Source organism: Platichthys flesus, chromosome 15, assembly GCF_949316205.1.
Source record: "Platichthys flesus chromosome 15, fPlaFle2.1, whole genome shotgun sequence".
Classification (NCBI taxonomy): Eukaryota; Metazoa; Chordata; class Actinopteri; order Pleuronectiformes; family Pleuronectidae; genus Platichthys; species Platichthys flesus.
Genome location: NC_084959.1, coordinates 3,336,924 through 3,545,447, shown reverse-complemented (window position 1 = coordinate 3,545,447; position 208,524 = coordinate 3,336,924). Strand labels below are relative to the sequence as shown.

At 43.0% G+C, this 208,524-nt stretch overlaps 6 protein-coding genes across 8 annotated transcripts; 5 read left to right on the top strand and 1 right to left on the bottom strand.

Annotated features, from left to right (window-relative positions):
- Positions 1–816: 816 nt before the first annotated feature.
- LOC133969678 (ceramide synthase-like) lies at positions 817–24,782 on the top strand. Its single transcript, XM_062406307.1, has 5 exons — positions 817–1,253; positions 7,985–8,071; positions 10,607–10,826; positions 16,069–16,164; positions 17,765–24,782. Exons 1-5 carry the CDS (start codon positions 1,132–1,134, stop codon positions 18,068–18,070), a joined length of 831 nt encoding a protein of 276 aa, XP_062262291.1. The 5' UTR covers positions 817–1,131; the 3' UTR covers positions 18,071–24,782.
- Positions 24,783–26,160: 1,378 nt separating this feature from the next.
- Positions 26,161–35,820, top strand: LOC133970179 (smoothelin-like protein 2). 2 transcript variants are annotated; one of them, XM_062407048.1, is made up of 13 exons: positions 26,161–27,074; positions 31,689–31,749; positions 31,824–31,976; positions 32,189–32,329; positions 32,512–32,643; positions 32,936–32,989; positions 33,080–33,229; positions 33,339–33,401; positions 33,532–33,589; positions 33,700–33,825; positions 33,907–34,021; positions 34,177–34,328; positions 35,250–35,820. In XM_062407048.1, exons 1-13 carry the CDS (start codon positions 26,541–26,543, stop codon positions 35,374–35,376), a joined length of 1,866 nt encoding a protein of 621 aa, XP_062263032.1. In that variant the 5' UTR covers positions 26,161–26,540; the 3' UTR covers positions 35,377–35,820. The 2 variants fall into 2 exon arrangements, with proteins under 2 accessions (XP_062263032.1, XP_062263031.1); XM_062407047.1 differs by having other exon boundaries at positions 26,163–27,074; positions 33,080–33,232.
- A 1,183-nt stretch (positions 35,821–37,003) lies between these two features.
- Positions 37,004–45,244, top strand: LOC133970177 (adapter molecule crk-like). Its single transcript, XM_062407044.1, has 3 exons — positions 37,004–37,499; positions 39,644–40,242; positions 41,517–45,244. Exons 1-3 carry the CDS (start codon positions 37,280–37,282, stop codon positions 41,649–41,651), a joined length of 954 nt encoding a protein of 317 aa, XP_062263028.1. The 5' UTR covers positions 37,004–37,279; the 3' UTR covers positions 41,652–45,244.
- Positions 45,245–46,593: 1,349 nt separating this feature from the next.
- On the top strand, positions 46,594–59,626 carry LOC133970178 (14-3-3 protein epsilon-like). 2 transcript variants are annotated; one of them, XM_062407046.1, is made up of 6 exons: positions 46,594–46,793; positions 51,121–51,320; positions 53,512–53,618; positions 54,637–54,843; positions 55,544–55,680; positions 56,014–56,036. In XM_062407046.1, the coding sequence occupies exons 1-6, from the start codon at positions 46,730–46,732 to the stop codon at positions 56,019–56,021; spliced, it is 723 nt and encodes a 240-aa protein (XP_062263030.1). In that variant the 5' UTR covers positions 46,594–46,729; the 3' UTR covers positions 56,022–56,036. The 2 variants fall into 2 exon arrangements, with proteins under 2 accessions (XP_062263030.1, XP_062263029.1); XM_062407045.1 differs by lacking the exon at positions 56,014–56,036 and adding an exon at positions 58,493–59,626 and having other exon boundaries at positions 46,595–46,793.
- A 1,073-nt stretch (positions 59,627–60,699) lies between these two features.
- Positions 60,700–163,951, bottom strand: gria4b (glutamate receptor, ionotropic, AMPA 4b). Its single transcript, XM_062406523.1, has 17 exons — positions 163,858–163,951; positions 149,172–149,177; positions 148,819–148,977; positions 110,866–111,105; positions 102,371–102,555; positions 98,920–98,973; positions 98,278–98,436; positions 95,391–95,558; positions 94,026–94,130; positions 92,413–92,523; positions 84,836–85,042; positions 81,399–81,772; positions 71,345–71,543; positions 70,741–70,988; positions 67,334–67,448; positions 64,736–64,873; positions 60,700–63,009 (listed from the first exon to the last, which is right to left on the bottom strand). Exons 1-17 carry the CDS (start codon positions 163,949–163,951, stop codon positions 62,845–62,847), a joined length of 2,727 nt encoding a protein of 908 aa, XP_062262507.1. The 3' UTR covers positions 60,700–62,844.
- Positions 163,952–194,828: 30,877 nt separating this feature from the next.
- LOC133969740 (tripartite motif-containing protein 16-like) lies at positions 194,829–196,699 on the top strand (the record flags this gene model as incomplete). Its single annotated transcript, XM_062406388.1, has 1 exon — positions 194,829–196,699. A coding segment is annotated over one exon (1,146 nt), but the record flags the coding sequence as incomplete, so codon positions are not given.
- Between the last annotated feature and the right edge of the window lie 11,825 nt (positions 196,700–208,524).

Sequence of the window (208,524 nt, the reverse complement as noted above, 5' to 3'; positions counted from 1 at the left end):
AGTGCTGGTGTAACTTAGATGTCCTGTCACATGTCGGTGAATCTCGAAGCCAGGCGGCCATCAGACACTGATCATCAAGACCAGTTCAGCCGGGTCAATCGAGTTTAAAAGGAGCGCTTACTTGACCGCTGTTAGCCAGATCTGATGGCTGATAGTCTCAGTTTAGATAAGACGGACCACAGAAAGGCCCAGTGAGGGTGTGTGGGTTCTACAGTGGCCATGTTGCACCATTCAGCCCAATTTGACATATTAACTGTTTTATCAGACTTATTTCTGTCTAAAGTGTGAAGTGTCATAAAATGGTGATATAAGAAGTACAAGTACCTCAAATTTTAGTACTCCTATCATTGAAGCATTATTTTCACTTGGCTTGTTTTATTTTTATTTATTTATTACTGTATATGCTTTACTTAATCTGTAAAGTGTCCTTGGGTACCCTGAAAGGTGCTATCTAAAGTTATTATATGTTATAATTATTATATCATTGTAGTCGTTTTTTTTATCATCATCAATATAATTTTTTATCATTTTGCCACTATCCTTATTTGTATACTATTTATACTATTACAATTGATTCATTATTAACATTTACATAAAAGACAAAAACTAGTGATTTAAAATTAGAATAAAATACAAACAATTAACTTTAATTAAAAATAAAAGACAAACCATTTGTTTTAATGAAGAATCAAAGACAAACTACATATTTTAATTCAGAATAAAAGACAATCTATTTATTTAAATTTTTTCATGATCCAAATGACCTGGGTAAAGTTTGACCTTCAAAATAAGAGCTTCAAATCCGCCTTTTATTCCCCCCCGCTGTAAAACTCAACTGGTTCCGGCGCCGGGTCAGGTCTTTTATTGCGACAGTCACCACCGGATATTACGTCTGCCCCATCTACCGCTAGCTCGACAGTGCGGTGCGCGTGTGCGTGTGTGTGCGAGAGTCCATGTACGAGTGTGTGCCGCCCGGTGTGGATGTCGGACTGTTCCCCGGTGAGAAAGCACCGAGCCCCGGCCTTGTGAGCATGCCCCAGCTCGGCGTGTGACCCCGCTGGAAGTCGCGGAGCGGCCGCAGGGAGCCAGTCTCGTCCTCGGGCCGCGTTGGGGAATCAGAGCACCGGCAGGATGTTGCAAGTTCTAGCCTGTGGCGCTGTGGTCTTCCCCGGGCTGTTCCTCGCCTTCAGGAGGCTCCTGCCCTGCGTGTTCCGCCACTGGAGCGATGCCGACGTGGTGCTGGTCAGCGAGAGGTAAACCCGCGTTCCCCGCTTCCATTCACCGGTGACTTCTCTTTAAAATGGGACCCCCCCTCCTCCTCCTCCTCTCTCTCTCGCTCTCTCTCTCTCCGCGGTAGCCGAGCTCCGTTATAGCATCGGGGGCTTTAAGCTAGTAACGGTGCCGCTCGCTCCTCGGCTAGCTTGTCCGTGTGCGGTGTTTTTCTTGCGGTGGATGTTAACGCACCGCACCGGCTGCTGTGCGCGCGTTTAGCCGCAGTGCCGCGGGTTCTGTTTCACCTCCTCGGGCCTTTTGCTTTACGACTTCGGATCGAGGGTCGATTCCCGGGATTTTGATTCAATTCGCGTTATTTCATTTTCTACAAGGATGATTTGCAGATATGTGTCTGTCCCTGAGATACTGTAGGAATACAGGCATGATATAACGGGAGGAGGGGGGGGGGGTGCGGGGGGTGATTAATACTTACGCAGGCACAGTATTATTATTGTAGATGGGAGTATAAATGTATTTAGTACTCGCATTGGTACGTTGCAAATACTGAAATTGCAACCTTGCATGTATTTGAGAAACTACAACCCTGCATCCAGCAGATACTCGTCCCTGCTCCACACACACATTTCAATTAGAGATCAGACAACTTTGTGTTTATTATCAGTGAACAAACGCAGTATTAATAACAATAAAACACAAGACCATTGTTTTTATTTCACCTACTTTAAATGTGTTTATATATATTTGTGTCCTTTTGATTGATCAGTGTTGTTTTTCCCCAGCCTCACAAGGATGATTTGCAGATATGTGTCCCTGTGATACTGTGAGAATGCGGTCATGATAACAGTGATTGAACAATACTACAGCAAATACAGTCTTATTATCAGTGTTCATGTGAGTGGAAATGATTTGGGGGTACGTTGCATGGTACGTTGCTGATACTGCAATTCCTGAAAAGCTACAACTAAACCCTGCGCCCCTCAGAGAACTCGTCTCCACCACATAGATAGATTGGAGGCGAACAAACTTTTGATTTATTATCAGTGAACAAACACAGTATATATAAAAACAAACAGTATTTCTACTTCCTAAACATATTATATCTTTGATTTTTGTGTGCGTTTTGATTTATCAGTGTTTTTCCCTTTTTAGAAGCATGACTTGCAATTACCCCTTGGATAATATAGGACAGCATTCATAGTAATGTGTACTGAAAAATATCTGAGCATAAATACAGAGTGAGTCCTGGTAAACATGTTACAAGAAATACAGATTTATTAGTCTCCATGTGAATGAAGTTGATCTAGTATTTGCAGATACTTAAATTACAACCAATGCTTCCACCAGGGGACTCGTCACTGCTCAACACAGGAAGATACATTTTAGTCGGAGGAGAACAAACTTAGAGTTTGTTATAGATCAGTGAGCAAACACAGTATAAGTATAAATAAACCAATAACAGTATTTCTATTTCATCTACTATAATACATATATTTGTTTGCTTATCTCGGTTTGTCCTTTTACAAGGATGATTTGCAAATATGTGTCCCTGTGATAACATAGGAATGCATTCATGATAAGATGGACTGAAAAATACCAAAGCACAAATGCACAGCGAGTCGTGGTGAACATGGAACAAGAAGTACAGTTTTCTTAACGCCGTGTGAGTGAAATTCATTCGGTCTTTGCATGGAACAACGTTTGTGAGAATACTCTACTACTCTTATACTTATCGTCATGGTTCTTGGTTCATGGTTCATATCCTCCCGAGACAGAATGTGACACCTTGCATCCACCGGGGGACACGTCACTGCTCCACATCCTCAGTTGCAGATTATCAAACTTCAGATTTGAGTCAAACAAACACAGTTAATCTGTGTAAATCATATACAAACAAACACTCAATTCACGTGTATCTTCTCTTTGTAGCTGTGTATCTCGAGGGTATCGGCTGCAAAGTGGAAGAAATTAATATAGTGTGTCTTTGTGTGTCAGTGTGGCCTGCTCACTTGTGCACAGCTCAGTTCAATGCTCATTTGTACGCTGTCGCTCTCGCTAATCCGCCTCTGAGCTCTGGTCAGAGCCGATTGCTGAGTTAGCTATGCACTGGAAAACACAGAGCCCGACCTCTGAATAACGCTTCTACTAATTTACGAATGCTCATAAGATGGAGAATGTTGTTCTTACAAGCGTCTCTGCCTCGGGGATGTCATGCTGCTTGCTCCCCACCACTAAACCAGTCTCTGATATCTACTGTGGTCCACTCGGCCGCACAGATCCCACAGCTTGCATCGTGTCTTTTTAAATAAACAATTATCAGTAATAAAATAATTCATCTGGCTTCCACTGCCTTGCACAAAGACCATCTTTTTAAGTATGTCTTGTTATAAAAATTAACAAGTAAAACCACAACATAACCTCCTTCCTCCAGTTTAATAAAGGTGAAGAAGCTTGGAAGACAAAACATCTTGGATATTGGTGCCGCCATCTTGCATTTTGGCATCTTTCGAGCTGCTTGAGAATGCGTAGTAGTGATTATGGCGTGGAGCAGCAGGTTAAAGGTCAATCCAACACACATGCTTGACCGATCACCAGCCCGTCTTGGCTGTCAATCAAGACGTCTCTGCCCGTAGTTTTTTTTGCATCAAATAGCCGATAAATTAAGTTTTCTTGTAATAGTGGACCTAAAGATAAAAAACCTAAAGATATTCATGCTTTTAGAATTTGACTTTTGATAATTCCTTTTTAAATCATTTCAATAAATATAAAACAATGGTGGATTGTTGCCCTAATTGTTTAATGCGTTATCCTAAGTTGTACTCTCTCAGCCACATGATCACTGTTTGTTAAAACGCACAAGAGCCATTTGTTCTACCCCGTTATAATTGCGCTGACTAACAATGTCAGGGACGGTCCACATTACTGTGTTCACATGTGATGTTTAGCACAAACGCTGAAACAAACAGTACGTGTTTCACAATGAACTTTGATAACGACAGTTCATCACCAATCTAACGCTATTATCATATAGTATCAGATGCACCCTTGACCTACTTGACTCGACAAGGGGTCGTAATGCTCCACATCACCAGCTTTAGAGGCTGAAGGCCACAGTCACTGTTTGCATTCTTTTCTCTGTTTTTTCACACAGCAGTGGGGCTCTTAGTGCATTTTCTGACTGTGCAGCCTGTAATGTACAGTTTACCCATTCCATGAGGCTGACTTGACCAGCTGCCAAATACTTAACATTATAGATCTAATATAATTACACAAGAACACAGTAAAATAGCCATTAACAAATGCATGGGATAATTTGCTAACATTTCGCCTGTCTCGTGCATGAAAGATATACTTGATAATATGGTGCAGTTCAATTCAAGAGGGCCAACATTAAAGCCCTAGAAATAACTAGAGTTAAATCCACATCTCTCACCTACACTATTTATCCTATAGAAATCAAGTTACATAAGCCTGTATTGTTGTACTGTCAGTTATATAAGAAGAGTGTGAAGGACAGATGTTTTACTAGATGTGACAGCTAAAGTCAAGTACATTCCTTGGGTCTTGGAACTAGACGTTTAAAGATAATAGAGAAAAATTGTTATATATATATATATATATTTTTTTTTTAAGGTTGTTTGCCTCCTGATGACCATGTACTATAAGTCTATAGCTTCCCCACTTTTGGCGCTTCGGCAAGTGATCGCTTTATAAGTCAATTTCAATATTGGTCGATATCTGTCATGAATTATAAAAAGAAAATAGAAAAAGCAATTCAACGTTTCCCAAAGTCCAAAGTGTTTGTTTTATTAGATATTAATATTAGTATATTAAACAAATTTAGATACACGTCACATTTGCTTCAACATGGGATTTTCGTGTGAATTGATAAACATAAGAAGATCACCTCTTGTTGATTAGTCTAATTGCTAAACTGGTTAAGTAACAGTCTACTGATTGATTAGTTATGATAGTGTTGAGTTTCCAGGTTGCCTCTTTTTTTTGCCTCCGCTGTCACTTTTCTTTTTTCCGCCCTGCTGCAGCGCCGGTGGAACTACACATTACGTAGCCCATTTCTGGAGGAGCAGGGAGGAGAAAAAAAAAAGCACAACTCCTGACTGTCAGACAGTGTGTGACAGAGCAAGCGGTCCGCGTTGAGCGTAACAGTCAGTCGGAAACCGAGGTGGTTCACTGGCCTGACACAGCAGGAAAGAAAAGACAACACTGCCGAACAAGGCTGCAAAGCATTCTTCCCTTTTTCCCCCTCCGCACGCTCCTCACCCCGTCAACCTGAACCTTTCATCAGCAGAGAGGGGGGGAGGTTTACTGCCGGACACACAATGAATGGGCTGTGTAAAATCTGGGTCTTGTGACAGAGTATGCGACCGTTCAGCTCTAGCACGCAGCGAGCCGTGGGGGTACAATGTGTGAGGGGCACGGTAAGGAGTTTTTAGGGGAAGGTTTGAGAGAGAGAGAGAGAGAGAGAGGCCAGTTAGCATTCTCCGGCTCAGTTGCTAGTAGCTAGTCATGCGGCCCGCGTTGCCTTGCCAATGTTGGTGTCATGGCCACATTCCTATTGGATGTTGGTGTGAGGTGACAGCAGGTTCAACCCCGCTAGTGCACTCTTTGGAGCCAATGACATTCTGGATATACCTTAGAGCTCTGCCGCAGCCTTGGCTCTGATCTTTTCAAGAAATCACATAATGTGTCATAATGTCACAGAGAAAATGTCATATTTTATGGCAGGTACAGATTGTTTTGTTATTTGCTGGAAACATTCTGCCTCTTTTGGCTTAAGCTGCCTGTTAATTGATGAAGTATCATGCTGTGGCTGCCAGTTCCTGTCCTCTCCTGCTTTGTGGGTCGACTGCGTTTCAGATCTGGTGTAATTATCGATGAATTGAGCTAAAATGGTGAAAATCACAACCTCTAGCATGCACTGCAACCCCACAGTGAGAAGTATTGGACTGACAGTGTTGCCGTTTTCAGATCTGTATAGTAATAGAACAAGACATATAATATTTATCCTCATTAGGTTTGAATCTCTGAGGATAGTTCACAGAAAAACACTCAATATTTGAGATTGTGTTGGTCAGGGTATAGCCTTACCTAAGGTTTGGCTGCACAGAGGAACTCATTGGACCGATGAGTCCATCCATATCCTTTATCTTTCGTGGAGGAGCTGGAGCATGACCCTGCGGTCAGTGGGCGAAAGACGGGTTACATCCTAAACAGGTCGCCAGTCCATCACACGTCTGACGTATAGATACAACCACCAAGGCTATCATTTACAGCTCGGGTGGAGCTGGTGAGGCTTGAGTACCCAGAGAAACCCCACGCAAAGTTTAAGACAGAACGGTTCAGGTCGGCTGGCAGGTTCGAACCCAACTCTGTTTCTGTGAGGAGCACAACCATGTTGCCTAGGACCATGAACATCTTACCCAAACTTCATGGTCTCCAATATCACAAAGCATGATTTCCGACTTTAAATTTAGCTTCCTTATCCCAAATGTGTGCTGTACTGTACTAGTGCAGTATTAATCATATGCTAGGTCTTTAAATCATAAGAGAACACACAAACCTCCCATCCATAAAGACAAAAGACTGAGTCACTGTCCCAACAGAATGCAGTCTCAAGAGATGAACTGTGTCTCCCTCCACTCATTTTTTCGTGGGTGGTGATGTAATTCCAGAACGCTGAGACATTTAGTTATAAATCTTACCAAAACACTGGTGTGTTAAGGGGGGACTGTCTATTATGGCTGCAGCAAGCTAGGGGAATAAATTACATGTTTTCTGATTTCAAAGCAGCTTACTGTCAGTGCTGCCAAGCTGGAGAACAGCCCGGCAGAGAGCATGTCTGTGCAAAACCAGCCATTCATAGTTTGAACAAATTGGTAACATAATTCAATGTCTTGTTTATGATGGACCACAAAACCTCAGTTGCACCATTAGGAAACAAATCATCATTCCTCTAAGGACATAACATAAATCAAGTTTCACTCTGGCCACTGAACATAACATCTGGATTTCTTAAGCATGTAGAGTTACAATCAACCAGAGGTTCATACCTTGTGAGCATAGTCTTAAGATAGATATGAATGTTGTGAATGCAATGCCCTATGCCACCTCACGGAGTTCAAATAGAGATACACCAAGTTCTCCTATGTCACAGTTCTGTTTATAGACGAGGCGAGCCGCGGCTGAGCAATGCTAATCCCAATGACTGTTCACTGAAGTTGTAGTCCCCCTCAGGGGACACCTTGCGAAACAAAATGTTGATTGAGCTGCTAGTCAACAAGCCTACAACTCAAATGTCACTACTTGGGTTAGCCCAGTGTGACCTTTCAATTCCTTCAGATATTTGTTAGTGAGTCGGTTTAATAGTTGTTTCACATAGCTAAGATACAACCAGTCAAATGTCACCCAGTTTTGAAATGTTGAAAGTGTAGATCTGGATTTGATTGGACTGTTTCATCAAAGGGTCATAATCATACTTAATAAATAACAGCATTATCAATGCTCAATTTAAATGCGTATGCCTTGCTTGAATGCTTGATATACCGGCCAGGCCTGGTGCTTTGTTATAATTACGTCAACCGAACACAGTTTCCCAGTCGGGACACAAATGCCAACAGACCTTCGTCCTAATGTGTCATGCTAGCAGTCAATGCAATGCTAAAGGAAGACACCTACAATGTGATTAACAAATGTTCTTTATCTCTGTCTTTTTATGTGTCTGTCTCTTTCTCAGAGTGGTGTCCTCCATCCATGCCATCATGGCAACAACTGCAGGAGTCATCATTGTGGCCTCATGCAGGGACAACGTCATTTACGACAGGTTAGACTCCATGTCATCTGTTCCCTTCATGAAACTTTCCAACAGTGCTTCTGACCTTTACGCCTCTGAATCCCCTGATTTCCTGACACGGTTGTTGTTTTGATTATTGTTTCCTATTCCCATACACTTCATTTATACACTATGATGATGTGATATCCTCAGCTCTGTAAACGCTTTTAGCATTGTTCTGCATCTTCTCACATGTTTAGAAAGTTATTTACTGGGGCTTTGTCCTCTTAGAGAACCACTTAGAGATGGTGAGGGTCACATGTTTCCACCCCCGCACACTAAATAAATGTACTGCTGTATGTGCTAATACTGCACTTCCTTGTGTGAATTGGAACTAAACCGATCTTGAGACATGCACCAATTTGCTTGTGTAATCGCAGCAGGATTTGTAGACATTATGTCTGTAGATAAAGAATGGCTGCTTAAGGGAGGAAACAAGGGTTATTTGTATGTCTATGCGTTAAGCATCCTGGAAGCATAAACACTTGTATCTCCCTACAGCAGTACTTTCACCCAAGGAAGCACTTGAAGGCAATACTAAAGAAATGGCCAGTTTGAGAATATGACAAAACTGCTCCACGTCAAAGATGTTTACTCCATAAAACTGCAGTGTTGTTCATTTACAACGTGCTGCACAGTGGTTCCTGTTGTGTCATGTGTCGTATGTCATAGTCTGGTTAAAAAAAAAGAAGAACTTCCTTAAATTCCATGAAGTATTTCTTCTCTCCATATCTTTTCAAGCACTGTCTTCCCACTTCCCTTATTCAGCTGCCTCCATCCAAGCCCTGCTTGCCTCTGTATCAGCCACCTGGCAGTGTGATAGTGTTAGCATAGCGTTAGCCTCCCTGTGCAGAAAGTGTACGCCGCTAAGCTAATGCTAGCCTATTAATCCCACTGAGTCAGCGGCCAGGCCCGGGCAGGCCCAGTTTCAGGCCGTTAATCTCCACCAGCGCTCCCCTTCACCCACAGGACTTAAATCCTCCACAATGCTGCTCAGTTCTGCTGTCCTCTGACGTGCAAACGGCACGGAGCTTATCAGACACATGCTCCAGAGTCAGACCGTGAATACTCTTAATGCATCACAATCTGTCAATTTGTTTAGCTCTGGTTCAGCCGCAGTGCATTTTCAAAGGTGTTGCAGCGGAAAAACCTCAAATCCTGCGGAAAACAATGGAGGGCAGTTATACAGCTGAGAGGAGAGGCTCCATCCCAGTGGTAAAACCCTTTTTAAAGAAACATTCAGGTTGACTATCAAGGTAACTGCAGACTCAGATGGGACAAGATACATGAGTAGAAACATTTTAAACAACAACAATGTTTATGGACCAACTCTCAGCTCAAATTGGACCCATCAGGCTTTCTGCCGTTATGAATGCTTGATTTTCCAACCTTTATTTTGGGCATACAGTGTCCTTAACCTCATGTTCACACCCTGCTTCTCCAAATATGGTCACTTCTGGTTACAAAAAACAACAAGATGGTGCTAAAGCCAAACTCGAGGCAAGTTTACAAACCAATGGGCGAATTTTGGTGGGATGCCACTTGGTTCTAGGCCACAAAAGTAATAAACGGGAGGTATTCCTAAAGCCGTGGAACAACAGTACTCACAGAAGAAGCATAGCCACACTACTGCTCTAATACTACCAACAAAACAACACATGCTGTATCCTACAGTATAAAATGAACAGGGAGTATTATTTCTGTCTTGCTCAAGGGCTCCTCATACTTCTAATTTACCTCAAGCTCATCCTTTAATAGAGGATGTGTATAGGTATGATTTTGAGCACTGTTTCTTTATTGTATGCTTCCAAAAATAGACCGTACGAATTTTCCATGCCTGTAACAGAGCAAGTATATTCACTATAGCATTGAGTCATGTTGCCTTCATTCCCCCCCGAGCTGTTTGTTGTGCCTACTGCTCTTAATCTCCATCCGCTGACCTCAAGGAGCCAGCGAGGGGTCGGGGGTCAGTAGCTCAGCTCTGCCCTGCAGCTTTGCTCCGTTCTGTCCACATAATTAACCATTCATTAGTGAGCTGCAGCCATCCAAGCTGTTTATTATACTGTACGTACATAAGCCGGCCTTCTGCGTGCAAGCATGTGAGAGAGTGGGAAGGCGAAGGCATAAGTTAAATTAGGGTTTGTGTGTGCAGAGATTAGAGTTCTCTGTCGCAATGGCTGGCCTCCGTCAATTGGATTCCAGTGAGGCCATGAGATCAGTGTGAAGGCAGGAAATGGCAAAGTGACATCTCAAGCACATCACAAAGATGTTTATGACCCAAAAGCAAATAATAATAATATTAAAATGAATATCAATTCAAGCTAAATTTAAAGGCGTCTTCCTTTTATTATGCTTAAAAACCAATGGTGACCATAGCGTTTTCTATCAGTGCCAGTTGCCAGTCAAACAGCAGTGTCCGCTACTCTAGATTACTCTTTGATTCTAATAAAATCCTTATCTTGTTTAAAATCCCCAAATGTGCAGATGTTGACTATTTTCATGTATTTGTTTATTTTTTCCTATCAGGCACTGGCTGGCTACATCCTTTGTCATCTGGTACGGCGTGCCCTACATGACGTACGACCTCTTCGCCATGTACCTCAGTCACTACCACCGTTTCCGAGTCAAAGGTCACGAGGACTACAAGCAGCACTCGCTGAAGACGGTGAACTCCTTCGTCCGCAGGGAGTTCCTGCTGGTGCTTCATCACATCGCGCTGCTCACCATCCTGCTGCCCGTCACACTGGTGAGTGACATGAAAACTGAATGAATTCAGGACGTTCTGGTTGGTGATGGATCTCTAGCTTGCTAAATTTGCTGCTGGCAGATGTCACCCTCATCCAGCCCTGGAGCTAAAAGCATTGGTATCACAGATCACAATCTTCACTGGGGCAGAACTACAACTGTCACGTTGTTGATCAGTGTGTGATACCAATTCTTTATTTTTCTGACTAGGAGTAATTTAATGTGTGATATTAAATTACCCGTTTTACCAGTTTATAGAGTTTGATAACTAAATTTCTGAATCAATTGATAAACTCAGGCCTGTTGTGTTCAGTCATACAGGAGAAACGCGTATATATGTGTGTGTGTGTGTGTTTGTATATTACCATTTTCCAAGAATACTGCAGTGACTTTTAAAGTTTCTGGGTATGTTTTTCTTATATTCCAAGCAGCAGCCATTTCTTTATTTCAGTACAGTACACAAATTAAACAGATTAATACGTCATGTGCTCTTTTGATTCTATCCACTGCCAGTAATGCATTATTAGTTTGTGCTATGGTATAATGTAGTCCATTGTTTTTTCAAATCAATCCTGGCTTTAAACTGCATTATCTCCTAATGAGTACTTCCTAATGGTTTAAGTGGAAACATAAAATAGACTTAGTGATCATTCAAGTAATTCTCGAGTCTCTGCAACTCAGGTTTCAACCTGTATGTAAATTAGTTTAGAGCTCCAGCGTGTAGTGCATGTGGTTTGAAAGAGTTTAGTGCTTTGCAAAGTGGTTTGCATTAAAGTCAAATATACATAACAAGAGATGCATTAGCATGTTAATCCACCGTCATTTCACCACAACATTATGGATAAAACCAGATCATCTCAACAACCATAGAGGACACACAGTTTGCTGACTGTAGCTCATAGATTCTACTAATTATGGGTGTTAGGTACACGTAGAAACAAATGTCTCTCAACAAGAAATCTTCAGATTGAGCTCACTCCACTGAATCATCAGCGTTACTGTAATGGAAATAAAGTAGTAGTTTTCTGGATAAAGATAGTCTGTCTGATCGTAGACCAATGTCTCCAAATTATAGACTGAGTATAAATATTAATGACATGACCGCTCCCTAAAACTGAAGTCAAGTCGTTTGAATTGTCCCCTGACAGCTGGTTCTAAACCCCACCTCCTTTGTGTAGATGGAATATCTACCAAACTAAAAAATCAAAATACTCGAGTACATGTATCGATGGACTTTGCTGTGACAGTTTCATCCACCTGGCTCCAAATAACGGAATCTGCGCACGATGGCAGTTTTTTCATATCTGCGATAGTAGGGCTTTATTTGTGGGTAGTGGGAGAAGGGTTAGGGCTAAAAACCCTCTCACAGGGGTTGAAGGGACAGGGTGAACTCTTCCCTAGCCTTTTTGTACTTTCTCTTATCAGAGTTGGGTGATTGGTTGGATCATTGATTAGCTTTTACACATTTATCTGATTAATTGTACCTGAAATTTGAACTTTGGTCAAACTGTTACCACATAGTCATCAGTTTTAAGCAATAAAATCCACTTATTCCCTTATTTACTGTGTGGTCATGGGAGGAAGTATTTACGTTCACGCTCAAGAGTTCACGCCTCAAATGAATAAACAACAGGAAAAGAAAGAGCACACTAAGCTATTGATTACTTTCTTTGAAGAAATACAAACAAAGACTATTTATGGTTTTATTTTACGTCCCTGTGTTGTAAAGGGACTAAATGCTTTAATAGTGGACAGGAAGAGGTTTAAAAAAGGGATTTAAATGGATGAATATGCAGGTAGTTGTTACAGCACTGAGAGGGAGGAAGCAGGCCACAAAAGAAGAGCAGTGCTGTGGGGCCTGACAACCTTTGATTGCAGATATGACCAGCAAACTGGAAGCCCACTGAACTGTTAAACCTCAGTTCACCATTGCTCATTTATAGCAGCAAAGTTAATTCCTGTTAATTAATGTGAGAAAGTGTATGTCCTATTCCTGAAATTGGTTAGGGTTCCTTAGAAAACCGATAGAATCAGGTCATTCAAACTTTTTGCTCCAGGCTCCCTTCAACCTGTTTAGTTTACAGCAGCAGGTCAACAGGACAACTCTCCTTTCCGAGCCCCATCCCAGGTTAGCGAGCCAGGTGCAGGTGAAACCCGGCCCTTTGTTTTCAGGTAACAGTCAGCGGCAATATGAGATCACATTGCTCTACATTATTCAGCCTCAGCTGCAGCTATCGTCTCTTTTCTGTAAACTCACCACCCCTCCCTCTGATTCTCCTCTTGTTCCCTCACTCATCAGCTTTCTGCCTCACCGGTTTGTCTGGGTAATACAGGGGCTGATAAATTTACCCAGGAAGCGTTTACACAACAGTGTTGTGCATGATGAGGAAAAGACCAAACCTTTAGGTGTAGATGATGTTATAAGTTCAATACTTTTTACAGACAGTTTAGTACACAGTTTGTATTTGGGCAAGACGTGGTAGGAAAAGCACAGTTTTACATTATAACATTTATTGATCTTTACATTTTCCATTTAGATTTTCCACCTTCAGGCTCCAGATATTGTTAGTGCTGCGTAACTGATACTTTGGGATAATTAAACTTTCACCCGTACTTTCATGCTATTATAGTTGGAAGAAAGAAGGTTGGCTGGTAAACTGTCAAATGATTCTGAAAGTGAATCTAATAAAAGCTCAGAGATTGCATCTGTCCACCAAGGACATGTTTTAATGTTTTCCTGCTGATACACAAACAGATAAGTGGATCCATAACCTCCTGAGAAGAAGTAAAGAGTTCAGCTCTGAACCAAATCCCAGAATGTGGTCACAAGTAGAGATACACAGATTGAATCTGTCAGATAGATGCAGGCCTCTATACTGAATATCCACATCATACTGTTTTTGTCAATGTTATTGTACATCTCACTGTGTGTACTACAAGTTACAATCTTCTGGTCATGTTGGGCACATCACGTTCTGTATTTAGAAGAAGAGAGAGCACACTTCAATCAGAGGCTGAGAAATAGATTAGGAAAGAAAAGGTCTTATCATTAGTCCATAGTCACAACATCTGGACATTGTGTCCTTCACCAGGGTGTTGGACTCTACTGTAGTCATATCAGACCTCGACCACTGACCCTGAACCAGCTGAGATGGGTCTGGTATCGGATCAGGATACCTTCTTGTAGCCAGCCTCTGTAGGTAGGGGAAATACTGGCCAGGAGGAAAAGCTTGAGGTGGATCAAGAACACCTGAGGGATTACTTATCACAACTGAACTGGGAATACTTAAGGATACACTGGAGGTAGCTGGGGGGGAGTCGGGTTCTAGCTGGTTTGTGAGAAGCAGGTCTGGACTATTGTAATTACAGGTAGTCAGCTGTCACCGTCTGCGCCGTATATTTTACTTTACTACACAGGTTTTAATGGTGTTGCATCAACAGCTTGTCAATATTGCTGAGCTTTAACAGTGCAATATGTACTTTATGTTCATGTTAACGTTCTAGCTCCTGGCTAACAGTGATTCTCTGGTTGTAAATTATTTTAATTTGCAACCAGGGGGTGTAAACATTTTAAAGAAATCATTGAAGGAATAAAAGCCTCTTCAAATACACCCGTTGTTCTCAGTGGCTGCAGGAAAAGTGGGGATTTAAAGGTTTTCGGTTGGAAAGTGCAAAGGCCAGCGATGATTAGCAGTACATGACGATGATGCATATCTAATCATGGGGGTCATATGGGTAGGGTAAACCTTATCTTGTGTTTTGTACAACAGCTGACACACAAACAGAGATACAGTCGTATACAGGTGTAACACCCTCACACCAGTGGGACGTGGGGGGTAGGGTGAGGTAGCCAGGTAGAATGGTAAGGCATAGGGGGGGTGGTGTAGTGTTCCCCACTGTTGTCTAAGTCATTCTTACATGGACAGATGGCAAGGCCATGTCTGGAGCCACTCATGCTTTATTCATCGTCAGCACACAGCGAGCTAGACTACCGGACAGTGCTTCTCTTTTGTCTGGAGTGTCTTTATCCATCTAGATGGATCCTCACCTATTCTAGGACGGTCTCTCTAACCACAAGGCACTGCGCCACTGGTCAATATTTGAAAGCTTCAGTTCATTACTAATGTAGAAGACATCGCTCCCTCCTCCGCCCCATCAGCCCACCTCTATCAGGCTTCTATTCAATCCTGAAGTTGTGGTCGAGTAAAACATCCTCTGCTCGGGATTGAAAGATGGTCAGTGCGTCAGTGCATGCGGATGTGTACAGTTCATATTTGTACTTGTATCTTTCCTAAGAGATAACCACACCTCTGTTGACTCTTGTTTAGAAATGCACACAAAGAGTCTATAGCCAATCTTTAAGTCAAACAAGGGCTCGAGGATTGGTATTGTTCTTTCATTGATCCTAATGCTTGTATGTCATCATTATAGACTCCACCAAAGGTTTTCCCTATTGCAGATTTGTTTTTCCCCGGCCCTGAGGACGAAACTAAGTTATTTGAATTTTTGGGGACCGATATTGATATTAGTAAAATAATCCTAATGCTGTTATATATCGGCCGATATACACAAGTTCGAAAAATCATTAAACCTTTCAGATAGAAATGTAATTGAGACTTGATAAACAATGCCAAATACAATGAAATTAAATGTATTATAAACATAAATATCGATACAGATACGTATGGTAAAGATTTAATCGTCTGAATTTATTGGGAAACCGACCTCATGCGGTTCGCTCTCTCGTGCAACTGAGCCCGAGTGACGGGTACACAGACTAGAAACTGAAAGTGAAGAGCGCTGCATTGAAAGCCACTTGCAAGTATGTACACAGCTGTTAAACTGAGGAATGGCTGACTGCGTGGACTGTCACTTTATAGATGATGCACGAGTGTGCAAGGGAGAGAGAGCCCAAGGCCAATTGTGCTGCAAGGAAACAAAAAAACACAAACTTACAGATCTGTTATGATGTTATGAAAAGGATACCGTTATTTGGTTCCTAATGAAACGGGTGGGACAAATTAGAGTATGGCAGATAGAATATTTTAGTTTTCGCTAAATTTTGAAGATTAAGATTGTGGCTTCACCAGAACCAACCTTTTCAAAGCCTGATATTTCTCCATGTCTGTTGTCGCCTCTTCTGCTGTGACAGGTGTTGGACTTGTCCTTGAGCACCAGCTGTGTTTGTCTCCATTCTCGTGTTTGTTTGCTCACTGCTTGCGCTCTGTTTGTCTGTTTCTCAGTTTTTCAGGCAGGACCAGGGGGATTTCTTCATTGGCTGCTTGTTTCTAACAGAGCTCAGCACTCCCTTCGTCTCCCTGGGGAAGATACTCATTCAGGTGAGACACAACCTAATATACACATGTGGATTCACCAGACTCCGACCAGGCAGCCACACCAGCGTCATGTCTGGGCCTCATTTATTTCAAATCTCTAAAATCTCTGTTTTGATAATGTGAAGAGTAAAGGGCCACCATCACTTTGTCAGACAGGTCAGTTGGCACAAAGTTGGACAATCATTTACTGAAATAGCTTAGCAACCATGACCACGCGGAGTGGGGCCGGGTGAGCTTTGACTGTCTCCATGCACTGAAACTGTGGGCAATCTTGTCCTTAAGCTTGTCGCAGCTTTAGGATGTATTGCGTATTAGCTTGCTATAGACAGAAGCAGCGTTTTGCCTCAAATCAATGTCAGGCCCTGAAGTACACACCAACAAAAAAATATTTTCAGACTAGGTCATCGGCTCCACTAACTGCTAACACTTACCTCTGTGCAACAGTTAATTACACTTGGGGAAAGTTTATTACACTGACTTCCTATTCAAATTAAGACTTGCGTTATCATAGAAACTCAAAAGGTATTTAGTTTGTCCAGTCTGGGCTACTGTAAAAAACATGGCGGCCTCCGTAGTAAGGACCCGCTCGAGATGTAAATTTAAAGAGCTTATTCTATGGTAAATAACACAGCAAGTCGTACAATTTAGATGTTTAGTGAAAACATCACTCGGATTATTTCATATTCAGCCTATAGATCCCTTTCACCTACATTTTACACACTGGACCTTTAAGCCATCCAGCAGTGTTACAACTCTATTCATCCATTTTGTTTTAGATTCTCTGCTCGGCTTTGCCTTGCATTGTCAAAAACACATCTCCATTAAATTGGGGATGCAACTTGTCACTGTAGCATTAACTATTAAGGTGCACGGCTCATCCCAGATAACTACAATCAAAATACAAGTCGTTAGCATTCAGCTAAAAGCCCCAGTTTACTCTCCCTGGCTCCTCACCCAGTCACTGGAGTCCCTGCCTTCATTAGTTCCACACATACAGTGGCATCTTATAGTCAGACCAGCACATATGCGTTTTGTGTAGTCAAAGGCAGTGTGTCTTAGAAAACAGAGCAATCTAAGAATAGAAGAGTGTTAGTTTGAACTCCAGTGAAATCAGTGGAGCGTGAGCTTTCAGGTCTTTACTGACATCTGGTGTCAGCAAAGAAAAAGAGCAAAGCAAAGCTGCACTGTTCTTTTCTGAAAAAAAAACGCTGCCCTCCTTTTGGATTGGATCAACAGAAACACTGCCAGACACTTTCTACTGCTCTCAACAGCAGAGTTGAATTCTGTTGTGTCCACCAGGATCCTCACATTGCTTCACTCCACAATGAGATGAGGATCTGTGTAATAGGCCCATACATTTCTCACTTGTATCAAAGATATAAAACACATGATATCATCGGGCTGTACTTTGGCTCAGGTTTAGCTCATTAACAATAATATAAACTGATAATAAGAATAATATTTACATGAAAAGGGAAACTAGGAGATAATTCAACGATTGAAACTTGGAAACAGGGTTCGAACTTGGAAAATGTATTTTGTCTTCTGGCACAACTTTAAAGATTTCATCCACCTCCTCCCCCCCCCCCTTCTCCTCCACCAGCTTGCCCTCCAGAACTGCTGGCTGCACAAGGCCAATGGCGGCATGGTACTGTTCACCTTCTTTATGTGCCGCATCGCTCTCTTCCCCTACATGTACTGGATGTACGGCCGCCACTATGGAGTCCCGCTCTACAGCGTGCCCTTCCACCTGCCGCTGTCGACCAACGTGGGCAACTTCTGCATCCTGGCGCCACAGGTCTACTGGTTCGTGCTGCTTTGCCGGAAAGGCTACCGCCTGTACAAGCGCAGCCGATGTCCCGATCCGTCTCCTGCGGTCACAGTCACTGACATTTCTAAGGACAATTGATATCCGGTTCACGATTGCTCGCTCAAGCTGCTCACTCAGCTACTAACGCAACTACTTCTACTGAGGCACTAGTTTGACTTAACATTTTTCGAACCCCACCATTGTACTGTAGTACACCAGGACTGCCTGCTGTTGTCCCACAAACTCCTGGGCATTATCCGCACACTTTTAATTCCTCTGTTACAAATCTGCTGCCTACATGGACCTCTCCACCGATCGAACTCTAACTACTGAAGTTTGCTGACTGGGGTGTTTTAGTTTTTTGGGGATTTGGCTCTAGCCTGGATCTTGTTGAAGTGCATCCCTGCGTCCGTCTACATCCTCAACATGGAAGAATGGTCATATTTGCTTCACTGAGAGTAACACGTGGAGTAAAAAGCACCAAAAAACTGAAGAGGAGCCTCCATGGACAGACATCTTATCTCTTACTCCTACTGTGTTTACAGCCTCTGCTGATTTGAAAGGTCTGTTACAGTGTGTGTGTGTGTGTGTGTGCGTGTGTGTGAGAGCGGCCTGTGTGAACAGGTTGTATTTATTTTTATGGTTTTTCTGTAATGTGTCCGATAGTTTCCCATGTCATCCATTCGCTAATCAAAGAAGAAGGATTAGGAATATCGGTGGGTGTGAACTCGGGCAGTATTGGCAGGAAAAAAGTCGCCTCATCCACACTAGAGAAGTAACAACATCTACAGTTGTTAATACCCATTAATGTGATGTCATGTTAAGGTTTCAGCCCTGTTTATTGTGTTTGTAGTTTCCCACACTGCATGCCATCACGGCAACAGCCCCACATTCCTCACCGGAGCATCCAGCACAGATTTATAGTCTTGATTCTTTTGTTTTCAGTATCTACCCGATTCAATAGGGCCACTGTCGCTCAGCATGCATACTGTATCCCCGTGAATTGATGCTGCCCTCGTGGACTCTCAGCATTTTTCAAGGGTTAGGAATAAATATCGTCCTGTGTTGGAGAATGGTGTCACCGACGAGAGGTCTTAGCTGAGGGGAACCATTCTTCATTTTCATTTGAAACCATTAAGAGGTGCTTGGCACAACAAAATATGCCCCATGCTGGATACTGAAAAGACCTCAAAAGAATCAATTTCAGAAAAATATAGACCAGGCACCAAATAATGTCTACAGGATCAAATTGGGACTAAACTACACCTGAATGAAGTTCAGACTATGAGTATAAACTGAGCATGTGAGCATCTTTACCTGCTTCTGCAGAGCTTCAGTTTGGCTTCATGCTGCTGAGAGTTTTATTTTCTGGATCCACAGTCTTTGTTTGGAGCGTCACAGCTGTCACAGAAAACGCTGACAGTCCCTGACTGTTGCGACGTGTTGAAGATTACTTTTCTCCTATAGGCGCTGGAGACATTGGACAAACTCAGGGTCAAGGTCAGAGCAATAAGGTGGGCGGGGGGGCTCACCAGGGCAAAAAAATAATACAGGAGATTTGACATTTCTGAGCAATTTATCCACTGATATAAACACATGAATTGAGGATATCGGGAGTTATTCCTCCTGTGACACACTTAGAAGATGATGTTCAGTCAGTGTTGAGTTTCCCCAGGGCTCCGGAGATTTGTATGCACTTCACACAGGGCTGTACATACTTAATGTTTTTAGACATTTACATCATGTTTTAATCATATAAAGCTAGTTTTAAACCTTAATCTTATATCTATATCATGCAAAGCAATTACCTTTGGATTCACAGTTGCATAATGACATTTATCGTAGATTTAAAGGCATTTCATTTTGAATATTATATTTCTTCATATCAAATAGTAAATAGAAGATATTATTTCTGCAGGGTTTAGTTTCATACACAGTCTTAGACCCTGTTATTTTAAATCCTTGGATAATATTCTTGGTCATTCGAGCTTTATACTGAACTAACTGATTAAGAATGTGTTAATGGCCTTTTTTTACCTATGCAAAAAGAGGCTGCAGTGCATCTATACAACACTAACGTCAAGCCATATCTAATCGACCCACGCCTCCTTATGTCATGATCTTTTTAAATATTTGGGGGAACTACATTTATTTCCCACTGTACATTTCTACCAGGACTCCAAACCACAAAAGCTTGAAGAATTACGTGTGAAGTTTTCCTCTTTTTTTTTTTTTTTTTTGTTCTCCACATATCTTTCAAATTTACCCACGAACTGCTGAAAATTGCAAAGTGAATATTTACAGTTTTTTGACGCGTCAAACAACAACAACAAAGTTACAGATTAAGCTCTGTCGACAAATGTGAAACGAGTGTTGCATCTTGAACACAGTCAAGATGCATCAGTCGGAAGCCTAATGCTTAACAACACTCTGAAACCAAGTGAGTTAACGGACTTTGGGAGTTGGTGAAGTTATCTCAGTAGCATTTTTCTCTAAAAGGAGGCGAACAGCTTTTCCTTTTCATGTGAATTTTCTTTCTTTTTTTTGAATCTTTGGTTTCTTGAATGCTTTACTTTAGTTTTTGAAGTTTCTTCTGTTTTACAATAAAACAACCCAGTGCTTTTTGCTGAGCAGCAGCCGCATCAGAACCATTAGAAGATGATTAGAAGATAACTTGTATTTCTAATGGCAAGTTACAGCCCCATAACTTCAGGGCTCTTGGAGTCTCAAATATTAGTTTTTCCCCTTGATATAAGTCAAAAGTTTCCACTCTATGCACCATAGACTGTAAATAATCATGGCTGGTGTCTCCACCTTCTCCCCACTAAACAGAAATGGAGCCAAAATATCTCGGATACGTCTTTTTAATGTCCCGTGGAGCCAGAATCTGCAGAGTAGTGATATCTGAGTGGAGCCGTGGTGTCAGGATCCCGTCAACATGCACGCTCAGCCAATCATGTTAATCATGATGTTTCACCCAGTTTCATATCATCGAATAACAAAGAAAGAATGAAACGTATCTGTGGAACAAACATCAGGGTGATAATGTGACAGACACTGTCTTTGGGACATTGAGGCGTCTGTCGTGTTCCCCGTGCCCTTGTTCGGAAATCTTGTCGTTGCGGTAAACACTTCAACAGCCGTGTCTGTCGGAAGCAGTATTGAACATAGGAGGTGATGAGTCGTCTTGATTGTGGACAGACGGTCTGTTTGCTGACCAACAGTACAAGGACAGGGGGGGGGGGGTTAATGGGAGATGAGCTGCTGAATGATGGGCCTGTTTGGCCGGTTTGGCCGGAACCCAGCAGAGTGCAGGCCTCTTGTTGTCCACGGTTCACTGGGCCGCTGTTACTGGAAAAACATCCCAGTCTCTTTGTTCTGCTCTCGGCTCAACCCTCCCTCTTTTTATTTTTATTTTACTGTCCTGTTCTTACTCTGCTCGTCCTCTTCCATCCGCTCTCTGGGTGCGTAGTGTAAAAAGGCAAATCAGCCACCAAGAAGAAAATATGGTGAATTTTACTCTTACACTTTATGATGTATTTAAGTGCTTGTTAAAGGTCTCCACTCTCACTGTAGTCCCATTGGTTGTTACATAAATCAACCCTTTTCGTTTATTATTTTTTCCTTTTTATTTTATTTATTTTATCACCCATTCTCTTTCCTACCATCCATATCTGCTCCAGCCTCCTCCCGGTGGCTGATCCCAGGTCTGTTCCTCTGCAGTCACAGGAAGTTGCTGAGCTGTGATGCTCTCTGCTGCCATCTGTGGTCGGGATTATCTGCTCGTCCACTCAGCAGTTCTCAGGCACACAACCATCGGGATTAGTTTAGGAGTATTTGGGGTTTTTCTGTTGAAGCTTGAGCGTCTCATTTCATTCACCTCCTTCAGATACATGTGTATCTCAGATTTGAGCCGGGACGACCTCAATCTCCTCTGAACACACTGTAGAAACCCACACGCTGCTTTGTTTTCATGCTCTTCGGAAGATTTCCATGATTTCAAATTGGCCATTTTGCTTCATGCTTTGCATTTGAAAGAACATCATGGCAAAACAACTTTCTGAGGTGTAGCAGCCTGTTTGGAACGTTTGAGCTTTGCGTCTCGACTTTTCCATTGAAACTGAACCACATATTAAGCTTTTCAAAGCATTTGTTTAATCTCAATTTTGCTCTTATTCTGAAGGGGTCGATTTTACAGTTAATGAAAAAACGTCGAAATTTACAGTTATACAAATTAAAATTCAGTGAGCTGGACCATTTTTTATTTTAACATGAGCCTTTTGTCTCTTGGTTTAAAAAAAGAATCGTGGAATAAATACAGAAAATATAACATTCCACTGTTTTTCATCAACGCTTTATTATATTTTATCAATCATGATTTTTTTTTTTTTTTGCATATTTTAGGGGCACATGTCCAAACTTCAAATGGAATTGATTTATTGACGCTTGATTTAAAAAAAATAAACAGATTTTATGGATTGGCCAATGTATGTTTTTTTGATTTTGTTTTAGAATATACCTCGAAATCAAATGAATTAATCGGACTTTACATGATTAATAAGTTTGCTCCATAGACGTGAAGACAGCATTTCAGAGAATCCCTCAGAACACAGTGTGGACGCTTCCTGGTTAAACACAGATCACATATCTTAACAGTCAATCGATTCTTAACATACAAAGTCTTAAGTTCCACCTCTCTGCTCAGGGTTTGATGAAGTCTGATGACCTGTGTGTGTCTGTGTGTGTGTATAGAGGTTTATTGTGAGACTGACACTGAAGATGCAGTTTATTTTTTGTGTGATTTCAACATATTTTGTTCTTAGATTTGCTTCTATTTATAATTTCTGACACGGCTTCTGATCCTTACACTCCCAGGGGTTGGTAAACCAAAGACTGTCAGGCACTTTAGTCGATCATAGTGACTGTAGTGACATGAAGAGAGATCTGTTTTGATTTTTCTGTGTTTTTAGATCTGCTGTAGATGATTTTTCTTTAAACAAAAACATGAATTACTCCAGATTCCCCCCCAAAAAAGACCATCAAGTCTTATCATGTGGGTTCGGATCCCAGAGGGGAACCGACATGAAGGGTTTGTGATCTGAGGAGGTGGTGGAGCAAATACACACTAATCAGGTGTTAAGTCCATTCTCCATTAACATGCCACCGTCACACAGAGGACGTTTACGTGTTCTGGCTTCTGAAACTACATAATGATTATAACCCTACATTTCACGGACACATTAAGTGCACGATATGTCATTTCCGTTGTCTCTCGATCTAAACATTGACAAAAGAGGAAGATTGCGCCTCCAGGAATTATCTGCAGACGTCTCCTCCACAAAATCAACAGACTTGATATTTAAAATGAGTAAAAAACGCTGAATTAAGCGGTTTTTCGTGTTAAAATGTTTTATGTGTTTTCTTTGAGGCTCATTGGCAGGAGGACTGCGAGTGGGGCTGTAAATAGCACGGCTGTTAGCCAGTGAGGCAGCGATGGCTTATTTTGGTGGTTTTCCCATCATTTAATGCAGAGATGCTCTGATAGAATTCTTCCCTCCCAGCATGAAATATCTCAACGTTGCTGACCTTTTAGCTAGCACTGGCTAACGAGAGAAATCAAAGAAGAGATTTCCAGATTACAGTTTTGTCTGGGTGAAAGTTAATATACTTTAAAGATGTGGTATCGGCTCGGTACATAAAGTTGCATACACAACAACCATACAGTTGACAAAGGCTAAAAAAGAATAACACCCAACCTTGTTTTAGTTTTTGCTTGGTCCTTTTCTCGGTATAAACACAGAACGCTGGAAGGAAATAGTTTAAAGCTACATTCATGTCATGTTGGATCAATTGCGGGGGGGGGGGAGTCAGACTATATTATAATATTTGCATGAAATAGGCGTCAGGAACAGAAGTGAGACAGATTCTGCTTTTAAACTAGTAGCATCAATGTTCCATCCTTTGCTTTTTCTTCTGAAATTATGTGAATGCGGCATTAGACTCATGAAACACACAAAAGTGAATACAAACTGTTCCTGGGGCTGATTTTGATCTGCGGCCCGAGAACCACACTTGGTTTCCTGTGCCTCGCGATAAATTTACTTCCCCCACAAATCTCATTGTGAAAGAGCAAAGCTGGCAGCCAGTGTTTACAAGTTGTGGCTGTATTTACTGGTTTATTACCATTGTCACCATTATGTCCTCCGGGACGGTGACACTTTTGGTTTTTCGTTGCGATGAAATCATATTAAAGACAGTGATTGAAACTATTTTAGAAAAAAAACAGATCGCTATGCATCTACTGCTAGAATGAGAATACAAATTAAATATTTAGTAGGATTTCACATTTTGTAGCATTTTAATTTATATTTTCAAATCATCGTGCAAATCCCATGATGTTTTTTTTTTACATGGAATCATTTGAGGATGAAACCCTTTAAAGCATAGACTGGTTCTAGACTATGTTTGCTGTGTCTCTGTTGATTTTAGAGCTTTTCATCAGTTTGGCGGATGTGGATGTTTTAGGCGACAACTTCACGACCTTCAACACGTCCTGCCCCACATTATCTTTTGATCGCGTTCTAATTTTTTCATACATATCTATCGATCAGATTTGATGCATCTGTCCTTTTTTTTTTGTAGCGTGACCTTTTCTGAGGAACTTTGCTATCTGAAAAGAGACTGGACTGTTTTTTGTTTTGGAATCTAACTTAAAACAATTGATGTATAAGATGAGTTATGTACTGTAGCTGCAACTAGTGAATTCAGAGCACCCCTTTAAAATTCAATAAATTTGATTTGATAGACCGTCTAGAGGAAGTCTCTGCTTTATTTCACCTGTGTTGTCATGTCTTTACGTTGTGTCTCCTTGTTTCCTTTCATTCCCACTCTTCACCTCCTCATGTTTGTTGTGTCTCACTTCAGTGAGTGTGTACGAGCTCCTGTGAGAAGTGTGGAACTGACTGATCCAGGTGCAGCAGGTTGAAGAGTAAAGCTGAACTGTAGATCCCCTTAAAGACTCATTAGGTTCAATCAAATTAACATTAAAAACCACCTCATTAAGTTATCCCCCCATGTGGCTGCAGAGGGCGCTGTCGCTTAGTCAAAGATGCCTCGTGTTGCTTTAAATAAAAAGGTACCTACATGTGATCAGTGTCTGGTTGTGGTGCATTCAGTTGTAATGTGAATACATGGCCGCTTGGGGGCGCTGGAGGCTGAAACTGACACCAGGAGTTCACAGAGTCAGAGACAGTGGTGTAATGAGCGTCTGCTTAACTCTGTATCATACATTACAGACTATTTATTCAGTGTTTATATTTATACATTCATATTTTATGAATATACATTATATATGTACAATACAGTTATTTTCTGACTTTTTACGTCGGGTGAGATCCACAGTTATAACTTGAGCGAACGAATGAAAATGGACAAATGAGGAAATTTCGCAGTTGAATGAAAACATCCAGTAAATTCATTATATGAATTAAGAATGTAGTATTTTAAGAAATACACTACACAATCAAAGAGATTAGTTGGTGTGGTGATAATCAGCTGACATTTAATTTGAGATTTAACAAACTTGCTGGTTCTGGTTACTGGTGATATGTCTCATCTCTATTCGCTGACTGGTAACCAGTGATGAGCAGTAAACTAATACAAGCAGGTAAACGTGACGTGTTGTCACCATGAGTCTTAAAGGGTTTTAGGTTTTTATTTTAAATGGTATAAAACTTAATTTTCAGATTTTCTCAACACATGGGTTGCGTGCAGGTTCTCAAAAACAGCTTCAATCTACTCAAACTGCTGTATTTACAATCACAGCCTTTATTTGTCAAACGTGGTTCTTTATTTGGACCGTGGTACATTTAGAATATTTAAATGAACCCCAGGAATCTGCTGCGCCTCCTGCAGCAAACAGACCAAACATATTTTAATAATCCCGACCCCTCCTCCCTATTTTGGTTCTTTTCACGCCGCTGTCATGTCCCCAAATACTGAGTCGAACCTGTTGCTCCCAGGCTCGGGGGGGGAGGGGGAGGGGGGGGGGGGAAGCAGGGGCAGGAGGGGTGAACGTCCAGGGAACCCATCGTAGATGCAGCAGCACTGAGGAACGTCTCTGCCACTTCAACAGGATCCTTTTGGAAGGTTAGTGTGACCACGCCGCTGCTCCTCCTCACTCAGAGAACCTGATCTGCCCGGTCTGTACGTAATCTCTTTTCCCAGGATGACTGTGTGCATGAGTTTTCTGTGGCTTATAAATAACGGCCCCTCTTGCTTTGACCAGATGAGAGGAGAGAGTAAGAGAATACGCACGATGAGAGAAGTCCTCCATGGAGCTTGATGGGACTCTAGAACCGAGGTATCTTATGACCCCCCACCCCCCCCTCAAGTCACCCTTCAAAACCTATTTGGATCTTGAAGTTTACTGGAGAGCTGACATGGAGCCCTGCAGGTAACTCTGTGGGAAGTAGTGAGTAGAGGAAAGACAAGACAAGTAGGAAGGTTCGGTTTGTGAGCTCCTTGTCGACCATCCTGGTTCTTAACTGGAAACTCTGGGATCTGAATCATGGATGTCACTACAGAAGGTGTTCAGGACGCCCTGGTTCAATTCAAGTCCACCTTGCAGGCTGCGGTGAAGGAGGTGCACGTGGACGTCAGTGCTTTCAAGCAGCGTATAGAACAGAGGATAGACGAGCTGTGCGTCTCCAACGGGCCCCTGGCCGAGGCGGTGACCCGGCTGGAGGAGGAGAACCTGCAGCTCAGAGCCAGGCTGGAGGTTCTCAGCCGCCTGGTGGAGGGCATCGCCGGGCTAACAGTCGACAGGAGTCCTGCTGAAGTGAAGGGGAAGAACGAGGGGGGGAGTTTAGAGAATGGACATGCACAGATACAATCCAAGACCCAGGAAGACAAGGGGGGTTTGCTCACGTCTCGGAAGTCAGAAGACAGCCTGTCGAGTCTGTCTTCATACTCTGATCCAGCTGGGTCCAGTGGAGGATCGGGCCAGGCTCCTGCTCCTGCTGCTCCTCCTGCTCCTGGTGCTGGTTCCAGAATCACCCGAGCACCTCCTCCATGGAGAGCAAAGAGACAAGCTGACCTCAACGTGAGTAAACTTTGTGCTTTTCTACAGCAGACAAAATAAAACTGGTTACAAGCTGCAACGGGACCGAGGTAGACGAGCGTCTCTACTGGGAGTGAATGTTGATTATATCAGCAGTGAAAACCATCAACGAGGTGAACAACGGTGTGAGAAAGATGGTGTTTTATTCCCTCTGTCTTTGTTCACCTGCAGCTTCCTCCTAATGACTCATGCATGAGTGTGAAGGATTATCAGATGCCACCACTCAGCACCTTGGTTTATTATACTGTCATTTTTACAACCCTGTTAAATTATCCCAGTGACAATTGGAGTCTGACCAGTGTATGAGTCGGCCGATGCAAACCTTTCACAGACATAAGATTTAATTATATTTATGTTTATATGTTAGGTCAAATGTTTATTTTCCTAATTTAAGTTTAATCAATTTGGTTTGTTTCTTATTTTTTACCTGCATCAAGGAAATTATGTTTGTTTGTTTGTTTGTTTCCATGAAGGAAGTCATTACATTTTGGTGCAGATCCAGATTCAGGGGATGGAATCAGGATTTATTTTTTACTTTCTTTAATATTGGCAGATAGGACAGGTTGTTTTTGTACATTCTTATTTCCCAGTGAATAATTAATGGATCGTAATCAAAAAACATTTATTGAAAAGCTGATTTATTGGTATGGAAGGTGTTTTACTTTCGGCTTCAGGCTCCAGTGAAAACCATTTAATCCTCCATCAAAAAAACAGTGAGATTAACATTGAACTGACCTCAGGCACATTACTCTTTAAACCCAGTGAAACTTTCTTCCTCCTGACCCACGTTACATCAACACAGTGACCTCACTGAAATGAATCAAGTAGCTGCCGTGACAACATCTTCTTGAACTTGGCCAAAGTATCCGGAGAACTCGACCACGCCGAGGAAATCCAACCCGACTTTCGAGGGGCAACTTTTTTTTTAAAACTTGTACCGTGAATATTTGTCGCACCTGACCCTGGTCATCTTCCTCTCCTGGGCACATTGTTTTTAGCTCTGTGTAGATCATCCATCAAGACACCAGGCCTCTCATCCATCACAACACGGGGGTGACATTCCTCTGCCTAAATGTCGTGACTGTAAATGTGTACGTCCCCAGTAGTGTAAGGGAAGCTGCGCCTGTAAAATAATAATCCTTGTAAAGATCAGACGGGCTCAGGAACTCAGTTTATACCTCTTCTATAAAAACCTCAGTCTATAAGAATCAGGATTTGTGGCGAGGCGCCTCGGCGAGAATCTGAGGACTCTGCAATATGTTTGTCTAATGTATATTTAACCTCTGCGGGGGGGGGGGGGGGGGGCATTGTATAAGCACCGACTTATAGGCTCTGCATCACCTGCCAGGAAATACCTTGAGTTGCGGACTAATATTAATAACACTTTCAAAATTATACAAGTAACTCTATTTATTTGGAAAATTACTAAATCTTAAAAATGACCCCTCCCCCACATCGCAGCCCTCTATGACCTGCTTCCATAACCACAGGTCCTCCAAAGGCCACGGGTATTTTTGGGTGAGTGATTTCAGACTGCATCTCTTTGGAGGCTCAGCACGCTCTGACTTCAGCTCATCTGTAAAACAGCGTGCGGTGAAAACAAGCCGTGTGAACGCAGAGGGGCGAGAAGTGCAAGTCCAACTTATCCATTCACAATCGATACCTGCTTCTCAAGTTAGGACTGAGACACTGGCCACAAACAGAGAGAGTGCACTGCTTTATATCACAGCCCAAGTGCTATGGGTCTTTGGGGGTCGATGCAGAAACCAATATTGAGGAGTAAAGAATTTCCAATACAGATATCAAGGCCCATCTATACTTAGAAGAAAACTGCATTGATTCCTACATTAGCAAACTCATGGGACATTCTAGGCATAAACTTTGTTATTATGGTATAAATAAAAAAAATGCAACCAAACAAATGGAAATTTATTCAAGAAAATATCCTGAGGAATATAAGTTTGCATTGTTTATTCTGTAAAATATAACTTATTTAACATCAATGCAGAAACAGACATGTCCATGAAAGGCTCATATCGGCCGACAGACTGATAATTCGTCAAGCTAATTGTTTTTTTGCCTTTTTAATGACGTAACTCACACGTAAACTTTAAGTGTGTATAAATAATTTCCCGTCCTCCACTCGCTCTCCACCTCTCGAAATCCCCGAGTGGAAAGTCAATTTTCCGTTTATGTCTCACACCCCGAGCAGGACGACCAGCTGTCCTGTCGAAACACACGCCCTGCCAACATTCCTCTCCGCTGAGGTCCGCCAGTCTTTTCCCAGCCCCCCCCCCGCCCCCCCCTCCCACCCCACTCTGACGTACAACTAGATAGCCCCCTCAATTAATAAATTTGATCTCATCGTCGCTTTTAAGCTGTTGATATTTTTCCGCACAGCTCAGCTAGCGATAGTCGACCTGACTGGGGAATCCAATAGTTTTTTGTAACTTTCCAAAACGGACAACAGTTCGGCACAACACCACTGATGTCTCTGAGTTGAAACTGTGCCTTTTATCAAATGTCCATGTCTCATGTTTCCATTAAGCTGAAGCCAAAACGTCTCATGATGTCATATCACTAATGTCCACTAGGTGCCAGCTCCTGAAAATCTGTCACCGTCCTCCTCCGATGAATCGTATGAAGTTAATGTGACTTTCATCTCAGATGAAAACTGCTGAGCAGATTTCCATGACACTTGGTGGAAGCCAACAAACTCTAATGGGCTGAGCCAGCTTACTTTTCACTTTCTTTAACATTGCATTTTTGATATTTTCAACACATTTTCCGGGGAATAATTCATATTTATCAGTGAAAAAAAATCAGTGCAACTTGGTTGAATTTAAAGAGACATTTGGACTTTTTACAGAAGTACATGCTCTACTCTTAGTTATATTGGTTTCCATGATACTCTTCAACTTGTTTCTTCCCGTCCTTTATCTCATATCTGACCTCCATTAGCTCCGGCAACTTGAATGGAGCACATCTTGACAGGTGCTTGTGCAATCTGTCAGCTAATCTTCTCTGTGCCACTCGGCGCTGGAGCATGAATGATCTGGACTCCAAGTGAAGTCCTGACCTTAAAACAGAAAAACAAGGAGCTCAATGAAAAGATGCTCAGAAGCAGCGAGAACTGAAACCACAGAGGAACAACTCTCCTTCAACAAACTTGTTAAATCCGTTGATCGTGTCAAAATGTTGAAGCTTAAAAAAGATGCAACACTTGGTCGTCTGGGTTTTTATTTGTCTCCAGGTTGTCTGGTCGGGGGACGTGTGTGCATCGACTCGCTGAAAAGTTAAAGCTGGTTTAGTGTTTGACATTTGCAATCATAAAGGTCACAATGTTAAAATGTTAGATTTTATTTCATCGTTTAACCCCGAGGATCTTTTTCCTCTCACCTCTTCACCAATGCACGTGCCTGGATGTGTGTGTGTGTGTGTGTGTGTGTGTGTGTGTGTGTACGTCTGCATGTTAACATGTCTCGTAGCAGCCCGAGTCGACCTGGATGTAAACCCAGAGGTTGAAGGCATTAACAGGGTCAGACGGTGATACCACGCTGCTGCTCCTGGAGCCCACAGATCACCGCGGTGCTTATCTCCTCCGTGGTGACGAGTTGACGGACTGAGTGCAGCGGCTTTATTATGAGGCTGCCAGGCAACTGCATGTCTCTGGAAAGCAGAGGGTTGCAGAGGGGTGTGGGGGGGCTAAATGCAGGACGGAGCTTCTGGCTGATATACTGAGGTGCTGGTTGAGCGGCTCAGTCCAACTCCCTGATTTCCAAAGCATCCATTTGGGGCTATATCGGGATGTAAGAGGAGTTGAGCGGAAACTCTTGCAAAGGGGCTGATTGCAAAATCTAAAACAGGCTCTCGGAGGGAACATGGGTTTGTTGGCTCCAGCTGTCATGAAAGGAGAAGGTTTCAGCAGTGAACAGCTGAGGAGCACAAACACACACACACACACACACACACACACACACACACACATCAACAGATTTAAAACAGACTTTATTGTTATCTCTGCAGCGCGACAAGAGACTTCTGTTTGTTTGTTGTGAGTGGATCAGTGTTGCTGAGGCAAACACACTTTCACTTTGCATCACTCACTCCCGTGACGGGTTCAAGCTTCAGCCAAACGATGGAAAGCTGGTTTGACCACTTTGAAAAGTTCAGAGCGGAGAATTGGAAATCAATATTGAAGTACCTGAATCTCATTCAATGGAGTACATACATATTTTCCAAGGATCCAGAAAATTCTATTAATCTGATATCAGCTCCCTGAATAAACCTGCAGGTTTTTATCAAGATCCATCAATTGCTTTCGGAGAAATTGGTTAAAAATGCAAAACAATTATCTTATCTTATTACACAAAGTAAAAATGATGCTGATATTAAGTGAACAGAAACAAGAAAACATCCCTGCACGTCTCTTTGTGCATGAGTATAAATCATCTTACTCTTCATAGGAGGATAATATTGTGTATCACATCAGTCCTCCATTACTCTGGTTTCCTCTTTCAGTCCTGGACCTACACATGAAACCTCTCCACCCTTTTAAGAATGCCATGTTTTGAACTTCTCGTGTTTCCTGAGCAGGGCACTGATGCAAAGGGAGAGACGAAAGTCACGGCAGCTCCAGAGGAGAACGGGAAACCAGGTGGGCTGATGGTCTGACAGGTTTCACACCAGTCACCTGACAACCAGAGCTCACCTGTGGTCCTGCTGTTTCAGAAAGCTCCTCAGTGGATGTTGGTGATGCAGCTGGAGGAGATGGAGCTGCTCCTCAGGCTCATCAGCCTCTCGCCTCCGTCACCAAACCAAACCCTGAAGCTCCTGTCACCACGAGTTCCCCTCAGACTGCAGCGGAGACACAGGCAGGGACAGGTTGGTTCACTGAAGGTCACGTCACCATTTAAATGTTATAAAAAATCAAATAAACAGCTTTAGAATAAAGAACTATAAATCAACGAATAGTTTATTACATACAGGGGAAGTTATTGTGCATTTATAGTTGAAAATCTGTAATAATTCATGTCACATGTCAAAATACTGTTTATCTTCGCTCCTCAGAACTCAATCCACATTTTCTCTTTCAGAACAGGAAGAATCCGCTCTTCTGAACAAACCCTCCTTTCCTCTCACGTCCATGACAAAAAGCTGCTCCGAGGCTCCCTCTGTCTCCCAGTATCCAGCCTCTGTGGCTCCAGTGAAACCAGTGGAGTCTGCAGCTAAATGTGGTGAGTGGAGGATTTCAGTTTCTAATGGATGCAGCTGCTTCAGTCCAGTCTCGTCCCAGGTGGTCGCCCTCCACGGAGATGAAGATATAATTCATAGACGTTAATAGAGTCTCAGTGTCTGATGCTGTTTAACATCCATCACACTTCGACTTCACTCTTTATCCGGATTCTCCCTTTTTCAGATGCTGACGAGCCTCTGCCGCATCTGCCTGTCACTGCCATGAAAACCAAACCAGCTCCTGAGGCTCCGCTGAGCTCCAGATCTGCTCAGGGTCCTGCAGCAGAGCCCAGAGCTGCAGAGGCTCCAGCTCCCAGTAGGTTTCATCTGTGGATAGTGGGAGCAAGTGAAGACACGTCGTCTGGGACAAACATTTAAAAATTATTTGAGCTTTTTTTAGATTTAGTTTTATCTTATTTATTTTATTTTATTTTACCGTCAACTTCAAATGACAATTTTAACACTTTTCCCCCTAAAAAAATGGTTGTTCAATTCAATCATGATATAGACTCAAAAACACTCAAATGCAACATCTTAAAATCATATTATGATTTTCTCTTCACTTCATTTGTGCCTAAATTCCCTGTTTTCCATCTCCTCATGTGCAGCTTCACCTGGAGCAAAGGATCCGGGTTCTGGAAGAGGATATCCATTTAGACGTGGTGGGAACATCTCATGGCTGCAATATCCTGATGTTTTCTGATTCAAATTCATCTGTAGATTGTAATTTACTTAATTTATTTTTTTGTTAGACGCTAGTGAACCCAAACCACACCTTCCTCTTCCTGCATCAACCAAACCCATCACAGAGTCTTCGTCCTCAGCTTCAGCAGCTCAGTCGTCTCCGGGTCTGTTAGCGTCCACGGACCCGACAGTGAAACCCGGAGAGTATCCCTTTAAACGTAGTGAGTTTCAGGATTTGACTCAGGAGTAAAAGTCGTAGATATTTTTTCAATTCCCTCTATTCCCTTTCATCTCTTCAAAAAATATGTTTTTTCCTCATTGATCCAGTTCCAGTTCTGAAAACGCCCAGTCCCAGTCTGAAGAGGAGTGTGAGCTTTCCTCAGCCTGCAGGTAAAACACACCCCACCCTCATTAGGCCTGTTTAGAGAAACAGTTCACTGACGGTTTCAACTTTTTAAATCCGCTCTAGAATGTTTAGTTTTTGTTATTTAATGATTTTGTTTGTTTTCTCCAAATGTAGAAAAATTGCTTCCCTCAAAATCCATCATTAAATCTGGTTTCTCACCTAATTTGGACAAGTGAGTTTCTACCATGAATATTGTGTTTGACCTCTCATTCACTTTGGTTTGACTGGTGCTGTGTCTCTGTCTGTTTAAAGCCACATGGGCGACTTGTTGTTTCTTCACAGGAAGACAAACAAACCTGGAGGAGTTGAGTTTAAACAGGACCTGATGAAGTCTCAGACACTCCCCCGCTCCAACGGGGCTCAGGCCAAACGAGCCCTCTTCGAAAGGATGAACTCAGAACCGACCAAGTGAGTGGGACTGAAGCATTTCTCCATTTGATCCTGATCCAGCCAGAGGCTCAAGTGACGAGCTGATTTTCTCTCGAACAGGCCGAAGGACTCGAAGCCCAAACTGAAACGCTCTCAGAGCTTCGGAGTCTCCAGCGCCGGGGGGATCAAACAGATTCTCTTGGAGTGGTGCCGCTCGAAAACGATTGGATATCAGGTATGAAAACTGAGAATAAGATAATACACATCTTAAATCTGTTATGTTATAGCTATTGATCAGCCAATAAACATCTACCAATATGAGCCTTTCACGGACATGTCTGTGTCCCTGTTCATGAGATGAACACTGAACTGTGTTATTTTCACTTTCAGAACATCGACATCCAGAACTTCTCGTCCAGCTGGAGCGACGGCATGGCGTTCTGTGCCCTGGTTCACTCCTTCTTCCCTCTGGAGTTCGAATACAACGAACTGAACTCCGCCAACCGCAAACACAACTTAGAGCTGGCGTTCACCACTGCAGAGTAAGCCCAGTGTGGGACTGTGTGTGTGTGTGTGTGTGTGTGTGAGTGTGTGTTTCTGCTGTTGTAACTCAGGTAATTCACATTTACAGAAGGAAAGATGTTTAGTTTGCTGGCAGAAGCAAGTTTTGTGATGGAAAATGAAATTTGAGGAACTTAAACCTGAACTGTGGGATCATGCAACACGGCCAAAACCAACTTTAAAACACTCCCGAAGAGTTTAAACAACTTATATCAGAAAGTATTTGAGTCTTAACGCAAAACAGACTCAAGTCTGTTTCAAAACAAACTCAGGTCTAGAATTTCTTGAGTTCAGATCTGTGAGGCTGCTGAGGCCCAGTCACAGATGTGCATGGCAACATGAAGATATGTTAAAGCAGAGAATATTTAATATAAATAAAGGAATTTCCACCCTCACTACATCTGGGTTGTGTAAGAGACACTCTAGTTAAAACTGTTCATTTTCTTTATGATTTGAAATAAAGGATAGACAGTAGATATAGTTCAATTAGATAAGATGACGTCATGTAGCACAAGACACTTTCTGTCTGTTGCCTGTCAAACACGATGATAATCCTCATCCTCCTTTAGATGATCATCAAAAACAAAACATTAGTATTTAAATGTTGAACTATAATCGATTCTTTATTCGTCAAATTTAAATAAAATGTCCTTTTCTTCTAGGAGCTCGAGTAAATCCTTATTTTAGCTTTTTGGCTCCATTGACAAACTCGACTTCTGCTCATTCGAGGAACTTAGGCCAATCCTGGTAGAACAACATTAACAGGCTCTGGTTTAACTGCATCACAAAGCAGGACGTGCTTTGAAAATAACTGATTGTTTCATCATATCTATTATTTATTCCATTTGAATCACTTTATATTTTATTCATCTTTATGACCGCATCGTGCTTTCTTGTTCCAGGCAGCAGGCCGACTGTCTCCGCCTGATCGAGGTGGAGGACATGATGGTGATGGGAGAGAGGCCTGACCCCATGTGTGTGTTCACATACGTCCAGTCGCTCTACAGCCACCTGAAGCAGTTTGAATAACTCTGTATCAGAGTCAATGAAGAAGTCCAGATGTTTTTTAAACACAGTGATGATGAATTAATGTCAAGCCTGACATCAGCCTCTGACGATGTAAAGCAATAAGAAACCACTGTTGTTCAAATCCCTTCAGTCTCATTTGATCAGTTTTATACTGTGTTTGTGTGTTCACCCTCGTTTCCTTCAGTATTTATTGCCGACAACTGATTCTAATCATGCTTTGTCTTATGACTCGTGCGGCCCCGATTGCTTGTGTATTTACAAAAGAGGCTTTTTGAAATAAAAGAAAATAAAAGGAAGTGAAAGAAGAAGTTAATAGTTTGTGAAACGGCTGTCGCCAGGGATGTGAAGTTACATATGAGAGATTTATGAAGTGTCGAGATGCTGCAGGAACAATAAATGGAAGTTTTGCCTTTTGAATCTTGAAATAAAGCAGTTTTCTAATGATTCTTTTCGTTTTTATGATTCTGACCGACTGCACAACAAAGACTGACGATCAGGACGTAGAGTATAAGTTTGATACTGTAAATATTAAACACTGAATAGCGGTGATTGAAGGTGTTTCTACACAACAACGTTTGACACAAAAGGGACAAGAACACATTTAAAAATCGAAATCTTGACATTTTAATGACACAGCTGCAGTTATAACGTATCAGTTCAAACATAATCACGAACTGTTTGGGTAGATTTTCAGGAATTTTAATTAGTTTTAATTTACTTAAAATGAAATTTTGGGTGTTTTGACTTTCAAAGATGCAGCAAATGGCTCTGAGCAACTTGAACGGATCAGTTTTTACAACACTCCTTTTTCACAGCAGTCAATCACATTAATCAAATTCATTAAGGCTCCACCTAAATAGAGTGAAAAGGATAGATTTTCTGATATTTCATAGACTGTGAGGATAATAAAATGCTGATATTTTATGGTCTAAACAGTATTACTTGAGAAATGAATCAATTGTTAGTGACAGGTTTCTTGAGAAAATGTGCAAGCAAAATAAGGGAATTAAAAAAGAGTGGTATGATTCTGTCTTAATGCTCTTTTTTTTTTAAATCATGTATTCAAAATTTCAGAATAAGATTTGTTGAAATGAGCTTCAGATTTTACTGCGAGTTTACGTCGCCATCTACTGGTGCAATCTGTTTAGTGCACAGTGCCTAAGTTGTAACTAATACTTTCATTTGAACTATTTCAAGAAGCCCAATCACCAACAGACTTTTAACTGATATCGAAACTTTGTATGATGTAAAGAAAGACACTTTTCTGAGATCTTTATAAAACATCTCATTTAGATCAAATCCAATCTGCAGAAAAGTTTAATTAGTTGGTTAATTGTGTTGCGTTTACGGCTCCGCACGAGTTGGAAAATCCTCCTACAGCACTTGGATCCTTTAAACTAATACATTCCTTTGAGTCATTTCTTAGATTTAAGTATTTACACTCGGTAAAGTAAAGTATTTAACAGACGCTCAGGAAACAACGGAGGAGGATTTAAATTAAAACAAACATTTGACTCGTTGAATAAAGTCGGTTTGTGGTCGGCTTTGATTTGCAGCAGTTATTTTTCTGAAGGGTCCCTGAACGCAGCGCTTCCCGTGGCCCAGGCATCACTTCCGGTAGATGCGGTCAACGTTTCCCCTGATCCGCCATTTCAGTCCCGGACTTTCTTGTTGCACATTAGTTTTCAAACAATTCTTGGATTTTAACGTTTTCGACCGAATTGAATCCGTGTTCGAGCCTCAACGTCAACTCGGTCCGCGCCAACGCCTCGATGCCTTTTAGCGGAAGTTGCTAACGCGTTAGCATCATTTCCCCGGGCGGGCTGCGCTAGTCGAACCCAAAGTTTTGTGTATGAGTCGCGGGTAGACAGAGGCCTGACGCCTCGGACGGGATTTCGCAGCCATGGCCGGGAATTTTGACGCAGAAGACCGAGGGAGCTGGTACTGGGGGAGGCTGAGCCGCCAGGAAGGGGTGTCCCTCCTCCAGGGGCAGCGGCACGGGGTGTTCCTGGTGCGGGACTCGATCACCAGCCCCGGGGATTACGTACTGTCCGTGTCGGAGAACTCCAAAGTGTCCCATTATATCATCAACAGCATCAGCAACAACCGACAGTCCGGCACAGGTAACGTCCGTTGCTTCGCCTGCTTCACCCGCACGCCCATCAACTTCATTACTGAGATTTGTCCTTTTCCCCGTCTGGATTTCCAGGATTTAGTCCCATCCCGACCAAACCCCACTGACAAAATTTCCATTTCAAAACGATCGCAGACAATTCGCCAGGATACGGTCACTCTAGCACCTGTTTATGTAATTGTACTTTTAATCGGAGTGTATTCATGAAATCGGCATGTGTTTAACATCATGTTCTGCAAAAATTTGAACAGAATTAAAACTTTATTAACATGTGCTCTGCTCATCGCCCCGCTCCTTTGGACGGTGTTGCTAACGAGCTAGCTCCTCTGGTTAAAGCATAAATGTGACTTAAGTTCCAACTCTTTTAAATTGAAAGTATCCACTTAGCTTCATATATTCTGATCCTCTTGTGCAATGCATGTAAACAGAACCTGGCTGTGTAGACAGTGGAAGTTACGTTGAAAGTGTGTGTTAGCCAACTCGCGCTAAAGTTAGGCACTTTTTACATGGAGTCTGGTGAAACTTTTTTTTTAGCTAGCAAGCCATAAACAACCACTCGAATTATAGAACCGTTAAACATGTTGTAAGGTTGTGAACACACAGTGGTGTGTCCGCGTGAAGGCAGCAGCTCAGTGGGCAGAGGTGCAGGGAGGTGGGCTGGGTCCTGCTCCGGCTGGAGGGATGAATGGAGCTGGGCTGTCACAACTGGAGTATGACTGGTCAGATTGGCGTCTGTGGAATGTCTGTGATCTTGCCCTGGTGCACAGACACAGCCCCGCTCAGGTCTGCCTCTGCCGCCGCTGTGCCTCCAGCTCCTCGTGGCTGTTGCTCAACTCTTGAGAGCTTCCTGAAGATCGGGTAGTTCCCATCTGGTTGCAAATCAACAATCGGGGACTACTTTAGGAATCATATTATTGTATTACAACATTAAGTGATCGATGTGTTGGACCGAAATCAAAGTTAGATTTATTTTGCAGTGCATTTTGAATGATTTTAGAATATAGGACAAGAAGCCGACTATGCCGTTTGAAGGTCTTCTGCTCAGGTACATGTTGGCAGCCACCAGCGGATGTTATAATATGGACATAACCTTCGTGTCACCAAGTGTTTCGACCTCGTTATCAACGCTACAGGTCGAACCTGATGGTACACAGAGGCTAAAGGTGAATCTGACTGGCTACCGGCTTGTATGGCAGTTCTGTGAAAGCCATGTGGCCGCGCAGAAGATCAGACATCACTAACTCTGTCTTTTTTAATTGAACACCGTCCCAACATAGGACAAGATGGAGAATATCCCTTGTTACTTCTTCTATTTAACACTGATGTTAGTGACCTACAGCAGATGTTAGTCACATGTCTTCATTCGTGTTTAAGACTTGAATCGGTGAGCAACTTTCACCCTCTGAAAAACAAATATATTAGAGAACAAATGCCACAGAACTTCTTTTGTCCTCCAGCTTTCATCACTGAAGACGGATTTACAAATAAATCAATCCAGGAATACACAACAATGACTTTTTAAATACAAATTAATCTTGTGTACGTTACACGACTCTACAGCGAGAATCGTGTCAAAAAGGTGATATTTGGCTGGCAAACACTACTACTAATGGCTGAAGCTCTATCCTGTAATATGTCAGTATTATCTGATATTATCAGAGCATCTCACTGAATTACCGCAAACTTTTGCATTCATTCCAGTAAGGCAAACGGCAAAACAACAACATAACATTATTCCTGTTTGTGACCCTGTACTAGATTTGTTCAGGGTATTTGGGAGGCTCATGGAACCCCTGCTGTGATAATGTTGGAGCTCCATCTGTTCACTTGCTGTCACAAGGACAGCTTGTCTGGGACATCAGATTATTATGGAACATGTATGTTTGTTGTGTATATAATGTAAATGTCTGAATGAGAAGTTGCCAAATGGGCCTTTGGTCTTATAGTCTGCCCGTTCGTTCCACCAACAGGACATGATTGGTGGAACGAATCAGACATTTACAACGTCTGTAAGAGTTGGTCTGTGCTGCCATTCATCATGTACCTTCAGGTTCTGTCCACAGATGTCACAGTTTAGTTGATTGTTTTGTTTTACTTTCAACAAATTCATAACATCCCCTTTTTCTCTGCCAGGTTTGGCTCCTCCTCGGTTTCGGATCGGGGATCAGGAGTTTGAGGCGCTGCCGACCCTGCTGGAGTTTTATAAGATCCACTATCTGGACACCACTACACTCATAGAGCCCATCAGCAAGGCCAAGCACACAGGCTTCGTCCCCTCTGTGGGTGTCCCAGTGCAGCCGGACGAGGCCGAGTTTGTCCGGGCACTGTTTGACTTCCCGGGCAATGATGATGAGGACCTCCCCTTCCGCAAGGGTGACATTCTGCGTGTGCTGGAGAAGCCTGAGGATCAATGGTGGAATGCCGCGAACCAGGAGGGCCGAGCCGGAATGATCCCCGTGCCCTACGTGGAGAAGTACCGGCCTGCCTCGCCCACCAATGCCGGTCTGGGTCCCCCTTCTGCTGGGGCAGGACAGGGGGGGCAAATTGCAGGGGTAGCAGCTAGCACAGACGGAACAGGGGCCTCGCCGCCCACCCCTTTGGGGGACCCAGGCCAGTACGCCCAGCCTGTAGTCAGCACTCAGCTTCCCAACCTGCAGAATGGGCCCGTGTTTGCTCGAGCCATTCAGAAGAGGGTGCCCAACGCCTACGACAAGACGGCGCTCGCTCTCGAGGTAGCTATCCCACCCTCCATTCATTCATTCTCTCCAAGACTGTCTTTCTATTAACCTCTTTCACTTCTCTGGTGTCAGTTAGGAAACAGTAGAGGCAGCCTACATTGTCCTGGTCCTTAATGGCTCACTCATGCATGTGAGCATACACACAGTCTCTTTACAAATGCAAGCTGACAGTGCACATGAAGACACTCACAGTGGGATGTCTTTATATAGAAGGACAGACATGGATCCTGTATAATGAGTCTTCTATATGCTGGATTAATGTGAATGGTACATTCATTACTGCTGATGAAAAGAGGCCCATTGGCTTCAGTTGTTTTCTCAGAGTAGATAAATCAACAGTTTGTTGGGAATAGAATAAAATGGAAACAGTGGTGGAGGTCAATAAAGACAAAAGACATAAACTCCATGGATTACATCTTTAAAGTAGAAGGATTTTTATGGAGTTTAAAATAAGTAGCGAAAGGCAGCTGGTTCAAATAGGACTGCTTGTGCCCTGGCAAAATGTCCTAGTGAGCCATGTGAGAATAAATATATCAAGAAAATGTCCACAGAACTCGAAGGGAGCGGAACTAGAAAAAGACAAAAATCACAGGATGAAAAAGAGGAGCCATGCACGTAGAGGACGAAGACTTCTACTCTGGCACCGATCCTCACCTGAGTGTCCTGGACATGTGCGTGTTGTGTTCCACTTTTGTTTACTATTGATAAACAAAAACGGGAATACTCACATTTAGAGAAGTGAAACCCAGAGGATTTTTATATCAGGAAAGTAAATAAAATAGTTGCTAATTTATTTTCTTTTGAATAACTCATTCAATAATAAAGTAATCCTTTCTAAATAGTGGGGCTTTTCTCAACTCAGAGAACTGCATTAAGAAGAAAGCTGAATTAAATTAAATGCATTTACAGCTGAATTATATTTTATTAATGTATTTCATCTCATCTCTTAAATTCCCATGCTGTCAGTTGTTCTCTTTCTCTCTCTCTTTTTCTCTTTGCCACCTCGTTTATTTGAGTCTCCTCAAGAAAGGCAGACGCCACCATTTTGTTTGATATAAGAATAATGGAAGACGGTTTATATTTGGTGCTGCTGTGTGAGATGGAGCCGACTGTGATTATGAACCTCTGCTGTTGTTTCAGTGGGACAAAGTATATTTGTGCCGTCTGCCCAGATTTAGACGGTGGAGTTAAGATTCAAAGTGGGGGGGGGGAAGTGTGTCAGCTCCATTTCTATCTCTGCATTCAACCCTGGTGTTGTCGTTTCACAGGTGGGAGACATGGTGAAAGTGACCAAGATCAACGTGAACGGCCAGTGGGAGGGCGAGTGCAAGGGCAAACGAGGCCACTTCCCCTTCACCCACGTGCGCCTGTTGGAACAGCAGCAGCCCGATGAGGAGAGCTGAGAAGCACACGCGCTCCCATCACCTGCGCACACCCCGTGTTCAGAAAGATTTATACAAGCACACAGTATATGAACTTACGAGTAAAACCAATGAGGCGCTCCTGACCCTGCCAGCACAAAACGTGTGATGGCTGATGTCGTCTGTCACACTAAGAGTTTACACTAAGGTTAGGCTGATATCGGTTCGCCTATGTTAGCTTCTTTTTTTAATTCAACGTCACATCAGTTTTGTCTTCCTCCTCGACCGTGTTCACAAGTCTTCAAAAACCTGCAATGAAACATTTCCAGCAAGTAGATGGTGACCTTTATGGATATTTATTGGTGTCAAATATAAATTGAAAACACACATGGGAATTCTTAACCTCTGTCCTGTCCACTACAGAGAGAGGTGTGTTTAGCCGAGTGTAGCTTCATGGTGGCCAACAACTTCCAGTAACTTCAACGCATTTTATTTTTTACTTTTTGTATAATTGTTGTTGGGCAGGCGTAGATGTAAAAAATTGTTTTAAGGTTCACTCAGACCTAACCTGGTTGGTAAATGATGACTTTGAGTTTGGGTGTTTGGTCGATACAGCACAAGGCTCTACCGTTTTTGTCTTGTTTCTATGTGTTGGGCATTATTTATTACACACTAGATCCAGCAGCAGTCTCAACTGGGATGGCACTGGGTGGAGAACACACCTCCGCCAAGGCCCAACAGTCCCTTTCATTTCAATAAGGCTGCATCAAATCGGAGAAACTCAGAGATTCCAGTTCCCTGATTATTATCTAAATCTATGCAACCAAACTACAGTTGTAGAAGTGAACAATTTGACATTAGAACAATTTCTGTATCAAAGACCAGGGTTCTTAGTGAGTTCCCCCTCGAAAGAAGCTTCTAACTCTATGAATTTAATCCGGTATGATTGGTGTAGAAGGCGATGATAGATACTCAGTGTAAAAGGTAAGAAAATTGACAAATGAAATAGTTTGAATTAGAGTCTGACTGTTAAGGGCTGTTGCCAATACCAATATTTTAAATTTTTAAACTTTCAATATCAAGATGTCACCTGACAAACATTTATATTTTTTAAGAATTGGCAGTGATTTGGATAATGTCCCCATCAAATTATTATGACGAAGAAATGTAATCGAGGCTAGAAAGAAAATACAACCAAAGACATACACAATTGTTCTTCAAATATAAACACAAATGCACATCTTTACTGCATTGTTTACTCAATCATGAGCATAAAGAAAGATAACAATACGTCTGAGGAAGATTCATATCGGCTGGTTTGTGTCAGCTGATGCTTCAGTCCGGCTCTAGTTTGAATATTGATCCGGACAGTTCCAGCTGTATCTGGCACCAGTGACCGATATCAGTCAAACCCTAGTTCACATCCCCCAGTATTGAAGTCTGCACTGCACATACAGTTAGACAGCAGAGTCGACCCCCCCCCACCCCCCCACCCCTTCCTGCGTATCCCCGGATGGTTCGTTTCATTCATACACAGAAGGGAAAAAGAACTGATTGCACACCGGAGACACAACGCTCAGCTTCTCTCACAGAATCATGAATCAGTGGGTTTTCTTCTTTTTTTAAGTGCCAGACTTTGAACCTCAGAGCAAAACGATCAAAGACTTTTCCTGACGTGGCGTGGAGGAGGAGAGTCGGCCTCGCATGAAGACGTCACCAACTTACTACATGCTACCCACACTACGAACCAAGTCCTCTTTTTTTGTACTAAAAGTGGAAAATATTATTATAGAATTGACTTTATATGAATATACACACCTTACATGCTAAATACTGTAGAAAACCTTTTTTCCTTTGCCTGTTATTTTATGTTCTTCTTTCTCAAACTATCGGGTGCAAACATGGATGACTTCAAACGCAGCAGTGTGAAAGAACAAACTGAGCAGGCTGTGGCGGAGGATGGAAGGATTCCCTGTGGGCCCTTTTTAGAAGATGAGAACGAGGGATTTTATTTGTCTTCCAGCAATTTTTTTTTATGACTCAGCTGCAAATGTCTTTAAGAACAAAACACACCTGAAACACTATGCTTTTCGTTTAAAAATGTTATATTTAAAAACATTAAAACAGACATGATGCCACTGTCATTTCTTCTGCCACTAAAATGCTGTGATTGTCACTTTCTGTAGGTTTATCCCTTTCTCAGCTTTTTCCTCAATGAAAACACGCGAGATGATTTCACATTAATAAACAACTCTACGGGTCATGATGTCAAAATTCAAATAAAGTTTTAAATAGTCAGTTTCTCAGCTCAAACTGCTTTCAGGCCTCTTTCTTAAACGCAGGGTTTTGCTATTAAAGGAAACATATTCTGCTCGTATTCAAATTGATAATTTGAATTGATTTAACGTCAAAGGTTAACAGGCTCTAATGACTGATTTGCTGCTCTTTTCAGCCTCTGTCTGAAACAATTGGTTTTTAGCTCCAGTCTCTTGAAGACCTCCCTCTGTTGTGATCGGTCAACTAGTTCCAGCCCATGTAGGAAATGTGGCCTCTGCTCTTCCTTTACCTGCCTTCATTAGGGGGTGTGGCAGATTGCTCCCTTTACTACACAAAAAAAACCTAGAGGAAAGAAAAACTGAAAAAGCATCATATGTCTCCTTTATCATTATCTTTTGTGTTTGCCAGTTTAAGCTATTTATCACTTAAAAGGTGGTTTTGAAATGGTTGATAAACATAATAAATTGTGATGACACTGAAACACAATAACCAGTGAGAATAACTGTTTTTGAGAGACATTTTTCAAATGAGAGAAAGTTTGGTTTGTGACACTTTCCGAATCAGAACCTCCCATGTTAAAAAAAATGCATCTCTTCCTCATGACCCATGGATGAGAAAGATGAGAAGTTTAGTCGCAGCGGACCTGAAACCTCAGTCAGTTTGATATAATACATGTTGATAAGGAGAACATCACACAGTCATCAGCATTAGACCTTATCACTTCCTGGATTACACATTCGGTCAAGGGTGCAGGACTTTTAATTATAAAACAGATGTAGAAGAATGAATATATTTCTGTTTTCATAACGATATAGAACACAGAAGTTTTAGACGTCACAAAATGTCCTATTAAGTTTATAATGTATTTATAAATTGTGAAATTTTACACTAATTTGTTTTGTTATTGGGGCTCAAATTTAAGGAAAGTATTTTTTGTATGGAACATTAATAGCCCACTTTTTTTACCATTATTTGTTTAACATCTCTGAGCCACATCTGTGGGTCATATGCAGCTCTCTCTCTCTCTCTCTCTCTCTCTCTCTCTCTCTCTTATATATACACTTTCCATGGTTCACAGGCCCAAGTTTGTGTGTTTGTTTGTTGAGCTCTGCAAAAATATTGGAATTGATCACATTAATGATTAATATGCTGATAGAAGTCAGCTTTGTGGAACTACACGATTCACGACCTGAGTGCCTCCCTGGTATAAGTAGTATTTAGGTGACCGGTTAACACTAAACGACTGTTGGTGACTAAAGTCAAATGTCTGTAAAGTGCTGCTGCAAATGGGGTGATTGGGTTTCAGTAATATTTTAAAACAACAATAAATTTGTGTTACAAAAAACTGAAAATGCAAAGTGTGATGTCAAGTGTATTTGATTTGGTTTGATTTTTTGCATAATTTTATAGGAAATTGTTCCTTGTGACACTTCCAATGTAAAGACGTGATTGTGTTTCCCAGGTCTCTTCATTCTGAATTTGTAATCTTTGACATATTTGCTTTAATGCCCTCATGCAAAGTGTTACCTGGGTATTTCATGTACATGCATGGCGCTGACCTCCCACTAATCGTTGCCTTTAAGGGAAAATATTCTCATTTCAAAGTCATTGAAAAACATTATTGTGAGCTGCTGTCCCGTCGCAATTAAAAACCATTTCCCCTATTCCTTCATTTGAGATAAATCTGATCACTCTACAATATGCAACTTATCTCCTTCACAGCTCATGAAAACAAAATCACATTGAGTTCACAGCTCAAGAAACAATGCCAAATAATGTTTAACTGTTATTTTCTATTTTGCTGTGATAATGTTCTGATATGTTGCTTTTGTGCCGTTTCACTCAGACTTTGAAGACCGAGCAAAGAAAAAGTATGAGGTTTTAAAAAAGGGAGATTGTACAATAAGTATTATTAAAATATATCATTTGAAGTTACTCATATTTTTTTCTGTAGCATGTAATGTGCTAATATACCTAGCCAATAAAAAATGTACAAAATGTTAAGTCCAGCCAATAGGTCACTGTCTACTTTAAAAGTTCAATTTGAATGCACACAGGATTTGTCTTAATGTTGAATACACACTGCGTGTTGCATCGTTAAATTAGGGAAAAAATTGTATTTAAAAAAAAATAATTACACATTTTTAGTTTATTTTGGCCTTGTCCCATTAATTCACCCAATAATATACACACAACTTCTTTGAATCAATTTTTTCACGTCATGATTACTGGACAAATAACTTGTTTACCTTTAAGGAGTGATTATGATTTTTCACTTTATTTTACAACACTAAACAAGGGACTAGGAATTTTTAAACTAAAATCAAATTAAAGTTTACAATATTTATAAAAAACATTGTTTAATACACACTTAAGTCCAACACATGGTTTCAAGTTAATTTAGCAAAATTATGTATTTTTTAAAGGCAAGTGTGATATGAGCCAACAATAAATCTGTTTCATCATTTTTAAATATAAATAAAAGAGCCCGGTTGGAATTATATGTATGCCGAATTGAGGAGGGGCTCAAATGGAACACAATCAAGTGAATTATTGGGATATATGATACAAATTTCGGGTGTTGGAATTGAATGTGTGGGTGTGTCGGGCGGGTCTGGTGCGGTCCCCTGCTCCTGGCTCTGGATTCGGGATTCGTCGGGAGGGTGTGTACACGAGCACCGACTTGCGTGCGGTTCCCGGATGGAGCGGCGCCGCCATCTTTACGCCACTGTCACCGGTGGCTCTTCGAATCAGCGGAGCCGCGGTGCAGTAGCTGATCCACCGAGCAGCCGACTACCTTCCCTGCCTGTTTCCCACCGGGAAGCCACGACCAGCCGAGCGCCATGGCGGAACGAGAAGAGTGCGTGTACCAGGCACAGCTCGCCGAACAAGCCGAGAGATACGACGGTAAGCCACCCTCTCAGATTCTGGTGGGAGCGGAGCTGCCCCGGTCCCGCTGCCCCCCTCCTGCCTCACCCTGCGCGGGCGGCTCCCGGGCGCAGGTAGAGCCGTTCACATGGAAGTGTCTGTTGCGAGGAGGAGACAAAATGGCGGAGATTTTTCCAGCGGAATAAGCCGCCGGACGGTTTTATTTAACCGCGTCCGCCTCCATGTGAGAGACCCGCGGGGATGAGTCGGGTCGGCGGGCGCTTCGGTGTCTGGTTACCGTTTACAGTACGCGCTGAGCTAAGCTAGCACCCCCCGCTAGCGTCGCTTAGCAGCCCGTGTGTGAGATGCTACCTACCGGGGCTAGCCTCTCCTCAGCTCCAAAACGCGTCAAGCCAAACTCAATTCAAATGAAACACAGAAAACACACACTTCACCCGGGTGGAACCGGGAGCAACGACCCGACTCATCCTGGGGGTATCTCCCCAGAGAGAGGTGGTGATTTAAAGCGATAACTTAGCATCGGCTAATGCTAACAATCATGTGTTCAGCAGGGGAGGACCATGCTATCTGGTCCGACTAGTTTCAGCCTCTAGGAAGTTCACTGGGATTATGTTCGTAATAAACAGAATACAAGTTATGTTACTTTTTAAAAACTCATAACATCAGCTGGTTCAATTACTCTGCAGTATTTGTATTTAACTTGTATGCTGCTGCTTTAAATAGGCCAGGGCTGCTTGCATTTTATATATAAATATAATTAAATTTACAAATTTTGTATGCAGTAAATCTATTTAAATCTTAACATCGTCTGCATTGCTTGACTGCTATAATGGAGAAGCCAGTCCATGGAAAACCACAGGGGTCAATACATGTGTGCTTGACCACATGAATGCATGAATATACACACCAAATATTAGTTAAATAATTGTTATCGTAAATATCCGAATTAAGATTCAGTATGGTTCTGTTGTGCCACAGAACGATTCATCCCCTAACATTGTGCGTTAGTTGTGCGGCACCTTCCAACATTGTTTGTAACCTTTCTGCAAACAGACTTCATTGTCAGTAGATCTTCCTCCTTGTTCCATATGCAACGAGTTGAGTCAGTCTAACCCCTCAGGCTGTGTATGTTTCTCTAAAGAATACCTACAGAAACTGAGAGGCAGGGGAGGACCATGCTAGCTGGTTCTTCTGGTTTCAGCATAGGGATGTGCGATATTTATCATAGATGATAATATCTTAATTGTTGTTTTTAACGTTGTGCAAGCTCATGTTATCGAGATAATGATGATTCATGCACCAAGCTCTGCATGTCAATCTGTTTGGCCGATCCGATGGAGACCTGCTGCTCTAGATCATGAATGAGATTCAGATCTTTGACGGGGGTTTTCCATCAGTGAATCATTGTTGGAAGAGAATCAGAAGAGAAAAGAAAGAAAACCTCCGATTTAATTCTACTGTGGAAACTTCTAGTGATCATGGTTTGTCCCGGTTCAGATTCATCAATATGAGAAGTTGATTGTATAAAAGAATTATGAAGTTTATTTATTATCCCAGAACCTGAGGGCAGTAACAGCTCACACACACACACACACACACCGACCGACTCCCCCGCTCTCTGTGTTGGTCTGTCTCACTCTCTCTCTCTCACTCACTCTCACTCTGAAACAGTGTGATCGGGAACATGTCTAAACTCCGTCTGAGTAAAAACAACAGATGTTATAAACTTGGTAAATGTAAGAAGGGCAGAGCTCTGTTTGGATTGATGCCGTCGCCGCAGCGCACAGCGTGAATGATACAGACACAGTAAATTGCAGACAGAGCTGCTAAAGACTGTAGAAAAAGAAAATTTTACACTTCCCAAACATGTGTGGAAAGACCCAAATTAACACTAAGTGGTCTTAGTGGAGCTGTGCATGGCTCCCGTGTGTCTGCCCTGGATTTGCTGGCACTGTGGACAGGGTGTGCGCCGTCTCCCGGCTGTGGAGCTGTCGTGGTCTCTGTCCATAGCCAGGCAAGGTTTATGTCTTTATCGCAAGTCATATCGTCATGTTTTTCATATATCGCACACCTTTTTATTTCAGGCTCTTTTTTTATAAAGAGAGTAAATGTATTTATTGATGTCTGATTATTTTTTCTGATCTTAACAAAGCCTTTATTGTGTGGCTCTTTATAATGGAGAAGCCAGTCCATGGAAAACCACAGGGGTCAATCTATTTGTTCTATATGCAACTAGTTGTGTAGGTCTAACCCTTCAGGTTATGTACATCTCTCTAAAGAAAACCTACAGAAACTGTGAAGACAAAGAGCACGGTGGCGTTCAGGTGTAGGAGGGGTAGTCGACTAAGTGATTGTGGCATTCGCTCCCTCATGTTAGGCCCCTCCCTCATTCCTGTAGGGGTTGCATCATATTGATCAGTTCATAGGATCTCTGGAGCTTGACATTTTCAGAAAATGCTTTAACAGAGCAGGGAGGTCATGGAGTGTATTGCAGTGAGGCCTGGTTGGAGGGTGAAGTGATCAAAGCAGCATACTGCTCCTCCTGGCTTGTAACCACTGAGTATCAGGTTTCACCAGCATGCTGCAGAGAGCCCTGCTGTTGGCTTCAACAGATAACACCCTGTCTGTGCAGTTAGAAGCTGATTGATTCTTGCCTGAGGGTGAGCGGCCTTAGCTTGGTAGGTGTGACCCGTCGACAACTTTAGTTACCACCACCTGACAACTACCAAACCAGTTTGTCAAGGTGTAATGTCTTCTTGAGCTGCCCCATGTGATTTGGTCCAAGAGGCTCCGTGCTGTCTCTGTTTATTGTCACTTGACGGGGATCACCATCAGAGCTGAGTGTTAAGTATTATTTTTCTGCGGTGCAGTTGCTGATCCGCTGAGCAGCCGAATATCTTCCCCCCCCGTTTCCCACGGGGGCGCCATGAACAGCCACAGCAGCCGAACCCGGCGGCGGAGAGAGAAGAGTGTGTGTACCAGGCACAACTCGCCAAACAAGCCGAGAGACACAACGGTAAGCCGCCTCTCAGATTCTGTTCGGAGCAGAGCGCCTGGTCTCGCCGACCCCCCCCCCCCCCCCCCCTGTCTCCCTGCGCAGGTAGAGCGGTTCACAGGGAAGTGTCTGGTGCGAGGAGACAAAAATCGCGGCGACTTCTCCAGACGAATGAGCCACTGGTTTTACTTAACCACGTCCACCTCCATGTGGAAGGTCAGGGATGAATTGTCGGGCGCTTCGATTACTGCTAGCAATAGTTACCAGCCTGTGTTGATGGTAACTATCGGGCTAGCCTCTCCTAAGCTCCGACACGCTTCAAGCCAATCTCAATTCAAATAAAACTCAGCAAACAAACACACACCTGGAAACACACACTTTGCCCCCCCCGGCAATCATGTTATATCTTGTTTGGAAAGTGAGAGAAAAAGAAAATCTAGTGTTCTAGTGGAAAATCTAGTGTTGCTTTTAGTTAAGAATTTACTAACAGGCCATCTATCAAACCTCCATTTAGACCTTCGACCATTAACGCTTGAAAGGCCCAAGTTACGCTGAGGAGCAGGTTATCGTCCACATTCTAGTTTAGGGATAAGAGTGTTTGGATAGGCAGCTCCTGGGTGTGTTAGGAATGGTAGGAAACGCTGTGAACATGTCCCCAGGTCATGTTACATGGTAGCACATGAAGTTTCATCATCCTTTCAACGTAAACATTAGTCACTGCTGGTAACTGTGGTTGTAGTTGTTGGGTTTAAAGATCAGCCACTTAAATGGTGGGTTCGATTGGTGATGAACAAGGACCCGGGCACTGATAGGTAGCATGACATGGTGGATGTGAGTAGCTCGGTGGTTCTCACACATTTTCTGGCATGCCCCATTCGGAAGCAGACTCAAGCGGAGCTGAAAAAAACAAACACAGGAAGCGAAATTACACAGTAAGAGTAGATGTTGGTAAATAAGTGATGTCCAAAGGGTTAATCATATATACTTTATACTTTGCCTTTAGTTAGGTATTGAAATATAAAGAAGACGGTGTAAGTATGCGAGGGGATTTCATAAACAGGTACATATTTGACAAGAAAACCCTGAAAGAAGAAAAATATACTTTATTCAAAGTCGTTTTTCACTCAATCTTGTGATTTTTTGATCATTGAAGAGCAACTGAATTCAGGTTTGGTTTAATGAAGGGTGAAAAACATTAATAAATTACTTATAAATGATATATTTTCCTTCATATTCTGTTCTGTAAACCAATACAGCTCAGGCCAAGATGTCTTCACTTGTACTTCTTGTGCAGGGAAACTTGAGAAACCCATCGCTGATGTCATTTATTTCCTCCCTGTGTCTCTCCAGAAATGGTGGAGTTGATGAAGAAAGTGGCCAGTATGGACGGTTATCTGAACGTGGAGGAGAGGAACCTGCTGTCGGTAGCGTACAAGAACGTGATCGGAGCCAGAAGAGCCTCCTGGAGGATAATCAGCAGCCTTGAACAGAAAGAAGAATCTAAAGGCGCGGAGGACAAACTCAAGATGATCAAAGAATACGGAAAAACAGTGAGACCTTTTACATAAACCAAATATACGAATTGTTTACGTTCACAGGTTGTGGAGCAGTGAGGGATTGTGTTCAAATCTTTAGATGGTTCTCAGCTACAAAGGTTTGATCCAGGAAATATAATAAATACAGCTAATGCAGATAATGGTAAATTTAAAATAATCATCTTTGTCACTTTTAGAATCTTCTTCTCTGTTGCCACAAACAAAGCAGTGAAAATATGATATGTCCAGGGGCTTTTACTTTGAAATTCTGCATTAGACTGTCCTGATCTTGTCTGGATGACGATCTGAGGTGAAATTAGTTCTGTGGAAACAGTTAGTTTCTCAATTATGTTGTTTTGTTGCTTGAATTCAATTTCTCTTCATTATAAAGTTTTACTAATTATTCACATAGTTATAATGACTAATCTTAAACTTTTTAAGTCTCAATTTAATCTGAAATAGTGTCAGGGGCCGTCGTAAATTCACATCATTAATTTGATTTATTTATCCTTTCTTCATTCAGTTTAATTAATTTCATTTCCACATTAATCCATTCATGCATTCACAGACAAATGTGAAGTCCCATTTACAGGAATGCCGCTTTTATTTTGAAGTCACTCTTACATGCTCATAATTTAATGCGCACTGTGAAATGAGTGGATGCTGGTTTGACCCCAGTCCTGCACTGCTGTTTACAGTGTCACCTGACTGACCTGGTCCCTTCCTGGTGAACATGTCGCTTATTATTCAGTATTTATCTGCATCTGAGGCCGGAGCTTTTCTTCTTAATTCTATCCCTCTCTGCTCCACCTTTCCTTTTCTTTCTTTCATGCATTCTCTCCCTCTCTTTCAAAGCTCCTCCACTGACCCCTCGGCTTTCAGAGCGACTGGTGACATTTCACAGCCCAGCAACACTTTGTTTAGGGAAATAATGAGGTGGGCAGTGACCATGAATCTACTTTAAATCTCTTTTTTTTCCCTTGCTTCATCTCTGCTGCAGAGAATCTTGTGCTGCTGGCAACACTGCTGAGTTCAGTGAAGCACAGCAACCCTCCAACCATTCAGGGGTGGGGGTTGATTTCATGACTTGATGTAGAATGGATTTCACCCACACGTCAATGTGTGAAATCTGTGTTTTGGTCACTTTTCTTAGTGAGAATTTCTACTTACATATAACAAAGTCTGAAAGTCGGGGTCCACTTTCTCTTTATACATTTTGGGGATTTTGTTTGGTCCTTTTAATTTCCATTTTTTTTTTTTTAATATGGAACTGAGCAATGTCAGAGCTGTGTCTCTGACAAACTAGAACAATTAATGAGGTGTCTAAGTGCAGAAACGGGCAGCATCCCATTCTAGTATCATTTAGCATATTGAGTTAAATTAATATTAGTTCTGAGATGTTTGAGTGTAATGGTTATAAACAGCAAATGTATATCTGAATGTATTGAGGACTTTCAGTTTTTGGGTGCGGTGCAAGTTTCAGGTCACTGAGTTCAGGGGACGCTAACATGAAATTCCACATGTTGGTGACAGTAACAATGCTTTATTATCCCTGCCGGTGTTTCCCACGGAATTAATTCAATCCACTGAGTAATGGGGGTGCACATGTGCGCGCAATGGTAAACAGGCTATACAGTGAAAGAGAAGTTATTGTGTGAGAGAGAGACTGTCTGTGTGGACGGTAACGATGTAATGGAGCTTGCTGCAAGAACTCCCGTACACCACAAGTTAGAGATCTCTGTCATGAGAAGTGCGGCAGGAGATATTAGAATATGAGCTGTCACTATCGGGATAACTAATGGGAATCACTGCCCTCATAATGTCACGATGACGGCTAACGGAATCCAAACGCAAAGTTGTATTATTTACAAGGACGCGTTGCAGTATAGTGATGTTAAAGATGTCAGACTCTGATGTGTCTGACACGGACCCTGAAGCCGAGGCTCGATGTACCCAGACGCCTTCTCAGAGACAAATACTTCCATGGGGACTTTCTACCAGTTGTCCTGTGCATCCCTGCTCCTGCTGCTGTGGTGGCTCTCAGACTTGATGACACTCTCAGCTTCATCGAACTTTGATTTAAATCAACCTTGAGTTGTTCTGAATTATCCCCTTTTTTAAGGTTCAAGGAATATTTAAATCCAGAACCTGTAATGGTGAAGATGTGACCACACAGATCACTGATGTTTGTGTTTTTGTTCTGCAGATCGAGAAAGAGCTGAAGGCAATCTGCAACGACATTCTGGACGTGCTGGACAAGCACCTCATCTTAGGGGCGAAAAATGGAGAATCTAAGGTTTTCTACTACAAAATGTACGTATATGATAAATGTTTGAAGAATCATCCATTCTGTGAATCTCACCACTTCTAAACCCTCAAGTTTCCTGGTGATCGACAATTATGAGTTTGCATTTTATGTATATAAGCTTGGTCCTGTTGTACCTGCAGTGGTTCCTCACTCAGTAACTGAAGGTGGTTCTTTGCTGAGCAGCCTGTCTGTTGCAACATGAACTAAAACACGGTTGCTAGGTGGAGTTAATCTGTAGCCGTGCTCATTACGCTCTCAGCTCCTATGAGTCATGTTTGACAAGTTCATCTACAGGAATCTTTTACCATCAGTCAAACAGTTTTTTGTTCATTTTCAGTCATAATTTTCATTCAGATTTCAACATTTCAGCTGACCAGAGATCAGCCCCTGAGACTGTCCCAATTTGAAATGTTTGCAAAGGGTTGGTTGAGTTGCTGAAGAGGGACAAACCAGTGCACTCCCCGCTCCTCCTCGCCTTCAAATCAACCTGGCATTGCTGAGACGCGTTTATGGACTCGAAAAAAAAATCTGGAACACACAGCTCCAAGCCACAAAAGATATCATGTCTGTGCATGAATCTGTGGCTCTCTTGGATAAATAAATGGATGAGTCAGCTCCTCACAAACGTTCGAATGGATGAAACGTCACCATGAGTATATTTTCCCAGCAGACTCTTAACAGAAGTTCTCTGAACCGGGCCGTCCTGTTTGCATATTGTTCAGACGCATCCTTCTGACGGCACTAACCTGAGTTTCTTTACTTACTCGGCTCAGTAAAGGCTGAAGATGTTATTTTGATGTTCAGCTCAATATTATCGAGCTTCTTTGATAAAACAGGAGATAAAACCCCAAGAGGAAATGCAGTAATGCCAGGAGGACCACAACAATTTATTTTGTACATGATCAATTAAACACCATAATGATAACCCACCTTGAGCCAATATTTAAATGAAACCTAAAATGACAAGAAGATGTCGAACGCCTAACAATCAGCTCTGTGTCAATCTCTCTGTTCCTTCTCCAGGAAGGGAGATTACCACAGGTACCTTTCAGAGTTTGCCACAGGCAACGACCGGAAGGAGGCAGCAGAGAACAGCTTGGTAGCGTACAAGGCGGCTAGTGACATCGCCATGATCGAACTCCCTCCAACGCACCCCATTCGTCTGGGATTGGCCCTGAACTTCTCAGTTTTCTATTACGAAATCCTCAACTCACCAGACCGTGCTTGCAGGTAGGTTTCCTCATGTGGTACGATAAAGGATGGGGTTATTGTGAACTTAATCACTTGTGATTTATTTAAAACATTGACTCCACCATAGAGAGGAACCTTTAATTGCATTTGAGCGCTTTTCAATCCAGGAACACACTTTATCTGGGTTTTCAAAGGTCTAGGAATCTGCAGTTTGAGAAAAGAAAGAAGTCAATCGTCCCTGATCTAAGCAAAATTACACATCCCATGTCATTTCTATTGTATACTTTATTAAATCATGTTTGCTACAGTCAAATTGTATGAAACTAAGATGTTGTAGATAAAGAATCAGAAAACTGGCAACTAAAAAACGTACAGATGGTTTCTATCCATGTGGATACTCAGACTCGATGCCTCTGCATAACAGCAGCTGCTAACAGACTCGAACAAAGACTCCATGACAGTACAGATGCTCCCACACATCAAGTTTATTTGTAGAGCAAATGAAAAACCAGAGTCGATCTCACTGCTGCAGGAAAGAACTGAGATCTGGATCTGGATCAGCTACAGCAAACGTGGGAACAATCCAGTAAAACCTCTAGCCTGAACCGAGAACAGTTCGGACCTGAGGGATCTCGGAGTGGACGGGAAGCTCCGAGCTGTGTTTGAGGCCATTGAACACTATACAAACATATGTATATATAACCCAGTTGTTTCATATGATCCTCCTCCCATCTGACAGGCTGGCGAAGGAAGCTTTCGACAGCGCAATTTCCGAACTGGACACGCTGAGCGAGGACAGCTATAAGGACTCTACACTCATCATGCAGCTGCTACGTGACAACTTGACACTATGGACCTCGGACGTGCAGGGAGATGGTGAGAGAGCTCATTTCCTTTTCTTCTCAGTCCACTTCCGGTGTTTTCACCGACCACAACCCGTTCATTAATAAGTGACGCTGACCGATGATTGGCTCCCTACTGTCGGTGCTTTGACAGATGTCCTTGTGTTTTTAAAGAGGGATGATTGCCCTCGTTGCAGATTCTGAGAAACGTTTGTATGATTGATTAATTAATGAGTCTTTAGGTAAATAAGCATCTAGAAAACAGAATTACCATCTAACCTTTCCTCTCAGTATAGTGGTTCCTCTGCAGCCAGCAGGCCCCCCTTCCCCTCTGCTCTAACTTCTCCTCTTCCTCGTTCTTCTGTAGACTCTTAAGGACAACCCTCTCCTTCCCTCTTCCTCCATTATACAAGTGTATTTTGTAAGTCATCTCTCCTGCCTTGCTCCCCCCACCACCACCCCAGTCTTGTCTCACCCGCCACACTAACGTCCTCACAGCAGAGTTCGACCTCTGAAGCATCGTGGAACTCGATCTTTTCCTCACAAGTGCACACAGCTCGAGTGTCTGTGTCTCCAGGGTTCCGCGAGTCAAGTGAGATTGTTAACTTCTTGCTGGAGCAGCTGATTACAAGTCACCACACCAGAGTAGCAACGCGGCTCAGTAGCATTTGATAGGATCCAAATGCTTTCCAATCCCATATTCATTGACCCTGTCCTGGCTCATTTTTAACTTTAGTGGTGATGGGGAAATGGAGTCTGCCTCTGACTGAGGGGCTGCTGCAGCCGTATTGTAGAGGCTAGATCAAGTAAACATCTCCCAGTACTTTATATAATAGATATTATAAATGTCAGTCTGACTTTTAAATACGTTCAGGTTTATCGTTGACTCTTTCTAAACGTAGATACTATGGGCTCTATATTTACTCCTGATTGGAAATGGTCGACAAAAAACAATTGGACAGATAAATGTTTCCCTCTGTGGTGGTTACAAACGATTAAACTAAATGTGACTCCAGCCATAAAACGATCAGAGCTTATGGACACCCTGCTCCTGCCCCGTGCACGCCAGCACATCATGCCTGTGTGAGGCAGAGTTTGGAAACGTGTGAACGCGGCTCAGTGAAGTGACGTTAACCGACACGCCGCAGTAACAGCATGCGATGGCTGCTGCTGCGTCTCCTGCTGCTCGCTCACATCCCAGTGTGCTGTGGCGCTAATGAGCACGGTTACAGTTTCTATTCTAATCACCATGGATTCTCCGTCCTTTGTTATTTGTGCCTCCTTAATTCCTCATTACACGGATGGCTGTGCTGTCTCTATGGCAACTTTTCCAAGCAACCACTCGGTACAGGTTCACGAGGCTTTTTCACCCTGTCAGCCAATCACAGACCTGCATGTTGTAGATGTAGAAATGAACAAGTTGTGTTATTAACACACATCTGAGCTGATCCCAATCATTTAAAACAATTTCTTTCCCTCCAGAATTTCAGTTTAAATTTTTAAAATGATGAAACAAGGGCATATTTATTTACTCACTTTACAGTTCTACAGAAATATTATCTTCTTAATGTTTGAAATGAAACCCTGTCAGCACCTTCCTGTGGCTACAGCCTTAACTCAACATGAGCCTCATTCCTCTTGACAGATCTGCTCTTTATACTGACTCTATAGAATATATTTATATAGAAATGCTGACACTGTATAATTTCTGCAGTTCCATCATGTCCTTGTATTTAACTGTTTGCACTGATAGGAAGTTTAAATTTGGATAAAGCTCTCAAATGTGTCACAGTCGACATTTTAATTCTCCGATCTTTCCTTTTAAGTAGCTGTTACTTTACACCATAGTCTTAATGATGAGATTTCATTTGTACAGTTCCAGAAACAGTGTTGGGATCAGTTTGTTGTATGAAATGTGCACAGCCTCACTAACTTTAGTGACATGATCACTGTGTCTGAAACACTGACTGCATGTTGTGGACTTAAATAGAGAAAGATTGATTGATTCTCTTCAATTAATAATCATATGTCAAGTGTCAAATCACAACATACTTTATCTCAAGGCTCTTTACATGAGGTCCACACCTTCAAATGAATCCCAGCTATTCCCACAATGATAAATCTAATATCTTCAGAAGTTGTACAAGTGTACGTGGGCAACTTCTTGATCAAGTTCCCGAAAACAAGGTTGGGATCCAGAAAAATTCCAGTTTCCTTCGTACACTTGCAAAACTTCTGAAGATATTACATTTTAATTTGGTTTGAAAGAACAAAACTTTCACAAAGATTGGAAAGAGTTGTCTCCAGTGGAAACTTTCTGCACAAGTTTCATTGTTTGTCTTTGATTTAATTGCTGAAATGTGTTTATTTCTACAGCTTGTTACTCCTAAACCTTATGTTTCAGAACCTTTCTCAAACAGACGTATGAACAATGTGGTGTTGTTGTTTATGAAGAGGTGTTGGTCACGTTCTAGTGTCTCTTAACTCAGATGTCCCTTCGAAAGAGTTTAACCTAAAAACAAGTGTGTGCATATAAAGTCAAACGAGGATTTAATGGACGTTTATTTTGGAAAATTAGTCCAAATATTAAAGTGACATTTTATACATTAAGAGACAATATATTTATACCCTTATCTGGCAAGAGAAACCAAATAAAGATGTTATCAAGTTGAATTATGGGATTTTATAGTTTAGATCGGGCCAGAAGACGGATCATCGTGATTTCTGGATGTTTATCGATAGACGTGGTGGAAGCTCCTCCAGCGTCGAGGTTTCTTCTCTGATCCGTTTGTGGCATCTTCTTCGAATGTCAAGATGATGACATTGTCCGTGTTTGTCTTTCTCAGCTGAAGAACAGAACAAAGAACCAGTGCCAGAAGTGGTGGACGAGCCCCCCCCAGAGTGAACAACACAAGACAAGCCCTCCTCTTCCTCTTCCTCCTCCCTGGTTTCAACCCCCCCCGGCCCTCGCTCCTGTCCCCAGCCACCGGTTTTCAACTGGGTTTATACTGCAGCCCACTCTCTCTCTCCCTTTTCCTCCATTTCCACCCATCTGTCACACCTGCTCCCAGTATGCACGTCATCTCCCAGTTCCCTCAGGATCCTCTCCCAGGGGCTCAACCTTTATTTTTCCTTTTCTTTTTGGATGACTCGTCTGTAATCCTTAAAGGTTCATGTCCTCTTTACTTTTTGCGGTTTTTATTTTTGCTTGACTTTGATCTATCTTCTGTTGCCAAGTATGCCTGCCTGTATTTGTAACACACATGTGTGCGAGTGTATTTAAAGACGGAACTTTGCCGTTCAACTTTGTTTTTGTTCCTGCGTGTGTGTGTTTTATGAATTCATCGTCCATGCTTCTGTCGGTTTTGCAAATTGCTGAAATAAAGCGGTGATGGAAGGTTTCAAAGGGACGTGTTAAAGCTTTTAGGAAGAACTAAGTGCCCTGTTTACTTCGTGGTTACCCCACCTGCTCCTTTAACACATCAATGGATCCTTTTTTTTAAACGACAAACAGCAGAATCCCCCCCCCCCCCCCCCCCCCGTCTCCCCCATCTTCAAGCATCACTCTGACCTCTGCTCTCGTCCACTCTCGGACCAAGTATCGTGCTGCGAGGCTGGAGCTCTTTTGCTAATGGCAGATAGTTAGGTAATGGCTTTTTAGCAGTTTGTGTGTATGTGTGCGTGGGAGGGGAATGCTCTACACTCTTGATTGTAACGTAATGCACTATATTATAAAACAAAACAAAAAAGGTTTGGGAAATAGAGGCCTGCTGTATCTTTACTCCCCTGACTCTTCCAGGTTTCCTCTTCTCATCTCTCTTTCCTCTTTTCCTTCTGTTCAGTTTGTGTAACGTGAATCTGATTTGTACTACTGGATATTCTCACCGGAGCCACAAGTACCATCTGTATTCTTACTGAAGCGCAGCATGGAATTAACATTAAACTTCAAATTTGAAAAATTAAAAAATGATTTCAAAACATGTGGAATGGTTTTTCCATTGTACTTTTTAACAGGTCTGGTTTGATAGTTCAAGGAATTTTAACCACTAGAGGGCAGTGCTTGACAGTAGCAGAGGAAGATACTTGCTTCAGATAAAAGCAGTGATGTATAATTTTAAATAAGCACAACTTGATTTGCAGTGGTGCAACTCCTCAGATCCTTTTCTTGAAAACAATTCAGCATCTAAGGCCACCATAAGTTCCTCTGCTGCACTTTAGATATAGTTACAGGTTTCTAGCTTGATAACAGCAGCTGAAAAAAGCTGACACGCCCCATGAAACCACATTTAGATCCACTGGATCCAAATTGTGCGCACACATATCAACCCCTTGAATAGGTCAGAATCTTTTTCATCAAGATTCAGACATAATTCTAATGAGAAATCAATGATAATGAAAAAAAAAAAAAATAAAAAATCTGTATCCACAATGCAGCCAGTACTTTGTCTGTAATCTTGCTGACAATCAAACAGTTGAAAACAAACTTCTTGGTGGAGGTAAAGATGTGGCATATAAAAGTAAAAGTGAAATTTAAGTATTGTCCTGCTTGATGCCTGATGATAAAGTTGCTGTTACTGCTGAACACTAATATTTGGTTTAGTTGTCGAAGGTCAAGGTCACTGTGACCTTAAAAAACTATTTGAATTGCTCTTATGAACACGTCAGAAACGGTTTGTACCAAATTTGAATAAATTCTCTCAAACGTTCACTTTGAGTCAAAGATGAACTGATTATATTTTAGTGGCTGAAGGTCAAGGTCACAGTCACGTCATGTTCTTGTGAAGGTGGTGTCCAATGGTCAACGTCACTGTGACCGTACAGAAGTTACCAAGTTGTTGCTCTTTTGAACACGACATCTCAGAAACAAATAGATGGAGTTTATTCAAACTTGGTTAAAATAATCACTTGGGCTGAAGAATGAAAGGATTTGAATTTGGTGCCTGGAGGTCAAAGGTCAAGGTCAGTGTGAACTTACCTTGTTGGAAAAAGATCTCGACAGAATAATGTCATCACATCAGAATCACTTTGTCAAATAATGACACTGTACATTGCAATTTGAAATTTGTTTTTACTTAAAAAAGATCAAAATAAAGTTGTACAATTGAACCAAAATAAGACGCGATGTTACACTTCAGCTCTACAGATGGATGGCAGGACAAAAAAAGCTGATTTCTCTCCGCTGCACACTTCCCTGACCAGCCACAACTTGTGTGAGGGAGAACTGGGAGTGATGCCTCTGACCAGCTCCACCACTGGCTGGCGTCTCCGAACACGTGACGTCTCCCGTCCTTCTGCAGATTGTCCGTCTGTTTTCCAGAAAGAGACGAGGACACTTGAGTCCGTGAGACTGGAGCAAATACATTTCTGCTACAGCGTGTCCAGCCTCTCATGAGGATCCACAGTTTTTCAAAGAGGAAGGGCTCGAAATCCGTGTTCAACATACAAACAGTGACTCATCAGCTCGGGTTCTTACGGGAAATATTACAGACACTTCAAAGAAAACATATAGTGAGAAATGAGAAATGGCGTTTTTTAATATTTCCCATTGTTTCGACCATGGACTGTAAGTTAAGATGGACGATGCCCAGAAGTAAAGCCGAATCATCTTGATTGCCCCCTAGTGGTTGTCATAGACCTCGCCTCCTCCATGTTAGCAGATGGGACATAATTCAAAGTAGAGGACACATTTTGGGTTGTTCTCATCGTTAAAGTTAAATGTTATTAGGGTAAAACATTATGATTGACAGCTAGGGGGGGTCTGGTAGCCGTGGCTCTACTCCACGATCACCACGGCACAGACTCTGGCTCCAAATTACGTCAAGGGTTCAAGATGGCGGCGCCTGCATCCAGGACATTTTAGGCCTAATTAGTCTTTTCACAATGGGCGGAATCGGAGAAAGGTCGTCCATCTGTATTTACAGTCTCTGGTTTCGACTCACGTCTCCACACACATAGAGGATCTCTATCAGATCTAGTACTCGGACTGTCGACATTTAAAAACCAGGAGACAGACGGTTTCTTTTTAGTTTCTCGGTACAAAAAATAGATTAAAGAGAGAATAAATAAAAATAGCGACTCTGGCTGCAGAAGCTGGATTTTATAAAGCTCGACTCGTGAGCAGCTCTCTGGGTCTACGTCTGCACAGTGAGGGGTGTGGCTTAAGGATTGGGGGTGGAGCTAGTTAACATTCATTGTTTGAATATATTTATTAATTTGTATGAGCAGGTATCAGAGTATTTTGGGCAGTCGATACCTCTTCACATTTAGAGTTTGAATGCTCCTTATATAATACAGTGAAGTATTCAACACGTAGTAAATTGAAAAAAACGTCTCCCCCTTCAAGTGGCATCGTCTTCTTCATTATTGCGATGAATAAAATCTCTAAAGATGATTTACAAAAAACAACTGTCTGTCTGTCCACTACAGTATCTGCTATGTACATCTGTTTAAAAAGCAAGCATGTTACAGTCGTCCCTATGTACAGCTAGAGTTTAATTTAGTTTTTCGTGGAATATACATATTTACTTATTTTCACAGTTTTCTATCTTTGCTCGTATATTCATATTTTTTTATTTCTGTTATTATGAATACAAATATCCGTCTCGTATCGTCACGACACCGGGCCACAGCGCCCCCCAGTGTCACTTGTTGATATCGAGGGAGATCTCGTTGTCTCTTGAACGCAGCTCCTCGTGTCTGTGTCGCAAATTGTGTTCAGTTAGAAAACAATCTGGTTCGTGGTTCAGTGTTTTGCTAAATCACAACATCCGAAAAAAAAAAGCACAGTTTTTGTGAGTTTCAAGTTTACAGTTTTCTGGTCGTTGTCGTCTTTATCATACATGATGATATTTTTTTTCATTTCCCTCTGAAACGTCTGGAGTCGTGAAGGGGGAGGGGCTCCGGTGGATGCCCCACAATGCTTTGATTCGGAAAGCTTCCACAGTAAAACAAACAAAAAATAATCAAGATAGTTCTGCCTCTGGTTCCACAGACGTCAGGGAGAAGTCGACGAGTCTGGAGCTCCGACAGTGGGATCTGGTGGTGTCGGCCCAGTCCCGCCCACTGGAGGCGACCCGCCGTGAGAGTGAATCCTGTTTTCTTGTTTGTTGTTTCCCGTTGTTGCGTTGGCGTTGTGAATATTGTTTTTGTTTGTTTGTCTGTTGTTATTGGAATAAGGCACTTGAGAGGTTTTTGGTTTTCACGGGAGCTCGGAGGAGACCAGGGCGAGGCCGGAGCTCTGGCGGAGGGGAGGCCCGGCGTGGACGGCCTTGGGACAGTCGGGCGTCAGCACCCGGCCGTTCTCCCCGACGCTGCCGGTGATGGACAGACGGGCCTTGTTCCTCATGGCTTCAGTAAATGTGAGCTGCAGAGAAAAATGAAAAGACAGGTTTGTTGTTGGGTGAAGGTTCAGACATCGTATGCGGGCAGATTGGAGTTTTGTGATGTCGAGACACATTTGGCAAGAGCATATTATTCTGAATGAAGCTTAATGCAGAAGCTTTTTTTGAAAGAGGTGAAATTATTACAAAAATTATCTATTTTAAAGAAAGAGGTTGAAATATCGCAAAAAAAAAAATAATATTCTTTACAGATTATCTATATATCTAAAATCTTTCTACGACTACTCTTGTCCTCACATCTGGCCCAGGAGACTCTTCCGTAATAAACTTCACATATTTATACTACAATCTGTAAAACTCCAATCTGCCTCATGTAAAACCAACAGATAGAAAAGCCTCTCAGTAAAAAGTACAACTCTACATTTAAATTACATATTTACACACACATGTACATTCAGCAGAGTGGTCAGAAAACGCCTTTCATAGCCATTCAGTACGAGATGAAGCCAGCCCAATTCTACACGTGAACCCATTAGCAGCAGAATCATTACAGTGAGTGAGAGCTGCAGGCAGCGGGACAGGGAAGCTGACTCAGCAACAGTGAAGCTAATGAAGAGCTGATGGGGGACACATAACCACGTAGCACAGATAGAACACCGAGAGGAGGGGGGAGGTATCTGAAGGTGTCATGGACCTGGGGGAAATATCTGGAGGAAAAAAACCTCACATCAATATCAGCTTGTGTTTGCGTTAGCCTGACAATATATAGTGTTTAAATGGTTTTATTATAGAGGGTTTTTTCCTGTGCGCTCAGGGCTGGTTTCTTATTAAATTGTTCTGTCGACTGTTCCTGACGAGACTTGAGACAATAACATCCCTGAGCCGCAGCGTCCACCAGGTGAGAGAGGAAGTTCTGATGGGAAAACCAAACACTGAAGCTTCAGAGGAGAAGAACAGACGTTGACGGACGGATGAAATGTCCTCGCAACAGACGTGTGTGAACAAATAAGACGTTGGTCCTCATTTACCACAGGAAACGCATGTTGACTCCTCAGTGCCACTAAGATGAGAAATGTGCCTTATTGTTCCTCTGCCAAATTAAGACACCGTTTGCATTTTCACCCTCATAATTCATACTAACTCGAAAATGTGAGTAAACGTTGATGAGGGTTATCAATCAAGACGTTTATTATGCATTTCAAACAGTGTTTAGTTTGTTCGAGAAGAGAAAATGGCTGAGCCGGCGTGTCCGCGGGATAAATGAGGCCCAACGTCTGCAGCCACACAAGCAGCGGAGGTGAGGACGACTCGCTGCTTCCTGCCACACTGAGAGAGAGAGCAGCTCCAACGCAGACCAGGACGTCACATGACCACAGAGCGAGGGGAGAGGACAGAGCAGTGGGAAGCGTGTTTGCCACTGGTCACGACACAGCATGGCGAAGCGACCACAGGGATTACCGTGGGTTTCACTTACAGTCTCTGTGCAGCGAGCTAGTGAGGGAGATAGGGGGGGGGGGGGGGGGGAGGCATTGGGCCGACCTTCTACTGAAACCTCCACTACATCTTATCAGCTTCCCCGTCGCTGCCGTTCCCACTGAAAACTTCGCTAAACTCTGCTAAGTTGCGGATGCTGGGGCTGGGCCCCGGACTCTGGCTAGGCTCGGGGCTATGGCGAGGGCTGCCTGTCTGGCAGGGGTAGCAGTGGAGGTGGTGGTAATGGGGAGACTGGGACGGGCATTGGGCCTCCACCTTCATTCTCTTGGCCTCGTTGCGCGACTTGTAGCAGAACTCGATGAGGGCCACCAGCATGGCCAGGCCCAGGCCCCCGACCAGGATGTAGAAGACCCCGGCCACGTTGCTCAGGCTGAGGGCCTGGGACGACTTGTCCTGTGGCCGACGGGGAGAGGAACAAAAATCAACACAAGCTTTTTGCAGAGTGCAAACAACAACAGTTACACACATATAACACAATATCGTCAATATAGAAAAAAATCTATGCACAGACCCACATACGGACAAACACACACACACAAACTTAACTTTTTACTTATTTACCTCTTAACAAGTTCTAGTGATTTTTAGAGAACAACTATCTGCCTGCAGTTTAAACTAATTTCAAACAAAGTCTTTTCCTGATTTAACTCCAGAGCGACTAGACGTGCAGAGAGTTTTGTTTTATTTATGCAGGTTTTTAAAATGTGCACCTTTCACTGTTTTGCCTCTAACTCGTGACAGTGGTCGTGTTGTGGAGCAGAATCAATGTTCACTACACTCTGAATAATCCACAAAGCAAATTTAATGGTACGAATATCGTAGATGTTTATTTAATTTCTCACTCGATGGGTTGAGTAAAATCTTGGTTGTTATCTGTGTGAGAGTGTATGATCTTCTTTTGGATCATGTAAGACTTTGATGAATTCGTCGTGAAGTCACAGAAGTCTAAAGTGTTTTTCTTGTTTCTTACAATCATAATTATTTATCTTATTTATTTATTTTTACTAAGATTTTAGTGTTGATTGTTTATATTTTATTAACTTTTATTGCTAATATTTGGGTTTGCAATAGTCTCAAAATCTAAACTTTCTAAACAAATCAAACACACTTTTCACATCCTCTGTTTTCAATCACCTTGTAAAGCACCTAATTACATTTGAATTGTTTTAATATTACATATCTGATTGATTTGAGCTGATTCTCCAAATCATCCACAGAAATGTCTCCAACGATCTAGAACCAGAAATATGTCTCTCCTAAAAATCTAAATCAAATCTGCTGACAGTGTTTTTTTGTGGATTATCCAAAGCACAGATATTAGCTTGTTGATATTTAAATTAAACCAGCTGCATGTCTGGATACATCCAGAGGAGGATGACAAATATGTTGCTGGATGAGCTTCTCCTTCATTTTCCTGCTCTGCTTCTCACTCCTGGCGTTCACCTGTTTCAAGCCTGTAAGTTAAATGTATGCAGACGATGTGTCTGAGCTCCTGCCGGCCGTTTATCTCCCTTTGGATAAATCACCTGAAGGGGCCGCTCTGCTTATTGCCTCGACACAAACGACTGTCTGTCCTGCCTGCGCTCGTTTGCACTTGATGGAGTGTGTCTCCTGAGCTTCGGGATCTGATTACGAGGACGTGCATGCTGCTTAGTCTCACACGTGGCCGCTCTCGCTCTCTCGCTCTCGCTCTCTTTTCATGCTTCGGTGCATCGGCAACGTGGATCAGTTCTGCGTGCTGCTAGCGGCTGAGGAATACAGTACCGCTGACGTCTAGTGTGCATGAGCATGTCCCGGGGGGAGCGTCTTCAACCGTGTGAGTGTGAGTCTTCATCTGCAGTATGTAGCCTAGCTGCTGTCAAAGTGTTCGCACTGCGCCATGCCGTGTTCCTGTCATGCTGTGTCCCTCCGGCTAGGCCTCGAGTCTCTCCCTGCGTCTGTCACTCGCTTGTTCTCAGAGTGTAAGAGTGTGTGTGTGTGTGTTGTGTGAGCCGGTCTGCTGCAGAGACAGAGCAGCACCGCCAGCGTCATACAGGTGTGCATGTAGAGAGACAAAGAGAGAGGAGGGGGGAGGCTCCCGGGCTGCTGGGGACTGACCTTACTTCCCGAGTCCTTGGGTCCACACTCCCCTTTATCGTACCACCATTTGTTTTTCAGTTTGTCTAAGACTCCTGCTTCGCTCAGTTTCAATACGGCAAGGTTTACAGGCGTTCTTCAAATCACGAGGGACGGGGCGGGTGAGGGGGGTTGGGGGGGAAATAACATAAATAACATCATAGGACATGTTATTTTATGTTATTCAGTCAGAAGAAGCCCAACAAGAGCAGCTCAGTACTCTTCACAAAGTGACGAAGCCGGGAAGGGGCCCCACTCACGCTACATGTCTCTTTGCTCGTTGGTGGAGATTGTCGTTTGTGGGCGGGGCTTATTAAGGGGGAAGGGGTGGAGCTAAACAGACATATAAGCATGGGGCCCCGGCTGCGTCGCTTTCCTGGAACAGGCGCATACTGCCGGGACTTTTATTAGAACAAGTATGAAGGCTACTACTGTCGACCCAGAACTATTGGCTCAGAGATTTCACCCCAAACGGTTTGGTTCTATTCAGGTCTACGTATTAAATTAACGCAAAGCACTATTGCCAAACTAAAAAGTCCCAACCATCGCTACAAGAGCAGCTCAGCGAATATTTCTGCCTCAACAGTACTCGCTCTTCTCTCAGGACTGAAGTATATGCTGTACTCTAGGCAGTAGTCGACCCGGCAGATGCCCCTGTTACCAGCAGTAAAAAAACACACATTTCCCTTTTACCCGCATCACAGGTTCACATTAGGGCAAAGCGACATAGCGGCTAACCTTCTCGCCACCGCCTCCGCTGCCACACTCTCCTTTGTCGTACCACCACTTGTTTTTCAATTTGTCCAACAGGCCTTGCTCATTGAGTTTTAACACTGCCAGGTTAACTGCACTTCTTGAAAACGATAAAACATATTTTGGTGAGAGGGGGGGGGAGGTGAGTTTATGATGTCCAATTTGAAAGGGGGGAGGGAGGGGAGGGGGGAGGGAGAGGGGGGGGGTAGCAGTAAGAGGGGGACAATGGTGGAAATATGCATCAATGCTCTAAACGTACATCCCATAACAGAACCCAAAACACTCGCTGAACACAAATCTCTCCTTCGTGATGTCTGATGAGTCCTGTGGTACTTTTACTGCGCTACAATACATCCGCAAGTATTTCTACTTTTAACACTTGTATTGTCAATTTAAAAGCATGTAACACTAGCTGGAGACTAGAGATTAAATCCCTGATCTCACAGGGTTTAAAAGTTGGCATTAAATTCTACTAGACAGCCGATAAACTCGGCTTCAAAACTCTGGGCTGAAAAACAGATTTAGCGAAAAGTAATTGACGGGAGCGTATAATCAATTAGCGTTAATCTATCGGAGGAATGAAGATCTGAGGGGTTTCAAAATGATAATTTTCAAAGATTATTTTTAATTGTTGCTTTAGACCCTTTAAAAAACCCAGTGTCCACCAATATTAAAAGGAATTCTATTAAATAAAAGGAACAGATGTTCATTGTCCCCAGAGGTTGATTCTTAAAGACGTCGGTGATCCTCTGAATTTTAATGTCGTAGTCTTTACGTCTTTAGGCCTCAAATATCCATTAAAATCCAACAAACAAGCAGAGAACATCAGTCTGTGGCTGAACTGTTGGACCTTTGACTAATGGTCCCATAAACATTGATTCTCTTTAAAGCTGAAAGCTTGGGAACCGCTCCATAATATGCTGAGTTGATTTTAATGTGGCATTTTGATTTAATCATACATAATATAGAATATGGAAGATATTCCACCCTAACAGGGATAAATTCATTAATTTTGTCGCAATACGTTTTGATTTAAAACATTAAATATTGGCAATGAGCATCGTTGGTCCCCACATCAGCCGGCGCCTTGAAAAGCCTCCAGGTAACTTGGACGTGTTCTACACATGTATACATGGGGAATGTACGTCAGCCAATTCAACGCTCACAGGATTTCGGGGCTTTAAGCTCTTCTGGAAAATCCTGACTGACTTTTTAGAAGATGTCTGTGAAGCTGTTTTGTAAAACACGTGTTCCGTGGATTTACTTCCAGGCTGCTGATGTCTCACGATAGCAGAGCGGAGATTTGCCTCAGCGAGCGTTTTGGATCCTTTTTCAATTTATTTGTGTCATTGAGAGAAATGAAAGAAACGTAAAACAGTTAGAAATGGAGATGATGAGAAACACAAAGCAACACAGCTGAGATCTCAGGTGAAGCCGGTGATGTGTGTTTGAGGAGCCACGTGAAATAACAGCCCCCGACCAACAGGGTGAAATCCTGACGGGTGACTGACAGAAGACGATAATCCCCTAAATAAACCCCGGAGGAGACTATCGTGGTCTGTCAGGGACTCGTCCTGGTCAGAGCAGAGGCTGAACCCTGGCACTGGCTCGGCTACGTGACGAACCAGTAGCCGCTCTGCTCGACCTCGGGTTGGAGAAGAGGAGTTTACAGAGGCCGGGGTTTGATTCAGCTGCTGTGAGGAGTTGTCTTCTTTCTGAGCAGATCGGTTTCCAACAGGGACGCTGGGAGTCACTCAGAGCTGAGAGGAAGTCAGGACTTTGTGTTAAATGCAACTTTACATATTCAGGATCTGAACGATTTGAACCATTTTAGACCAGTTTTAGAAAATCTTACACCACAACAGACAATTAAAGAAACCAGAGATTTATCTAACAACATAAATCCTCAATCATTTCAGGCTGTTTAATGTTATCTACTTTTGTTCTTTAGCAACAGACTTGTTCTATTGTTTAACTGTATTTTGAAATATTCTTATGGAGTTATTTTTATATATATTGTAATGCATAGTGTATAGTATAGTATAGTTGTGTACTTAGTGCTTAAATCTTTGTTTTATACTCTTGCATATATTTTGTATTTCTATTTATTTCACTGTCCTTGTCTCTATATATTTCTATTTCTTCTTGACTAGAGCAACTGATTCTGATTAAATATGTGTTCTTAAATGAAATCATATATAATAAAGATGCTAAATCCAAAGAAACTTATGTCTCCTTCTATAATTGTGCAGCTGAGATGACGTAAAGTTTGCTAGTTTGAATTTCAGGGGGATGTTAAACTCTGCACTTTACTAAGTGTGATTCTAGTTTTAATTGATTTGTTTAGCTAACATTTTTTGCAGTGGAGTTACATCCCTGTGCCACTAGGGGGTCCTGCAGAGCACTTCCAGCGTCCTTGCTTTTCGGGGAACAAATTTCCGGAGGATAGTAAAATGTAATATTTGGCTTTTGTTTCCAATAAACTGTGATTACATGTGAACAAGGAAAGCAATGTTCTACTGTAATCTGAGCACAGGAACTGTTCATGGAGCAACAACGTTCTGGCTCCTCCGCAGAAAGAAATGAAAGTTCAAGCAATCATGTCGCTGCACACACACACACACACACACACACACACACACACACACACACACACACACACACACGTACACCCACACACACAGTGTACTTTTGCCTTCAGTATATCTATCAGTTCCCTTCAGTGAGACCTTGCCGGCGGCTTTGATCGATGAGCGTGCGGATTGAAAGTGCAACTCCCCACAGTAATGACACTGTATTCTGTGGCAGGTCTGTAAATTCCTCTACGTTCGGGCGGCGCTGACAGAGTCTGGCAGCGTTACCCAGGGCCGAGCATTCACATGGCTCCCAAAACACCATGTCGGTCACTTAGTGGAGAAGAAAGAACCGGTCAGCTGTGAAGGAAAGCTGCAGAAGCATTAAGCGCAATATCACAAACTAATTCGATCTGTACATTAAATAATAATTAAAAAAAAATGCAGATTATCTTAAATCTTAAATGAGGCATTTCCAGTGAAGCAGAGCGATAAGCATGCCATTCCAACATGTCTGCCCAAACAAGCAAGCACAAGCAGAGTTACCTGGTGTGGAGAGCTGTGAAGAAAGAACAAATTAAATAAAACAACACCACTGCATCATCACAGCGACCCCCCCCTTCCCCCCATCCCCACCACAACATGCAGGCAACAAACACAGATGTGAAAAAGCCAAAAACGTCTGCCCTGAAAACAAAAAGCCCCCCCCAACACCGAGCAGAAGACAGATAGAAAGATAAGCACAGGAAAGGCGGCACACCAGGGCAGGTGGAATACCATAACAACACGTAGCACATATTGTTACACTATTCCACCCACCTTAACTGTGAACCCTTGGGTGTAGCCACGCCGTAGCCTTTGGAGTCCAGGTTGCCTCCGACTTTCATGGTGTCGCAGGGCTTGCGCTGCTCCGTGTACTCGTTCATCGTGGACTCCAGGAGGAAGGCGTATTTCCCTTTGGACTTGCGGACCTTCGCCACCCCCTCCCCCGTGGTCTTGGTGAAGACGGTGGGCTCGGCCGACTTCATGTAGCCCCACATCTTCTCGTAGACGGCGATCTTTGACCGCTGGAGGGAGGTTCAGAGGAAGACGTGGTGCGAGAGATAAAATAAAAACATCCAACAGCAGGCGGAGAAAACACAGAGCGTCAGTTCACAGGTTCAACGTTTCACCATCGAACCAAAGACAAAAACCAAAATGAGCAAGATTATTCCTATTGGCTGTTTCTACAACTACAAGGAACAACAACAATGATTCTCCAAATAACAATTATAATTATTGTCATATATATATCCTTGAAGACCTGATAAATGTCCTCATGTGTGTTCAGACATTTCCTCTGGGTGGTGAGCGATGTGAGTCCTGCAAGTCTGCCCCCTACCTGTCAGAGATTGAGCCAATAACCTCAGTGTCACCGACTCACCCTGAAGAACTCCTTGGTCGAGCCCGAGTCCAAAGTCCCGTAGGCGATGTCGGTCTGCTTGGCCAGATCCTCGGCGCTCTCGATGGGGGACACCATCCTCTCCACCGTGAGGAAGGCAGCCAGGTTAGCCGTGTAGGACGAGATGATGATGAGGGTGAAGAACCACCACACCCCCCCTACGATTCGTCCAGACAACGATCTTGGAGGGAGAAGAAGAAGAAGAAGAAGGAAGTGGAGGGCGGGGAAGTGGAGGAAAGAGGGAAGTAAAGGTCAAATTATAGGAGAGGAGAGGTGAGATAAAGAAAGAGAGAAGACAGTCAGTTACTACTGGATCACAAAGTGATAAATCAGACAATTGGAATGGAAATGATTGAGTAAAGCATGAGGAGACCAGCCGTCACTGTGGACACCTACAGAAATACACATCTCCCACCACAAGTGGGAGCTCTGACAACACTCAACCCTCCCACCGCTGTATTTACCCTTCATTAGTGCAGATTGCCTCATAAAAAACAACCCCCTCCCCCCCCAAGCGTGTGGTCCACCTACACTAAAGACAAAGCTCACTACCGTCGTCCCTCCGTCCCAAACCCCTCTCCCTGTTCATCGGGGGGGGTAAGAAGAGCTGCAGGGCCCCGGCCGGCGAGGCGAGGGCCCTGTTCTCTGCTTGTTTGTTCGCTCGGGGGAGACAGAGAGCTCGGAAGGTCGTGAGGAGAATCTTAAACCATAAATGCTGCATTGAGGAGAACAAACAAGATCTCCCCTCGGTGCGAGTCGAACAGCGGAGGAGACAAAACCCTCAGGCCTCCCTGTCAGATAGAGGGACGGCCAGAGCGCTGCATGGGGGATGAGCGGAGGGGAGGAGAGAGAGAGGCGTCTGCCAACAGGCAGTGTTTGCTGGCTGGTCTTATTGCAATCTGGCCACATCCCATTGTTCCCAGTACACACAGGGAAGTTGTTCCTGGTGTCCTGTCATGTGCATGTATGTTCAACATCTAATTTTCTCCAACACACGTTAAAGCGACACTCTGTTGTTTTTATACCGTAAAATAACGGCTTCAAAATCATTATGATAATGCACCAAATAAAAACTGGGAGACCTGTCATTGCCACAGCGCCCCCTGGACACCTGGAGCTGCACAATGTAACTCTGGTGTTACGAGCTGGTTCATGGCATACAACCAGAACTGGAGCCAGTTACTGTAGCTGTAAGAGTTTGGATGTCACTGTAGAGCTAACGAAGAGGAGGGCGAGGAGGAAGAAAAGAAAGTGACCGAGTATTATATATTACACGTCCAAAAAGGGTTTAGCACAGAACTGGCAAGTTGCAAAGGTGGAGGCGAACATTTTATCTGTGCCTGAGTTCAGGGGCTGTGTCCTTCAGAGGACACAGACTTTCAAGGCCAAACCGAAACAAGACGGTCTGGTGGACCAAGGATTCCCGTGGTCACCGGCTCTCTGCTATTACGACAGCTACTTTACAGAAGTCGTGTGTGAAGCTTTTATCTCTTCTCCCTCGTCGAGCTGCTGACTGACTCGTGAGATTGTCATAAGAAGCCAAGTCAAGCTATAGCCAAACAATTCAATATGACTTGTTATCAGGCTCCACTCGTATTTACCCCAGTTAAATAACCCGTCGGTAGGAGGAGACAGAGAATAGATGCGAGTGAATCTTGCATTATGTCGCTTTAAATGATATTTTGCACGTGAAAAGAACCTTTATTATCGGCACCTCAGCAGAACACGTTGTAGAAACATTTGAGCTTCTTTATTTTACATTCCAGCGAATCACAGAGTTCTGCCGACGCTGCTCTTTACGCACAATCGTCACTTAAACCGAAGAATCGCTGAGGAAACCTTTGTTTTCTCCATCGGTGCTGATGAAAATGCCTGTAGCGGCTGAGGCAACTTCCTCTATAGAAAGAGCTGCAGTAGTGCATGTCTCTCTCACACACACACACACACACACACAGACACACACACACACACACACACACACACAGACACACACACACACACACACACACACATACACTCTGAGAGCAAGCCATGCCCATGAAATAGACTTTCTTGACGTATTAGCTCAGGATTTGAATACAAATGACTTCCCTCTCTTTCTCTCTCTCCCTCACTCTATCCTTTCTCCTTCTCCTCTGCGTCTTTCCAGCACAAAGACTTTAACAGTGAAATAATGAATGGTATAGAGGGTGGGGGGGGTGATAAGTTGCGTGGGGACGGGTCCTATCCTCTCCTTCCTCTTCCTACCTGCCCAAATCCCCTCATTCTCTCTATCTGAGCGTCTCCATCTTTTCTCTTTTCCTCTGCAGCAGCAGGAGCAGGGGATTGTGGGAGTGCAGTGATGGGACCAGAGGAGGACCGCCTCTCGTCTCTCGTCCCTCTAACCCTCTGAACTGTGTGTTTCCTGGCTTGATAGCACTGAGTCTGATCCACAGTGACACTCTGCTGTGTCTTGATGGGCCTGCAGTAAACAGTGAGTGGGGGGAGGTGTGTGTCTGTGTGTGTGTGTGTGTGTGTGTGTGACGTCAGTGTCGTCGGCTTGTTCTTCTTTCTCTATTAACCTTGAATTGATGATGGTAATACACTATGCTAATGGACTCCTGAACATATATTATCTCAATGGAGGGTGGAGTCGCAGCTGGAGCGATCGTTAAACGTTTCTATCGTCCGCTAAGAGGAAGTGTGATGTCATTTATCTGAGATTTATTTTTTCCTTATTAATCGTTGAGCATTTCATTGATCTCAGGGACTAAATCGCGTCTGTTGACTCTTTTTAAAACGGTTGATTTGTGGCGTCACCTCTTCGTCTGCAGGAAATCTTCGTGCTACGTTGTGTTGTTTGGACTTATTGTCATATTTTAGTCTTTTATTAAGTGTTTCTCTCATTAAAACTTCTTTGTGTAGTGACTTACAGACCACATTTCAAAAAGTTCCAGCCTCCCTGATCTTGGGCTCGGCTCAGTAACTAATACTCAGTGTGAGTATTTACAGCAGTGGGACAGTAGACGTGGCATTTAATTAAAAAACAGTATAGCTTGATGTGTTTTTAATGGATTTCTGAGAAAATAAAAGTTGATGGTACAGATAAATAAGCTCAATTAACTGAGTATGTTGATATGGACCAATATTTTTAATATATAAACCCAATGAAGACAAAATGTAAACATCTGATGGTTGAGAGAAGTGTTGAATCTATTTTAATTTTTGTAATAATCCAGATGTGCTTTAACGAGTGAGGTCATTATCAGTGTTTTTTACACAATATAACTCAGAAAGCAGAAAAAGGAAATATAAACATGTTGGAGTGCAGGGAGGGGGGGGGGGGTACTTGACTGTAATGACGCATGAGCTCAGTTTTCCCACAAGAGGAGAGAAGAAAACCAGTCGGGGGAAAAGTATTTGTAAGAAATAAAAATTGAGACGAAACAGAATTTGGCTGTGATTCTTCAGTCCAGCAAACCTCAGGGTGTAAGAATGGTTAAAAAAAAAAAAAAGAATAATTTCAGTAATAACACAGCAATTAGTCAGCACTTTCCCTCCTCATGGCTGATTTGGCTAATTTAAATTAATTTGTGTGAATTAAACGGGACAGGAGAGATGTAATGTAGCTGGCGTGGTGAGCGTGTTGGCGAGGTGGCATTTCTTATCGGCATCGAAAATTAACCTTGATGAATGTAAAAAGAACAAAACTGAGAACTGCAACGTTATTGTTCTGCAGGTTTCCACACATTTTAAATTAAAGATATGACCAATATTCATCTATATATACGATAAAATAAATCTAATTTTACATCATAATACATGAACCGCAAAGTTGTTTAATCCACAACTGAAATATCAATGTGTAGTTTATCAATTTAATCTATTAATTTACCTTAAAATTCAAAAAGCTTTTGTTTTAAATGGACATCGAGACTTTAAATAAGGACGTCTTCTATCCTGTAGCTTCTATGAAGTGATGGAACCAGCAGTATTTGAAGTATTACAGTACATTAACAGAACTGTACGGAGGAGATTCTGTCACAAGGTGGACTCGTGTTTACCTTCTCAATCGGAAGCCAACAGAATTTCATAGCGAAAATAAGAGCTCAAATGAAATTTCAAGGTCGAAGAAACAAAGATGAAAGCCGAATAAATCTAACTCAGGATAAAAGATAATAAGGTTCACGTTACTGACCAGTCAGCGAATCATCCGACACCACTGTGATGTGAGGCAACAAACTTTGAAGCTCAGAGTCCCTGATTCGCTCTTTTATTTCTTTTGATGTGTGGGGTTGGGTGGTGGGGGGGGGAATTAGATGCTGCAGAGTTTGTGCGTCTGCAGGTTTTTGTGGGACGGAGAGAAAAGACAAGAAAGAGGAGGAGGGGACGAAGTTAAAGATGGAGATGGAAAGAGAGGGGGGTTGAGGGGGTGGGGGGGCTCTATCCTTGAGCAGAGTTTAAATAAATGAGGAGGAGCCCGTCAAGGTGACACCTGGGGCGACCACACTTTCTGACTTATTCATCACTGAGAAGCTGTCACTCCAGATCCTCTCCTCCACGTCCTGTCCTCACCTCAGAGGGTAAAGGATTTAAAATCTGGATATTCACGTAAATCTTCAAATATGAAAACTGAAAAAGACAAGGTCGCTCGTAAAGGTCGAGTGAAAATCAGTGGCTGGGGCGGAAATACTGTCACTGCAGCAGCTCACATGGTAAATTCAGTGTAACTTCCCTTGAATTATTCCATTAATATACTCAGTCAAATGTTCCTTCAACCAATTATTCCACAATTTTATTTCTCTCAATTTCTCATAAGCAACAGAGAGTGAGACACTTCCTTCTGCAGGATTTTCACATTAAAAGACTAGGAACGGGGGGTTCTTTGAGCCTCTGGGAACCTTTAATGTGAAATATCTGTGCCTGTAATGAAACTAGATGCTTGTTGGGCGAATCGTGAGTAAATCGACTGGTTTAGATTCACTTCTTTAATCAAGTCACTGCACAAACAGAAATGACCCAAACTCTGGTGTTTCACCATCTGGACCTTCAGCGTGAGTGAAGAGATAAACCTGAGCATTTTTCAAAATGAAATTTCATCCATCAATTATCTATTATTATTCCATTATCCTCTCCTTGAGGAACCTGGAAGGGCTGGAACCGATCCCAGCCCAACGCTTGGACAGGAGAGTGGAGGATCCAGAGGAAATGGACCGGCTGGCTCGGATTCAAACCCGAGACCTGCAGTCCGAGACGTGTGAGCCAATGCGATAAGCAATAGGTGTGGAAAGATGAATTTCTTCTGCAGTAAATTTATTTGTTCAACTTTATTTTCTAATTTGTAGGTTTGAGACTCTTCACCTCTAAAAGTTTCTGAAATGAAACAGAGCACAAAGTAAAAAAAGAGAAACTGGAGATGTTTCTGATGGAAGCTCATCATTAGTCGGCTCCATGATATCAAAGCAGGAAACACAAACTCGCCACTTGACCTCTACACAGATGCATCCGGCTCCTCGGGATTTACGAGAAAAGTGTGACGAATCGGGCGAGAGCGTGATGCAGCCGAGCGGCGGCGTGTCGGCCGGATAACAAAGCTAATTGGCGGTGAATTAATAGAATAATGGGGATCTCGCAGATAGAGCAGCTTGAAAGTCATTTCTCCTTTTCAAACTCTGTCGGCCTAAATTCACCGACTGAAATGAAAAGTTATGCTTCAGCTGAAGCCATCAGGAAACGTGCCATCAGCGTGCACATGCTCCCGAGCCAATCAGGACTAATCAAGCCAATCGCGGCGCTGTCATTAGCTCGCCGGAGACTCGGCGGATGGAGACGATGATAAGCCAATCGGAAGCGGCGAGACGGAAGCGACAGGAAACAGCTGGTGAAGCCTCGAGCGACTTCACCTGAGGACGCCTGGTGATGTTCGTACCGACGTCATGTGACTGGTGATGTGGCGTCCGGCCGCCTCGGGAGGAAACACCAGAATAACCCCCCCACCCCCCGTTCATGTGGGTTTTGTCGTCAATTAGGAAAACGATCATGTCACCGTTTAATTTATGCGCCCCTGTTTCCACAGAGACATTATCATGGGAGACCGTGATATTAATCACTGAATTAATTATTGTGGGCTGCCTCGAGGAAGTAGAGGGAGGTTTCTACCCCTATTGAGCGAGAGAGAGAGAGAGAGAGAGAGAGAGAGAGAGAGAGAGAGAGAGAGAGAGAGAGAGAGGAGAGTAAGTCATTCGGTGGTATTTCAAATTCTCAGTCAGTGATGAGTGAAAAAAAAAAGAGGTCTACATGAAAAGTTGGAGAATCACATTTGTCTCGGAGAATGGACACAACTTCAAATATTGATCTAGTGCGGTTTGAAGTAAAATAAGTGAGATCAGGATGCTGGGTGGATACAAAATATAGTTTAGGGCAACATCCATATAAAACGATCTCTGTCCACATGATCACTTTGGCTCTGGAGGAGATTTACTCCCCGTACCACCTGGAAAACCATGACCACTCATGTACACTGGGCATCCCGGTGTAAACAGGAAGTATTTGGTTATTGGTTGAAAACAGAGTGAAGCTACAAACGAAGAAGATCACGTCTCCTCCACATGGGAATATTTGTATCATTGTAAAATAAAGACTTGAACTCAACAACAGGTTTAAGCAAGTCAAACAGGGTCAGTACCACTTGTAAATGATTCTCTATGTCGTGTTCTACACTGGAGGTCGAGGGTAATGCTGGTTTCTTTCTTCCTTAAAGGGGTCATGTGATAGGAGCCTGACGAATCAGTGAAAGCTACGGTGTGACTGAAAAGACCTGATCAGCTATAAATGTCTTGATTGACAGCTCAGACTGACGATGAGACCTTGATGCTTCAGCTCGCTCCACGATCTCTACTTCGCAAACCCTGGCTTCCAATTAGGTAAAAAGCGCAGGAGGGCGCCACCTGTAGTACAGTAAGAGGAAGTGGAGACAGGTCGTCCATATTTATTCACAGTTTATGATTTCGAGTTTAAATAGTTTTCTCAGCTCATGAAGTTCGTCTGGATCGACTTGTGGCGTAGGAACATGTGGAGGATCTAGGATCTAAAGTTTAAGAGGGCTCGTTGTACGTTGTCTGACCTCTCAGCGTCCGGCCGCCTCCCGACTGTAACCCCCGCATGAGTGACCACAAACTGTTCACCTCCGCCCCCTGTCACTCCCTCCAAGCAGTCTAATGCCCTGTCAGGTTAAACTGGAGTGGACGCGCCCCCTCGAGCTCGGGGGCTCGATGCTGATGGATGGGGAGCGGCCCATGGGATTAGCGGTGGCAGGTGGGATGCAGCGGGGACCACAGGCTCAGACAGAGACGGTTGAAATGTGGACTTTTCACTCTGACGCCGACATTGTTGTGCGGCTCTACAGTCCTTATCTGCTGTACACAGGTGGGGAGGATGGAGATGGTGGTGGGGTGGGGGGGGTGGTCGGCACACATGTGAACAAAGCGAGTGTACTCCTTGAATGAGTGTGTCCTTAATCACAGTCACAGGGCCACTGGAGTCGCCTCTGTAGGTTTGCTTACGTGAGGCCGGGCTATAATTTCCAAGGCGCTCTAATTTGCCTCGGGATCCTCCATCTTGTGTGATTCTCCTCTGGTGTGGGGGGGAGGGAGAGGGGGGAGGAGAGGCTGAAAGATACAGGTCCGTGTTTTTTTTTCAGCTTGTAAATATCTTAACCAACTCTATTTCACTACAACATCCATATGGGCTTAGAGCAGATAAAGAGACGACCTTATATAACAGACTTAAAATAACTATAGGAGGCATTTGAACAGTTTCTTAAAATAACCCAAACAATCCATCAGCGGGAAGTTAAAGCTTTCAAACTGCTGAGAGCGGCTTTAAAGACACGGAGACGCCATTACAGGCTTTAACACTCTATAGGTTGGACCACAACAGAAAAAGCAGCAGTTTCTCCGCCCTTCCACCAAAGTACGTCTAGTGGAGTCCACTGGGCCGAACCCCCAGGGGACAGCTGGTTTGGTTTGGGTTCTCGTAATTTGGACAAAAGGGAAGAGAAGTCACAGACGATGTGGAAGCGACGGGACGACATCTTTTTTAAGTGTGTTCTTAATGAATCACACAGGTTTTCTAATGTGGAGCAGACGGCGCGTTCACACAGAGCCGCAAGTCGCTGATGTAACTGGGGCTCAAACGCACAAGACGTGAGGCGTACGAGGGCGAAGCGGGCGGCTGTCAGACACGGAGACCAGCTAATTCCCTAACAAGCAGACAACACAGTGATGAGGGCGAGGCTGTGAATTACAATATGGCCGGAGAACAGGGAGAGACAAAAGAAATCAATACTCTCAGAAACACACACTTCCTCATTCTCTCTCTCTCTCACACACAAACACACACCACGTACACGCACAACAGGTGTGAGGTACAGATGTACACACGAGACTAGCAGCAGACACTGTGGTGCGACACACGAGACACACGGCCTGAACTGCCAAACCACAGTCCTCATGCAGCGTTATAAAGCAGAATGTGCAGTATACTGTAATATATTATATATATATTTATACTTTATATATATTACTTAAATAAAACAAACACTATATCATCAGTGACACGTTAACATCCGAGAAACTACACAGTAAGGAGTTTTTGATAGAGCCCGACCGATACACAGACTTTTATCTGCGTTTATGTTTGATGCTATGAAAACTTGTATTTGACAGAATAATCAATGCAGGAAATATGTATTCAAGTTCGATATATTTTGTTATTTGTAATTATTCAATGTGAAGTTTATGGTTAAATGATCAAACTATGATTACTTTCTTCAAAACATAAGGTTTGTATATATTGGAGATGTATCAGTATTTTCTCTCCAATATCGTGACCTGCCAGTCGGGCTCTAGTTTACTAGTTTACTAGTTTCTAGTAACTTTTTTGTTGTTGTAAACATGCTTGTTTGCTTCCTTGTGAAATAAAAAACTCAATCTAACTTCTTTGCTGTTTGATGTTTAGCTTAGCTTAGCAGAAAGACTAAAGTCTAAAATACTAAACTAAAATATACTAGACTAAAATATCTCAACAACTATCGGTTGGATTGTTATGACATTTTTATCAGACGATCATGTTTCTCAAATACTGAACAATAAATGATTTGGTGATCCTCTGATTTTTCCTCCTCCTCTTCTGTTTCTTCTGACCATGTTCAGATTAAATAAGTGAGATTCACTCTGTTAATTAATGAGCTTTAAAGGTGTTTAAAGAGTTTTGTGTGACCCCTGGAAAGATTCAAATCAAACTTCAGAAAGATTGCAATCAAGCATATTTCTAAACGGTTGAACTGTTTCTTTAAACACACAGCTTTTTGATTTTAAACTATAGAGTCGTATAGAACCAACACAACAATATATAATTAGAAATCTTACGTCATGCCAAAACTTAACATATGAAGTTCTTAGATTATTAAAGTGCTTTATGAAATTAAATGTAGTTATTAGATGATTTGAGTGAAAATTAATCTTATTCAGCAACAGCAACAATCACCATTATTGTCATTAAAAGTCACAATGTTGAAGAATGAGAGGATTTCTCATGAATCTTCACAGTTTATAATGAAACCTGAAGCTTTAACGTGCAGGTGAGATATGACTCCAGTTGAGGACACACTACACAACTTAGGATACTTAGGATACTTTAGATCTTGTATTTTACAGGTTCACACATGTTACAATGGAGTGAATATGGGGCAGTGACAACTTAACAAAGTCTAGTTTTAAAATGATTCATTTCTCTCTTGTCACTGTCACAGGACGAAGCCCAGACTCCTCCAGTGTCTCTTTTGTCGATAAAACTTAAATCAATGGCGGAGTTCTAAACTGGGTTGGCAGGCGAGGGACTGCCCGTCTAGACGACCACGATCCGATCGGACGTGATGTGACGTTGTGATTGCGACTGTCCTGGAGGTCGTGTGATGTGTCCCCAGCCCGAGGACGGACCGAGCTGCAAGCGAGACACTGGCTAACGTCTCTGACAGCGGAGGGAGCGGGGGGCTTACCTGGGGGAGATGTCACAGCCCTGCTGCATGAAGGCGCCCAGGGAGAACCAGAGCGAGTTGAAGATGCCGAACTCGTTGGGAGGCTGGTCGCTTGGCGGACCGTCAGTGCCCTCTTCGGGCTCCTCGGTGTGCCATTCGTACGGGCTGAAGCGGCTGACCAGGAAGAGCACCACGCTCACGCCGATATAGGCGAACACGATGCACATCCAGATCTCGTAGGCCAACGGGTCCAGGAAGGAGAACACCCCCGGTTTGGATTTTTGGGGTTTCTTGATCATGATGGAAATGCCCAGCGACATGAAGGGCTTGGAGAAATCGATCACCTCCTCCCGGACCAACGTTATAGTCAAAGGGGCCACAGCGATTTCCGCTTTCTGCAGATAAGAGTTTGGAAGAAGAGGAATTTGATTAGCCGTCGGAATGAGCCTCGCGAAGAGAGCCACAGCAAATCCTAATGATGACAGATAAACAAATGCAAATGATGGATCATCTCTCTGAGCTGTGCAGCAATCAAACATCACTTAGTCACAGATACGACGTCCCAAAGGCCAGCAGCTCGCCAGCCGCCAGAAAACACAACAACAACAACAACAACAATTACCCCCGTTTCTTCTTCCGCAGCTCGTGTCATATTTATCTGAATTTCTCCCTCGACTGAACAAATCTCTGAAGCTGAATTCATCTCAGAGTGATCGAGTTAAGACAGAGGGAGAAATTGAAAAATAAATTCCGGGACCCTCTCTAAAGCTGAGAGGCTTAACTGGAACTCTGGACGATAACAAAAAATAACATGTCGGAGAAATATGCTTACAGCACAGGGAGGGGGAAATGTGAGGCAGCCACCTCTGAGGTCTGCTGCTGTGGAAGGAGAGGAAAAATGCATACTGGCTCTCTGGAAATCCACAAACCAGATTAGTGACTTAGCAAACACTTGTGTGACCTCGCTCGCCTGCTTCGGGAGCAAAGGGCTTAATAACGGCGAGAATTTAAAGTTTCATTACGACCATCTGACACTTAAGGACCCAGGAAAAGGAGAAAATGGGCGACGAGGGGGGAAAAAGAAAATGAAAGAGATTTAAGTTCTTTCATCCTCAGCAAAATGCACAAAGATGACAGCTCCGGGGCATTTAGTGTGCGCTGAAAACATGGCAGGTGAAAGGGAGGCAGCGGCGGAGCGGGGCTTTTTCAGCGAGAGCCAGGAAGACGTGAATGGTCTCTGAGCGGGAAAGTGCTGACAGCCTCCGTGTCCTCAGACGTTCCCGTGCACACTGGAGAAAAAAGCTTCCAGCCTCCAAACTGGCCCAGAACACAAACTCTATCGTGCACGACTGGACACACTCACGCACGGTATTCATCCTCACACACAACTCGCACACACATCTGTCGCTGTGAGGACCTTCCACTGAACCGAACATCTGTCATTCCCTCTCTTCTTGTCCTTCCTCGGGTGTTTACCCTAAATCTCATTCTTATTCTTCATCTTTTTACTTTACTACTTGGTTATATGTATTTCTATATCCTGAGTTGTTTCCCCGGCTGTGTGACCCCCACTCTGCAGGGTCACTGTTTGCAGTGAGAGCTCTTCTGCTGTCACTTCTTGTGAAATAGGTTAAAGTAGCAGAGAACAGCTTTTTGGGTTCATGTGTGTTTGACCGACCTGGTCCGTCTTTACACCGAAGGGTCACCGTACCACATGATCCGTCCTGACACGTCCCCGGACCGAGTCTCTGCTCGCCACCGTCCACTTCACAGGCGCTACCCATGAAGCTCGGCTGAGAGAAATGTCACTTATCACAAAAAAAGAGCCAGAAAAAACTATTTTTGTCTGCAAAGCCTTATATTTGAAAGATATTGCATGAGCTAGAACTACATGTTGAATCATTTACTGACCCAGAACCTTTACTGAAGCTAAAATCCGACTTTTATTCGACATAAACCTTTTACTTTTCATGGTTTTCTATGTCTGACTTCACAAATATGCTCCTTTCTTCCCTCTTCTGACGTCTTCGACCCTGAAATCCCCCAAATCAATCCAAACCACATCCTTGAATCCTGTTTGATTCCCCAGCAAGGTCGACCAGGAGGGAGCCGCCTCACCTCGAACCGAACCGCCACCTCAGAGATTCTCTAACAAGCTCCACGCCTCCGCTTCTCCTCTTTAACCCGACCGAGAAGCTTTGCTCTAATGCTGCACTAATTCCCTTCTTCCTGCTAGCATCGATACCACCAGAGACGGTTAGCCCGTTTACGCTTTCATTTCCGATGGGTTTAATTATCTACACAACAAACAACAACAACAACACAGCGACGCTCAAACTGAAAATGAATTCAAACTCTGTCGATCGAGAAATGCTGTTTGTACAGACACAGCAAAAATATTCTTCACGTTACATCACAGCAAACATATTTATATTCAGCATTATGTAATATTATAACTATATATAACTCATCATAACTGATCAAATAGGGGGAGAGGACGGGGAATGTATTTATTGTAGCTGTGAGAAAACCAGGATTTACACGTGATCCTAATTTAATCAGAAGTCTTTCTTATCTGTTTTTATTTGCGATTGATTCAAACTCAGCATTTCCTCCATGTTTATCTGTTGTCTAGAACAATTCTAATTCATGAACAGTATTACATGTATGTACAGAAGTAAAAACAACGATATCATTTTACTGTAATTTCCTACAGCTGTGAAGATATTTCACATTAAAAGCCTCACGGTGGATAAAAGCGCTGGGTCCAACCCGGCTTTTAATTTGAAACTATCTGCAGGAAGTTCAGTTTTTCACACAAAGTTAAAATCTGCAGACCTGAGATCTGCTGTTGATGGTCACATGTGAGCTTCAAATACAGGAAAGTTTTCCCTTTATCAATGTTTTTATTTTTGTACCTAGCTTTTATAATGTTGCACTGGCTGCTATTTCAAACTTAACCATAATTTAAATGTACCAGTGATGTAATGCTTGATCTTACTCTGTGTGTTTGTCCAAATCACACAGAATCTGACACTGCACGTCCTTGGGCCCTTGACAACACGCATGTCAAGTGTGAGGTCGATGAGATGAACGGTTTACGATATCTACAGATTCCTGGAATTATTAGTTACTGGCTCATAACTAATAATTTACAGCGATTTAGTTTAATTAATTACATTTTAAAGTAATATAATTCTGACCTTAATGGGATTTTTATATGGTCATAAAGATAACGAGTGATTAATTGTTCTACTTAATGTATTGTACTTGCCTTTATGGACTCTCTGCTCAGAGTGCATGAACAAATTTGACTTTTATCACTAATTTATGGACATTTTAATCTTAAAAAGTAATTAAATGCATTTATTTAAAGACAGTATTGTAGTATTTTCTTTATATACCATCACAAAAATCAAGTCTGAATGTGCAGAGTGAATAAACACTGGAGTTCTCACCCCGTACACCAGCTCCCCGACCATCCCGTTCCAGATCTTCGTCTCCGGGTCCCTGGCGCCGTACTTCCCGTCCGGCACGATGGAGATCTTGTACTTGATGCCGATGTGCTTGGCGATCTCCGAGGCCAGGTCCACGCAGTATCCCTCGTACTGGTCGTTGCCCTCGTACATCTCCCAGTTCTTCTTGAGCATCACGTAGGGACCCTCCTACACAAGGGATCACAAGCAGTGAACCAGACCATCAGACAGACAGACGGACGGATGGAGAGACACACACCAGGACACGCAACAGAACGACAAACAGGAGCTGCAGCTCAACATGACCAATCAGGGTGGACATTAAAGGTTTGCCTGTGAGGAGTTTGACCACCGGGAGCGCTGTGGAGCAATGCTTGTATTCAATCTGCATGCGTGCAAGTGACGTAAGGTACATAAAAACATGATTAACAATATTTATTTATTCCACATTTAGCAAGAGTAATGTTCCCAGAAAAAAAGACAGGGAACAGAAGAAGATAAATAACGAGCAGACATGGATATAATTGTTTGATAAGGCAGGAAATGCATTTTATCTTTCAGAGATTCACATTAAGCATTTGTAAAGATAATTTAAAATGATTATTAAAAGCCGCACAAAAATACTCCACAGAAAGAAATATAAAAAAACATTTTCTAAACTAGTCCAACCTGATCATTGTGCTGTCAAACTGTGACGTGAGGTGAAAAGTAATTTACAGAGTTTCATGATGGTTCCTGAAGTATCATCCACAACAATAAATCCCTTCTTCAAACATCAACTTCAAACTTGATAAATAATCATGAACACTGAACAACAGAAGTTTAAAAAACGACAGGAATTCGATTTTTCCTTAAATCTAATAGATTTCCCTCCGCTGTTAGATTCCATAGATCTAAATACTACATTACCCAGCAGCCTCGGTTACAAGGTAGAAGACAGTCAGAGGCTTGAATTAGAGACAAATAACAACCTCTTCTGTTTGGTCATATTATTTATAGTTATTCAATAAGACATTATTTAAACTTTATATGTAATTCAAACTTAAATTCCTCTATTAACTGAGCCCTGGGTCTATTCAAGGTAAAAACTCTAGGTGCTGTATTTTTAAATGTAACATCTCTAAATCGACTGGATCACAGCTGCTGGGAGATGCATTTATTTCCTAAAGATGATTTTTGTATTGTACAACAAAACAAGATTAATGTGCATCCTGACAACACCAGTGCTGCATGTTCACATCACAGACTGGATCTCAGACAGAGAGAAGCCACCAGAGTTAATGTGGATGAACGATACACAGGGAGGCAGAGGGAGGAGGAGGAGGAGAAGGAAGAGGAGGAGGGAACGCATGACGAAGCAGAGGTGGAGGCAGACGTGAAGCTAAAGGGAAAATGAGAAATGAGCTGCAGTCAGAGCGAATGACTTAAAAACCTAAAAACGAGGCTGACTCAACTCGAGCAGTCACCGGAGACTGCTGCATCACTCTGCACCGTAACCAGCGCCACGTTATACATCATTAGATTTGCTTTTGCTCAGGGAGTGATCCAAATGTAAACCCCGTGTTGTTTCCCCCCGCTCACATTTCCAAACAAATGACTTTTGTCACGGAACGCAGCCGATTGCATATTAAGAACAGGAGCAATTTATTCTGGAGATGTGTTTGCTTGACTTTGCCCGGGGCCAGAGCGAGGTAAACCAAAGACTCTGCGGCAGGGGGAGAATGCAAATGCTCGGCTGAGCCTGCGGCACAATAAGATGTTGCTCTACGACACTATGATGGCACAGTTTAGCAGTTTCATATCAAAACAAGACATCTGTTACCTGGAATTTAGATATTTCACCCCTGCTGTTATAATTCTAACAGAATAAACAATTGAATTAATAAGAGAATAAAATGAGATAAGCTTATTACTGAGAAAAACCGTTTAATCCCTTTGGAATTTACAGAGTGTGATGATAGCATTTCTGTGTTATTGTTTCTTTATAATTGCTTGAACCACATGAGTCTGAAATAAAGCAAAATATTCATTTTAAAAAGCTTAACTGAATATGTCCTCTTGATTATTTGACTTGGGTTTTAATATTTCCTATCGTTTCAGAAAGACGACTAACTTTTATTTAAATTCCAGAGATGCACTTAAGAACTTTGTCATTTGGCGCCAATTGTAGGGAAAGTAGAGACACTCTTATAAAAGGAAATTCACATTCTATATACATAATGATAAGTTCTTCAGAGGAAATCTTTTTCGCCGGCAAGGAGGTTATGTTTTCACCCCTGTTCATTCGGTTGTATGTTTGTTCATCGGCAAGATCACACAAACACATCACTGACTTTCCAGAGATGAATTTGTGGATCCAGATGAAACATACTTAGGAAAACAGATTTCTATGACTGTGTGAAATTTGCTGTAGCTTTGAATTTGAGGGGACTCTTTGGGTCTTGGCAGAGTTATTCACTCTAATCATTACTATTCTGGTAATATTCATTCAGGGATGATGTACCTGTGAAATACAGCATCACTTTAATTTGTTTGTCACCGTGGGTCAGATTTGAAACTTTCCCCCGGCCGATGTTGGAGTTTGTTTTGGACGTATATCAAACAGAAAGCAGCTTTAATCCAGATGATTTATGGCGGTGGGGGGGGGGCAGCCCGAGGAGCAGCAGAAGTGGCAGAGATAAAGGACTCAGTCAGTGTTTCTGGCACGAGAAGAGAGCGGCACTTCGGAGGTCTTCACAGCGCTGGCTGACAGGCTGGTCAATAATCACGAGCACGCGGCCTCACTCAAGGCCTAATGAGACTAATTACACATGCCATTAACATACACAGGCACACACTGCAGGGCCGGCTGGATGTCACAGATCCATACGTGAGGGTGCACACACACTCACCTACACAGACACACACATCTGGCTGCCCCGTGCAAAGGGGTGTGTGAATTTTTTTTTCTTACGATGCAAACTCACGTTAGTGCTTCTCAGTACATCTCTCATCTGGTTCATCAGCAGCCACTTGAGGCACTAAACACATTTTTATTTGACTTTGATTTAATACGGCCCGCGCTCCTTCGAAAAAAGTACAAAGAGGAAAAATATGTATTGTCCAATGTCCCCTTTTCTTTTTCAAATGAAGTGCACTCGACTGGCTGCTGCAGGAGAACACCAGGTCCTTGTCGAGGGCTTTGGATTAACAATGAGGTTTTAGTGAAAGTCCCCGTTGTTCAAGTTCGGCCTCAAACAAGAAGATTTAAAATAGGACTTTTAGAAGTAAAAGAAAAACTAATTTACTGCTGCATAAATCCCACGAAACGTTGCTTCTCTACAAAGAATTATTCTGTGTTTTGTTTGTCCTGTTTTATTGCAATTTGTACCGTTTATCTTTTAAAAAATCACTTCCTCTCAAACATTAATTTCGCACTCTATTTATTTAGGCTCATTCCAACAATGATTCCAAACAGGTTTTGTAATTCGTTCATTTCATCGATTCATTTGTTTTTTGGGAAGTTTTCCTTCGCAAAACTGTCACATGAAGGTGAAAAGAAGGAACTTAGTGTTTCACTTTGAGAGGAAGAAGAGGATAAACTCCAATAAAGGAGAAATTACCCCTGATATTCACCTGCTAAGAGACTGTTCGACTTTCGATTCTTGTTGTTAGGTTGTTTGTCACTGTCACTGGATGAGGTGATGATGCCATTTTGTCCGTGTGTGACAAAATGTTTGTTAACAAAAAAATCCGTCCATAGAAGACATGTGTGTCGCAGTGACATCATCAGGAGGAATTTGGGATATTAAAGTTGACCCTTTCCATAAAAGCCAAACACGTCCTCCACCAGATTTCCTTGGACAAAGGTGGAACAGAGACATATCTGCAGGACCTTGTATTGAGCTTCTTTCCCGCCGGCAGATTGATGGCGTCTCAGGTTTAAAGTGCAATGGAGGGAGTTTAAAGCAGAGACACACTTCATCACAGCGCTCAGCCTCTTCCTGACGCCACAATGACAGGCAGACTTTGTCTTTGAGAGCGTTTCTGTTGATGCATCAACTTCCAGGCAGCGTGAAGACAGAGACGTCCTAGAGAAGTGTTATCTGCTAACAGAGACAGATAAATACGAGATGAAACCCAGCACTAGATCTTTTCATTTGATAGAGCGGCCCAGTGAAACAGGTTTTCTAACAAATGCAGGGTTCAGTTATCTTCAGCCGAGCTCCTTCCTCTGTGCCAACAAGCAGCAGAGGTCCACTCAGCCACAGGAGGAGGCCGGAATGAGCTCATTTCAACCTCTCACACCAGCAGTAAGTATAAAAACACTTAAATGCTGTTTGGAAATAAACGTGAAGCCAGTTTGTACAGCAGCAACTCCACTTGAAACCTGACATCGAACACAACTTGTGGTTGTGTCTCTCTCTCTCAGGGTTTTTGTTTCCACCGCAAACTGATGGGATGAGTTCCTGGAGATGAATCTCAGTTATCAGGTTCCAGGAACTACTGCTGCTGTCAGGGATGAAGCAGATATCTCATAGATAAGACGACACAGGTCACGAGAGAAGGTTGTTTAAAAAAATAACAAATTAGAAAAGTCTCTCTCTGTATGTGTGTATTACAGACGTGCACTGAACTCCTGAAACTTCCCGGAGGGGGTGCACGTAAGAATGTAAACCGATCGGCTCCTGATTTTCAGATAATGTCCGAATGAGCCCATGTTAGAATACATCAGTTTCTAACATGTTTGTTCCTGCTGCCAGAAACAAATGATAACAGGCCAAAAGAAAGAGCTAGTGTGAAATTAAGTAACATAATAAATTCTGCATAAACTTCCCAAAATCCTCAGGGATTTGCAGAAAGGGAAAAGCTTTGTGGAAACATTACGACCACGTTGTGACAACAGATCAAATCCCCCTCACGTTCCTTCTCTTTAAAGAGCCTCCGGAAGGTTCCTGTGCAAACTTCTGCTTCAGCATTAGAAAGTGTTTGTTCGGTGTTTGCTCTCGAGTTGAGATGGGAGAGAAGTTTCATGTTTGAGAAAAGGGGAAGCTGATCCACTAACGAGTAAAGCAGATTATTTATTATATTGAGAGGCAGTAGTGTTACACAGTGGCTATGGCTTATGGGATAGTGGAGGTTGTTTGTGCTGGTGGACCCGGTTCCACGGCCTCATGCTGTTGTCGGATTAGCTTTTTTTGAATTTGTGACAAAGCGTTTCCTAAGCACTTTGAAGAGGAATTAATAAAAAATGTTGTTTTAAATTCCACTGTCAGTCGGGTCAGGTCTGAAAGTTCAGGTTTGGGTCTCAGCTGTAGGTTCTGTGCTCAACTCCAGAATAAGTACAACAAACCCAATGGCTGGCATCAATCAACACTAAGCAGTGGAGGGGGAAAGGTTTTCTGAGGCTCGTTTGGCCAAACACACTCATTGTCCTGGTCCCAGCTGTGGCCTGGATTCTCTGTCTGTGCCTGAAACTTCTCTTGTTCCTTTTATCTCCCGTTGTTAAATCTCTGGCTCACTTAAACATAAAAGGAAATCGATGGGAGTGTTATCGCCGCGGCTCCTCCTGTTGTTCTGGTGCGAACAAAACGCACAAGCTTCTTTAAAGTTCAAGCTCACGGGACAAGGAGTTAAACAATAGACGAGGAAAAAAGGTGAGAAGGCAGCAAAGTTATATCTTTGAGATAATGTTTAGAGGAAAAGGAAGTTCATTTTGCTGGTGGCGATGATATTACAGTGACAAGGAACCAGTTCATTCACTCATTCATTCTCCTTTCAAACGGAGGGACTAATCGTTTTTAATACACTTTATTCAAAAGGATTAGTTAACACAACAGACGAAGAGAAAACACTGCAACGTCAAACGAGCGCCTGTCTACAAACCAATCGATAGGACGTACATATATTTAAAATACCAAATTATTTAGCTTGGTTACCAAATAAAAATATGAAACCAAAACTAAACCAGATCAAATGGAAAGAATGGAACAAACACCTGAAGTTTGATTCCAACTTTCCAATGTTCCCAGATGTTAAATGGCAGCTTCATTAACTCTCGTGAACATGGTGGCGTGAAAAGGCGGCCCTCACAATATAAGTATAATATCATGATACAGAAAAAAGCGTGATGGATATGAACTGGCATGATTATGGGAGCATTAGTCTGTCTAAGCTGTTTTAAGGCTTACAGGAAGCGTAGTGTTCAGAACGCTGGAGCAGGTAGTCGGAGGAAGTGACAGATCCAAAGTAATTCAGTTTGACACAACATATACTCACATCCTGGTAAGGCCTCCTGTTTCCTTCTTTTAATCTTTGCACAAATTAAAAACACATTCAAACCCATGGTGGAGCTGTGAGTGGCCACACAAACACACAGGTGCAGTGGGAGGTTGTTCATGACACTGTGCTGGTATAGGAGCTGGGAAAAAACCATTTGAGCCTCAATGGGTGGCTCCGTTTCCTGCTCGGATTTCTGAACAAGGGGCGTCCATAAACATGGCCGCCGCGTGTGTCTCCTCTCGCCCAGTGTCATTTGGGCTCGGTGTCCATCACTCGGCCTTCTAAGGGCTTTCATATCCTGCTAGCGTCCAACTGGGGCTCAGTTTCTTAAAATGGGGTTCCTCATCAGGGGCTGAAAAGAGGGAGGGATTGTGCTGAGCTGAGGACTCTCCATTCCCACCTCCTCCACCCCCCCCCCCCCCCCCCCCTCCACTCAGCTGTCACATGTACGCTCAACAACTGATCTACGCAGGTCGGCCATGTCACAGTCGCTGCTGCAGCCGGAGATGCACATGCCATGCAGGAAGCCGCTCACGTCTGTCATGTGTAAAATGCTTTGATTGGTTCCTCGGCCTGCGTGGAACTGGAAGAGTTTCAAAAGCCTTGGAAAACGGCAGCTGGTTGCGGAGCCGTTAGATGTTTATTGGCACAATAAAAGAAAATGGAAGTGACGGTAAATAGTCCTGGAGTTGTGTGATGTTTTATTGATGTTACTTTTGGAGTACTAAAAACAAATTTCCACCTCTCTCCTCTGAAAATGTACTCTACTGTGATAAAGGTGGAGTCTCTCAGCTTTGGTAAGTCATAACACTGCACAGCAGTCAAACTGCTGAATTCTGGGTGTGGAACAGAAATATTAACTCTTGCAAACCAGCATTAGAAATGTTCCTGCTTATGAACATGGAAAACAATTAAAAATGTTCACGTAAGTCTAGAATAACTCTTTATATCAATGTTAAAGCATCAAAGAAAAAAGAATAACAAGGAAAACAAGGTTCAGGAAAAACAGCTGCTGATAATGTTTGAGCTGGAAACACAGAGAAAAGTGTTTGACTACTTGTTAAGAACATTGGAACAAAACTAGATCATTAACAGGGAGAAGGTGGCGATGCAGATCAGTGCAGCCGACCTCTGTACATCTCTGTCAGGCCTCTAACCCTCAGGCTCCTGAATCTGCAGCAGCACCGGATAATAAAGTCTCCTGGCATCTCAAGCAGCTGCAGGATATGAGTGGGTGCATGCATGTGTGTGTCTGTGTGTGTCAGTGTGTGTGTGTGTGTGTGTTGCCAGTCTCTTACCATGATGGTGGTAACCACGACAGTGCGGTTCTCTATTCCAGAAGTGTCGTTTGGAAGCAGCGGAGAATCCTGGATCAGGACCAGCTTGTCTGCATCGGTCCAGTAACCGATCTGCAGGGGGGGGGGGGGGGGGGGAGACGTGAGCGTCCGTCCCACTACAAGCAGCGTGTTCATGTGGACTGTAAATAAAGATGGACGACGCGACAAGTTCTCCAGCAGTTTAGCCGATTCATCGTGATCGCCCCCTGGTGGCTGGTGGATCGTAAACATCCTGCATGTCTAAGCTCATTTTGGCTCAACGTTACATGTGTTCAAAGAAAATTGCGTGATGGCTACATCGAAACTCCGCCTCCACACCGCGATCACTACAGCACAGTCTCAAGATTTTATTTTTATTTCTGTACAACTGCAGGAAGTGGAGATGCGTCGTCCATCTTTATAAACAGTAGATGGAGTGTACAACTAAAATACACAAGTTACATGTTACACAACACAGGTGCTGATCTTCAATCTACGTCTTAGCTCTGGTTGTGGATTTGAAAATAATTTACACACAATCACTTATTTCAAAGGGTGAGAATAAACATTAATGTTAAACACTACTTCCATGTTTTTGTCGTTCTAGTCAATAAAACCGTTTCACTTTTAACACCAGAATCCTGACGTGGAGCTGAGATTCCACTGAAACAGACTGAGTGAGTCCTTGAGTTATAACTTATAGTCTATAGCGGAAACCAAAGAGGTTGCAGGAAGTTGTGCTGCTTCGTTTTGTCTCAGGCGACTTTGTGTTACCGTTGTTGTCCAGAAGTCCTTCAGTGGAACTAACACACATGATGTGTTAGGGTCGTAATATGAATCTTCCGAGGGAATAACGCTGAGAGGAGGTTCACAGCATTGCTCGGCTGATTTATGACTTTTGATAAAAAGCCAATACCTATCGATCTTATAATATATCGATCTCATAATAGACGGGAGCTTTGACAGCGACCATAAGCAGCCATAACTCAGAGGGAGTGGAGATCCGCTCGCCAGCCGGCTGCTGGTGGCGAGCCAGGGGGGGAACGAGGGGCCGTGATTGGTTGATGTCTCCCGTGCGCCGGGGCATCGGGATGATTGAGGAACATGGGAAACGCTAGAGAGAAGGCTGTGACCCAAACACACACACACAGACACACACCGTGTCCTGACAGGACCCTCACTGGGACCAGTAGACGGGCCAAAGCAGCTTTTGATTGATGGGAACCCCTCTCTGCCTCCTCGGGCCCCCCCACCACCCCCTTCCTCCACCTTGATTGCTCTCCATTTCATTTCACCCCCCTGCCATCACTCTCACAAGTGCTCTCCCTCTTCTCTCTCTCATTCATCTTCCCCCCAGCCAGCCCCCATTTCCCCCGAGTTTCATCTTCACACTTCCATCCTGTCGGAGCAGAAGCAGAGCTACTGGAGGCCCGGTTATGATAACAGAAGACACCACACTGCGCTCTGTGTCGTCCCAGATGTGTCACGTCGGCACATATCTGGGACCCTGCAGAGACGTGTGAGGGCTGAAACATGCAGGATTACATTACATGGGACAATTATTCAAATGGCGGCAGTGTGGTGTGATGCTTTACCCGTCTGGGGCCGTTATTCTTCAGTTCAAACACGTCCATCGTGAAGTTGACCCTTCGGCCATAGTGGTCAAACTGGACATTACCTGTTAATCCCTGCAGCCGGACCTGCACACAGAGGAGAAGAGATGCACCGTTTAAATGACATCGCTGACAACAGCAGGCAAACACAAGGAAACAAACACATCATCAGCACGAAGGTCAATCTCCTTCTAAGGAAGACGAAAACACGTTGTCACCAGAAGAAGCGGATCAATACGAGAGAAAGCAAAGAAGGATTTAAGAGCGTCACCATCAGCGTGACAAGTTGGGTTTCACGTCTCATCTCTAATGTCGGGGAACGGGCTGAAGAAAGAGACACTTAACAGAATTAACAGTTTTACTGCCTTTATTTTTTATTCAGCATCAACTCGCAGGAAGCAGTTGACCAATCACAACAGATTGAGCCTGCGTGTTTCCGACAGAGGCTGAATAGAGGAGCTGCAGCAATGAACAGTTTGAGGAAAGAACACCACAGGACCAGGTCAACGCTGTGGGTCACCTGACGTATGACTTTTGATACAAAGCCAATAGGTATTGATCTTGTAATGTACTCATCTTATTAATAGACGGGAGCTTTGGCAGTGACCATAAGCAGCTATAAACTCAGAGAGTGGAGATCCGCTCGCCAGCCGGCTGCTGGGGGCGAGCCAGAGGAGAACAAGGAGCCCTGATTGGTTGGTGTCCCCTGTGTGCCGCGGCATCAGGATGATTGAGGAATGAAGCCAACAGGGATAAATATAACACACTCACTTAAACTACATGAGCATCGATTCCCAGAGATGACACACACCTCTTCAACAATGTGACTCAGGACGTTTTCACACCTGAGAGTTTGGATTAGGGTTCATGTCTTTGTTCAGACTGAACTGTAAAGTAAGAAGATCCAGGGTGTGGACGTCAAACCATCTGATTACACAACGGTTACTACCTGCAACCTTTACTCTCTATTAATGAACCAAGGAAGGTAAATACAGAGGCTGCAGAGAAAAGCTGAATAACCAGAAATGAATTGATGATTTTAATTAAAGCACAATACGGCCTGATCATGTCTGATAGAGTCGTCTTGAGTTGTGGTGGTGATGTAAATAAAGTTGAGACTCCTCTTAACCCCACGTGTCATCAATAAATCCAGTTTGATCTTTACAGAGAACCACATAAAGATAAATATATCCATCTAAAGTTATAAAGGATCATGTGATGGAGTTACCTGATTCACCCTCATGTATTTGAGCTGTAAACAACTGAAAAGAAAGGAAGCTTATGTATAAATTAAAGAGTGATGTGATTTCTTTCCCTTCCCCCGCCCCCCCCCCCCCCCCCTCTCACCTGTTTGAGAGTACGTTCCATGTCGATGCCCTGGTTCCACGGCGCGGCGGGGTTGGCCAGACAGTCGCCTGCGTTCCCCCGCCTTGAAATGTCGACCTTCTGCCTGCGCAGGTTCCTGAAGGCCTCGGCCATCACCATCACCCCGTCGTATGTCAGCGCTGAGGTGTACTGGGAGGGGGGGGACAGAGATGCAGATGTTAGAGCCTGTGAGCACAGCTGGGTTGTGTGAACGCTTTCCTCACAGAGTTACGCTGCAGCAGGAGTCATGTTTCAACTCCGGCTTATAACATTTATCTAAAGTAAATAAAACTCAGGGGGAACCTGTGATTTTTTAATTTACAGTCCTTGTCACCTGGAGGCCGGCCGGCTGTTCTGTCTGTTTTGGGAACAAACTGCACATAAAAAAACAGGTATGAGGCAAATTAAATGCTGATTTTGCCGGACAGCTAAAAATGTTCTGCTGCATTTGCTGGTAAGATCTCTTTAAACCACCCTGTGTGTCTGCAGGGCCGAGCTGTCCCACGCTGCCACGGCCCCAGCGGCTGCAGAAACACAGCAGTTCTTACTCAGCTCATTATTTTCTGGGAGAGAGAGGGCGAGGAGAGAAGATCACACACCCCGCAGTGAGAGCCCCGTTTCCCCTAATCTATCTATGACCGGGAGACTCTACCAAAAAAAAATCCCTCTCTCCCTCGTGAGCCGTACATTTCCCTAAAACTCACCTCTGGCGCGGCAGAGAACTAATTGAGGGGGATGAGGAAGCGGCAGCAGGATGGAAAGAGAGGGTGGGGGGGCAGGAGGGAGAGAGGCGAGTGTTTAGTCCAGCCGGGGAGCAGCCTGCCATTAATTATCCCAACTAGCAGGAGTTCATTAACTTTGCCTCCGGCCGGGGGTGAATCCTATTCATTAGCCCTCTGCTCACTGTGACATTATGGCTCTCAACAGACGCCGCTCCTCCCGGTCCCCTGGTTCCTCTCTGACAATCTGCCCAGAGTGAAACCATGCACACAAACAATCAAGGTGCGGGACAAACTCAATAACAGGACGATCACTGCTGCCGGGGACAGGAGCGTGGGACAGGGGCGGGGGGGGGGGGGGGGGACGGGGGGGTCGGATTAATTCTCCCTGTGGAGCAGCAGAGCAGAGCGATGATCACATGACACGAGTCAGACGTCAGACAGTTTCTCTTTCTCTAATCAGCACAATTAAAAATACGTCAGAGGATTAGTTTGGAGGATAGAGCATCGCTGGATAGTGTAAATGGTGAACAGTGTGTTTTATATTGTACTTTACTATTCTTGTTGACCAATGTGTGCGTGTGAGCAAAACTGGGAGATGGGAATTAAACTTTCACTAACTATTAAACTAGACAACCCGCACCCAACTCCTGAGCTGCACCTCTCCTCGACAGGTTCCTACAAAACCTTGAGGGAGGACGCAGTAGAAGTCCGGATCAGGGGACGTATCCAGGAGGTTCTTTAACCTTTTCAACAGTTTTCCTAGAGATTTACTCCTGGATCTTGATGAAAAGAATCAGGCATATTTCAGGAACTGATATGAATGTGTGAAATCTGGTGCAGCTTGGTTGAATGTAAGGGATCTGTTGGGCCTTGGCTGTGGTTTCCGCTCTACGTGGTGTCTGTCTAGCTCTGTAACTCGACTTTGTAAAGCTGCGTTGATCTCGTTTCCAACCGTTACCATTCATGTGGCCATGTGTCATGAATTTGGCTGGAGGACCAAGTAGCTACGTGACAAGTCGACGTCCTTAATCCTCTCTACGAGGCTCTATTTGACCGGTTGATTCCCCGAACAGGAAAACAACCTGTTGATGAGCACCAAAGCTGATCACTGCAGTAAATCAGGAGATGTGGACGATGATCTCAGGCAGGAGCAGGTAAAAGTCCACGTGCTGTTGCAGGATGCAGCTGAAGTTGGACAGCGTCTCTCCTGGCTGTTTTAAAACTGATCATTTAAAAGCTATAGTCTGATCCACGAGGGTTAGTGAACCAGCCGCTGATTCCTGGACCTTGTTAAAGACGTGGCATCGTTTTTTTATAACACAAGTACAGAAAACCCGACGCAGCAGCCATGTGGATACACCAGCAGACAGAAGAACTGACTGTGACTCGGAGAGAGGGCAATTTGTCAAGACACAAAGTGGCGAAGGACACGCACACTCAGAAGACGCACACACACACACACACACACACACACACACCATTTCCACTCCAGTGCATTTGGATTTTAAAATAGAAATCTTAGGTCGGACCAAGATTTGCTGCAGGGGAGGGGAGGGGGGGGGTTGGGGGGCGGGGGGGTTGCTGACCACCATTGCGTGATGCCTTCTTGCCACAGAGCCATTTGAAATCTGTGCAACTGAAGAGAATGCAAAGTGGGTCAGTCTGTCACATCGCAGCAGAGCAGATTGCTGATGGTCACGGACGTTTCTTATATGTTCATGCGGACGGATCATATTTCATTATAGCTGCTATTCGTTATCTGTTGCTTCAAGCAGACTTTGTATGTATTTGTGTCTCTGTGTTCCTGCTGCTTTCGCACACCTTGCAAACATGCTCCTGTGTATTAATACGCTTCATCTTATCTGCGCTGTCCTTTCTTATATCTTCTCCCGTCACATCAGAGAGATGATTACAGCTCCACGGTCTAGCGTGTTTTATCTTGTTACTTACAAAACGCATGAAACTTGCTTGTGTTTGCTATTTTGTTTTCAAACACATTCCAGATGAAACAGCTGGAATCGGTTCATTCCTTCACACGGTTGAAACTTTAAATCTCACACCAGAGATTTGAGAGTCGGCTTTTGAACACCAACATTGAATCCCAAGCAAACCGGTTTTCAGAAGAATCCACCAACCGTCCCACGTACCTTGGGCGGGGCGTCGGAGCCGGGGTACTCCCTCTGGTCCAGCTTGTTCCAGCGCTGCATCAGCTTGATGACCATGGGGTTGCTGAAGTCGACCAGCTGGAAGCCCGTCACGTTCGCCCCGCCGTGCATGAAGCGCTCCAGGTTGATGTCCTTGAAGCCCTTGAGGGGACAAGCAACAGGGGGGGGGGGAGACTTGTCATGGTCTGAGTCCACAGAAAGAGACAGGTGACTGATGGGAGGTGCAACAGATATTGATGATTTGAAATAGCTGACTAAAATTTACTGAGCATCCTTTTGAGCCTCAACACAGATGAAACACAAACAATACCAGACAAATCGAATGAAACCATAAGCAGATACCAGTAAGAGACTGGGTGAAACTATGAAGGTGCAACTGGTGCAAAACAACCGGGCAGCTGTGAAATCTGTAGTTGTGAGATTAGAATATGAGAAAATGAAGAAGAAGAAAAGAGAGGAAGAAGAAGAAGAAGAGGAAGAAGAAGAAGAAGAGGAAGAAGAAGAAGAAGAAGAAGAAGAAGAAGAAGAAGAAGAAGAAGAAGAAGAAGAACAACAACAACAACTTCAACAATAACAACAACAACAACAACGGGACACGTTGAGAAGACGTCTCTTTGCCCTCACCAGGTTGGCCATGATGTAATGGTAGCCTTTGACGTGTTTCCCGACGCTGACGATCTGCGAGGAGGCGGAGCACAGCTCAGCGTTAATCTGACTGGATTACAGCATAACACGTTAATTACTGTCAGAGCCGCGTGAGGCACAGTGTTGACACAGTGGAACCGTCAGATCGAGTCCGTGGAAGATGGGACGTCTAAACAAATGAACGGGCCGTCATGACAGTGAGTCGCCGAGGAGGTAAACGCTTCACGCTTCTAGAGTCGTGACAATGCTTCACACACACAGACACACACACACAGACACACACACAGACACACACACAGGTACAGTCACGTAGCTGCACAATGGTGATTAAAACAGATTTTGAAAGCTGACATCTGCTGAGAAATCCCCACTGGACGTTCAGGTAATCAGGGAATGAATTAATTGTCTAACAAATGGTTTGAACCCTCAGAAAAGTTTAGTTTTATATCGATTCCACAACAACTTCACCACAACGAGAGCCGAATGGAAATGATTAATTTCTAATAAATGTAAGAGTTGGTTCTTCCACTCATTACCTCGGCCAAGAACCTGCAAAACCCATTTCCACCGAACCTGGTGGAGGGATACGGCCTGAGCCTGAGAAGAAGCCAGGTTTACATGTGGATGTGGATTAAGAAGCAGATCCAGTTAAGATCCTCTCTTCATTTTTCAATATTTTGTAAATCTTTCTGGGAGTAAAGTACAGATCTTGGTTTTCCACTGTCAGTCCTCGTCCTTTCCTCTTTTATATTCTTCTTTGATTTCTATTAAACCAATTCAGTCCTGAGTTCTTAGTTTTCATATGGATTCAAAAGTAGTTCCAATTAAACCTGTTCATAGTGAATTAAGTCAGTAAAGATGTCGTCTTTTTCAATTCAGGTGCTGGGCACAGTGTGTGTTGAATTTAAAACTGAAAGTGAAAACAGGTTTTATCGGCCTCACACCTCATAACGTGACATTTTCACATTTCTTCCCCCTTTATGACCAAATATTACATTTTATTATGTTGTTAGGTTTTTATGCTACTAAATTTCACAAAATTCAACTGCTGTGCTCATTACCTTCTCCGGGGAGGTTATGATTTTAGTGTTATTTATTTAGAGGAGGTGTGGGGGGGCTTTACCAGGGAAGAACACATTACATTTTGGAGATAAACAGCCAGATCCAGGTTGTGTATCATGGGAGTCGGGTTAGATTAGATAACCTTGATGGAGGTGTGCGATCTCCAAGAGCTAAAGTGATTTTTGAAGTTTGTTCTCTCAGGCTGCGTCACTGATGGATTTTTAAATCTGTTGCCTTTGAAACCTGAGGTAAAGTGTGACGTGAGTGTGAGGGACACTTGCACTCTGCTCCCCCCAGAGAATCACATAATAAATTTGATCAGATTCTGCTCCATGTCTAATAAAATCCAACCGTGAAGCAGAAGTGAACGACTCTCATTTAACTCCCTGCAGCTGGGATGGATGAAGACTGAGAGTGAAAGGAGGCATCACTCTGATCGTGGTTATGGTTTCTGTTTTTGTTTTTACCTCCTTCACTTCACACTGAGAGGGAGGGAAAAATCATTTTAATATTCTGATCTGATATGAGAAGAATCTCCTGCTCAGCAACTTAAAATTGGCTCTTTCAATGTTTCGGGGGGGATTAATAAACTCATTTCAGTTTTTGTGTGTAAGAGATTATAATTAGGTGATTCGTTAATTAAAGAGCTGCTTCTTTTAGAAGAAGAGTGAGATCTGCATATTTAACCCTGTTGTGCGAAAGCCTTTAAATATAAAGACATTCCATTCTGCCTAATGTTGGAAATATTAGAAGGTACGACTTTGTAAATTCTACACAAAGAGTTTATACATTACTTATTGAACTTCAGTTGTCAGTCTGAAATGTTTAACAGCCAATAATTTTTTTTTTAAATGTATCATGATAAAGCATCTTTTGTGGAATCTAATTGGTTTTATGCAAAAATTACAACACGGATTTCCACAAAACTTGGAGGTAGAATTTCTTCAGTTTCTTTACGCTTTCCTCACCAATTACAAATCAAGATCTTGATTTTAATGTAGTTTTAAGATCTTAAATAATTTAGCAGGATAAGCACAAACTGTACAAATAGCAAATTAGCTGTCGGCAAACTACATCTCCCTTCGCGTAACAATTTTTTGGTTGATTTCTTTCATCAGGAAAATTTGACATAAAAGAAAGTTTTAAAACGTTGCTATGATTTTCCAAAGCCATATTACATCCTTCCACCAAGTTTAGCAGTGATCTATCCTCTAGTTTTTGTGTGATCCTGCAAATAAACAAACCAATCAACCAACGAACAAATGGAAAATATGATGATTCAAATCAAGAAAATACATGGTTTGTTTTCTCTCTTTCAGAATGTTACCTTACAAACCATCAGATAAACATCTAATCAACCTTTACATATTATTATGACTCTCATCCGACTACCTCACAACTTAAAAACACAGAAAATCATCAGCATCGAAAAACATTTGTTAACTAAATCCCAAATGTTCAACTTCCACTTTCCATTCAGCGGATATTCAAAGCAACATCTGGCTCGATATGTTCCGATCACACTGTTGCTAAGCAGCTAACGAAACTCAATTATGTATTCAAATCCTCGTCCTGGATCGGAACCATTTGGCACGAGGTAAACAGGCACCGGGCGCCGGCTGGAAAGAAAACAGGATAAAATAGACGTTTATGTCTTTGGCAACGACTTTGACCGCCGCCGCACAAAAACAGCAGATCGTCCCACCGGCCCTGAACATGACAGAGTCCATCACGTCTGCTCGTGGGACGCTCGGTGGCACCGGGCGGGGATGCAGTGCCGTGCCTACACATCTGCAAGATAAGTTGTTAGAACTATGACAGATGTCGGAGCGGAGATTTCCTGAATAATTGAACAATTACAGAGACACCAGTAGCTCCAGGGAAGGATTGATGGATGAAGGGATGAAGAGGAGCAGGAGGAAGAGGAGGAGGAGGAGGAAGATGCGGATCATATTCTGAGTGTGTTTATGCCAACGAACGCCACCGGAGATGAGCACAGACTGTTTTCAAGTTCAAAACATTCTAATGAGCACAAACATTAAAAAAACAAACAGTGAGTGAGAAACAGAAACTTCTGTTCTTGGGAGATGTTTCGTTTCTGCGATGTTTCAGAAGACGGGGAAAATGAAAAATTACATTCTGCTGAAGGGTTAAAGCAAATTCATCTTCCTCATCCTCATAGATGAAGAACAAACTCTCCTCATCATCACTTATCAAATACACGCCTCCATATAAGCAACTGCTCAAACATATTTAAACTTCAAAACTCTTCTGCATCAGATTTTCCAAGCAAACTAAAGATATCCGTGCTTCTGTTGAACAAAGTGTAATGTGAAGTCGTTTTAACGCTGAGTCATGGTAGCATCACCTGCTCCAGCATGTTCTGCAGCCTCTCGGCCTCGAGGTCGATCACAAACTTTTTCTCCTGCCTCCGGTCCAGATCCTCCAGCAGGCGCCGGTAACTGGCATCGTTGAAGTTTTCCACGCAGATGGCGCTGACCTGCCAGTTGTTCTGTCCCGCCTTCTCCATGATGGACTGCAGGATGGCGTATCCTGGTGGAGTCACACACACGGGAAACACTGTTATTCATCTTATTTGAAGTGCCCATCATCTTTGTTTACTTAGTTTTGTCGTTGGGAATTTGTCAACATAAATAATCTTTAGTTGAAGACTTTCTGTTATTACATTAACAGATTGGCTTTCTGAATATTTCTAAACATCTAGATTTAGATTCTAATTCATGCTCGATGTTACGATGAACACACAAAAGTGGAAACTCTGAGGTAATTTAATATTTGTTCACGACTTTTGAACGTTTACGGAAACAGTTGAAATAGAGCAGTAGCAGTGGATGTCGTGGGGGGGCAGTGTAGCCAGTAGTAGTGAGACAACAATAGGACACGAGGAAGGTAATTAAACAATGATGGAACATTTTGAAAACAGACAAAGTTTGTAAGAAACATCAAAATATGAGAACGTTGCTTCACTCAGACACAGGGGGCGCTAGGTGCATCTTTCTTTCAACCTACATTACTCTGCCCACTAGTGGACGTATTGCTCAACAGCCATCAACGTAAAGAGCACATTGAAGCATCTGGCCAGTGACTTCGTTTGAAACGTTAATGAGATCCTGAATAAATTAACTGGTCAAAATGATGCTGACTGTGTGAAATGTGTCTCATCAGCACGTGAAGTATAAAACATATTGTTGTAAGTTGCTGCTTTAAACAGGAAACTGGCCCCAGATGACACAACATCTCTGGCAGGACAAACTCTTTTTTACTGTCAAAAGAGAAACTGCATCGAAGCAGCGACTCTGAAGCTTTTATCCTCCTCCAGTCGGACCCTTGCTTTCGGGTCCAGTCGGGGAAACAGGCTTCTCCACGAGTCGGATGTGTCACGACACTCTGGAGGCTGAGGGTGGAAGAGGGGGGGGCCCTCGCTGTCAGGTTTGTGTATAAAGAAGATGAGTGTCAGAGAGGAAGCTGCATGGGGAGCTGCGAGGGCGGCTGTTCTCCAACAGGAACAGATGTCCCCCTTAAACGGCCCCTCCTGGTGGCCATCACAATCTGGCAACCCGTCTCCCTTTGCTCCCAATTAGTGGATTAACCTGTGCACTGGCAACCGGGCTCCCTCTCCACCTCCTTCTTCCTCTCCCCGGCCCCCGTGCTCCCCATTAGAGGAGCGTCGATGCCAGGAGGGACTGATGACTGAGGCCACGCACAAATGGAAAGCACACACACATGCATACCTACTCTACCATGCACACTTACTCACACATGCATACTCTCACATGCATACCTTCACATACATACTCTCACATGCATACTCTCACACGCACACTTACTCACACATGCATACTCTCACATGCATACCTTCACATGCATACTCACACATGCATACTCTCACATGCATACTCTCACATGCATAGTCACACATACATACATACTCTCACATGCACACTTACTCACACATGCATACTCTCACATGCATACCTTCACATACATACTCTCACATGCATACTCTCACATGCATAGTCACACATACATACATACTCTCACATGCACACTTACTCACACATCCATACTCTCACATGCATTGTCACACATACAAACATACTCTCACATACATACTCTCACATACATACATACTCTCACATACAAAGATACTCTCACATACATACTCTCACATACAAAGATACTCTCACATACATACTCTCACATACATACTCTCACATACATACTCTCAAATGCATACTCTCACATACATACTCTCACATACATACTCTCAAATGCATACATACTCTCACATACATACTCTCACATACATACTCTCAAATGCATACATACTCTCACATACATACTCTCACATACATACTCTCAAATGCATACATACTCTCACATACATACTCTCACATGCATACCTTCACATACATACTCTCAAATACATACTCTCAAATGCATACAAACTCTCACATACAAACATACTCTCACATACATACTCTCACATACATACTCTCACATACATACTCTCAAATGCATACATACTCTCACATACATACTCTCACATGCATACCTTCACATGCATACTCTCACATACATACTCTCAAATACATACTCTCACATACATGCATGTACTATATCATGTCAGGATGCCTCAAGAGACTCCTAAAGGAACGAGCCACACCTCCAATATGAGACTTTTCATTTTCCTACAGTTCATATGAGACTTTTAGTGGAAAAAAGGACAAAAAATTAATTAAATTAGCCTCTCAATCGAAACAATAACAAATCCCTAGTTTGGCGATGGCGTGAAGCAGCAAGGCATCATGGGAGTTGTCCTCTTCACCAGTATTACGAGTAAAAATATACCTGATCTATTATGAGTGATCGAGTTCCTAAGAGCATCTGAAGATTTCTTCTGTGGAACGACTGATATTAGTTTCTAAAAGGCAGAAGGAAAATCTATATCTTTAACTTCAATATTCACGTCCCTGGACTTTTAGAACAACTTGTCAGTGAAGATGAAGATTTCTTTCGGCAAAGGAAACAGAATAAATGACTAATCCTCCTCTGAAGACATTCAAGGTCTTCAGTCCTCACGGTGTGGATTCACTTAACATTTACTTTGCAGTGTTTGTGTCTACCTGCCAGCAGGGACCGCACACAGGAAAAGGTCTGGTAGCTAAATCTGACTCAGTGTCTCTTCTCGTTGCTTACGGAGAATAAAATATGATGGAATAAGCTTTTCTAACGTTCCCTGACAAATAAAAGATAATGAAAAAGACGGTGTTGCAGGTGGGGAGCTCAGAACGACTCCCTGTGGCAGCTGCAGCTTTTGACTGAAGCTGGTTCGGCTACAAATGAGCAGCTGTTTTTGTTCACTGTTGCTGTGAAACTATACTTTATGCCATTACAGTGGTGATCCCCTGCTTTGAAACCATCTATATATATTTTTCATCTTTATCTCAGCACGACGCCAGGCTGCAGAGACGTAGTTTAACCTACAGGAGCCTCATAGCGGTGAAATCAATTTTAAGTTCTTTCTCTAAAAGCCCCAAAAAGTGAATCAACAGTATATTTTCGGCCAGTTACTGTTTTCAGGCCTGTGCAGATTCCTGTTCTCGCAAAGAAAACACAGATTTGTATCGCTATTTTTTACATTTTCTAGAATATTTCCTCGATTTTATTATTCTTTAAAAAATCTATTTTGCATTATTTCATTTTCTGCTGTATCATTTGTGAAGCACTAAATGTGCAAAAGCTGCTGAACTAATAAAGTTGGATTTAGGAATTCAACCTCTTAACATGTTCCTGCCCGATGCAGATCAGCAGCTGGACTTGTTGCTTGTATGTAACAATGATGATGATGATGATGATGATGATGATGATGACATCCCATCATGCTCTATTGTGCTGTGTGGCGAACACGGTGTATGGACAGGAAGTTGCGGTGCTGGCAGTGAGGGCCCGGCTGATTACCAGCTGATAAATGTGTGTGGCCCCGGGCCGTGTGGAGCAGCAGCCAACCACGATGACCGTCAGAGACAGAGCCATAGGACACGGGAGGAAAACAGCTGGAGAGGAGAGAGAGAGAGAGAGAGAGAGAGTGCACATCTGGACCTCTGCCTCCTCTACATCTTCACCTCCATCCTTCCCCTCCCCCTCTTTTCCTTTCACCTCTTGCGCTCCTGAGAGGGTTTTAAAACACTCACTCCTCCTGACCATCTGCCGCAGGATCATCTCCTCTTATTCCCACCTCCTCCCTGACTCCTCTCATTTTTCATCATCTCATTTCATCTCCTCTCTCTTGTCTTCTCCTTACCTCAATTCCATTTCCTCCTGTTTTCTTCACCCTTTTCCTTCTCTCATGTCGTTTCCTTCCCTTTCCTTCCTTGACATTTCCTCTCTTCTGGTTTCCTCTGCTTTCATTACCTCTTCGTTGCTTTCCTGTCCTCTGCTATCCACTCATTCCTTCTGCCTGGCTTCCTCCCCGCTTTTCTCCTCTCCTTCTGTTTCCTCTTGTCTCCTTCATTTCCTATAACCTTTTCCTGTCCTTCATCCTCACTCTACTCCTCTTATTTCCTCTCCTCTTCTCTCTTTCATCGTTTGTATTCTTTATCCCTTTGCTTTCCTCTGCCTTCTACTTGTTTCCCCTCCTCCCTTTTCTTCTCTACCCCCTCTACACCTCTCCTCCCTGGCTGTTTCCTCTAATATCTTTCATGTTTGCTTGTGTCCTCTCCTCTCCTTTCTTCTTGTCCTTCATCCTCATTTCACTGCTCTCATTTCATCTCCCTTCCAGTCATCCGCTCTCTTGTCTTCTCTTTTCTTCACCTTCTCTCAGTTTGTTTCCCCCGCCCCTGACATTTTCCCTCCTGTCATTTTATTTACCTTCCTTTCCTTTCCTTACCTCTACTTCCCAATCTTTTCCTTTCTTCCCCTCCTTCCTCCTGGCATGCTCCCCACTCTTCCTCTCTCCTGCTGTTTCCTCTCCTCTGCTTTCTTTTCCCCACCCTTCATCCTTCATTCTGCTCCTCATCATCTCCTCTCCCTTCCCTTCTTTCCCACTTCTTGTTTCCTCCATTTCATCCCCCATCTTCTCCTCTCCTCCCCCACTGTTTACTCTAATCTCTTTCACTTTCTGCTGGTTTCCTCTTTCTTTTGCAGTCCTTCATCTTCATTTCCCTCCTCTCATTTCCCTCCATCTCCTCCTCTTTTTCTTTCTCTGATCTCATTTCCTCCCCCACCTATTAGTTTCCTCTCTTTTCCTCTTATATCTTCATGTTTAGTATCCCCTTCTATCTAATCCCATTTGCTCCATTTCATCTCTTCTCTTCCTGTTTCATCCCACTGCTTCCTATATCCTTTATTTCATCTCACCCCTTTCCTTCTCTCCTCTTCCTTGTTTCCTTTAATGCCTTCCTCGTTTCCCCTCTCCTTTTCTATTATCTCCTCTGTTTTCTTCATCCATCCTTTCTTTTCCATCACTCCACTTTCCTCCATTTCCTCTCATCTCATTTCTTTCTTTAACCTCGTTCCTCTCCTCTTCAAAAAAAGAATGTCATCACTCAATTTATTTGCATTCTCTTTAACTTCTCTTTTAAATAATTTCCTTCATTCATTTGTATTTCCTTATTAGTGTTTGTGTGTGTGTGTGTGTGTGTGTGTGTGCGTATACATGTGTGTGTGTGTATAATGGGAAATCCAGGGAAGCTAAAAGGAAAAGCAGTCACTCTCTCAAACACAGACACACAAACATACACAAACACCAAAGCACACACAAACACACACACACACACACACACACACACACACACACACACACACACACACACACAGAGCTAGAGTGTCCAGTCCCTTGTATCTGGTTCTTTGATGCAGGGAATCAGCCTGGCACTCATTGACTGAGCTCAGCCATGCGTGGGCTGATTCTACATTATAGTCGATACTGGATGAATGCCTGCTCCTGTGTGTGAAAAAAAATCCTCAGGCTAAAGTGCTGCAGCCTGCACCCAAAAGCCTTGTGAAAAGTGCATGTGCATGCTCACACAAACAGACACAAACACACACACATGCACAGTTAAACCCTCCAACAAAGACAGATGAACCTCAGGACAACATTTGAGGCTTTAATTTATTCACGTCTTCAGAGAAAACGACTGTAGTTCACTTTCTCCTCACTGACGAACAACCAGTGTCAAGCTAGTACACAACCTTGACAAGTGATGCAGAAACACAATTGGTCTGAAGGGCGGCGCCAGAGCTTAAACATTTAGTAATTTGAATTTAAACCACGTCAGGTATCGAGGGTTTCAGGATTTTTGGGGATCTAGAAAAATGGTAACTACTTGCACACAATTAATTCAATGTGATTGAATTATATGATATTTTGATTCTGTGTATGTTGTATAGTTTAAATCGAGTATATATTCTTATACTTGTTATATGTTGTTATGTGTGTTGTACCCGATGTTCTGCTGCTGTAACACGGGAGATTCCCAGTTTAGAATCATTAAAGTAAATAAATAAGTAGGTAAGTTAAATAAAGTATGGTAAGTAATATAAGTTAAGTAATTAAAGTAGCTATGGTAAAGTAAGGTCAGTCATCCAATATGTGCAGCAATCTGGTTTGATTCTTTGTCTGGAAATGAAACAGATTAAAACGGATCAGCTGTAAAGTTCACAGGGGAAATGAAAGAGGGAAGGAAATAAGAGGAGAGAGTATCGGATAAGACGTGGATAAAACCTGTAGAAGATGAGAATAGATTTCTGTAAATATTCATCATGATATGAATAATGGGAAAACCATTGCCCTTGAAAATGACTGACTTTAAAAGCTTCAGTTTGATCATCTATATTCAAATATCATCTCTTATACGTGAACCTGCAGGTCGTCAGAAGGTTTCACTCAATCAGGAGGAAGAGTATCTGTCTTGTTGTCGGTAGCTGTGTGTTGTCGTCAGTCCGTCACACACCTGACAGCCGGTGTTTCTAACTGTTCGTGCGACAGCAGCTTCGACAAAATCCTGAACATCAGCGATCAGGTAGTGAGACAGGAGCCTGGTTTCAGCACCATGGACAGAGCCCCTCACTCAGCCGAGGCTCGTCCAGGGAAAATATCAAGTTCAGCAAAATCCAGCAAATACACAAGAGTTCCATGTAACTCACAAAACACAAACCACACAGGATAACATCTTAAAAACTCTATTAAAGGAATATTTTATAATCGAGAACTGAAACGTTCCAATGTGAAGAGTAAGACGTATTTAGCGAGAACTTCGTTTTCTATAAGAGGATAAGCTATGTATGTTGATGGTGAAGGAGGTTGTGATAAAAGTGTCTTGTTTGTCCTTGTGCCATATAGACTCCTGTAGTTTCTTATCCACCATTGTTGAAATCTCTTCCTCGTGTGCTCTGATCACTTCACTTGAACACGGCCCCTCCAAGATTTTCAGTGGTACTGCTCTGTGTTGTTTGTTAGGCCCGTATCCGTAAGCTTTCAGAGGACGTGCACAACTACAGATGAAACGAAGGAGGAGGACAGACAGAGGACTGGCTTCATTTCCTATTCCATATGTAACAGTGAGCATTGGAAGAATCTGCTGCTGTCATCTCAGCACCAGACATCACACCACCTCTTCAGGAGTCCGTGTCTCGGCAGGTCACAAGCATTTCTGTGGCCGTCAGAGGACTGACAGCATATCAGAGAGCTACAGACACAAGTCAGAGTCGAGTAACCATTGGATTGTTGTCTCTGAATTATTGTAGATATTTGGTTTTTATAATTAAACCTACAAACCTAAATTTGTAAACCCAAGCACCAGACATGGATGCACTTCAGCTGCTGTTCCCTGATTGAATCTCCTCTGTTTGACCAGGAAGCATCTCGAGTATAAACGAAACATTACAGTCTGTTTTGAACCAGGAGACAAGAGACTTGATTCTAGAAAACATGACGCAACAGAACACCGGCTAATCCTGATCTTGAGTCAGCTTTGATGGGAAATGGAGGTGCTCTGGTTGTGTCATACATCTGAGGGAACCCTCCTCTGTGGCTTTTGGGGAGAACACTTGATCAGATACGAGTGGGTGTTGTTGAGAGGAGGCTTCTAACCCAGTCAGGCATGTGCGACCTGAGATAAGAGAGCGAAGGGGCAGGGAATGATTTGTTCTGAAGGGGAGGCCATCCTGATAGGGTCCTCACTCTGCAGACCCCCCCACCCCTCCCCACCATACATCCAATCTGCTCACAAACCCATTGCAGCCCCCCCCCTCCCACCAGCAGCAGCACAGAGAAAGAATAGAAAACCCCCCTCAACGAGCTTCTGGAGAATATATGAAAGTGAGATGTGGAGATGTGATCCACGCAGTCGCCCATATCCATTCTGTCTGGTAATGGAAATGTGACACGGAGCGGAGGGGGGGTTGGGGTGGGGGGTGGGGCTGAATAAGTACAAGCCTTTTGACTTTGGAAGAGTGAATTGTGGTGAGAGAGAGAGAGAGAGAGAGAGAGAGAGAGAGAGAGAGAGAGAGAGAGATTTGCCAGATTTGATATATCATTTTGCATATTTGCGTATATCATTATAGAATAAGACACTGTCCTCCCAGGATAATGTTGAATGTCTCCATGTATTTGACAAACATTTGGGACTTGTTGATTTTAAAGATTATGTTTCCTTTCCTGTTTCCCATCAACAATTACCAGTGGACTTAAATAAACCCAAACTGCAGCATGGAAAAGGAAACCCCATCGTGTCTACAGAGAAATCAAATCTAAAACTAATTAAACTACATGTGTCTTTCTGCAGAACGTCTCAGTGACCTTCAAACGAATGAAACACGAGCTCCGTCCTCGTCACTCACCCCGATCGGTGTCGTACAGGAACACGAACTTGTTCCAGTCGTAGTGGTCGAGCAGCGACAGCAGCGCGCCCCGGATGGACGGCCGGAGCTGCAGGGTGAACTGGCTCTCGCCCTCCGTGGGGAAGCTGGGCGTGATGAGGGAGATGTGCAGGGCGCTGCAGAAGGACGTCAACGTGTGGACCGAGCGCTTGTCGTACAGGCCGAAGATGGCGAAGACACCGCGGGAGTACTGTGAGCAAACTGAGGAGAAGAGGAACAAGACAATCAGTTAGTGCAAAGAAAAGAAGATGAGGGGATGTAGAGGGGAAATACATAAAACTTATTCCTGTGAATCCCTTTGAAATCATGTGAAGGAATTTATATTAAATGGAAATGAGGTTAGTGAGAAGAGATTAAACAAAGAGCCGGACGCTCAGTGGATTTGGTGAGAATTCTCTGTAGGTTTTGTCAATGCCCCAATTTTAAATTCATCATAAATATACATATACACTATATATACTGGCATTTCTCTCTTCTATCATTCTCTTCTATTGTTCTTTAATATAAACAACTAGGCCATTGTCAGGCTTTGAATCAGTTTACTTATCTTTTATTAAGCGCTCTTCTCCCATGACAACTTCACGGTGAAGGAGCAGAAACAACAACACGTAACGAGGTCTCGTCTCCAGAGAAACAACGTTTTTAAACGATATTCCTCTCGGCGCGCTGCCAGGGGCTCGGCGCACAGGAAGTGATGTTTTCTTTTCACTTCAGATAAACAGAGGAGGAACCGCGGCGGTTAATACGAGCAGCGATAGCCATCGTAAATGACAGATGCACCTGAACTGATGACGGAGACAAATTAAACCAAACGCTGTTTTGAATGACAATGGACTGCTGGGAGATGTGGCTCTGAGCACCGTGGCTGGAGACAACACAACAAACCATTATCCCGCTGATTACCACTTGAAACCCTTTTGAGAGGAGCAGTAAACAGATCAAACCCAAACACGTCCGGTCGTTCTCACGCTTTCATCTCAACCGCCGCTCTCTTCCCCATTAAACCACAGATACAGTAGCAACGCGTTGAGTCAATATCCTCCATGTTGTGTAGATGCAGTGAACTCCAGAGGACGTGTGGCCCATTAACAAAAACTCACTGAGCTCAGGCTGCTGCTGCTTCATGACGTCAAGACAGAGTCAAGACAGAAGATCTCAGGGAGCTTTTCATATGAGTTCAAAAAGCAAAGCTTCCCTAAGAGACATGTTGGTATTTGACAGAAAGAAAGAAAGAAATAAGTTAAATAAAGAATGTGAATGGGAGAAATTACAACTGTGGACAAGCTAAAATAAGCAGTTTAGCAAATTAAATTCCTTTGTCATTTTTTAATAAAAGACTTAAAATGACAAGAAATAACTATGAGATCTTTATAAAAAGTCCCATTCGTTTTTTTCTGATAGAGATTTTTATTATCAACCTTCCCAGGAAGATTTACCACAAGCCACGAAATCGTGAAACCATGTTATACGCCCCGTGTTTTATTGATGATACCAAGGAGAAGTACTACACTACCCATAATCCTCAGGTGTAGTAACAACATCTCTGATGTTCTGGTCAAGGAAATGTTGACCACAACTTCGAAAATCATGTCGACTCTGATTGGACCATTCAGCTCTGAGGGGGGGATGTGACGACACTAAAGTTACACTGCTACACTAAGTTACTATTCTATACACAATATGAAATGCTACACACATACACACAAGATACAAACTACAATAAAGTGAAACACTGTATTAAAAACATGGTTAAATTCAAGAAGCAGCACAGGAAGTTGTTGGAAAAGGTAAATTCTCAATGGTTTATGGGATGTGTAGTTCTTCCACTCTTAAAATAATGATGTACAATCCTCTACCTCAGCCTTTTCAACCCCGTTACTAATAATCACTTGCTCTGGATCAAATGTTTCATGGGCACAATTCATCTTGAAGCTGCTCGGCCTCGATCCAGACTCAAAACAATTTCAATAAAAAGATTTCCTGAAACATCAATGGAGCAAACGAGATATGTTCTAAAAGTGGGCGGCGGCTGTAACATCCTCTCACGTTTCCCAGATGTTTCCAAGGATCAAGTGTTTGAAGATAAATCAGAGGAGAATGAATATGGTCTGTAATCGTCTGGACTTGATCATATAAGACGATGTCGAGTTTATAGGGTTTTATATATTTCCCTCTGTTAACGATGTGTAACAAGCTGCGTCCTATATGTGTAACGTCTCTCCGAGCACGATGGAAACTTTTCATTTGCATCAAGCTGCGCTCTGCAAACACACGCAGTGCATCCTGCTTAAGGAGATCTCCTCATTATAGAAAGGTTTGGCTGTCGACAAGAGCCGCACTGTAATTGCCCACTTTTAACACACGCACACACACATATTCACGCACACACTCCCGGAACGACAACAACAGAGAGGTAAAATAATGAGCATCCTCTGCCAGTTTCTGGGTGAGGGAGAGAATCAGAGTGAATGTGAAACTGAAGGAAACGCTCCAGACAGATGCTTCACTGACAAACCCATTGTTTCCATGCAGAGTGCAGTACACTGTTGAGTGTGTGTGTGTGTGTGTGTGTGTCTTTCTGATCTCCCTGCCTCACTGAGACAAACAAGACAACAGTCAGAGTGAGAGAGAGAAATCCATGCTGCTTGTGTTGTACACACAATTAAAGTACATGCAGGTGCTGGATACCGACACGAGCAGGAAGAAGACGACAAGTCGAGTCTGAACTGCTCAGGGATTCGTCTCAGTATCACGGCTGAAGTTTGCTTTTCCTCGTGTCAGGACTGAAGTCAGCGTCTGTGTCGGTTGTGTAGAGAAAACGTCTCTACAAATATTTGACCTTCATGAAGAAAGAGAATGAAACTTCACCAGAGAAAGACCTGTGACATGCTCATGTGCGTCTGTGTGTGTCTGTGTGTGTGTGTCTGTATTGAGGGATGAAGGCTCTCTGGAGGAGCACAGTCGTGGTAGACAGAGCCTCCGCTGAACCAAGAAAAGAGTCCAGAGGTTGGAAAATCCAGACAACCCACTGATGTCCCCCCGAGGGACGGGAAGACATCAATACACACACACACACACATACACACTCACACACACACACACACACACACACACACACACACACACACACACACACACACACACACACACACACACACACACACACACACACTTCCCTGAATCCCACGCACACAGTATATTGCTATTAGGCACAAATTCTAGTTTTACTAAGACAAAAATCAATATGTGTTTAACGAAGGTCTGAGATCAAAACCTGACACAGCTGATCACACGTTGTCCCCCTGGTGGGCTTGTCTGTAATTACTGATTCGTTGAATTACAACATTTCTCCGTTCTGCTCTCCTTTGGTTGTTTAGTGACATTTTAGTTACTTTAAACAAGCGTGAAATGAATGAACTGAATCGTTGTTTCACTTATTTTCATGCATAAGGCTTCAGTTTAGCAGGGAAGTTTTCCAGGTGTATGTGCAGCAGCTGCACATGGGAATGTTCACGGAGTTTAACGGCTACAAAAATAATATTTGCACCAGAGACTGACTGTTGGACTGAAACTGCAGGTGAAAATTGATGCATAAGTATTTATGTTGTCATATGAGGAAATGAGGAAAATTATATCAAGGAATGTAAACACTGAGAAAATACAGCTCAATACAAATCTAGAAAAATCTAAATCCTGGTTTTAAATCCTGCAGGTTTCATCCCATTGCTGTGAAATTCCATAAAGTTTGTTTTATATACTCTGTACGTTCGGTCCAACTGCGATCATAACAGAAAACTGCTTGAAGGTCACAGCTCCAGACTCTCAGACGCTGCCAATGAGACCAATCAGCCACCAGACGCTCTGGCACAGTGGACTCTACAGTCGTGAGTTAGCAGTTGCACTCGAGCCAAATGGCAAACGATCAGTGTTATCCATTTAATTCAAACAGATTGCCTCCGCGACGAAGAAGGAGTCCGACTGAACCGTAAAGAAGAAACAGCTCACCAGGGAATCTGTCCAGTGTTTCTCCCAAAGCATAAGGATCAGGTCTGGATTCACATTCACTCGCTCACTGAACTTCACACCCGAGTAGAAAGGAAAGAGTTTCTTCTCACAAACATGAACTGTCACTTCTGTTATTCTAAAAAAGTGGGAGCAACAATATGTGAAAATGTGAAACAGACGTCACAGTAACACAATACAAGTGTGTAATTCTTTAACTGCACATTTGTACCATTCTGCTGCATACCCCTGATGCCTGCAGATTACTGGGCTGTGCAGGGAGACAGGACAATTCATTTTTATGCCCCTAGAAAAGAAATAAAATATCTATAATTTCACCAGAACATGTCAGAAGGACTCGTTCTCCGTCTGAGACGTGACATTTCCCACATGTGCTTTTGAGCCGCGCGGCTTCCCGGACAATCCAGAGCAGGATTCCTCTGCTGCAAAGAGACAGCACAGACCAACGGAGGCATTCCATCAGAGTCAAGCTGTATCAAAGAGAGTTCTCTCCGTATGACCCAGTGGTGATGTGACAGCAGTCGGACTGACAGAGAGTGGGCGGCCACTGGTGACAAGCACAGCTCCTGGACTGGTCCATTTAGTCCCACACTAGCAGTGACCCCGAAACAGCATCCGCTGGCCTCACACTCTGCTGCACAAACAGGTCACACACACACAGACCCACACACCCACAGACACACACACACGCACACACAGAGCGGATCAATGGGCCAGACTTTCTGCGTGTGACACACTAATAGAGCAGTGCAGCGGCAGCTCTACTGTCATTTTACATAACAGTAGTCTGAAATCTCACTTCACTTCCAGTAAAAATCAAACCTCATGTGAGGGGATTTTGCTGAAGTGCAACTCGTCCCCGAATCGGCCGAGCATCAAACCGCCGGGCTCCTCTAACCCGGGCGAAGCTAAAATAAACCAGGCTAAGGTGAGATGAGCTTCTCTAATCTGACGCCATTGACCGACCAGGACTTTGTGTGCAGGCTAAACTGCCGTGTCATCAGAGCTCGGCTGAACTCGGTGGACGGTTGAATTCACTTGAGTGACGGTCACACAACAACAACCCCCCCCCCCCCCCCCCGTGTCCCAGGTGTCAGGCCCCGCCCACAGCGGTTTGATGGTCACTGCCCCCAACCTCTGCCCTGTCGATACATATCGATCTGAGCTGCACAGAACAAACCTCCATTATTTACCTCTTGTTTCAGAGCAGAACTGAATCTACAGTCGTGTTCAATTCTTTGCGATCTCAAGTCTCTTGTCAGTGAAACATCCAAATCTGTTTCACTTTAAAACGTCAACTATTGAAAGTAGCTCAGCCTGGTTTATCTTTGGCTTCCTGGATTCACTTGCACTGTTACTCCTCCATCGACTTCCCAAGCTCCACAATCCTAAAGTCATTGTTTGCAAACCACAAAAATGTATTTTCTGATTTAAGTACAAAGTATAGATCGTGCTTTTATGATATGATTAAAGCTAATTTACCAAGTAAAACGCACAGATGTATAACAAGTAGAGTTGATTTGAACAAGATTGTGTTTTCAATATTTGTAATAAATAGTTTCATATACGGTATAAAAATAGAAATTACAGAAACAGTGATCAGGGTCAAACTGAACATAGAGTTCAAACTAATTTCTCCTAGATTATGATTCATACTGTGAAAGATAAATGTGCTGTTATTGTCGATTAATCCAATGAAATAATAACAATGATAATACATTGTATAACTATGACTAGTTCTCTTATCGTTGATTTCTTATTAAGTGGCTTCCCAAAAGCTAAAAACCACAAAGTAACCAAATGCAATTCTTCAGCATGTTCCTAAAACCTACGTAGCAAAGTTAACAAAGTTAGAAAGTCAATCTCCTTTGCCCTCTCCTCTGAGTGTTGCCAATGTATTCGTCTAAAGCGTGAATCTATTTCTATTTGTATTATTCACACATTCTCCACAGACGGAAGAAGTGCTGTGATATTTTAATCAAATTTAACCCGAGAGTGATACATATTCTTTACACTTGAGGTAAATGTGCTGCAGCTTCTGAGGGACTTTGTTTTCTTTGCATGTTTCAGAGGATGAAATGTTAGAAAGTGAGATTGTGAGACAAGAAACTTTTCAAACAGGAGCTCGAAGCCCTTTACAAACCAGAGCTGGTTACTGTAATTACAGTGACACTCAGTTTATGACGGGGTTTTTCTATCATCATCATCATCATCATCATCATCATCATCATCATCATCAGCTCTTTGAGACCGAGACGAGCAGCGACACCTCTTCATCGACTCACACAGAGGCGAGGGGACATGAGTGGAGGTCTTTGATGAAAAGGACAGGAATGAAGCCCCCCCCTTGTGTCCGTAATAGTTCCACTGAAGTAAAAATCAATACCGGCCTCTTTTTTTGAACAGCCCTGATGAAAAGAAACCGTCAGTATTTAACCGACCAGGCGGCCATTTTGGACAGAATCACAGCCGCCGCAGTGAAGCGATCGCTCGATTCCCTCTCTCCCTCCGACACCTCCAGTGTCAGAGCGAACACAGAGGCTTCATTCAGCCTCAGCCTTCACTTATTTAACGGTTTCATTACTTGGTTGAATCGTTACGTGAGCTGTACAACATCTGTATCATCAAACCTTCTCCCGTGGCCGCCTGGAGTTCCTCCCTCAGAGCCACTGTGGTTCAGCCACATGTGAATAACTCAGAGCCTGGTGAGAGAGAGATCCTCATTCATGAGAATTCCTCGCCTGGTTTAATGATTCCTGGAGATGCAACAACTTATCGCTCAGTTCGCTGCATAATATTCTCCTTAATATTCAACTTGGGGCACTCGGTGGGACAGATACATTATCTCCTCCGAGACAAACACAGACCAGTAACATGAGCAGCTTGTTACTCACCGTTCTATGAATCAGTGTTGTGTTACAGCACCGGGGAATACACACAGACACACACATGTGCAGCATCTGAGAGGGATGCAACACCTTATGATACATATACAACACATCTCCCAGCCTTCAGTCAGACCTTATGTGTGTGTGTGTGTGTGTGTGTGTGTGTGTGTGTGTGTGTGTGTGTGTGTGCATGTGTGTGTGTCTGTGTGTGTGTGTGCATGTGTGTGTGTCTGTGTGTGTGTGAGTGTGTGTGTCAGATTGAATAATGCGCTTGTGCCATGTGCTTGTGTGCATTCAAGTGCATGTTGCATGCATGTATGCTTTTGTGCGTACGACTTTTCCTTTGGCATCACACACACACGAATAGAGAGAGAGAGAGAGAGAGAGAGAGAGAGAGAGAGAGAGAGAGAGAGAGAGAGAGAGAGAGAGAGAGAGAGAGTCCCACTGGATATCACTGCAGCACATTTCCACATAATGCATGAGTGCCATAGACAGACCAAGTCCCATTTCACACACGCACACACACACACACACACACACACGTCGTGCACTGGCGTATTCTGTCTGCTTGACTTTGTCTCCCACCATGCCCATGGGTTAAAGAGCAGTGGTGCAGGATGAAGCTCTGCTCCGCAAATCATTTACACACTCCTCCTCTTCCTCCTCCTGCTATTCCTATTCTCCCTCCTCCTCTGCCTCCTCTTCCTCCTAAACTAGAGTGTCTCTGCCATCGTATTCACCACATGAGACACTTTAATCACATGAGCTGTTTTGACATCTTTTACATTTGGGTCCAAACATCTCACAAACTGGAGCAAAGTAAAAAGAGTGAAGCGTGTTTGTGTGTGGAATCTATTCAGAATTGCTCATTACAGAGCTGCAGTAAACAAACTGCATCGTATCCATCACGGCCGAGTCCAGTGGCCCGAGATATTGACTAAACGTTCGTGAATATATTGGTGACACACATAAAATCACACAATCAGAAACTGAACTGGAGCTAAACAATTACATTAAGTGCACGCTGCAGCCGGTGGAATACTTAAGTCGTTTGCCCCTGTGGGAAAAAAAGCATGTGACAGATGGGTAAAATACAGCCACGGCCGTAAGTCAGCCGCGCGGCAGCCACCAGCCCTGCTGCTGGCCCCCGGGCCGCCTATACATCAGCTGTAAAACACACATTAGACTCCAGAATCAGGAAGAATCAAAAAGCAACAAATACAACGGCTGATACCGGAGCGGAGATCCTCAGAGGGATTCGCCAAAAGGCACAAAACGCTTCCAACTGTGAATATTTAAAGTGCAAGCACTGAGGGATGAGTGAACTAAACTCCTGGTAAATCCTTTACCACTTAACATCCATAAAACATGAGCTAACCAGAGGGAGAGGGGGGAAGAGAGAGAGAGAGGTGGTGGTGGTGGTGGTGGTGGGGGGGGGGTATTGAGAGCTAACAGCCAATCACACTGGTCACAGGCTTCTGTGGAAGGAAAACTGAAGAGAGAACGAGAGGCAGAGCAGTAAAATGAATCCTCATGAGCTGCGGGATGAAAACTGACACCTCATAATACAACGTGCTGCCTTTTTACCAGAGAGGACGTTTTGATTGGTCATAGCAGAAAAAGCACTGGTGTTATGAATAATGTCAAACTGATTCCCAGTTTGATTCTGCAGGAAAACACACACTGAAACCTCACGTCACAGATTTCACTTTCGCTTTCACTCTCTGGATGAAACTATGAACTCAAACTCCACGTGGTGAATCCACGTTTCTGGTATTTTTAGGTACTAGTTGTAGTAACTAGTTGTTTTTAGGTAATCATGCAAACAGACAAACAAACAAACAAACGGACGGAGCTGGAAACTTCCTTGTTCGAGATACGACGATGAAGAACAGAGGATCCCAGAGGGTCGGCCCCTGCACAGCTCTGGATTCCCCATCAGCAAATGAACTCTATATATTTCATGTGCCCCTTAAATGTGAAAGAAAATCAATAAAAATAACTGCCCGACTTTTTTTTCTCTCTATTGACTGTTACACAACTTATCTAACGACGTGCATGAGACAGTTTATGCAATAATTCAGCAAGTAAGTTTGTCTAACGCGAGGGTTTGTTCACATCTGATCACCTGAGAACTGTTTCATCATATCCAGCAGAGCCACATCAGGAAAACAAAACTGACTTCAAATCAAGAATCATCCGTATCAACCACACTCACCCTCCTCTTTCTGGAGAGAAGAGCGACACAGAGGACAACATCTCATTTCCCCAGCTCTCTGTGTGTATCAGCGTTTGATTGACAGATTTCGGCCGCATGCTGACAAAGTGTGAAAAGCAAACTATTATGTCCATGAGCCCATTTCCCTCCGAGACAATTCAAACAGTCTCCACACAAATTAATCTCCCCTCTTTCCACCTGAAGCTAAATTCAAATTATAGAGTCAAAAAGAAATACTCTCGAGCGGAAGCATCAAGTCTGTGAAGCTGAAGAGGACGAAGATGTTTTCAGTTGTGTCCTCCCTCTGGTTTACTGTTACTGTCACTGCTGACCCTTGGTGTCAAACACACTGGGTTTCCTGTGTCACCATCCACCCATCCATTATCTACACCACCTCTCCTTCCTCTGGGTGCAGCCCAGCTGTCATGGGGCAGGAGGCCAGGTCGCCAGTCCATCACAGGGGCCCTTGGTTTATCCAGGTCATTGTTTTTAATGCGCAGTAGCTGTTTAATAACTGGATTTCATGCATTAATCATTTCCTGTGAGTCCCTTGTGAAATGAGCAGTTCCTGGATCCAGGTCTTCATTTGGATCCGCACCAAAGCGCACACGAGGGAATTTGATCATCAAGCTTAAAAAAATACAGGAATTTTTCTGAGGAAATCCCTGAAAATGTTAATAAAATGCAGCGTGATGGTAAATGAAATAGCTGTAGCTTTTTGCATAATCCTGCTGACAAACAGACGCAGGTGTAAACAAAACCTCCTTGGAGAACATAACGTGCTGACGAGGTTTAAGTCAAAATCCATTTTTGGAGTTCATCCATTTAACTGTATCTATTCTGCTCGTGGTGATTTCTGGTTGGTTCCTCCAGTTATTATTTATTGTTCCGACGAGCCAACGGAAATATTTCCCCTCATTTTTACACCACTTATACAGGACTCACTGTTTAGCTTTGATTTATATACTTTATTAGTTTGTCTTTGTCAATACAGAGCCCACAGTACACAATAAAGGAAGCTGGTTCTTATTTACAGCCTGTACGTCCTCCTCTGAAGTCTCCATAAATGTAGAGCCAATGTTCTCGTGGTTTTAAATACGATGCCTCGGCAGCCTCGGTGCGTTCCTCGCCTGCAGCCGGAGGCCGCACTCCTGTGAGCGTGTCAGGGAGAAAACCCAATAAGCTTCGGTACAGCTCCCCCGACGATCGCCACCGTGCGCTTCATATCTGCCCGGCCTGATTTACAGCAGCTGCCTCACATCCCTCCGCTCCACAGGTGACTCGGCCAATCTAGTCGATGGGTTTCCTTCCGACAGAGAGAGTCGTGTCACCCGGCAGCTGCTGTCGTTCACTTCACGTGCACGGCTCTGAATACGTCACAAATACTGTGAGAGGAAATCCTTCAACACGTTAGCAAGAGAATTCAGACACATCCCAGAGGAGGGAATGCACCTAATGTTATCATCTAATTTGATAAGTCGACTTTGAAAAACTCTAAATATTGATAATCATGTTTCACTGTTTGTTTTCATGTGAACTGTGACTTTAAATTGAATTTTGCAAGATTTCCCAATTACAATAATGTCAAACTGGGATATTTTAAAATGCGGTACTGTATAATGGAAGAAGAGATATCACAAACCTCCACCATGGCCCAACAATCCCCTTATGAAACCACTTTAATTTGACTAGAAACTGTTTTATGGGGATCTGCAACAAATTGCATAAAACTCATAGAAATCTGTTCCCTAGAGTTTAAAAAAAATTGAAAAAATTCAGATCCATCAATTCTCAGAGAAATCAATGAAAATGTTAATTTGAGTAATTTTTGTGAAAAACAAAAAAGCAAATGCAGATGAGAACAATCTACTTAGGTGAGGTAATTAAATAAATCATCTGTTCAGCACAGAAACGTGTCGTTGATTGAAAATGCTAAGTTTTCATAACATAACATCCTCTCTGCGTTCTTTGAAATGTCAGCAGTTACAGAAATAACCAAGATGACAGTGTTCATTATTGCATGTACACTCACACACACACACACACACACACACACACAACCATACACAAGTTGAAGGGGTCACAGAACAACGGACCCAAGATGCAATTTGAGTTGAAATGTGTCGTCCCTCTCAGAATCGTAACTCACAGAGAAATGTTACACATATTTTTAGACTCAGTTTGACTTAACGTGTCCACAAACATCATTATATCCGTGTCAAGAGGAAAAGTTCACGTGGTTTGAAGTCATATCGATGCTCTTTTCACAGTAAGAATAAGAACCATCACATCAGCTGGAAAAAAGCTCAAGTCCAACAGCAAATTAAGAATATTATGAAATTTGATAGAGTTTCAAGATCTCTTTAGGCTGAAGGGATGCTAACTTTTCATTTGATGAAAATGTGCAGTGAAATGTGTCGACATCAACTAAGTGGATTAGTAGAAAAATCGTTATCAACTTCGATGGTTCACAGGTGCAGATTATTCATCTACCGACAAAAACAAGTTGACGTTTTGTTGGTCTGCCTGAAAGCCATAACTATTGAAAGAGAAAACCGTGAAATTTGGAATCAGCATTCGTTTTCCGGAACTTGTGGGACTGCTTTGTTTCTGCCGCTGAGCTGCTTGAGCCAGACAAAGTCAAATCGTTCCATTGCGTCTCAAAAACCGGTCTCAGAGCCGATTGCCAAAAACACAGGTACCACAAGAAATTTCCAGCTTTTATAACAAACATCACCAATTAGGCTTTTTTGTGTGTTGGTTCAGTGGACTGCTGAGTTTGGAAGCCACGTATGATATGATTTAAGTTGTGAATCTGTTCCAGCAAGTTGTTTTGGCTACAAGCAGCTGTGAGCATCATCAGCATCACTACCATCTGACATCACACACCTCAAGAAGAGACGCAGTTCCATCCCATTATACTGATAAGTGTTAATTACGTGCTTTACAGCAGACAAAATATGAAGTATTCAAAGTATTAAAATCAAAATATCAAGAAAATAATGAGACACAAATAAAATGTCAAATATACGCGTTCAATATTGAATGTGGCCAGTGACAGATCTGATTGAGACCCCCCCCCGATAGGAGAAATATCCCCGTCTCCTGTTCCAGGCTCGTCTGTGTTATCTCTGCATCAGCCTTGGAGGATGGGGCTGAGTTAGCATGTTAGCTAATGGTTTATGACTCAGTGGATGGTCAGAAAGCACAGCCTGAGCCTCAGGGAAGAGCTGCACCACGAGGCCTCCCCCTGCCCCACTCAGTCAGGTGGCTGCTGGTCTGCTGTCAGCCCTGGGGCCCAGCTCGGAGCTGCGCCCCAGGGCCTCTGACTGGCTAACCCACAGAAGAACATTATCGTTAATCTGTTTTAGGTCATGGCAGCGCACACATGAGCGGGCACACGCGTGTGCGCACACATACTGAGGCATCATGGGAAAAGGCATTCAGACAGAGGAAGCACACTGGTTGAAGAAACACTCTGCTTCAATGCTTTTTGAGAAGGCATATCCTCCCCCCCACACACACACACACACACACACACACAAACAGAGACAGACACACACACCAACATGGAAGCACGCAGATACAAACTAACGGAACTGGGAGATTCGGGTTCTGAGGACAACAGTTCTTTTTCGGCTGATGCTGTCAGATCTCCTCATAATCAGAGATGCATTGGAAGTCCCAGGGAACACGCACACACCCACGTGCACCCACAGACACACAAATACACACACATATATTGGACTCTGTCTTATAAGACTAATTGAGCAAACAGTGTGAGATGGGATTTAGGCATGGCATGAAATATCCAAGCTATGAGTCAGGAAAAGGTGGGAAGAGGGTATGGAAAGGGTCAGGCCCGAGAGAGGAGAGGACAGAGAGAGAGAGATGGGGGGGAGGGGGGGGGAGAAAGAGAGGGAGGGATGTGCAGACAGTGATATCTCAGTCCTCTGTAACGAACCAGAATCCAGACGAGCATGTTTCCTCCCCTCCGACGCTGCAGATTCATGATTCAACCTTCCTCCTCACTCTGTATTTAACATTACGTCACAGTCTCCAGTTCCATTCATCACGGTGTTAGTCATGCAAATCAAGTGACTCCTTTGGATTTTTTAAGGATTTAGAGAAGCCATCATCTCGAGAAAGAGGAGGACGGTGCTGATAAATCAAGTGTTTGCCTCGTTAGCAGCAGGATGTCACTGACGTCCTTATGTTAATTCTTCTTTCACTACCATCACACAAGTGGGGAATGAGGATGACACATCAACAGGTCGAAACCTTATGTTTTAATAATAATAATAATAATATATATATTGTATAGAGGTAGTAAATTAAATCAAAAATATATCTGATGACCCCACACCCCAAGTTTCTGGATTAGGTCTCTGGCTGGGGGAGGTCTGACCAGTAACCAGGGGCCAGGTGATGGAGGGATTTAAAGGTGAAGACAAAGATATTGTTAATGATGTGGGACTTGACTGGAAGCCAGCGGAGGTGGATTAGGGTGGAGGCTGATATGCTGTAAGGGCTTGGTGCAGGCTCATTGGACTCACCTCAGGACCTTTGCTGAGTACAGGATGCGGGGGGGGGGGGGGGGTGGATAAAGGTCTCTACCATGGAGTCAGTGATGAGTATAAAAACACGTCTCCACTTCCTCCACAAAAATAAAAGCCAGGTATATCCACAGTGTGCTTTTGAGCAAGACATACTCTTAATGGTTTTTAACAACCGTTTTAATTGGTGGCTATTTAAAGTGTCCACAGCCACAGCTTTAAAAATAAAATATTTTTACTCACAAAATAATCAAGTTTATAATATGACTACTTGTTTCTTTAATATCACATAATATAAAATAATATAATGTAAAATATAATGTATTTAGACCTTGTAGTTTATTATCAGGGGTCCAACTTTATTTACAGTCTGTGCCCAGGTCTGTTCCTTTGCCCAAAAGGTAAACAGACAAAACCAAATCAAAGAAAGGCACCGACACAGTTTGAACAACTGATGATGCACTTTCAGATAAACTGGAGTTCTGTTGATTGCACAGTTGCTCTTATTGAACTGTGTTCGTGTGAAGCCTTAGAAATGCAGCATAATGTGAATAATTAGAAAAAGACATGTCTTGTCTGGTTCCACAGGAGCATGGCCCGCTCCCGCCACCGCTGCCGCACAGCTGACACGTCCTGTCCTGCCGCTACCTTGCACTAACCACTGTAGAGATATTTGTCCTATTTTTAGAAGGCGCTGAAAGCAGCTCGGACAAGCAGAAAATATCAAAAAGCACACAATATATTTGCAGAGTTACCCGGCAAAGGCATGGGAGAGGGGGGGGGGTGGGGAAGGTGGGGAAGGTGGGGGAGGGCGGGTGGTTATTTACAACTTAAAGTAAAGAAGCGTGGATAGCCAGGGAATGTGCTACAGAGGAGGAGCTGCAATCTCCCAGCTGCCTTTTAGCAAAAGGAGAAAAAGAGGAGCAAAATGAAGTAAAGGATTTCTGTAAATTATGTATATCTTAGTGACGTATGTAAAGCTGCGGGGGGTGCTTATGGATTTACGTAACAAACGACGCAAGAAGATGAGGAAGCCAATAACAAGGTCAGAAGCAAGGTCATCGCCTCAATGACAACAGCAGCAGCCAGGGAGGCTCCCACTGCAGCGAGGGAGAGGGAACTGCTTTTTTTTTATCAGCTTATGTCAAACAAACAGAGAAACTGCCGGGGAGAGTCTCACCCGATTTGTCCTGAGGCGGAAAAAACGTTTCCCTTCCAACATGAGATCAGAATCAAATACTAACAAACATAAAAAATAAATCTGAAGAAAGGAGAAATGTCTCTTTAAGTCTACACACAAGCAGAGAGCTGCAGAAACAGCTCCTCAACAAACACAACGCACAAAGAAGGAACTCATTAAAAAACTAGTGCAGAGAAAGTGATTAATTTAGTAATGAAATGTTTTTGACCCCTGGGTGGTGAAGGGAGAAGGTCATGGAGTGGATGAAAAAGACAACAAAAAAAACAACAGTGACCTTCAGGCGCACACACACACAGACACACACACATACACACTCACATTATTAATGCCCCAGTGTGTAAATGGAAGAAACAGAAACTTAAACCCACATGACGACAAAGACGAGAGGAAAAATGCAGAAAATTAAAAAGCCTCTTTAATTGAAACAGAAGAACCTTTGTCCACCTCTGTAGCTGTCGTCAGGATGACACACACACATACGCACACAAACACTAACACACACACACTATCACACACTATCACACACACACACACGCAAACTCACAAAGGTGAAGGCAATACCAACAATACCGGCCTCGCTGTCATGGCAGGCAAACAATGGGCTTTGATTATCAGTGTGAACCTCTGAGACGAACAAACTTAGAAGGTTAGAGGAGAAACGCAGAGAGAGAGAGAGGGAGAGAGAGAGAGAGAGAGAGAGAGAGAGAGAGGAGGAGCATTACCACATGAGAGGGCGAGCAAGCATCAGTGTGAACAAGAACGATAGAGAGGGGGAGAGAGAGAGAGAGAGAGAGAGAGAGAGAGTGAGAGAGAGAGAGAGTGAGAGAGAGAGTGAGAGTGAGAGAGAGAGAGAGAGTTGTGATTGAGTCATGGTTCTTGGAAAGCCATCCTCCATTTAAAACACCACGCCACAACTTGCAACCAGATGGGAGTTTGACCACGACGCCCACAGGACCAATCAGGAAGTGTGTGTGTGTGTATGTGTGTGTGACAGAGAGTGTGTGTGTGTGTATCTGTGTGAGTCTTCATGTGTTGGCTTAGAAAATGAACCTGAGCCACACTCTAGAGATACGGGCAGAAATAAAAAAAAGCACAATTTGCTTATAATAAATTGCCAAATGGCTTCTCTGTGCATCCTACACCTAAACAATAAAAGAATAATGAACTACACATATATATGTACATATTATATCCTTGTCTCAACACTGGGCAGCGTCTCATTTTCAAGGTGAGAGCTTCTGCTTTGATTGTGCAGTGATTTGTGCTGAGGGAACAATTCACGTTGTGTCGTGAGGCATGTAAATGCAACAAGGGGGGGCTGGGTTATTCATAAGTTTTAATAATGCACAGCGTCTAAGTTTACAATCACTACATATTTAACGACGGTAACAGTGGAAGGGAGAGATGGAGCAGGAGGAATGAGCACTTACAGCTCCACGGTTGTAAGTTTAAAACCCCAGGAAGCAAAACGTCTTCTCTTCTCATAGAGACAATTACTCTTAAAGTGTGTGTGTGTGTGTGTGTGTGTGTGTGTGTGTGTGTGTGTGTGTGTGTGTGTGTGTGCTCCTCTGAGCATCCAGATGGTGTTTGCCAGTGATGCAGTTTTAAGCCTCAGCCTTCATGCAAGAATATAAAGGCAAATTAGCTTTTCCTCAATTTATGTATGTATCACATGGCCGATCTAATCATTAGAAGGTTTTCAGTTGATTACATAGAAAAATGTGAAATCTTCTCACATCCGGTACATTGTTATTATCCAGATAAAGTTGGTGGCTGCGCAGAGAACTAATCCTCTACCGGTCAGATTCATGAAGTCATCAGATTTTGACCTCCGAAGGTTATCCAGAGAATTGGGTCGGGACTTTCTCTGGAGTTTGCCGCATGAACGACGCAGCAGGAGATTCTCAGATCAGACGCGTTCACAGAAGCTCAGACATTTCTGCAGCTGTCTTCCATGTGTGTGTCTCCAGCTTTTCATCCGCAGATATGTTTACAGTATAGAAACCTCAGCAACCCTCCCACTCGCTCGCGGGGGACCTCCTGCTGTGATCTCACCTCGTCTGCTCCACAGTTTCTGCAGACTTTATACGAGGGGGCCAGGAGGAGAAAGTCTGCAGAAAGTCCGGAAGCTCTCCCTCGGACATTTGGGTTCACACTTGCATATTTTACAGAAAACTAACGACAGAAGACTTTGTAGCTGAGCCAGAGGAACCTGGTAAAATATCACCTTCTATCCTCACGGGTGAATTGGGCTCAGTTCCAAACCAGATAGTGTACACACCATCTGTTGTCCCCAGTGCTTTCGGCTCTTTGTCTCTCTTTTCTCCAGTTTTCTGGGCTCCCAGGTCACTTTGTTCGCGTCGGTTCCCAGCAGAACCGTTCCTTTCTTCGCTCTGCATTTGTTCTGCAGCTAAATGTACTCCCTGTCTGGCTGTGGAGAGGAGATGATATGGTGGTGAGGAACTCCGCTCCTTTGGTCTGCGCTCCTCCTTCTGCTGCTGTTACACTTCAGTGAAGCTGGGAGCAGTGAATCGGTTCAGCCTGTGTGTTTAATTGCTTTCCTCTTCCAAGAAGCCTCCCTGCTGGCCCCGGCAGAGAGAGAGATTCATACATCTCTCTCTGCTTCTGTGGTATTTCATTCGGGAGAGAATTCTGCACTTCACTTTCGCAAAAATAATGCAGTCCCGCAAAATGGCCTGACGCCCACCTGCAGCTTGATGACCCTAAACTAATGCCCAGCAACCACAGGGCAGCTAATACTCCTCCAGACCGTCAAGAGGGTTGTGACCGGTGAGCATTATTCAAAATATATAAAACCCTCTGGTTAAAGGCTTTGGCATAACAGATGTGGTTTAAACTGAGGCACTGACTCAAGAGAACAAAAAGCACAGATCATGGATGTTGTCACGATCTTCTCCAACTCTTCCTGCAGGTGATTTCTACTTTGACACACTAGTTCCTTGATTTCAATCCTAACCACTGATAGAGCTCCACAAGACAGTGTGGATACCCGACGTGAGCCTTTCAGGACCTGTCAGGGGGAAATGATATAGAGATGATATTTGGTTTCGGGTCACGTTGGCTGGGCCATCAACTTCCTACACTTACATCAGGCTCGGGTCGGGATCACACACAACAAACTGAATCGGCAAGTTTTCTAGTGAGCCCCGTCCGGGAAAGAAAATTGCAGCCTGAGCCCCCCTCTGCTTCCCGAGGGTCTCATTCTGAGCTCTGGTGAAATGTGCTGCTACTTCAGGCTGTTCGCAGTTTGTCTGTTAAGATTTGCACTTGTTAGGTAAACCTGGAGTTAAATACAGATATTGGACACAAAGTCACATTAAGTCCCAAATGTGAAATACCTGCTCTGATGTCCTGAATCAAGACAAAATCAAAAACAAGCAAGTCTGAAACTTTGTGTTTTGTCTCCTTAACATCTCATTCGGTCCTTTTCAAATTTTTGGGCCATTTTAAATATTTAATTCTTTAAAAGTAATTTCACTTAATCACATTTAGATAGTAGAATAATGTGCAGCTGTGAGAAAAAGACAATCATTAATTTATCTAATTCTATAAGTTGACCACAGCTGTCTTGGCATCTGAGAGTGGAAGGTGTCATCTGCTGTGCAGCTGCTTCCTGTTCACCCATCCCCACTTTCTGCAGTCGATGTCGGTCTCTGCACTGGAACATTTCTACCATCTGGATTATCAACTGCATTCAAAAGATTCAACCTGTATCTGCTGATAAAGGAAATAAAGAGCAGCACTTTTGCTGATTTCAGGTCAGTCTTGAGTCAACGCCGTGGTTTGCGGTGAACTCATCAAACTGCTCCCACGAAAGGAAACAGGAGACTCGGAGCAAAGTGTGATTTTCCTGCTGCAATCACACGTCTCCCGTCACCCGCTGCTGGTCAGACAAAAAGCAATGTGGAGACACAGGAGGACGCTCGACGGCCAATCATCGGAAACAACAGGAGCCGACTGTGGATACGGTTCACCGTCCACAAAGACACTCCGCTCCTCTAATGCCGCCACGTGTTTATCTCAGCACTCCATCGGACCACCGGCCTCCTCCATCACGCCCGTCACCCTTCATGCTCCCAGCTGCTCGAGGAGATCCGTCTTTATTGGTATGTGCAGTGGAAGACAGCTGGACCTCTTCATTTCGGTATAAATCTCCATCTGAGGCCGACAGCGGCGACTCTGACCTCATTACGGCCGGTAACAAGCGTTATCAACACCATTTGGGCCCAGGATTTATCGTCTCCTTGCCCCCCCCACTACACTCCCTTGCTCCTTTAGCTGCACAGAGTAACAGAGGTGGCTCACACTGCAGGGAAATTGATGTTCTGCAGAGCTTGTACATCTTCACCGTGCAGCTCAGACCGGGTTAAATGAAGAGCAATGAGGTTTCATGAGTAGTTTAAACCTGGCAGGAGCTCGTGTTTTGGTTGATTGTCACAAAACAAAGGATTTTGACTTTGGAGGTTTTGGAGATCTGGAGACGAGAGATGTACGAGTCTGTTTTCATAATTCTTAACCACGCTCGAAGCAAACTTCCACTATGTCCATCCAATTGCCATTAAGTTGAATACAGATATTCATGGTCCCTGTAGGATGAACCCTCATGTTGTATCCTCACAACAATTCTTTTAGCTTCCCCGTTATTTTTGTGTTTAAGTATTCTAAATGTCTTGAAAAACAATTGGATGAACTGCCATGCAATTGCTTAATCACCAAACTGAAAGATATGTCTTGAGGCATATATTTGCTAAAATAAATAGATTTCCATCAGTTTTTGCTATAATTTCAAAGCTAATTATAATTTCTCTCAAAGTACCACTGTGCCCACGTAGCCTCACAATGTTGCTGGAATAAAAGCTGTGCCAAAACATCTTGAAAAACTATATTTAGAACAATTTAAAAGATATTTTGTCGTTTTTTGCAATTATTGAGAGGACAGTGAAATGAGGAGAGAGAAAGGACGAAGACAAAAAAGAGCTTAGTTGGAACTGAACCTGTGTGAACTGCACTAGGATTTAAATCCCAGAACATAGGACAACAACATCTAAATCCAGTCTCTTCTGGATTTGTTTTCCTTTTGGCTTTGCTGTATTTCATATATTCTTTCAAAATACAAAGGGAAACAGAAATAAGAGGCGATGGCACAACAGGAAACCTATGGTGTGTTAATATATTAACCTCAGGGCTGCTACATTCCTATTTTGATTGGTCAGGTTTTGTCTATGAATCAAACTAAACTGAAAGTCATTGCAATTGAATATAATTTCTGTAATGTTTGGGTCTTTCAGTTTCTTCCTTTCAGTTTTAACTCCATGTTCCCATCGTGACTTCTCACTTATCGTTATCGACTCAATTCTGAAAAACTAAAATCAGATCAGAGCTTTTCTAGATTGTAGAAAACCTCCGTCCTTCCCTTTCGAACCGAGCGACAGCGCAGGACTAAGAAAACTGGGTCTTCCTCAATATTTTCCTTTTTGTATCCGTCAAGTGTTTGAAGTCAATTCTAAATCTTTGAAGAATGAATCCAAAGTGAGAGGACACAGAGGATGAAAAGCATCCTGGAGCTCTCCCGCTGCCCCAGGATGAACACACACGGTGACTCAGCCGCTGAAAAACAACACAACATGTTCAAACCCAGATTTCTTACTGCAAACATAACACACACACAACTTTCCTTCTGTTGTTGTCGTATCCGATGCTGTCGTGTTTGGGACTGTTGGTTTGCATCTGTTTTGGCAGAACAGCGTTTCTTCATCTCCGCGAACAAACGACTGAAGTTCAGCAGCGAGTCGGAGTCGTGACACATCCGCAAACTGTCACTGGAATCGAGACTAAGAGTCGGCTGCGAGCGTCAGCGGGCGAGCTGGCTGTGGCTGTGGATTTAATTAATTAGAACTGTTGACTGCTGTGTGTTATTATCCTTTATCTGGTGTGTAGCTGTTTGGTCTGACTGCTCTTCTAACAGCTGCTGCTCCCGAGGCAGGAACCACAAACAAATCCAGATCCACTGGATTCTGCAGATACGGATCAATGCCGGTGATGATCGGGTCTGATCCGGATGTGATGGCTCAGGTTGAGAGGGTCGTCGTAAATAACGAACAAACCCTAAACCCAGGACGTAAAGGCATAGTATTCTAATACCCGAGCAGTTTCCTGACCCTATGAAATCCTGTAGGTCCATAAAATGTGTTTTAAAAGTATTTGCTGACTTATTAAACTTCCCTCCATACACACTGTGTCCTGTTTGCACTTCGCTGCTGTAGCAACCATTTTCCCTGCAGACGTCATTAAAGTTCTCACGTTGTTCCTGAGGTCTCAGAATAAACAGGAGCTGCGAGTATGGGACACCTGCCTGGAGTCGGTGTAATATCGAGCTCCCTCGTTTTGTGCAGTAACAACACAACTCTATTCCCTTATTGCATCCCATCAACATCAAGGGGAGGCCCTGTGTGGTTAGTGTGTGCAGGTGTATGTGTTTACATTTCATATTAGGCGAGTGTCAAACGACATCAGAAAATCTCTCCATCCCCTGAGCACACTCCTCCTCCTCCTCCTCCTCCTCCTCCTCCTCCTCCTTCAACTCCTCCTCCTCCTGCTCCATGTTCCCGTGTCTATTATCTTTCAGTCCCATCAGTCATGGACACACACACCAAAGTCTGTCAAAAACACCGAACAAGGACGCACATCATCAGGGTGTAGGGCATTTTACTGTCTGAGACCGATCACACATAAAACACACTGGCACCCACACAAGCTGTTTATGGACTATGACTAATGTGAAGGGCAGAATTCCAGGAGGAGACACCAACCTTGTTTGATCTGGACCGTTGGAACTTTTCAGGTTGGTCTCAATCCAAAGTCCATGGTCCAGAGCGAGTGAGGACAATTCTGTCTGATAAAAAGAGGTGGTGGTGTGGATCACACAAACCATGTTTGGTTTGATTGCAGGGTGAAAACATTCTTTTGGGATAAATTGGACTTTTGGACCAATTTCAGGAAAGAGACCGTATCAGACAATAGTGAAAGAAAAAAGGACAGATTGTTTAGAGAGTTGAACCTGGGCTTGGGCCAGGATCTGGATTTCGAGGTGTGAAAACCCTCTAAGATGAACCAGAACTGTTTCCAGACACATTAGCTTGATTTAGAGCCGGAAAAACTGATCTATTTCAAATCACACGCTTTGTGACTACGAGTTACAGAAACTGTGCATTGACAGTAAACAAACATGAGCTATTTACACGGACAGAATCTCACAATTACGAGTTTGACACGATTGTGTGAGCACACATTAGAGTCACGCATGGTGGCTCACTTCCATTACAGCCTGTCCACATGCTGGACTTGTGGCGAAGCAGCAGAAAAGCTATATGAGAGCAAACGCTTCTTATCCGCATGTTTCCCTGAAATGCAAAACAGACAAGGCACATATTTCCACTGACTGCTATTTTGGATTTCCAGGGGACTACAAGCGTTCGCTTCAACTCACAGACTTTGAAACGGTTTCTGTGATGCAACAACAACAAAAATAATAATATGACAAACAGCTTCCAGGCTGAAAAATTACCAAATTTCACTTGGAGTGCAGAACGGTGTACACAAAGGGAGGTTGCTGACACACAAAAATTGCAAAGACGCGGCTTCAAGCTGCTTTCATCTCACGTGAGCCGGGGGTCTTGCGTAACGCAGGTTTGAGGAACTTTGGACTGTTCTTCACCAGGTGGTGCATCATCTGGCCGGTCTGCCTCATTAACCCACCTCAGCTCCCCACGGAGACGGGAAATAACTCAGGGAGGAGGCCTGGATGCACGGAGGGCTGAGAGTGATGGGCGAGTGTGGGGGTCTGTGGTGGTGTGTGTGGGCGATGGATACAAAAAGGAGGGGAAGTGATGACGTAGAGATGGAGGGAGGAAGAGGCGAGGGCAACTTAAGAGTTACTGCAGGTTGTGAGTCAACACTGAGTCAGTCAGTCGTACGATGACCCTGAATTTCTTTCCACAACATTTACAAAGACTTTAAAATTACCCAGGCTTGTACAAAATATTTTTATTTCTCACAGGGAAGAAGAAGAAGCTTTTTTGGGATAATTTCATTAAAATCCCTTTAATCATAAGCCTTTTGAGAACAGGATTCAAACTGCGTACCCGTGTACCACACACACACACATTCTTAAAAGCCTGTCTCCTAAATATTCCCAGGTTGATTTTAAGGCTGGATAAGTTTTAAACTGATAAACTGTTGGAGAGAAATGATTTCTGCCATTTTTCTTTTCACTCGGCCTCATATTAGTAAACAAGCCCGAACCCACAGCACAAGCAGAGTGTAGAGTTTTTCATATTTAATATCGGCACTGACGACTGAAAGTGGGAGACTCAGCCAGGAGAGATGATTTACTGTTAAAGCACAAAAAGAAAAAATCTGAATCCAGCTGCAGCGACGTCCTTTCACACCGGCACCCTGAATTTTTAAAATTGTAGTGTTGCAAAACAAATGAGTTTCTCACCTTCTTGTCTCTGACAGACGCAAACAACACGGAATGAATTTTGCAAACAACTGCACTCAGCAGAACTTCAGTCAGGTAGAGATCTGGTATCTGCACATTTTGTGTTTCTTCCTCTCAGGCCTCAGCTACTTCACTGAATATTCCCCAGTTTGTCTAGTTGAGAGCACAAATACAGCAATTTTCAGCCATTTTCTTTCTTTCATAATTTTCTGTCTTTCATCATCTCATTCCTTCCTCCCTTTTTCACTCCTATTATCCTTTTTTCTTCTGTCTTTCCTTATCATTTCCTTCCTACTCTCCTTCCTTCCTCACATCATTTGTTATCTCTTTCTCTCTTTCATCATGTCCTTCCTTCATCTCTTTCTTACTTCCTTCCTCTAATTCCCTCCTCTTTCTTCATTCTCTTTCTTTCTTTTGCCATTCTCTTCCTTCTCTTCTGTCTTTCTTTGTTTCCATTCTGTCTTTCTTCCTGCAGTGATTTGCATTTCCATTTATCCCCAATAACACGACAAATCACTGTCAAACATGCTTTTCCTTTCTCCCACCCGATCCTTCTTCTCTGCCTCCCTCCCTCCCCTCCATCCTTCCTCTCATCTCCTCTCTTCACCTCCATCTCCTCCTTTGTTTCTCCAGCAGAATCAAACATCTCATAGCTCCCAGTCATGCAGTGTCATGTGGAAATATCCGGAGGAGAGGAGAGGAGGGGTTTAAGATCCCCTGTCAGGATTCAAGGGCGGTTCATTATCACGAGTGGCGTGCGGCGGGGTAAAGGGGGGGAGGCTGGACGAGTGGTGGTGGTGGTGGGCTGCAGGACCTCAGTTCAATAATGTGAGTTTTGATTCGACTGAGCGGAAGTGAGGAGCTGGGAAATGTCAAGGGCGCCGCATAAACAAGCCGATTCCCTGCTCGCTCTGCAAATCCACTGCAAGCTGTCTCAGAAAATAAGCCCTGACGTCAGCTGGGTGAATGTGCATCTGTGTGCACGGAGAGAGAAGGAGGCATCGGGATTGTATAACCCACAGCAACATTACTGCAGGAAGGGGAAATGCTACGGGGTGAAACCGTTGCAGCTTCTACGAATGACTCTCCAGCTTCTAGCTACTGCTAATATAACGTAACGTGGCCAGGTTTTACTCGTGTGACGCTCGTCCACTCACGTGAGCTTCAGTTTCTCTTTTGTTAAAATAGATCAGAGTAGAATTGAGTTTATCCCTTAATCGATGGAGTTGAGTCTGTGGGAAATGGGGAACGAGAGCAGGGAGGACGAGAAGCGAAGGGATAGGTCAGAGCCGAACCTCTGTTGCCGACCCAACTTCTCAATGAATGTAAAATACAGTAGACTGTCTCATCTACTGCACATGGAGCAGACTATTATCTTTTTAAGTTTGTGGGTATATGTAGTTTTTAATAAGTTGATTAACTCCATTCCCATTGGCAGTAGAGGAGCTTGCATGTTGTTCCAAGGACATACAAACAAACCTTCTTGTCTATCAATGTGCCAAAGCCCAGGAGTCCAGTGCAGGTTAACACACTGAGCCAGATAAAACTGCCAAAATGATGAATCAAAATAAGAATTGGTGCATTTCTGATGTTTCCATCACTACCTATCGGAGCTGGAGGTGATATAAAACCTGTGTCTGCTGCAGAGACATTTAACCAGACTGAACAGAGAATATTTCCATTCCCTGTGCAGGCAAAAGCCAAATGTTAGTGGGTTTTAGTGGAAAAGGAGCTTGTATGAAAAACACAAGTAAAACATCATGTGTAGAAAATGCACTTGACACAATCTCTTATGTTTTATACTCCTAAACCTCTCTGGCTGAGGGAACAATTGTGGTTTGAGTTTAAACACTGGACACGCTCTGAGCCATGATTCAATTAATTTAATTCTTATTTTATTTTCCTATTTAACCCAGACCACAATCCTCCCCTCGCCCCCGTTCATCTGCAGCGTGAAGGACACTCATGGACGCTTCCCCGTTACAAATCGGCATTACAGCGTTCATAAATCTCATCTTTCAAGTTCGTTTGTTCTGTGTTTGTTGGTTTTTGAAGGTGAGGAGGTTTTACAAGAGGACATCAACTTCAAAGATGACGGCTAAGTGGTCGGTTTGGAGAATGTCCGACCGGGTAAATCCACCTCTGTTGATAAAGAACAGCACAAGAGCCTCTTCTCAGAGTTTTTACATTTTCTATAAAACCTCAATGCAAACTTTGGACGTGCTTACCTCAAATCCTTTGTGCATTTGTCTGTTGAATCGTTTCTGATTGTCGGGGATGGAGAGTAAACAAGTGGTTTGATGAGTAGTTTAGCTTCACAATCAGCAGCATGTGTTTGTGTGACACGCAGCAGGTTCCGTTACTTTTTTTACAATCGGACCCTTTTTAGATGCTTGTTGTGCCAGAACAACTTCCTCTCCGTCTGAATCACACTCATCAGCTCCATCGTTTGAGAGTGATTAAGCTTCTATACACAGCAGCATAAGAATAACACAACTCCTCGGAATCAGCTCATTCCCCCCCCCACATCCCCCCCATGACCAGCAACCACAGGGAGACGGTGTATCTGGTGTGGTAAAAGTGCAATAATTGGCCAATCACGCTGCAATCACAGGCTCTTCTCTGTTAGCCTGCTGGAGAGAGTCGAAAGTGTGAGGCCATACACCAGCACACACACACACACACACACACACACACACACACACACAAACAAACATTGATAACTAGTAATGATTCCCTCTAATAATAGTTCCATCATTAGACAAAGCAGTAGTAGCACAGGGTGAAAGGTCATGAGCATGTGTTTATGTGTGTGTGTGTGTGTGTGTGTGTTTGTGTGTGTGTGTGTGTGTGTGTGTATGTGTATGTGTGTGTGTGTGTGTGTGTGTGTGTGTGTCTGTGTGTTAGTGTGAAGGATGGGAGCTGTTTTTCATCATTTTTGTACGTCTGCCTCTAGAGTCGTAGCTTATCGATGTATCTGCAGAACTGTATCCATGTTCTTTCATTAAACCCTAAATGTTAGAAGTAAACAGCTTCTAGCAGATAATATGTGGAGTTTTAGTATCATGAACACAAACTGACACAAAGGGACACAACTAAGACAAGAGGGAGAGAACTGTCCAGCGAACAAGGATTTAAAACATCAATCCATTATCTATACTGCTTTTTCTTTTACAGGTCGCGGGGGGGGGGTGGAGCCAGTCCCAGCTGACTGGGGGGGGAGACATACATGTTGACAGTCCGTCACATATAGAGACAAACAACCATTCACACCTACAGGCAATATAGATTCTTCAATTGACCCAGGCTGCATGTGCTTGGACTGTGAGAGGAAGCAGAGAAAATAACACAGACAAGACAAATTCAGTGAAACACCATGGGGCTCGAACCCAGAACCTTCTAGCTGCTGATGCTTACCACTGGACGACAGTGACGTGAACATTATTTTTTAATAAAAATATGAAAATAAAATATACGTATGGAAATAACTTATATTTAAAAACAACCTAATTCGTGTTATTTACAAGAAAACTCAACACAGCCACTTTAACAAGTAGAATCCTTTTTGGTCAAAACATGAATCTCCGTTATGAAACTTGACTTTAACGACTCTTGAGAGTTTAATTATGACTTATGAACAAAATATGTTTTATAACAGAAGCAATGGAGAGAAGAGCTTCACCAGTTTGACGACAGATGTCTCACACTTAGAGTGAAAAGCTGTAAATAAAAGTGCGACAGGAAAACTGCAAATAGAAAAAACAAGGATATACAGAGACGCAGCCAGACATAATGTGGTTTCCAGAGGAAAACCGCTTTCTGCCTGTACAGCGTTTACAAACGCCGCCTCACTGAAGTGTGAATGTGTGAACGCCGAGCTACAGGCGACAGTGGGATCGTGTGACAGCCGACAATGGATGTGCAAAACATATCTGTGGAATAATTTAACACCGACAAATGACAGAGGAGGAATGAATGACGGCACGACGACTGCGGCTGTTTAACAAAAGATGAGAATAAGTTTGTCAGGGAACAGTTTTGATCTGAGCTGCATCTTTCCTGATGAAGTCGTGACCCCATCTGCCTCGTCTCCATCGTCATGGAGGAGGTGGGGGTCAAAGGTGAAAAGGTCGTCGCCGTGTGCCAGAGGGAAGTCCAGTCAGGATCCACCCCCCCCACCCTCCCGGGGCCACTCACTGGGAGCTTGACCCTTTGACCTCCGACTAATGAAGCCAGCGGCTAATGAACTCGGCCCTCGAAGGGGTTTCTCCATCAGAGCTCCTCAACTCTCACTGGAAACACAACGGCCATTAAAGAGAGACCGGCTCATGGTATGGACACGCCCACTCATTACAGCCGCAGACGTGTTTGTGTTCACGCTCTTCAGAGCAGCACATGGGGTCCCGACATCAGGCTGATGATGCTGAATTTTCTCATTATGTGGGAGGAAAGAACTGCTGAGACGTCAGGTTTCACTGTTTCATTAAAGCGAGTACATGTAGAGTCCATGAAACAGAGAGCAGAATTCAAGCTGGAATCATACTCGTTGGGAAATAATCGTTTTTTAGACATTGGATGGATTTCGCTGACCAAACAATCCTACAAACAAGTTTTTATAATAAAACAAATTAAAGGAAGTTCTGCATAATCTACAGAAAAGTTCTCGACATATAGAACTACAACTAGAATGACACTGAATCAGCTAAATTAAGATTTTTATTTGAATCACCATTAACATATCAGTCCCGCCTGATTTTCTTCATTAATATAAATGAATTATTCCTACAGGGAAATTGGTCAAAACTCCTGCTGATACAAAAACCAACCAACAAACGAAAAGGAAAGAGTTGAAAACCTCCTCGGTGAAGGTTATAAGGAGAAGGACACTAAGAAGCCTTTGAGAAAACATCTGTTTAACCTTGAATATGAAATGCATCAGGGGGTCCAAGCTCTTTAATGTTTTAAAAACAGAATAAAGGAACATATATCAAATCCTACACTTGATCCGAACCCAATGCAGGGATGTGAGTACAGGTGAGATGCTGACTCTTTTCCTGATCATCCCTGACCCGTGATTATGAGTCACAGTAAAGCTGCAGCAGAAAAACAGCTGGGTGAACTGAAATATTGGGTTTAATTCCTCTTAATTCAACTCATCATTCCTTCTTTCAAACGTTTCATTGTGGGAGTTTAAAGTATAAAGTATGAAAGAAGCTCTTCAGAATAAGATAAAGACATGAATGAAGAAATTAGGTCAAAATGTCCTGAGTGACGCATCAGCTTCGTTTATCTAGAGGTGTTTCAACTTTGCACACGTCCTTGCGTCTCTAACGTCGACTTCCTCTTCAAAACCAAAGGAACCTCTGAGGAGCGCAGAGCTGCAGCTACTTCCTGTCGTTTAAAAACACGTATGTGAAGACAACCCCCCCCCCCCCCCCCTGGCCAGAGTGTGTGTTCCTGTTAAAACCCATCTGTGAATTCACACGACTTATCCGCTGCGATCCCAGAGCCGACCTGCTGTGCTTTCCCTCAGTCTCTTTAAATATTCCGGGCATCTCTGTCTGGCGGAGCAATTCTCCTCGATCCGTCAGGGTTTCATTAGCGTTAATGTTGCATGAACAGTGTGGATATTAGCAGATGACTGATACGGTTGTTGGAAGGTCGCAGCTTCGCACAGAAGAAGCTTCCGAACCGTTTTATGTGCAGATGTTTGTTGGTTTTTACAGTTTTTGTGTGAGTAAATATGAGATTATACAGTGGGACTCTACAAACAGACAAACTCAATAAAGACGATGTAATTAAATCTAACTGCATCATAAGTATTCTTTCAAAGGTCAAACACAACCAGTCCATGTTTCTGCTCAATCTATTAACCTGAATCCACTGGAAGTTGGTTGACATATTTAGGATTTTATTGATAGAGCTGGGTTTATCCTTCATCTTTCACTTTTGATTCAAGAACTACAACGAGCATGAAGCTGCTAACTCCACTCAGCACATTCCTACTCCCCAGAGGATGAACCGGTTCCTCCAGCGGCACCATCAGGACAAAATTCCAGGAAAGTCGACTCTCATGTCAAACCTGAGCTGCCTCCACTGCTTGTAAAATGATCCAATAGCTTTGAGAACACCCCCCCCCCCCCGACAACAGGTTAGAAGGCACTGTGTCCGACATATTCATAATGTAATTTGTAATGACATTCACAGCAGTTTCACACTGTGATTGATCTGGAACGTGAAGGTGAGAGCGGATCCAGGGATTGAGCTGTTTCAGATTTGAAACTGTCGAAGTGAGCAACAGCAAGTGAAGAGCTGCTTCTGCACAAAGTTCTGTTCAACTGTTAATTTAAAGTTTGATTTATTTATTTTACTCAACTATTAAATGTCCAAAATTCCTCCAAATTCAACTCTTTACTTCCTTTTGTCCTCAACAATACAGATGTCATGGAGTATGTGTTCCATGGAGCGGACTGAGAGTTCTTGAGTTGTTAGATGGATAAACAATAGGTGCAACACCATGAATTTCCATATGAGCCTTGTTAACCTCGGGTTTAACGCGGCATCTCTCTCCACCTTCTGTGCCGGTCGGCGGACACGTTCATGAAGGTGTTTACTCTCAGCAGCATCCAGCCCTTCATGTTTTAGTCTCAGCCGTTAGAGTAACGACACCATCCATAAATTAAAGAACAACATTATCGAAGGAGAGCGCGAGTGAGACTTTTTGACCGTTAAAAAACGACAGTGTACTTCACCTTACCATGATTTTTGCTTGACTAATTAGGTTTTATGGGAGGTTTTAATGTCCAGGCAATCACCAGCAGGCGTCATCAAACTCTCTGCAGGTGTAAGATGGAAATCATCTTGAGAAGAAGACGTGGACAAACCGTCTTCCTCGGGTGAAGGTGACCGAAGGGGAGTTCAGCAAATTACCTTTACATGCAAAATTCTAGTCCCTCCTGACTTTTTCTCTAATCATGAAGCAATAATGAATAAAAGATGTAATATTACGCAGAGGAAAATCTTTCCTAGTAATGACAAAAGCCACCGGACAACTAATTACACACTTGTTTACCACGTGCTGGGAACTATTTTATTCTCCCTCGGTGACTCTACCAAAAGATGAATTTAAAAAAGGGCTAACATTTAAAAAAAGAAATCTCTAAATGATTAAGATGCACAAATTCCCGTCCTAGTTTGGAGGAAAATCCATCAGAACATCCTCGTCTTTTGAAATAGATTTTTAATTGAACAGGAAGTTGGCGAGGCAGCTTCACAGCCCTGATGGCGTCTCAGCGTCCGATACTTCCCGACTAATGAAACAGGAAGTGAATATGGAAGCGGCTGAAGAGTTTCACTGCAGCTTTAAGACATTGAGAAAACAACAGAAGATATTGTTGCAAGTGTTTGGCATAGTTTACAAAGATGTGCTGAGCAGGTGCCTATAAAATTACTCTGGGTTCAAGAAGCTGCTGCTTCAGTCAACAGGCAGTTTTATGATATTTCCAAATTCAGACCCAAAGCATTCATCCCTTGGTTGAGTTCAGAGAGGATCATATTCATCATCAGCCTCTTTTAATGATGTCTGATAAACATGAGCAATATTTTCTTCCCAACACGGAAAAATATCAGTCAAACGTTTTTGGGTCCCACCCACAAGAAGCTTCTCCTGATCTCACAAGACGTCCAAACAAGAACTGTTGATTTGCACGAAGCTGGAAATGGTTAGAAAGTGATTTTTAACTCGACAGACGAGTAACGGTTCAATAAAGAAAACAGCATCTGAAGAATCACTTTCACTCTCCACACTGCAGAGTCTCATTAATCAGACTGTGGCAGCCCGTCTAATCCTCTAAATTGTCTCTGTGAATAATGATGTGAATTTCTTTTTACACTTGTGATAATAACGATCTTTAATTTGGTGTTTTGGTGCCGAAGCATCTGTCAGAGTTGGACTGGACATCAACAGCAATTTGTTGGGTTGAAGAAAAAACTTTAAACATTTAGCTTTTCTTAAGCCTTTGACTAGGAGCCTGAACTTTCTTTCTTTTCTATTTTTAAGCTTTTTTTGGTATTCTTATGTTCCTATGGTTCTTAAAATCTGTTGAATTACATCTCAAGTTGTTTTTTATTTTGATCTGTATTGTATATTAAGCACCTTGAGCTGCATTTATTTTATGAAAAGTGCTTTACAACTAAAGTGTATTATTATCATTACTTTTCTATCATTATTATTATGATTATTATGATTTATTGCCCTCTGCAGGCAGCTGAATGCTGCACTCTCTATGTACCTGTCCTTCAGGTGCACATGTTCACAATAATCAGGTCTAATCACCCGTCACATATAGAATCTGATTTCTGAGCTGTCTGTGCTGAAGTCTCTGTTGACCTGTGTGACCTCCTCTGACACACGTGCACAGGTCAGGAGGGGGGAGGGGCTGGGAGGTAAAGAGTCGGGGATAAAATCGGCATTTAAATTATGTATAAGGTTCTGTAAATGCACGCTAAGGCCTCACTGCTGTGCTGCTTATTACCAATAATAATTCTGCTTTCATTTTGGGACTGTTGGGATTTTGTTGGGTGCAACGCAAAGACGAAAAGATGAAACTACAGTAAACCTCATTTGATTGTGGAGGCAAGAATCCAAAATGACTCATTCTGACATTAAATACATGTGTATACTTATCTTTTTACTATTACATTAAATGAACATGTCTGATGACATGTTGTATGTCTCTGGTTTCCACTGGTAGAAACCTGACAGCTGCCACCTCTGCAGCCTGTGACGTGAAGGACGTGAGGACTGAGCCGCTCCTCTTACTGCAGAGTCGACTCTTTTGTTGGACGTCCTTGCATTTTGCCTGCAACACAGCCAGTGAAGCAGAGGGCACTTTTCATCAGAACATCTTGACTGCGCTCAACCTCGTCCTCTGACTAACACGCTGCCGTCACACACACACATACACACACACACACACACACACACACACATTCCAGGGACGAGTTACCGATGGAAAAGAAAAAGAGAGAGAAGTCATCTTCCACCTTGTGAGGACATGAACACAGCTCAGATCCACAGGAGCAGCTTACTCACATCTTACAATTTTACCTTTTACCACGATAATGAATCTTCCCTTTACCCCTTTCCTCCTCTCTTCCTTTTACCCACCACACCTCCTCGCCCCTCCATCCTCCATCTTCCTCCCGGCTCCGGCACATTAATCTCTCATTAGCAGCCCCCCCCCCTCCCCCTCCCCCCTTTTCCTTGCCATCCCTTTCTCTCCCAACACCAGCCATTACACACACATACACTCATATATGCGTATGGCCCAAAAGGCCTCTATTCCCCCTCCTGCTTCAGAAGAAGAATCCTCAGACAAATGAGGGGCACGGGCAGCCATTTACAGGGCAGCACTACAGAGCAAAGAGCCCCTCTCAATGGAGCCCATGGAGGGAGAGATAATAGACTTAAATAGGACTAACATGCAGCACAGCCAGATAATTTGCGTGCGTGCCCCGCAGACACACACACACACACACACAAACACACGGGCACGCGTAGAAACCTCAAATGGGAGAGCTTTGTGGTCCTGAAGGGCGGACGGGGAAGGAAGGCATGTGTTCACGTGAGAGCTGCAGCGAGTGCATCTAAGAGCACCGGCTGCTCGCTATCTGGATCTGGAGTGAGTCAGAGTGCCACGCGGAATATAAATGACTCAATGCAGATTAAGGTGTCACTGTTTCAATGAAGGCGGAGGCAGGGGCGGCACGTAGGAGGTCACACCATCCCCCCCCCCCCCCCACGCTTCTTTTTCCACCTTTGTCTGGCTGCACGGTTAAGAGGTTACCATGGAACAGAGGAGTGAAGATCGGCTGAGAAGTCTGCTGCTAGACTGCAAATGGATCAGTTTTCATTTGATTTTATTTCTTCATGGTAGTTAATACTCATTTAATCAGGAGTTCATGATGAGAGCAGAGCAGATCTGATACTCACTTCCCTACAAACTGTGGACCTCGATTACACGCAGCGATCAAAACCCCTTTCTCCATCGCCCGGAGGGGAATTTATTCAATATCCGATTTTCCAGCTCCTTCATCGTTATTCTGCTCACTACATTTGATTCTCAGTTGAATCTGCTCATTTATTAAACCGTCTCCACGTTGTCTTTTCCAATCTTTTGGAATCAATATACGTGACTTTTGGTGGATCTCATTTTGGGCTTTTTCAAATTAAAAAACACTAAAATAATCTGATCTCATTCACTGCAGGTCATTGGATTAAATGCTTTTAAAACTAGAAGCAGAGCACGTACCTCTGTCAAGGCTCAACATTCCCTTTAAATCCCATCAGGCTGCACACAATTTCACAGACTCATAGATATCAGTCCATTTAATGTGCCTGATTTTATTCATCAAGACCCATGAATTAATCCCTGGGAAATTCCCATCAAAATCACTATCTCACCATGAAACATCCTTCCACCAATGTAGATTAATTGGGGGCTGATGGTGATACAGATATTAGGGAGTGAAACATTTCCAACAACTATATATTGTCCTATTTATGATTCCTGAGATAATGACAAACTCTTCTGACAACGAATTGTGACTGGTGTGATGATATCTGGCTGAGGTCGGGTTCTACTCGGTGTCATTAGTGTGACTTTCACATTTTCCAACACTCAGCAGCAGATTCGGGAACAAGGAGACCAACATGTGGATCTGTTTTATGTCTGTGTTTGTGTTTTTATGAAATATGCTGAACAACGAGCCTGTAGGTGACCTCCTGCTGATTCAGGCTCAGCTGTGAACTGTTCTTCTAAGTAAGTTCAGAGGAGTAAACTCAACGTGTCATCAAGAAATAACACTTCTCCTTTCAGTTCTCCTCATTTTACTTCCACTTCAATGTGAGATCGGATATTATAAACTCTAAAACCTCCTAAGTAGAGATATCACAGGATATTAAGCATTACCCTGGTACCATGGTTAGAACGCCTCTGGTTGTCTTCTAGGTTTCACAGGTGAAGTTGAGCTTCGCCCTCGTACACAGTTTGTTGTCAGGTGTTCTCATTGACTTCCAGAGTTCACAGAGGACGAATCCTCACATCCGAGGAACAAACACACAAACACACACACACACAGACACACACAGACCAACACAGACTCACTGACTGTCCTGAACTTCTGCACCTCACCAGCACTGGCACCTTGACAGCACAGGCAGAGATCCATGAAATCATCTCCATGTTGGCTCGATGCTTCATAATAAACCAGACAGTCTGTCGCTTTGGCTAATTTTACTGCACACGTAACAAACAGGGATTTTCTTGCTTAATATCAATTTACCAAAAAAATTGCTGAACAAAAAGGTTGAATTCTGAGAACAGTCGGCACACAGGACTCATTATGAGCACGCTGCAGAAAAGGGAAAAGTCAGCGTCAGTAGATTTAAACAGACGGAAAAGAACAAATCCTGCTTCCCTTCTGTTGCAAGTACCACAAATAAGACATGAGTAGAAAATGCAAAGACATTTGCATTTTATAATAAACCTTTAATTGGTTATTTGTTACTCACGCCTGCTAATTGGGTCCCTACAAAAGATGTACATCTCTCCGAAAAATCTGAAACTCACAAATACGTAGATTTTAAACGTGTTTGTTAAGGTTCAAAATCTCAGAGTAGAGTGTTGATGCCAAAAGTTGATGTGTTTGGGTTTGGTCACATGGGATCTGCATCTGTTGGGTTGAGTTCACCCAAAAAAAACAAACCGAGAAGCTGTGGAATAATGTTCCTATGCTGCTCTGGTGAGCATCTGCTGCAGCGGGGCCAGTGTAAATTACCAGTGGGCGTGTCCATCTTAATGGAGCAACATGTCCGACAGAGTATCACGGATCATTGACGTGTTTTCATTAGTTACTGGAGACAGTGCATCAGGTCGTCAGGCGCTGGAGACACGGCTAATGATTCACTGTTGGTTGTTTTCTCTTCCTGTTTCCTGTCTATTGTTTTTAATGAAAACCAGGGGGGGGGGGGGTGCTCAGTGTATTTACAGTCTCAGGTCGGCTGACTCAGTCATTTCTTTTCAGGCCCAGTTATCGGACAGCATTTCCTGATGCGTTTTAATTTGTTTTAATTAAATCTGAGGATTTTATGACTCATTTGTTTTAATTGCTGCCTGGTGGAGCACTTTGTTATCTGGATTCTAAAAGAGGCCACGTGTTAATTAACATGGAATCACTCAACCATCAAGTATTATCCACGTTTCAACAATAAAAGATATGACATGACCTCCTACAATAGAACCAAAGTTACACTGGAAGACAGTGAACCAACATACTTAGTTTGTTTACAAATGTCACTCTTTTTTAGGATAAAACAATATATTTAAGAAGTTGCTCAATCAAATCTTGGAATATCTGTTTTGTGAAAGACATGTAATCATCATACGTTTACATAAATACCTTTAAACCATCGCTTAGAAGCCGACTAACAAATGTCTCGACCAGTGTTAATGGCAATTACACCCATGTGTCATCTTTTAATTGATACCACCACACAAACCACAGACTGTGGGGCCTGTCAGAGGTGTGAGATAACCAACGAGATCATTTTTATTAGTAGTAACACCGCTAACCTTCCTCTGTGAATAATTAACAGCTACACCGTTAATAAAAAAAAAAGAGTGCAGCAGATTTATCACAGGGTCCGGGTCCACGGGATGATTATGACTGACAAAGGGACCATACGACGCCATTTGTCCCCGTCCTCCCTGCAATTATTCCCATCAGCCTCCCTGACAGAGGCGCGGCGAGCGGCTGAATGGCCTAATCTCTTTTAACAAATGAGCTCCGTCTCTCATCTCCCTTTCCCCAAACGTATACTCTGCCCTTAAACCTCGCAAAGCCGCGCCACCAATTCATAACCATTATCTCAGGTCCTTTGATAACGTGGCGACGCAGGAACCGAGAGGGAAAAGACAAAAGACACGGGGAAATGTAAAACTGGGGAGGGAGTAGTGGGAGTAGGGGGGTGGGGGGGTTGAAAACAAGCGATGTGCTTCGATCTCAGATTTCCCGCTGGCCCTGAGCTATCAGAGCCATTGATTGGCTCATGTAATTCTGCTCTGATTTGGCTCGGCCAATCAATGGGCTGCGGTCTCGCTTCCTGTGACTGTGCAGCCATTAGACTATAGAGGAGAAAAATCCCAGAGTTCCTTCTGTTCCTGGAAATATACAGATTAGACGCAGCCCTCGACTACAGGGCGACGCTCTTCTTATTGCTAAACGGACATTTCCTGTCTCACTGCCTCATCTCAGGGTCGGGAGGGACACAATGACTTTGACCTTGTAGGTAAAATACAAGAGAAAACCATATTTCACACTATATAACTTTTACTATACAAGAGTTCTATAACATGTTCTCTATCTGCGTCTCTCTGAATTCTAATGTTATATTGAAAACCTCTTGTGAAATTTGAAGGTCAACGATAAATTTAAATTAAAGTGCAGGACTTTTGGAGACACTTCATGTGATCATAAAATGAGACAACGTCCCAGTCTGTCTCATGGTGATATCACACACACACAGACACACACACACGCAGACACACACACACACCGTCCATTACCAAACAAACACAACAGCACTTCATTCTCTGCTTAATTTAGCCATTGATTTTTCTAACACCAGATCACACTAGAGATAGCAGAAGACATCAGGGTGCAGTGTTTTATGGTCTTTGTAGGAGCCCCCCCTCCCCCTTGCTCGCTCACAGACACACACACACACAGACACACACTAAAACACCCTCCCACTACCATTAGGAGATTTAGCCACAGCGGTGTGTGATTGTTGCCTGTCTGTGTTCATGTATGTGTGTGTGCAGCTTTTCTCATATCAGACGTGAACCAGCCAACGCTCAAAGACACAAAAACACAAACACCACCCCTACCACCAACACACACACACACACTGAACAAGACAACATGCAGCTTTTAAATGAACAATAATTTAATGCTTTGCTTTTTCATTTCAGTATCTTTTGATTTGATGTCATTCTGTCTGGGTTTGACATTAAAGGACTGAGATCAATCCCAAACCTCTGTGCTGGATACAAAGAGTCAGGATGTGGTTAGCCTAGCTTAGCATAAAGGCAGGAAGCAAAGGGAAACGTCCTCTTCTCTAAAGTAAAAAAATACACCGACATCTTATTACTTCATGCGTAAACAAACAGCAGTGTTTACAACTCATTACCTAGACTGTGGCGGCCTGACATACTCTAATGTGTCCTGCCACAGTTTCATCATGAGCCAAATTTATTAAGAGATGTCTAACTTGGTGTGTGCACAGCTATTTTGTACATGCTTTGGTCCATAATGTGTTTACTGTCCACGCAGACAGTCAGATCTCGAAGTTTCTGTGGTTTCTGTTTCATTCTCGTTCATAGAGCCGTCCAACAAGGACACATGGACCCAAACCATCACAAACATGAAGGCGAAGGACTTACAGGCGTTGGTGACGGCGAAGCTGTTGGCCGTCTCGATGTTGTCCACGTGAGGCACCAGGTTGAACGGGGCTTCCGAGGCGTTCGGGCTGGTGTTGTGCAGGAAGATCGCCAGACGGAAGGCGGTGTACTCCTGATCGGTGTTTCTGATGAACAGACCACCTGAGCAGAGGAGAAACACAGGTCTGATAAGAAGCCTGAATGAGTGAGGAGGAGGAGGAGGGAGGAGGAGGGTGGGAGGGGGAGGGGGAGGATGAAAAAACCACACACACTCTCTCCACTTGTTTAACCTCAACACAGACGGTTCAATTATTGTTGACTTGCACAGAGGCAGAAAACCACAGAAGCAATCTCACCACAATCTGAAAATGTGAGATTGAGAAGTTATGGAACACAAACACAATCCAGGGTTAAACCAAAACGCTGATTGTTCACTTTGAATGTGGTGACGTCAGGCTTTTCCAAACTGCATTATGGTTCTGTTGTTTTGTGAAAACATGGTGAGTTCAGTTGGTTGTGGGTTTAATTCCCATGTACTTCCAAAAAAGGGACACTCTCATTACTCGCTTCATTCATTTCATGTTCGAGTTATTAATCATCGCCGTAAGTTTGAATATCATCGTCATGAGAATGAAACTCGTCACAAGTGTGGGCTCAACCACGGGGGGGGGGGGAGATTTCAAACTTCACAGCACAGATAAACTCAGCTGCTCCCCCCCTCCTGCAGAGCACCTGGAGCCTCCCTGGGGTCCTGACAGGAGAGAACAACTGAACCTTTCTGTCACTGCCTGTAAAACAAAGACTGGAATTATAGTGAGTGTTCGCTCACATGGATCATACAAGCTTCACTGTATCATCACTTCAAATGAAAGTAAGTGTAAGGACACGTTTGAGCAAGGATCATTTACTGAAAAAAGCTGAGATCCAGATGTAAAATATATCAAGTTGATCATAGATATTAAAACATATAACGGTAATGAAAGTTTCTATAGGGGAATATGTAGAAGATTATCTATAAAGGCCTTAAAATGGAAATAGTATAATTTGGTAAAAACATAGACTGAACATAAAGATAGATGACACTTCTCCACATACTCCACTATCCAGAAATTAAGCCAAAATATCCTGTGTGCGTCCGCTGCCATCTTGGGCCAATGACATCATCTTGCGGCTAAGAATGAACATTTGCACAAACAACAGTGTGATAACAACACAAACTTGTACTTTGGCTTTTTAGTTTGGTCCAGGTTCCATCTGCTAACACGGAGGAGGTGGGGTTTGTGACCTAAACTAAGTATTAAAAATAAGTTATTTGCACCAGGTGTATTCCTTTGTTCTAGTGTCCATTTTTCTAAACATTTTTCAACACTAAACCACAATTTTAGTCACATGTAATGGAACTTTAGTTGAAGACAGATGACTTTGCTTTCTGCTGAAAAAGGATAAATCCTATAACTATTATAGTTTTTATTTAAGATCGATCTAAACACGATTATTCCAATAATCTCCTTGGCCGTGTTAAGGTCCATTCGGAAAGAAACACTTGGGAAATGATGTGCTTTGTTTTAATGGTCACAGAAGAACCTCCATCACATTATACGTGGATACAAGTGACTGGACAATATATGAAATGTAATGAAAGTCCACTATTGTTCTGGTAAATCCCTTTTCCAATATCCTACTGCTGTCAATTCAGCCTTATAGCATCTCGTAGCCTGTCAAGCACCAATAGGCCATGTGAAGGGTGAAATCTGTTTAACATGAAATTCATCTTTATTTCATCTTAATGCAGAAAGGAAAAAACACAGATATTAAACTGAATGACTCCAAAGAGAGTTTCTTATGAGACTGTGCTCTAGGTCCGTACATCTGGGCCGATCTGCTCTCGCTGGTGAGAATGTCAGAGGGGTTTGAAGTTGAGAGCAGTTTGTTTCACATTTCAAAATCTAACTGGAGGCTAGAGGTTCTCGGGGATGAGACTGTAAATGTCATTTAAAGCAAAATGCCACTGTGTTCTTTTCATGCCTGACCTCTTTAAAAAAAAAGGTAAACTTAAGAATATTTCACTCTTTAATGAAGCGCCCCCCCCCCCCCCCCACACACACACACACGCCCCCCCCACACACACACGCCCATGGCTCTAATGGAGGATTTTCATATTGTTTTCAGTGTGATGGTTAAATGTCCCATTGACTCACACTTGCTACCAAATGCTCACGGGAAGTGTTAAAGAACGGTGTGAGCAGTTTGTCCACGTCGGCTCCCACTCAGCAGGGATGCCCTCGGCACATTTCAGACTTATTTAATTCATTCACGCTGCTGAGGACAAGAAGATTTGATCTATTTTCTTACTGGAAACAAAAATGATGCCATATGGGTTTGACCAAAACAACAGTCTGGTGTTGATGGAGCTGATGCACATGGCCTCAGTCATTTAACCGAATTGGAACGTAGGGGGAATAAGTTCATAATCGCACGCGTGTGGAAGAAGTTTGGGTTCTGAGTCATAGGCGGTAACGTAAGGAGCAGACGGTAAAGCTGTTTGTTGACTTTGTACCATGTTTCTGTTTTACTCTTGTAGGACAACATGTATGTGGCCTCACCAATTAGCAGGAGTGGTGTTCGACCCTGTATCCCCTAGCCCCCTAACCCCCTAACCATAACCATCACAGCTAATGGCCTAAACTCAACCTTTACCCAAAACCCTAAGACAAACCTACTTCTAACACACTAGAGCTCACACATTCTCTTTAAATTCAATAAAGATGCAGCTAATTTCACAGTGAGCGATATCAGCCGTCTTAATCAGCTTAATTTTTCATCAAGATACACAAACAATTCCCTGGGAAATTGGTGAGAATGTAAACGTTAACAGCCTGAATCTTCCTCTTTGTCAGTCCAGAACTGAATGGGTTCTTTTATTGGTCCAACTTTCGTGGAAATCCGTTTAGTAGAAAAAACCAGACAAGCAAACAATCGTCCACACAGACACACAACAATGAAAACATAAGCTTCTTGGCAGAGGTAGAAGGGAAATGAAACACAGTCTAATTAAGCTTCCTCCTGTCAAAATTAACTAGCTATATCAAGACAATTGAGAACTTAAACTTGGAATAACCTAATTCATATGTGTGCTCCTACTTTTGTTTGGTCAAATTGGTAAATAATGTGTAAATCTTTCTGCAATGAGACATAAGAATCAGCCAAAATGTCCTCAATCCACAAGATCCGATAATCAAACTGGTCCTCACAAAGATATAAGTGCACAACACACACACACACACATATACAGCAAGTCTGCACAGCTATCCTTAGTAGGACTTTGCATTGACTTCCATTCATTGTGGGCAGCCTACAACCAAAACCTTGTCTCTAACCTTAACGCTGAGCATTTCATCCCTTAGTCAAACATTAACATAACCACAGTTCACTTGTTATCTCAAAACTAAACGAGAAGCTTAAAAATGACATCTTGCCTCATTAGGACCAAGCTTTGGTTCCCATGAGGTCTATGGTCCTGACAAGGTGTTTAAGCAGGGAAACGACCTAAAGATCTAAGAAACATGATGTCGTTAGTATATTAATATATATCTATAATATATCATCTTTATAAGAGACAGAAGCTTCAGGTTCTTTCAGAAAATACAATTTTTCAAAAGCCTGGTTCATGTTCAAGGTGAATTTGCTAATAGACTAAAATGTGTCTGGGAATGTTTATATTAATTTCATTCTCCTCTTTGCTGTTGACCCTGAACTGAATGAACAGGAACTGAATGAATGAAGCGTGGTCTCTGTGCAGGTTCCCATGTTGGTGTGTGCAGATGATCTGAGGCACGGCCTGTTTGCCAGGTCTGTGTTTGTGCTCTTGTTTTTCCTGCTGCACGCTCGTCTGCACAGCAAATTTCCCGGTGATAATCAGTGTTGATTTTTCTAGCCACAATTATTTGAAACAGGCCGAGTGTTGACTGCAGAGAAGCGAGAGGCTGCCGCTGCCGACTGTAACTGTAAAGTGTTAAACGAGGTCTGATGGGCTCGGGACACACTGGCACAGTGCGGCTTTCTACCCTCAGAGGTCAGCGTGTGACGACACAGCGAGTGGATCAATGTTTGGCTGTCAGGCAACAATCCTGCTAGCCCAACTATAATGAGACCTGGTTATAATTAGAATCAAATGAATGAGGCAGCTGTATTTGAAATGGCAGCGAGCTAAAACGCTTCCACACCAGTTTTTCTGTTTGTGTAAATCAGCAGCAAACGATCAGCTGAACGTCGGACACGGTGGAACAGCGGCTGCACACATGTACTTTTTTAAATCCCCGCCCAGCAGCTCAAGTGTCCTCAGTTCCAGGGGGGGGGGGGGGCTGTTCTGTAACAGACCCTGACCTCTGACCCCGCTGGAGAGACCGGGGGGGGATTCGAGTATCACGTTGATATAAAAGGACAAGGGGAATCATTTGAACAGCTTGTCATTTTTCATCAGCCTGACTGGATTCTGACGTGCCTCGGCTCCGATGTGCACGAGCCGGGGGGGCAGTGGAGGGTGAACCCAACGACGAGCCAAGATTTTGTTCCAGAAATAAAAATATTTCAGACGTTTGATTGTTTTTTTTTTACAGGGGAAAGCATGAGTGGCTGCTTCTCTCATCATTGATTTTTTAGGGGGGGGGGGGGGGGGCACAGGGGGCTGTGATGATCAACAACTGGAGGTCACAGTTTGCTCCTGCTCTCATTCCCTGCCCTTAAATCAAGTCACTGTTCCTCCTCCGGCAGTGAAACCAGCCGCCCATCCATCACCTTTATTCCCTCCAATGACAAACACTGTGAAGTTGTTGGATGCAAACATTAAAGATGTTTTTTAAAAAAAAGGGGGGGGGGGAGGGAGAGAGAGGGATGGAGAGTGTGCAGATGTGGAGGAAGAAGAAGAAGAAGAGGAAGAAGAGGAGGAAACTGATGCTGTGTGTACGGCCTGTGGGAGCGTGCATGGCAGAGGACCAAGAAGACCCAGGACCTGGGTCTGCTAGAGTGTTAACAGCAGTCAATGCACAGGCAGCCTGCACAGGGAACACACACACACACACACACACACACACACACACACACACATATATACAAGCACACACACACACGTTGCTGCTCTGATCTGCTGCAGTGGCGGTTTGCACCGGGATACACACTCTATAGCCTGCAGATAGGAAGCGCATTAGGCATGTGTGTGTGCACGCATGTGAGTGTCAGACACGCACATCCTGCACGAGTGTGATTTCAAAGAGGAGAAAAAGACAAATACAAATGAGCAGTGTCCACTTTGAGTAGTGCCGGGGACACAGGACAGTCCCCAGCCCCGCGCCCGTCATCCATTCACGGCTCACACTCACCGATCTGAACGCTGCTCGGGAAAGCTCCCATCGTCAGCCCCAACAAGCCCGAGAACATCAACAGGAACCAGTCGCCAGAAGAAATCCTCATTTTGTTTCGGTTATAAACTGACGAGAGACATCGAGGGAGCAGGGTTCATTAACACGCCCGGGGCAAAAGCGACATCGCGGGGTCGGAGGAGAAAAAACCCACAAAAAACGCAAAAGAGGTGGAGAAATAAAAAAACGATTTGTATGTGTCCGTTAAATATCCATGTGTGCTCCTCCGGTGGCTCTGTCTCTGTCTCCTGGATGGTTCCCCTCCCGCAGAGCCGCGCGTATTCGCTGCCGTCAAAGCTGAGTCCGTCCGTCCGGCGCTGGAGGTTTTTGCGCACACCACCACCAAGATGATGAGGGGAGTGGGGGTGGTGGTGGTGGGTTGTGGAGTGGAGGGAGAGAGGGAGAGAGGGAGGAGAGGGGAGAGGGAGGGGGGCATTAGCCAGCGGCGGCCAGTGCGTCTGGATGCGGCTCCACTCGCATCACATCCAGCTCGGTCCATAACGAAACTTCCACATGTGACAAAACACATGTATTGTATATTTCATATTTGCGGCTGTAGTTAAGAAAAAATGATTCTTTTAACCCCTGGTCCTCGGGTGTAAACGCTTCTTAGTATGAAATCAAACAACCTGCGCAGATAAACAGGATTCAAATGATCTTTTATTGTTGATAACATCTATAAATGTCATTATTTTCCTTGTAGAAACCTGACAGAGATTACAGCAGGGGCGCTTCCAGAGGCAGTGCCAAGGAGGGGGCTCTGGCCCCAGCTGAAATCAAGTAATCTCAGTAATCTACTTTTCTTTAATAAATAAACAAAAAATATGACATTTAGTAAGTTCACACTGTGTTTATTCCAATGACTTAATTGTGCATCTTCCTGAACCAGTATGTGAATGGATGCTGGGCATGTAATTGGCTCCTCTGTGTAAATTGTGGCCCCTGATTAGAAAAACCTTCTCTCCACCAGTGGCTTAACGAGATAATGAGATAATTAAATGTGATTTTAGAGCTTAATATTTTCACAAATATTTAAATATATCATAAATTCGAACCTGAATAACCTAACTCTGGTCCTGAACTACATATATCTGATATATGCTTCGTTCTGCACTGAATTTTGAGCAGTAGAAAAAAAGAAATGCAGCATTGTGACTTTTGTGCTTCTAGAAATTCAAGTGGGAATGAAGCTGAAACATGAAACCAGCATGTGTTTGTGCCCTGATGGTTTCTAATGACAGAAAGTTCACCACGCTCCAAAAGCTCCAGTGGATAACAACGGATCATTTTACTCAGTGGTTTCGCTTCACGTTCTTCACTGAAATCTCTAAAAAACATGTATTCATTTATCTGAGTAAAGTCATTTAATTGTTTTGTGTGGATCCTCTGTGGAGAAATGAAAAGCTGTGTTAATGAGACAATAAGGAAGTGAGAGCGCATCTCCCTGGTGCGATGCAGTTAAAGTAAAAACAGCTGCAGACACATTGAGATCTGCTGATTTCCGAGTTTGTAGATGCCTCAGGTAAAAACACTTGAAAATGAGTAATGATGTATGAGACAATGGAAACGGTGCAGGAAGCAGAATTTGGTTTTGTCTGTGTAATAAAAGGCTGAGTAACCAAGAAAGGACTTCTGTTCAACAGAGGATCATCAGTGAGAGTAAATAAAGATTCAAATTCAGTCAGTGACAAGACAAGTGTTTTATTCTTTAACATCTTCAAATGTTATTGATGGAATCCCATCCTGAATCCAGTTGAAAATAAACTAAAGGTAACAGGATGTTGAAAAGGTAATTCAACAAAGGTAAAGACGTTTGAAGACACATGAAGGCATCACCTCGAGCTGTGGAAAACTGGAAACAGGGATTCTTCTAACATTCATCTTCTATCTAACAATTCTACAAATCTCTGTTTGTTTGTATGTTGCTTGTACGTCTCAAGAACCATCCATCTTATCGGCTTCACACATCTCATTATGAAGGAACTGCAGGGTTGAGTTTGGGGCCATTTGGACATTCGTGATATGATTAATATTAATAAACCTGGAATAAACAGGGACAACGCTCTGTAGCAGTCAGTGCAGTCTGGAGCAGTGTGTCTTCAGTCTGTGGACTGAGTTGAATCTTCTTCTAAGTCCTCAGATAAACAACAGCAGCCTACAGCAAATAATATCTGCTCCGCCATATAATTCAGATAATTTGATTATTCACTGGCATTCACGGGCGTCATGGAATCACTTCCGGTTTGGCAAAGCACAATGTAAGCTTTGTGGCTTCAATTCTTTATAAAGAGCAGAATTACAGGGCTTTTATTTTGAAAAGTTGAGGTACTGAGTCTGAAAAACGATTTAGCCAACATGCAGTGTATGAAACAATAACAGCAGTTATGTAAATCATCTGGTTTATCATTGCAGATAAACCAGGTAGGATGAACACAAAGTTTTCTATCTTCGCTCTGCACCTGTTTTTTAAAAGCTCTGCAAAAACAACCAGCACACAAACAATAAAAAGTTATATTGCTTTATTAATGTTTGACAAGGAATAATTCTGGATAAGACTCCAGAGCATCAACACAAAAGAACAGGACATTAAACAGTCGTGTTTAGAATGAACAATGCACTAGTAAATGAAGAACTGTTCTTTATGTGGTTTTTGATTTGTGGCAGCAAAAGTCTGATTTCCTGCTGACATCAGTAAAGATTTGTTTTATTTACACCCTTTGAGAATTAGCTTCTCCGTCTGTCAATATTATATCATGAAGACATTGCTAATGTAATTCTGTAGAGAATCCATACTGGCATCAAACACTCTTTTTGTGTGTTATCACCACACAGTTGTGTCTGTGCTGGGATTTCTTCTCTTTTGCTGTACAGCAGAAAACGGCCTCTCACTGTGCACCACAGCTGTAAGAAGCAATGCTGCTCCACGCACTGTTAGCCAGCTCACACACACTCAAACTGCAGTTGTTGGAATTTTCCATCTTATCCACGCCTCTGAAAATATATTTGCTTTAGTTGCACTTAGGGCTGATGAGGAAAAAAAGTGCAGAGTGGCTTTGTCTAACAGTCCGAGGCTGTAGAAGAAAACTGCAGCAGTTCATCTACGATGGGTTTCAAATATCTGCACATTTCACATTTGGTGTATTAACTGTCGTAGAACAACGCGAACACAAAAAAAAAAATCTGACTGGATATTTTTTTCTCCACACGAGGATAAAATAACAAGAAAAGGGAAAAAATCAATTAAGAAGCAGCTGACTAATCCTTTCTGGCAAACGTATATAACTGCTCCTTCATGTTAAAATGAGGAAAATGTAATTACTGAGCTGCGTCTAAAGAAAGGCACCTGATGGGTTTATTATTTCAGCCATTGAGCAAAAAAGAAAAAAGTTTTGTGGAGCGTCTGAACTTCATTGTGTTTACAGGCCTAGAGCTGTCCGTGGTGCTGAAGGATCTTTACTGAGTTACTGTGAACAGAAGAAACACAGAAGAAGTAAAATGACTGGATTCTGGACTTTCATTACTGCTCATCAAATAACAGATTGTATCTCATTTACAGTTTTTCACTTTTGAATTGCCTTGTGTAATCTGGTGTTATTTAAATTCTGTGAAACCCTAACTTTGGTCTGAGGAAAGCGGCAAATTAAAAACACTTTATTGATGAATAGAAGTGTAGACATGTAATTTAAAGTACGTCCAGTAACTAAAGTATTTCTTTACATACCTTCACCGTCCTGAAATTTACGCATCCAATCCACTACCTGCAATTCTGAAAACTATTCCTACATTTAACTTGGTGAACGGACTGAGAAATGCAGTGCAAAGGTGGAGAGGTGTTCAATCTCCTTCAGGCACAGCGACACCAATATCCAACTCTGAATTCTGGGATTGCAATAAGATGAGCACATACCTGTACCAAGGCCCAACAGTCCCCATAAATTTAATCAAGTTGCACCAAAATCCACACACTCATCAATCGTCTTAAAAAGGTCTGTATCTGCCTCCTGAACCTGATCTGCATCAAAATGTCATGGGTTCTTCCTCGACTTCATCCCTCCACCAAGTTGCTGTAGAACTGTCCTGTAGTTTTTATATAATCCTGAAAACTAAACAACAAACACAAAAACAAGCCCAGACAAAAACATGGTTACTGACCAACCCCTCCGTCAACATAAAGGTGATAGTGAGGGAAAAACACCTTCAAGGTTTCTTAGGGTTTTATTCTGCTCCCTCACAACAAGACGTCTCTTAAATTCAGACAGTCAAGTTCACGCTGTGTGTTTCATCCAATTGTAGCAGCTGCCTCTAAGAACAAAAGTTAACTCCAGTATTTCTCAGGTTGTGAAACAGGACGTACTGAACAAGTCTGCATTCATGTCGATAAAGAGAAACCTCTGAAGATTTAGTCCTTGAAACTATTTCCTTTTTTGTCGACTTCACATTCGACTTGTCGGAGTAGAAAAACATCCTGTCTGCTTCTCTTGTGTTTGAGCAGAGTCGTGATGCGGCTGCTCGGCGACGCCTTTGAAGATCCACTCTGAATAAACGGTGCAAGTGTAATCATTCAAAACAAAGATACAAGCCGGCATCATGAATTATGAAAATGATTGTGATCTGCATGGAAGTTCACATTTGTATAAGATGATTTTCATGCTACATCACAAAACACACACACATGGAAAAGACTTTGGAATATGCTGATTAATAAAAGGATGAGTTTTGAGCAACGATAACAAAACTGCAGACACATGACTACATCTTTAATTCCAGAGCATCACACAGCTCCTTTTCCTCTGTTTTCCAACAGAAGACTACATGATGTAGATGATGTATGTTTGCTTTCAGGAATTAAATGGTCGTAATGAGACGATGTTTAGTAAAGGTGCGATGATAAATACAAGAATCAACAAATAAATAAAGATAGCAGAAGTTCTGGTGCAACAGGTGAGACGTTGGTGTTTTCCCGATTTGGTTATTTGTTTGTCTTTCGTGTATTAAACAAACCTGTGAGACTTCAGACAAATCAAAAGCCGTTTGAAGGTCTGAGCTTGTTTCTGACAGACACTGAAGACTTCCTGAGAGAAGAGGAAAACAACATGGCTGCATGATTTGTTTTTCTGTTGAAGCTTCAGTCAACACTGGTTTCCTTTCAAACGACCAAGAAGTTATTATTTTCTAACCAGGCTGTTTCTTTCGGATGTGAAAACACTATTTGTTTGTGATTGGTCAGAACCTGAGTCCCTGATTACAGTTCAATGTTATTTCCTGCTTCTGTTCCTGGCAATAAACAGAAACAGAAACAGGACAATGATGAAATAATCCATGTGAATAAAGAATAGCTCTTTCAAATTCTTCTGTTATTATTCATCTTTTGTCAATAAAAACAGGTCCTAAGAAAATGTACTTACTTAAACTTAATACAGCTTTTAAGATAATACTTGAGTAAAAGTAAAAATACTTGTGTAATAATGTACCAACATAAATAAAAAAACTAAGTGTCTGCTGCTGTAAGACTTTATGCAGCAACATCTTCATAAAGCTTCCAGTTCCAGTTTGCTTACACTCAATACGTAGGAGTTAAAGATGCACGTATCAATATGCTTAATAGTTTTTAAACCGTTAACAGAAAACACTGTGTGGCGTTTTATGAGGCTTTAAAACTATTCAGCCTTAACTTACAACCTAATATATTTTACAGACCATAGTTTTTATTATTTCATCTCCAGACGTTTTTAGCTTTGTCAGAATTAATAACCACAAGTCTGACAAACTCAAATCCGAGCAATTCAATTCAACTTTATTTGTAAAGCACCAAAACACAACTTATGATCTGAAAGTTTATGATTTTGTGATCAGTGCAAGCGAAACTGAATAGTGAGTTTGGTCAGATTATGATTTGCTGACTTACAAACATAAACCCTGTTTATCGATGGTAAAGATGTGAATATTTCAGGACACATTCCAGTAACAAACTGAACTGGATTATCGATCACTGCTTATTCTGGCTCTGTAATGAGTTTGCATTGCCTTTTTATTGCCTATATATAAAGGGGCTGATTTAATGGATACTTCATAGACATAAATGAAGTGGACATAATAACAGGGAGCAGCTGTCAGGTTATGGGATGGATGAGCAGCTTGTAGCAGATGTGTACGTTGAGAGTGGAATTGATTTTCAGGGGAAAATCATGGTTCTTGTATCGGAGCAGTATTACATTACGCCGCCGTCACTCAACTCCGAGCACATGAAGAAACGAAACAACCTCTGAGAAACAACCGTGCTCTGAGCCACTGCTGCTCCTTCACGGTGCTCTGCACTTTCCCTTCCACCATGTTATTCAGACCGTCTGAACTTTGAGCTTTAAATTCATCAACTTTGTCGAGTCCTGGAAAATTCATACAGCGGAGAAACATCAGAAGTGTCCGTGGGATGTGCAAGGTTTGAAGATGTGATAAAAAATACCGTAAAATGATAGAAACCATCGTTTGGTGTGGTCCATGTCCCATCCAATAACATGGAGGAGGTGGGGTTTGTGACCGATTCTTCAGGCGGATGATTTGTTTTAACTTTAGGGAGCTGCCATGTCATCCATCTTTGTTTACAGTCTATGGTTATTGGTTAAAGGGAAGTATTTGGACTAAGTGTCCAGGAAGCAATGTCTGTGTGTGTGTGTCTGTATGTGTGTGTGTGTGTGTGTGTGTGTGTGTGTGTGTGTGTGTGTGTGTGTGTGAGTGTGATGGATCTCTGCCATCACTCTGGAGTAGAACAGATGGCAGCCAGCAGTAGGTTTTTCCTGCTCACATCAGGGAGAGTTCCTCTGCTGTTGGGGAACCCTTAACGCACACTGCTGATGTGTGTGTGTGTGTGTTTGTGTGTGTTTGTGTAGGTGTGTGAATGTGTGTGTGAATCGGCAGCTGAGGAACAATCCCTCCTCCTGTTGTCCCATGTGTTTCTCCTCTAACTCAGAGTAAATGTTTCAGCATTTACAGATTTTTCAAATACAGATGTGATCGTTTGTTGCAGATCATTTTCTTCTTCTGTGGTTTTATTCACAACGTCTGCAGCGATCAGCGACATCGACTTTCATCACGTCGGGCTCGGGGATGTGAGGGGAGTTGAAAGTCTGATTCAAGAACATAAACACAGTTGATCTCAAATTCTACTTGAAGAAATTCCACACCTTGATACCAGTGGTTGATAAAACTCGACAGAACATTCAGCTCTGGAAAAATGACATGTAGAGAAAACAGGAAGGAAAGAAACACAGGGACGGTCAGAAACTCCAAAACTGCAGTTTTACCAACAAAATACTCCGTCTCTGTATTATTCATATCGTCTCTGAGTGAAATTTCCCAATTAGTTGTGGTGTTGAAAATTAAATACTGATGTAGAAACTACAAGTACAATCACTACGACACATTTCCTACACTACACAGTTAGCTTTACTATTGTTTCTGTTATTAATTTATAAGCTAAATTAGCTCTTTACTTCTTTCTAAATCTTTCTTTTTGTATTTTTCTTGTGTCAAGGAACATTTTAGATCTAAAGCTCTTTGCATTCCCTCGCTGTGGAAGTAAACTTACCTTGTCTAACAAATTAATATTGTACAGTGATTTCAGATATTATATCGTGAAGGATTTTTATTCTTGCATATACAAGTCTGCAGAACTCATATCTCCTTGTATTTTTAAATATAACTTCAGCCAATCTTTATTTTGGGAATCAAACGGTCCTCACATCAATGTAAAAACACAAAACACCACTTGAACAAACCAGCAAATACTATTATCCATTATGTGAAGATTAGAGGAGCAGCCGTGTTCCCTCTTATCTGCAAAGACTCACAGATTCTGCTGAGTCACATTATGGTATCACTTCATCAGAATCTGCCACATGTTATGGTTCTGTAATTGAATCACAGACTCTTGGGCCTCTGCGACGTGGAGCAGCGTTTCACATTCGTTTCATTTATTTGACCGGCGAACAATTTCCATTTAAATGTCCGTGAACTGTAGAAGAGACTGGAAACTGAAATAAGAGTGCGTCAGAGGACGGGGGGCGTTCATGGAAATAAATATAATCATAAATTATAGAAAACTAAACTTCTGCAAAGCGCGGAGATACCTGAGCGTAAACTACCTACATTTTAAAACTTTAAATTAGTCAGAATACTCTTAGTTTTAGTTCACAGACAGAGGAACCATGTTGTGGATCAGCACCTGAACAGAAACTGCATCATCAATGTGTGTTTACAGGTTTTGAGCAGCACCACTGAGGAGCATCCACAGAAAGTAAAGTTCAGGCTGACGGGATTTGTTTTTGCAGGTAATTCATCATAAATCAAATATGAGAATATATAGATAAAAGTCACATTGACCAGGAGAGTAATAACTTGAACTGTTGAAGTCTAAACACAAAGTCAGACTTCTACATTTTCATTTTGAAACACAACTTTACTACAGAACATTCACACTGGTCAGGAGCCATCCAAATGAGAGGAGTGGAAACACTGCTGGTCCAGTTTCAGGTTTCATCCTTATAATAATATGTATTCTTTTAAAAATGGTGTCAAACTAAAACGATCTCTGTCCAAACAAGCGTTTTGGCTCCGTATCAGTCTCTATCCCAACACACCAGAAAACACATGTCACGTGACCACACACGGACACTATAGGCATATGTGTGTAAAAACAGGATTCAATATATATATATTTATTTATCTCCCTAAATAAAAAAAATAAAAAGATGTGTTCTTGTAAAATGCTTCCAGCTTGATTGAAAACTGTAAAACCACAACACAAGAAAGAGACTGATTCCTGGGATCCCTCACATCACATCACGGTTGTGTCGGCTCATAAAGACACAAACATAAAGTCAAGGACGTCTTTACTCAGTCAAATACACTCCAGCCCGTCCTGTGTGTAATAACAAGCATCACAAACCCGGGCCGGGACAATCTGACATCATCGTAACGCCGGCTGAGTCAACGCAGATGACTGTGACTTCATCTAAACTGTGCTCTGTCCCACCTAAAGTGCCAATCGCCTTACGTTATACATACGTGGAGCGGGACGCATGTGACTAGTCATGCATCGTGTTAGTCACAGAGCCCGGGATGGGGATCTCGACCGCGGCTCAGGCAGCATCACCAATCGCTGTAAATGGGGTCCTGTGGGCACGGCTCCACGGTGTATCAAAGAGGCTTACATAACTTCCACTGGAGGGGGGTGGGGGGGTTGACCAGCAGGACAGAGGGAGGGTTGGGGGGGGGGGGGGGGGGTGGAGGGAGAAAGAATTAATTTGTATCTCCTCCACATAAATAACCCACGACTGGATCAAATGTCACATTAAATGGCTGAGGTCGTGGGAAGCCGTGTTATTGATTTACACAGCCGGGGCGGCAAATGGAGGGTCGGGGTGGGGGGGGGGGGGTGGGGGGGAGAGATTTTACAGTCCCAGACAATAAGCAAAACCCAGCACCCGCAGGACAAGACAGGAGGGAGGGAGGCCGGGGAGATGAAGGGGGGGGAGGCAGAGTGAGGAGAATGAAGGAAACAGGAAGTGACAGGAGGAGACAGAGGGGATATGAGGCCCTCGGCAGCCCCGGGGAAGAGCTGGGTCTGACTCACAGGTTGTTTCAGAGAGGAGCAGTGGGTTCTGCGACAGGGTCAGAGCCGGCAGACGCTCGTCCACAGCCACTGCTTCCTCTCGCATCTCGTGCATCTTGGATTTAAAAAAATCAACTTCTCCAGATCAACCGGAAAAAAGCGGACTAACCTGAAGTAAATGTGAATATCATGTATATGTTAGACTACAGATCTTTGGACTGATAACAACCAGGAAGCTGCTCGCTAACCTTTCAAACCAGAATCCCCAAAACAGTGATGCAAGATGGAAAAGACGATCTGTTGACGACGTGTTCATGAGGAGGGGATCGTTTTAGTTTGAAAAGCCATTTTCAAAACTGAATCATAGCAGAAGGGATGGAGCTAGATTGAAACCTTCTTTAACTTGAATTCGTTATTTTACTAAATCTAAGGTGAAACCATCATTTTGTTATTTTTTTTTTATTATTTTACATATTTCTCTTAATTATTTGTATTATTTCATGTTTTTCCCCACAGATTTATCCCTTTTATTTATTTATTTTTCAAATGGCAATGATTTAAAAGATGTCATTCTCATCTTACTAATGTAAGTAAGAAGTACTCTGCAACATTTTGTAATATTAAAGAGAGCAACTCCGCTGTGAGAATCAATAGATACAATTATCACAATAACTTTCTGGATCTGAACAATCCTTCTTGATTTCATTAGCTGCTTTTTTGTGTTTAAGTGTAAAACACAACTTGGACAATAACATGTCATCACCTCATCAGCACCAAAAGCAATATGTCCTTGCCTTGCCTCTGTGTGTGTGTGTGTGTCTTTGTGTGTTATTTTGTTACCTTTTCTTTCCAAATATATCAAAGTTGAACAACTCCCTCCCTGAGAAGCCGGGCTCTGCCCCGGAGCCTCCAGTGGACGAGTGTGTCCAGGTTGGTGAGGATATGAGCTGCATTGCAAAACAAATGAATTTCACTGCAGCAAATGTCATGTGTGTGAGATCTGCCAGGAGGCCAACCTGGATGTTGTGTACGTGTGTGTGTGTGAGTGCATGTGTGTGTTCTGGGGGGTTGGTGGTTTGCTGGCAGCAACAAAAGGGTATTTATCATAAAGCACCGGGACTGTTTCCTCCATGCAGCACAGAATAATCCAGCCTGCAGCAGCCACCATGATTACACATAACACACATCAGCACACAGGCATTCATGTACTGCTTCACCCGTTCATGCCCACACATACAGACGCTCATACATACAAACATCGACACACACGTGCATGTACACTCGCACAAATCATACATATATATCCACCATCCCGGGGGTGTGAGAGTGGAGAGCTGCTGCACTTGGCCTGCGTCTTGAGGAATGGCTGGTGGCTGTGGGAAAGTGTGAGGCTGACACTGAAGGAACATACACATGTAGCTGAGGTAGCTGCCTGCTCCTGCTCCCGCTGCAGAGGAACTGTAAAATATATCTTCTGTTCAGAGCTCTAATTGATTTCTGTTCCCGCCGTGTAGCCTGCAGGGGTAAACAGGTTTAGTCTTTTCACTTCCCTGTGCCGGTGGGTACATTAGAAAGACGCCGATCAATAGGAGAATTTTTGTGTTCATTAGTTTGAACTACATTACTCACCTTACCCCTGCAGGAGCCTCTGAACTCCCCACGTCCTCACTGATATTATATACAAAGTGTATATAGAAAGCAGTGGGGGGGGATACCTGAGCAGCTGCATGTTGAATCGTTAGTGAAGAAGAGAAGCTGAAGTGTTTGTCTCCACTGGCTCCATTAAAATCCTTTAATGTGCAGCTCTCTCCTGTGTCAGCCACTTGTTAAAGATTAAAACCAGACTCTTTATTCATCTCTTCTCACAGACTAACGATGGTTGGACTGACTGTTGCTGCTTTCTTGAAGGAAGCGATTCCTAAATATTTTTTAGCTTGGTCCACATCCCACCATGGAGCCACCAGATGGATCAACACGCTTTGGCTTCACATTTGGGGTTAAACTCTAAAACATCAACACCCTGCCGGATGTGTGGGTTTGTGCTGAAGCACACGATGAGGAGTGGGATGAGGAAATACTGAGATCACAAAGGATTAAGGTAAATTATTAAATAAACCCCCTTGAGGGTGACAGGGAACAGGAAACTTTCAAAACAGGGATTAAAACTGATCCAGAGTCAAAACCCTCAGATCGTTTTAGTTTGTAATAGTCCTATTAAAACAAAAAACATATGGATGAAGCCTTAGCGCCTTTCTGTTGCTTCCTTATTCCCATCCCTCTGTCTCCCAATGATGTTGTGATCTCACCACGTTGGCACAAACATTTGAGGCAAAGAAATAAAGTTTTACTGCTGAACTGAATCACTGCCGCCCTGTTCCCTGTGTGCAGCGATGTAAACAACCCGAAGCGAACAAGCGTCTCCAGCCACATTTTAAATTTAAATGATTTTAAAGACACGAACAAACACACTTAAATGAAGTCTTTGTTTCCAGCAGATTGATGCAGATTGTGTTCGGGGGGGGGGGGGGCATATTGATTGGCACAAGCCCCCGACTCGCCCTCAGATACATCCTCCCACTTCCTGAACACACACTACATGAGATCTGACAGATCCTCAATGATCTGATGCTTCATTGATTCACCACAGACACACACACACACTCACACACAAGGCTGATAGCTTTTCTTTCTATTGCAACTGGAGGATCTTTGAAGCATGAATGGTGGAGTGTGAGGGGGGTGGGGGGGGCTGGTGGGGGGATGAGTCCTTCCTGCTCAGTCTTTTCACCCTTTCTTTTTTCCCCTCATCCTTTCTTTCCCTCCGTCTTTCTGCTCCTCTCATGAATATAAAACGTGGAGTGCCTGCAATGCGCTTGGCTGCTGCCGCTGCAGAAGGTCTTAGCCATTAGGGAGAATAATCCGTGGCGATGAACTCCTGGCTTCTGCACCCCTCCGTAAGCTCCTCTCCGAGTGGCAGAGGTGGGCCGGGAAGAATGAAAGCCCCCATTATCAGCTGTTTGGCTGCGTGTGACTCACGGGCCGTGACTCATTATGCGCTGCAGAGAATCTGACCTATAAAAACCTAGTGACTTCTGTAAATGAGTCGACCTGTTTGTTTGCGACCACCTCCCCCTGAATCAAACACGTGGCAACGCAAAGAAGCTCCGTGTGGAAATCGCACAATAACAAATTTGTCCAGGAGCGAGTGGCGTCACACCGGTGGTTTGAGAGCTGCCATTTTGAAGCCTCCAGGTTCACATTCTGTTCTGCACCATCTTGGTTTTTTAGAACAAGAAGTTACCATATTTGGAAAGTGCACGCCCACATGCAAGCTGCAGCCATTGGACAGTACAAGCTGTCAATCTGATGGATGCAGGCTTTATGGTCTATTGGACTCTAAATGACACAATGAATTATTGTTGAAGAAGACTTGAAACTAGCGAGAAATAAATGTTTCGTTTGAGTAATTTTCATACAGACTTCTATTGAAACAACCAGTGGACTCGCCTTCTACTGGTCAGTCAATAGAATACAGGTTTCAGGACTTCTGCATTGGCTTCACTGTCAAGACTATGTCCAGAGTCTAAGTCCATTTCTATAGTCTCCTCCAAGATGGTCGCCTCATTTCTTTGGTCAAGGCTGATCATAGATACAGATTCTGATCTAAATGAGTTACAGGTTCATCACACAAGGGGAGATAAGTAGATAAAGTTCAACACAAGGACAAACTTTCCAATTATTACAGTTCTTTAACAGAGTCCATGCGAAATCAAACCCACGTGCCTCTATAACCTCACACTTTACTTTCTCGAAGGCTGGAGAGTATAACAGAGATTCATGACCACACGAGACAAAGCGGCGCTCTTCTCCCTCCCTCTGTTACTTTCTATGTGTGAGAGCGGGGGGGTCGACCTGCATCCATCAGTATCGTCCACCAGGTGAGTGATCCCCACCAATTCTGCCCAAATCCCTGGAAGCAGGAGGAGAAGGAAGGGAGGATGATTAGTGTGTCCAGGTACTGCATGTTTGTGTGTGTGAGTGTGTGTGTTGTGGCTGCCATTCACCACAGTCTTCCTCACCTTTACACACCCCAGCATTCACACTCCTGTCCACAGAGGCGAGGACGCTCATATCAGCCTCGTTCTGACAACACGCTTCCCCGCTGACGCTCTTTTTTCTGCTGACAGAACAAATGCCTGCGCTCTTGTGATTAAAGCTGCTGTCACTGGTTTTCTTCAGAGACTTCTTTCTACCCCCCCTCACTCTCTTCTTCTTCCTCTCCTCCTCCTCCTCCTCCTCCTCTCTGCTCTTCTCTAATTTCCTAGCTCCATCACCAGAGGCTTCGATCGGGCTCGGGGAGAACACGGAGAACCTGCAGGGGGACAAACACCGGTAACAGCCGTGACGTGAGCTGAGGGCCGAGCACCGAGGGTAATGAAAGGTGTAGATCAGAGTGTGCGCCTTCTGCTATTTGTTCAATATGACCTCCACTTTCAAAGGAAAATAACAGTTTATCACAGCTTGGGACTTATTTATTGTAGTTTTTGTCGTTATTTCTGTTTAGAGAACACAATGTTCCAATAGAAAGTCATTGGGTTGAATAAACTCACTGGCATTGCAGCAGTGTGCAGCGCTATGAGTCCAACAGGGTGAGGAACACAAGACAGTTCAGAAGTTAACATCTTAAAATCTGAAGTGAATGTGCTTGAAATTCTACCAATAATCCTTCTTCGCCTGATTGTGAAAATAGTCCTGCTCCTGGATTAGAAACACACTGAGATGCTGGTCACTGACCTGACATGACAAGGAACTGGTGAATTCTGTACGACAGCAGAGAACCTTCAAGAAGACTTTCACATTTCACCTTCATAGCAAGCTAACATAACCATTAACATCCATTAAACCAATTAGAGCTGTACAGTAGAATCCAATACATCTCCCTCACCCTGGGTTTGTTAATTCCCTCAAACACAACCAGGATGTTTGCGTCTAATGATGATAAAGATGATTGAAGAAAGATCCTTTATTTGGTCTTTTATTTTGTAGTTCCTCGTGAAAATGGAAAGTATTAAATGAGAAAATCTCAATTAGTTAAACCAAAAACTATTTCAATTTATCACGTACTGGAAAAAAATAATTGAACAAAATGAAAAGGAACACAATCTAATTGGAAGTTAATTTGTAGCATAACACTCATGTAACAGCTTCAACAGTAACACAATAATCTTAGTCATTTATTTAAGGGCTTCTCTGTGCAGGATGATAATGAGACATTATATTTCCTCCACTTCCTGCATCCAAAGTGATGCAAATGAGGGAAAAACCTGAATCACGGCGAGCCTGTCCTTTTGAGAGATTGCGCGATATATATAAACGATAAATTTGACACCATGAATATTTGTGACAGTCTAAGCAGGGCTGCTCTACGAGCTCGCTGTGCACCCCAGTTCATCTCTGAATACATCCCTCTCACAGCAGCACAGTGTGAAGCATATCAGCCGGCTCCACACACACAGAGCAGCACGTATGTTTATTCTAACAGGGAGAGCCACGTGTTTCCCTGAGAGAATCAAATTCCACTGTGCTGCGGTCAATAGATTACATTCAGTGACAGGCGAGCTCTATTGCATGATGAATTGTTCCGCATTACATTTCCAGTTTCGGTCTATCAGGGTGGTTAGTCCTATTAAAGTGAGCTGAGCTGCACAAACAACAACGGGCAGGCCTGCTATTCCAAACGTAGAGGAAAAATAATGTTGCCTTATCTAATTATTCAAATGCAGCTTTAACTATGTGTGTTTGGCTGTTTGACTAATATTGACTAATGGTGCTTTTCCACAATACAAGTGGAGAAATGTGCTGTTGGATCGGCAGAAAGAATGCTTGTGTTCCCAGGAGTCCACAGGGTCTCCGGTGCGTCCATGCTCGGGTCCACAAATTACAAGAGTGCCCAATAAACTGCAGAGCACATTAAATTATGCCAATTAGACCATTTCACACTTTTAAAGTGAACATTTTAAATGGTTTATTTATTTCCTGCCGCGCTCTGCAGAGCATAAATATCATAAAATCAGGTCCAGGCTATTTCAATGTAATGCAGTGTAATTCTAATTAAATGGTGATTCTAAGAAAAGCTTTTATAATCACAGCTTCTCGTTTATTAACTGTAATTGTAGTTGTATGATTGCAGGTTGTTCTCAATGAAAAATCCTATTTTTTGCTACTAAATTTAGTAGAAGAGAGAAGAAGAAGGAATAGGTCTGGTCCCTTTTTATAGACATATATAATATCATAAACTACAGCGTGTCATTGGGTTTAACAGGCTGACGTTAACTGAGGTTCTCAAGCTGTCGGAGAAGGTGAAAGAAAAAACTCAAAACAATGGTACAAATATTGAGGAGGAACCTCGGGGAAATCTGTTTGAAGACAAATCATCATTCCTCAGACAGACGTGAGTGAGATAGAGACCATGGAGGGAAGTGGCTCCTCGTAAATATCTTATTTCACGTCAGGCGGAGGTAAATCTTGATGACTGCAGCAAACTGTGCAACTGGGAGGCGAAGCGCCAGAGCCATACTGCAGCCAGCCACCAGGGGGCGTTGTCTCGTCCATCTTTATAAATATCATATGGCTCTGGAGCTTCACTCGTTAGTTTAGATTAAACAGTGTTAATGCTAGAAGATCTGAGAACAAACAAAAAAACATCCACCAGTCTCGTCCAATAAGCTCCACCTCTCTAGGTTCTCATTGGCTCAACAGGAGCCAGAGGACCAACGATTGGCTGTTAGAAAATCCAGATTGAGCAATAAAACAAGACCCACGATCCCCGAACTGAGCCTTCGAGCCACAAGGCCGCGCGTCACGTTTTCATTTCCATCACCGCTTTGAGGCGCAGGGTTGAACCGACACACTGTTATTTTCTAAATGATGACCCAGGCGGTGAAGGGCAGGTCTAGTGACATCACAGGGACGGATGGCGCCTCAAACCTTTCAGGACGCCCTTCAGGGCAGATGGGCGCGTCCCGCCTACCTTCGCTTACAGTCGAGCTATGTATCAATCTGACATCGCAGATTAAAACACCTTCCTCTGACGTCCACAGCTCACAGTGCCCCCCCTTTTTATCCACTCGACTGAAGGTTTGTTTGAAAAGACTGAAAGATGTGACATCACAATAGACTGATGAAACATAATATTCAGAGCAGACGGGCCATGATTTGTAAAATCAGCCAAATTAATAGTAGAATTAAAACGTACTAAGGACAGAGCTGGGAGGGTCTGCAGTGATCAGCTGATTCAGGCATTTCTTTTAAGTCTCTTCTTAAAACAAACTTATTTAAGCATTCGCTCATTCAATGCAAATTAAAATTTTCTTTGAACTGTCTTTTTTGATCATTTATAACGATAAGGAGGGGAAACAGGGAAAAGACACTCGGGGGGGAAGTGTTTTCAAAATGCAAACAAAGACAAATCAATTTAAAACAAACACAAAAAGTCTCACAATCATGACACACCGAATTATTGCAGCTTTAAATTAAACTTAAACATCTAGTTTTCCCTCTTCTCTAACTTTCCTACTTTGTTTCACTCAAAGATTATTTTTCATTGCATTTTTATCATTAACAGTATTTGAATTTGAAGCAATAGTTTTTAATTTCTTGATCTCTGACTTCTCCATATAATTAAACATATTTAGATACAATAGATGTTGTTAATGTTGATCTGGATCAAAACGCCAGCAAACACCTCCAGTATCCAGATCACTGCTGTGAGAGACACACAAACACAAACACACTGCAACACAAATGCTTTTTCATCTGCACACAAACAGGAGTGCGTGGGCTGTTTTATTTATACCAGCTGATTAACCCTTACACCACAGTCTGATTCCAGATTAATTTGCCTAATTAATTGCTTTACAGTCGGTGCAATTATAAATATTTAGTGCCGCTTCACAGAAGGGATGAGTTCAAATGTAAAAATATTCACAATGGTCTCGGACTGAATTGGACAACATCAGTACTTTTATTTTAGACCACTGAAACACCGTCTGATCCATGTGTGAGTGTTTGTGAATAGAAGTGTATAAAGAGGAGTTATCTCCAAGTCTTAACCAACACCGTTAATTAGCCAAATCAATGAGAAGCGCCTAACAGTCTCATTAGGGTTTTAATAATGCACAATGAGACAATTAAATATTAATTAACATTTCATTAAGTGCTTATTTATCTGGTGAAGCAGCGGCAACCGCATGCATTTTTAAACAGGACTTTTAAATGGGAATTAGAAAATTACCTTATAGGAATGAAGAAAATGCCTTTCAGGGTTAGCTCATTTAATAACCTTCACGTATTATAAACTGGGATCACTGGGAACAGACTGTGTGACTTATCATGAGCAAGTGAGACGTGCAGCAGCAGCAATGACTCATACACTCACAGGCCAGAGAGGAGAGCTGTCAGCAGGTGAACATAAATGTGAAATATACTTATTAATATCTTTTACCTTAGTGAAAAATGAAAAAGACATTTATAGACTCACAGGATATAGAACCTCATTATTAGTTCAGACAGAGCAGGTGATTCAAATTAGAGGCTGCAGGAGAAAACCCAATGAAATATCCACTAAAAACATGCACAGATATATTCAGCACTTCACAGAGACAAGAACACATAAACACATCCTCACAAATTAAGTTTTAGTGAAGGGAGAATAATCAATTTCTTTTTTAGGACCAGGATATACACGCTATAGCTGCAAGTTGGAGAAATCCCAGAACAAGGGACTATACCTCAACAGCCATAAGAATGTATTTATATACAGAAAGAAGAGGGTGTGTGTTATTACTTTTCTGTTTTTGTCGTCCGGCAGGTTTCTGATCATAAATCAAAGTACTGGACAAAAAGAAATTGGGACCTGGAGGTGACGGATGAAAAATCAAGGGTTCAACCTAAGTTGAATGTGATTGACTGAACTAGGAGACATGGCAACCCGTTCAAAACCGTTATCATCACTACCTCTGGAGAACTGGGTTAGAACTTTCTCATGAGTTCCTTTTTTTCTTTCGCACGCAGCAGCAGATTGTCCGTTCAGACGCGTTCACAACAAAACACAAATCACCGAAAAGTATCCTGACATCTAGGCCAGAGGAAGTTCACAGTAAGTCCTTCAGCCCCTCAGGAGAACATCCAGAGATGATTCATGTGTGAAACCAGTTCAACGGTGACCAGTACAGGAGCCATCCATCCATTCAACATGACCCCTTCAACTGATGGATAGAAAAGAAGTTCCACACTGGCTGTTTGTGAGAAGTAAGAACTGACTCAAATAAAACACATACACTCTGATCTGGTTTCAGCCAAGTTTGTATGAGTGTTATTAATATTAACGTTGGTATTAATAGGATTAGAGGGAGAGACGTTTCAGTTGAGGCCAGCTTCATGTAATTTAAATCCTGCTCCAGGGGCTCGACGCATGAATAAAGTTTGATGGTAAAAAGTGAATATTTGTCTTCGAGAGGAAAACCAGTGGAGAGCCAGTAGAGAGAGAGGGAGAGAGAGAGAGAGAGAGAGACACCCAACTATACATATTCCTCTATTAATAGAAAATGGGCAACATGCCATCCCTGTCAAAACGACACAGATTTCTGTCTCTCAACGTTTCTCTGTCACCTGCCCCCCCGATGCCCCTTGTGGACACAGCTGGTGTGTAATTGGTCGCTCTGCGCTAAGCCCCGGTGTGATTGGTGGATGTGACACGCGGCCCCGGGCCTCAGTGATCTCAGTGACACCTGCGTGTCACACAAGACGACAGTCAGAGACAGCGACGCAGCGTGGCGTCCATTAATTATAAAGACACGTCGTCACAGACTTCACCATCAGTGCATCAGATTCGCTCTCGCTGACCTAAAAATAGCTCTTGGGGGGAAACTGGAAAGTCAAGAAGATGCTCAGTGAGTAAAAGCTCGTCTCTGGACTCTTATTTTCTTTAAGCTGTGGAATAAAAGAAACACACACAAATGCTCTGGAAGTAAAATAACTGTCAATCAATATTTGTACCGCAGTTTTTCTTTTACAAAAACAGAGCCAAGACTCCAGTGATTGCCTGCAAGACACAGAGCTTTCACTTTATGCAGCCCGTGCCATAAATAGAAACATGCCACCCCCTGTAGGCTAAAGTCCTCCCCCCCCCCACCCCCTTTAAATTCAAGGCTGGCCTAATCCCTCACTGAGCTGCGAGTTGAAATCTCACTGGAAGGGAGCGATGCTTTGATCCTCCTCGACGACAGAGGCTGTGACGCTCGACACGTGGGCTCTTCCTCTCACTGTGTCCTGCTGCGTGGATTCGTCATATTCGTCTTCTTATGTCTGTTCAGCAGTTTGACTTTGTAAATACTGTGAAAGAAAAGACAACACGTGCGTTTGTCCGTTCAAACGATCAGATCCAATGCAGCTGAAATTCACAGTGTAGTGTTGGGGGCAACATTGAAGACAAAAATATTTATTCGAGATATTTCGAGAATAAAGTCAGAATATTACAAGAATGAGATCTATAAGGTCGTAAAATTACGAGTAGAAAGTTTTACTCTCATGAGAATGAGGTTGTTATTTTACTGGACTCAAGAAACCAGGGAAATAAGCAGCAAGGAGAACTCGAACTGCCGGAGTTTGAATCCAGATGGATGCAAAACTCTCCTTTTGAATATCGTGCAGGTGGAACTTCATACTTGAACACAAAAGAGACCTTGTTGGTCTTTCTGAATTAACACAGAATAAACACAGATTCTTTCACAATTTTTTCAACTTCCTGATATTTACGATAATGTGTAGTGTTTGTAATTTTTGAAACTTACAAAACTTAAGAAGAATCTCCAGATTCCTTAGTTGAACACAGATGACAGTCTGTATTTGGATATTTCCCCTCAGAAATGACACATAGCCTAAAATTAAGATTTTATTCTTGAAATATTACCAATATATTATTGGAGTCTAAATGTGGCCCTGAAACAGACATACAGACAGACTGAGGTGTTTATGTTGCATTCACACAGAGGAGGAGTGGGGGGTCTACTAATCAGAAAGTCTGTTCGATCTGTGGCTCCTCCACAAATTCTTCCAAATGGTCCCGGACGAAGAAAACAGCATAAAGAAGCAGTTAAAGGGCGAAAAGACCACAGAGGACCTTTATAAATACAGTTCATTTACCATCTGAGATGTAGATAAAGATAGAATGTGTCACGACTTTGGGCAAAAAGTTAAAATAGATGCCACATAATCTTGTATTTTCTGAAATAATGAGCACAACTGGAGGCTAAATTAGCCAAGTTAGCAGCAGAACTGAAACTGTGCTGCCGCTCTACGCATGAGCTCAAAGAGGAGGAAGCAGGTCACTGATGAATCTTGTGTTATTCTGAAGCAAATTTGTGATGTTTGTCTGTATGAAAATGATTAACTTCACGAATGCCGCCTTAAGCAGCGTATTTTAATTACCACAGCTGCTTTAAATAAACCAGCGCGGTGCACGAATCTCTGCTGCCACCGCTTTGCCTCAGTTCCAGGACGACTGGTCCTGAAACAAGTGTTTCCTTTCTCTTCTAAACAAAAACCTCTAATTCGACAATGACTAAATACTTCAGTCATATTAATGTGATTATTATGGGGAGTCAATTAATTACATGCAGCCTATTTAATCAGTTTAGCAAGAAAAACAACAATTACAAACCAAAGCGGATGAGCTGCACATGCGGATACTGTATGAATCACTGTCCTCCGAAATAACAATTAGTGTACATCAGTGCATCGCGGTGACGTTTTTAATTATCGCTAATGCAGATTCTGTGTGAATGGATTCATCTTTGGCAGCAGATTCATGTGTTGGATAATAACGTTCTCATTTTGTGACTCTACACTTTGTGCACTGAGCCATTAGTTGGTTGTTTGGACAGAGCAGTGAGGACAGTGAGGACAGTTGTCTCCATTATCACAGTGTGTGTGAGCCAGAGAAGAGTGTGCATGGGAGACATTGTTTGAACTATTTGGTCGATATGTCAACAAAAATCACATCTGGAGGCAATCGTAGTTTTCTGATTCATCCAAAATGTTTCCAACGTGGTTCAAACCCAGAGAGATGCACAAGTTATAAGGACGTTTGTAGACGCCTTATAATTTTTATCATTTTCCTCTTTACCTGCTCCGCGTAATGTTTGTCTGTGGTGTAACAAGAATGACATGTATGCTTCCCAAACTGGAGACACTTTTTTTCTGAAATGTGGAGGCAAACTATGGCACAGACGTCATACATGAATGTGTTGATTTGAGTGATAATCGAAAAATATACCTGCAGCATCAACTACAGGAGATGGGTGATTACCATGAGGAGTCACGATTATTCTAAAGATACAAAATTCCAACCAAAAACAGTGCTGTTACGTTTTGCTTCATAATTTCCAATTAAGTTAGATTCTACAGAAATACAGTCTTCAGCTGACGGAGTGTTTTCTGCAGCTACAAAGCGATGCACAGTCACACAGAGATGCTTCCTTGTTCCTCTACTGGTCACTCACACACTCTCTAACATGAACACTTCATCTCATCCACACACACTCTCCAGTCATCTTCATCCACCCCGACTCAATCTGAGGGGAAGGGAAGCAGGGCGGCAGACATGGAGGGTTGGTGTCAAGTTGTCCTCGGCTCCAGACAAACGTCCTCTGCTTCACCGAGCGTTTGAACCCGCTCTGCTGCCTGCTGTGTGTGTGCTCATATATATTACAGTTTGTGTTCACAGATCGCCAGACTGTGTTATATATTAAATATTAAGCATTCAGCTATCAGGCGGAATGTGTTTGAGCCGGGCAGAAATACTACGAGCCTTCAAACTTAATTTATATCAAAATGCACTCAGCTCGCTGATATACAATATGTAGCTCGTGTTGAATGCGTATGAAAGCAGATGGAGGGACGTAAAAGGCAGAGTTTCAAATTGTCGCACTTTGGGTTTGGTGTAAATTCATGTTTTATTGTGTTCTGGCAATCTCCTCCGCCAACAGCATATGGAAGACTGAGCATTATGTCCCCTTCGCTGCATTTATGAAGATCATCCGGCTCTTTGGCAAAAGCTTGACAGTAGATGAAAGTCGGGGTAAAATCGGGCCGACACCACAAAACATTTGGCTTCTTTGACTTGATAGAGGCATTATCATTAAAGATCAATGCTCATTTTAAAATGCTGTGAATTCTCGACTGCATACACGTGTCACAGGTACCACTTCTTCTTTTAACTTTCTGGAGAGAAGTCAAATGAAAAGTCTAGTTTCTAAAACTGTAAATAAAGCATACATAAATAAAGACACATATTCACTGCCAGCTTGTGCTTTTGACGTAATTAGGGTCCAGAGTTTACGCACTAGTGATCAGAATGTGGAGCTGTGGTAACAAGAGCCCGTTGATACACAGGTCGACCAATCACAAGCCGGTCTCAGCTGTCAGATAGTACTTCCTTAAGAACTTCCTAAAATGAGGGAAAGATTTTTAGTTTCACACACGTTTAATCTGCTAACATGGAGGAAGCAGGGCTTATGAACTGAACTACAGCCAGCCACCAGGGGGCGATGAAGAGGATTTGGCTTCACTTCATTGGAGCTGTAGCTGTCACGTTTCTATACATTCTATTTGCCTATCGTTCTTTAACCATTGAAGGATTTCCACTTGAGATCAATACTCAAACCGTGCTCCGCTAATACAATGGTTAAATGTCTGTTTTCACCGGTTGCTCCTTTATGTGCTGTGCAGTGTTTTCTCCTTTATGACCACAACCGTGTGGTGTGACATCAACTGAAGCCTGAATTACACGAGTGAGGTGAGAGAACGAGACAGGCTCATCCATCACGACAGGGACGCCGGGCACTTTGAATTGGCAGCTGTCTCCTTTCGGCGCTCTGACGGCTCAGGAGGCTCGTTTGAAATTACGATGCAAAGAGTCGGTGCTGCCAAGTTTCCAAGTCACAACCAAGAAATCAAACAACCTTTTCACACCTTGTTTTTAACGCTCCCATATAACGGTTGTTCCATTTAAATCTGTGTTGAACTTTCTAGAAGGAAACGTAATTATCTTTTTAATAGTTATGTCAGGTTAATAAGACCATCTTCACTTTTACAGTCATGTTGCTTGTGCTGCTTTGAGACCTGCAACAAAGTCCAGATGTTTTCCAGAGCGGCTGTACGTCTGAATGCAAATACATTCGGTAGTCAGTCGCTCCGGACAATTTCCAGAACGTTTCTCGTTTTTTTTTTTTTTTACTTTTCACCAATCTCCTGCTGTGTTCTTCATATGAGTACGACACACTTTTCCAGAGGTCCAACTTAAACCTGTAATAACCTATTTTGTGCTACTTTAAGGGCAGAGAAACAAGAGCAAGAAAGACAAAATGCTAACTAAAGACGGCCTTGTTAATTTCTAATGTGATATCACGTACGTTATGCCTCAATATAATCCAGATGTGATTAAAACCCCTTTTTCCAATGCAGGGGTATTACTGCTTTTAGTTCCTACAACCACAGTTAATCAGCTGACTATCCACAAACACACAGAGCACTCCCCTGAAAGGACTTCACACAAGACAGAGGCTTTATTCTCTTTATAAAAACTCTAAATCATGTTGTAATTCACGGCTCTTCATCACCCACACTGATTATGTGGTGAGGGATCAGATAAACATCAGCCTGCTGCACTCTGCACGGCTGAATGAGTGGAAGGGGCTGGAACCAGTCACTTTAATGAGTGCATATGGTTGATGTCAGTGTAATTTCAGTGGATTCAGATCTCCGGGGACCGGCCATTTTACTCAATTTTGGTTTCCCATTTATCCTTTCAGAAAAATATGTGCATCTGTTACATGAGCAACTTTCCTCTGCATCATTTTCTGTCTGCAGCTCGGTGCTCCACTGATTTATTTAGCTGGGAGTAGCTGCCTGCTGCATCTGTAAACATGTTTATGATTTTTCAGACTGGAGCAAACGGTAAATGATTCAAATGTTTCCCCTTAAAAGAGGCTGTGAGAGGATAAAAAGCTCTGAAGTGGAGAACAGGTAACACCCAGTGTATTTCATTATAACTGGTATTGAAGAAAAGTTTTAACATTCACCATTTCTGAAAAACTGTATTTTTACGAAACAAATTAAAATACTTTCACACAAGAATGAAAAAGTTTTCACATTCACAGCAGCGGGACCGAGTAGAAACTTTCTGCCTTTAAGTTTCGATTCCCTGTAATGGATATTGCAACGCATGAATAGTACCAATTAAAAGTCAAAACTTTCGGTCAGAATACGCAATTAACAATAATTCTGTGTAATTGTTTTGCTGCTAATTATTCAGATCCAAAATATGACTGTGGATTTATACAGCCGGTGGTTGTTCTTCACGGTTTTCTTCATGACCAGAGTAAGATTAATATTAATGGGTCCTGAGATGTTAGCACAGTTTCTAATTTAGGAGCTGTCTGGCTTTAATATTCCTATTCAGGTCACGGAATGTGTTCAGACAATTTCAATGATTAAACTCTTTCTGGAAAGTTTCTCTGCAGACGCACCACCCAAAAAAAACATAAATGGCATTTTAAAGAGAGAAAAGCATCGACTGCTTGTGCCACAAAACAAGGTTCAGAGTTTTTCCCAGCAGTGACGGAGCGTCTAAGATCCATGGCTGCACTCCGCCACTGTGCTGATGCTGAGGGTTATAACCTGATAAAGCTTAAAACTTTAACTCAGTGCCATCAGTCAAGAGCACAGACTGAATACAAAGATGGACGACGCGTCTCCACTTCCTCCCGTTGAGCTAAAATATCCTGGTTATAGTAGCTTTGCTCTTTTGACCTCGTCTCGAGCCAGAGTCTGCGCCACAGTGGTCGTGGAGCGGAGCCGCATGATCGAGGTCACGCTGATACTTCACTTTTAAGTTTGGCTCATGTCCCATCTGCTAACACAAATTCTACTGCAGCCAGCCAACCAGCAGGGGGCGATCAAGCTGTTTTGGCTTCACTTTAACAGAGCTTTCATGTTACTGTAAGCTAAAATATCACGGATACAGGTGCCACCTTCTTGGATCCATAATCTGTGATAGTGATCGTGGATCGAGGTCCCACCAATAGAAACAGCTGAACCAATCATGAATCAGTTTTTACATCATCGAATAACTAAATCAAACCAAACTTATCTGACACATTAACACTTATAACGTGAACTTTCACTTTTTAGGTCCGTCCATGTCAAGTCTGCTAACATGGAGGAGGTTGTATTTAGGGGTGGCAGCCATGTCATACATCTTTATACACAGTTTCAATGCAAGCTGTAATTAACCTTAATCATCCTATAAGATTTTTAACACTTATTTGTATCTATTTCTTACTTGATTCAAATGTAAAAAAATCATATCATGAACTCATCTTCCTCAGCTGAGGCTCTTCACTCTGAGAGCTGCAACACTCTGAGGTTATTTTTCCAGAGAACACTGAGCCTGTATTCATGTTTCTGAATGATGGGAAAAGAGATGACTCCAGTGCAGCATATGGCTTTGTTTAAAAAAATAAAAAAAAGAGCCCACTGTGTTTGAAATGGGCAGACGGAGAGATGCAACCCTGAAAACAAAGCCAAGTCCTCCGAGGCAAACCAACAGGAAATGTGGGTCAGTACAAGTAAAGCACATAATAGCTGAGGAAAACAGCATGGGAAGGGGGGGGGGGGGGGGGGGATACACCAGCTGATGTATTCCCTCCATGCAGGCAATTTTTCTTTTTTTTAAAACCCTAAAAAATCATTCCGGTTCCTTCATTAGTTCCCTCATTTTTGTAAATTCCAGCCTCATCTTTCCGTCAGTGATTGGAGAAAATCTCCATGTGAGATCCTGGTATCTCCGGCAGTAATTGCCCCGGCAGCCCGACAGATGTGCTTTAAAGTGCTAATGCAGAAGTGCAGAGGGCTGAGTTGTTACATGAGGAATGTGCGCTGGAGTCAGCACATCGAGTCTGATAACAAGCCCACTGCAAAGTCAGGGAAAAGTCAATCAATGTTGTTTAGCGAAAACTTTGAGAACTTCCAACGACTGGCAGCAGAGGAGGGATTCCAGAGGAGAAGTGTAGAACCCCCCCCGGGTGAGGATGTGTTGGCCGAGCAGCTGATGGAGTCGGGGTCATTTCAAAAGCGGAGCAAATGAGAAAGAAGAGGATTGAAGGTGAACACGCCGGCAGCTACTGAAGGTATGTAAAATAAAGCCCCCCCGCTGGCCGAATTGCACGACCTGTCCAGAGACACCAGAGCCTCATTTGATCACATCATCCATCACATCATCAAATAAACGCTGTGGCCTCGTCCATCCATCATCCCAGCTGGTCGTGGGCTAAAGCTCACACCGGCCTTTTCTTTACAGGCCGTCCAACTTGAAACGCTGCGTGCGTCTAAACCGTTATCGATTCGGCGCCAGGAGAAACACAAGCTCCTGCATTAATGATCAGCCAATGAAAAGGGACTTGCCATGTGACCTTGTGTGTGTGTGTGTGTGTGGAGCGTTACAAAAAGCACACAACATGCTGACGTTCAAACATTATGCATTTCCCTAGTGAAGGTGGAGTTCTTCGTGCCTTGATGGGGAAACGCACAAACCAGAAATACATCGTGGTGGAGATGAATCACAAAGATTGGTGCCAGGGGAAAATCTTGTGGCAGAGGGTCACCTCAACCATCCTGCTAAACACCCACATTACACTTAGCATCATTATTATCTGCTCAATCTGTGTATAGCCCAAACGCTGTAAGAAGATGGTGTAGCTACCCGTGCAGGTGTAAATAAACTGTATAAAGCAAAGCATGATTCAGCCATGGAGTAAGTCTCACCACAAACAAATTCATGAAACATGCACATTAACATTCACTTAACAACAATCAAATAAACACAGACAAGAGCACAACGAACCCAAAGGCTTTTGGGTAACGCACACATTTTGAGGAGCGTTCAAATTGGGACAGTGGAGTCATGCCGCTGAGACGTAATCGGTCTACAGACGCAGCTTAGGGAGGATGAGGCCCCTCGAAATTCAGACACAGCTTTTATTTATCCATCTTTTGTTCCTGCAGTTTCCAAGCAGTCTGTGTTTTGGCAGGAAATCCTGTTAAATCTGAGGGATGCTATCTGTGGCGTAACAATGAGCCAGTATCACCATCGGTTGGAGTCACAGTTCAAAATTCCATAATTTGATACCACTTTAAATAGATATTGGAAGTGCACCTATAAAAGCTGAAGAGATACTGAACAAAAATCGGAGCCTGGAACCAGTTCGCACCTGATTTAAAATAAAAACTGTGGGAAGTGACGACAATTAATCTTGATCACCCCCTGGTGGCTGGCTGCAGTACATCACATAAAACAGGCCTCCTCCATGTCCGCAGATGGGACACGGACAAAAAAATGTATCTCCTATAACTCCGCCTTGCCCCATTGTGCTGATGTATAACAGGAGCCCGCCCTCCCAGTTCAAACTGGCAAATCAGGTCAAGACTCTGTACCGAGGTCACCTGGAAATTTCACAAAACATTTATATTCTTAAATTGCCGTCAGTTCAAATCAGTTCCCTGCTCAGCTGTGACATTAAAAATTGAATAATTTATTCCTATCTAATTTGCTTCATATACTTTCTGGTCCACGGTTCAGATTGTGTCTGTAATAGGTTTCATTATTCAACACTTCAAATGAGTCACTGCAATTAAATGATCTGCTCCTGAACTGACGTGGAACCCTCAGACGGCTCTTCTGCTCGGTGGTTCGAGGAGGTTGATGGTGCGGCCGCCCACACAGCAGGTCACTGGTTCAACTCCTCTGTTGTGTGTCTTTTCCAAATGAATCTTTAAAACAGAATTCTTAAAAGATATTGTTTATAAATTTATAAGGAGGATATAAGAACTAATATCATCTGTTGTTTACTCCAAAGGCCCCAAAATATAAACCATTGCCCCCAGAGGCTAACTTGTCATCAGTCGATAGCCGATGGGCAAACATCACTTCCTCTGTGCTCTTGGCTTCAGCCCTGCAGTCATTTCCTCAAACAGCAGTTATGTCAGCGCAGGACACGATTGAAAGATCAGTTCATCACAATTAAAAACACACAGAGTATTTGCCCGATCAAACGCGGGGGCTCCAGACAGACGGGGTTTCTCTTGGACAAATTACCCTGCTCACAATCAATCTCTCCTCATTTCTGTCAGAAGCCTCCTCAACTCTGATCAGCTGCTCTCTGAAGCTCATCTTCATGGAAGAGAAACAGCACCGCAGAGAAGCAGCTCTCAGAGGACGACACAGACACAGACTAATTAGAAGCTAATTAGCTCAAACTGCAGCACTAAAAATGTCAACAGCGTGTTTAACCAGCACATTAGACTGGCGGTCCAAAAACAACAGAAACACACAACACAGGGAGAGACTGAACTGATTCTGGGACAGTGAGAATCACATGACGTCCATTTCTCCCTCTTCTCTCGTCTGCAGGGATTCTCTTTCCATTTCTCTCCCCATCCTCTCGACCCGTGTGGAGGTTGGTAGAATTAATGAGTGGCTAAATTCATGACGGAAAAGTTATGAATAATGTTTACGTATTAATCATTCATGGTGGCCAGCCAAGCACATAGACCACTGCGCCCCTGGAAATTACGGGCTCACCTCAACAACATAAATTATCCATTAGATCCCAATCAACCGTCGCGGTGCAGCCAACGATATCTGCAGAAAAATACAGATGCCTGCACAGTCCAGTGTGTGCGATCAGCAGGGGAGTGTGCGACGCCGATGTATCACTGACAGCTCACACGGTGAAGATGCAGCTGTTCTATCACCCGATCCATCGTCTGTGTTTTGGTTTCAGAATCAAGCTGCGGTGTGACGGGCAAGCAAACAACCAGAAATCACAGTTATAGTAATAAAAATATCTTAATATAGCTCCTTTCAAAAAACAGCGGTGACAAAGTGCTTCACAAAGACGAGGAATAAAAACAAAAAATGCAAAACAGAGAAGCAAATTGATAAAATGTAATTTAAAAGACATAAAATATTATAAAACAATATAATTAACAAGCAGTTGCTTATTTACAATGTTGACATGGAGGAGGCAGGGTTTATGACCTATCCTGCAGCCGGCCAACAGGGGGCGATCCAGATGGGACGGCAGTTTATACACTGTAATGATAATCGGACAATAAACATCTTCAATCCATAGTTTTATTTATTTAACAACATTTTACAACCATTATAAACCTCACTGGCTTCGATTCGGAGACGCAACTAGATAAACAGTTTGAATTCAATTCCTCCAAGAAACAAGAAATATTTGCTTGTGCTTCCTGTGTTCAAACCACTTGAGTCCCTCAGAGTCTGAGGCAGTTTCTGTGTTTACTGTAAAACGAGGGGAACTCAGATCCACTCCGACTCCTTGACAGAGCAATTTGAACAGCGAATCGTCTGAATCATCACCTGAGTGGGACTCAGAGGGAGAGACAGAAGTCAAAAGGACAGGCCGGGCTGAAAATCCTCGCTCTTCTTAAACGCTATTGGTCCGGCGACGAAATGCTGCAGAAAGCCAGCACAATAATTAGTTTCACAGGAGCAGTGTGTTTAAGAATGATAAGCTTTGCTTTGGGTGAAGTGGAGTCAGCAGATGAGTGTAGCTGCTTGTTATCTGCGCGGAGCAGAGGCAGAGGAGGACACTGCTGTAATAACTTTGAGAGAGAGAGGTGAGGGGGAGGAGGGAGGCTGCGGGAGGCTGAAGGATAAAACCAAGTTGAGATGAAGATCTGCAGCAAGTTCTCCCTTAAATGCCGCTTTTAGTTTGGATCAGTACAGTTGTAATGGCCCCTTATGCTAATGACGGGAGCCCAGCATGCTGGCGTTGGCCTTTCAAAGCGACTCGGCTCCGTACAACCAGAGGCTTTCATCGTCTGCTGCATTCCCAGAAGGATGCGGCAGGCAGAAAAAGGAGCAGGCGAGTGTCAGCGAGCTCTGGCGCTCACACGAGTTGGCGTCATCGATAACACGCCACAATCATTATTCATGGTGTGTCGCGGTTGCGGAGCTGCTCATGATGCAGTGCATGTCAGGATCCGCTTGTCAAGTGGACCTGACCGCCGTGTGACGTGAGGAGGGGAAACAAAGGAGGGAAAAGTGGAAGTGGCTGCTGGGAAATTGGTGCGAGCTCCATGCTGAGATGATTTTCAAAGGAGCCATCACACGATGCATGCCTGGAGTTTTCATAGAGATCTCTGCATTAGTTCCAGAGAAATTCACTCAAATATAAACACTAGAACTAAAAAGCCCAATTTCCTTTCCTTATTATATTAACAGAGAAGAACCAATAGTTCAAGTGAGATAATGAATGGCCACAAGGAAGAAAATTCAACACTGGTCAATCGGTTCAGTAGGTTCTGCCTGATCCTGCTAAACTAAAGACAAACGCCAATGAATACCTCGTTGACAGAGGGTTAGGGTTCTAAACCCCATCAGTTGTTTAAGGTTGACAGAAGAATGTTCTGTATGTCTGAATTGAGATATTTTACTTCTTTACTTCTGCCTTTGGAGGATAGAATGTCTAAAGAGATAAATGACGATAGTCGATGATTGAAAGCTTGACTTTTCCATGTTGAATCTTCCATTTGTTCCTTTGTCGTGTGGACGAGTCTTTCGAGGACGACTCTTGAGCTCTGATTTGAATTCTTTCCACCTCATCAGATCCATTCTTCCTCCTGGCAGAATGTGGAGGAGCGATCAGCAGGTGTTTCCTCCTGTGTGTTCGCTGAGGTCACAGAGAGCAAAGGGTCGAGGTTCTAAAGAATCTAGGAACACGCGAGGTATCCATTTCTACAGAACTGGTTTCCTGTTACGTCCAGTCAGAGCAAAGTGGGAACCTGAATGCAGATCATTCCCAAGGACACATTCAACATTTCATTATTGATTTTGCAGATGGAAAACACTAGTCTGCTGCAAATCATGAGCAACTGACGTATAGACACTAAGGTTCTCTACAAATATGGCACCTGCTGTTTGGGGGAAATGAAAATGATTTTTACAGTGATGTTACATGTAACACATACATGTTTATGTTTCACTAATGTTTCAGCAGGTTCTGTTCGGGCTGAACGTGGCTCAGTATTCTGCTTCACTCGTTTTCTCCTTGTGGCAACGATGGGATGTTTAATCTGCAGTTTAAACAGAAGTTGTTGTAATATTTTAGTCAACGAGACCCTGATGTTGCTTAATGAAAAAGTAATACCCACCTTCCTGCTCACTGTCACGCCTTTACTCATTTACAACAAGTTTAACATTTAATGATATATTTCTGCTATAAAATTAATTTCCTCTGATTGCTTCCTTCTTATCAATAATTGCAATGTATCCTGATATTAATCATGGTGATGTATAACATCTTCAGTTAATGTCTCTGTTGCAGCTCCTCTCTAAGAAGCAAATTTATGAACGTGTAATTTGCACTCTGCCTTATTTTATTACACTTAAATCTGTTAGTAATTAGACTCTGATTTAACAAGCAGCAGCTTGTTAGCCAGTCGGGGACTAGAGCTGCTTTCTAGGTATAATTTGCTCACTTAGTAAAAGATTATTGAAAGTGCAGTTGAGAGCAATGCAACATGAAGTCTGGATTTAAAGTAAAATTTTGTGACACCAGTGTAAGACAAGGTTTTACTGCAAGTATTAACTCTACTTACTGTTGAGCTGTTGGTAAAGTAACATGACTGAGACAGATTCAACATGTTTGAGTGGCACTTTATATCTTATCCCTCAATATTAAACATCACTCATAAAACATGCATTTTCATTAATACTTTTAGAAGGCTGCAAAATAAGTCAGATTCTATTTCCTGATGATAATGTCATTTGATTCTATTTCTTGGTTTCATTTAAATGATTCACATGTTTGTTTATGATATATTATACACTGTCCTTCAGTGTCAGGGAAATAAGATTAGTGATAATCTAAGTGCTTATTCTTTAAAGGTCACCGGGGGGCCAATCCCAGCCGCCACAGGGCGAGAGGCGGAGGGTTAGGTTCCCCAATTAACCCTGTCAGAGAAAACCGACAACATGCCAACCTTCTTGATGGGAGGCGACAGAGATAACCTCCCTGCCTGCCTTGTTGTTAATATCATTATTAAATGATTTGTAACGTCGGGAGTCACAGGATTGACCCCGGTCACGGTGAAAGACGAGCCTGTGAGAAGGAGCTGAGTCAGACTGACACATCAACACAGCAGCTGGAGGATTTGGACGCTGCTGAACCCAAGAAAACTTCAGCTCGGCTCTTTCAAATGACTCATCAGCTGTGCAGCCACCATCCAGTCAGTTTAACATCTCCTGCTTTATTATGTTCATCCATCACGAGCTGCTGCAGACTGTCCTACACAGAAACCTTTATCTTTTTAAACTGCCTTGGATTTTAGCCTCTCCTCTGCAAACTTCACTGTGGTGCACTCACCTTGCACCTGCTGGCTGCATGCATGCATTATGCATGACGCAGTGTCGCTCTAGTTTGTAGAGTCTGCAGGCGCCGTCTGTTCTGCTCCCCTGTGCACACCCGCCTGCTCCGAGCTGCTTCACAGTGGGAATGTGTGATGGGGAAGTGTTCTGTACTGGTGCGAGGACAGAGCTTCCCTCCACGTCTGTGTTACTGCTGCCCGCTGACAGTCGAGTGGCAGCGGGAGTCATCTCCGCTGTCACTCATCGGCCAATGCGTCAACCTCGTGTCTTCACAGCCACGTCAGGTGATTTAAAAAACTGCAGCCTCTTATATTGATTGACACCTGAGACGAACTTCTGAACCGTCCATCATCCTTTCCAGTCTGCCTTGACCAATCACAGTCCTTTCTTTACGATGTCAGTCATTTTACTTGTATTTTGACTTTTAAGTTTGGTCCATGTCCGAACTGCTAACATTGGGGAGGCAACCCAATAAATTTGGCTCTACTTTCATGTTCATCTTTATACTTTTTACAGTTAATACTGATGTATAAAGATTTTAATTTAAGGGGACCTATGATGGGGACCTTTTGCTCTTTCTGTCACACATATAAATTTACATTGTCAGATTTCCATTTTAAACTGGTTTCAAATAAAAACGTAAACACTTTATTAACAGGCTTCTTATATTATATAAAACCTCCTTTTAGAGTAAAGAGCTGTAAACGGCTGCTAGAACCGACTTTAGGTATCTGCTGCAACTCACTTCTTCAAATCAAAGCTCAAATCTTTCCTGTTTGTTGCTGACTTTTACAAAATATTAAGTAATTACTCCCAGTAGCGCTTTCTTTTCCTGTTATTTTAATGAGTTTTCTTTTGAATTCTCTAGTTAATATCAATCTAAATGTTTCTTTAGTATTCCCTTCTGTTGATTTTACGTTTTCTCATGACATCTTATATATATATATATATATATATATATCACATTTATCATATATTTACTTCCTGTTGAAATGTAGAAATCCTAAACAAAGACTTTTAAGAACAAATGAAACGTCGGAGGGAAAAAGCTTCACCTCGGGCCAGTTTGCATCTGTATGTTTAATTCAGAGAGAGATCTGGTTCCCAGGCTTTTTACTTCATCAATCTTAATTAACGGAGAGGAGATAACAAGGAGCAAGTTGCAAATGTGGCCTGGGAGTGTGGTGACTCACCCATAATACGCATTCGAATAATTCCCTTTCCATAGAAGTGACATATTTCAGCTGATTGCCTTTGCACTGCCAGCCCCTTGTTAGCTCCGCCACACAAATGAAAATGCAGCTCTGAGCTGAGACGGTAAAATGTGAATTGAATCGATGCGTTAAGATGCTTGGATCAATTCAATTGCTCGTATACAGTCACTGATATTTTCCTACTGATCGATAATTTGACTTTCCGATTCTCTAGTCCCCCCCCCATGTTCTTACACCAGTTCATCCTATTAAACACGTTACACTAGACCTTTTTTTCAGACTTATACTTGCAAATTCAGGCTGACGGGGAACAAAGCTGCTACGACCGTTTTTCACAGCTTAACAAAAAGGTAGAGAAGAGAGTGACATCTCCCCGGAGGAAAGAGGCTTTCCCACCGTGTTAAATATCCATTCTCTACGAGGGGAGCCGACAAGAAACACAGCGGCATACAGCCGACTGGAATATTCAAAGTGTAAGTCGCTTGCGGACCAAAGGGTTGATGGTTCAAACTCTAATTAAGATTTACATATCTGTGGTAATTGTGGAATATAGGAAAGGGGAATATAATCATGGACTGTAAATAAAGATGGATGACGTGACTGTTCCACATAAGCAAAACCAAAGTGTTGCAGTTTCCCCCTGGTGGCTGACTGCAGTATAGGTTATAAACTTTGCCTCCTCCGTGTTAATGGATTGGACTTTGCCCAGATTTAGATGGTTTCTGTCTTTTCGGTTCTAACCACACAGACGTATGTTCCAGCGTTTATGCTTCTGATGAGTTTGGTTTTAATTAGTTATTTAACATTCGACTCACGATTGGACAAGCTTGTATCATCAGCTCCAAACCACCATCATTACTGTGCAGAATCCAAATTACGTCATTGCTGTAGGATTCTTTCATTTCTGGATGGTGGGGGGAGGAGGTGATGTCGTCCATCTTGATATACAGGCCGTGGAAATCTTTAAAGTGTTTTATCATCGTCGGCTGAAGAAGGAAATGATGTCGAAAGAAGTAAAGATTATCAATAACTACATGTGAGTGTTGGATTAAGACAGATTTAAACAGATTATATTCTTCAGGCAAGCAGATCTGGCCCGCTGGGTTAAATAATGATGTGCAACCCCGAACATGAAGTTATTGTTACACAATCCTCTAACAAGAGAAGAAACAGTGGTGTCATGACCTCCTGAGTGGGAACAAACCATCGTGACAAACACCCCCCCATTCAAACTGGGAAATAGAGCAGAGATGCTGGTTTCTGTGTGTAAAACCTCCACTGAGGTGAAACTATAATCATGCATAAGAACAGCCGTGACACATGTATTATATGAGCTTCTGTGTGAAGCGTGCAGGGACGATTATCCACGTTGTTACAGTTCACACCTCCAGCTGGGAGACGATAGTGACACAAAGGTGATTATGAGATTCTGTGTGTGGAGGCATCACAATAACACATCACAGCCTCAAGGCTCCCCACAGACCCAGTGTTCTCCAGAGGCTGCAGCCAGAGCCGAGGCAATAAGAAAAAAAAACAACATAAAAGATCACAAAGTACATTCAGCAGTAGATGACTCATCGAGAGCTGAATCCCATCACGCTGGAGACGTAACAAGGAGCAGGAAGTCACAGAGCTAATATCCTTCGATGACGTTTCTCCGAGCAGAGCTGTTGAGGATGACAAGCTCCTCGCAGAGCCTGGGGGGGGGGGGGGTCCCGTCCTGCCCAAACAGTCGCTTGTGGAAAAAAGCCTCTGATGGTGTGATAGCATGACTAAACACACACACACACGCACACACACACACACACACACGCACACGCTCTGTCTAGTGTGTGTGCTTTGGCGGTGAATAATAAAACTGAGGTGCTGAAGGGTCACAGGCAAAGAGGGAGAAGTGGAGCAACGTCTGACTTCTGTCGCTCCACCTGAGTGATGGTGTTCCAGGGGAGGAACCATGTATGGAGGGAGAGTTTCCTGATGCACCGGCATGGCCTGGGGGGGGTAGAGAGAGGATACCTACAGGTCTGTCAGGAAAGAATCACTAGAAAATATATAACATCAGACTAAAGAGGAGTGTTTCCTAGAGGGTAAAAATCGGTGCCATTCACCAATCTACGACCAAGACTTTATATCAGAGCTGTGACCAGAAAACATCTGGATTGAGAAAGAGTCAGAGGCCCGTTCTGTCTTCTGTCTTCTGTCTTCTCTCAGTCTTAAGAAGTGACATTTGTTTTCCTGCGATGGATTATAAAGTATATTTAAGAAAAACGATCATAAGGTTTGTTTTCAACTTGTGTTATTCCTTGATAAATTCTCCGCAGGGATTATTTTAGCTCAGCTGGGGAAACACACATTAACACCAGTTAGGTTAACTAGAGTTGAATAAATCACCGGCGGCTTGATTCGCCGATGGTTCGACTTTGCAGGATTAAAGTCTTCGGTGGAGGGTCATGGGGGCGACTTTGTCAGCGGCGCTAAGGATAATTGTCGGCAAAGTTTGTTCACACTTCACCCGTGCTTCATTGTGTGGGTGTGTGTGTGTGTGTGTGTGTGTGTGTGTGTGTGTGTATTGTAGGGTCCATGACCAAACAAATACGAACCGCCTGTAATCCAGTTATCCACTTAGCGAGCTATTATCCCTGACCTTGGACCAGGGGTAGATGATCTTATTCAGCTTGAGGAGGAAACACAGCGACTGTGGCAGCAACAGAAAACAGAAAACAGCAGCTGATAAGAGTTTCTGCTCGTCCATTGAACCTTCTGATTGGTGTAAAACCGCCGTGTTCAGGTCGTAGGTCGAGTGAATCTGCTGCCGGGAGATATTTAGACACTAAAATCCATTAATGTAACCTAATGTGGACACCTGGACATCACACTCATGCATGTCAACCTTGGAAAATTGATCTAACAACCTCCAATCAAGGGTTCATAACCTTAACAGCAGATAATCAACGACAGCAGAGGTTGGTGCAGCTATTTAAATAAAAGCAATGTTGCAATTTGGACCTGACGATGACGTTCGATCAGTAATGAAGGTAAAAACTAAGTTGTTTACAATTCATCCACGAGGAAGACGTGAATGTGCAGATATCACCGCGATAAATAGTTGAGATATCTCAGTCTGGAGCAAAGAAGTTACCTGAACTGTTACATAATGGATAAAAGTGCCAATCATCAATGTTTTATTAAAATGAATCTGAATTATTTACAATTTTACTCTTCAATCTTGTTTTCATGGTTTAACTTTGGTTGTTTTGGCCACAGCATCAAACAGGCGGCATTCAAAATTTACACAACTAAAACAACTAAATCACTAAAATGACCGTGATTATTGCGCTTTCTTCAAAAGACAATAATCATATGACACCAATAAAAAAGTGAAAAACAGTAAAAACAAATAAACTCCTCCCTTACAAGGAAATAGAAGAGATAAAACCACAAGGTGTAGACACATCTTTGTTCTCAAGGGCGTCTTCAGTCGTCTGGATTCATGACGTGAACCCCGGTCTAATTGCAGCCGTGGTCGGGCATCACAAGTGAATCAGCCGTACGTGTTGTTGGTGTGTGAGCGGCTGAGGACTTTAATCTCTCGCCTCCTGATTCAGTAAGGACGAACAAAATCAATCAAACCCGCATGGAGGGAAATCGATAGTCTTTAAGAGTTGAGCACAGGAAGACAGAACACGATGCAGGAGGTGTGTGAAGGGAAACAACACATGGGCGTTGTGCTCTGTGCTGCGGTTGTGTAGCAGCACGAGGACTTCTTGGTTGTGCAAGACAAATACAAAGTAAACGAATGTCAACACTGTGGACACTGTTAATCTCTATTCCAGGGCCAGAAGTCTCGAAGACAATATGTTTTATGTGTCTTGGTTGAACTGAACTTTAAACTCAATACTTGTTATCAACAGAAACAAATTGCTGGACTCAGAAGAATGTTTTCAACGCAGTGGATGATGTTTCTAGCTGGAATCAGATGCTTAAGATGCAGCTGAGCTCTGCCCTTTGATCGGAGCTGGGAACTAAAATACCGTGTGTGTCAAATCAAGCATTTGCTTCCCATCCTTTAAGTTCTTTGACTTTTTAAACACAAACTTGTAAACCTGTACAACTTCGTTCCATGAGCGTTGTCTCTAATAACTTTATCGAACCTGAACCGAGTGCTGCAGCCTTTCAGACATTTGATCTAAATTGTTAAAATAAAGCCCAAAGTCTTGTTTTCCATGATGACCATGTTTGTATGTGTCATGTCTATTAAGTAGACACAGTATCTTGATTTTAAAAAAGCCCTGAGTGACACAGGAAATGTATTTCCCGGTATTATAATGAATGTTCCAAAATAAAACTAACTTTCACTTCTCTAATTGCGTCTGCTCTGGACATACAGTCTTTAATATTTAAAAAGTTCCAGCTCCAGCAGCCATCCATCCCGTGTCAGTCAGAGTGTGACTTTACTCAATTTGCACAACCTTGACTGTGGTTTTCCATCTCCCCAGAGCAACGATAACAACTCCAAATTCCTCCTAAAGTTATATTTCATGCTAATGAATTAACGTGCCCTGTCCCTTTCTCAGCCCCGAAAATGGTCTCCTCTCCGCTGCCAAAATGAGAAATCAAATCAGTCTTGTCATTTGCAGCTGATTTGTTGAGGTCCCAGCTCGCTTTCCATCTTGTCCCCCGGCACGGATGATGAGACGGCACAGCTGTGTTCCTGCGAGCGATTCTGATGACACCAAATTAAAAGCCGTCTGAGAGAGTCGGGCCGTTAATATGGAATCACAAACATCAAGCTGACTCAGATCAATAAATTAGACACTGTATAAATTCACCATCCACCTCCATCTCTCTGCCGCGGCACAAACGAGGAGCCGTGATGCACGAGCCTGCGGTGCCGTCCTCCATTTGTTCCTTCAAAATGTATGACACTTGCAAATAACAACATTGTAAGTTATTCATATTATTAGAAGTGAATTATGTTAGAGAAATAATTGCATGGAAGTGATCTGTCAGTGGGAAGTGAGTTTGGAAGAGAGAGAGAGAGAGAGAGAGAGAGAGAGAGAGAGAGAGAGAGACAAAGATGCTGCATGAGGAGAAACTGACACTTTAATGAGGACGTTCCAAAAACAACAGGAAGTGAGTTATTGTGTTTGTCCGACTAATTTAGCCTCTTATCAGTGATGGTACCAGTTGCAGCTGTGATGAACAACTCAGGGACGTAATTAAGCTACTTTTTAAAGGATCCAGTATCCAGTGGTTCATTGTACTGACTCAGAGTCATAAATCAAATCTGAACACACACACGCACATATTTCTTTGAAAGAGCGTGACGAACATTTCCCCGAGGATCCAATCATCCTCATTGTCATTTATGAATAAACATGAATCAATCACTAGTAGTGGCTTGAGAACTGAGAACGGTTCTGTTATGTTAGCTTCACTCTCACAAAAAAAATGTGAATAAAAACCCACTGGGACCAAGAGGAGGAGAGAGGAAGCTCCAGCTGCCCTCAGTGGACACAGACCTTCACACCCAGACTTTGCTGCTTGAAGAGGTTTTGTAATTTCTCTTGTTAACACTCAGGATCAGGTTCCAGACGACGGGGATCGATTCTTTGCTCCGTCACAGACAAACCTCATCTAACTGTTTCAGTCCAGAAAGAACTTTTGTGTCACTTGTGTGATATAGAAACAGTTTGGAGGAAACAAAGCAGGCTGAGTCAGAAGCTTCCTTTAAATCCAAACTTCAAATGTGCTGTTATCGCACCATGATTTGATCTAATTCTAGTTTTTAAAATGTGGTCACGATTACATTTCTGTCACCTGTAGTGTTTCTACACTTTGATTCCATTGAAAAGATTCATTAACTTTTCTGGAAACTTTGAAGAATGGAGAATCTTACAACCTGTGCTGTTGTGAGCTGAATGTGACAGTTCCCAGTGCACCCATTCACTTTGAGATGTGATAACACAGATAAAGAAATCACAACCAGCTCCTCCCAGTCAGATCATGCTGTGTCTCTTCCCTTCACAGGTGTGTCAGTGTAAGAACCAGTGAACAACAAGCTGTGAACTGTGGGAGATGAGTCACTGCAGGGAGTGAACATGAGAGGGGAAGGAGCAGAGATCTGTTTCTGTTCAGAGGAAGTGAATCTGCAGCTGAAATGGAGCCTCAAGAAAATCAACTGGACAGAGAAATACTCTCCTGTTCGATCTGTCTGGATCTACTCAAGGATCCGGTGACTACTCTGTTATCTCTGCTCTGTGGAGGAACATAAAAACCACGACACAGTGTCAGCTGCAGCAGAATGGACTGAGAGGCAGAGAGAGCTCGAGCTGAGGAGACAAACAATCCAGCAGAGAGTCCAGGACACAGAGAAAGACGTGAAGCTGCTTCAACAGGAGGAGGAGGCCCTCAATGGCTCTGCTGATAAAGCAGTGAAGGACAGTGAGGAGATATTCTCGGAGGTGATCCGTCTGCTGGAGAAAAGAAGCTCTAATGTGAAGCAGCAGATCAGATCCCAGCAGGAAACTGAAGTGAGTCGAGTCAGAGAGCTTCAGGAGAGACTGGAGCAGGAGATCACTGAGCTGAAGAGGAAAGACCATGAACTGAAGCAGCTCTCAGACACAGAGGATCACAACCAGTTTCTACACAACTACTCCTCACTGTCACCACTCAATGGATCTACACACTCATCCAGCTTCAGGATCCGTCCTCTGAGGAACTTTGAGGACGTGACAGCAGCTGTGTCCCAGGTCAGAGGTCGACTACAGGACATTCTGAGTGAGACAGAGACAGAGATTTTACAGATTGTGTCTCAAGTGGATGTTTTACTACCACAACCAGAACCAGAGACCAGAGCTGACTTCTTAAAATATCCACAGGAAATCACACTGGATCCAAACACAGTGAACAAACATCTGTTATTATCTGAGGGAAACAGAAAAGTTACATATATGAATAAAAATCTGTCTCATTCTAATCAATCAGACAGATTCACTGATTTGCCTCAGGTCCTGAGTAGAGAGAGTCTGACTGGACGTGGTTACTGGGAGTTGAAGATGAAGGTGGGAAGAGGAGTTGGTGTAGCAGTAACATACAAGAATATCAGCAGAGCAGGACGCTCAGATGAATGTGGATTTGGATACAATGATAAATCTTGGTCATTATCTTGTTGTAGAAACAGTTATACATTTTATTACAACAGGATCATGACTCCAGTGTCAGGTCCTGTGTCCTCCAGAGTAGGAGTGTACCTGGATCACAGTGCAGGTGTTCTGTCCTTCTACAGAGTCTCTGACACCATGACTCTCCTCCACAGAGTCCAGACCACGTTCACTCAGCCTCTCTATGTTGGAGTGAGTGTTTATTGGTCTGGAGCCACAGCTGAGTTCTGTAAACTCAAATAGACTTGAGTCATTAAAAGCAGTGATTTAGATTCTGTGTTTAAATCTTTAACTTCTTTTGTCTCCATGTTTGTTGATCAAAGTTCGTCGTGGTGACGTTTCTGCTCCGCACAGAGATCACCTGTCAATCATTCCTGATGGGCAGCACTATGAAGTCCTCTCATTGGTCGTTGTGTTGATGTTTAAGTTTGTTGAGCTGGACCCATGTTGCATCTCACTGCTCGTTGCTTCAACCTGCAGAAGCTTGGGTGAAGCTTCACATTTCTCCTTGCAGAACAAGTGAAATCTGAAAACTGATGCACAACCACAAGAGGGAGCCTTTGTTTTGTGGACCACACCCTGTGGTATGTGTTGCTCACACAACTTCCATCAGTCAGGCTGGACTCGGTCACAGCCTGGCTCTATGAAGCATTCTAACATCTCTCTTTACCCTCAGCCGCGCTGCAGAGGTTATCCAAATTAATCCTTTTCAACACGTGGCATGAAATTCTAAAATTTAGCTCGTCTTGGGTTTTTTCAGAATGTGTGTGTGCATGTCCCATACACTTGCCCATCTGAAAACATCTATAGTGTGTTTTTTTTTATATCTTTTGTAATGCTGTTTTTTTTTTTTTATTACTGCCTTGTGTCAGATTTCCATCTTTGTTTTCTTCTCCGCCTCCTAAGCTGTAAAGGTGAAATATGTAACTGCACTTTTAATAAAGAAAATCGTTTGCTTCTTTAAAGTGGCTTTGAGTTTTTATTTGTGTTTTCAGTTGAAGAATTGTGCTATATATATATATATATAAATACAACTTTAAAATATATACAACTTTAAAATATACATTTTTACCACTTTCAAATTTTCTGCAAATTTTTGTAAAATTTTGAGCATGTTGATACCTTCAAAAAACAAATTATTTTGCCTGAAAAAAAAAATATGCTTGTGTAGCAGATGAATTAAAGTATTTTCTGTTCTGGTTCTATAGTCTGAGCTGGATCCGCCAATAGTAACACAGCCACATCATTATTCTGCCTTATTCCTTCACTATTCTTAAAGGCTATAGAAACTGTGATGGTGTCAGATTCGTGGGATCGATATATATTTAATAATGTATTTAATAAGGTCAGTGCTGCCAAAGCAAAAACGCCCCAACTGCCAGTTACCTGCAACAAAAAGAAGAAACACCGGGGAATAACCAAACGGACCAGAGGAACAATAGCAGCACATAGGAGCTAAGGGCACGGACGGCCTCTGGGTGAGAGCTGCTGCAGAGGCTGGTTGACTTTTCACTACAGGCTCGAGGCTCAGTGGTAACTGTTACATGTTCATCCTTCCACATGAAGGACAGAGACTGAAGAGAGGAGGAGGGTCAGAGCATTGAGAACCACTGAGGTGTTTATTCCTCTTTTATCTGTGAGAATAGGCAAAGCTGCAGAGATCACTGGTGCAGCTTTTGGTGGTGAACGTGCCGCAGACATCTGCAAGCAACCATCTCAGCATTCCTGCGGGTGTGCCTGTATTTCTAGCACCATAATAACCTGAGTGTGTTCCTGTGTGTGTGTGTGTGTGTGTGTGTGTGTGAGTTGCCTTCTGCAAATCCGTCAGCATGATCTTCTCTTTTCTCCCCAGCCACAGCCGATCGATTCTCCACAGGCTGGTGGGCCGGGAACCACTGCTTTCTGTCAGAGCCGTGAATGAGCTGGTGGGTGGATGGATTACTCCATTGTCGCGAGGGGCACGCAGCTAGAGATTTCACATTATGTTAAATTAAGACCTGTAATTACCAAAACAATAGTCGGAAAATTGCGCAAACCCATTTGGCTTTAATGATTGATTTGATTTTCATTTGCGTTAGAAAATGGAGCTGTGCAGTTGTGTTTGATCATCGGAGGAAACCTCAGTATTTTATTCACAAGTATATTCTGGGATTGGGTGTGAACCTCAGCCCTGGCTCCAACGTTTCTGAATTTAATAATGAAGGTGCTGCAGAGGTGAAGAGATGGAGGAGGTGGAGGAAGAGGGGGAGGAGGAGGAGGAGGAGGAGGAGGAGGAGGAGGAGGAGGAGGAGGAGGAGTGCACCATGAGTTTCCTGTGACCATGATTCATATCACAAACCAGACTGGCGAGCCAACACTGTAATTTCCTCAAGATTCAAGTTGAACAAAAATTTGTAACTATTATATTTATGAGCCCAGATCTGAGGGTTGATTCTGTATTTTCCTCAATAGAGTATTCAGATATAACAACTCGAGGGATAGACATTTGCATAATTGGTGTCACCCGGGGTTGAGAGATGCAAAATATCTGTCTGTTCAAGTCTTTGCATTGACTTTGTTGGTGTGAACGCACCATTACTGGGATTTTTCATTCAGTGTGAAACCAATTTGAAATGACCTGCAATTCTGACAAGAGCAATGGCCACTGGGAAAACTCAGAAACTGGGCCGACCAATGTAAATTTCCTCTCTCACTCAGGGACAGACCATACCAACTGAAGAACTAACGATGAGCCGACTCTCTTCACTGAGACACAGCTCTTAACGCGTTTAATGTCGATACTGCGAGTTGGCAAAGAAACAATAACAAAAAACTCTTGGCTTCGGTCTGTGGTTGAATTATTATGCTTTCTGCAAGTCTGGCTCTGGATCAGTCTGAGATGCTAATGTTAGTTCAAGCAGCATCGTGAAGTCGATAGGAAACATGGATTCTGAATCTGCATCGAAGCTTCAACAAACTCTAACCAAACGACCCAGACTTGATAATTACCCAACAAAAAAAGTTTTTTGTTGGGTATGATATGAGGCCTGGAATGATATGATTTGCTTTAAATGGGCTCAAACTTGTCCTCATTAGGCAGGACTGATACTTCCGCTTCCGGAGGTTTCTCTCCACATGAAGGTATCCCATTATGTGCGTGTGAGCGTCTGTGTGAAACCAGAAAAGTGAGAATTAGTCAGTGGCTGTGCAGCTGTGTGTTTGCTAAGTTCAAACAGTGTGGCGAGCGATGGAGGATATGAAGACGTGAGAGTGTGCAAGTGGCAGATGGAGAAGAGAACATGCAGCCCTTCAATTATCCGATTATAAGTCAGAGGAGAGAAAGTGAGAGAGAGAGAGCAAAAGAGAGGCACAAAAAACAGTGTGACTCATCTGTCTCCTGTCAGTTTCTATGGTTGTATTCAGAACCAGCCTAATAAATGTATTGTATTCATCTGTTAAGATGACAGTTATAATGACATCATTACCAACATCATTCAGACTATTTCCTGGGACTGGACTTGAGGCTCAGGTCCAGCTTTGACTTCTATTCAGGCTGAGCAGGGTTTGGACTCCAGGGTTCAACTCGGGGCATCAGGGTTCACTGATATGAGGTCAGTTCAAGCAGGATGATAAAGGAAGGTTTGGTCCGAGATGCAGGTGCTAGTCCGACTAGCAGCAACCAGCATCATTCAACTTTAAAGACGCCATTTTCAGGCCAAGTCCTTTCGGTAATTCCGGTTTGTGACCAAATTCCTGCAAAAGTAATGAAATTCCCATCAACCTCAGATAAATTACGTGTACATTTTAGCACGCTATCATTCTAAGGTAGCGGTGAACAAAGTAAACATTTCTCTCAGATGTATTTCTTTACCCCCATCAACCTGCTGCTGCTGCCTCTCCATAATAATCTGCATCTAGAATTTATTTATTCCTAATTTGAAGGCGCTTATAATAAAGCTTTAACTTGGGAATGTTTATATTTTAAGTGTGTATTTATTTATATAACGTGTCATCCTTAGGTAAGTAGTGGGTGTGGAGGAGATGATTCATCTGAAGGAGTTTAATCATGAGCATCATACCTGCAAAATGAGCTCACAGTTAGCAGGGCTGCAGACTCTCAGTCTTTCTGCAGAGCTCTCATATTATTCTACTGAAGAACACTGAAGCTATGGTCCTGCACTGCAGTCAAACACCAACACACACACATGCAAACTCCACCTTTATCCCTTCGAGTCTTATTTACTCACTCCAGATAACATCCTCGGAACTGAGCCGACAGCTAAAATTGGAAACTTCACTCAAGCGAGGAGAAATATCCATTTGAAAACATGAATGTCTTATTCCGATCAGTTCTCTGCCGCACGCCTCCCTCCGTGGCTCCAGAGCCCGCTTGATCTCTCAGTCATTTAGTGCCAGTCCACTTCCACTCGTTCACTCCTCCCTCGGAGAATTCCAGAAAGAGAAGTGTAATTCTCCCTGTCAATAACCAGAGAGCCCGTTGTCAGATACAACGCAGGAACTCAGACGCTGGCATTTTGATTAAATCTCGGGGATTTGATCCTGAGGAAAAATCTGTCATTTTTTCAGAGATGCCTACGTTGCTACTTTGCGCTGCTGATTGACAAAATGATGTTTCCGCTCACAGCCCACGCTGCAAAGTAGATTGAACTTTTGAACAAAAATGCAATTCATCTCCACTTCAGATAAAGTTGCGAAGAAGCAGAAGTAAAACGGACTCGCTCTCATTTACTCGTGTGCAACTGCTCTGGTGGAGTGTTTTGCAGGAATTGGAAATATGTCGCTAGATCATTTTCTATTGTTTGTACTTTTCGGTATTTGCACAATTCTTCTGCAGGACCTGTTTGTGTTTTATCCTGCAGGGACAGAAAAACCCAGTCATATGGTTTTGTTTTCTTAGTTTGAACTACAACCTCCGTTAACAACCTACAAAATCTACGATTAGGACCCAGAGCAGCCACAGAGACGGAGTGAGAGGTTGATCGTGTCCAGCGGCTGCTGCGGTCCGACAGCTTGATTGATGAGAATAACATCTGACACCATACAAGGGCCAACGCTGTTTGAATATCCACCGGGTGTCAGCATTTTCCAGAAACCCCCCCATTAAGAATGCATGAGCAGGGTCAGCTGTCTGTGAGTATTATAACAAAAGCAGTCAGAGGCAGGAAGATCAGGGAGGTTTGTTCACGGTTCACTCTGAAGAACGTCTCTGAAGAAAACCTGAGGTGAAGAACACATGACGGAGAGAATATCTGTCAGGTGAGTCATCCTGTCATTTATCCTAAAAGCTTTGGTGGTTGTGCATTGAAATGGGATAAAACATTGAACGGAGCTTAATTTATTAATTCGAATAATCCAACCCATAGACAAGGATAAATAACGATGGACGCTCCACAGAGTGAAGCCAAATCATCTGGATCCCCCCCTGGTGGCTGGCTGCAGTACAGGTCATAAATCCCACCTCCCCCATGATAGTGGATGGGACATAAACAAAAGTTAAAGTGCACATTTATTAATAGTTTTTCCTCAATTATTGTTTCTTCTTATTTTGTTTTAACTAGGTCAGACCAGCTCCACTCCACTTTCACCAATGTGCAGACTCTGGCTCCAAAGAACCAAGATGGCGGCCTGGGATATTTGGGCTTCAGTTTTGTCTGACGGCCGGAAGTGGAAACACATCGTCCATCTTTATTAACAGTGTCTGGATCACAGCAGCCTCAACATCTGTCCACATGTTGATGTTTCCAGACGTCAGGAACATCGTTATGATCTCAACTACACAACGGATACTTGGATTTGACGCATTAGAATGAGTTCTTCAGAACTGGCCACACACACACACACAGACGTACACACACTCCTTTAATCGCCCGACACAGTAATATCAACATGTTTATTTAATTCCCAATATTCCAGGATACATCACTTTAAAAAGAACAAGCTTGCGGACCGACATTACCACGGACAGAACTGCAAATTTAATGATCCCACTTTCCAACTGTGTTTGAGATAGATAGATAGATAGATAGATAGATAGATAGATAGATAGATTACTTTATTCATCATTTCAGATGTGAGCAAAATGATTACATTGCCATCGCCGATATAGAATTATAACGACTCCTTTCACCTCTCGCCAGGAGCCCTCGGCTCTATCTGCTCCCTCCCTCTCCCCCTTTGTCCTTCACTCTTCATATTCCTTCATCCACCCCTCTGCTTGTTCTGCCCGTCTCCGATTCTCTCTGTAACCTTGTGAGTTTGTCTTTAATATTCATGGTGATTGAACCTGAGGGGAATTCCGCATGTCTCTCTAATTTATGTGGGAGAGGCTTCATTATTCAACCGCTGATTTAATATGCATCATAGGACTGGTGGGTGAACATGTGAGAGAGGAAGACGCTCTCAGACTCGCTGCGCTCCGAGGAGTTCAAACTTCTGAGGAGCTGCCTGATGCTCTCGCCCCGAGGCGGAGGACTCAATCCTCCTCTTTTGTCATCGCTGGCCCTTCCGCTGTCTCTCACTCTCTTTCATCCGCTCACACATCCACACATGTCGGATTGGTCATCAGGACATTCTGTGCAAACGTTGATGGTCCCGAGAGGATGCATCACACCGACTTTGAACCTGCTGACTGCAGGGAGTTACTCGTCCAAACAAATTATCATGTGCAGAACCTCCAATTAAACAGATTATCACTTTTGCCAATTGAGTTTTTTTTTTTTTTTAACTCTGCACAGTGGAAGTCTAGCTGTTTCCTGGCTGGAGCCTGGTTTATTCAACTTCTATACCTTAAAACAGCAGCTTTATTAAAATGAGTTGGATGTTCCAGTGATTGTGAATCAGGGGAATGTTTCCTCTTTCCTTCCCACACCTCAACATGAACATCTGCTCTATGTAACTTTGGGTGAGTGGGTTCGATCTCCTGTGAGAGGAACTGACAGAGAGTCACAGCTTCAACCGTCAGTATCAGGTCCAGCAAGTTGAAGAGTGAAGCTGAACTGTAGATCAGGTAAAAAGAATCAGAAGTTATCTAAAACTAAAGTTTATCTCCAATATTCAGCAGTAAACCTTATATGAAGAATTCTAAACAGTTTGGTGGATTTGTTCTAGGGATCATTGGGAATATCAATATCACCTCATGTGACTACAGGGGGCGCTGTTGCAGAAACCAAGATCTTCTAGTCAAACTATTCCACAATCTTTACTTTCAGCCGAACCAATTGGTGAAATATCCACTTTGACTAAAGTTTGTTTTCAAAAACCTTCTCCGGTGATCTCGGGACACTAGGACACTTCATGCAGCAGGTGCAGCCAAAAGAAAATGTAAAGATTTGTGCCTTAGAAAATGTCTCTGCTGGTTTTCTTTAGATCATAAAAGAACTTCTTTGAATTTGCACTTTGCAGATAACGCTGGCTGAAAACTTCTATTCAGCAAAATGCCAAAAATCGACACCATACTTCAGGGAACCCAGTCATCACTATAACCCTCTCTCCCTCTTTCTCTCTCTCTCTCCACATATCGTCTCGTACCTTTCGTTGCCATATGGTTCATATTCACGCTCCCTCTCCCCGCTGACACGTTCCCTCTGCGTTATCGCTCCCTTTTCACCTCCCGCTGCTCAAAAGGTCATTTGTATTCCTTTGCCAGGTCGGCAGGGCGAGCTTATCTCTTCTGAGGGGCCTTTGAAAAGTCTCCGATTCTGCATGAAAAGAAGATTCCAAAGGCAAACCTCAGTGACACCACCTGACACGCGGACAGACGGGGGTTCAGAGCGAGGGCCAACTCGACAGCTGCCGGCGGCGCATCCATCCAGGTTACGACGGGAGATGAAGTCTTCGACGCTGCATCAAACAAAACCTGCTGCTCCCCAGTGGGCGAGGGGAGAGTCTGGAATTCCTAGAACACCGGGTCCTGCTTCTAAACATGTTAGAACATGGTGTAGCTTCTTGACATCGTCAGATACAGATGTTGAACTGTGTGAGGAGGAAGTATTTACCACACATGTCACCCATTATAGGATGTGTTAACACTGACTGGCATACTGTGAATGTAAGTAAGCAGCAGGAAGGTTAAACCATGGAGTGTAAGTAAGAGGACCCAAATATCCCTGATGGCAAATTTCCATTTTTGCACCAATGATGACACCTGAGAACGTCCCAACACAAACACTTGCATATCCGATTTTGTTCTTTCTCATCCATTAATGTGACATGTGAAAATATATAGGTTGTAATTGACTAAGAGAAGAATACATCAAGTTGAAATGACTGATGCTATTTCCTTGGAGGCAGCGCTCTCACTGTCACAGCAAGAATTTATGTCGCTTGATCTCATCATGAGTCATCTTATTGTAACATTGGGACAGAACAAGGATTTTAAATAAAGATGGACGACGTGTTTCCACTTTCTCTCATTATCCAGAAATAAATTGAAGGTCGTCCTCAGCTGTCAATCACAACGTTCCACTTCACTACCATGGCATGAGATGAATAATTAAAACCAAACTTGTGGGTGGCAGGTTATATGTGTTGATAAAAAAAACTCTCACAAACCCTTGAATTATGTCACTTTTAAAAGCGTCTGTTTGTGTTTGGACGAGAACACCGACGTGTTTCCCTCTGGAGCAGAGGTCCCATCTCCTCTGAAACGTGGTGAAGCAATTTGTGCAACTCTTTTCTCCTCCTTCTCGTTGCAGAGCCAATTATCTGCACAAACAGAATGTAGGTTATTACTTCTGTCGCCTCCATAGGTCCTGCCAGGGTCTGGGGGGTGTTGGATGGTTTTTTTCATATACAATAGAGAAAATACAATTTACAGAAGAATCACATAAAAAGCAGCTGTGCCATTTTCATGAATAATAAAAAGGAAAAACCCATCTCAAACAACAAGTGTTCGTTTTATAGCTGTTCCTTCCGCCACAGAAAAGTGATGGAAGTGTGAGTGAAACCCACCGAGTGCGACCTGCGACCGCAAAACATCACAGGAACCTGTGGAAAGGTTAGAAGAGAAATGAAACCAGCACATGTTCCATGAATTTACCTTCAACTTGTGTGGAGCAGCTGGCATCGTTCTGTTGTGTTGCTGTAAAATCGACAAGGAGTCGAGAGGATCTTGACAACATTTGGTATTTGGAAGGAAAAGGGCAGAGCTGGAAACATGTTCTTTAAAATATTCAACCAACTGAAACATTGTTCAGGACTCGTTCACCCAAAACATGTTTAATGCACAGTTGATTTCTAGGAGCAATGGAAAGAGTTCTTCCTCATTCAAACATTCATAAACTGTGAATGTCCATTTCTGGTTAATATGAAGAATGGCTGAATTTTGTTAAGAACTCAGGATTGACGAAAAGGGCGCGGAACTACTAGGGATAGAGTAAACTAAACAAATCCTTTAACAAACCATTATATTGGATTTTAGAAGAAGAAGTGATGCACACATGTAAAAAGCAATGAGGAACATTTTAGGTACAATTTGTGAAACAGAATAAACACATTTGTGTGTGTGAACTCTCAGTAGCTGAACTCAGAAATTGAACACATAAAAAAGGGAAAACATGAGGAGCAAGAATTGCAAAACCAGATTTGGTCAACAATTCCCGTTTTTCTCCATCACTGACACCAACTCATGGACTGACTAAGCTTTGCCTCAATTTCAAATGGCTTCTTCCTCCTGTTGTTCCCTGATATTAAAACACCAAATCCATTTCTTACAGCAGAAAGTTCATGTAACTCCATCACGTTTAGCCACAGGAACAAGAATCCCTTTTTTTTAATAATCCCATCAAGCTGACTTCCCTGAGCCGGGAGAACCTCAGCGTATTCTTTCAGTTACCTCATTGAGGCTTGTTAAATTAAATAAATGAAAGAGGAGAAGGTAGTTTGTTCATTTTCATCAGTGGGAGGGGAAGAGGAGCTCTGGGAGTCGTGGACATGATGTCAGGAACCCGACAGCTCCTCAGTGCAGCCGAGTTATTGCTTTCAGCGCTTCAACGCAGGTCGAGTCCACAACTGACACGCAGCTGCAGAAATGAGAATAATCAGCGGAGCCTCTGTATCTGTCCTCAGTGTCATTTACTGAAAGTGTGGAGACGAGTAGCCCTGTCAGGTGCCGGGACAATTTGGGTGATAGACTAGTAATTTTGTTATCGTGTGAGCGAAGCTGAGTTGGCCTGAGGATATTTATTCCCGTCTCTCTTGCGGAGTGATTATTCGCCTCCGCCCTTCTTCTCCAGCACCAGTCGAGGAAACCACCTCCGGGACGGCAGCGAGGAAAATTGCAGCGAATTAAAAGATGAATGTTGAACAAGCGCTATTTTCACTTTGACACTTCCAAGGTTTCCAAGCTTAAATAAAAAACAAACAATTAAAGCCTTTTTGTAAGAACACAAAGTCTTTTTGTTGAGAAGAAAATACTAGATAAATATTTAATAGCTTAATATATTTTATAGCCTGTGTGTGTTCCCCACATATTCTTCCTCTTTTGTTCAATCGTTCATATTAAGCAGCAAATGACAACTTTTACCGCAATTAATTGGTTTACAGATACAAGACGTGTATTAAAGGAATAACACAACATTCTGCAGAACATACAAAAACCTGTTCTCGCCGAGTCTACCACAACATCTAAAGGTTTTTTTAAACTTTAAATCTAGGTAATCTAGTCTCAGTGAAAGCCAATAAACATATTTCAAAAAGTGCTTTATTGTGAAATAGCCCAAACTCTCTTCCTCATGCTTTTATCATATCTTTTGTGACTATTTGACAAACCAAAGGTCTCACAGCTTAAATAATGAAAACATCAGTGCATAGATTAGACATAATTCATCCTGTAATATATTCAGATCACATCACAGGGATTTGTTTGTGTAAATACTGATATGCTGATGAGCTTTTTGATGGCTATGCCTATTTTATTCTCTCTCACACACACACACACACACACTTGACCTTTAACCTTTGACCGCTACTATCATCCCTCTGAATTAAGATCTACCACAGCAGCCGTTAGGGACCTGTACCACTTCCTGTCCCTTGGCCCGACCCCCAGATATGAAGTGTCCTTCACTGGGAGTGTTGCCTCCAAACAGAGCCACAGAGGAGAGGGCACCACTCGTTATCCCATCAACAGCCATTGCACTGAAACAATATCATCTACCGACCATTATCAACCAGCATTATTGCATTGACACATCTGATGAGTGCAGGACAGACTGATCCATAGAGAATATTGATCGATACACAGTTTAAATCGGTTATTTCAATGTCACGTTGTTAACTGTTCATAGAAACTTTACTGAAAACCTTATAACATGAGCCAGGAAGTTATTTTCAAACATAGGAGGTGACATTTTAATATGCTATTGGATTAAAGTACTGGAAGAGATTCTGTTGTATTTGCAAACAAATTCATGGTTCTTTTTTCAGATTTAATATATTTATCAACATTTCACCCGCTCTGGCTGCCATCTTGATTTGCTTCGTCCGACATTCACACACAGGAGCTTATTCCCTTGCTTCTCTCCTTCAGGTAGTAATGTGTTAGCACCCTGGATGCCTCATGACTGAAGGAGTTCCCCCTCAGACTCTGCAGCGTGAGCGACCATTACCATGCACTGACAGGTTCCGTGATAAAGAGCCACCAGCGTCGCCTGCATATGATGCAGAGGCCACAGCAGCAGCCTGGACACGGACATATTGATTTATTGACTCACTCACGGACCAATCAGGGCTGAATTGTTTGTGTGGTGCATTGTTTGTTTAGATAATCGTGAGAGGGACAGAACTCAACAGCTATAGTTTATAATAAACAATGAAAACAAGTGGAATGGTTGAAAAAGGCTTTTGGACAATTTAGGACATTTAAGTGTTTTTCTGATATGAGTTTGTTTAAACTGGACCAATCCAGAAACTGGTCACCGTGGAACTGGTCACTGCAAACCAACACCTCATCAACGTAGCTGACTCAGCAGTTGTGTCTCCTGCATTGATGACAGCAGTGCATGCTGGGTAGTGGTCTTACGGTATTATATGTGATGCCTCAGCACTGGCGCCTCCTGTACCTGGTTGAGGCTCCACTGGAAGCAGCCTTCACCTCTCAGGGAAAAGATGATTTACTTTCTTCTTCCGGGCGTGAAGGCGAGTCTCAGGTTTTATCACCAACTTTTCTGAAACATGCTGCCGGCACAACAACATATATTTACTCTCAGTCAGACTCAGTACCTCACACACACTCTGAGCAAGTCCCAAAGATAATTTGTTGGGTACAGATTCCTGGATGCGAGCGCTCATTAATAATTTCCAATGCCGCCCCATTAAGTTTGATTTATACTCGTGTGTCCTGTTGCACCAAAGCCTCCAGTGTGGGAACTGATTTATCTCCAGATCTCACACGGAGACGGCACAATGACAACACCAGATGGATGTGTCGCACATCACCGACCCGGAGCGTGCTTTAATTACATGTACAGTTATAGTCCTGCAACCATTAGCAGGTTAAATAACAGTTTAAATTGTTCGAGACCACAAAATGTGTGTAATGCTCCTGAAAAAGAAGATTAATGAGCTGCTCTTTAACTTTTCATTTGTTGGTTTCACCTTCAACAATCTTCACCCACAGAGGAATCTAATATCTGGTAGTGATATTATGAGAAAATGAAATAAAAGATTAAAGTCTGAATTATAGGCGACATGTCCTTTTGGAGGAGGAATATCAAAAGATCAGCTTGATTGTGTGTGTTGAGTTTAGTGTTGTTTAATTGCAATGTACTTCAGGTTTCACAAATAATTAATCTTT

Excerpts from the sequence above, each read along its gene's own strand:
- LOC133970178 (XM_062407045.1), top strand. The coding sequence starts at position 46,730 with ATGGCGGAACGAGAAGAGTGCGTGTACCAGGCACAGCTCGCCGAACAA. Across the intron at positions 54,844-55,543 it reads TCACCAGACCGTGCTTGCAG|GCTGGCGAAGGAAGCTTTCG; the intron begins GTAGGTTTCCTC and ends CCCATCTGACAG. Across the intron at positions 55,681-58,492 it reads CTCGGACGTGCAGGGAGATG|CTGAAGAACAGAACAAAGAA; the intron begins GTGAGAGAGCTC and ends TGTCTTTCTCAG.
- LOC133969678 (XM_062406307.1), top strand. The coding sequence starts at position 1,132 with ATGTTGCAAGTTCTAGCCTGTGGCGCTGTGGTCTTCCCCGGGCTGTTC. Across the intron at positions 1,254-7,984 it reads GTGGTGCTGGTCAGCGAGAG|AGTGGTGTCCTCCATCCATG; the intron begins GTAAACCCGCGT and ends TCTCTTTCTCAG. Across the intron at positions 10,827-16,068 it reads TCCTGCTGCCCGTCACACTG|TTTTTCAGGCAGGACCAGGG; the intron begins GTGAGTGACATG and ends TCTGTTTCTCAG.
- gria4b (XM_062406523.1), bottom strand. The coding sequence starts at position 163,951 with ATGCACGAGATGCGAGAGGAAGCAGTGGCTGTGGACGAGCGTCTGCCG. Across the intron at positions 111,106-148,818 it reads CTTCGCCGTCACCAACGCCT|TTTGCTCACAGTACTCCCGC; the intron begins GTAAGTCCTTCG and ends TCTTCTCCTCAG. Across the intron at positions 85,043-92,412 it reads TCGTGGTTACCACCATCATG|GAGGGTCCCTACGTGATGCT; the intron begins GTAAGAGACTGG and ends TCCCTTGTGTAG.
- LOC133970179 (XM_062407047.1), top strand. The coding sequence starts at position 26,541 with ATGGATGTCACTACAGAAGGTGTTCAGGACGCCCTGGTTCAATTCAAG. Across the intron at positions 31,750-31,823 it reads AGAGGAGAACGGGAAACCAG|AAAGCTCCTCAGTGGATGTT; the intron begins GTGGGCTGATGG and ends CTGCTGTTTCAG. Across the intron at positions 34,022-34,176 it reads CGAAAACGATTGGATATCAG|AACATCGACATCCAGAACTT; the intron begins GTATGAAAACTG and ends TTTCACTTTCAG.
- LOC133970177 (XM_062407044.1), top strand. The coding sequence starts at position 37,280 with ATGGCCGGGAATTTTGACGCAGAAGACCGAGGGAGCTGGTACTGGGGG. Across the intron at positions 37,500-39,643 it reads CAACCGACAGTCCGGCACAG|GTTTGGCTCCTCCTCGGTTT; the intron begins GTAACGTCCGTT and ends TTTCTCTGCCAG. Across the intron at positions 40,243-41,516 it reads AGACGGCGCTCGCTCTCGAG|GTGGGAGACATGGTGAAAGT; the intron begins GTAGCTATCCCA and ends GTCGTTTCACAG.